Raw genomic sequence first — 204,460 nt, 5'->3', positions numbered from 1 at the left:
TGAAGGAGACACTTGGGAGGGGAGTCAGACTGCAGGTGGGTTCTGCCCCCTCCTCAACCACCAGGTAGTGCTCAGATGGTGCACAGAGGCCTCTGAAGCTTTTGGCTGGGCCCTGCAGGCTCCTCCCAGAAGCACCTGGCAGGTATGTGTGGAGCCTGACCAGGAGGTGGCCATGGCAGGTATGTTACTTGGCAGGCACCATGCCTGAGGACAAGACCACCACAGGTGGCTGTGACTGCTGGGCAACCCACTGAGACTGCTGTGGAATGTCCATTTGGCTTTAGGTCCCAGAAGAGCCCTTTGGTACTGGCCAGGCTACCCCCACAGTGTTGAGACCCTGATGTGAGCAGAGCCCATGGCAGGCCAGCCCACTCTGCTTTCTGAATATCTACAGAAAGCCATTTCCTGCCAGTTCAGGCACAAGGTGTCATAGACACACACGAAAGGGCAGGTGTTGGTATCTTCTAATTCTGCTTTTAAAACCCCTTCTGTTTCATTTGGTTTAAATCCCCCCTGCTTAACACTGCATTCTATTTACATAACCACTGTATTCTATTTACATAACCACTGCCATCTATTTACATAAAGCACCACCTTCCCTCCAGGGCATTGGTGGTTTAGTGGTAGAATTCTCACCTGCCTCCCTTGGTGGTGGAATTCTCCACCCCCTCTCCTTGTCACACCCTGATCCTCTCCTTGTCACACCCCGATTTTCACCAGTCACTTTTCTCTCCACCCTCTCTGCGTCACATCCTGTTCACACCCTACTTGGGAAGTATATATAAAGACAACATTGTTCATTTTAGTTAGTTGTTAGTTTAGCTTAGCTTGGTATAGATTGCACTGCGTCCTGCATGAATAAAGAGATACTGTGTACAACCCAGCCATGAGTCCCGGGTCGTCTGTCTCCCGTCAATGAAGCTCAGGGAGACAGGCAGGAGTCCTCCGGACTTAAGCCAGTGGTGACTCTTGGACGGCCTTTCCTCTGCAGTGCACATGAGGCTGCAGGGATGTCTTGACCCCCAGTCCAGCCTTGCTTCTCTCTGAACTCAGTGTCACTCTACGGTCACTGAGCTCTGAGCCTCAGGTGTCGCTCTTGGTCACTGGAGGCTGTCACTCCGGAGTCACTCTGCAGTCACTGAGCATTAGGCAGGGTTGCTGTGCCCTAGGTCCTCAGCCCAGCACAGGGTAGACTGGCCCCCTGCTTCAGCCACCAAAGTAGGGTGGTGAACCTCACAAGCCTCACCTGTTCCCCAGGTATGAACCTCACCTGCCCACAGATACAGAGCCCCCGTGGCCTCCTCAAGGCTTCTTCAGCTGTAGTCAGCCCATGAGGGAGGTGAGACAGGTGTTCCCCCCCCCCCACACCTCACAGATGTGATCCTTGCAGCCAGAGAAGAAAGAGGTGGCCTCCTGCACAGCTGTATCCCCTGACGTGGTAACCATACCCTTTGCAGGATGAGCCTTAGGCTGGCCCTGGGGGTGGGGAGGAGGAGAGAACTGCTGCCCAGCTGGGCACATCTGAAGGTGCACACCTGCCCACACTCACACCCCCACACCCAGGGACTCCCAGTCCCAGAGCAGATCCACACCTCATCCTCACTCCCCTGGGACAGGAAGAGGACTCTTGGCCTCACTGGATTCTCAAGGGATACAGGGAGGAACCGCTGTGGACACCCCAGGGGCTGGGGGTGCTGGGAAATTGTGCAGATGCAGTCACATCTGCCATGTTGTCCCCTCAGGCTACTGCTAGTTCCCGCAAGAGTTGGGACATTCTCGGAGTGCCTGTTCCGCCATGTTGTGCCCTCAGGGCATTGTCTATTTCCCCTCGATATTTGGAGTGCTTTGGTCACTCCTCCCCCCTCCCATTCTCACGAGAGTTATTATCCTATCCTGGAGTGCTATGGCTACTCCTCCCCCTTCCCATTCTTGCAAAAGCTGCTCCTATAAAAGCCCTTCTTCTTCTGCACCTCACTCTCTTGCCAGCGCTTCACTTAGGTGTTCAGACGCAGGAAAGGTTACTGCATGAGGCGGCCATTTTCGCTACCTCCACGTGGCCCAACCTGCTTCTCTAGCACCCAACTCTGTGGTGCCAGTGCAAATGAAGATTTGTGTTCCCTCTTTGCTCCGGACCTCCTCTCTCTCTTCTCCGTGGCCCGCACAACAACATGGGGGCACTTGTGGTTCTGCCCACCCCCCTGGTTCAGTGGAAACGTCAATGCCTCTGGGCTGAGAAGATAAACTGTTATAACTACCAACCTTTGGGCCTACAGGTCTCGGCTTTTCCTGCATAACAGCCATCCAGGACACCTTCAAAAGCCAAAGCTTCAAAATAATAATAATAATAAAATTAAAAAACCAAAGCCTCAGAGCAGCCCCTAGAGGCACAGAAGCAGGGTGCTGGCCTTGTACGCATGCTCCTGAGCTGGCTCCCTGCTACTGATGGTGCCCGAGTGGTGGATGCTTGCTCTCTCTCTCTCTCTCTCATCTATAAACACACAAAAAAAGTTTCTGAGATTCTTATTCAGAGTCTCAAGGTAGACCAGGTAGGCCTGGGAACCTGCATTTCCAGAGCACCTTTCCCACCCCAGGTGGCACCCATGGTCCTGCAGAGACTGAATGAGGGATCCTGCAAGCCTCCCAGCCACAAGCTTCCCCCCAGGGCCCTGCTGCCCCCCAGTCCCTTCTCCCCCTGTGCCCCTACAGCTGTCTGGAAACTGGTGTCCTGGCTATTTTTTTCCCTCCAAACAAGCTAATTAAGTAGGAGTCCTGGACAAATCCATCACTCTGACAAAGTGGCTGATTATCCGGCCCCAGCCACCCCCAGAGTGCCACTGCCCTGCAGATAAGGGGCTACACGTGTCACAGGCGCAGAATGGCTGATGGGTGACTGCAGCCACTGCAGGCTGGGGACATCATTAATCAGATTGTTGGGGGTTTTTAAGTCATTTTTATTGGGGGTGGGTACCATGCAGTCATTGGTACATGGGTTCAGTTTCTCACCCCCTGTGAGGATTCTCTGTAGAACACTCAACTCTGCATCACCATCCACCAGGACCCCAGGGTTCTCTTCACCCCTCCCTCCTCCTCCTTCCCCAGAGTTCTTTGCTTTGGTGCAAAACACCATGCCTAGCCCACATTTCACTTTGTGTTCTTCCTTCGTGTCCCTATATGAAGTTCCACCTATAAGTGAGATCAATCAGTGTTTGTCTTTCTCTTTTTGGCTTATCTCACTTAACGTGATGCCTTGAGCTCCAACCAAGATGAGGCAAAGGAGATGACTTCATTATTTTTAACAGCTGAGTAGTAGCCCATCTTGACTATGTTTACTACAACTTTCTTAGCCACTCTTCTGTGTTGAACGGCTGAGTTGCTGCCAGGTTTGGGCTGAGAGGATATAACATAATGGTTCTACAAAGACTTTTATGCCTGAGGCACTGAAGATCCCAGGTTCAGTCCCCAGCACCACCATATGCCAGAGCTGCAGAGCTGAGCAGTGCTCTAGTAAAAGCAAACAACCAAACAAATGAATGAATAATAAATAAGGACCAGACGTGGCACACCTGGCTGAGCCCACTTGTTACCATGCACAAGGCCCTGGGTTCGTGCCCCTACTCCCCACTGCTTAAGGGACGCTTAGTGAGCACTGAGGCAGCGCTGCAGGGGTCTCTCCCTTTCTTTTCATTTTCTCTCCATCTTTATCTAATAGAAATAAGTAAATAAACCAGCACATAAAATGTACAGGAGAAAGTTAAGAAATATTTTTAAGATAATAAATGAATAATAAGGAATAATGTTATGACTTTTTTTTTGTCACTAGCCAGATTCTAGATCTTTCTGGGGCCATTACATACCCCCACCTGGAAGAGAATGGTTCTAAAGCTCCAGACAACTCAGAAGCGGGGGCAGGGACGTGGGCGGCCTCAGAGAATCTGTTTCAAGCCTGGACTGAAGCTCCAACATCACCCCCACCCCTCCACGCCACCCAGGCACCCAGGCTGTGGTGTGAAACACCACCATCTCTGAGAGGATTTCTTGCTTCTGGGTTTAGAAACTGGACTTTCTAGCTACACAGCGCCCCCTGCTGGCCACTCGTGATGAAGGGCCAACACATATACTTGACTTCCAAAGGTTCCTTTTCACTCAGGCAGGACTGTGACCTCAGCAGGATGCCCCCCCCCCCCCCCCCCCCGGCAGTGCCCAAGCCCATTACCCATAGGTGTGTCTATGGATGATTGATAAAGACCCCAGGCTCACAACAGGCTTTGGGGAGAGGGAAGACCCGGGGTTGAGGAGACCCTGGAGAATGTCTCCTGTTACGAAACTCTTCTTCTAGCGTTTGCCCTTCTTCCGTAGCCAGTCAACAGCGTCAGGTTGAGCCTGATGTAAAGTTTCGAGACCTCCTTTGAATCTGGAGAGGTGGCAGTCATTGACTACGAAGCTCTAAACTTATGTATCACCAGCTGGAAGGCTGAGGGCTCAGGGGTAAGGGGAAGGCATGCAGGTAAGATGTCAACAGTGGATTCTAAGGGTGTCTCTGATCTCTGAGGCAGTGACTGCTGGGGTAATGACTGCATTTTAATAGAGATTTGAATTGCCTCCCTAGGCCAAGTCCTTTGCAAGATCTTAAAGTAAGCATCAACTATTGGGGTCCTGGGAGAAGCCCCCAGCCTCCTGGGCCTTTAGGGAGTTGAAAAGAGGGGAAGGGACTCAGAAAAGGTCACAAAAAAGGGACTTTTCTGGACTGAGGAGAGAGCACCATGGTTCTGCACAAAAAATTTCTTGCCTGAGGCTCTGAGGTCCCAGGTTCAGTTCCCAGCATCACCATCAGTCTGAGCTAAGTAGGGCTCTGGCTTCTCTCTGTCTTCTCTTCTCTTTCCTTCTCTGTCTCATTAAAGTAAAATATTTAAAACAATAGAAATTTAAAAAGGGACTTTTGTTTCTGAGTCAGAAAAAGACACTGGCTTGCAAGAAGAGAGGGGCAGCTGGCTTCCTTAGCCTCCTGCATTGCCATGGTCCTCTGCTTAATCTGCAGGCCTGGTCAGAGAAGGGCACCTGTGTCATCATGCACATAGCCCAGGGGAGCCTGCCCCATGCTGGAGGGAGCTTCTGTGCTGCTTTCTCTCTCTCTCTCTCTCTCCTCCCCCTCTTAAAAAGTGTGCTGGGGGGGAGTCAGGTGGTAGCGCAGTGGGTTAAGTGCACGTGGCACAAAGCACAAGGACTGGTGTAAGGATCCTGGTTCGAGCCCCCAGCTCCCCACCTGCAGGGGAGTCGCTTCATACTCGGTGAAGCAGGTCTGCAGGTGTCTGTCTTCCCCTCCTCTCACCATTTCTCTCTGTCCTATCCAACTACAACGACACCAATAACAACAACAATAACTACAACAATAACTACAACAATAAAACAACAAGGGCAACAAAAGGGAAAATAAATAAATATTTTAAAAAAATTTTAAATGTGCTAAGACCAGTAACTTTAACCTCCTAAGTAAAGGCAATGACAAGTAATAAGGCAATCAATCAATCAGTCAGCAATCAATCAATCAGACCAAGAGTGAATGCCCAGCTATGGCCTGCTCTTGAGAACCCCGAGGTCAGGTCCAGCACTGTCCCTGAATGCTGAGTGAGGAGGTGGGACATAGAAGTCAGCAGGCTTCTCTCAGACTTTGGGGTTGAACCCCACAATCTGCAAGGTCACAGGTCAGAGGAGCACCGAGGAGTCTGATCTAGAGTTCCCATTAAGGGGCAGCAATTGACCAGAACGAAAAGCCCAGGCGTGGCGGCCGCAGAAGCTGTGTCCACTCCTCTCTGGGGACTTGCTCTCTAGGTTAAGACTCAAAAGCCCCTTGAGGGAGGGAGCCCGCTGGGCCTAGAGAGGCAGCTCGGTGCCGGCTGGCACTGACGGTGGGGTCACAGCGCCACCTGGTGGCCGATCCCACACATGACAGCCCAGCTGAAGGAGGCCGAGGTCCCAAACTCCATGAGGCTACAAGGGCAGTAGCCACACACATCCCCACCAGGCTCTACAGCCCTGAGATTCCTGAGAGTACGTAGCTGGCCACCGCTCCAGGCTGTCCCCCCTCCCTCCACCATCTACAGCTGAGCTGGAGGAAGTCCCCCTTCCAGGCAGGAGCTGGGCTTCTATAACTGAGCTGTCCACCGCCCACCCCCACCCCTGGGGCTCAGATGTCCTTCAAGAACAATGCAGGTGGGCTCCTTTCGTCTAGACATTTATTTAATAATGAGAGAGACTAGAACATCACTGGCATAAGCAGTGTAGGGGATCAAACCGGGCCTCATGCTTACAGGTCCTGAGCTTGTCCTAGGCCACCAGCTGGGTTCTGCTGAAAACACCTGTCTCCCAAGGTGACCATCCCAGAGCATAAAGAGGGAGGCTCTGGAACCTTCTCCAGGGATCCTGTGTGAGTCCTAGCTAAGCCCCGCAGCCATCAGCACAGAGCAGGCATCCTGCCTCTGTCCCCACCACCATCCAAGCACTGCCCTCTAGTCTACCCCTACACACACACACACACACACACACACACACTCAGGGTCACCTCCCAGTTTTCCAGGGACTCCATGAACCCTGGGACCTGCCTTTTGGCAAACTGTAGATGTGCTAGAGGAGGCTGGACCCCCGTCCTCCCCTCCCTTCTCAGGGCATCCCCTAGGGCATGCCCAGGGCCAACCTGGGAAAGTTCACTGTTCAGGTTGGCCATGCAGATTCCGGCATTGCTGCTTCGTGACACAGGGTGATTCGTTCCTGTTGTGAACACCTGCATGTAGGGCTGGCAAAATAGCTCACTTGGGCAGTTCACTGCTGTGTGTGTGAGCCATCCAGGGTTGAGCCTGGCCCCCACTGCACTGAAGGAAGGTCTGACGCTGCAGTCTCTTTCATAATTCCTCTGCCTCTCTCTTTTATTTTATTTTTTAAAATCTGTGTATAGGGAGATGAGCTGTAGCACAGGGGATTAAGCGCAGGTGGCGCAAAGCGCAGGGACCTATATAAGGATCCCGGTTTGAGCCCTGGCTCCCCACCTGCAGGGGAGTCACTTCACAAGCAGTGAAGAAGGTCTGCAGGCGTCTATCTTTCTCTCCCCCTTTCTGTCTTCTCCCTCCTCTCTCCATTTCTCTCTGTCCTATCCAACAACGACGACAACAATAATTACTACAACAATAAAGCAACAAGTGCAACAAAAGGGAATAACTAACTAACTAACTAAATTTTTTTTTTTTTAAATCTGTGTATAGAACTTTTTCGGAGATGGAGAGTGAGCTACCATTGTATTTATTTCTTTATGCTTGTCTGTATGGAGCTAGGACCTCACCCATTACAGTACAATTTCCCTGGTCTGACTTCTCCTTCCTTCCTTCCTTCCTTTCCCTCTCTCTCTCTCTTTTTTTTTTTTTTTGCTATCAGTGTTATCATTGAGGCTTGGTGTCAGCAGCACAATGAGTCCACCACTGGGGTGGGGGTTGAGGGAGGAGAGACGCCAGTAGCTCTGCTTCACTGCTCATGAAGCTCCCCCTGCAGGTGGGGAGAGGGTTTGAACCTGGGTTCTTGGGCATGGTAATGGGTGTGGTCACGTGTGGTCACCCAGCCCCTATTTTTCTCATTAAAATGTCTATTTTTAATTTACCAGAGCACTACTCAGCTCTAGCTTATGTTGGTGCAAGGGTTTGAACCTGGGAACTCAAAGCATCAGGCAAGAGAGTCTTTTGCAGGATCATTATGCTGTCTCCTCAGCCCAACTTATTTTTCATACAGATCGGGGCGGCACTGGGGCCAAGGCACTTACTTCCCAGGCAGAGCAAACTCTTTCTAGGCTGAAGTTATCAATGCAAAACACTTGCTGTCTGTTAAGCAGGATCTTATCAGGAGACAGAAGTCACACTAGCTGTTCATTTATTATTATTATTATTATTATTATTATTATTTTCTTTCTTTCTTTTTTTTCTAGCAGGGTTGTCACCAGGGCTTGGTTGTTGCACACAGCTCCACCATTTTTCTCAGCGCCCCCTTTCTCTTCCTTCTTTCTTTCCTTTCCTTTTACTTTTTCTGTTCTTTGCTTTTTTATACAGAGAGAAACATGGAGGGGAGAGAGAGGGATAGAAAGAAAGACACACCAGGGACCAGGTGGTGGGGCATCTACACCTGGTTGAGTGCATATGTTACCACACTCAAGGACCTGGGTTCAAGCTTCTGGTCCCCATCTGTGGGGGTGAAGCTTCACAAGTGGTGAAACAGTGCTGCAGGTGTCTCTCTTTCCCTCTCTCTATTCCCTTTTTTGCTCAGGCTCCATCCCAAACCAAATTCATTTAAATTAATTAGAGACACCTGAAGCATTGCTATGTCATTCCTGAAGCTTCTCCAATGAGGATGGGGACTGGGGCTTTGAACCTGGGTCCTTGTGCGTGGTAATGTGAGCACTCTACAGGGTGCACCGCCAACCACCACCAGCTTTTAAATAGGAAGAAATGTAAAGAATTATTAACTGATAGAAAGGAAATAGACTTCTTTTTTGAGATCTCTCTATCTTTGTAAGCGAGCACAACTGGGACTTTGTGGCGCAGTAGACCACAGGGCTTGTGTGCATGAGGTTCCCAGTTCAACCCCTGGCACCCCATATACAAGAGTGATGCTCTAGTTCTCTCTCTCATTAAACAAACATTGAAAAGTACTTCAACTGTATTTTGAAAATGAAGTTATCTTTGTGAGCAACAGAGGCAGACCAGAGTCCTACTCAGCTCTGGCAGATACCATGCTTGGGATCAAACCCAAGACCTCCTGGCAGAGGTGTGTGGCTGCAGCTGGAAGGGGCTGAAGGGTGACGCTCCCGGGAACAGGAGAACGAACACAGGAACCTCTAGTCCCAGACGAGCTGCTTCCTCTGTGCACCTGCAGGTCTCCACTACTCCCCTCTAGTGGCAAAGTCTGGCATTACACTGGCAGCCAAAAGGAAGTATCCCCAGCAAAATCCAGCAAGGGAGGTGACTGCAGCTCAGAGGTGACAAAACAACCCCTGGGCTCACTGCCTGGCCCAGACCCTGTGTCCTGAATGTCTCCTCCACCATGATGTCCTGAAGCCATCTTCAATCCCTGATAATGGGGGGTGAGACTGAGTCTGGGCTTCCTCCCCTGCTGCTGGCCCCAGCTCTGTCCCTCACAGACCCCAGCTCCACTCCCTGGAAGGCCCCAGCAGGAGGGCTGAGGATGGGGAAATGCTCACCAACTCCACTGGGGGCACTTGAGGTCTGCATTTGGATTCCCTGCATGCCCCAAGGAGGGGGCACCACCTCCATGGCCTGGCCGTGGAGTGGAGGCCAGCAGCCTTTGATGAGGGGGAGAACCCTGCTCAGCCCATCACCCTGCAGGTGCCTGTGGGTGGCTGGTTTCTGGGGTGACACTCCCATTGAGAGCCCCAGTCTGCGTAGTGGGAGATGCAGCTGCGACAGGAGAACAAGCTTTCTGCTCTGCTCAGCCTGGAGCTGTAGGAAGGAACCCCCGGGCCCCCTTGCCTGGCTGCTGCCCATGGCTGTGTTTTCCAGACACACGGGGATCCCACTGGGCTCGGGAAGAACTTTCTGGCTTGAGGAGCCACCCTGTGCCCTCAGACTGCTTGTAAGGACTGACTGCCTGCCTCAGAGTCAGCAAAGAAGGGCAGGGGATGACCCTGGGTCTCACACCCCAAGTGGCCTCACTGCAAAGCCTTCCTGCCCACTGTTCTGGGGAGTGTGAGGGAGTAGTTGCCCTGGCCTGGGGGCCTCTGAAAGAGATGGGCAGGTTGGTTCCCAGAACCACCAGGAGGTCCATAACTGCCCCACAGGCAGAAGGGGGCTCTGGGCCAGGCCATCGGGACAGGAGGGGGGCAGTGGGAGGGTGAAAGTTGGGGTGCAGCTGTTTTAAGGACTAATGACCCCCCCCTTAACCAATAACTGGGCATATCTGACTTGTTCTCCAGGCTGTAGAAATAGTCACCTAGAATGTCACCTCCAGAAGGGGTGCAGATGTTCTATGTCCATTCCACCAAGTCCTCTCACTTGCAGGCAAGTTGTGAGAACTCCAGGTGTGGCGACCCCACGGCCCCCCCACTACTACCACCGGGCTCAGCCCCAGGCTCCCTCCTGTCACCTGTTACACAGCCGCCTTCCATGAGGACCCCCACCACCTGGCAGAGGGGCCAGGCTCAGACCCTTGCTCCCTCGGTACTATGCAGCCCCCACCTCCACCTGATGGGCCCAGCTGCCCTTGGTTGCAAATGGGCATTAAAACACTGCCAGGAGAGGGGCAGGTGGGAGCACCAAACACAAAGACACAGGTTTAAGCCCCTGGCCCCCACCTGCAGGTGGAAATTTTCATGAGTGGTGAAGCAGGGTTGCAGGTGTCTCTTTCTCTCTCCATCTCTATCTCCCCATTCCTCTCAGTTTTTGTATCCAATAAATAAATAATAAAATATTAAAAATAAAAACACTGCCAGGAGAGACCTCACCCAGCAGAATGCCAGGACCCAGTTCAAGTCCCAAAACCACATGGAAACACCAGGATGGCACCACAGCAAGCTCTACAAAGGGGGGGGGGCGATGCTGTAGTGACTCCCCCTTGGTAGATCATGTATGTATTTGCTGTGTTAAAAATCTTTTAATCGGAACAAGTGGTAGCACATCTGGTTGAGAACACAAAGTATATGCACAAGGACCCAGGTTCAAGCCCCTGGCTCTCCACCTGCCGGGGGGAAACCTTTATAAGCTGTGAAGCAGGGCTGCAGGTATCTATCTCCCTCCCAAGTTCTTTTTTTAAAGATTTTCTCTTTTTTATTTATTTATTTTCCCTTTTGTTGCCCTTGTTGTTTTTCATTGTTGTTGCAGTTATTATTGTTATTGGTGTCATTGTTGTTAGGACAGAGAGAAATGGAGAGAGGAGGGGAAAACAGAGAGGGGGAGAGAAAGATAGACACCTGCAGACCTGCTTCACTGCCGTGAAGCGATTCCCCTGCAGGTAGGGAGCCAGGAGCTCAAACCAGGATCCTTATGCCAGTCCTTGCGCTTCATGCCACGTGCACTTAACCCGCTGTGTTACCACCCGACTCCCTATCTCCTCTCAATTTCTACCTGTCCTATCCAATAAACATTTTTTTAAAAAATCTTTGAAAGACTTTCCAGTACATAGGAAGCTTTTTAATGAAAATTCAATCAGGACCAGTGGAATTAAGCATCCCTTGGAGCTGCACATAAAGAGAAGATGAAAGGGTCCTTCACGGTGGCTCTGAGAGACAGTGTATGTCCTTGCGGCCGCTGTCTCTCCATGTCTCTGTGCCTGTTTTTATGTGTGAAAGCAGCTGTTTGGGAAAGGCCTGGAGAAGGCCGAGCACCACAGGCCTGTAGCCTTGGCCCTCAATACCTGTCCCGGCTGCTGGGGCCAGAGAGGATGCTTCCTCCCCAGGACTCCGGAGTCTCCTCCACCTGCCCTCCCCACAGACCTCACCCCCAGCCCAACCAGCTTCTGTCGGGGGCCCCTGCCCTGGAAGAGGAGCACCAGCCTGGCACCGAGCGCTTGGAACCCACCCCAGCTCTAGTATCTGAACCAGGCTGTCCTCTGCTGACTCCTGACAGGGCTGCAGTGTGTGTGTGTGGGGGGTAAGTAAAAGGACATGGGGACATGGTTGTTCACTCAACCAACAGAACCACCTTACTGACCCTGAGACCATTTGCTTCCCGCCATGGACGGGGCTGGTCTGTGGAAAGTAGCAGGACAGGGCTGACTCACAGTCCACATCCAGGCTTCCAGCCTCCTCCTTGCAGGGCATCATTTCCTTCTGCAGCCAGCCACCAGGTGGCAGCATGGGGCCATGGACCCCTCCCCCACCCCCTTTGTCACTCAGAAAAGCAAGTGCTCTGTCAGGTCCCTGGCGTGTAACAGTGTGTGCTGAGCTGTTTACTGAGACATATCACCAGTGAAGGCATATGAGGACACTTGCCCTGGTAGTCACAGATCGGGGGCTCAGCTGGGAATAGGGGTCACTGGATGCAGGGCACAGAGAGAGATGGGTCAGATCTGGGACTCAGGATCTGCCCTGCATCATGGCAAACCCAAACACACTATTACAATATAAAAGCATTCATATAAAAAGAGGACAGGGGGCATGCTAGGTACAGTTTGAGGGCACTCTGGAATCCAGAGACCTATGTCTCCCAGGACAAAGCTAGATTAAAAAAAAAAAAAAAAAAAAAAGGAAGCAGGAAAAGGGGGAGGAGGCAAAAATCGTGGGAGAGCTGGAAGCAGGGGCTGTGGGCTTTCACATCAGGGGTGTCTCCCCAGTTCCTGCCTCCCCCCACCAGTCTTTCTTCTGAGGCTGATGGGCCCTGGAGCATGAGAGTAGACCCACAGCCGACTTCCCCAGCTCTGCCTGGAGCTGCACTGGCCTGAGGCAGTCCCACAGTCTTGGCAGGAGACAGCTCAGAAGATGAGGCTCCCAGAGGAAGGAGACAGAGACTGAGATGATGACAGGAAGAGGTAGAAACTGAGGGAGGAAGGAGACAGAGACAGAGATGGGGGAGGCAGACTGGAGCCTCGTGCTCAGGAGGCAGCTATGGCAGTGCCACCCCCCCCTCAGCTTGACAGTCATCTGCTGGCAGTCGTTGCCAGTCTCCCACCTTCTCCAGAGTGTGAGTGGCCTCGGCCAGTAGCACGGCCCACTGGCCCGGGGAGGAGAGGAAGGATGGGGCAGGTAGCGGCAGGCCAACAGGATGGCAGTGGCCCGCTCTCACTGGCCAGGCCGGGCATCCACTTCTCCTGTGGGAGTGAGACACATGTAGGTACTGTCTGCTACAAGCTGCCCGGAGGCAGGTGCTGTCCCTCGGGTTTGATATGAACTCTGGAGGTGGGGGTCTAGGACTGCCCCCACCCCCCTTCTCGGAGGAGGAGTACCTGGCTCCTGAGCCCATGCTTCTTCCCCAGCTTCCTCTCAGGACATCAGCCCCAGCCAAGACCTGAGAAAGGACCCTCACCCACCTGACAAGTGCCCACCACCCACAGTGCCCTCATGGGCCCACTCTGGAGACCCACTGAATCAAGCCTTGGGTTCCCTGTGTTCACACAGCACCCCAGTTGCAACAAACAGAAGTGCTGGGCCCACAGCAGACTCACCGTGATTGGTGCTTTGGGCCGTGCGCCACCGCAGGCTGTTCTCCAGCAGCTGGTGAGTACGTGTGGGGCTGGCTCCCACCACCATCGCACAGTGGCTTCATGCCGGAAGACCATGTGCGGTTCAGCACCCTCATTCTCCCTCTTCTGTCATCTGACCAAACCTCTCCTCTCCACACTACCCTGCCCTGTGTATCCCCTGGAAGCAGCCAGTGTCTTCCTCATCCTGAACCTCCTTCTCCGCCCCAACAAGCTAGAAGCCTGGATGAGTGGTGGGAGCACACGGGGCAGGGATGCTGTGTCTAGCCCAAAGCACAGGTCCACACCCCTATGGCAAAGAGGTGCCACCAGAAGCCTCCACTCCCCACCCCAACGTTAGGCGGTGGGGCAAGGTCCTGGCAGTTACGGGCAGCCCATTCCCCTCTCAGCTGGAAGTCCTCTGGCTCTACCCACTGTGCTTTCTCCAAAGAGAGCAGCGTGTAAGGAGGCAGGAGAGAGAGCACTCAGGGGGTGGCATTTTGCTTACTTAGGGATTTACTAGCTTTTTAGGGTAACAGAGATGTTCACAGTAAAATTTCTTTCTTTTCTTTCTTCCTTCTGTTCTCTCTCTCTCTTTATTGCCACCAAGGTTCACAGTAAAAATTCATGTAGGAAGCCCAGTCCATAAAATGGACTGAAAACAGAGCTCTTTCTGGAAGCAGGAGGAGGCAGAGAGGATGCTGGAGGTTCACCTGGGGCCAGCCTCTACACACAACCCCCATCCCCAAAGGTACACTGGGTCCCCAACAGCAGAAGGGGGACACTGCCCCTTCCTAATGTGAGGACATTCAGCCCAGCTTTCCCTAAGAGAAATGCAAATTAAATTCTGTGGTAAAAAATGACAATATTGTATGCTTTGGGACAAAATGGATGAAACCTGAGGTGATTATGCTTACAGAAATAAGTATAGAGGTGAAATACAACTATCAGATGGCTTCACTCTTAATGTGGAATCTGCACATGAATGAGGGAAGAGAGAGAGAGGCGGGGGGGTATAGCAAGAACACATAGGCCCATTTAAGATTAAACCAATAAAGAATTTATTTATTTATTTTAAATGGAGAGAGGAGGGGAAGACAGAGAGGGGAAGAGAAAGACACCTGCAGACCCGCTTCACCACCTGTGAAGCGACTCCCCTGCAGGTGGGAAGCCGGGGGGCTCGAACCGGGATCCTCATGCTGGTCCTTGTGCTTTGCATCATGTGCGTTTAGCCCAGTGCACTACTGCCCAACTCCCTGAATATGGGATTTATTTAGAAAGTCACAATAATCGTGAAGAAATGATTCCAGTTAAGAGAACAGGCAAAGTCTAAAATCTGCAATCAAACCTCCCAAGACCACCATGTGTGAGGATAAGTCTGAAATCCAAGCCAACAGGAGTGTGCTGCGGTGGTGACCAAGCCAAGAGAGCGTGCTGCTCTGAGCCCCTCCTTTTATGCATTCCCCCCTGTGTCTCCTCCTCTGGCTGATGTCATCACTCGTATGCTAATAGTCCCAAATTCCTGTTGGGGTCACAACAATTCCCCACTTCTGATTATAGACGTGGACGAGTTGTCGGTCAGTACAAGCATAGGAGAAATAAGCAGATCTTCAATGATACCAGGGTTACACCTGCAAGCTCTGCCTTCACCCCTAGAGTGTGGGCGCAATAAGTGGGTATCAGATAAGGCCCTGTTAGCCTGAAGACCTGTGGTCTGGTATCTGTTCCTAACCCAGAAACAGTCCATCACTTCAGGGAAGCTCAGAACAGAGACTTACAGAGGTGTCCCCAAGTTTAAGTAGCTCCTGGGTGGCAATCATGGCATATCCAGGGTGTTGGACTGCTGCAATCCATGCTTCAGCTCATTGTGTTCTTGTGAGGAGCTTGCAGAGGAATCGTAATACTATTTTTAAAAAGTAGACTGCTCTGAACAACACCCATATGCGGAGGTTGAGTCCAGTGAACCAGTTTTGGGGTTTAGCCACTATGCCAGATCATCTAAACTGCTGAGTGTCATGTTCCTAGCTTCAGACTGAAGTCTGTCCTATTGTGATTTTAGCTGTTTACTTAAATCATTTATATGTTGTCCACGATGGTTGTGGAAGGCCCCATGAAGGTGCCTCTGAACATCTTCCCAAGACTGGTAGTAATTAAAGGTACTTGGGTAATACACACAGACTGATACTCCGTGTCACACGTTAGTTTACTGCACATCCACAATGCCTGCTGGTGTTCTCCCAGCCAGGAGACTGCAGGGAGACTCAGGGCATCAAGTCTCTCCAGGATTTCCTGACCAATTGTTGTTTGGGTAACATCTCAGAGGTTGTGTTTTGAAAGTATTCGTTCATCTGATGTGCTGTTTGAACAGAATGGGACAGTGCTATGATAGCAGTTGAAGCCATAGCAGCAATTGCTACAATGACAATTATAGATGCTATTAGTAATCCTAAAAATCTCTTGCTCCTATGAATGTGTTCTAAAGCGGTAACATCCTGAGCCAGGGAGGAGTCACCTGTCCACTCTCGAGTTAGACTGACAGGTAGCCAGGCTTGAGCTCTCTGAGTATAAATAAGTGGATATATTGAGACGTGTTATATTTTGATGAGTGACACCAGGAGTAAGCCAGGTTTGTTTAGCTGGGAGTGTGACATTAAATGTAGAGTGCCCTTTTTTGTAGAAAGAGTGAGTATTAAAAAGAGAGGTTTTATCAAACTTTCGAATCATAGCAAAGATATAGGGTCGAGAGGTACAGATCATGATTTCTTGAACAGAATCTTTAGAAACCCATGATATCTTTCCAGTTTGACTATGATAAATTTGTCTAAGAATTCTTGGAAAAAAGGAAGTCCAGCTCTCCAGATATGTTTTCTTGGTTAAGGATAATAGACCGGACTTGTTTAAACGGAGTAAAGGTCCAGCCAATCCGGGGTTCCATTTAATATATAACCCGGAATAGTTAAAAGAAAAGGGATAATCACACATTTTGGAGTCTTGGATTAATAATCCTTGGGGCCCCAGTTCTGGATAGTCCAGTTATTTTTTAGGGTCTGTGTGGTGTAATTAACATATCTGCATATTTCCCAGGAGATGTTAGGATCTCCATCCAGAGGGAACAATTTTGTTGTACAGAGGAGCATTAGGTTTAGAGCTTGCAATACCTATTTCTCATTTTCCCGTGACTCCAGTGGTTTTGATAAAAGCTTGATGTTTGATTATGCTAACATGGCCTGCCTGGTTTGTCTACACCTTGATAAGTGTGGTTCATACACCATTTATGAGTTAATTTAACACAGACTTCTGGCTGTTCATTAGTAGTAAAAAAAAATGGAAGATCTTCTGTCAGAAAATACCAATCTGTTTGTAAAAGATGCCACCCTTGGTGATAGCCTTTACCAGCACAGGAGTTTGTACATTCTAACAATCTGTCTGGTGGTGGGAGCCATTCACCTCCTGTAACAGAGGAGTCATTGGAAGAGATTGAAGGCTCTGGGTACCCCCAGGTGTGTAATGTAAACACAGGGGGGTTTAGCACATGAGCCCAGTAGACAAACCCAGCACCAGGGAAGAATAAAGAAAGAGAACAATGAGGAAACAATAGCTTACCTGTTTCTTCTTGGAATTAATGGCTATCTGAGTCATGACTGTTATTATCATGTTTTCTCATGTGTGTGGCTTGTTACCTTCATCCAGGATTTTTGTAGCAACTTCAGTCAGACATTTCACACTTCCCCATGTGATGGGAGAGGCTATCAGGGTTTGAAGTGGTGCTCAGCAAGGACATCTCCCAGATAGAGTTGGGGTATCCCTTTAGCCAGCTCATGGAAAGGTTTCACTAGACGTGATGGTAACCACAATGCACCTGTTGGGGAAAGAACAGAGGCATACCCTCTGCCCCATGTTAGCAGGGGTGCAGGACCTAACCAATCATTTCCTTGTAATGGGTCCTTACACAGGACTTGTTGCTGGTCCCAGTTCGGGGCACCAGATGCTGGACTAGCTTCGTGGGCAGGAGAGAGACGACCAGGGACTCATGGCTGAGCTGGGAACACAGTTCAATCTTTATGGATGAGCGGGGATGCAGTTCAACAATCTAATCTCTATTCATTAGAAAATACTGTCCTTTATATCTCCTGAGGTGGAAGTGTCAGGAAGAGGAAGTACATAGGATAGGGGGTGGGGGGAAGGAAAAAGTGCATGAGCCAGTGGGGATTAAACCAATGAAAACAATGATTATGCAAATAGACCACAGTGTTAAGCAATACAAGCGAACCTAATGTGATGATCAAAACAGAAGGTCTTATAAGCAGAATTTAGAAGCATACCAACAACTTGTGGTCTTGGTAGTGAACAGTACTATGGAGAAAAATGACATTCAGCAGCTGTCTGACTAGATAAATTGCAACTTAAGAAACTCAATGTATAGAGAGCTTTGTGTAATTGTTCCTGAGTTGATAATGACATGTTAATATTTCCGTTTTTGTTTAAGAACCTGTATTTTTAGAAGTGCATTACAACATTCTACAATGGCTTGTCTGGTGGGACTGTAGGGTAAGCCAGTTACATGCTGAATATTCCACTGAGAAAAAATGTGCAAGAGTTTTAGAAATATATGCAGGGCCATTGTCAATCTTGATTTTTTATGGGGGATTCCTTTAGCAGCAAAGGCTGATAGGAGGTGCTTACAAGCATGGATTTCCTTGTCTCCTGACAGGTGGCATGTATGAAACCTGAAAAACTATCTACAGAGACATGAACAAATTTCATCTTACCAAACTGAGGGATGTGTGTAACATCCATCTTCCATAATTCATTACTAGAGAGTCCTCTGGGATTAACACTTATAAAAGGAGGAGAATTACGGGCAATAGCTTGACAATCTGGGCATGCCAGAATGACGGCTTGTGTCTGTTTTAGGGAGATATCAAATTGCTTAACTAAGGCTTCGGCACCTTGGTGAAAAGGGAGTGAGAATTAGTAGTTATATTTAATGTAGCAGGTATGACTAATTTGTCAGCTCTATCATTTCCCTCAGCAAGGAGACCAGGAAGACCTGTGTGGGAACAAATATGAGTTATAAAAAGTGGGCAGGTTCTGCTCCAGATAAGACATTGAAGAGTGTGAAACATCTGTAAGAGAGAAGGATCATTAGCATCTGAGAGTAAGGCGGAGTGAATATGTTTAACCAGGTCGACCACATAGGCAGAGTCAGCTAGGATATTAATAGGATCCTTGTCGAAGTGCTGGAGTGCTGCAATCACTGCTGCAAGCTCTGCTCCATGGGTTGAAGTCTGTGAGTCAGTCAAAAAATGATGCCACTGCAAATCACTCTGCCAGGTGAATGTCCCTTTGCCCATTTTTCCTGAACCATCAACAAAAACTGTGGGTACATTAGATAAAGGTTTGGAGGATATACAAGAGAAGAGTCAGATAGGTAATAGTTCAAGCCCTCTGAGTAATTTGTCATTAGGCAGAGTGAATTCTATGTCTCCCAGGTAATCTACTAAGGCAATTTGAAGTGACTCCTAAAAAAGCATAAGTCTATTAAAATCATGTTTAGTAAAACCTGGGTGAATCACATCAGGATGTTTATCAGTGAGCTGTTGTGAGCAGATCCTTCCTTGGGATATAAGCAAGATCTTCATATCTACTGAGGTTGCTACTTTCTTTTTTGGAGAATGTGGGAGGAAGAGCCATTCAACTACCTGGGACTCAGGATCAAATTGACCTAAGATACCTGTAAGGCTATGAGGAGTAGTAAGCATGATTAAGTGGACTCTGAAATTCAATTTAATGTGATGCAAGGCTCTGGTTAACAATCTCTAACTCTTGCAAAGCCTTTGATGATAATATTCTTGGGGAATTAAGGTCTGGGTCACCTTTCAAGGTACTGAACAGATTTGTAAGTTTGTAGGTTGGAATTCCTAGGGAAGGTTGCAATCAATTAATTTGACCCAGCATTTTTTGTAAAGAATTAAGGGTAAGAGTGTGTGGCAAATTTAATTTAACCAGCTGAAGTGATATAGTCTTGGTTGTAATATTATATCCCAGATATTTCCAAGGTGAAGTTAACTGAATTTTCTCTGGAGCTATCTGTAGCCCATATGACACTACATGTTTTAGGAGGGCCGTGTGATAATCTGACAGATATTAGATCTGAATGTGCTATTAAAATATCATCAATGTAGTGGTACAGAATGACATTTTGGAATTGTTCTTGAATAAGTGTAAGCACTAAATCAACATAATATTGACAGATACTGGGACTATTCTTCATTCCTTGTGGTAGGATATGGGACTGTGTGTAATCTTGGTAGAGCTTAGGGAAAACTCTCCCCATCCTTGGATGGAGGTCTGGAAAGACACCCCCTTGTTAGCCTCTCTCACAAGAGATGAGCAAAGGGGAAAAATGTCTCTCAGACTCAGTTTCCCCTTATCAGACACTCAAGCCCACAGAGATCTCACAGTTTCTCCCCGCTAACTGCAGGCCACATGGCTGCCTGCTTTAAGGTTCATTTACTCAAAGTTCACCTCACCTTCTGATCACAAAGGAGAACACACCTTATCACACACTCCTAACAGTGCCCTTTGATGTCCTTAATTTGCATCAAACCTTGCTTATCTCCTCTCTATCTCACCTTAACTGGTTCAACCCCTATTCTCCTCTCAAACGCCTTTGGGTAATTAAATGCCTGCATCAGGAGACTAATTATCTTGACCTTTATGTATCTGCATCAATTCTTGTCATACCAGCCCCCTACCATAAGGACAAGCTGACCTTTAAGAGACCTGTAATTTCTGACATATTTGAAAAATGTTCTTTGTCTGCATCCCTATTTAAACCCAAGTCCAACTTCCAATAAACGAGAGTGTTCCAATTCTCCCCAGTGTCTCTTGCCTATATCGTTGAGTCCTTGAACTAGTGAGGGAGAACTGGTCATTTACCTTCCTTGCAGAGACTCACCCTGCATAAATGCCAGCAGTAGGACCTTCCATTAAAACCTCTGGAGAGGTTTGGGTGAATTTAGAACGGGTAGGGAAAAGGCAAATCTTTCTTTATTTTCAGGATGAAGTGGAATATTAAAAAAACAGTCTTTGAGATCTGTAACTATCAAATGATATTCTCTGGGAATAAGGGCAGGATTTGGGAGTCCTGGCTGTAAGGCACCCATAGGCAACATCCGAGCATTGACTAGTCTTAAGTCATGTAACAGTCTCCACTTGCCAGATTTTTTAGGTGTGCAGAAAATAGGGGTATTCCATGGGCTCTGTGACAGTTCAATATGACCAGCCTCAAGTTGCTCATTCACCAGTTCTGCAGAATAGCATTCTGAAGTTTATTCCCATTTAATGGCCACTGATAAACCCAAATGGGGGGGTCCTGGTATCCATTTAATTTTGAGTGATGGGAATGTTGCAGTGGCCTATAGGATAAATTTGGCTGGGCACATAAATATATATGTATTTATGTTCTAGTAAGTCATGACCCCACAGTGAGACAGGAAGGTCTAGGACATAAAGGCATAAGGAAGCAACCTGTCCCTCAGGTCTCTTGTGGGTAAGAAAATCTCTACTCTGTTTAGAAGCCTTAGATCCTCCTACCCTGGATAGGGTGAGATCTGCAGAGGTAAGTTTCCATTGTTTGGGCCAATCTTTAGACGCAATGATAGTAACGTCTGCTCCTGAGTCTAGTAATCCAGTAATAGGTTTCCCTTCAATCAGCACAGTCAGGAGGGGTCATTTAGCAGAAATCTTTATGGCCCAGAAAACATCAGTACTGCCAAATCCACCACCACCCTAGGGGGTCCATCTGATGGTCTTTTTAAGCAGGGAATAAGGATTAATTGTGCTGCTTGGGTGCCTTTGGGAAAGTGACAGAATCCTTTGCTGGAAATCATAATTTTAATTTCTCCTTCATAATCAGAGTCAATTACACCTGGGTGTACCTGAACGCCTTGGGAAGTTATACTAGACTGCCCTAGCAGGAGACCTGTGAAACCTTTTGGGAGAGGTCCCCATACATTGGTGGGTACAATTTCTATTCTGTCTCATTCAGTTAAATAGCATTCTTGTGAGAAGGTAAGATCTAATCCTCCACTGCCTGGGGTACTACCATGAGACCATTTACTGAGCGTCTAAGAACTGATTGAGGGGTTCCCAGATTGGCTGAGGCATCCCTGGCAGGCTTGCTACTGACCAGGCCTGTTGTGGTTGGCTGTTGGTCTGAGTCATAGAGAAACCCTGTTTTTTGTGCTGGGCCTGAAGGCGTAGGCCCTGCCTCTCGTTTCCCAACAGAGAGTTATCTTCTGTGTCGGTTCTGAGTGGACAGTGGATCACCCAATAAAATCCTTTTTTTGCGGCGTGGACATTTAGTAGATGGGGGTTTTGAATATCTATCATTTTTATTTGATCTATAATTTGGCTGCAGGAAATTAGCTTTGCAGTCTCTCTGGATATGACCCTCATTCTTGCATTTAAAGCAAACTGGCATAGCCTGTGCTGAGCCAGCAAAAAATGTGGCATGATTTACTGCTGCCATGACCTGTGCCTTAAGAGTTTGCATCCCAGTTGAACTACATGCCTTTATCATTTGAGCAATATTTGAATTTTGACCCTTAAGTGGTCCAAGGATGTCTTTATAGTCTTGATTTGCATTATCATAAGCCAATTGTTTGATAAAAACTTCTGCGGCTTCTTTGTTATCAATTTGTCTGTCAATCGCCTCCTGTAATCTATCAATAAAATCCATGTAGCATTCTGGAAGATATCACTGAAGGAACCAGCTGGAGTGCTTGGATCAGGAATTTTATTTCAAGCTTTAACTGCTGCCTGGGAAGCAAGCCGCATCCCCGTTTCATTCATCTGTTCACTGGGAAAGGCAAAATTACCCTCACCCATTAATTGATTAGGGGGAATTTTGTTCTCTATAGCTAAAACTGTTGTGAGCTCCTTATATTCATGAAACCACAGAGCACTCACAGAATTTGGCATTACAGTTTCCACTAAGTGTTTCCAAGCATATGGGAGCAGATAGTAGGTATCTGTTATGGAAGTAACACAGCCTCTCGTGAAGGGAGCCTGTAGGCCATTGTGCTTGACTGTCTGGGGTCACAATAGTGTGTAGGGGGGAACAAACTGTCTCTAAGACTTGTGAGAACTCTGGTGGTTATCTTTGGAAGGTGTAAGGGTGGGCACACAGAACTTAGGTGGTGGGTGTGATATGGAAGTATGCCCTGCCATTATATAGTCTTTCAACCTACTGTTTAACCACAAATAGAAAATTAAACAACAAGCAAACAGAGTCCCTCTGTCTCCCAGGATTCTGTGTCCATCTACAGCCTCATAATTAGTGCTTCTGTTTGGTCTTTCTCCAAGTCTCACCCATCGCAATGATCTGCATTTTAAATGGCTGCTAATCGGGTAAGGCCAAAGACTAGCTCCTCCTTTGCTTTCAAGTATTTATTTACTTATTAACATAAGAGAAAGAAGGAGAAAGAGAACCAGAGAATCCCTCCAGCACATACGATGCGATGCGAGGGATCAAACCCAGGACCTCATGCTTCCAAGTCCAGCTTTATCCTCTGGTCTGTCTCCCGGGCCACAAGTCTTCCTGGTTTAATTGCATTTCTCGGGACACTGGGAGGTTGTGTGTGTGTGCTTATGCTTAGAGCAATTAGAATCCCACCTCTGCTCACTTGGGAGGACTTATCTTTCTTACTGACTTGTGGACATTCTTTATATATTCTGGATATTCTTTTAGTCTTATGAACTATAAACATCCTCTCCCAATATGCAATTGTATCATGTTTTGATTTGGGTGAGAAACTATTATTTGTAGGGGGTGAAAATGCTTGATTTCAACATAGTCAAAATTCTCAGTCTTCCTTTAGAGTATGTGTTCTGTAAATAAATAAATAAATAAAACCTCTTCCCTGTCTCAATTTGGTATATAATTGTAACAATTTTTTTTTTCAGCTCTGCTTTGTACATTTGGACTGTAATCCACCAGGAAATTGGGTTTTGGTGTAGCAGGAAGTGAATATATTTTTTCCAGTTCAGTTAGCCAAATGTTTTTATTTTCTTGTTGCTGATTTGATTTGCAATGACACCTCTGTTGACACCAGGGATCTTTCTTCCATTTCTCCTGTCAGTGTGATGACTTAAGGTTAGGGGGAAGGGGGCAGGGGGGAAGGGACAAGTAGAGAGTTAGGAAGTTTCCTTTGTTCCCAGCTAGTCAGTATTTCTATTGTGAGTGGGCCGGGTCCTAGAAAGGGCTCTGCATTCACTTTGGAGACAGTACTTCCTTTCATCTACCTGTGTAGTGAATTACAACCATAATCATTGTGCTTTTCATTCATTTTACAAACAGGCTAAAATGGGTTTTAAGACTAATTTCTTCTGTATACTAATGGATTTCTTCATTTCACATTTTGCTCAAGACTTTTACTACCTGTTCACAATGGGTAGTGAACTGTAAGTGTTCTATTTCCTTTACTCTACTTTCCTATTTCTGTTTCTGTCTTTATTTTTTTTTTTTGGGGGGGGGGCACAGAGGGCCATCCGTGTGCCCAGCCCCTAGATGCCACCTGGGCTCAGCAGTGACAAGAGTTGCCAGGTTGTGTATGTGGGGCACTGCAGGAGGTACTGGGGTGGGCATCCACAACACCTGTCCCCCCCCCCCCCCGCCATGGTTCCGTGTCCTTGGGGAATGTGGGAAGACCTGTTTTGTGGGACCCCCAGAGAAGGGGGCCCTCAGAGGAGAATGCTGGATTCCCCAGAGAAGGAAGCTAGGGGTCTCCAGAGGACGGGGCGTCCTCAAAGAAGGAGGCTGGGACACTGCAGAGGAGGAGGCTGGGGTTGTCAGAGGAGGCTGGGCCCCTAGCTGTGGTCTCCCTGTGGTCATCCTGCCATGTGCACACATCCTTCCCAGGACATCTCAGAGCATCAGGCTGACCTGCTCTCTGACCAGGCTGAGTCTGGGAACATCTGACCCCAGTAGGAATAGGGCTGTCACTGCCTGGGGATGACTGGGCTGACACAGGTGAACAGAAGCTGCCCTTTGTTCCCTGACCCCCACAACCAACCCCACCCCAGTCCAGGGCTCAAAGCCTCGCCCTTCCTTCCATGCAGGGGGAGATGAGGCAGGCCCTCTGTCTCAGTGGGGAGACAGGGGTTCTTTCCCCGCAAAGCCAGTGGGGAGTACAGGGCTTGATTGACATTGTAGGACAGTGGGAGACCCTTGATCTCAGCTTTGGCCCCTCATCTAACCATGCCACACTGATTGTGACCTAGAAAGAGGTCTAGCTGGGGGGGAGGGGCGTTCATCTCCCCCAAACCATGAACTTGGCTGGAATCCAAGCCTGCTGCTCACTGCCTCTGCCCGACTCCTTAGAGGCCCCAGGCCCACTCAGGACAGCTCCATGTCTGTCCTGATCTTGACATTTGCAAAGGATACTGTTCTCTCTAAACTGCCTCTCAGTCTGGGGCTGTCTCCTGATGATGGGGGGTGTGGTGGTCAGCCTCCTCATGACTAGATGAAGGCAGTGCATTTTTTTTTTTTTAGGCAGGGGGCACATGCTGTAGGAATGTCCCAGGCCTGGTGGTGGCACTTGGTCACTTAGTTGGGGGCCTCAGGAACAGGGAAAATTCAGTTTCTGCAGCTCTCCCTCAGCCTTGGGGAGGGGCTGGGCCACCCCCACCCCTTTGGTGACCACAGAGCTTTTTTCTCTTTGTCCTGCACTGGACAGGACAAAGTGAGGCCGCCCTGGATCCACTTCTCCTTAAATGTCCTGCCCGCCCCCCACACCCCCAGATTCAGCACATGGGGTGGGGGGCGGGGCCTCCATCCTGGCTCTACCTTGTTGGGCTCATTGACTGTCTCCCTTCTGACATTCACAGCATGTTTGCTTGGGTTGTAACTCTTCATAGAATTGAGTTCCCAAGTGGAGGCCACAGTACAGAATGCCACTGTCCTTCTCTCCCTTGAGTGTCCTCATTTTGTTAGGGGAATGTTAGGGCCAGGGGGCTCTGGACCATTAGGGAGCAGGTGGTGGTCCCTGACTGGCCCCCCAGCATCATTTTATTTGTGCTGCTGGAGCTGTGACCAGGTGTGCGCCACAGCTCAGCGATCTGAGGGACAGCTCTCTGTGAGTGGGCTTGGGGGCCGTGGTAAATGCAAGGCCTGGTGCAGGTGTGCCCCCCCCCCCAGTCCCTCCCTTGGAGAAGGCACATACACAGCTAGGTCTGTGCTTTCAAGAGCTCAGACACTAATGCTATAGTGTAGTGACTCGTATCATTTAAGAAGACTTCACTCTTATAAAAGAATCTAATTTCATTTTCCAGAAGTGGATCGGTTTGCAGAGCCAAAGAGATGTGTGTGATTTGAAACGTGGGCTGTGGCCCTGTGAGGATCTTCTCTGAACGGCTTCCTGGGAGGCATGGATGAGGGCTTGCTGTGTGGAGGGAGTGGATGAGAGGCTTGTTATACACTGTCTGGGATAAGAGAAATATGAGACGCCCTTATCTTGACTTTCCAGAAGCTCCAAATCTGGCAGAGGTGATAAGACTGAGAAATCACCCCAGCATGGGATCTCATACATTACGGGGCGGGGTGGGGGTGGGGAGGGGCACGTGTGCAGATACAGCAGCTGGCTTGAGCCCTTGGGGTGGGAGAAGCCTATGCAGACCCGGGGCAGATACCAAGGTGGGGGACCCTAGGGGACGTGGGAGGTTGGGGGGCCAGTGAGGTCCAGGGGACTGGTCCCCTGTCTAGGCTGGGGGTTGGCCTGGAAGGGAGTAGGTAGGATCTCTGGGAGAGACAGAGCAGAGATGGGGAGGTTCCTCTATTAAATGGGGCTGGGGAAGGGGAGCTGGGTCCAGTGGGCTGAGAGTGGAGGTGGAGAGGAGGTTCCAGATCTGCCTGGTTGGATCTGCTAGGAAGACTGTGTGTGTGTGTGTGTGAATGCTACCTGCTGAGGCTGGAGAGGGAGAAGGGGCAATGCTGGTAGACTCCCAGCCTGCAGGGCAGGACAGAGAACTGCAGTGGCAGCAGCAGGGTGGCAGTCAGGGCTGAGGGCCCAGTGTCCTCTGGCTAAGACTGGAGCCTAGGTGGAGGCAGTGAGGATGCCAGGTAGCAGTTGCTGTTCAGATGTGGGGATGCCACCCTCGGGCTCCCTGATACTGGCGCTTATTAGACAAGGTGCAGCCTCCTGTGTGTCACCCTGCACCCCCCCCACACACACACACTGAAAGGCACTGCTTGCACCCCTGCACTGGAGTTTGTGAAACTTTATCAGAGGTGAATGAGTGGGTGACCCAGGTTCCCGCTCTGCCCTCTGACATCCCTGTGATGCAGAAGACTCCCCTCTCCGGCACCCCATCACCCACGTGTGTCTGTGCTGCAGAAATGAGTTCTGAGCCGACTTGAACCTGAGGTGTGGGCTGGGCAGCAGCAGGTGGGCTCCTGTGAACCAGAACCCAAGTCCAGTCCCTGCCAGGGGAGCACGGTCGCCTCGAGCAGCTTCCTGGGAGCACCGTCCAGTGGTGGCTGCCTGGGTGGGGAAGTACCCTCCCCCAAGAGCCATGCTCAGGGTCTCGGGCTGGCAGACAGTAGAGTTGAGAAAGACCTCCCCCCCCCCCCCCCCCCCGCACAGACAGGCCGCAGGAAGTGACCAGCTTCTTGCTGGGGGCTCTGTGCCCCTCAGTCCCAGGACCACACCCTGAGCTCTCCTAGGTGTGATCTCACAAGCCCAAGGCTCATCTGAGAACCCCAAAGTATGCTGGGGTGCTACAGAGCATCCTGGACAGGCTGGTGAGAGGACAAGGTTGTATCCTCTGCTGCTGTGCTCCTGAGGGGGTCCGTGACCCCAGGCAGACAGGAAAAAGCTGGGAGTCCAGTGACATGGACCCCGAGGGAAAGGCAGCTGGGGAGAGTCCACTGGGAGGGTGCCTATCTTGTCATGCACAGGGCATGCTTTGAGGCCAGACACCACATGATGGGAGCCCTGGCATCCAGGGAAGTTCAAGTGCTCTCTGAGGGAAAAGCAGCCGAGAACAGTGGAGTCACACATGCGTGAGGCCCAGGCTCCACAAACCAAACAGAAAGGGAAGGTCTTTTGGGCAGAGGCCTTCTGCAGAGGTGGGTCTGTGGCGGCGGACCTGGGAAGCGAGACATGTGGGTCAAACCCTGACAGGGGGGATAGGGGGGAGGTTGTGGATTTCTTGCCTTCTCCCCTGTGACTAGCCAGCTTTCCAGGGTTAGTGGAGTGGGACTGGGGGCAGTGGATTCCTTGTTGGAGGCTCTGTCTTTAGGCAGGAACAGGGGGTTCAAAAACAAGTTGGGGGGAGCCTCTCCCCTCTTCTCAGTTGTCACTGTGAGAGGGGCAGGTGGGAGCGGGCTCTGCTGTCTCCCCACCCACCCCCATGCCTGAGTCTGTCTGCGCTGTCAAGGAAGCCCTGTGCATTGGCTCTTCTAGTTGAGGGCCCCATCTCAAGTCCAGGGCTCTTACGGCTGGTGCCAATGCTCCCACCTGTGGGAGCAGGGCATAGCCCCTACCCTGGGGGGGTCCCACTCACAGACTACCCCCTCCCCAGAAGCCTAGCTACTCACTCTTCCTTCCACACACTGCAGGGCTGAGAGGGGCAGGGCAGCACCAGCGCCGCACTCTTCCCTTTCACTCCTGCAAAGACAGAAACTCTGGCGTTCATTCACTTTGCTTTATTCTGGGGTGTATATTACAGGTAACACAACCCACAAGACATACCAGTGGACATCAAGAACTAAGGCCGTTCCGTGAGTTGTTTTTAAGTTGGTATTTTACACATAATGATCTTTTACAAAATAAATGACCCAGGCCAAGAATCTCTTTTTTTAAATAAACACAGGAGGGAGGGGTCGGTGACTCCGAGGCCAGGTCTGGTCTGACGTGCAGGTGCAGGCTGTGGCGGGCGGGGCCTTTTGCTGTGACTCAGCGCCCCTCTGTGGCCAGCCCCCTCTCCCATGTCACAAGGTCCTGGCTACCTCAGGAACAGTATTTCCAAAATCCATGTCCGTCTCCGTGAGGAGCAAAAGGAGTCGCATCCCCAGGACACTGCAGAATCCTTGGGCCGAGGGGGAGGACGGGACCCTAGCTAAGGCACTGAAAGCACGTTGTTCATAGAAAGAAATGTAAACAGCTGGCCGCCACCAGGCTCCCAGGCTGAGTCTCAGCATGTGAGTGGGAGGCCTGGTGGCTGTGGCTGGGAGTCATATCTTGGCTGGGCCTCCCCTGCCTTCACACTGCGAGGTTCTGTGCAGGGAACACATCTCAGAGCCACTCACGAGAAGTGACAGGGAAGGGCCACGTGGGACACTTTGATGGTGGCCTCCTGTGACTCTCCCTCTGTCTTCTGTGTTCTCGTGCTGGCTGTGACAGTGGCTTTGGGGGGCAGAGCGGGAGCTGAGGGGGGGCAGAAGGCGCTGTTCCTATAGGTGAGGGCTTACGTGTCAATGGTCCTGTTGAGCCTGTGCTCTTGAGGGAGTTTCTAGTGGGTGGACAAACTGCATTGCTGTGATCAGTGACTCTGCCATCTGTCCGAGGCCTCGGGCTGAGTGGGGAGCGAGCAGTGAGTGTGTGGATGGGACAGGCGGCAGGCTGGCTCCCTGGTGGGCAGGTGGGGATGGCTTCCACCCTGCATTCTGGTCTTCCGCTTGTTTCAGATCACAAACTGTCTCTGTGATTTTTTCCTTCCACGGGAAGAAAAATGTGTAGGGAAACACAAATAACTGCAATAGCCAAAGGAGTCTTACGGCAAACAGGAAACCAGAGCCAAGAATGAGGGGCTGCTTTTTTTTTTTTTTTTAATTTCTATTGTTGCTATTGTAGTTGGGGCTTCACGGCTTCTGACCAACTTTTCCAGGCAAGAGAAGAGAAGAAGGAGGAGAAGTAAAGAGGAAGAAGGAGGGAGGGAGGGAGGAGGGGAGAGAGACCACAGCACCAAAGCCTCCCCCAGTGTGGTGGGACAGGCTCAACTTGGAGGACACACATGGCCAACCTCAGAGCCTCCCCTCTTCCTGGCAGATTTGAAAGAAGCATCTGGAGAGACACAAGGTCAGCAGAGCCCGGTGCAGGCAGGATGCTCTCCTAGCCTTGCCCGTACCCACTAGGTAACCGGGCATTTCCAGTTCTGGGACTGCACCTGATGGCAAGATGCTAAGGAGCCAGTGCCCCGGATTCAAGACCAAGGGCAAGTGCAGAGCTTTCTCTTTGGCTGAGGTGTCAGAGCGCAGAGCCTTCAGTGGCACCAGACACATGGGGCCTGGCTTCCCGGTGAGGAAGGGTCACGGTGATCTCCTATGACTGCTCAGCGTGGGGATAAACACCAAGATTTTTCAGAGAATGGAATGCTTCTAGCAGAAGGAGAAAGGGCTTCCATCTTCGGGACTTAAAGAAGGACTCCATGGAGAGAAGGGTGCGGGGACACTCACTGGGCCATGTGGGAGGGGCCCCAGCCCTGCACATGGCTCTGGCCCTGGGCCATCTCTGACCTGGGGCCATCTGTCTGGAAACAGTCCGGACTCCTTCATGCGTCCTGTGTGTGCGCCTGGCCTGCTGACTACCTGGGACCGTTGGGTAGTTCCACTGCGATCTCTCCCAGCTACACAGTATTGGATTTACATTCAGAGATTAAAAAATTGTGTGTGTGCAGCAATATTTCCCCACAAAACTAAGTGCAAAATATCTTTAACAAATAAGGATGGCAGTAAGAAAGATTTGCCATAGTCATGCAACAGTTGCACCCGGTCCCCACGGGCTTGGCTGCGCCCCAGGCCGGGCCATGGCGCTCAGGGTGGGGCCGGAGAGCCTACTCACTCTTCCTGGCTTTTGCGTGCGGTGGCCTGTGCCACCGGCGGTAGCAGGCCAGCTCAAGGAGCTCCAGGCCGCCGAAGATTCTCTCCTGCAGCACGAAGACGAGGATGGCGAGGATGAAGTACCAGCGGACCAAGCTGTAAGAGTAGATGAGCAGGCACATGGCCGGGCTGAACAGGCTCCAGTAGACGAGGGAGAGCAGCTTAACAACCAGCACCCTGAGCTCTGACTTGCAGGGTGGGACCAAGCTCTGGCCAGTGAAGCGGAAGTTCCTGTCGCCCTGGTAGAAGGCCTGTAGCCGCGCCTCCTTCTCCTCCCAGCGCTGCTGGCACCACAGTGCCAGCTCCTCCCTGCCCTGGGGCAGGGCCTGCACGGGGTAGCGGTGTACGTGGAAGTGGATCTCCTGTGGGAAGTCCCCCCGCAGCAGGTGCTTCTCCGTCTGTGGGATGTTGTGTGGGTAGGCCACTGTGATGTCGTGCACTGCGTCCAGGTTCTCAGCTGCATTGGGCAGAGAGAAACACATGGCAAAGTCAGGAAGGTTGAGGTGCTGACCTGCACAGAGCTAAGCCCCTGCTATAAACACCAGGTCTACTCAGTGCCAGCTTTTCCCTGCCTGCCAATAACCAGAGACTGTTATGAAGATAGTGTTCTCCTTGGCTGCCCCAGCAGCTGTCCTCTAGTACCAAATGGGACTTGGGACAGGAAGGGCCTCTGCAGATAGGCCCACACTTCCTGCTAGCACCTCCTTCTCTCCAACACCTCCTCACCTCCTGTCCAAGGGGACCATAACAGCGCCCCCAGAATCACACCTGAAAGGGGCCGGGCATACAAGGAAACCTCCTTAAGTGCTTTTAGTTTTAAAACCACATCGACTTGAGGTCTGAGTACAATGCTAGGCCTTACCACCAGTTCTTGAAATCTCATGAACAATCATTTTGGGGTAAGGTATTTACAGTCAAATTGCACTTTAGATGCTGGAGCAAGGACTAAACCATGGCCTCTAACTAGACCCTCATTCTCAGCAGGATGGGGGGGTGGGACAGGGCACCCTGGCAGACCAGGGCCAGGAGAGGGCTTTGAGGGCAAGGAGACAGGTGGAGGGAAGGATGGGCCGAAGGTAGGGAGGGCTCAAGCCATCAGCTGCTAGGATTTGCCCCATAAACAGAGCCTCCCCATGTGAGGGTTTTGAACCAGAGGTGTCTTTCAGCAGGGGTTTCCTAGGGTTGAGGGACTAGAATGGCTTGGGAAGGGCCAGGGCCAAGAGGAATCAGAAGACCAACCTATGGGTGTCTCAACACAGGCAAGGCCAGAGCAGAGGAGGTAAGGGCCAAAGGAAAGGACATGCCCAGTTCTAGCTAGGAGGCAGGGAGTGGTCGGCAGGCAGGACATAGTGGGGAGAGTGCTTTTCTGGTGCAGGATACTGATACTAAAGGTTGCTGCCTTTGAGATGTGAGGGGGGGGTGTTTGACTTTAAGGGATAAAGATGAATATGTAATTGTGCCCGGCTAGCTTCACCGGAGAGACAAGGAACGGAAACACAATGCAATACCTTTACTGATCAGAGACAACGCTTTTTAAAATCTTAGAAACCGGAAGTGGCAAATCAGAAAAGGAAATGGCTAGGAGAGGGGACGGAGAAAAGAGCGAGAAGGTAGAAAGCTTTCATAGCAGCTGTTGCAAAGGTTCTAACCAGTGGGATTAAACAATACACTGCAGGCAAGGCGGGTCTCAGGCAAAACAATGATCATGTAAACAGACCACAGCATCATTGCAGGGGGGATGCCCAACATGACTGAATTCTGTAGATGAAGACTGGAGGTTTAGTACCTTGCCTGTGGGGACACAGCATGTTGGTGCAGTCTCTGACTACTGCTTTCTTCCAGACTATGCTAACTTCAGTGACAGACTTTGGATGTTAACTGTTTTGTCAGTTATATGGTGCAGACAAAATTCGCTTACACAGATAGAAATCAGAACCATGGCTGCCCCGAGGGTGGGTGGGGGGGTTTGGGAACTATCTGAAGGGGGCATGAGGAAAGCTTATTGGGAACACAGACTTGGCTGGCATCCAGACTGTACTGAATCATGTTTTAGACTGCATTTCACTCTATTTAAGTGTCACCTCGACAAAAGTGAGACCAGATGTGACACCACCTCCTGTGACTGTTTGCTTTTTCTGCTGGATGTTCTGGGTTGTTTCCCACAAAGACTTTCTGCAAAGGTCTATTCTCTGCTCTTATCTATACAATCACCACTGGTAGAACAGGCATGGTAACTGGGACCCACAGAGGTTTCCTTGGGGGAAAAAAAGCGGCTTAGTACATTTGTAACTCCTCCTCTTTAGGCTCAGATTGAGATGGGGGAAATGCTGACTACATCTCGTGGCCAGTGGTTCTCGCGACAGGCTTGGAGCTTAGAGCTGTCCCACACAGAAGGGGTGTGTCTGAGCAGAGCAGGTAGGTTTGTGACTGAGAGGACTCTCCCCGTGCAGGAAGCATCCTGAGACTGGGAGAGGTGCCAGCTTTTTACATGCCGGTGTGTTTAACATGAAAGCACAGCAGGAAGTTTTTGTGGTCTCAGAAAGCATGTTCCAGTGGAGAAATCTTGGCTTGCCTGTGACTATAGTAGGTCACACCTCATATGCAGCTGCAAATGGGCAGGTAGGGCAGTTTACCTGGACACAGCCCGTCAGCCCACAGTGCACTGGGGGAAGCTTCAGTGCTGCAATCTTTCCCTTTCTTCCTCTCTTTCTTTTCTTTCATTTTTAATATTTTATTTTGGGTAGAGACAGAGAAATTGAGAGGGAAGGGGGAGATAGGGAGGGAGAGAGACACCTGCAGCCCTGCTTCACCACTTGTGAAGATTCCCCCTACAGGTGGGGACCAAGAGCTTGAACACAGGTCTTTACCCGCGGTAACTTGTGTGTCCTATAGGGGGCGCCACAGTCTAGCTCTCCTCTTTATATGAGGGGAAAAAAGTCAGCTTGGAGCAATGAATTTCTTGTTATGACAAAGTAATATAGTTGATAATGAATGAATTTTTTTTCTTTCCTTATTCCATAATCAAATGAATGAGTAAAAAAAAAAAGTGATTTATTTTGGATTTACTTCTGATACCTGCTTTAAGACATTAGAAACACACATAATTCCATTTTCTGTTCATTAGACTTAAGTCCATGAGTCTGACTATGTACACGGGAGAGTCTTATGTAAAGTAGCTTGTCATCTAAGAAGTATTTGTTATAGGGAAATGCTGAGGCCACTGGTTTTATGTAGTTTATCAGATTAAAATAAAATTACTCCAAGAGGATAGAAGCTGCATTTATTGACTAAACAATCACTCAGTGGGCCATGCTGACACTCACGCGGCACAGCCCACAGCTAATAAGCATGACAAATGGGCACCAGGCATCGCACTTAAAACAGCTTGGAACAGACAGACTTGGATATATTTATACAACACCACCACCACCACACACACACACACACACACACACACACACACACACACACACACACATACCCTTACCTTTTGTGTAAGATAAAAAAACATTTTTCCGTTTATCTGTATAATCTAACGTTACTTTCTTTCCAGAGACACTATTTAAGCAGCTTTTATTACTTACCCCCTCCCCCAATGTTCTCAAATACTAACTTGTTTGTGCCTAAATCTGTGGGCATCTCTACTCTCTCTTCTTCGCCACTGACCTGTGACTGTTTCCGCTAAGGCCGTACTCATCTTTCCAGTGCCCCAATGCCTGGTAGATACAAATCTGCCCGAGTCCTTTCTCATTCTACAATCGCTCCTCCTGGCAAACTGTTTTGCAGTTTAAGCTATGAACTTTTACTGAATAATACAATTCTAAAGCAAATTAACAGCATGCCCTCACCTATCCTAAATTATTCTATTCACATTATAATTCTGAACTGACATTTTAAATATTCTTTCATCCTCTGTGAAAAGGATAATCTTTTCAACTCACTCAAATATTATTTTATGTCTTCTAGTAAGAACCAGTTTTTTAATACAAGTCTGGGGCTTTCCTTTCATATTTATTCCTAAATAATTTCACATTTTTTGTCACTGTTAGAACGAGTTTCCCTTTTCCTGCTTTTCAGCAGTTATTGCTATAATTGAGAACATCTGTTAGCTATGGCTTGTATTTCTTACATGCTATCTTATCAAAACATTGATCTGTTGGCTCTTCACTAAACTCTGTGACTGTCTGGGCTTTTCTATAAGCAGAAAAAACTGCTCAGCTCTCCTATCTTCATGGCCATCTTTTCTTTTTTTCCTTCTGCTTTCATTACCATTTACTTAATAATAAAAGGGGATGGTTGTCGTTTTTAACCAAAATGAGGGTTTTAGAGCTTCAGCATATGAAATATTAACTGTTGGATTTTGGTGAAACAGGACTGAATTTAAATGCGTAGTTTTCATTAAGATTGGTTTAAACTTATCACTTATTTTCTCAGCGCCTATGGGTAGGATTTTTAAAGAAAATATGAGTCAGACATATAAGAACCCTTATATGAACTCAAAAGCAACTACATGTTAAGAGGAAAAAATAAGTGCAGGTAGTGGTTAGGGAGACAGCATAGCCAGTAGAGTGGAGGACATGCATGCATGAGGCCCCAGGCCTCCTCCAGGGCACTGAGTACACCACAGTCCTGCTCCAGCTTACTCCTCCTTGTTCTTTCCTAAAGGGGATACACAGGGTACATCTTTTAAAACAGAAATATCCTTTAGATGACCCTTGGAAAAGAAGATGAGATTATTATCTACCTAAAAGAAAAGGTGAATCTATGGTATATAGTTCAAGTTGTTTTCAATAATAAATGTCTCATTAAGAAAGAGGAATGATGAAAATGAGGAATGACTCACCTTGGAAATGTGTGTGTGTGTGTGTGCGGGGGGAGGGGGCTGAGGGGGGGGAGAACCCATAGGAAAATAGGAGAGAAAATTATGAAAGATAATCAATGAAACAAAACTGAATAATAAGAGTAAATATAAAATATAGTAATTTGACAGGGGGAACCAAATACTTAGACTGAAGGAATAAGATTAAGGGAAAAAGGAGCACAGGCCAGATTGCAAGGGGCTCAGAAGGCAGCTCCCTGGGCAGGGTGGGGGTGTGTGCCTTAACTTAATGCTCAAAGGCCTGGGTTCAAATCCTGGCACCACACAGGACCCTAGGGATACCCTAGCCCTAGGGGAAGCTCCATGGATGGCAGGTTAGGGCTTGGTGTCTCATCTTCTCTCTCTGCCTTCCTCTTTTTCCCCATCTCCATCTGGATCTGGGAAAAGAGAGTTGGCCTGGGAGTAGGGGAACAGCATGCATAGGAAGCCCCAACACCAAAATAATTACACCCAGTAAAGGAAACAAAACCGTAAATACAGAAAAGATTAAAGAATCACGATGAAGTGAGCCTACAGAGATGACAAAATCGTGCAGAATATTTGCATCCTACACAGCAACTGTAGCAGAGGACAGAATGCATATGTTCTAGCACTAAGAGCTTGCGTGATAAACATTTACGTTCAACTTAAAACCCATCAGGTATCACTATGAAGATCAGTCGGTTTTCACTAGAAATGCAAAGGTTTGGCCACTGCTGTGGCACAGAGACAAAGGGCGTAGGAGAGCCTGGCAGCTGCCCTCAAATGCCGCCAAGCCCCTCCTCAGCCCACAGACTCCAGTACAAAGTCACAGAGCAAAACCAGGCAGTGAAGCGCCAACAGTTCGGACTACAGCACTCTGGACTAGAGAGTGGAAGAGGCAAGAGTTCTGGACCCCTCGCTTCATTCCCAGGATGCTGTCCACCTGATTGCCATGAACCAGGGCCTCTGGGCTGTGTGACTGGTGACATGGACATGCTTGTCTCTTTTTAAAAAAAAAAAAAAAAAAAAATTCAAACACTTTGCTTTCTTTCTTTTCTTTTTTTTTTTTTTTTTAAATTTTTCAAGTGAAAAGCATGCTAAAAAAAAGACATTAAAAACTCAATGTGAAAAATAATAGTGACACTGAAATGAAATTTGTTACCATTGGATTTGCCAGATTTGTTCAGTGGAGACAGTGATGGGTCGAAAGATTAAAAGTGTCGGCAATGCTGGGGCCAGAGGGCTGCAAACCTGGTAGGGTGCACACGTTACCATGTGCAAGGGCCTGGGCTCAGATCCCTGACCCCACCTGCAGGGAGGAACCTTCACAGCAGTGAAGCAGGGTTGCAGGTCGGTCTCTCGGTCTCTCTCTCTCTCTCTTCCCTCTCAATTTCTGTCTCTATCAAAAGAAAATAAATGATAAAAGGGTCATTCGAAGTGGTGGCTTCGTCATGCAGGCACTGAGCCCAGTTCAGTCCTTGACAGCACCTTAAGAGCTGAGCAGTGCTCGTGTCTGTCTGTCTTTTCCTATCTTTCTTTCTGTATCTCGTGCTCATAAAAATCAGTAACATATTAAAGATAATAAATAGAAGGAAAAGTGTCAGAAAAGTCATGATGTATTTTTCTGTTTTTCTATGTTAAAATGTGTAATGACTTTTCCGTCAATCCAATGTTTTGCTGGTTTGGGAACTCAATAAGGTCATCAGCAAAATATTTTCAATCTCAGGCCTGAAGCTGAAGATAACTAAGGCCATGCCAGGCCAGTACTAGTTACTGAATGTCCCACAAGCTCCCTGCACACAGGCTATGTGCACTGGGTGTCTTAGGGACAGACAGCAGGACAGGTCCAGCCAAGTGGAGAGTTCCCTTTGAGTCATCACTTGGTGTGGACTATTTCTGGCAGACTCCAATTAGGCTGCTCTGACTTCAAGGAAGAGTGGGTGCTACCGAGTCAGACAGTGATGTATTGGCCTGGGTACAACACTGGGCCTCAGGCTCTTCATGGGTCGACTGGGAATAATGCTTCTTAACTTGTCGGACTCATGGTTCTAGGGGTGGAGAGATGGCTCCACAGGTACAGCTGTGCCCTGTATGCACGAGGCCCAGGCTGGAGCCTTGACCCCTCATGGGGCTTCTGGGCTACACTGCACCAGAGCAGAGCAGTCTGGGGGTCAGGGGGAGGTTCTGGGATCCTGGTGCATGATGGTGTAAAAGGACCCAAGTTGGAGGTCAGAGTGTTTTGCAGATGCCTATCATGGTGAGATGGGAAATTGTACCCATGTGTCAATAACTGTACTGCTAAAAAAAACAACTGCTTGTGGGAGTTGGTGACTAACTTAAAGTCAGTACTCTAAGTCCTTTATTTTACTGATTTACTTTATTGCCATGAGGTTTATCGCTGGGGCTTGGTGTCTGCAGGATGAATTCACTACTCCTGGCAGTTATTTCCCCATTTTTTTTATCTTCTTTATTTGATAGGACAGAGAAAATTTGAGGAGATTCCCCTCAAACACTGAGACGGGGGGGGGGGGGGGGAGGCCTGTAGTATTTGCTTCACTGCTCATAAAGCTTCCCCCCATGGGTGGGAAGCAGGGCTTGAACCTAGATCTTTGCACACGTTGCAAGGGCACTTATCCAGGTGTGCCACCACCCGGCCCCTCTAAGTCTTTAAATGACAGGCATACCATGCAGGTGGTATAGGCTGTATCTGCCTCAGCAGCTGGCTTTGCACAGCTGTGGCCTGCCCTGCCCTGCCCTGTGCTCTTCCAGGCAGAAAGCTCATGTTCTTTTATTCAAGGAACTAGAATTGATGATAAGAGGGAGGGGACACCCTGTGTAACGGCGTTTGACTAAACAAGATTAGAGACTCTAAAACATTCCTTCAGCTTCAGCCCAAATTCCTCTTCTTTCTGACAGAGTTCTTTTCAAAGGTGCTACTCCCCAAAGCATCACCGAAATGGGAATGGGGAGATGTTAAGGAACAATCTATTTTCTACTAAATGCGGTCATATTTCATCAGAAAGCAGAGGCGGGAGGGCAGAGGCAGTGGCACACTCAGCTGAGTGCCCATTCTATGAGCGAGGACCCAGGTTTAAGTCCCCAGTCCCCACCTGTGGGGGAAGCTTCACGAATGGTAGATTGTGCTGCAGTTGTCTCTCTCTCCCTCTAATTCTTCATTTTTATATCTATGAGGAAAAAAATAGCAGAGATCAGGGCTGATAATCCAGCCCACTGCTCAGTAAACAGTGGCTACTATTGAGCAGCAGAGGACTGGAGACAGGCCTGGGGTCCACTGGGTAGACAAGACCAGGTGGAAGAGGCTCTCTCTGGGACTCTCCAGTAGGAGGTGGGGCAGAGAGGGAGCAAAGCACTGCCCTCCAGGGCTCCACCCGTGTGAAGTGGCAGAAGAATCCATTCTTGGAGTAATTACTGAACTTTCTGTTTAGAGAATCATGAGGAGTAAGCATCTGGGTGAGGAGTGAGGAACCCTGAAATGTAAGCTGAAGTGGCAGTCTATGAGGGAAGGAATGACACAGATGCAGTGGGCTGAACAAGTCTCTCCCAAAATCCACATGGACGGGATCCTCAGAGTCCAGCCTTGTTTAAAAACAGGGTCTGTGCAGATATCTTACAGATGGAAGTGAGACTGTGCTGGGTCATGGTGGCCTTAACCCTGAGGGGAATGTCCAGACAACAGACAAGGACACACAGGTACAGACACAAGACAACCATGTGAAGATGCAGACAAGGCCCGGACGGAGTCAGGGGACTACAAGCTAAGGAGTCTTGGAGTCGCAAGCAGGCAGAGGTCAGGAGAATTCTTTCTCCCTTGGAGTTTTGGGAGAGTCTGGCCCTTACCAGCACCTTGATTTTTGGCTTTCTGGCCTCTAAAACTGAAATGATAAAACTTCAGGCTTGTGGTAATATTTATCCATGTTTCCTTTCCTGGGCTGTGCCCAGACCCCTTGCACCCGGCGAATCAAACATTAAAGAACACCACTTATATAATTCATCAGAACACTTGGCAGTGCCCTTGAGATTATACTTGGAGGTACTGACCGGAGAGAACATATGCCCACATGAAGGCTTGTATGCACTTGTTTGTAGCAAATGTATACACAACCTAAAGGGGTCACCAGCCAGGAGTGGCTAAGCAAGCAGCGGATTCCAAACAGCTGAATAGCACTCAGCTGTGGGGAAGGAGCTGGTAACATGACTGCAGCACATGAACGGAACCAGTGTGAAGGTTAAGGGGAAGAGGCTGGATGCTGCAGGTGCCCTGGCATTCAGACCATCACACACAAATCTAGAAGAGCAAAACTATGGTGTCAGGAGGCGGTTCAGTGGGGCGTCACTTGGCTAGTGTGCTGCAGGTTCAAGCCTGGGCACTACCTCAATGACGGAAGCTTCGGTGCTGGGGTCTCTTTCACTTTCCTTTCTGCTTCTCTACCTGAGGCAGGGTAAAAAGCAGCAGTTTAGCAGAGTCCAAGGGCTTGAGCTCAGGGGAAGAAGTGTGTCTGTAAAGAGGATTCAGGAGGGGAGTTCCAGGTGTGACAGAACAGTCTCTATTTTGATTATTGTAGAAGTTGAGATTATGAATTTGTCATCTAACTGTATGATGAAAATGCACTGGCACTTTATAGAGACTAACCTGGACTTCTAAAAGCTGCTGCTTCTTAAAGCTTCTCAAATATGTGCCTGAAATGTTTCAAGTGACACAAGTCACACACATACAATGCCTGCTGTACTCTGAACAGAGCTGTATGAAAGGCTGGTTGGAGTCCCTTCAAATCAAAATGTTAGGACACAACAGTATTTCAGGTTTGAAACAAATCCAAAACTTATTCCCAGGCACTAATTTTTAATGATTTCGGTTGGTATTAGCATTTTCTTAGAAACAGAACATTTTCCTGTTCATACAAACACATTAGCATATCTACATGCTTTGAATTACAGTTTTCCTTTTCCTGGATCCTACAGTAGATAATTCCCTAATTAGGGGATTATTCTAAGTTCAAGGTGACATTTAAAAATTTCTACCACCTTAATTCCTCTCATGAATATAAATAATACCTCCAATGTTTTCTTGCTACTATCTAGAAAATAAAAAGGTTGACTCAACATACTTCTGAAGCAGTTATAGGTCATTTGATTTGATTAGGGTTATTTAAAGAAAGAGTAAGGAGCCGGGTGGTGGCGCACCTGGTTAAGCGCTCGTGTTATAGTGTGTGTCGGGCTGCGTCGTGGGGGAGAAAGAGAAGGGATCAGAGCGGAGAGGGAACACAAATCTTTATTCACGCGGACACCTCAGAGCTGGGTGAGAGCACAGCAGTTCAGGCCACCTGGAGCTAGCAAGATGGTTGCCTCCCGCTATGTGCAGCACCCTTCTCTGCGTCCAGTCGCGGAGGTGAAAAGGGGCAAAGAGAGAGAGAGGGGCAGAAGCAGAAGGGCTTTAAGGGAGAAATTCTGGAAGTGACAAGTCGGGACAGGATTGGGTAGGAAACAAGGCACTCCAGGAATAGGGTTTCTCATGGGAACTGACAATACCTTGAGGGGACAACATGGTGGATATGACTGCATCTGCACAATTTCCCAACATGTAAGGACCTGGGTTCAAGCCCCTGGTCCCCACCTGCAGGGGAGAAGCTTCACGAGTGGTGAAGCAGTGTTGCAGGTGTCTATCTCTCTCCTTCTCTATCACCCCCTTCTCAATTTCTGGCTGTCTCTATCTAGCAAATAAATAAAGATAATAAAAAAAAAGAGTAAAAATAACAGGGTAGATGGGAGAATGTCCTGAGGTCAGTATTGAGAAGCAGGTGACATTCCCTTAATATTATAGTAGCAGGGCTTCAGGGTTATCAAACAAAGCACACACAGACACCCCAGCTCTTAAATCTTTCAATGTCACAATGACAGCATAGCATCTAATCCATTTGACATAGTGATTCATAAAACACTAGGGGCTAGGTTGAAGATACCCTGTGTAGGGGTGGGTGGTGCCACATCCAGTTAAGTGCACACATTATAATACATAAAGACTGGGGTTCAAGGCTCTGGTCCCCATCTGCGGGGGAGTCTTCACGAGTGGAGAAGCACTGTTATAGGTATCTCTTCCCTCTTGATATTGCTATTCAACAAATACACCTCTCCTCACACTCACAGGGACCCCACAGTTCTGTTCTGCTCAGCTCTGCTGTACCATGGTGTAACTCTGCACTGGACCTAGCAAGGAGGCTGGCTGGAAGCAGGTCACTCTTGGTACCCAGAGGGTCCCCTCCCCTCACTAACCTCAGTCCTCACAGGCAAGGGGTAAGTTAGCACACTCTCATCTAAAGGAATTTCTGAACCATTTAACAAGTTTCAACACCTGCCCAGAAACTCATCTGATTTAGTCATCCTGATTGATTCTCTGCAGTAACAAGTGATTTTTCCTCAGCGCAAATTCTCCCCCTTAGTGCCACAGAGTGAACTCAGACTTCTGAAAGCCCCGCTGTTTCACTGGGCCCACTTACACTGGTTTTCTGAACATCTGATTCTCTGCTTGGGGGGGGGTGGTGGTGGTGGTTAGTGAGAATCTCTGCTGAATTCCAGTAGTCATTAATAAGTGGCCTCTTCCTGGAGCCATGTCTCCCATCACCCAGATGTGAGTATCCCACATCTCCACACTCTCTCACTACTGATCATTAAAGATTATTTATTAATATTTATTTATTTGATAGAGATAGAGGAAACTGAGATGGAAGAGGGAGATAGAAAGTTAGCGAGAGAGACACCTACTGCAATGCTTCACCACTTGTGAAGCTTCCCCCTGCAAGTGGGGCTGAGGGCTTGAACCCAAGTCCTGGCGCATGGTAACATGTGTGCTTTACCAGGCACGCCACTGCCCAGCCCTGCCACTGCTCAGAGAAAACCAGAAGTGTCACAGCAGTCAAGTGGCCCTCCGCACAGTAAGGCACCGCTCTGCCTGCTCTTTGTCTAACCCTGCATTCAAGGCTTACTGCCCCTCCTGCCTGCCCCACCTTATCCTCCTCACCACCTCTAGCAGGAACTCCCCTCTCCCCAACCACTGCTGCTTGCTCCTAGGCATACCGGGCCTTCTCCTAGCCTTGCATCGGGCCCTACCACCAACCTGTCTGCTTCACCCTGCAGGTGGGGAGTGGAGGCTCAAACCCAGGGGTTCTGTGTGAGCTTAACTGCAGCTGCCTTTGTGGCTGTGCTCGCCGCCCACCTGCTGATGGTCTGAGGGAGAGCAGGCCTGTCCTAATGCCAGTCCCTGTGCTGGAGGCCGCTCCTCCTGCTCACCCCAGTGCCGCCTGGCCCAGTGTACGTGAGCAGGCCCGCATAACCCCGGCTTCTCTGCCCCTCATGGGCTTCTCAACTACCCACGCCCGCCATGCAGAGTCCCCTCTTCCCAGTGGAGACCCCGGCCTGCTTCATTGCAGGGGTGCTCCCCGGCTTGCTGTGCTGCAGGCCCCTGCCCCAGTGCAGGGCTGGCCTGTCTCTCTGGGCCTTACCTCTGCCCTGTCTCGGCACACTAAATCCACGTGCCCTTGTGACCTGGGAGGTAGTAGCTCACCATATAAAATGAAGAGCCCGCCTGAGGCAGGAAGGGTCTGCAGAACGCAGTGGAGGCCACTCCAGCCCCCTCCACCCCCAAGTGCGAGAACACAGGGGTCCCTGCTGAGTGAGCAGTCCAGGTGGAGGAAATGGGGAAGCAAGGTGGCCCACACTAGCCACAGGCAGAAAGCAGGGGCATTTCCAGTGTGGACAGGGCCTGTGTTAGGTTAGAGTCTAGCAAGCTTTTGCTCGCCTCCTGCTCCCTCAAGCCCCCAGAGAATATTCTAGAGTTGATAACGTATCTGGGAAGGAAAGCATGAAAGCTATTTTTAGACTGCAGCTCTGGAATGTGCTTCCCGGCGGCACTTGCTAACTTTATTAAGCATGTAGAGCCCAGCCGCTTCATTGAGAAGCAAGCACGGTACAAGCATGCGCTTCTGAACCAGTTCTCCAGAGGGTCCTTATATACAGCCACCAGACCCCTCAAAGAAACCCTGTCATCGTCTGCTATGCAGTTCTCGCTGTCCCCAATCTGGGGTTCCCGCCGGCTGGAGTGAGGCATTCCTGAGCCAGGGGCTGCTGCCCGCCACCCACTACACTGCCGGCTCTGCTGACCTCTCCTCAGGACTTCTTCAAAACCGTATCCTGCTCCTTCCTTAGAGCTGGGTCAGCAGCCCATCTGTGGGTCTAGCCCCTGCCTCCCTCTGCTGATCCAGATGGCTGGCTCTCAGCCCTAAACTCTGGCACCCTCACCAGCCTTTCCTCCCAGGCCCTAGTCCCTACTCAGCCAGTGTGTGCATGTGTTTGGGGGGGGGACCAGGCTGCGGTGGACCCCAGCAGGTTCAGGGTGCTGGGATGCCCCACTTCCCCTTTTCATTCCCAAGTGAGAAGCTGTGTGTCCTCCCCTCCGCTATTTTCGGGATTTCCTCACAGCTAAATTGTGATCAGAACAAATAGTTTTCTTTGCTTTATAACAACTGACTCTCGTGATGACATAAAAAGACAGGACTGAGAGAGTCCACATATTGAAGACTCAGCCTATGTATTAAAAAGACTCAGTCCGTGTTTTAAGAAGTTCTAGACATATGATCAATTTTCCCCTCTCATATTAATTAAATAGTGGTTTATATGTTTACACTTTAATAGGAATGCACATAAACACCATTCCCACCACCAAAAGACTGTGTTCCACCACCCCCCCCGCCCCGTCGCATCAGGAAGTCCAATGGCCACCCTCCCCTTCACCCAGGGTTTTTACATTGGTGCCCTGCTCTCGATTTAATCAGATCCTGCTTTTAGTTTCCCTTTCTGTTCTTCTTTCTCAACTTCTGTTGATGAGTGGGATCATCCCATACTCATCTTTATCTTTCTGACTTAGCTCACTTAACATAATTCCTTCTAGCTCTGTCCAAGATGGGTCAGATAAGGTGGGCTCATTGTTCTTAATAGCTGCATAGTATTCCATTGTGTATATGTACCACAGCTTTCTCAGCCACTCATCTGCTGTTGGGCATCTGGGTTCCTTCCAGGCTTTAGCTATTATGAATTGTGCTGCTATGAACATAGATGTACACATATCTTTTTGGTTGGGTGTTATGGAATCCTTGGGGTATATCTCCAGGAGAGGAATTACTGGTTCATATGGAAGGTCTATGTCTAGCCTTGTGAGAGTTCTCCAGACTGCTCTCCACAGAGGCTGGACCAATTTACATTCCCACCAGCAGTGCAAAAGGGTTCCTCTGTTCCCACAGCTTTTCAATTTGATGTAAGCCTAGACCAGGGAGAACAGAAGCAACTGGTAGCAAAGCTACATACAAGATGCTGGGTATTATACCCCAAACCCTAACAAAGGGACTTTCCAAAGTTAACCCAATCACCAAATAATGTGATGATAACAATAACTATCCATTGTCTTCCTGAACCCTAAGACAACAGGAACCTCACATTTCCACCTACAGAGCCTATATTTTCCCCAGTCCTGGAACCTTAGGGTGGGGCTCACTTTCCTACATGCTGCTCTCAATTCAGATCAAATAATATTGCATCCGCGGATCACAACCTCATCAATGCAATGAGTGCCACCACAACATGCTTCACTTCAGACTGTGTCCAGAGACTTCAGGTGTGGAATGACAACCCTTCAGCTTCATCACTCGGGTGAGACCTTTCCTTTCATAGTATTCTCTAATTCCATTCTAGGTGGTCTACTCCCCAATAAAGTCCCCAAACCTAGATATAGTCCAGGTCCCCTGAGATAGAGCATAGGTTCACACGTGCCCATAAACTAGGGGAAAAAGATATACCTGAAAGCAGAAGTACACAAAAGCATGCAGGGAATACCCTCAACACTTCATCTGCACTATTCCAGTCTTTAGGTTCATGATTGTTCAACAGTTTGTTTGGCTTTGTATATTAACTCTCTTTTCAGCCACTAGGTTCCAGATGCTGACCAAACTGATGGAGACAACTCCATCAGTGTGTACTGGAGCGCCACTTCCTCAGATCCCCACCCTACTAGGGAAAGAGAGAGGCAGGCTGGGAGTATGGACCGACCAGTCAACGCCCAAGTTCAGCGGGGAAGCAATTACAGAAGCCAGACCTTCCACCCTCTACAACTCACAACGACTCTGGATCCATACTCCCAGAGAGATAAGAGAATGGGGAAGGCTATCAGGGGAGGAGATGGGATATGGAGATCGGGTTATGGGAATTGTGTGGAACTGTACCCCTCTTATTCTATGGTTTTGTTAATGTCTCCTTTCTTAAATAAAAAAAAAATCAGTAATAAAAAGAAAAAGACAGGATTGCAGAGGGTCTGGCTGCAGCAACTCAGTTAGCTACTTTCTCTGGTTTCATGTGCTCACCCTAAGTGTGGCTTTGGTCAAATCCACATGCAGACATCAGTGCACATTCTCCCACACACATGGTGGGGAAGGAGGAAGGCTGACAGGACAAAACTGTAACAGTTAAAAGGATCAGAAGGAAATAGCTAAATGTACAAGGGCTGAGGCTAGGCTTGACTAAAGTAAGGGTGGGGCGTGCTGGGGAAAAGATGATGAAGTAAAAAGTTTCCAGACACTTTTAGGTTGAGTATGTGATATTTATTAAATGTCCACGACTAAAAAACAAAACCAAAAGGAGAGTAAAAGGCTAGGAAGCGGCAGTAATTGCTAAGCCCAAGGAGTCAAACCACAAAAAGTTACGTTCGGTCCAGGCAGGCCCTTAGTCCAATATGATGAGCTCTGATCTGCTTGTTGTGAGAGAGGCTGGACTTCTGGTGAGAGAGAGAGAGAGAGAGAGAGAGAGCAGGCACTTTTAATGTGCTGAACAGCCTACCTAGAGTTCCCAAGTGCAAGCTGGGCTATGCTTGCTCATGTCAAGTCCAGTCTTTTAATATGGGCACGGGGTCCTGCCCCAGGGACTACCGGCCACAGCACCAGTGAGACTCTTCACTTTGACCAAGTGGCACCTGACCTGGGTTCCTAGAACTCTCTAAACAGCAAGGCCCTGAATACCTGACAGAGCTGTAAAATTAAGGTAACCTTCTGATGTTAAAAAACAATTTCCACCAGACTTTGACACACAAGTGGATAAATCATAGTGAATTAAATCAGCCTGTACTTGGGGAGCTATCTTAATCAGAAAGAGGTTTAATGAAAAGCCTTAGCACAGATGAATAGTCTAATTATTGCAGTCTAATATTTGTCCACAAAGAAGAATTTGTTTCAGGATTAGTCAGAGACCAGGAGAAGCCAGAAACACCAATTCGATAATTGAATGCCTAATTAAATGATAATGGAATCCTAATTGTAATGTATTGCTTAGTCCTGCACATAATTTATTTACCACAACTGCTTTTTACTTGGTTCATTAAAAAAAAAAAAAGTAAAATGTAATTGAAAAAAGTTGGTAAACGGAACTTTTTAACACGGAAAAATTCAAATACAAGTAATGACTAATGGCTAAAAATAGTCCTGGTGCAGGAGACATGGAGATGTTCAATTAGTGCAGGGAGAAAGCATTGATCTGCTATGTCCATCACTGTCGCCCAGTGTCCCTGTGTGCTCCCAGTACTCATAACACATGTCCACACCCACCACTCAGTCAAAAGCCTAGTAAGTGCTCACTGAACACCGGTTATGGTGATGCTTACAGATCTTGTTCTAGCCCCAGCCACTAGGGGAAGGTTCAAAGACATGGAAGCAATCCCTGACCTTTGGACATGTATAATGAACGTGAACTACAAAGTATAAACATGTAGAAATGTAGCAAGGAACTTCAACATCATAAATCACCAGGCAAAAAACTTACAAAGTTGATTAAGGATTTCTGTTCAAAATTTCTGCTCAATGATGTAACAGGATATATTTGTAATGTCAGAGACTGAACCAGGGACTAATTAAGATGACAGAAAGAACTAGCAGCAGAGTCACCTCCGTCGAAAATAAAAGCTACAAACATAGACGAGGAGGCCCAGAAACCTGACATACAAGAATCCCTAATCAGACCAGAGTAAATGAAAACAGCAAAGGAACCACCTTCAGATACAAGCAACTGGCAAAAGCAGAAAGCTGGATAATACAAAATACTGGCAGGTGTGAGAAGATGAAGACATGTGGCGTCCCTGTGGGAGCTTAGAGGGAAGATCCAATCTGGAGAACTATCTGTAGCAAGTCGGAGTATGGACACACCATCTCCGACTCAGTCATCTACTCCCGGGCACACGCACTCGGCAGTTCTCCCATGGGCATGCAGAGTGCCTGTGAGGACAGAAGCCGCTGTGCTTTCTGCAATGCAGAATGGGAGGCCACCTGGAGGCCTGGAAAATGAGCTGTGGAAGGGACATGGCAAACAGATGCAGCAGGGGTTCGAAGCCAAGGCCTAGATATAGGCATCATCAACATGGATGGATTCTCAACACAGAACACTGAGTGAAAAAAAAAAAGAAACAGAACAAGACAAATTGTCTTATTTGTGTAAATAAAAATTATGAGTAAAAGACAACTTTGTCAAAACACACAGAAGCAAAACGATACATATTAAGTATGATTGTCCAGCAAAGGAGAAAGACATGGGAGTGGGGTCCAAGGGCAAAGTGGAATAAATCAAAGGCAATCAAACAGCAGAAGAGGGTTTTTTCCCCAAGGCCAGTGATGGTAGTGCCCTGCACACTGAGAAGTATGGCTAACTCACCACCAAAACTCTGTATCCCATCCCCTCCCCCTGATAGCTTTCCTATTCTTTAACCCTCTGGGAGTATGGACCCAAGGTCATTGTGGGATGCAGAAGGTTGAAGGGCTGGCTTTTTAAAAAGACTAACTTAAATATGTTAATTTTATTACATTGCAAACAAATGTAACTGAAATCTTTTTCATATCAAAGCATATTATGAACAAAACATCAAGTAATTGATCCACAGCGGAGGAACAGGCTGAATGGGAAGGATTGAACTGTGCTGTGTCTACTTGCATGTGACTCTGAAATGGAAAAGTTTCTCCCTAATCCTTCTAGGAAAATGTTATCTCTATGGGAAGGTACGAGGGCTCATGTGTGAACTTCCCCATGCTTTTATCACTGACCTGTGGTGAAGGGAGAAGAGGCGAGGTCCTTCACTTTCTTGGGGTGGAGCAGTTATCCTTTAGACCAGTGAAATTATATTTGCATTTTAGTAGAAAGTGTCTTTTATATCCATCCTGGCAGAAAACTAAAGGTTTTTAAGTAAGTAGGGTGGCCATATACTATTTTGTGGTGCATGGATCTCCGACAATAGTTTGATTCTCAAGGTGCTGCTCCTCTCTGTCTGTCTGTCGTTGTCAAGAAAATCCAGCAGTGACTCTCAGGCAACAGATCCTTTTCTCTATTGGAAGAGAAATACTCTATTGTAGTAGATTCAGCTACAGTCAGCATGGTGGGGTGGGTGCTGAGAGGACTGCTGATACAGTGAATGCTCTCTAGTCACTACAGAGGAGGTAATCTGGCTGCTTGTGGCCACAGTGCCTAATTCTACAGAACTGGTCTAGAACAAGAGACATTCTGGGCATAATTCATTAAAAAGAAGTGATGTAGTAGTTTCTGATTTTCTGTATTAAACTGTTTGGGGCCACCTTCAAGAACATCCCTAGCACATGAACACAGGGACAAGTGGCGTTCCAGAAATAACGCGGGGCAGCTTTGTGTCTGAGGAGGCAGAGCTGAGTCTACACTCTCTACTTGTACAAACCCAGGAAGACCAGAACGCAGGGAACAGGCCCATCAGAAGCCTGCCACAATGATGGTGGTCACAGGCATGGAGGTATTCCCCATGGAGAGATAATACTGAGCTGAGGATACAACTCTGGAGTGGCTTTTCCAGGGGAGGCCAGACAGGGTCAGAAGGCCAGTCAGACACCTAAAGGAGAAATCACCCAGGTATGAGGGTGCTGCTGATGGTGGGCAGGGACATCCTCTACCTAACAAGGGCCCAGGCATGCTGTGCGATGCTATCTTCAGTTTTCTGCTGGTGTGATTGTTCTGATCACTGGTTTCAGGGCACCAGCTGGAACAGCCTTGTTTTTTTTGTTTTTTTTGTTTTCTTACCAGGGCAGTGGCTGCCTCTTGGTTATCTTTTTGTTTGTTTGTCTGTTTTTATGAGAGATACCAAGCACTGCTCAGTTTTGACACATAGTGGTGCCAGGGCTTGAACTTGGCCCGTCAGGCATGCAAGTCCTGTGTGCTACCACTGAGTTACCCTGGAGTCTGGTTATATCTTTCAGGAAACTTTCCTGTGTGGAAAATCGGTAAGAGTTTGCAAATCTGGTAATGCAGAGCTCACATGACATAAGAGATGCTGCTGGTCCATGTTCTACATCCCCTCTGCTCACCACTGTGACACTGAGCTTCTTTAGAGATGAAGCTTCAGAGCTGTAGGGGGAGAGGACACATATTTCACTCTTAAGAGACAAAACTTATGTTGTTGATGGGGATTGTATCTTTCGGAATTATCTTAAAATTAATTTTGCTAGGCTGAAAATGACTTGAATATCTCAGTATTTTAGTCTTGAACACTTTCTAACTAGGAAAGCAATCCTTAGTAATAGCCCAGAGCAATCTAGAGAAATAAATACACTGATATTTGACGTGCAAATTGGTCTGCTTTAGAATAAATCTGCATACAGTCTCCAGCAGTGGCAGATTTCACAAAGGAATTAAAATACCGTGAATCGGCATTTTAATGAAGCAGGCAGACTACTGATGGCAGGACTCTCCCTGACTGAGGTCCCCAGGTGGCCTAGAGAGAAGAAAGTAGTGTTTGCACTTTGAGCGAGTCCAGGCTGAGAGTGTTAGGAGATTATGATTGAATTTAAATGAGGAAACACTGCTGTGTGCAAACAAGTTTAGGCTAGCACGTAGTCTCGGCAAACTTCAGCACCACACTGAAGTTAAAATGCTTAAGGAAACATATGGTCTCTGCTCTGACTTTCTCTGGGAGCTGCACTAAAGCCCACAGGAAGTGACTGTTCTGGGGAGCTCAGGATTCATCTCATAAAGGTGGTCCAGGACCATGAGGTGCAGGGATGAGTGTGTGTGTGTGTGTGTGTGTGTGTGTGTGTGTGTGTAGGGTCACCTAACATGTACCCCACACCTCTCTATAAGGTTAAGGCCCAGGAATGCCTCCAGACTGCCTTCTTCTCTGAGGGCAGCTCTGTAGAGATGCTCTCAGTGAGAGTGGGTCTGAAAGGCTACAGTCTGTCCTCCAGCCTTTGGCTCCTTGGGCCTGGCCTATAGGAACAAACAAGGTGCTGCTATTACTATTACTAGCTCCTGTGCATAGCAACCTTTCAGATATTTAAAGCAGGGGTCAGCAGACTGCAATTCTCAGGCAAGGCTCACCTATCTGTGCAACCTGTGGGCTAATAACGGCTGCAAAGATCAAAATATCTTTCATGACATTTGAAAAGTAACATGGAATTCAAATTTCAGTGCCCACAAATAGTGGCTTACACTCATTCATTTGTAGAATTCTAAAATGGTTGCAAAAATAACCATAATGCACGTACAACCTATATCTACTCTGGTGTTATAAAGAACAGCTGGTCAACCTCTGACTTACAGACTGCTATCAAATCTTTCTCTTACTCTTCTCTAAGCTGAAGAACACAGGAAAGATTTCTAGATTACTAGGTACCTTCCAGTCTCTTTACATCCTCCAGGCTGCTGCAGCATGGGAAGCAGGGGCTGGAGGGGCTGAGGGATGTAGCCTGGAAATGAGTGGCATCACTTCCTCTGGCTAGGCCAAAGCTAGGGGTATGGAAGAGGCTTCAGCACCTTCAGTCCCATTTGTCCAGGAATTCAAGAACCACATTGATGAGAGTTTGTAAAGCCCTGTTACCAGTACAAGAAGCAATCCCCCTACCCAATTAATTCCCTGCACCTTGTAATGCCATGCCCCCACCCTCCATAACCATTTCCAATATGTTCAACTGTTTATTCTCATACTTAACTTCTTCAGAGCTAAACAAAATGCCCACCCTGGAATTACATTTTTACACTTTTCCTATTAGCAACTTAAATATGAAAAGTGATCATTTTACTCTAAAGCATTTCTTCCACACCTCCCTTCCTGAGCATGGGCACACCAAAATTCTTAGCTAAAATCAACATTTGGTGTTGCCCAATCCATCTAGGTGATCTACCCTTCAGAGAGCAATAATTGTTACATCTTTCTTGCAACACAGATCGATTTCTCTGGTAATAATTAGCTCGTTTTTCTCTTTAGAGACTGGTTCCTGCCCCCACTGGGGAGTGCTGGCCCCTCTGGCATTCACCCACATCAGTCTTGCCAGTTCCTCCTGGGCCCCTCCAGGCTCCTGCTCTGATCAGACTACAGAACCTCAAGGCCTGATACACAGCCGCTACCCTGGCTCTCCACCATTATCCTTGGAGACTCCCTGCCGGCGCCATTTTCTGTGTTTCCTGATTTTTCTAACTTCATCCTTTTTGGTATACTTCTCTTCATTTTGAAAGAATACACATTCCACAACTCCCTGAGGAAGATGAAGGGGAGGCAACTCTTCTGAGACTCTTAATGTCTGAAAATGCCTCTCGTGCTTTTACACTGAGAATTTAGGGATATTCAGAACCCTTAGCTAGAAACCATGTGCCATTCTGACTTCTGTCTTGTTGCTGCTGTTCTGAAACCTAGTAGTGATTATGATTAGTGACGGGCCTTTCTCTTTGTACTGTGTACTGACTGGGCTTTCTCCAGTATGTTTACAGATCATTTCTTAAGTAAGTAAGTGTGTGTGTGTGTGTGTGTGTGTGCACGCGCATGCACGCACACGAGAGAGAGAAAGAGAAAGAGAGAGAGAGAGAGAGAGAGAGAGAGAGAAAATCTACTCCAGGGCCTGAAACATCTGATACATGCAGAGCATAAGCTTTCTACCACAGTGGCAGGTACAGAGCCCAAATTTCCTTCATAATTTGTCCCCTGTGCTAGAGACTTGTGGAAAAGTATTTTAGTGTTTACTCTGTGCTACGAACTATCATATATATTTCTGCAGTGATGTTAGATCGCTTGTATATGTACATTTCACTGTGCAGCTCCATAAACATGCTAGTTAAAGCTTTCTTAGGCTTATTTACCAACCAGGTGTTATGTACACCATCAAGGTCACAAAGTAAAGCATGGAAATATGATTCTATCTCAGTTCTTTGCTAATTGAAATGTTCTAAGTGACTGCCTTGCTCTGCTTGAAAGGAAGCTGTACAGGTTCTGTTTCAGAGATCTCTCTTCTCTCTCTAAATGCAAGTGTAATCCATGTAAGGCAGCCGGTGAGAAGAGAGTGTGAATTGAAGAACAAATTCAAGGATAACATACTGTTAGGGAACCTCTGGAGTAGGCAGCCATGAGGATTACACTCTAACATGAGACTCACCCCATTATTTCAGAGAATCAGCTTAAAAGCTCTTTGTTGAGTATGCATACTATGTAGACTGAAAGAAAAGAGCATTGGGGAGAAACAGATGATTTGATTTATCCACTGTGAAAAGTTCTTTATTAAAGTATATAGTTCTACTAGTTTATTTACTGAATAGAGCGAAATTGGGGGGGGGGAGATAGAGAAGGAGTGAGAAAGAGAGACATCTGCAGCCCTGCTTCACTGTCTATGAACCTTTCAACCCTGCAGTGGGGACCCTGGAGTTAACTGCGTATTGTAATATGTGCATTCAACCAATCGTGCCACAGCCCAGCGCCATGAGTAGTTCTTATATGAAACACAAAGCTGATGCCCCTGTGTTGTTTTCGCCGGGCTAGGTTGTTTTCACCGGGCTGGCTTCACGGGCGGGTAACAGACGATCGGGGACTCATGGTTGAGCTGTAGGCAGTATCTCTTTATTCATGCAGGACGCAGCACAATCTAAGCCGAGCTAAGCTAAACTCAAGTACCCTAAAACTCACAATGCTGTCTTTATATATACTTGCCAAGTAGGGTGGAAACAGGATGTGACATAGAGAGGGTGGAGAGAAAAGTGACTGGTGAAAATCAGAGTGTGACAAGGAGGGGGCGGGGCAGGCGAGAATCCTATCACTGAACCACCAATGCCCTGGAGGGAGAGTGGTGCTTGTTAACAGTGGTTATGTAAATAGAATGCAGTGGTTATGTAAATAGAATAGTGTTAAGCAGGGGGGACTTAAACCAAATGAAACAGAAGGGGTCTCATGCATACCAACACCCCTGAACAAGGCTAGTGCATTGCCCAATCTCTGAAGCATGTGTGTCCAGGCTCAGGAAGGCCCAAGGGCTGCCGTGTGAGCGCAGGTGATGGTCATGCAGACACCCTTAACCATCTCAGCAAAGGCAGACTCCATGAAAACATTTTGATAATCTCTTAGCTTTTGGAGCTGAAATACACTGGACCTAGTGGATGTTGGGTGTAGAAAGAATGGACTCTTCCAAGAGGCAGTTTCTAAGTCATTGGTAGAATCCAGAAGAGCCAGAGTGGCAGGAACTATGGCTTGAAAAACTCAACAGTCCACCCTGCAGCACGGATACCATGCTGCCTCTGTCTACAGCCTCATCCATCAGCCCCTTACTTCTGCTCTGCCGCTCTGCTGCTCTGCCACTGGACTATGTCTGACCAATGCTGACTCATACCAGAAATGCTTTTTGAGGAAGAAGCTGGGAGGACAGTCACAAAAATCTCCTAAACTTAGCAGGAAGAGTTTGTCAAATGCCCCTTCCTCTCTTTACCTGCAACCACTCTGACAGCTTTCTGAGGGGTCAGCCCCAATTCAGCTTAATGTTCTTCCCTCTTCTGTTTGCAGCTCTGGAATTTATACAGTTTGATAGGTATGTAATATAAATACAGAACAGTTGTTGAATTACACTACTTATAAAGAACTTATACACAGTTAAATCACTTAGTTGGTGTATCTCTCGCACTGTATTGAAACAGCAATAGCAACCTTGCCAAATAACTGAAATGCTTTCACTAAAATGTATTATTTTCTGCATCTGCTAACTTGGGACTGTGGCAAATGGATCTGTGCTAACCTAGTCATTCTCATGTGAACACTGAAAATTGGTGGGAAGTTAACTGCTCCCCATGGGACTAAACCTACAATCTTGGTCTTTAACCAAAAGAAACAATATACTGAAGTCAAGTTAGTGTTTTGCTTTGGTTCTTTTTATCACTATAATAATTATCCTCACTCACAGAGGAACTCGGCATTGAAAAATCGCCCAGAAATATTACAATAGTTCTTGGCATGCTGTAAAAATAGTTGAAAAGTGATAGCATACCATATTCAAATTTAGAATCCTCAATTCCAGGCTCTCTTCTGGAAAACTGTGCAGGCCTATTATTTGAAACTCTTGGTATAAATATCACCTTGATATAAATAAAAAAGGCTTTCTAGCATATGACTTTTAAATGGGCCCATTAAGGTTGGCAAAAGCTCCAAGCAGCTGGGTGCTGATGTGGATGGTGGTTCAGAATGAGCTGGGAGGATGTGTGAGACAGGCCCTGCCCACCAGGGTCCCTGCTCTGCTGGGAGCAGGCCTGCAGAGCTCAGGAGGTACCTGGCAGAATAGAGACTGGGGTGGGGGTCTGGGGTTGCTCAAGTCAGTGTAAGCACTTCACTGCACCCAATATAGCTGTGATATAGACAGATGACTTCTTCTTCTAGCGTTTGCTGACAGATGACTAAAGCTTAAGAAAACCCCTGGGCCTACTGTAAAATACAAGAAGAGAATGGGTCTGAGAGAAAGGTCAGGGCTGGAAACTCAGACAAGGGAAAAGGTCAAGGGAAGATGCAGTAAGGAGTTAAAAAAAAGTGGCTCCTTACCAACCTGACTTCCCTGGGGAGATGACCCTACCATGTGTCTGGAGGCCCACCTCTCCAGAGCCCCACCCTATTAGGGAAAGAGAGAGGCAGACTGGGAGTGTGGATTGACCTGCCAATGCCCATGTTCAGCGGGGAAGCAATTACAGAAGCCAGACCTTCCACCTTCTGCACCCCACAATGACCCTGGGTCCATAATCCCAGAGTATGGACTCAGAATAAGGAAGCTATCAGGGGAGGGGATTGGATATGGAGCGCTGGGTGTGGGCATTGTGTGGAAATGTACCCCTCTTATCTTATAGTCTTGTCAATATTTCCATTTTATAAATAAAAAAAATAATAATAAAATGGTTCCTACACAAATAAAACCAGGGCAGCACTAAAGGAAACACTGGTGGATATACTAAATGTATTTCATTTTCTTAAAAAAGTCTACTTTTGGCTTCACCTCACAAGTGTGGGGTGAAAACAATAATTTTTGAATAGTAATACTTTTGAGACAATATTTATTGGAATCCTTATAGATAAAATCAACCACCAGTGACTGATTCATTGTGAATGCTTAGTACTGGTTTTGAAGGGCTCTATGGAATCTGTGATCCATATGTCAGAATATATTGATATACTGGATTTGATTTTTAATAATGGAAGCCCTTCAGGACTGAGGAGGTAGCATAATGTTTATGCAAAGGGTCTTCCAAAGGTCCCAGGTTCAATCCCCAGTACCACGATAAGCCAGAGCTGAGCTATGTTCTGGTAAAAATAAATAGATGAATGAAAAGAAAGGCCTCAGCTAAGCTTTTATTCTTCATTCATCTAACACTAAGTGGAGGGAGTGTGAGAGTTCTTGAATTTGCATCAACCAGAAAGAAGAGAAACTATTTTCCATTTGAGGCTTTGCCCAAGAGTGATATTTCTGTTGCAGGTTGGCAAATAACATTTTATGTTGGATGTACTTGAATAGATGACTCTAATCCTTTGTAATGAATGCAATCACTGCATATATTTAAATGGACATTATTAAAGTACATGAAATGAGTTAAACTATCCTGCAGCAGTTTTATTTTCAGTTTCTTAGCAATGATATAATGATCTATTTATCTTGTTCTATACATAATTTAATTCATTCTGAGTTGAGAAAGTCACATTAATAGGACCTCACAAATATAACTATTAAATTAGGAAGAAAAATGTTTTTGTGTCAGTCAAGTTGATTAAGATTCTCTAGTTCATTTCCTTGGTGCTCCATCACTTTTCACAGTGCATCTTTAATGTGGGGATGAGCAGGAGGTGTTTATTCCTCACATGGGCCCAGAGCCCAGAGCCCAGAGCCCAGAGCCCAGTGAGTGGTGGGATAGGGGCTCAGGCCTGTGCTGGGCTCGGACAATTCTCAGGATGGTAAGGGTGTGGAAGGAGAGACAGGAATGCAGGTATAACAGTGCTGTGAATAAAAGATGCAGAGACATTCAAAGGAAGGAGACAACATCTGGTGGTGAAGAAGAGCAACAGTGATACCCAACACTCGAGATATACAGGAGTTCACCTCTGGGGTGGATCGGGTATTTAAGGCAAAGAAAGGAGAAATAGTGTAGTTTGGTGCTTTCTGTTCCCGCCTGTGTTTCTTCACCAGCTGTGACATGTTGGTTATCAGAGAAGATGGGTAAACACTTCCTTAACTATCGAGTTTTCAGGGCCTGACTACAGGAGGTGCTTAGTAACACTTGGCAGGACTGTGTCCTCTAATAATTAGCCAAATGAGTATATAGCACTTTTAAAAATATAATTTGAAGGCAGAGATAACATAATAATAGTGACTTTAAACATAGCTTTGATGTCCCAGCCACCTAGAACAATTAGTGATAATGATACTGGAATGGCCAGAAAACTGAGTTCTCCTCCTCCTCCTTCTTTTTGGCTGAATCACATGTCTAGTTGTATTTAGTCTTCTATCACATACCTGAGAAAAGATAGTTTAATAATAACTTAAAATCAAAGACAATTTTTTTACTTGACATAAAGAAAACAGGTCCAAAAAAGGCATTCATTTGTTGGCCTTAAAAGAACACAATATAAACATTTCCAAAGTTCTTCAGCAGTTGGAATCTGCACATTGACAGGCCATCAGCATCAGCAATAGCCATGTATCCATGAACCCTGAGTGTGGACCCTCTGCACTAGCAACATGGTCTTCTGCAGACAATAATCTCATGCCAGGTGTCCTCATTCCACAGACATGAAGGGGGTGAGCCAGCAAGTTAACCCTCACAGTGTAGCTTAGAGAGCAACTCAACCTTTCCCCCCCCCCCCCAGTATAGATGTAACATAGGCTGACTGCATAATGCCCATGATTGTGAAGACAGTATTCACTTATTTGCTAGTCAACAAATGTAAAACAAACTGCTCACAAGCCAAACAGTTCTACCTCTGAGTTTAAAGAAGAACTGAAATGAAAAATATTTATGGCACTAAACCTGCACCATCACAGCATGCTTTAGTGATGCAAATCACAGAGTGAATTTCACTAGTGACAGCTAGACAAGTGATGGATGGCAGAGGACTTAACCCTAACTAGGCATCTTTTTTGCTGGTCTATTAGCACTTAACTATTTTTTCTTGTTTTAATATTATATGTGGAACCCTTGAATCTTGCTTTATTTGTATAAAAATAAATTGACTAGACCCATGAGTATCTGAGTTTTCTATGCATCATTAATAATATTTCCATGCCATTCACTATCTGCTACTCACTAATTAGTTTCTGAAACTATCACTGAGTTTCAAACGGTACGGCATAAGATGAACTGTCTTAATATCAAGTTTCTATTCTCAAGTAAATTTGCAATTTGCTTATTAATTTCCTTCCTCTGTGTAGAAACTATGCCTCAGCATTCCCCAAATATATACAGCCACACAAGAGTAGATAATAAACAGGTTTATTGCCTCCTGGTAGAGCAAATCAAATCTGATTCTTGTTAATGTATTCGTCACTTCTTTCTAGAATCCAGTGCCTTCTTTGCTGCCTACAAAGTTGCTTCAGCAAAAGAGGATCCAACCGCCTGCTTCCTCCCGAAAAAGCAATCTATTGAAAGGCCTACTGAAAGTGATAAGGTGATGAAAGTTGAAGTAAATAGCTGACAAAAAGTATTTTTGAGTGCTGTTTTAAGCCACATCTTCTTCACCCATGTATATTCCAGAATCACTGAGCGTTTGGATGAAGGCCTTTTCTGTGAAGGATTTGAAATTCTTACTGACAGCAGACTGCTGAGGCCTTCTCTCGATAAAGTCTGAGAGTAGAATGATAATGAAAGTAAAATCAAATGTTCCAGAAGGGCAGCACTGAAGACAGATAGATGCCCTTGAGCTCTCACTGGTGGAGAGATATAAATAAGACCTCCGTTCAAAATAAATAGTTCAATAAAATTGAAAATGTCATCTTGGTTGGAGTCACCTCTTGGATTCTGGATTTTATTACAAAGGACTCTTTGCAAATGCTGGATGAACAGCAAGAAAGAAACCAGGCCTGTTACTAACTATCTGTCAAAGACAACAAAGGGGACAGTGAAGCTTATAAAAGCACCAGCAAACCCAACAGGAACTAGAAAATTTCTCAGTAAATGCTCATCCCTCCCTAATAGTTGGATAACTCAATATTCTTTGAATAACAACAGAAATGTTTCTTTTTTATTTATGGCCATATCTGTGTGTATACACATCTGTGTTTTACTCTCTGTCTTTCTCTTCCCCGTCTGTCTCTATCTCTCCTCCCTCAAAAATTTCTCTCTGTTCTATCAAATAAAATAAATAAAATTTAAATTAAAAAAAACAAGAACAGACATTCCTTATCAACAGTTGTATAACTTAAGTGAACAAGAGAAGGATATGTTCTTACTCAGCTGCATGTCTAATTTAAATCTGCAGTAGTCGGTCAGATAGATACTGTTCCTTTTCTTCACTTTTCCTCTACAACCTGACAACTCTCACTTACTCTGCAGACTATGAATAAACATATACTCTAGCTGTCACATGTTTCTCAATTCATCCAATTAAACAGAAAGGAAAATAAGGTCAACACCCAGCTATGCTGTAGAGAACTCTAACACCATGTCCTAGAAGAACTATTGTAATTGTGTATACCAACTAAACCCCCAGAGAGATGACAACATTTTGTTCTCAGTAAGATTAAATGTGGAACAATATTCAACTGGAAGACATTATGTGAAATCCGACAAGTGTTCTAAAGCTCACCGTCATGAAGAGAGTTACAGTACAAGTCCCAAGTGAACCTGTGATTTAATATCGGATGAGATGTGAAGTGGGTCGATTTACTAAGGGATCAACTTGCCAAATACCCATTATGCAAAATTTACAGAATGTACTATTAACCAGAATTGTGTCCAACTATCCAAGTTTGTAGCAATTTTTATTGAAAAAACAAATTTCTTTAGCAACCTTTGAAGATTTGTGCCATTTTATCTGACCAGAATTCATTGGGTGTTTATGAAACTTACTGCATCTGAACAAAACTGAGGTGGGGGTGGAGGGGAGCTGACAGGAAAGGAGAGAGCGATTGCTCAAACAATAGCTCCAGCAAGACTCTCCTCCACTCCCACAGCCCCCATCTGGTGCATGGACCTTGTGGCAGTACAAAGTGGCCTCCAAAGAGTGGGTGTTGAAAGTGGGAGGGCAAATGGGGCACAGTGGCTTGAGCAGCAAGTCACAGCCCAGGGTGGCCTTGAGGTGACCTGGGGGATACAGAGCAGATTCCACCAGGAGTCACCAGGATGTGTTAGTCAGTCACTGGGGGCCATCTGAGGAAAGAAGCTGAAATGAGGCACCCAGGCTGGACAGGGCTGTCCTCTGTGGTGCTTGTGTGCTCACACCTCATTTTAGGCTGGAAAGACTCATTTGGAATGGGAGCAACACTAACTAGTTTGTGGGTAAAGATCAAACTGCTCTAGTTCTGAGTCAAAACTATCTGTGCATAGGAAGAACTGGTAAAAACATTTTTTTGTCATAAATAACTGATTTCTTCATACTAGAGACACTGTGAGGAAAGGAAGGAAATGATAAAAATATTAAAGTTCCTGCTTAACTCTTAGACAGTTTTGTTTCCATTTTCTTTTACATTATTACTTTGTCATCCTACTTTCTTTGAAAAATTAAATTAGATCATAAGCCTAGTTTATAAACATGCAAATCTTGTAATATTACAAGGGAATTTTTCAGACTTCAGAACATCAAAAGATAACTTAATACATCAAAGTCTGTATCTTCAGATCTCAGACTTCAGTAAAGCTCGTTTCTATTTAAAGTTTCCCTAGTATGTTTTCTATTTCAGAGAAATTTTATAATAACAAATAGGGATACTAAAAATAAGCTCTTTGAAATTACAGTAACCGCATGAGAAAGATGTTGCATTCTGTAGTCTCAACGTTTAAGGGAAAGAAAAAAAAAAGCACCACCATGTTTAACCACAAACTGCCTAGAAGCTTTATAAACAAAGAGAACTGAATATTCTTGAACTCTCAGGAAACCATCAAGCCTGAGAACTGGAAGAAATCTCTGGAAGTCTAGTTCTATCTGCTCCAGTCTAGTTCCAGCCCTAACCTCTCCTCAGGACGAGGGGGCTGACAGAGGAAGGAACTGAGAGAGTGTGCCGGGGCAAGGAGGGGTGGGATCTGGGTTCTAGGGCTCGATGTACCCTGACCTATGGATATGAATCTATGACAGATGAGGAGGGATGGGGTTTACTAGAAGATGAGCACGTGGTGGGAGACAGTCCACAGCTCTGCCAGGAGCTTACTCACATGGACACGAAGAGCTGGGGTGAATGCTGGAGAAGAGGTGGGGAGAGGAAAGTGCCTGTGGGCCTGCAGTTTTTCTGAACTGGGTTGAAAAGTGTCCCCAGACTGTGTCCACTCGAACCTTAGAATCTGATCTTATTTGGAAATGGTCTTTACAGATGTGACAATTAACTTGTGGCAAGTTGCTGGATAAGGGTGGGTCTGAAACAAGTGGTGGGTGGCCTTACAAGCAGAGAGGTGCCGGGAAGAAAGCCGTGTGGAGATGGAGGTGGAGACTGGAGTTGGGCTCACAGAAGCCAAGCGATGCCAAGGACTGATACAGCCCCTGTGGAAGTTGTGCTATTCTTTCTGAGACCTTCCTGAGGAAGGGTGTGTGGCTCTGCTGCCACCCTGGGTTAGCTTTCTAGCTTGAGAAAATGCATTTCTGTTGATTGAAGTCACCTCAGTGTGTGTAGCCTATTGTAGCAATGCCAGTAGACTAATGTAGCAAGCTGGAGCTGATTCTCACAATAATCTGCATGGTTTGGGGGATTTTTCTCCAGCAGAAAGGAAAGCTAGTTCAGGTTGCCGAGAAGGCAGGCAGCTGGCAAGATCCAGGCTGCACCTGCACCAGGTGTGAGCCACCCCGGGGCAACAGGGCTAAGGTCGGGGCAGAGGGTATGAGTGGGATGGGAGAAAGGGCCCGAGGATTATGAGTGGGGGAAATGATAAAGGCACTGAAGAGAGATTGTAATGAGAGTAAAGATGCTTTCTGCTAGCTGTAATATGGGAGAAGATTGAGGTCAGAGAAAAAGATGTTTAATTTTAAACATTTAGTGTGTTCTAAGGAGACTGAGTCCCAACTCGAAAGTCACATGAATAGAGGAGTGATAAGGAACCTGTGCAGAACATGCCCCTGAGTAGCTGGTGAGTCCAGCTCAGAGGGCAGCTAGGCTGAGGGGGCTGGGAGGTGGAGTCAGGATTTAAACAACAAACCCCAGGGTGCCTCAGTCAGAGGTGGATTAAGAATATCTGGGAATCTGTTCTGTTCTCTGTTACTCCAGAGTCATGCCTCTGGAAGTCAAGAATATCAGTGAGTGGCATGGCTTTGGAGTGACCACCAGGGAGGAAGCGTGGGGTCAGGACAGGCCTAGGGGTCAGTGAAAGCAGTGGGGTGCACAGGCTGGTCAGCACTGGGGATGGGATGGTGTGAACCTGATGATCACAGTTACTTCTTACCTCAAGTTCTTTTTATTTGACAGAACAACAACAGCAAAAAAATAGATAAATAAAATAAAACAAAAAAATAATCAAGGAGAGGGGGAGATAAAGAGGGAGAGAGCAAATGTGACACCTGCAACACTGCCTCATCATTTGTGAAGTGTTCTCCCCCTGCAGGAGGGGACCAGGTATTTGAACCTGGGTCATTTGTGCACTCAGTTGGCTTCACTACCACCCAGCCCCACCCCATGTTCCTCTTATAGACTGTACCTTGTCCTTTAGAAAGTCAACCTATACAAAAGGCTACTTTTGCAGATGTTCTTTAAGGAAGCCTAAGGTTTCTATAAATAATACAAGGCTGGCAGTTCTCTATCAGGAAAGCAACTGGTTCTTCCTTTCCCAGTCTTCCAGCTTCTGGGCACCAAACAACACTGTTGAAAAGAAAACTGAAGCAAAGAACATCGCTGAAGACTGCTTTGTGTCACAGTTTAGAATATGGCTAGACTTTATGGATTCTAATCACTAGAGGTCTGATGCTCCCCCAACGGAAAAAAGTCAGACTCATTATCATGGTAAGGACTTTTCCCCCCTATGCTGCATCAGCAACTATGACCAAATTCTGCTACTTGCAAAGGACACAGTCCAATTATAAGATAATGAACTAGAAAATTACAGCCAGAAACACAGAGGATCTTCCAGCATCATGTCAGAATATTATTATACACCATCAATCTCTGAATTGGACACAACAGACATTTCCTATATTTTAAAAATATTTTATTTATTTATTTTGGCTAGACACAGAAACTGAGAGAGAAGGAGATAGAGAGGAGAAAGAAGAGAAGGAGAGAGACACCTACAGCACTGCTTCACGACTTACGAAGTTTCCTCCAGTGCAGGTGGGGCCCAGGAGCTTAAACTCGGGTCCTTGAGCATTGTAACATGTGCTCTGTACCAGGTACACCAACACCCACTCCCTCAACAGATATTTTCTTTAACTTTTTCTTAAGGCCCTGGCAACAGAGTCTATAAAATATAACTTGAAAGGATTTACAAAGGTCACCAAGAAGCCCTCTTTAGTATTAAAGTCATTCTACATGAATAATCAAGATAATTAACAATAAGAACAACAGCTGCGACAACAATGCTATTTTTGGGACTATGTACTGACGGTCCAAAAAAAAAAGGAGGGGGAATAAAAGCAGGGTAGCCAAGTGTTTAACAGTGTAGAAAAGTAAGTGAGGTTCCCACTTGAAACTACAACCTAAACGGGAGTGTCTGCAGAGAGGCTGAGGTGAACCCCAGGAGCTGTCAGGGAAGGAAGGAAGAGACTGTCTGGCTGTCCATAAAGCTGCCTGGGAGGACAGCCACAAACAAGAGCGACCTTCGTCTTCTTGCACATGCCCAATGTCCCTCCACCATCATCTTGGAGGCTAATTTTGAAAGGGCAGAAGCCCCCGGCTACTGCGGTGAGGGCTGATGCGGATACACACACCACTGTTCAGGAGCTGAAGAGATACAACGTGTGGAAACAGCACAAGCACACACTGTCATGGAAAGGCGGCCATCCACTGGACACGATCTCTGTTCCTCTTTTCTCTGTCTTCTGCCCACCCTGCTTGATAACGTGCTCTTCACGCTGGAGAGTCCCTGCAGATAAGCGGAACACCTACAGGCTTTCTCTGCTCTTCCCACCCTTTCCCAACCTGGAGACAACCGTTTTATTGCACCTTGCCAGAGACTGCGGGGGGCTGGAGGGGGAGCCTATGTAAGTGGGGAGACCAGCAGTCATCGCCAACACAGGGAAAGCATCCTGGGTCAGCAGGAGGACTCCACTGCAGGCGGGCAGGCGGCTGGTTCTCTGCACTTGAGTGAAGGGGCAAGTTCATACCCCTGCAGTTTCAGGACATGGAGCTGAGTTATGGCTGCTCTCTGCTTCTCTGTCCCCAAAATGGCAAATGGGGCACTAGCAGCATCTGAGCAACTATGGGCTGAGCTCTTCCTGTGAATAATGCCCAATAAAGTCCTGCAGTGCAAACTAAGATCCAAGCACTGAGCTCTATTTTTAACAATAAGCCACAATAATGTCTTCTAATTAATACCCAATAAATAGCTAGCCTGATTTGGAAGCTAAATTAACCATATCTTAAATTTGTATGGGTTAGCACTTTATATAAAGACAGCCAACTGCCAGTTAAGAGTATAAAATCAAATAAGCTGGTTCATAAGGCAGAGAAACGGGCAAGCAGAATGCTCAAAGTCTTGAGTTATTAAAAAAATTCTGCTCTGATATAGATGACCTTTATGAGAGAAAAGCAATCTGCTTCAATTTATGGAAATGCTATGAGCTTCTGGCCAATGGAAATGAAGGTTCATAAGGCCAAATGTGCTCAGGCTCACTCTATCCCACTCTGCTGAGGCTCACGGCACCACTGTCTGTAATTGCTGCCTTTGTTCTCACCATGTTCTTTCCCTCTCCTAGCTGAACCGTGCAGGGTGGCAGGGTAAGATGCTGAGGCTGGTACACAAAGTTCTTTCAGCACGGCACTGTGAGTCACTGGGGGAAGAATTCCAAAGACATTTTCAAAGGAAGTCTAATTAACGTCAGGTTTACAGTGGCTCATGGCATCCAGCCCACAGGGCAGTCAGGGGGAAAGCTACACTATCAACACAGGTGGGTACAATGGGCCCTGTGACCCTGTGTTCAGTGTAAGCGCACAGCCGAGGAGAACACAGATAGCCCCAACTATAAACACTGAGTGACCAGTGAGAATAACCACCTAGAAACACAACGTATTTCAGTACTACAAAGGGAAAGTTCAGTGCATGGGTTTAAAAAAAAAAAAAAAAAAAAGAGTATCTTTCTAACTGTTGGTGCATGTAGGTGATCAGCCTGGTATAAAAAAGGGGGGGGGGGCGGGTAGTGGTGCACCTGATTGAGCGCACATGTTACGGTGCACAAGGACCTGGGTTTGAGCCCCTGGTCCCCACTTGCAGAAGGAAAGGAAAGCTTCACGAGTGGTGAAGCAGGGCTGCAGGTGTCTCTCTGTCTCTCTTCCTCTCTATCACCCCCTTCCCTCTTGATTTCTGGCTGTCTTTATTCATTAAATAAATAAAGATAAAAAGTTTATAAATAAAAAAGATTTAAAAAAAAAAGATACACTCTACCTCCCCCCAGAAGCCCACTGCTCTCTTACTCAACCCAGATTAGCTTCACTCAGCAGAGGACCATTTGCTACGTAATAAACATGCAGTAACATTGCCAGAGACCCAGACAAAGCCTCGATTCCTACCCCCAAAGGAACTTACATCTTAGGAAAGAAGATTAAGATAGAATCAGGCTTGGGGTACAGATCAACCTGCCAATGTCCATGCCATCGGAGAAGCAATTACAGAAGCCAGACCTTCCACCTTCTGCACCCCATAAAGGGATAAAGAAAAGGGAAGCTTCCAGTGGAGGTGATGGGACATGAAACTCTGGTGGCGGGAACTGTTATAACCTTCTTATCTTACAATCCTGTTAATCACTATTAAATCACAAACAGAATTTTTTTGTTTAAAAAAGAAAGAAGATAAAATCTATTTGCAAAGTGATTCTTACAAGAAGTATGAAGTATGCTGGAGGGGGCTTGGTAGCATATCTTGCTGAAGAGCTCAAGAAGTGATCTGCCTGAGCTGGGCATCAATGTGCATGCAGGTCCTGTCTGAGGGAAAGAGGTGGGGACACTGCAGGTGGCAGTGAAAGCTGAGGACGGTGAGTCACCACTCTGGAGGGAGCAGTAAGTAGCCTTGGGAAGGCAGATGGGGTCTGCAACCTGAGGGTTGTGAGAGCCACATACCTCCACGTACCTTGTTTTAGCTGCCTCCTTTTCCCTCCCACACTAATCAAACCTTCTTCTATTTCTAATAACTACTTCTATTTCCACCCCACTGTGACCAGAGCACAACCTCACCTCTGATCTGATGGAACCGCCTTTCACCAAAGCATCCCTCACTTTCTTGTCTGTTCCTCACACCAACAAAGGCGTTCATGCTAAACCTCACGTCCTACCTTACAAAGTAAAGGTCCCCAGAACTTTTTGTTTCCATCCACTCCTGATTTCTCAAAAAATCTGCCTCACCTCTGCTCCACATCACTTTTAGTTTTTTCTCTGCTTAGTTTGCTCAGCTATCAAAAATACTCAATTCCCCTAGTCAGCCTGGATGTGGCTTTCCCTTCTGTTGATGACTCCAGCTCTTTCCTCCCCTTCAACCAGCTCCTTGTAGGAATCTTCAGCCTTGCTATCTTCACTCACACACATCAATCCTTCTTACTGTGACCCAAGGTCAACAGATATAACCCAGTTGCTGCACTCAGACAATTCTTATAAACTGCATGTCCAAAGAGTTTGTGGGTACCTGAATGCCAGATAAGTTGCTGAGTTTCCGAAAATAAAGCTATGAGTATCTGACCTGGCAGACAGGCCCAGCACTAGAGAGAGAGAGAGAGAGAGAGAGAGAGAGGGAGACAGAGAGATAAATTTAGTATTTGCAGATTTATGACCATTTAGAGCTCAAACAGAAAAGACAAGCTTTATTTGTTTTAATCTCATAAACATTTGTAGAAGCACAAATAGGACAGAACTCCAATGATTCTTTCTTAGGAAACAGCCTTATAATTAGGGTGAATCATACCTTTCCCCCAGTGTATGTCATCACATAGTCTGTAAATAACTCATTCATGGATCAAAAGAGATGCAAAAGAACAGGAGATGCAATTATCTTTTTTCTTCTGAGCCTATCTTTAAACTGAACATAACTAATGCAGAAATCTCTAAATAAGATTTGGGGGATGACTATGATGATGCAAAGGTCAGCACACATTTTACTTGAGAACAAGTAGCCAACTTTTAGGAAGATAATCAGCTCTTAGAATACCAAGAAAGGGACACTCTGTAAAGTCACAAGCACTACCTTTATAGCTCCTCTTTCTGATCCCTCTTACTTTCTATTTTGTTAGAAGTGAGACTTTTTCAATACTAAGACAAGCTCTCTAACTTCTGTTCATGCCACTTAAAATGATGACCTCAGGACTTCAAAAGGTCAGTCTTCATTTGTGGATCTCCAAACCTGACTATGTTCTCCCTATTTCTTTATAGAATCAGACCCTACCACTCACCCCTCGATGCTTACTTACTTTCGGGAGCCAGACACCTGGCTGAGCAAACACAGTGCCATGCAGAAGGGCTGGGTTTGAGCCCATGGTCCCCTCCAGCAGCGGGGTAAGAGGAAGCTTCACGAGGGGTGCAGCAGTGCTGTAGGTGTCTCTGCTTCTCTCTTCCTTTCTAGTCTCCTCTTCCCTCTCAATTTCTGTCTCTAGCCAATAAATAAATAAAAATTTAAAAAGAACTTGGAAGGCCCATCCCCTGGAGCCTCCCTTACTCTTTAGTCTGCCATGACCCAGAAAAAAATGTTCAAAGTAATTTCACACCAGGAGTGTGAAGTTTCTCCCCAGAGTAACAGCCTATTATGGCCAGATGGTAGACATTTCACAACGACTACCTCTAAGAGCATCCTGCGAAAACCAGGAAGTTGTTTTGTCCATTTCTGAGGAATACTGGCTAAGCCCAGCAATATTCTCTAGAAATTAGAGTACTAAGTGTGCTTAGATGAGGAGTGGGCCAACGCTCTTCTGTAAAGCAGCTCACTGCAGCTGTAAGTCACCAAGAGCTTCACACACTGAGAAGGAATAAGAAGACCCTACCGGCATAAGGATCCCGGTTCGAGCCCCGGTATTTAAAAAAAAAAAAAAAAAAAAGACCCTACATGAATGCTGACTTCTAGAAGGTCAGCACTGAGGCTCATGTTTGACTTGGAGAGGCTCTTCTGAGCTTGGATAATAAATAACGTGTCTCCCTCCCCTCAAGCCCTGTGCACACAGACTTTAATGCCTGGCTTTAAAGGAACCATGTGCCTGGCTTTCTTATTTTACATTTTGCTAAAGGCCACCTCAAATCTATGAGGAAACAGAAAGATGTAAATCATAAGTAAACTTGTGAATATGGAATTTTGAAGAACTTTTATCCAACCGTCTCATTAGTTTTGTCACGGTTTCCACAAGGAACCTCCTCAATCTTGCAGACTACACTTAAACAATGCAAAACTATTTCAAAGACTGGAGAATTTTTGCAGGTAAGTTCTCTCACTTAAAAAAAAAAAAGCATCTGTTAAGCTAGAGATACAACCTGCATTCTCACATTCACCATCTAAGAAGTTGTGCCATGCTCTCACAGCGACAATACCCACATTCTGTGTAATCTTGTAAAAAGTGCTGTGGGGGGGGGGGGGGCAGGCAGTGGCACACGGGGTTAAAGGGACATACTATGAAGCACAAGGACCCATTCAAGGATCCCAGTTCGAACTCCCAGCTCCCCACCTGCAGGGGGGCACTTCACAAGTGGTGAATCAGGTCTGCAGATGTCTTTCTGTCCCCCTCGCTATCTTCCCCTTCCCTCTCTTAATCCCTGTTTTACAAAAAAAAAAAAGTGCTGTACATAATAAATAATGAAGAATGGAGGGCATTTACTTAATACTGAAATATTTGTTTGAAAAGTGTTTTGTCTGTTTGTTTGTTTAAGAGACAGAAAGGCAGAGAGCATGAAAGAGACCACAGCACCAAGCTTCCTTCAGTGCAGTGGGGGCCAGGCTCACCTGGGCGGTACTCACAGCAACGTAGGGCACTAACCAAGTGAGCCATTTTACCAGCTCCAGAAAAGTTTTTCTCTCACCACAGACATGCCTGTAACATGAACAATAGCAAACAACAGAAGAGCTTAATTATGATGCTTGTTGTCAGTGAATATAAGATAGCTCTCTCACCAGTCTGGAGAACTCTCAGAAGGCTAGAAATGGACCCCCCCTATGATCCTGCAATTCCTCTCCTGGGGATATATCCTAAGGAACCCAACACACCCATCCAAAAAGATTTGTGTATGCCTATGTTCATAGCAGCACAATTTGTAATAGTCAAAACCTGGAAGCAACCCCAGTGTCCAACAACAGATGAGTGGCTGAGCAAGTTGTGGTATATATACACAATGGAATACTACCCAGCTATTAAAAATAGTGAATTCACCGTTTTCAGCCCATCTTGGATGGAGCTTAAAGAAAGCATGTTAAGTGAAATAAGACAGAAACAAAAGGATGAATATGGGATAATCTCACTCACAGGCAGAAGTTGAAAAACAAGATCAGAAGAGAAAACGTAGGTAGAACCTGAACAGGAGTTGGTGTATTGCACCAAAGTAAAAGACTCTGGGGTGGGTGAGGAGGAGAGTGCAGGTCCTGGAAAAGGATGACAGAGGACCTAGTGGGGGTTGTATTGTTGTGTGGAAGGCTGGGGGATGTTATGCATGTACAAACTATTGTATTTACTGTGGACTGTAAAACATGAATCCCCCAATAAAGAAATTAAAAAAAAAAGATAGCTCTCTCACATAAAGTATTAGAATGAAAAGAATCTGATGCATTGGAGAGTACTGCTCATCACAGTCAAACGAGTCTATAACTAGAAATGGTACTTTATAACATAGGCTGAGAGATACGGGCCACTGGCTTGTCTTCTCTTTTAGCGACCCTTCCCTGTAATAGACAGAACCAAGTCAAGATGAGAGTGTCTGCATTGCTACTAACTATCAAACAGTTATAAGCAACCATGTTGTGTGTGCAGGGCCACTCTGACAGAGTCTCCAAGATCACTCTTACCAAGAGAAGTACATGGGACTAGCTCCACATCTTCGGATAGGATGCTATTGCGTGGGGGCATGAAAGCTGGTGAGGACATATATGCTCCCTTCTCCAAAGCAAGCTTGTCGGGAGAGAGCAGGTGACTAAGGAACTTCTGCATCGCACACTCCCCACAGTACGGAGGTGCCAGCAGCATCAGGACTGCTCTCCTGGGATTTGGGGATAAACTGAGTGTGTGTACTTTTAAAAAAAAATTTTTTTTTAATTTATTTATTTTCCCTTGTTTTTTATTATTGTTGTAGCTATTGTTATTGATGTCAGCATTGTTAGATAGGACAGAGAGAAACGGAGAAAGATAGACACCTGCAGACCTGCTTCATCACTTGTAAAGTGACCCCTCCCTGCAAATGGGGAGCCGGGGGCTAGAAGCAGGATCCTTATGCTGGTTCTTGCGCTTCACGCCATATGCGCTTAACCCGCTGCGCTACCACCCGACTCCAGAGTGTGTGTACTTTTAACAGCGAGATAAGTATATGGTGCCTACACTAGAAAACTGTATATAATATCATCATATATGCATCTGCAAAATTTCAGCATTATCTATACACTATATGCAGAGAGTGGAAAATTTTATTTTTATGTTAAGGATGCTCAGATATCTTTTTGATGAGTAAAACATCGAAGTATTTAGTTTGATGTAGTCACAGATTTTTAAAAAACATATGTTTTTATTTATTTGGATACAGACAGAGAGATATTGAGAAGGGGAGGAAGAGAAGAGAGAGAAGTAGAGATACCTGCAGCACTGCTGGGTCCTCAACCAGGTGCAACATGGCCTGGCCTTTTAGATAATTTTTTTTATCAGAAACTATTTGGGGGTGGGGTGGGTAGAGGTGGTGGCACAGTGGGTAAAGAGAAGCACGCCGCAGCCTGGAGTTCAATCCTTGACAACGCATGTTCCAGAGTAACACTCTGGCTCTCTCATACGTAAATAAATTTCAATTAAAATCTTATTTCAATAAAATGAAGGCACGTAAACTTGGTTTGCATGTGCACACAAACACACACCACAGCAAGGCTGGCACTACTTTAATAATATGTTTGCAACACTGAAAACATTCCGCTTGAAGTTAGACACAAAAAGTTCTAGGAGCTAGAAAACATACAGTAAAACATACAGTAAAATGTTTGCGTAAGTGGGGAAAAAAAATCTCTGAAGTTACCCTAAAGGCACAGTCTTTGTAACTAACGAAACAGACACACATCCAGAATAAAGAAGCGCAAAGTACTTTTTGGACAAATCCAAAAAAGAAAGAGAATGGACCTACAATGAGATGTTATGCATAAATGTAAAACCAAAAGGCAGACACGAGCTCCTGTTAAGATGAATTTCTGGACTCAAGGATCCGCCAGGCTTTGAATCAAGTCAGTGACCTCACTTAGTGAGAATCAATTCTGGGTTTTCATGTGAACAGGAAGCTGAAGCATATTGTCACATACCTTTCCTTTGCACCAAATTGCTTTCATTTTTGCTTCTAAACGTTATTCTGAGGACATGAAGATCTGGTGCGTGGCTGACAGGCACAACTGCTGCTGCTCTCTTCCTCCCTCCCATCTTTTGGCAGCAGAGGAGAGACAGAACGTGCCAGTGTATGTAACAATATCCTTGACAGTTAGGGCACAGGCCACAGGGTACCACTCAAAGGCACTCCCACACATCTTACTTACAAAAGCTTCTTCCACAGTTCTGAACTTGAAAACAAACATACAAGTGTAACAGTTGTCAGCACTGTTAGCATGATACTCAAGATAATAATACAGTCATTGCAGCAGAACATTATCTTTTCGGCACAGGCTAGTCTTTTGAGTAAGTAAAATACAAGCTGGCTATAGTTTTCACTTTGCTATGGAGATAACCATCTTGACCAACGGTATAATATGTTTTTCAAGAATTTTTATTTTACCAATTGTATCAGAAGCTGCGCTCTAGTTTTCACTTGAGTTGGTCTTTCTGGAGAGTGAGCGTTTATCCCTGCAGGCGGGAGCTGGAGTCAGAGCAGAGCCTGAGCAGTCAGTGGCACAGGGAAGACCACAGCTGCAGGAACCGTCTTGCTGGGACTATCTCATAATGTGGAAATGCTGGTAAATTTGGGCACCGTGTACAAGGTACAATTCCCCGCTGACTTGCATAGATTCAAATGCCAAGGGTGTTCATTTAAGGTACAAGTAACATACTTTCATGCATCCCTTCTAATAGTATGATCTAAAAAAAAAAAAAAAATCAGCCCTCTTATCTTTCGGTAGTTAAAAAGGAGATGGTCTTAGTACTTGCTATCCACCACGCACCTGCAAGTGCTATAAATCCCACTGCAGTGATGGCAGGCCATGTGGGTTACTGTCTGAGAGTCTGGTTCCTGGAGGGGCCCTACTGATCACAGGTGCATACACAGACACACGGTGCATAAGTCTAGGTGAGATGCTGAGGACATCTACAAAAATGTATATCAAGCTATAAATTTATACTAAATGCCTGTGATATTCATAGCACTGTATATTGTACCTCAGATATAAAATAAACAGAGCACCGTATCTACCCTATAGGGATTCAGAGTCCAAAAGAGAAAGAAAACAAAAACCAAGAAAATAAGAAAAACCACTGATCATGAGAAATACTCAGAAAAATGATCAAGACAAAGACAGCATTTGGTGAGAGTAAGAAGACTGCGGCAGTGAGATCATAACTAGGAGAGGTCAGGTGCTAGCCTGAAAAGAGAAGTCACTTGGACTGGCTTCAAGGACCAACAGCAACTGTTCCAACAGCTGTGAACAGCTTACAAAAAGGAATCACATGGGGGAAAAATGTCACATGGGGGGCCAGTCCTCCAGACACTGGACCAGCGTCACCATGTCGTCCAAGTCGATTATGGTTCTGGGCTACTGGAATATTTGCGGGCTGGCGCACGCCATCCGCATGCTGTTGGAGTTCACCGACTCGTGCTACAAGGAGAAGCACTACACGTGTGGGGAAGCTCCTGACTAGGATAGAAGCCAATGGCTGGACGTAAAATTCAAGCTAGACCTGGACTTTCTGAACTTTCCCTGTCTCATGGATGGTAAGAACAAGATCACCCAGAGTAAAGCTATCATGCGCTATATTGCTTGCAAGCACAATCTCTGTGGCGAGACTGAAGAAGAAAAGATTCAAGTGGACATCATGGAAAACCAAATAATGGATTTCTGCATGCAGCTAGTCAGGCTCTGCTATAACCCTGACCATGAAAAACTGAAGCCTCAGTACCTGGAACAGCTCCTGGGACAACTGAAACTATTCTCCTTGTTCTTAGGGAAATTCTCCTGGTTTGCAGGGGAAAAGATCACCTTTGTGGATTTCCTTATCTATGATGTCTTGGATCAGAACCATATGTTTGAGCCCAAATGTCTGGATGAATCTCCAAATTGGAAAGATTTCATGTGCCATTTTGAGACTTTGGAGAAAATAGCCTCCTACACGCAATCTGATCGCTTATTCAAATTGCCCATCAACAACAAGATGTCCCAGTGGGGCAACAAGAGATTATGCTGAGCAGGAAGCAGATTTGCACTGCTTCTTCCATCCAGCGTCTTAGGGACTGAACTCTTTTCTCAGCTCTTTTCAATAAATGGCACTTTGCTAAAAAGAAAAAAAAAAAAAGTTCCATGTGGCTGCAATGAAAAGAAGACTGAGAAACAGGCCAGAAAGGACACAGACAGGGATGAGCCCTCCCTGGGCAGTGGTGGCTGACCATGCAGACGAGGCCCTGCTTTGCCAAGCGTTGCAGACACACAAACACCACAGGGGCTTGGTGGCCTTCTGTCCATGCAGCAAACCTCACTAGGCTGGTCTGTCACACTGATAGTTTGTCCCCCCCCATCCCCGTCCCCTGGGTGCTGGGGTGGGGAGCCATGGAGGATATGATTCCAGAGCCTGAGCACTTGGTATGCAGTCCTCATTAGCAAAGGTCTAATTTTCCAGCTAGTGAGTGGGGAAGGACAGACAGAGGAAAGACCACTTAGGAGGACCCACTGAGAAGCTGTAAGAAAATTCAGGGAAGAGATGATGACAGTGAGAACTGGAAAGAAATAGAAGACGGGTTCGAGATGGTATGATGAGAGATGGCAATTTCACTGTGCTGACCACAGCAGCGGTGAGTGAGCCAAGAATGACTCCAGGCTCCATCACCAGAAAGTTGGGGGATCTTGGACTGTTAATGTCTCTGGCCTTCAGCTTCCTTGAGCACTGGAGATGATTCTCACACCTCCTCAAAAAATCGAAGGAATGAGGCCAGGGAGATATCAGAAGTAGCACACCAGACTTGCATGCCTCAGGCTCCAGAGATCCCAGTTCAGTCCCTGGAATCATCTTAAGCCAGAGCTGAACAGTGCTCTGGTCTCTTTCTGCCTCTCATTAACATAAAGAAATCTTAGAAAAATGAAGAACTGAAGGAAGGCATTGAAGCGAAGCACTTGGCACGATGGTAGCACATTCAAGCATTGCCATGATTGATTAATGTGAGGATCAGTGGAGGAAAAGCAGCTTCTGGGAATGACAGTTCAGCTCTGAACACACTGAAATGAAAGTGCCTGCAGGTCACCCAGAGGTAAGGGTCTCAGAGGTGCTGGGAACCAAGGAAAGCCTCTGGAGAAGGATTCAGACTCCTCCAGCTGTCGGTGGTCATTGAAGCCAGCAGCCTGCAGGGCCTGGCACAGGGAGACTGTGCAGTGAGGGGAAAGGAACCCTGGAGAGAAGTCTGGATGGCTGAGGCGAGCACCGAGGAAATAGCCCCAGAGTGGCCAGAACATTAGGAAAAGAGAGAGAGGTGTGGGGAAGGCTTATTCCAGGCAGAACCTGTGGGGCTGCCTGTGGCTCTGGGGAAAACAACCAAGGCAATGGCATCTCTGCCCTGGGCTGGGACACAGAGCTGCCTGTCCTTTCAGGAAGGTAGGAGGTAGAAGGTGCTACAGTGGCTACCAGCACAAGGTCTGTGCTGCTAAGTCCTATCAGGGATAAGGAGACAGTAAGTGCAGGTGACTGCCAGACAGGGAATGAGAAACGGACTCGATTAAAGTGAGAATCCTATTGATACTTGCAGGTTAAAGAGCCATGCGATGTAGGCTTTACCCTGGACAGGCATAATAGGGGCAAAATGCAGACATGAGGCAACCAGGAAGGATTCCTTGAGACAAACAGTCTGATTCAGGGTGGAGGAGACAGCATAATGATCCTGCAAAAGACTTTTTCATGTCTGAGGCTCCAAAGTCACAGGCTCAATCCTCAACACTGCCATAAACCAGAGCTGAACAGGCTCAGGCAAAAAGAAAGAAAAAGCAAAGAAAGATTCAAACAGGCTGATTCACGTGGCATGAAGAAGGGAGGACAATCTGAGTGGCGAATTTAAAAAGTGGACTGGAACCCTATTAAAGCCTAGACTATGGAATATGCAACCGTGCAAATATTTAAGTGCTTCCTTTCCTGGAAAACGCCTAATTATTCTTTTCTTAAAAAAACACGGTTTTAAAATCTGTCTCAGTTCATATACCTCTCCAATGTCACTTCAAACAAAGTGACTGACTTTTTTTCTTCTAGTCAGGTGCCAGACATAGGGCCCCATGCAGAGAGACTAGGTAGTGCCAGCTGAGCCATCTCTTGGCTGGGCCTAGCTTTTACTTCCTTCTGTCTTGAGAGAGAGAGGGACAGAGAGACAGAGAGCGAGAGCACACACACCAAGTCTCTCTGCACCACCCAGGATGTTCTCTAGGAGTGCCATGTGGGCAGAGGGTCACAAGTTAGGTAGGCTCTCCCCTGCTGAGTCACCTTTCTTCATGTCCCCAAATACTGTTGAGTCATAGCTCTTGTGATGTGTTATAATCTTGCTTTTAAACCTTACCAAAAGAGGCCTGTCAGAGCACCAGCCAGAGGTAGTAAGTTCAATTCCTGGCATCACAATATGCCAGAGCTCTCTTAATAGGTAATAGTTAAACCCATGTCTTGGTATGTCAGCAAGCCAAACAACATATATGCCTACAAAGACCATCTGAATAAAAGAATATATTCACAGTTGCACTAGAGTAGTTCTGGGCATTAACTCTGAGCAAAGTGAATTAGCAAAGAAGCCAGAGACAGAACATCCAGACAGGCAGGAGGAGTGAGAAGAAGTCAGGGGACCCCATCCCAAGGAAATACAGGATGGTACGACGTCTCTAAGGATGTTTGCAAGGCCATAACCAACAGTATCTGGTGGTTGAACCACAAAGGATAGTATATAAGAACAAGATATTTTTAAACTAAAAAAAAAAGTATGCCCCTTGACTCAGTAATTAGACTTGGAAATGTATGCTAATAAGATTACAGAAATTTATGCATACTTTAGTATTATTTATAGGAACAGAAAACTGGAAACAATTTTAATTTTGAACAATAGATGACTGGCTAAGTCTATCTGATTACCATGTATAACTAAACATCATAATGTAAGCATAGTGAGAAAACAAGCACATTATAGGAAGTTTTAAATAAAAGCAAAATATGAGATGACCCTAGTTTTGTTTGCTATGTAGAAATATGTATGAAATAACATAGGAAGGTTTTTTTATGTCAAAAAATAAATACTGGGTATTTCTGAGACATGGCTGGGAAGACTGTGGGTGCATTTTCAAAATCTGGTAGCTTCAGTGTCATGTTCCTTTGTTTTACTTTGTTTTGAAGATTAGGCAAACAGGGAGTGAGCTGATGGATATATGAACCAAGAAGTAAAGGAGGCGATTACAAAAAACATATTTTTGACATATATTTCCATTCAAGCAATTTATACAGTATAGTTCAGGACAACAGTTAAAATTGTTGAAAAGAGAAAAAAAGAAAAGAAAAAAGATAGCAAGGGGAAAAAAAAAGCAACAGACCTACTTTTACATCCTGGTACAGCAACTTAGCAGTCATGCGACACAGGACAAAAGTTGCTAAAGTTAGTCAGTGTGCAAATTACTACTGAGAGTAGTTAAGAGAATTAAGGGATGAGTTCAGGACCCCATTTTCAGACTCTGATTCATCAGGTCTGAGCCTGGACCTTAATGTCTGCATTTTAAAGACCTTCCTAGCCTACTCTACTAGAAGGACAAGGTAAAGAAACATGTCAGCAGCTCAGTGCCTGGCACAGGATAGCTATTTAATGCATGTTAGATGATAGGTATGGCATAAGCACTTCTCTCACTCTTTAGTAAAGATGTCATCAATTCTTTCTTCTTTAAACACAATATACCTCAGGTCTTTGGCTATGAGAGAGAGACATGGGGGGCGCAGACGTGGTGGTGGTAGCAGGGGGGTTTAAAAGGAGCAGGGAAACCAGTTACCAGGGTCATTTGTGGTCTGAAGTAACACAATGGCATACAAGGATCCAGCACTGGTGACCCCAAAGGTTGTTGACATGAGCTTATCTGTGATTCTGCTGATAGAAGTTTGAATCTTTTCTGCTTTATGAGGTGAAAGAACAAGTCACTTAGCTGATTTGTGAGCAACCATGGGTCAGTATATAAACCTCATTTAGGTTTCATTATGTTCTTTCTCTATAAATCCACAAAAGCTTTGTTCTTTGCAAAAAAAAAAAAAAAAAAAAAAAAAGGCCTCAAAGGAGAGTCAACTGCTGTGCTACAAAGATATTTGCAAATTTGGGGAAATGGAAAAGGTCTCAAAAATATTCTGGGAAATGTCAAAGATGTACTGTACAATTACATTTCTCGAGCATAACAGAAAGGTCTTCCTATTTCATAAACAGTCCCCAGCATCAGAAAGGTCAGAGTGCGTGGCATATGATACACCAATATTTCAATAGCTTGTCTACCTTTCTTCCCTGTCCTACCTCCCCCAAACAATCATCAAAACGTAGTCCTGGGAGAAGCTCCCCAACCAAGCTGAAGGCAATGAGTCACAGAGAGTGGCGCCCCCTGCTGGCCATCTTGTGGTTCCCCCCCCAACACACACACACGCACAGGCACACACACACACACGCACACACACATCCATACAGAATCACTATAGGCAAGAAAGGAAAGGAAGCACTGGTCATGCCCTGTGCAATAAACAATAATACTAATAATAACAGGAAATTAAAACGATGGAACATTACTGTTTAAGGCTGAACTGTTTGACTGATGTGTTATTTCTTATTTATTATGAAGCATTCTCAGAGCAAATAACTACCACAGAGCATAATGGGGGAGGTGGGCAGGCGATAGGGCAGCCCCTAGGTGTGTGATCTGGGTGTTGAGTCCATGGTTCTCTCCCTGAGCAAACGTGGGCAAGCTCTGAGCTGGTGTGCTGCAGGAAATCACCTCATGGGGATTTATTCTTTAGTAAGCCCTCTGTCTTTCAGGTAAGTAGAAAGATGGTCTTCCGTTCCTTCATATTTAGAATTTAAACATATGAACTAAACATGGATTGGAATATGGATTTTTTTTTTTACTTTGAATTAAAAAAATATCTCAAGTCCAAACTTTAGATGTTGACTTTGCCCAGCTGCCTGCCCAGCTCTCCACTGGCTCAGGCTCTGTGTCCTGCCTTACATTATTTGTTTTTGTAATTTTTTAATTATCCTTATTTATTGCATAGAGACAGCCAGAAATTGAGAGGATAGTAGGAAATAGTGAGAGAAAGACAGACAACAGCATCCTTGCTTGACCACTTGCAAAACTTTCCCCCTGCAGGCGGGGACTAGGGGCTCGAACCTGGGTCCTTGCACATTGTAACATGTGCAATAAACCAGGTGCTCCACCACCTGGCCACTCTGTCTTACATTCTTTACTGTCCTCAGCCATCTGAGTGTTTCCAGCTCATCCAGATAACAGCACCTCTAAGGACCAAGAGGAAATTCAGCTTCTTGAAGAAGTCTTATCTATTTTAATGATACCTCTCTAATCGTACAATCCTGTAGTTACGCAGCTTATTTGTGTACGATGTACTGTAAACTTTATAATTATTACCTCACACTGCTGTTAGCTTTTTCATGTGTATTCTTCTTAGATCCATGAAGACTGTAAACTTTTCAAGTTCATATCTTTAAAAAGGCATACCCTCAAAGAAACAAAAGTGCCAGGCCACTACCCCCAACTACTTCAGCCTTATTTCCCCTTCTTTCCAAAGTACATATTTGTGCTGCCTGCTGGTGAAAGTAATTATTGCAAGGTTACAACTCAGCTGACTTTCAAATCACAGTAGCTGAGGAAGGATAGAGGTATCATTATTAAACAATAAACCACCAGAGGCAGATATAAGCTAATTTTTGGTGCAATATGCTAAAAGTTTTAAATTATATGATAATTTACTATAGCTATATAGTAATCTATAGTTATATAGCAAACACTCTCATGGCTGAGGCACTGAGGTCCCAGGTTTAATCCCCAGCATCACCACAGCCAAAGCTAAGCAGTGCTCTAGTCTCTCTCTCTGTATATTTCTCATTAAGATAAATAAAATATAAAAAAAAAATAATTCATGTAAAAGTCTGTCTAAATTATCAACTCCCTTTTTATGTCTGGGTTAATTTAGAACTAAACTCATCTACTACTGTCATCAAGTGTTGCAAGGTTCTGTGATTAGATGTCTGTATAAGCCATCCATGACAGATAACTTTTAGTGTAACATAGTGAAGTGAAAAGTAGCTGAGACACCAAGCTTGTTCTCAGATGATAGAAAAGAACTGTCCACTTTTATTGTTTTGAGTAACTCTTTGCAGGACATTATACATCCCTGAAAAGGTTTAGATTGTTTGTCTAGCAGATTCCAGTAACGGATATGTGTGCAGTCATGTGACTTCACATGGCTGTAAGTTGTTTTAATAGTGGCTTCTAGAATTTCATTAGAATCATTATCTATAATGGTTATTATAAAACAAGTTGCTTCTTCACATAATTTTATATCAAAAGCAGATCTTACGGGATTCAAGACTGGAGGGTTGTGCTGGACCATTCTAAGCTTTAAATTCCTTTTCTAAAAGGGGCGACTAGACAAGACAACCTCAAAGATCCTCTTTCCCCGTGATCCTTGACAAACTCTCTTCTGTTGACAGAACACCCAAAGTGGCCTGAGTTGACGGGGCTCAGGCCCTGCCTGGATGGGTACCTCCACACCCTCTAGGACCCAGCTAGCCTCTGTATTTCTTTTATTAAAAAATCTTCTTTAAAAGCCATCCAGCTCACTACTGGAGTGAAGGTGCTTTACAGTGTGGAAACTTAAACTGAAATTATGCTGTAAATTCAGAAGGCACCCAGTTATAGGAGTGAGAGCTGCCTAAGCAGTGAGACAATCGCATTCCAATAACTGAAATTCCATACTTCGATTTCTGCTTTAGTTTTACCCTATGGATTAAATGTTAGTAATGGTAACTACCAGGCTGGCTGTTGTGAGGATTAACTGTGAGGATTAAAACACTTCACATCACTGCCTGGTACTTGTAAATGTTCAATAAACCTTTGCTGCGGTTATTATTATAATTATCATCAGATTTCTTATTTGCACTACTATTAGGATGCACAGGTTATATTCTAATATTCTACTTTTCTTTTTTTTTAAGTTTTTTTTCAATGTCTTTTTTTTAATGTTGTAGTTATTGTTGTTATTGATGTCATTGTTGAAGGGTAGGACAAAGAGAAATGGAGAGAAAGGGGGAAGACAGAGAGGGGGAGAGAAAGATAGACATCTGCAGTCCTGCTTCACTGCCTGTAAAGTGAGTCCCCTTCAGGTGGAGAGCCGGGGGCTCGAACCAGGATCCTTATGCCAGTCCTTGTGCTTTGCGCCACCTGCGCTTAACCTGCTGCGCTACTGCCCGACTCCCTATATTCTACTTTTCTCACTAAAGCAAATAGGATCATCTGATTTTTTTTTTTTACTGAGTAATGGGGGGTCACTTGACAGTTCTAGTGAGAAAAATCACATAGTGTAGCTGTTGACTGGTTACTGAGTAATGATTAAGTAATAAGCATTCTTCAATGGTCTAGTAAATTAGTTCACTACAGAAACGTTTTCCGGATTTCAGAAGAGAAAGTCCTATCGATGCAGCCTTGCCCACTATAAAGTGACCTCTCAATTATCCCTTCTACATTTAGGAAGATCTTTATTAGCAGATATGTTCCAGTAGCAGTTGTGTTAGCGGAGAAACCCAGCAGATGGCTGTGTTCCATGATGTCATTAAACATCACAAAATGCCAAGCTGTATGAGGAAAAAGAGCATTGACTGGGACCAAGGGATAGCCCACCCAACAGGCCACATGCCTTGGCAAATAAATGCACAGCCCAAGTTTAAGCTCTAGTACCACACGGGAGAGCCTGGTACTGGGACAAACTCCAATGCTGTGATGCCTTCCTCTCTGTGTGTCTCTATTGGAAGCAAAAATAATAAGACGTTGGCTTCGGGAGTGAAATTACATATGTAGGAGATCCCAGTGCCACATACAAAAAAATGCTGTTGAGCTAGAAGGGCATGTCTAAGTTATATGGTGCCAGGAGTGATCTCACTGTAAAAACAGCATCAGCACTTTAAGGCCTGGTGCTTCTCTAGCCCACATCACAAACAGGTGTGCCTCCAGCTTCCAGAAACCTCTGTGGGGAAGCAGGCACTCAACTATAAACACGGCAGCCATGAAACCCATAGGTCCCCATCACATTAACTACTGTCATAGAATCCCAAATGCAAGTCCAGAAAACTAGGGCATTTCCTGTTTGCTATGTTGATGCCAGGCTGTCCTAACTTTGCTTTCTTTAAGATCATGGTAACATAGTTGCAAGATGCTTCCCCTTGGCAGGGCTCATCAGACACAACAAAGCCTGAATGAACAACAGTCAACAGTGATCACACTACGAAAGACACCAAGACTTTGTATCTTTTCTTACATTTCAAGGCCTCTGATATTAGGCATGAGTGGATTTATGTCAAGGTTTTATGACAATGCAGCAACTACAAGATGATGGTGATGATATGGCCCACACGTCACCATTATACAACAGTGCTGCTAGAATCAGTAACATACAAAAGGGATTTTCCTTCTGTTAGCTGACTCTGGACTTTGAGTTATTCTTGCAAATTTAACATAACGTTTTGATATGCTGCAGGGTGATTTTCCATGTAGATATCCATGTGTTATTTGTACATATGTATATGGATATAACAGATTGCAGTTACAGTGAAATGGATAACTTGGTATTTTGAAAAAAAAAAAAAAAAAGGATATCAAGATGTAAATAACCCAGTGGGTGTGATATCATCAATGAGATTCCCCTCGTTCCCATGACCCCTTCGATAGCCAGGGATCTGGAAAAGTGTGAGGCAGTAGTGTGAACTATGAACTAGGAAGAAGACTGAAGTTCTGGGCCTCACCCCTGGAAAGCTACACATAGCCATGGTGTCAGTTTCTCTTTGGGTAGAAAACGGAGGTAACCACATTTGCCTCCCTACCAACCAGAACTATTTCTTGAAGTGAGAAGAACAATGAATATAAAAATATTTTCTTAAGTTATAAAGAACTATAGTCCAAGTATAAAGATACTTTCCAGATAGTCTTGCTGCTCTAAGAAACAGTTATAGATAAAATGACAGTCTTTCTGTGTGTACCTGCATGTACCATTGTCTATTCCCTAGAAGGGAAGTCTCAAAGTTTTGTTTTTACTCTTATAAAGATATATTTCTAAAGAATATACAGTAAAAAAAATTTAGTGCATGGGGACTAGTAATAGAGATGCTATCTTATTTCTTGAGAGAAAATATAAAGAAATGCTTTGTAAATTCTAGAAAGACACATGTAAAGTTTAGCAAGTTTGTAACTTACATAAAAATAAAACAAATTGAGAAGGGTGCTTACCTTCTCTTAGACGATCCACTACAAAAGTGAAGCCTGTTGTTCTCGGATGTAAGACATACTCATATTTCTTAAGGGAATTTTTTTCAGCAAATTCATTACTTCGAGCCTTGCTGTTTTCTGAGATAAAACAAGAGACTATTAGAAAATATAAAACAAAGGAAATGATATGTGAGGTAAAGATATGTGTGAAATTGTTTTAATTAAAACAAATCTATGTAGCAGCTTATTCTATAATCACTGAACAAAGCACACTGGGACAAATGAAGACATGGACACTTTGTCCATAATAAAGATTCTAGAGCTACTTACTAAATATTTTATAAGGTATATGTGATTTTACATTAGACTTTGAAGTAAGTCTCCATAATTAATTTTCAAGTGTCTAAACATTTTAGATTTCATAAAGTAGTTGATGTACAGTGAAAACAAATAAAAATAAATATTTACTCAAATTTTCATAAAATAATACTTACATAATAAAATTTGAATTCTAAAACATAAGGCATTAGTAAACCAAATGTAAAAAAATAATAATATGGATTTATATATCTAGAAGTAATAACAAGCAATTTGCAAATATATCAGATTAATACTTTTTAACCCAATAATTTAAGGCTTTGGTGCATAGTGAAGAGTCTGCCTCACCCAGGCACAGAGCTGGCTGACATCACTGACCCAAACCACGCCACAACAGAAGGGGCACAGTGAACACATCACAGACAAGCATCTGAACAGGGTCAGGCTGGCTATGGTTACAGAGTCAAGTTCCAGTTGTCGGCAAACACTTCTGTTTCCATTCCATGAGGCAACACTGCCAGTTCCAAGAAGAACCAAGCCCATTATCCAGCAAATTTATGAAAAGTCAAATCTTGAGAAATCTGGCCTCAACTACTTAGATCGTGAAATACTTTCTGATGACAGCAGATGTTAGAACCTGCAGTGCTCAGCTGCATCCTGAAATTTACAGATTCTTCCAATTCACAAAGAAAGGGAATTAAAAATAAAAAACCTGTATATATACAAATAGAACTGCCCTTAACCCCAGCATAAACCAAAGCTGAGCTGTGCTTTGATCTATCTCTTTCTCTCTCACTAAAATAAAATATTTTTCTACAAATCCACAACACTCCTAGAAGTAACGTTAAGATTACAGAGTCCATAAAACTTTGAAGAAAAAAAAAGTGAATGTCTTCCACCCCCCAAAAAAAAGAAAGAAAGAAATCACACCAAAGAACACGCTAATTAAAAAGTCACATATTTTATAATTGAGGATCTAAGTCAAAGACTAAATATCCACAGATCTCCAACAAAGCAAAAAGAAAGGCCCTTAACATGAAAAGTAAATGCTCTCCTCACATTCACTTGAGACCATCTGGGTGTGGTACTACCAAGCAAGGTTCTCTGGGTCTTGCAGAGAAATCCAAGGCAAAGGTGAGTAGAGAGTTGACTGACTACTTTAGCTCACTCTTCCAGTTCATCACAGAGGGGGCACTAAAGCGAACTCTGTTGGCCAGGTCCAAATGCTTCACTGGTGTGGCAAGGGAGAAATCATTAAGAGGCAGAGAGAGCAGAGATGCAGATTTCCCCCCAGTCCTACTTCACTTCCTCACCGCAGCCAGGTGGGCTCCTAGTTCCCAGCTCAGGATATGTGCGGTCCTGTCCCTTCACTCACTTCCCCCCCCCCCACTCTTTGTCCATTTCATTCATTTGATCTCTTTTCTCAAATAGCAAAGTAAAAGGATTTCTCTGTTTTGTATGGAGATGGTTTATACTCCCTCATCTTCTATTACTCTTTCTCCTTATGTTTATTTTTTGTTTTCTTTTGCTTTATTTTATTATTATTATTTGCCTCTAGGGTTATCGCTAGGGCTCGGTGCCTGCACTATGAATCCACTGCTCCTGGAGGCTATTTTTTCCCCTTTTGTTGCCCTTGTTGTTTATTATTTTGTTGTTGTTGCTGTCATTGCTGTTGTTGTTGGATAGGACAGAGAGAAATCCAGAGAGAAAGGGAAGACAGAGAGGGGGAGAGAAAGAGAGAAGACACCTGCAGACCTGCTTCAATGCTTGTGAAGCAACCCCCCTACAGGTGGGAAGCTCGGGGCTCGAACTGGGATCCTTAAGCCAATCCTTGCACTTTGTGCCATATGCGCTTCGAGACCCCCCCTTATGTTTATTTTTTGTAGTATTTTTCTAAATGCCTCTTGGATTGTATGCTTCATAATATAGCCTTTGCACATAAAATGCAGGCATAATATATTGATTACATGAAATATATATGTAAAAATAAATAAGTAAAATAATATGTAATTTTATTTTACTTTTTATTTATTTATTTATTTTTACTAGAGCACTGCTCAGCTCTGGCTTATGGTGGTGCTGGGGTTTGAACCTGGGGCCTTTGGTGCCTCAGGCTTGAGAGTTTGTTTCCATAACCATTATTCTATCTCCCCAAAACTTAGATGAAATTTTATACACAACAGTGTTTAACAGCATCCAATAATTATTAAAACCTAGCAAAGCTTTCTTTTTCATGTCAGGAAACATGGCTCAGTTGGCTAAGCCACACCACCCAGATATTATCCCAACATTATCCCAACATTATTCTAGATGTTCCTGCAAGTATAAGGTGATGAAAAATTTAAATCCAGTTGAAGTCTGAGTAAAGCAGATTACCCTATCCAAAAGTGAAAGGCTTTGCTAGAAAAAGATTAGCCACCTCAATCAAGAATTTGCCAAAGGACTGACTTTGAAATTACACTGGAAAATCCTTCCCTGAGTCTGCAGTCTGCTAACCTACCCTGCAGATTTCTGTCTTGAGATAAGACCCTATAATCATATAATCCAAGCCCTTGAGATCTCTCCTGACCTCACTCTCTACTCTGTCTGGCTGTCTTTCTTTCTCTCTCCCCCCAACTAGTTTTCTTTTTCTGGACAACTCTAATAAACCATCACAATATGAAAAAAATCTAACCTTAAAAACACATTTTCAGAAAAAACTGACTATAATATATAAGTACCCAAACAGTGTGGTGCTAATTTCCCAATTTTGCTTCAATTAATATATATATTAATATATATTCAATATATATATTCAATTAATATATTTTTTTTCTTAGACATGTGTTTGTGTGTATGCATACGATCAAACAACTTGAAAGTAATGAATCAAAATACTGACGGGCAGTGAGAGCACAGTAATTTTCACACTGCTTTCTGTTTCACAATTTCAAATTAACATAAATTACTTCCAAAATTAAGAAAAAAATTACAACCAACATTAATATGAAGATAGTCTACATGTAAGGTTACAATGAACTATACCAACTTGAAAGTGCATATAAGTAAGCTGACTTCAGTACTTACCAGAAGATTATAAGACATTCTCTTTGGACTGCAAACCCAAGTTTGTTTGTATGATGTATGTATTTTTATTCTATGATGAGTGGGAGAGGGGGTTGTCCAGCACTGTTCTGTCACATGTGGATAGAATCTAAGCCCTCTAGACCTTGAATAAATCCCTCTCTACATTGTTACTGGTAATTTCTATCAGGAACAACACAATAGACCTTTTTGTGGGCCCCATAGGACCTTGCCCTCAACTTGGATCAACGACAGTAGAGAATGTTCCATCCTCCAAAGGGAGGATGGACAACATACTCTATGCTACACCTGACGAAGATGGGTCGATATTGGGGAAGCCTGGAATCTTCCTACTCATGACCACAGAATGTGAGCTCAGATCTACTGGGATGCAAAGGTCACATAGGCTCCTAAGCTGAATATGGGCCCCAGATCACATCAAACCGATAGGGTTTATAGTCAACAATATTTATACCCCTTTCCCATATTTGGGAGCTACTCTCTTCCCTGATCCAGCTTTCTGGTCCTTTTTCCAACCATGACATCATCTCCCCAGACAATAACTTGAATCCACTGGCATATCAGATTTCAGGCTCAGGGGAAAAAAGAAAAAGAAAACTAGTATAGCCACAGGTCCTTTGGAATATAAAATATATCTACTAGCTATTTACAAAATGGAGGACCACCCCCGCCCCCAACTCTTCATCTGTACTATTTCAGCCTTTAGGTCCACAATTTGTTTGGCTTTGTATGTGAACTCTCTTTTCAACCACCAGGTTTCAGATGCTAGCATGATGCCGACCAGACTTCCCTGGACAGACAACCTCACCAATGTGTCCTGGAGCTTCACTTCCCCACAGCCCTTCCCCACTAGGGAAAGAGAGAAGCAAACTGGGAGTATGGATCGACCTATCAACACCCATGTTCAGCGGGGAAGCAATTACAGAAGCCAGACCTTCCACCTTCTGCATCCCACAAGGACCTTGGGTCCATACTCCCAGAGGGTTAAAGACTAGGAAAGCTATCAGGGGAGGGGATGTGATACAGAGTTCTGGTGGTGGGAATTGCATGAAGTTGTACCCCTCTTGTCCTATGGTTTAGTCAATGTTTCCTTTTTATAAATAAATTTTTTTTAAAAAAAGAATCTAAGCCCTCTAGATTATTTGCAGTCTACTCACTGAGTCAACTTCCTAGAAGTTTAGGTCATATTTCTTTTTATTTTTTATGCGAGTAATAACAGGTTACAAGATTACTGGGTTGCAGGGTATAGTTTCATATCATACCCATCACCAAAATTCTGTGCCTCGACCTCCCATAGTTCTCACAAAGTCCTAGAGACAGTTTGAAAATCCCAAGTTTAAACTTAACTATGGTACCTAAAACACCTTTGAACTAGCAGATACTTTTTCAAAATTGTAGTTATATTGCTGAACTAACTTTAAAAACAGTAATTCAGCCCAACTTGAACTGTCTGTAACAACATCAGTCTGTTTTCTCTGTTTGGCAAACAGGCAAGTTTTGCAAGATGGTCTTAAGATATAGATACTATTTTACATTAAAAAAAAATATCCAGCTATATCATGTAATGTTGACTATTTTAGACATTAAAATACACAATTAGGTGGGGCATTCATAACCTCAAAAAAGACAGACTAAAGGAGAAAAAACAGACTAAGTTTTTATCATGTATATTTTGTAGGCTCTGTGCACATGAAAATGCACGGGCATCGGCACACTAGTACAGCTAAGTAACAGTGAGTCAGTCATCAACTTTTCTCCTGTTACTTTGTAATCATTAAACAGCTGCCAAAGCTCCCATTCTTTAGTGTATATTTTGGCATTTACAACCATAAACAAATCTATCATTTTACTAAATGGCTTTTTATACTCTTGATATTCCAATACCCAAATTTAAGTATTATACACCCTAAATATGAAAAAAATATGGCTATCTGATCATTAACATTTCTGGATGGTATTTTAGTTTTTGAAGTCAATCAGCTTCCAATATATAGTGGGGGAGGGGGCGCCAAAGGCCTCACTCACTGTAGGTTCCCTCCTGACCTCCCCTTCAACCATCAGCTCCTGTTCCAAGTTCTTGTCCTTCTGAGCACTAAGGCCAGCCTGCTGAGTGTCGCTGGGTCCTTCACAATACATATTCAAACTTATAACGATATGCAGTAGGTATTATCCTCAATATTGTTCTCTGGGACTCAACTATGTTTAGCATTTTAACTATAAAAGTCAAATATATACTATGCAGTAAGCACATCTTTTAACATATATGAATATATATGTATCTTCACTTATGAACAAAATATGTCTTCGTTACCATTTCTTTACTTAATTTGGTGTATAATTTGTATTTTCCATTCTGAACGGTTTTTGGAGAATACTAAATTACATAAACTACAATGTCCAACAGAGTAATCAATTATGTTCATTTCTATGCCTTCCTCACTGAAGCTCTAGACTGTCTTTCTCAGAAGCTCTAAACTGCCTTAGTCTAGTATTGAGGATTTAGAAAACAAGTTTACATTCTGTCTCTCTATACCATCGGATTTTCAGATTTTAATTCTTTTCTGTTTCCTTTAGTCTGTCTTCTCTTGGACACCAGACTTTCAGCCATTAGGTCCTTCTCAAATCCTGCTGAAGCCCTCTTAAAGTAACCACGACATCAAAAAGCTTTTAAAGTTTTGCTCTTCTGATTCAAAGGGTTCTATAGAGTAGTTTGCTGTTCAAGCTTAAACCGACAGCCCCAGTCCGGCCAGTAATCAATCATGTAGTCTTAAACCCTACAATGCAAAAATGGCTTGTAGTTTATAAAGAAATGTGAAAATCACCAAGTTAATAAGGATAGAAAGTCATGTTTTTAATCCTTTAAACAATTCCTTGAGCTCACTGGCATTCTTGGTGTCAGGTAGTAGCACACCTGGTTAAGCACTCACGTGTGCAAGGACCCAGATTCAAGCCCCTGGTCCCCACGAAATTTCACAAGTGGTGAAGCTGGCTGCAGGTGCGTCTAACTCCTGCTTCCCTCTCAATTGCTTTTTGTGTCTAATCAATCAATAAATAAATATTTTACAAATTCTATTGGCATTCTTGAGGCTATATAGTTTGATATCTAGGAAGCTAGAAAAGTACATCTTTCTTTGCCCCCTCACAACTCAATGGCATATGAATCTCCTTGAGGAAAGGACAAAGTCTCTGCTTGTATCAGAGGTAAGACTTTAGAATACCAGGAGAAAAGCAACATATTAACTTAAATCAGTAATACATGAAATTGGTTTCCTATGACATACTTTTCTTATAAGTTAAGAAAAAAGGTCTACTGGATAAATCTGTCTAATGAATACATATCTTGGAAGAGGACAGAGAACATACGAATGTGAAGGGAATTTGAATATAGGCTTGCATGATTCTGATCTTTAAAATATATGCTGACATTTAAGACAGAGGACTCTAGGACTGCAAGTGTGAGAATAATGACCCTGAGGTTAGGGCTCCCCATCATCAATCCCAGAGGCTGAGAAGCTGTAGTTCAGGTTCTGACGTGCTGCTGATGGATGAACTGAATGACCTCCGAGCCAAACCATTCATCTGCTGAGTCATTTACTACATCTGAGCAAAGAGATGGTTAGACTAGCTCGTTTTTTGTTGTTGTTGTTTGTTTATATATATATATTTCCCTTTTGTTGCCCTTGTTTTTTATTACTGCTATAGTTATTGTTGTTGTTGTTGTTAGACAGGACAGAAAGAAATCGAGAGAGGAGGGGAAGACAAAGAGAGGGAGAGAAAGATAGACACCTGCAGGCCCATTTCACTGCCTGTGAAGTGACACCCCTGCAGGTGGAGAGCCAGGGGCTCAAACTGGGATCCTTACGGCAGTCCTTGCACTTCGCGCCATGTGCACTTAACCCGCTGCGCTACCACCCGACTCTCCGACTAGCTCGTTTTTAATTCCCTTTGTGTTTCAAAATTCTGTGATCAAACCCAAGTTGCCTTACCTGTGAGATCAGTCCCTTCCGGGAATATGAGGAGCTGAAGAGGTTCGTGGATATCACAAAAATAGTCGATCATGTCTTCAAAGTGGCTCTTGTCATCCTTCCACTTCCTGTGAATGAAGATGTAGGCAGCAGCCTGCATGGCCCAGCCTGAAATCAATCAATAAGCACTGATACTCAGTTTCACTGCCAGTCTTCACATATTACTGAGTACATTTCTCAACATCATAATAACCATTTCATGATAGACTTTAAAACCAGCACTGTTTTTTAGGGTAAATAATTCATGTAGAGAAAACAGTCAAATCAACCCCCCCCCTTTTTTTTCTTTTATAGAACCAAGGTTTAAGGCATGGAAATGCTTCCCCCAAACTATTAGTTTTTACAAATACCCTGCTTACATGTCACGAGATATCTTTAATTATTTGGACTTGATTCTAAGTTTGTGTGCTACTTATCGTTATTTCTTGTGTTTTATATCCTTATGCTTATTCTCTTAAGAAATAACTTCCAAAAATATTCTAAGTCTTTGCACTCTTGGAATGCATCCACTGGTTCTCAATTTTAGAGGCTAGTTTGGCTGAAAACTGGACTTGAGAATCCAAACCATTTTCTCCTCAGAATTTAAATGCTATTTTTCTATTCTTCTGTCATCTGATAAAGGTAGTAAGGAGTTTGATATCTATCTGATTTTGTAAATATAACCTAATTTTTATCTCTTTGGAAAATTTAGTTATTTTTCTCTTTAGCCATGGTTTTGTGAAATTAGCCAATATGAGTCTAGGTTTGGTAAAAGGCAAAGACTTATATGATCTGACGAGAAACTAGAGCATGCAGACTTGGAACTTTTTCACACACTAGTATTTAGTATGCCCTTCTAAATGTCTTTAAAAGTTCTTTCCTTATTTTAGAATATATGTTTATTCTTCTCTTCATTGTCTCAGATTTTCTGTCTGGATTTTTACTGCCATACTTAGCAGCTTCTGGCATCACAGTAAGCAAAGTCCTTTGGTTTGATCACCCAACTCATTGATTTGACCTTCAGCTGTGTCTCTTCTACTAGCTGCATTTATCCTGTCATTTTTTTACCTTTATTTTTGAACTCTGCAACTGATCCTTTTTATGGACAAATAACTAAAATATAAGCTGTGACTGATACAAAGAGTTCTTATTATAGTAAGAATGTTTACTGAACGGTTGGTTATGTGCCCTGTATTACTGAGCACTTTCTATTAATTCTCAACTAGAATTAACTAGACAAAGTTATTTTTCCCTCTTTTATGGGTGAGGAAACTGAGGCAAAGTGAAACTCAAAGAACTAGTAAGTGGGAAAGCCAGCTTTCAAACACAGGAAGTCTGTCTACAAAGGTGGTTTGTTTTAAACCACTGCACTAAACAAGCTCTGTGTAGCATGTCTCTGATACCCATCTAAGAGTGTTAGAGTTTAAATTCCTCTTCAAGAATGACCTATTCCCGAGAGGACAGATCTGCTAGTAGTTATTGGAAGCTGTCCATTTGCCTCAAATGGTGATTCTGCATAATCGGCTTCTGTGTGAAAGGATGCTCCGGACTGAAGAAAGCTGCCAGGTTAAGATGTACTTCTTCATTCCAGGTGGGAGGGAGCAGCAGCACGATCTAGGGGCTATTCCATAAAACCTTGCCAACATCCTGCTATATTTCAGAAATTCTGGCAAGGGAACTAAAATGAATTAAATTAAGAGAAGCAATTAAAATTGTCTTTTGGACCTCCCCTCTGGACATATACATGGTTTTTGCATAAAGGCTTTTGTCATCTCACAGTCCGGTCCATAGATCACTAATATTTTGGATTTGATCCCCCCCCCCCATTTCACTGTAATCAGTACATATTTTATTTATGTTTAAAACAATATCTAGGGGCCAAATGGTGGTACACTCAATGGAATGCACATGTTAATCATGAACAAAGACCCAAGTTCAAGCCCCCAGCCCCAACTTGCAAAGGAGGAAGTGTCACAAGCAGTGGAGCAGTGCTCCAGGTGTCTCTGTCTCTATCTTCCTGTTGCTCAGCCTCAAAACAAACAAACAAATGAACAAACAAAAAATGGCCACCAGGTGGTGGAAACATGTAGGCACCAAGCCCCTGGTGATAGAAAATTTTTAAAAATAATGGCAGTACAATTGATAATGCCATTTAAAACTTGCCCATGCAACTTGTCTTTTTCATATTTTTCTAGTGGAGCACATTTAGCCTGTGACCTGATCTTCTTTGACAAAGGCCTGGAGTCTGGCAGGTTTATAAAGATACTCTGTAAGCATTACCATTTCCTATGTAAACCTTACTTATCAGCAAAGGTGGGCGCGAGGAATAACATCATTGCAAGACTGGCCAGCTCCTCATGGGGTGCGAGCGCTTCCACACTGTGATCATCATCTCTGGCATTATGCTAATCCACTGCAGAATACTGTGCCCCAGTATGGTTCCGTAGCCCCCATGTCCACTTGGTCGATTCCAAATTATATTCCTCCATGAGGATAATTTCTGGAACCATCCATTCCACCCCGGTTCCATGGCTGCCAGTTCTTAGCAACATCGCCCCGCCAGATATTCGTCGGGATGCGGCATCATCTAAGTTCATTTCCCACGTCTCCGCTCGACCACACCTGCCAATATACACGGATATCTACGCCCACCCTGTCCAACGCTTGACGTCTCGTCACCCAATCTGGTCCCCTACGCCTACACTGAACTTCTCTGTTCCAGTCTCTTGGAAACAGAGTTGGCAGTCAGCTGAGGTAAAGAACAAACACCTCATCACAGACCCCTGCAAGCGTCAACCCGGCTTTGACCTAGCACGTTATGATTGGGCCCTCCTCAATCGCTATCGAACAGGCCATGGCCGGTGCGCCGCTATGTTCCATCGCTGGGGAGCCAGAGACGATCCGAACTGCCTCTGCGGCTCCAGACAGACTATGACCCACATAGTCAACGACTGCCACCTCTCCAGATTCAAAGGAGGCCTCGAAACTTTACATCAGGCTCAACCTGATGTTGACTGGCTATGGAAGAAGGGCAAACGCTAGAAGAAGAAGAAGCATTGCCTCTCAAAAGCAGAGGGGCACAGCCCAAGTATACTGTTGCCCAAAGCCATCCCAGTATCAGTTTTTCCTTACATTCTTTTATCAAGTTTTACAGCAAAAAACAAAGAAGTTTACCTGAATATATATTCACATTCATTCTTTCTCATGCTTTGTTACATCCTTCATTTTAAGTGCACATGAGTACTGTTGGGGGCCTCATAAAAATATCTACATTACCATCTTGCATTTAAAAACTGAACTTCAGAGAGTAAAGAGAGAGTAATTCATCATAGTTTCCACATATTCACTAATTAATCACTATGTAAGACGCAATGAATGCAACCCCAGAGCAGAACACAACATGGAAAAAACAGACAGAACTGTCAACATTTTCTTGGTCCTGAAATGTGGGGTGCGGATGCAGCTAACGCTACATCATAGGCTTCTACTAAATGAGAACGAGTGATGTGGACAGATGCACATTTTACACATGCTCCTCTCCCAAATATCACGAGCAGACTGCTGCGTACTGAGTGGAGAAATTATGCACTACACAAGTTATACAAAGCAATCCAGAAATTCACAGGCAGTTCTGTTTCTCCGAATCCAACTGCTCTCAGAGGTCTGGAGACTACTCACCTAGAAGTGTGCCCAGGTTCAAGCCCTAGCCCCACGGAGTAACAGCAGGAAACACTCCATGGGTGATGGAGCAGTGGGATCTTATATGTATGAGACCCCAGTCTCTCTCTCTCTCTCTCTATCTCTCTCTCACACACACACACACACACACACACACACACACACACACACACACACACACACACACAACCCCCACATGCCAAGGAAGTCCACTTTTGTCACGGTGCTAAATGATACCCAGTTAGTGAGTTCCATCAACTCTGACCCCGTGTATTAAGTGCTATCTCTACATGCTTCGAGTGGGATGGTAAAAGTCCATAAAGATTTGTGCTTTTGACATGCAAGGGGCAGAGAGAGATGGCTCAGCAGCCCAAGCACATGGTTTGTGTATGTGACACCCCAGAGTTCAACACTTGGCACTGCTTATACCAGAGCAAAGTTCTGACTTCTCTTTCACTCTCCCTCACCATCCCCCCGCCGTGAAATAAATAAATTAAAAACCATTGAGAAGGGACAGGCAATTAATTTGTGACTCTTCCTGCAGTGACCCCATTGCATCCAGCAGAGTCACCATTAATATTCTTTGCAGTAAGCATTTGTCCTGTGAGCGTTCTGTCACATAACTAATTTTTCTATGAAAGATAAAATAACTGGTTGTGACAGTTCGGTTGCAAGCTTCCTCCACTTGGTGACATTACTGAAGGCTTTATCAAGCTGACAGATGATGATGATTTGCCTCAAAAGCTGGATTCTTATTCAGAAACATTGTACATTGCAGGCAGAAAAGGTCAAGGGCGTTAAAGGCCATTGAGCTGAACCCATATTTCCTACTGAAATTCGGAACATCCATCAAGGGCTATGGAACAATTTACCAAGACCAAACAACAACTATGGAAACTTTCACACAGGCTGCAGAACTCGGTCAGGAATATGCCTCCTGTGTCAGGAATATGTATGTGGACACAAACTTATCAGGAATTCCAGAACCAGTTCTCATTGGAAGGATACGTTGCCTCCTATTTCTATCATTGTGTGATGACTTTGGTAAAGATAGCATTAGTGAACAAGCTGTCATGTTCAGATGAGCCAAAGAATTGCTAATGAGTACTCTGGCAGAGAACTAACTGCTGAGAACTAACTACTGGCAGCCTCTTCCACATGTGCCTTACTATGGTTACCTCGAGCTTGACGGAGGAGCGGAAGAGAATGCTAATGAAAGGATTTTTTAAAAATGGTATGTTATCATTTGCTAGCAAAAGAAGCAACCTGGTGGGGGCTGGGTGAGCACTTATGTTACAAATTGCAAGGACCCAGCTTCAAGCACCCAGCCCCCACTTACAGGGGGTTAGCTTCGCAAGTGGTGGAACAGTGCTGTAAGTCAGTCTCTCTCTCCCCCCCATCTCAATTTCTGGCTGTCCCTGTGCAATAAAGAAAGCAAAATAAAACAAACAAAAAAAGCATTAAAAAAATCTCAACCTGGCTCGACAACTCAGTTATTTCCAACTTCCAGTAAGCTTTATAACTACATTTTCTAACAAGTTGATATACTTATAAGTCACTATCTTAAGATGAACACATTTATTTTACTTTGTATGGAGGCCACGATGAGGGTTAAGATTTATACCATATAAAAATGAGAGTACTGAAATCTGTCCACCAATTATTTTATCTTCCACGGCAAAACTGCCTTAAGTTCAATTAGTTATGTGGCAAAAATGGTTGCAGCAAAGAATTGATTCACTGTAAATGAACTTTTTAAAAATTTTATTTACTTATTATTAGATAGAGACAAAGAGAAATTGAGAAGGAAGGGGGACAGAACGAGAAGAAAAGAGACCGAGAAACAGCGGCAGTCCTGCCTCTCCACTTAGGAAGCTTCCCCCTGCAGGTGGGGACCAAGGGCTGGAACCTGTCTTTGTGCACTGAGTGTGTGTGCTTAACCAGGTGCGCCATCACCTGGCCCCCAAAATGAACTTCTTTGAGTTCCTGAGGAACCCAAACACCAAACTTGCTTTCATATCCCAGCACCTGAATGATGGATGTTCCATGTTTCTGCAATCTCTTGTGACTTCTAATGTGGGCTTGACTCCATCAGTGCCTTTATTCTAGCATCATCCATCTTGGTGGGCCTCCCTGACCAAGAAGCATTGCTGAGATCAAAATCATTAGCATGGAATTTTGTGAACCATGTTGGCACTCATGTTTTTGTAGAGCACTGTCACTATAAACATTAAGCAACATTTCACATGCTTGACTCACATTCTTCTCTTTACGGAAGTAAAACTGAAATATGGAAAAAATGCATGGTTTGGTCTTCCATTTTCAACCTGCTGTAAGTTCAACCAAATCACTCAATTTTTTAAATGAAGTTAGAACTGTCAAATGACAGCAATGACATAGATGCAGATGACTCTAGCACTTTCAAAAATGAACTAATGCTGTTCGTTGCAAAATGTGTCATGACCTTTCTAACAATTCAATAGTTAAAAAAAAAAATGAAAAAGCTTTCAATGATCAAAAGCAGAAAAATGTCCACAATAAAACAAATCACAATATTACTGAGTTTTAATCCAAAGAGTATCACTCCAGTTTAAATTTGTCAATATTTATTATCAAGTGACAGAATGAATGAGAAGGGACAAATCTGTATAGAATTGTAAGTGGAGATTAAGTTACAGTTTAATTCCCTGCAGCTCTTGACCATGGACTGTTCTGGGTAGAGAAGATATGGAAGAAAAGGAGAAAGCAGCACTCTGTGGTGGGGAGACCTGACAGACACCACCTTCACCAGGTGCTTACAATTACAGGGGCAGTGCTACCCTGACCCTCCCACGTGTATGAGAAGGGCACTTCCACTCTATAGGTGTCAAATCCACAACTCTCTCATGAGAAAACATCAAACAAACCACAAATTTCAGCCAGTACCACTGAATAGCACCTAAATGAGGACAGATGGCCACAGCACAGAGGCCAACTAAGGAGACCATAGTGACTAAAACCTATGTGGGTCCCTTGATTCCTGAGACCAAAAAAGGGCATAAGTGAAAACAATAGTGAAAGGCAGGAAAGCTAGCATAATGGTTATGCATAGGCTCTCATGCCTGAGACTCTGAGGTCTCTGGTTCAATCCCCAGCACCACCATCAGTCAGAGCTGAGCAGTGTTCTGGTAAAAAAAAAAAAAAAAAAAAATAGCAGTGAAACCTGAATAAAGTCTGCAGTTAACAGTTCTGCACCCCATGTGTAGCTCCTGTTTTGAGGCTACGTGAGCTATTAAGGCTGGGTAAAGAAACGGGGAAATTGCCCACCGAAATAGCTCAGTTGGGAGAGCGTTAGACTGAAGAAACAGGGAAATTTGCTGTACTGTTGTTACCATGTTTCTATAAATTTGAAATCATTCCATATGAAAAGATATTTAAGAAAATTACTTGTTGGTGCTATCTTGTATTTGACCAAAAATACACGAATGATGGCCACTTAGTATTCTAAAGTCACAGAATGAAATCTTTGGGATTCACTTGCTACCTCTTTCTTGCTTGCATTAGCTGAAAATTATAGGTAACAACATGTCTAAGCTACATTGTGGGCTTTGTTGCTAACTTTGAGAAACTTTTTAAATGTTTAGCTACATAAGACATTCCTGACTGGTATTTATTACACAAAGTTATAACAAATATGACCCCAAGCTTAAGGAAGATATTAAGAAATAGTAAAGAATAAACAAAGGGAAGAAAGTGACATGGGCTATTTAACACGTCTAGTAATGAACATAATAAACGCACAGCTAATTCCTTTCGCCAGTACTGAAGCAGTGCCTCATTCTTGGAAAATGCCATCACAATGCAGAGATTCCTAACTTAGCCACAAGGGAAGGGACAACTGGATACAAAAACAAACTGGGGCCATTTCTATCTTGCTACCATTAGCAGAAAGTGCCCTTTCCTGAACTGGTTCAAATTTATCACTGCAAGATTTCTGCATCTCTGCTAAAAGCAAAGCAAGTGGGAGTAGGGAGTTGGTGTACATCGTACGTACCATGCTCAAGAAACTGGGTTTCAAGTCCTTGGCCCCCACTTGCAAGAGGGGAGCTATACAAGCAACGAAGCTGTGCTGCAGACCTGTATCTCTAGCCGCCTCCCACTTAATTTCTCTGTCTCTATTAAAAAATAGATATTTAAAAAAAAATTAAAGCAGTCAGAAAATTCTAAATCCCATCATTATTTCAATACTTTTCACTATAAGTGTTCCTTTTATATATTTAAACTATTTTTATTAACTTAGGCAAAGGAACTTCTTAATTTTCTGCAGATCTAAAGGCCTAGAGTCAAAATATGCTTCAGCACCTACATTTAGGATGTCTTAACAGCCTGAAGCAAGGCAAGTCTGACTGAGAGATTAGGCAGGGCCACCTCAAAGGCCTATTCAATTGAAGTGACCAATTGCATTAACTTCAGTCAGTGACTGATTGTATAACCTTCAAGCCCAAAGCGGTTCTGCCCAGCCAAAGAAAGTGTCACACTGCTCCACAGTAGAGCAAAGAAGTCAGATCACATATCCAACACAACGACTTCCTTTCGGTTACTTACGTCTTGGTATTACCCCCACCCCACTCCCACACAAAAAAAGAAGAAAGAAAGAAAGAGAGAGAGAAAGAAAGAAAGAAAGAAAGCAAGCAAGCAAGCAAGCAAGCAGGCAGGAAGGAAGGAAACTATTTAGATCTCTATGAAAGAGGAGAGGTGTGGTATAATCCAAGCATATTGCCTGGCATGTTAATTCAGCAGAACTGAGCCTTTGTTCTGAATGGGTTTTTTCCCCGCTGAGGGAACTGGGAAAAGAGCATCAAGACTCAGCAAAGGAACTGAAAATAACAAAATCAACAAGCATTATTTTTCAACTAGTACAAGACTTGCCAAGATATAATTAATTTGTGATGTGAATCTGAAAACTCAAAGATGTACCTTACAGCAACAGAACTAAAATGTCTAATATGTTCCCTATGATATTTTATTTAAAAATCTTGATTCATAATAAGCATTTAAAAGATCTGCTGAGTTAATAAGTCCATCATTGGCTACTTCTCTTTTATAGCGTGCAGAAGTGGGGGAATGGTGGCCATTAACACTAGGGGTAGTTTTAGCCTAACAGTCAAATAAATGGTCTGTTTCCCACATAAGATGAAGCCTGGCCTCAAGACTGGCTCAGACACTAGGGCCTCTCTTCTTTCCCACCACCCTCAGCTCCAGCATGAGGTGCTCGCAGATAAGCACATGAGAGCACATGAGGTGCTCTCCAGCATGAGGTGCTCGCAGATAAGCACATGAGAGCACATGAGGTGCTCTCCAGCATGAGGTGCTCGCAGATAAGCACATGAGAGCACATGAGGTGCGCTCCAGCATGAGGTGCTCTCAGATAAGCACATGAGAGCACATGAGGTGCGCTCCAGCATGAGGTGCTCGCAGATAAGCACATGAGAGCACATGAGGTGCTCTCCAGCATGAGGTGCTCGCAGATAAGCACATGAGAGCACATGAGGTGCGCTCCAGCATGAGGTGCTCTCAGATAAGCACATGAGAGCACATGAGGTGCTCTCCAGCATGAGGTGCTCGCAGATAAGCACATGAGAGCACATGAGGTGCTCTCCAGCATGAGGTGCTCTCAGATAAGCACATGAGAGCACATGAGGTGCTCTCCAGCATGAGGTGCTCTCAGATAAGCACATGAGAGCACATGAGGTGCGCTCCAGCATGAGGTGCTCGCAGATAAGCACATGAGAGCACATGAGGTGCTCTCCAGCATGAGGTGCTCGCAGATAAGCACATGAGAGCACATGAGGTGCTCTCCAGCATGAGGTGCTCTCAGATAAGCACATGAGAGCACATGAGGTGCGCTCCAGCATGAGGTGCTCGCAGATAAGCACATGAGAGCACATGAGGTGCTCTCCAGCATGAGGTGCTCTCAGATAAGCACATGAGAGCACATGAGGTGCGCTCCAGCATGAGGTGCTCGCAGATAAGCACATGAGAGCACATGAGGTGCTCTCCAGCATGAGGTGCTCGCAGATAAGCACATGAGAGCACATGAGGTGCGCTCCAGCATGAGGTGCTCGCAGATAAGCACATGAGAGCACATGAGGTGCTCTCCAGCATGAGGTGCTCTCAGATAAGCACATGAGAGCACATGAGGTGCTCTCCAGCATGAGGTGCTCGCAGATAAGCACATGAGAGCACATGAGGTGCTCTCCAGCATGAGGTGCTCTCAGATAAGCACATGAGAGCACATGAGGTGCGCTCCAGCATGAGGTGCTCGCAGATAAGCACATGAGAGCACATGAGGTGCTCTCCAGCATGAGGTGCTCGCAGATAAGCACATGAGAGCACATGAGGTGCTCTCCAGCATGAGGTGCTCGCAGATAAGCACATGAGAGCACATGAGGTGTGCTCCAGCATGAGGTGCTCTCAGATAATGCCCCACAGTGGGAAAGTGGGAACACAGACCTTCACCAGCCACTCCCCTCCAAAGAGGAAACTCAAGAAAGATTGCAGAGAGCTACCCAAGCCAATGGAATTTGTTCACAATGTTATTCAGAATGAGATCAGGGAGGTTTAGTTCTGAAAGTAGCCTGGATTCCTTGACTAGAAGGTCCTGAGGAAAAAGGACCTCAAGAGCTTCAATATGCACACAGCAACAATTCTTTCCAAGAAGACCCCAGCAGTTGTTGGCTTGGGTGATGAGGCAAATTTAATGCAGGCAACAGAATTATTTGCACCAGAGATTGACGGGTGTAAAGTATTCCTGAAGCTGTTTCTCTCCAAAGAATTCTCTAATTTATAAATATATCAGACTCGTTCTTTCAGAATGAACAGCAGGGGGTTTTGTTGAATTTCAAAACTAAGAGCCCACTAAACTGGGTGTAGCCATTTATGGTCTAAAGATGGCTCCAGTGTTAGTAAAAGTCCATTTAAGAAAGAGGGAGAATGTTCCTTCTCACAGAAGATAACGTTTGGTGCTGTAAACTAAAAATTTCTCAAATATTTACTTTTGAGAATATTTATGTTTTGTCCTTTTTTGTCCTTCACAGAGTGAAAACAGGGTGATGTCTATAAATTTCCTAATTCTTAAAACTGTGAATAATGATGTCTTTGATTTACATAAATTCGTACACTGCTGATACTTGTCAGGATGGAATGAAATACAGTTAAAACTGAAAATTGAACCACATCAAGTGGGTGACTTTTCCTTTCAGCAGACGGTGGCATTTTCACACGTGTGAGTGTCTCCTGGTGGTGAGCTGGCAAGGTGTACACACAGGTTGTAACTGAATGATTTTCATAAATGATCATCAAATGAAAATACTTACAAAACACCAAAGGCATTTAAAATAAAATTCCAGACATTTCAGTGAATCAAATGTGATCCCAAATTTTAGCATTTTGGCAGGCAGGCTAGACTTGGAGGCTGAAGCCATGAGCAGCCTCCAGCCCAGCTTCAGTATTCCCTCTATGCGGCCTACACAGGGGTGTCTGACACCCACTCAGTCTCTTGTGTGGTGCCAGCAAACTGAGCTTGGAGGGGAGCAAGCTGCTGAAGCCACGCTGTTTCCTCTGACTTCTCCCCACTCTCATTCTGAACAAGCTAGTGAACAAATTCCAGAATTTGTGACTTTCCAAGCTGCCATGACTGATAGATTTGGGATAGTTAAGAGTTGCAGAATTGTATGGCCACTTAATCTGAAGTAGTAAGGCAGTGTCAGGGAAGTTTTAATTTAGCAGGTAATTTAGTCAGCTTCAAAATCACTGTCTTTAATATTTAATCTTTTCAAGTTCTATGAGAGCTTCAAATTCCTCTACCACTCAAGGATGATTAACTAATGACCAAGAGAAGCCAAGAAGCCATGAGCTGGTGGGCACAAAAGGCAAGCATACATTTCCTGAGATGAAATCACCTGGCAAACGAACCATTTTATGACACCCACACATTTCATATTTTATCACATTCACTGTGATTAAGTGATGACAAGGTTAGCTAAAAATAAAAACCTATGTGTACATGACATAAAATCCAACTAAAGGACGTTTTCTTAAAATCTAATTTCATACATATTAGGTTGTCAAAAAAGTCATGAAGCAATTTTGCATAGAAAAACACAGAAAAAGGGGCCAGGTGGTGGCACACCTGATTAAGCGCACGCGTTACATTGCAGCATGCAAGGACCCAGGTTAAGTCCCCTAGTCCCCACCAGCAAAGGGAAGCTCACTGCAGGTGTCTCTCTGTCTCTTTCCTTCTCTATCTCCTCTTCCCCTCTCAATTTCTGTCTCTACCCAATAATAAAAATAAATAATTTTTAAAAAGAAAGAAAAGCATAGAAAACTATGCCACGGATTTCCAAAAACCCAACATTGGCATACTCCAAACAATTCAATTAACCAAATTCATTAAAACTTGACTTAGACTCATAACAGTTTTTTCCTCTCCACTGATTCTACCAAGCTCTTTCCCTTGGGGAATTTAAACATTTTTAGTATTATTTCCCTAGCCTGTTACATAAGTCTATTTTTACTTTTATACTTCAAGAACTTTTGAATTCTGAACTCTCAACCATTCTTCAACTTGGCATTACAAAAAGAAAATGTTTTTCCTTAAGTAATTTGCAAACAAACTATAAATGGTTTGGATAATTATTGGGCTGTTGGAAAAGTGACATATTTTTGCATAGAAAAATACATCATGATTTTTCCAGCATCCCAAATATATGTACTTGGAAATAATTATAAATAGCAACACTATATATCCCCTAGAGTTATGTAAATTATCAGCCACCGGCCCAGTACCACCTGCAGCAGGGGTGCTGACCACTGTGACGTGCACAACCTCAGTCCTCTCGTTCCCTCATGCCAATGCTAGCTGCAGTATACTCACTTGGGAACATGCTGTATTTTGTTGGTTATACTTTTGCCTTGCTCAGTTTATGTTGAACTTGTTCACTATAATTTCTAAAAACCACTACAGAAAACTTTCATAAAATCTTAAATCCTCAAATATTGAAGAGCATACAGTGTATCAGATAACTTCGTAAGGAGCTTGCAAATGAGCAAGTGGAAAAGCTTAAATTAAGAATGAAATATTTAGAAGCAACTAATAGCACAGCTATATACAAGATACTGGGTACTGTATAGCAAACCCTAACAAAAGGACTTTTCAAAGTTAACTCAATTACCAAATAATGTGATGATACATTAACTATCGATTGTCTTTTTGAACCCTAAGACAGCAGGAACCTCACATCTCCACTATAGAGCCTCTACTTCCCCCAGTCCTGGAACCATTGGATAGGGCCCACTTTCCCGTATGCCTCTCCCAATCCATATAAAATAATATTGCATCTGCCAATCACAACCTAACCAACACAACGATTGCCACCTCAACATGCTTCACTTTAGACTGTGTCCAGAGACTTCATGTGTGGAATGACAACCCTTCAGCTTCATTACTCAGGTGAGACCTTTCCTTTCATAGTATACTCTAATTCCATCTCAGGTGGATCACTTTGTTGGTATGCATGAGACCCCTTCTGCTTCATTTGGTTTAAATCCCCCCTGCTTAACACTATTCTATTTACATAACCACTTCATTCTATTTACATAACCACTGTTAACAAGTTCCACCCTCCCTCCAGGGCATTTGTGGTTCAGTGATAGGATTCTCGCCTAATCTGCCCCCTCTTTGTCACACTCTGATTTTCACCAGTCACTTTTCTCTCCACCCTCTCTATGTCACATCCTGTTTTCACCCTACTTGGCAAGTATATATAAAGACAGCATTGTGAGTTTTAGAGTACTGTACTTTGAGTTTAACTTAGCTCGTCTTAGATTGTGCTGCGTCCTGCATGAATAAAGAGATACTGCCTACAGCTCAACCATGAGTCCCTGGTCGTCTGTTACCCGCCCGTGAAGCCAGCCCGGCAAAAACAACATAACCCGTCGAAAACGACATCACTTTTTTTTTTTTTAACCAGCTCTGGCTTATGGTGGTGGGGGGAATTGAACCTGGGACTTTGGAGGCTCAGGCATGAGAGTGTGTTTGCATAACCATTATGCTATCTACCCTCTGCATTATTTATTTTTAATAGTAACCTTTAAAATTTTATTTTACTTAATTGGTAATCCCTCTTTGATAGAACAGAGAGAAATTGAAGGGGCTGGGCAGTGGCCCACCTGGTTGAGCACACATGTTACAATGTGCCAGGACCCAGGTTCGAGCCCCCAATCCTCACCTTCCGGGGGACATCTCTGAATGTGGTAAGGCATTGTTGTAGGTGTCTTTCTCCCTCCCTTTTTTTTTTTCACTTTCTAACAAAGTCCCAAAACCTAGATATACACCAGTTTCTGTGAGAGAGAGCATATGTTCACATGTATCCGTAAACTACTGCAAAATATATACCTGAAAGCAGAAGTACACTAGAGTTTGCAGTGAGTACCCCCCTAACACTTCCTCTCCACTATTCCAAGCTTTGGGTCCATGATTGCTCAACAATATGTTTGGCTTCGTATGTTAACTCTGTTTTCAGTCACCAGGTTCCAGATGTCATCAGGATGCCGGCCAGGCTTCCCTAGACTGAAGACCCCACCAATGTGTCCTGGAGCTCTGCTTTCCCAGAGACCCACCCTACTAGGGAAAGAGAGAGGCAGACTGGGAGTATGGACCGACCAGTCAACGCCCATGTTCAGTGGGGAAGCAATTACAGAAGCCAGACCTTCTACCTTCTGCAACCCACAATGACCCTGGGTCCATGCTCCCAGAGGGATAGAGAATGGGAAAGCTGTCAGGGGAGGGGGTGGGATATGAAGATTGGGTGGTAGGAATTGTGTGGAATTGTACCCCTCCTACCCTATGGTTTTGTTAATTAATCCTTTCTTAAATAAAAAAGAAAAAAAAAGAATGAAATATTTAAAATAGGAAACCAAGGCTGGTAGGAAAAATGGTTTGCCAGTGCCCAGTAGGAGGAACAAGACTAGGTGGTTAGAGGAAGAGGACATGGGCTTATAAGACACTCTAAAACCAGAGATCTAATGTAGATCCCTGTAAGGAAAGAGGTAGGAAGCTGGATGTTTCAACAGAAGTGTAGGAAAGGCGGCTGTGCGGTACCAGGACGCGGCTCCGCCCGCAGCCCCTCTGCCTGGCCCTCAATAAAGCGCTTTGTCCGCAAAAAAAAAAAAAAAAAAGTGTGTAGGAAAAGCAGGCAGTGGCAAACAGCACTCTACTGGCATGTAATCTTCACAGTCATCCAATAAAGCAGTACTACTTTCATGGCCCTTTCACTGTTGCAGAAACTGCAGGCTGAATCCGGTGATGTTGAGAGGTAGTGAGTGAGACCTGTAGAGGAAGAACAGGTGTGGTCCTACCAGCTGAAAAGAGCTCAAGGTTTTGAGGTGAATGGAGCATTATTCCTTTGGCAACATATGATCCAACAAGGCTTTCAGAACAGACAAGAAGGACCACACATCCAATGCTCAAAGACCATCCAAACACTGCCCAGAGGAAGAAGGGGAAAGTGCTGATGAGGATGATTGAGCAAGAAAAACGGTAGGGGACCCACAAAACCAAGGGCTCTGCTGTTAACTGGAGTCACTAAGGACACGACAGGAAATAAGCACACTTTGGCATCGCAAGAAAAAGTACTAGGATTTGATAAGTGCCTTAAAAGAAAAGAGTCAAAAAAGATGATTCTTGTTTCACAGTGAGATTTACTTTTGCAACTAAATATGCTTTAAATTCTGTATCAGTTGTAAAACCCTATGCTTTGAGAACCCATTTCTTAATAGTTGCTGATGAATCCTTAAAGAGAAGGTCCTTAGGCAGTTTCCATTTCCCTGTAAAGTGAGCAAAGACCCAACTGGACAAATCACCTCTACAAAAAGTAAGTACAGAATCCAGACAAAAGAAACACATGGTGGAACTAGACTTCTGGTGATGATCATGATGTGGCCTGTGTATATATGCAGAATTATAATCATTATATATAAATATTATTATTATATTATTATACACCTGAAACTTATATAAAGTTATAAACCACTGATAATTCAATTACAAAAAGAAAAGAACAAGGTACTGAGAAGTGAGCAAAAGCAGACCCATCTGGTGGCAGCTTGTGCTGCCTAAAGAGGAAAGAAAAGTATGTTCCTCTGTCCAAGGCTTTTAGCCTTGGGATAAATGTTAACCTGTTGGTATGCTTCTAATTCTGCTTCTAAAACCCCCTTCTGTTTCATTTGGTTTAATCCCCCCTGCTTAACACTGTATTCTATTTACATAACCACTGTTAACTAAGCACTGGCATGCCTGCATGGCATTGGTTTGATCCCACTCAAAGCTGCGGTCTATTTACATAAACCACTGTTAACTAAGCACCACCCTCCCTCCAGGGCATTGGTGGTTCCATGGTAGAATTCTCGCCTGCTCCGCCCCCTCTCCTTGTCACACCCTGATTTTCACCAATCTCTTTTTGATCCACCCTCTCTACATCACATCCTGTTTACACCCTACTTGGCAAGTATATATAAGGACAGTATTGTAAGTTTTAAGTTTAGTTTAGTTTAGCTTAGGTTGGCTTAGATTGTGTTGTGTTCTGCATGAATGAAGAGATACTCTGTACAGCTCAGCCATGAGTCCCTGGTCTTCTGTCTCCTGCTTGCGAAGCTAGCCCCGCATTAACCACAGCAAAAAAGTACTGTGGGAAATACACAGTCCTAAATAGGGAAAGAGAGAGAGAGAGAGAGTGTGTGTGTGTGTGTTGGAGAAGGGGGAGACAGTAAAAGGATATCAGTGAAACTGAACACTGATTCTTTAGTAGGGGAAGCAGAAATCAAGAAAACTGGCAAAAACTCAAGGCATTCGATCAAGAAAAAAAAAGTGAGAAATGAAAGAAGTGACAGCACTACATTGATATCTTGACATTTTAGTTTTAGTTTGACAACCTTAAATAAGGTAATTTCTTTAAAAGACATATTACAAAAAAAAAAAAAAGAAAAGCTCTATATCATTTAAAGAACTCTAGAAAGCCTAATTAAGAAAGCTCTAGGTTCAGAGAGGTTTCAGTACTGAATTCCTTCAATCATTAAATAAAGAAATATCAGTTATATACAACTCTAGAAAACATATGAGGGGCACAAAGCACAAGGACAGGCATAAGGATCCCTGTTCAAACCCCCCGCTCCACACCTTCAGGGGAGTCGCTTCACAAGCAGTGAAGCAGGTCTGCAGGTCTAATCTTTCTCTCTGTCTCTCTGTCTTCCTCGCCTCTCTCCATTTCTCTCTGTCCTATCCAACAACAACATCAATGACAACAACAACAGTAACTACAACAACAAAACAAGGGCAACAAAAGGGAATAAATATTAAAAAAAAAAAAAGAAAACATACACGGAGGAAACCCTATCTCTTTCCATGACACCAACCAGATAAATAATTGAGTTGTCAAGACATAGTTTTGTATAGGAAACTACATCATAACTTTTCCAACAACCCAATATATCACCAGAGGTCAAAACAAAAATCTCTCATGAACACAAATATGATTATCTTTAAAACTATTAAACTCACTATAGCAATATGCAATAATATCTCAGGGACATAGTCCTAGACTGCAAGGGTGGTTTAACACTGCAGACCAGAATCATTCCAATCCATGCAGACCCACTCAATTTTGACATTTAGTACTGACATTAGACTCTGTGTGTGTGTGTGTGTGTGTGTGTGTGTGTGTGTGTGTGTGTGTGTGTGCGCGCGCGCGCATATGTTTCTTTCTTTTGATTTTTGGTGCTGCTTCTAAGCTGTTCATGTCCCTTTAATTCTTAGTACCCATCATTTTGCAATGCTAAGACAGAAGGGAACTATTTGGAAATATACTTCTCTATTTAAGGTAATAAAAAGGTTATGGTTTTGTCTTCTACTCATGCTCAATAGACAGATGGTATGTGATTCTGTTACCTCTGTTTTATTGAGTTGATTTTTTTTTTTAAGGACAAGGAAAATCAGTTGGCACTGCCCTCCAGAAACTTTTGTTAACAGTTTCAGTAGTGGATTCAATCACTTCATTGTAAATAACTTTTAATTTTCCTATTTTATAATTGCCAGGTTTTGAAGCTGTATTTTTCTGTAATTTGTTGATTTCCTGTATATTTTCAAACTTATTAGTATAATACTTTATTGAATGTTCTGACAGTGTATTTTATGTAAAATCAGGAACGAAAACAAGGTGTTACAAGAGACCTAAGTGGACTTCAAGTTATTATGTAGAGGGTGAGGATAACACATACAACTCAAAGTAATTAGCAAATAACCTACCAAATCCAGGGACAATTTTGAGACTGGCTTTGAGGCAAATCTTCTCCAATCTGAGGTAGCTGTATCTCATCAGACAATTCCACAGGAACAGCCAGTCCATTCTTGTCCGATGGTTCATGATAATGACACTTCTTTCTCCAGGAACAAAGGCATCACCTGTTATAATCACTTTTACACCAAACATGGTCTCTAGCATTGCCTAGGGGAAAAACAATTTAAGAATAACAGTTAGGGAGTCGGGCGCTAGTGCAGCAGGTTGCAACGCACATGGTGCAAATAGCAAGGACCGGCTTAAGGATCCCGGTTCAAGCCCCCAGCTCCCCACCTGCAGGGGAGTTGCTTCACAATCGGTGAAGCAGGTCTGCAGGTGTCTATCTTTCTCTCCCCCTCTCTGTCTTCCCCTCCTCTCTTCATTTCCCTCTGTCCTATCCAACAATGATGACATCAAGAACAATAATAACTACAACAATAAAACAACAAGGGCAATAAAAGGGAATAAATAAATATTTTCTGAAAAAAGAAGAAATACAGTTAAAGGTTGGGATTATGGATCAACCTGATAACATGCATGTCCAGCAGAGAAGCAATTAAAGAAGCCAGAACTCCCACCTTCTGTACCCCATAAGAAATTTTGGTCTATACCCCCAGATGGGGAAATGTTAGAATGGGAAGATGACCAGAGATCTGGCTCTGAACCCAGTACCACAGAGACCTGAAGTATTTGTCACCAGTAATCTTTGTTTTTATACCATCACTGAAAAAAAAGCAAGTCTGGAAAACACCAGAGGAAGTCAGGCACTATTATGTTTATCTCAGAGAAGATGGGAAGTAGTATAGGTGTAGGTGTGACTTAGACCTTTAGGTCTATGATTGTTCAACAATTTGCTTGGCTTTGTATGTTAACTCTCTTTTCAACCACCAGATTCCAGATGCTAGCAGGATGCAACCAGACTTCCCTGGACAGACAACCCCACCAATGTGCCTTGGAGCTCCGCTTCCCCAGAGCCCTTCCCCACTAGGGAAAGAGAGAGACAGGCTGGGAGTATGGATCAACCTGTCAATGCCCGTCTTCAGAAGCCAGACCTTCCACCACCTGCATCTCACAAGGACCTTGGGTCCATACTCCCAGAGGGTTAAAGAGTAGGAAAGCTACCACAGGAGGGGATGGGATACAGAGGCCTGGTGGTGAGAATTGTGCGAAGTTATACCCCTCTTATCCTATGGTTTTGTCAATGTTTCCTTTTATAAATAAAAAATTTAAAAAGAAAAAAGGAAAAAAAAGAAAGGAAGGAAGTGAAAGCAGTACCAAAAAAATGGGCACAGAGCTTCAGTGGCGCAATCAGTTAGTGTGCGATATTTATACATTCTCGCCGCTCCTATAAAAGCCCTTCTTCTTCCGCACCTCGCTCTCTTGCCAGCACTTCACTCCGGTGTTCACACGCAGGAAAGGTTACTGCGTGGGGCGGCCATTTTAGCTACCTCCACATGGCCCAACCTGCCTCTCTAGCACCCAACTCTGAGGTGCCAGCACAAATAAAGATTTGTGTTTCCTCTTCGCTCCGGACCCCCTCTCTCTCTTCTCCACGGACCGCGAACAACAACATCTGGCGCCCGATGTGTCCCGCACTCATGCCCAGCCTGAGGTCCAGAAAAGCCGCCCAGACACAGGTAAGTGGCAGCCGCCTGACTCTGTGGCCCTGCGTTTCCCCTCACAATGGGATTTTTTTCGTTTTATGAGGAGGTGTCGCAGACATTATTTCCTTCTCTACCAGAACAGGTTCTCACTCTCAGAGAAACTTTAATTTTCGCTACACTGTGGGTTCTCATAGCTATAATTGCCACTTACAAGATATATACAACGTGGTCTGCCATGAGGATAAGCGACCTTGAGGCTGAGACATGAGAGCTAAAGCACATGTGCTTAAGACTTAGACGCCCTAAGCGATCAGTGGCTAGACCCAAAAATTCCATTCCCACAGACACGTACACGGGTTCGGAAGCTCCTCCTTTGACCCTGCCCCCTGCTGCCCCGGGTTCAGCTTCTCCTGAGGCTTCCGTTTCTCTGGCCCCGCCCCCTGCTGCCCCGGGTCCAGCTTCTCCTGAGGCTTCCGCTTCTCTGGCCCCGCCCCCTGCTTCCTCTGAGGCTTCTGGTTCTCTGACCCCGGCACCTGCTGATACATCATCATTAAGAGACCTTGTGGCTGAGATACGAGAGTTAAAGGATATCTTTTCAGCATTTAAAGACTTTAAACCATGTGCAGTCCACCCCAAGAGCTCCATCCCCGCAGATAAGTGTTCAGTTTTCCCTGCCACTACAGCACCTTCCACTTCCGTAGATCTCTCCCCAGTGTCACTGAACCAAATCCACACCTTCCCGGTAAATGTGGCCCCAACTAGACAAAATCCTCAGGTGTGGCATCCATACTCCTCCAAAGGACTCAGGGAACTTAGACAAGCCGTGAAGGAGGACGGTTTTCATGCTCCATGGACCAAGTCCATTTTAAGGAGTTTTTACCAGCACCTTAACACCCCCCAGGACTGGAAATACCTGGCTTGTGTTGTACTCCCAGACCCCCTCTACCTACAATGGAAGGCATGCTTCCATGATGAATGCTCTAGACAATTGCAGAAAAATAGTAATAAACAGGTAGAATGGAATTTTGATGCTTTGTTTGGAGCAGGAGCGTTTGAATCTGGAACTCAGCAGGCAGAAGCTAAGTTTCCAACTGGTTATTTTGAACAGGTACACATCTGCACAACACAAGCATGGGAAAGGGTGACCCCAACCAATGTAGATTCCTCAGTCCCTATTAACTCTCTTTGCCAAAACACTGATAAAACCTTATCATATTTCATCTCAAGGGTGAGGCAAACCTTAGAGAGAAAGGTTTATAATCCTGAAATCCTCTCTTTCCTCCTGCGTTCTATTGTCTGGGATGGCATGATACCACAATTCCATCAGGCATGCCTTAGTCTTAAACACCTACACCAAGATAACTGGATTTTAGCGACACAGGAACTTACATCAGGCAATTATGGGGCACCCACTATGACACAGGTTTATGCAGTTACCCCACGTAATCAAAACGAGGCCTGCTTTCAGTGCGTTCACCAAGAACATTGGCGTAACCAATGTCCTGATAAGCTGCGACCACGCCTCCAGTCAGGGCAACTCCACCTCCAGTTAGAGCTACCACGCCTCCAGTCAGGGCAACCCCGCCTCCAGTTAGAGCTACCACGCCTCCAGTCAGGGCAACCCCACTTTCAGTTAGGGAGCCAGAAGTCACGTACGGTGTGTCCCAGATGCTGTAAAGGGTTTCACTGGAAGAGAGATTGTTGGTCGAAATTTCATAAAGATGGCACATCCCTGAATGGTACAAATTCGGGTCCTGAGATTTTGTGGACCACCCCTGTTTTAGAATGTGGTCACCCTACTATAACAGTAAAGATTGAAAATATTCCTTTTAAATTTTTGATTGACACGGGGGCAGAAAAGACGATTTTAAGGCAAGCAGAGGTTCCCCAAAATGGGGAACTCCTCCCGGGACCTCGTATACATGGCGTTGGAGGGGTGACCCAATCCTTTCTCACACGAGATTCGCTCATGTGGGAAAACCCGGAAGGTTCTACTGGACACTTCCAGCCATTGGTAGCTGATATTAGCACCAACCTATTGGTCAGGGATCTTCTAGAATGTCTTGATGTTAGGATATCCACAGATGCCTCTGCAGAGCGTAACACCCGCTCCCGCGAGACCAGATCTAATCAGCACCCCCAATACTAAATGCGACTGTTCGTAGCCAAACACCCCGCTTAAGCTGGCTTTCTAATGAGCCTGTCTGGGTGGAACAGTGGCCTTTACCTACGGATAAACTAGAAATTTTAAAAGAGCTCGTCCGAGAGCAGTTGTCCTTGGGACACATTTGTCATTCTCAAAGCTCATGGAATACTCCTATCTTTGTGATTAAAAAGCGCTCGGGAAAATGGCGCCTCCTTCAAGATCTCCGTGTGGTAAATAAAACCATGCAGGTCTGGGGCTCCCCCCAAAGGGGTTTGCCTCTTGCTTCTGCAATTCCCACGGGAATTCCAATCATAGCTATTGATATACAAGATTGTTTTTTCTCTATTCCCTTGCATCCGCAAGATTGTAAACATTTTGCCTTCTCTGTTCCTTCTATTAATAACACCAGTCCTGCTGACAGATTTGAATGGGTGGTGCTGCCACAGGGCATGGCCAATAGTCCTAGAGTTTGTCAAGAGGCTGTTAAATCTGCCCTTTTTCCATATATCCATAAGGGCCTTAATGTTTTTCATTACATGGATAACGTATTAATATGGGGAAAATCAGATACAGATCTCTATGCCTTATGTGATTTTCTCATTCCTGCATTAAAGAAAAGCAGCCTTAATGTGGCTCCTGAGAAGATACAGCTAATTCCTCCAATATCTTTTTTAGGTTCAGAGATTTAATGCAAATTCGTCCCTTAAAACCTAATGTCACCTTTCCTTCTAACCTTACTCTTGCTTCTTTACAAAGTTTTCTAGGAAATTTAAATTGGCTTAGGCAGTATCTCTATCTGCCTACAAGCTGCCTCCAACCACTGTTTGACCTGTTGAAAGGAAACAAACAGCCCTCCTCAAAACATAGGTTAACTCCCGACATGCCCTCCAGGACACGCACCTTGTTCGATTTTCCCCCTCCTCTCCGGTAAACCTTCTAATCTTTAACTCCACCCCCACAGTAGTAGGGGCATTGTGGCAGAACCATGGGGTTCTCAAGTGGCTTCACACGCCAGTAGGCAGAGCTCTAAGACTCCTCACTGAGATAGATGCATTAGCATTCATGGTTCGCCAAGGGAGAAATAGGTCTGTGCAGGTCTAAGGGAAAGAACCGGATTTAATTATTCTGCCCTTTTCTCTCACAGATACAGAGTGGCTCATTCGTCATCATTCCCGCTCTGCCATAAGCTTCGTGGGGTTTCCAGGACAAAGAGATAACCATTTTCCTTCCAATAAATAGATAGCTTCTTTATGTCTTTTGCTTCTACTAGCACCTAAACTTTTCTCTCGAGATCCCATTCCTTCTGCTCCTACAGTCTTCACTGATGGTGGAAAAAAGGGAGCTGCTGCCCTCATATATTACCCGGACAAACAACCCCTTAAACTTCTCTTTACTGAGCTTCCTGAGAATTCCCCTCAGTACAAAGAACTTTATGCTGTTTTCCTTGCATTAAAAGCTGTACCAGAATACTTGAACCTTTTTTCTGACAGTCTGTATACTGTTAACTTACTTCCATGGCTTGCTCGTTCCTATGTGAAAATTGATGACAACCCACTTTCCCCTCTTTTGATTCAAATCGCCTCTATGCTCTCTTCTCAAACCCAACCACTATATATTCAGCACCTTCGTTCTCACAGCCCTCTTCCTGGTTCCCTGTCTGAAGGGAATGCTGCAGCTGACCGTCTTGCCTCCACAGGAGCTCTCCTAGTCTCTGTCTCTGATCCTGCTGATTTCCATTCTCTAACCCATGTTAATCTTAAAGGCCTTCAAGCTCGATTTCCTGATGTTCCTTTACCACAGTTAAAACATATCCTAGCTACATGCTCTTCCTGTGCAAGTCTCATTAAAAAACCTGCTATTCAGACTCTTGGTGTTAACCCCCGAGGCTTAAAAGCTAATGCTATTTGGCAAATTGATGTCACCCACATAACAAACTTTGGCAAACAAAAATATGTGTTTGTCTCAATTGATACCTTTTCTAAATTTATGTGGGCAACAGCTCAGACAGGAGAAAGCTCTAAAAAGCTTATAAGACATATGCTCTCCTGTTTTGCTGTGATGGGCTTACCTCTTCAACTGAAAACTGACAATGGACCTGCGTTTACCAGCAAACAATTTAAAGAGTTTTGTTCCCTCTGGAACATTACTCATACTGCAGGCATTCCCTATAATCCACAGGGACAAGGAATTGTCGAGAGGGCCCATCATACCCTTAAGGCTCAATTAAATAAAGATAAAGGAGGAATGTACCCCCCAATATCCAGCTAGCAAAAGCCTTAACTACGTTAAATCTCTTTAATATTTACAATAACTCGGACTTACCTCCTATTATTCTTCACTGGCAAACACCATCTACTCTCCCATCTATTAAGGTCAAATGGAAAGACCCACTTGATAAAATTTGGAAAGGGCCTGACCCTCTACTGACCATGGGAAGAGGTTCTGCATGCATTTTCCCACATAATTATTCTAAACCTGTCTGGGTTCCATCTGGACCCCTGCACACCCTGACATCACCCACTAGATGGCACGACTACAGTGGCACACACCCCCGAAACCCTAGATGTCACCTGACGCAATCTGAAGAACCTGATTCACAGACTCCAAGGACAGAACTTTTTTACTGTCTGTCTGCCTTTCCTGCTTCTGCTTTGCCTGTCACGTTTTGGCGGTTCCAGCTCACAATCTACAGAAAAGAGGAATTCCAGAGGCTGACCTTTCTCATGCAGCATTTCATCCCCTGCCATTTCTCCTCCTAGTCGCCTACTTTGGACTGAGACTTCTATCGGACTTGCTGGTATACCCTTTGGACACTTTAGACAATTTTACAGCAGCTTCCTTCCCTTCACGTTGCTGTTTTTTCATAGACTGACCCTGAGTTCATAGACTTTACACACTGTTGCCCTGGGCATTAGATAAAAAGGAAAGGGGGAGATGCTGGGAAATTGTGCAGATGCAGTCACATCTGCCATGTTGTCCCCTCAGGCTACTGCTAGTTCCCGTGAGAGTTGGGACATTCTCGGAGTGCCTGTTCAGCCATGTTGTGCACTCAGGGCATTGTCTATATTCCCGCGATATTTGGAGTGCTTTGGTTACTCCTTCCCCCTCCCATTCTCACGAGAGTTATTATCCTATCCTGGAGTGCTATGGTTACTCCTCCCCCTTCCCATTCTCACGAAAGCTACTCCAATAAAATCCCTTCTTCTTCCGCACCTCGCTCTCTTGCCAGCGCTTCACTCCTGTGTTCAGACGCAGGAAAGGTTACTGCGTGAGGCAGCCATTTTCGCTACCTCCACGTGGCCCAACCTGCCTGTTTAGCACCCAACTCTGAGGTGCCAGCGCAAATAAAGATTTGTGTTTCCTCTTCACTCCGGGCCCCCTCTCTCTCTTCTCTGCGGGCCACGCACAACAACGCTCTCTTCCCTGATCCAGCTTTCTGGCCCTTTTTCCAACCATGACATCATCTCCCCAGACAATAACTTGGATCCACCTGCATATCAGATTTGACGCTTGGGAAAAAAAAAAACTAGTATAGCCACAGGCCCTTTGGAATATAACTAAAATATGCCTACTAGCTATCTACAAAACGGAGACCCCCTGCCCCAAGTCTTCATCTGCACTATTACAGCCTTTAGGTTCATAATTACTCAAAAATTTGTCTGGCTTTATATGTTAACTCTCTTTTCAGCCACCAGATTCCAAATGCTAGCATGATGCCAACCAGACTTCCCTGGACAGACAACCACACCAATGTGTCCTGGAGTTCTGATTCTCCAGAACTCCACCTCACTAGGGAAAGAGAGGCAGGCTGGGAGTATGGATCAACCTGTCAATGCCCATGTTCAGTGGGAAGCAATTACAGAAGCCAGACCTTCCACCTTCTGCACCCCATAATGATCCTGGGTCCATACTCCCAGAGGGATAAAGAATAAGAAAGCTCTCAAGGGAGGGGATGGCACATGGAGTTCTGGTGATGGGAATTGTGTGGAGTTGTACCCTTCTTATCATATGGTTTTGTCAGTGTTTCCTTTTTATAAAAAAAAAAAAAAAGAAAAAGAAAAAAAATTTTGACCCATATATGTGACCTTGGGAGAACTATTGCAGTTTCCAATGGAGAGAGATGGGGACACAGAATTCTTGTGTTGGGAATGGTGTGGAATTTACTTCTATTTTCTTATAATTTTGTAAATCATTACTAAAAAATCATAATAAACTTTGAGAAAACAAGTGACTTAAAAAAAGAAATAGTTTAAAATTCTGATTTCTCAGATGTAAATTTTATCATGTCCTCTAAATAAATCTTCTCATTTACAATCAATTCAGTCAAAAGCATAATGTTTCCCATGACTCTTGCTTCTATAATAAATCAAGAAAAAATTTAATCTGCGATAATGAGAATATGAAAGCATGCATCTATTTTTAGTTCTACTAATTTAAGTTCCTGGCAATTTTGTAATTAAAAAATACTAACTTTCATTGAAATCGTCAAGATATATCACTAAGTTAAAATGAAAGACGTATAAAAGATATACAAGATTTCACTGCACTTTCTTTAGATACATAAGAGGAGGACTGTATCACTCTGGCACATATGACACCAGGGATGAAATCTCAGGCCCTCATGCTTGACATTCCAACTCCATGACCATATTCTTGCTTTTCTTTATAACCGTGCTTCCCTACAAGTTGGTCAGCGGCTCCTTTTACCAAATAGGAAGGCAGGACTGGGGTAGTAGGCACTGCTAAAGGGGTGGTGATGTTCTATTAATATTTCTTTACCTGACTCCCAGTTACAGTTGAAGAAAAGTCTTTTGTGTGTGAATTATAACATACTGCAAAATCAGTAAGACAAAATCGCATACTTGCTGGGGTCAGGTAGTGGTGTACCTGACTGAGTGCACATGTTAAAAATACATACTTGAATGTTTTAAAGACAAAAGATTTAAAAAAGCTTCAGCAGGGGAGTCGGGCAGTAGCACAGCGGGTTAAGCGCACGTGGCGCAAAGTGCAAGGACCGACGTAAGGATCCCGGTTCGAGCCCCCAGCTCCCCACCTGCAGGGGAATCACTTCACAAGCAGTGAAGCAGGTCTGTAGGTGTCTATCTTTCTCTCCCCCTCTCTGTCTTCCCCTCCTCTCTCCATTTCTCTGTGTCCTTTCCAACAACGACATCAATAATAACTACAACAATAAAGACAAGGACAACAAAAGGGAATACATAAAAATAAAAAATTATTTAAAAAAAAAACTTCAAGAATGTAAATACAAATTGGACCAAGAAAAACCAGGTTAAAAGAAATGCTAAAGCAAAAAAAAAAAAAAAAAAGGCAAGAAACGTTATATCGAAAGAATCACAGAGTTGGAGCATTAACATCCTAACAGAGTAAAAAAAGATTATTTAAACAGAAGAAACTAAAAAATGCTGGTGGTCTTTTAGTACACTTTTTAAAAGGTTCATGTTCACTCAAATACTTGTAAGTCTCACAGCAAAGTCTCTGGGAATGCTAAGACTTCATGATAGAGAGTATCAGGGAATAGACTTCTAAGACTTGGAGTCACAGCAAGACATACTATTTTTTAAAATTGTTTTCTTTCTTCAAAGTATAAAGGATCATCAGCTAGCAAATAAATCACTGAATTATACGATTTGGCCTGGAGGCCATGAGTGACGTCACCAACCACGGTTAATTTGGATCAGTTCCACAATGCCTTCCAAATATGACATACTTTCAGTTCTTGCAAAGAACTGAGATGTAGGATGCCCTTTCCTTAATGGGTAGGAAGGAGCCGACTGTTAGCTGTGTGTTGTACTCTAGAAAAGAGTTAAAATCTGAAGTCTATAAATACCAAACCTCAAATCTAACCTTTTATGAACAATTTATAATATGTGTTTCCTATGAATCCCCAATCAATCTTTTGCTTTCATTATGAAAAATGTCCAAATTAAAAAGCCCAGACTGTTATCCCAAGAGCATGCGTATGGCATTCTCTCCCTTGAGCCTGGTCCTCTTACCAGAACTGCCTGAGAGTTAAATATATATAGCTCTGGGCAGCCTAGATTTCTAGCCCACATTAATCATTTTTAATAGCAGACAGCACATATCTACTCATCATTATTTACAGCTACTGCAAAAGCAGAATAATAAGTATACTGCATAGAAATAAGGTCATAATGTTTATAAAGAACCCCAGAATTCAAATCTGGATCAAAAACTTTTTTTAAGAAAGACAAACTATTCTCATACCCCTCAAACCTGTTCTACTTCTATAGTATGTAAAAAGATAGCAGTCTCAGTAAGAAATTAATCATAAAATTGTATGGTCTTATCTCTTTAGAGCTACAATCTCACAACTTTAAACCTAAGTAGCTAAAGATCGCTCCTAGTTTAAAAATTTGAGTTTTAGAAATTTGAGAACCCTTCCTATTACATTACACTTTGTTTTTACTACCTCCACACTTCAGTGTTCACCATGCATGAAAACCCACAAGAGTCCCCTCAACCGTGATCACAGATCATCAATGAATCCAAGGTAAATCACTCTACGGTGTTCCTCATTTCCAAGTCAGTCTTGGCTTTTTAACCCAGTGTAGACTGGCTCCTCACATCCCCAGCTATGATTAATCAAAATTCTGCAATCTGAAGTCACACATCAAACACTGAGTAAAACCCTTCTTAGAAGCCATCTAGACAGTAACTGTACTCAGTGATCTATATTTGATGAACACCTATTCCATTCTAGGAGAGGAGAGGAAACAGCAAGCTACGGAGATGCCTGTGTCCTTGGGGGTGGGGGAGGGTGTTAGAAAATGACCTCCCAATCTGTGGTAAAAAAAGAGAAAACTCAAAGTAATTTCCCTAACCTCAAGTAATTAGCTAATGGGCAAACTACTGGGAAGATTCAGAATATTGAGAAGCAACAACAACAACAAAAAAACATGCTCTGGACATGTGCAGCTGCCTCTCCACAACATGAGGATTCTTGTGGTGTGATTTAACTGCTCCTGGGATGACTTTCTTTTTTGGGGGGTGAAGGGTGGTGGGGAGGCATCACAGCACCACTCTACCATGATGTCATAGTGTTGCAGGGGCTTGAACCCAGGGCCTTGAGCATAAAGAGGCATGCATCTACTGGATGAGTACTCTCTCCCAACCCCCACATGAAAAGTTTGATCCTAATAGTTATCATATTAAGAACCATCTAAAAATGAAATGACTAGAAGCATGCACTCCCCATTAAACAAACGTTCCAAGAGAGTCTGACCAGAACTCCAGACTGTTCTTGAAGGAATTCTCACATACACAGATGGTGAGACAATCTTTAAGTCTCATCTAATGCCAAGCGTCTAAACTTTTCACTGTGGTACCTTATTTAACACATGTGGTCCTTGAAAACAGAAAGAAAAGACTAGTGTGGCTAAGGATACCATTTAAATGTATAAGAGAAGCTTGAAAAAGAAAAGATCGTTGTAGTCTAAGTGCATTTAGCCTAATCAGCTTTTAGTTTTGAAGAAAGTTTTATTTTGTTTAGTATTGTTTAGAACTATCCTTCTGAATAATCTCTGCTTCAAAATGACTGTTAGAGCCTTTTAAGAGCATGAAATAAAAGTGAAAAGAGACACCCTGACAGCTTTCTCCACTTCTTTTAAACAGATGTTAACCATCTCAAAACCAGAACCTCCATGTTCTGGAATCTAGCAGCAAGGGAACTCATTTCTATAAGTTTCTTGATGGAAAGATTCCTTGTCAGACATGTCATGCTATTCTCTGTTAGTAAGGCAGAAACTTAAAATAGCTGGACAACAAAAGTGTCTTCCCCTTCCCCCCACACCCAATACACACAGTGGTCAGTAAATATTGCCTATATGATAAATTCTCAAGACAGGTCATAGTAAGGCAAAAGTCAGTTAACCTAGAAGATCATCTAGAAAGTGCCTCAAAAGTTGAACACATAGTTGGTAAATCCAGCTCAGTCTGTGTTTTCAAACCCTTTCTCCAATGATTCATCACACAAAATGACTGGCTTGTATGTTTTAAATACAAGAATCAAAGCACTGAACCACTAACATTTCCCATTTCTCCTCACATAAAGTGGGGAGTGAAAGGTCGAGCTACATTTTAAAATGTATTCTTGTATCTCCATTCTTATCTCACCCACTCCAGTACATGTTACTTGAAGCTGTGTGACAGAATTCTGCTAAAATAGTAGTGACACCAGTAGTAATAATAGTAGAAGCTGATCTGGTAGAATCTTTGCACTAAGATCCAGCATTGCTTCCAGAGGTAGAGATTTCAGCTATTCGCTTGGCAGAAAACAGATTACATTCTCAGATTCTATTACAGTGTTTAGCACTCTCACCAGTGAAAGCAAGAGAGAGAAAGGTGTGACCTGTCATTCACAACTTCAAAAACAAAGCACTTGCTCCAAGCTTCCTACCACTTCCTCCAGAGTGCAGCAGAGAGGTGGTAGTGGCCAGTCCGGACCATATAAAAGGGGACACATTTAATCAGTCACATAAATGTCACAGGCTTAAAAGAAGTACTTTCTTATTAAAAAAATCTTAAAAGTTTTGTCACTGTTTTAGAAAATGAACAGAAATACAAAATAAGATTATTTGATCTTATCTTCAGATGTGTACGTTTTACACAGTAATTTAATGGAGGAAAATACAAGAAGAAAATGCTTAATGAATATAAAAGTAACCCTTAGCTATTTGTCTACATTCTTTATTCCCCCTACAAACAATAATATGCCTCTTAGACACAGGAAAGGCTTCACTTTGGCAAATGTGAGAAACTTCTAGCAAAATGAAAGTTGTGAGGTTGGGCCGCTCTGTGCAGGGTGTGTGTAACTTACCACAGGAAGTGTGAGCCAGGTTGCCACCATGCGGTCATTGAGCCAGCGATACCATGATGGACTCACAAACATCAAAGGTAGAAGAGGGCCCAGCATGAAAATGCTTCCAAAAAAGCTCCCGAAAAACAATGTGAATATAAAGTAAAGCCCTTTCCATGACACCATGGTTTTCTGAAAGAGATAAAAGAGTGTGCTTGGTCACTATACACATGCAACTTCCCTGAGTTCAGGTTGACACATACATGAATCCTCATGACAAGGTGACAGAAAATGCCTGATAAGGGATGTCAGAGCATGGAGACCACAGGGGTGACCCTCACCCACATCCTGAACATGTCAGTACACTAGAAATTGATACTCTCCATTAACAATTAATGTATTTATATACTTTCCTCATATTTGGGAGCTACTCTCTGCCCTAATCCAGCTTTCTAGGCCTATTCTCAACTCTGACACCATCTTCCCAAGACAATACTTTCAGTCCATCTGTATGTTGGCAGTTGGGCTCAGGCAGGATTTACTAAAGTCATGGGCCACCAGGACATACCTAAAATAGACTTCCTAGCTTATTCCCACAGGAAGACCTCTAATTTGATTCTATTCCTACCTTTGGAATTGTTTTATTAAACAATTTGCTTTATTATCTTACTGCTTTTTAGCCACTGAACTGCAGATGCTGCTATGACAGACGTCACCAATGTCTGTACTCTTTTGTTTCCAGGATGTTATTGAATATAAAATCTTAATTTACCCAAGAGATTTTTTTTTTTCCCCTAGCATCCTTCTGTAAAAAACAAACTCAATGGATGAGGAACAGCAGGGCAGCTTCCTAAGGGTCAGTCACCATGCCTGGAAGTCAGAGTCATTTTACAGAGTGAACCAATTCCTTTTAAATTTAGAAATGTCCATTCTTTGAATCTCATTAGTTGTTTGAGTCTACAAGTGTTATCTGTGAGCAACTGGTCTCAACCTAGTTTTTTCTAAGCTGAAAGGTGAAGCAGAAGTCATCCTCCTCACTTGTTCCCTAAACTATCTGCCAATGGATTACTTTCAGACGTCTGCATAACCTAAAGAACAAAGAGTAAATTTACTAACCCAAACCACACTAGAGAAAAAAACTTTATTTTCTTCACGGTAATAAAAATGCTAATTCATTAAAACTATGATAGTCTTAAAATCTTACGCTGTAAATAAATGCATTCCAGCAATCAAGACTTCTGAATATTCAAAGAGAGTCACCATAGGAAGTAAATAAAATTCTAAATATCAGGGGGCCTTAACGACATTTCAGACAAGCAACAAAAGCAGGTCAAATCCTTTAACAACATAGAAGCACCTTATCTGGGTGCTGAGTCTATTTTTAGCGTTCTGTTCCACCAATACTTGAGAGTGTATGTACAAAACCTTTCAAAGAGCAAACAGAATAGATACCCGCTGAGAACTGGGTTTGTTGCTAAGCTCTAGCCCTGGACTTCCAAGAAGTACGTGAGGGGAGGCAACCACAGCAAATCAGCAGCCAGGCGGCTTGCTCCTGAGGGCTGAGGGGCTGGGCTCCTGCACACTCTGGCTTTGCCTGCACTACAAGGCAGTGGCTTTTATTTTATTTTTTATTTTTATTTATAAAAATGAAACACTGACAAAACCATAAGATAAGAGGGGTACAACTCCACACAATTCCCACCACCAGAAATCCGTATCCCACCCCCTCCCCTGATAGCTTTCCTATTCTTTTTCCCTATGGAAACACGGACTCAGGGTCATTATGAGATGCAGAAGGTGGACGGTCTGGCATCTGTAATTGTTTCCCCACTGAACATGGGCGTTGGCAACTCGATCTATACTTCTAGCCTGTCTCTCTCTTTCCCTAGTGGGGCAGGGCTCTGGGGAAACAGGGCCCCAGGACACATTGGTGGGGGTCATCTGCCCAGGGAAGTCTGGTTGGCATCATGATAGGTAGCATCTGGAACCAGTTGTTTTTAAAAACCTTTCCTACCAGGGTAGAAAGTAAAACATCTTCTTAAAAAAAAAAAAAATCATGGGAGTCGGGCTGTAGCGCAGCGGGTTAAGCGCAGGTGGCGCAAAGCACAAGGACCGGCATAAGGATCCCGGTTCGAACCCCGGCTCCCCACCTGCAGGGGAGTCACTTCACAAGTGGTGAAGCAGGTCTGCAGGTGTCTATCTTTCTCTCCTCCTCTCTGTCTTCCCCTCCTCTCTCCATTTCTCTCTGTCCTATCCAACAACGACAACAACAATAATAACTACAACAGTAAAACAACAAGGGCAACAAAAGGGAATAAATAAAATATTTAAAAAAAAAAAATCATAGTCAGCACTGTCAACACCTGTCCCTAAGCTCCTCAAAACCGAGGCAATGGCAAGTTGTATCCATATATAACCACCCTCCATCTATGGACTATACAGGTAAAGATGTCTGGGTATCATCTTTTAAAAAAGAAACTATTTGTAAGTGATGGAGCTGAGGTTCAGAAGACTCAAGAATCAATGTCCTAAGCCCAAATAATCAGGTGGAGGTGTCTGCCTTACCCACATTTGCTTCTTCCCCTATGTTGCGCTACCTCCCTCCAGATAACAAGCTGGAGCCAGAGAACCAGGAAACAAGGGACACACGTGTATTTAAAGCAAAGTGAAGCAGAAAGGGTTGCATCCCATGGACATACAGGACTACTCGCACCAAGTTTAATCTAAAATCACTTTCCATCACATACCTAGTTCTTCCCTAAGCTCACAATAACTCAAGAAGCAAACCATGAGATGTCTGCAGTATGCCTGCACTGCTAGGCATCTGGGGTTAGAACAAGGACTGGGTCAGGCACGACCAGATCCCACAAATCTGTCTCCCTACTTTCCTTAGGAAGTCTTCCCAGGCTGGGCATTTAGTCTACGCCTTGATGTCTTTTTCCAGGCCTCAGGGTTTGACAGACAAGCTTGGGTTAGAGTGACACTAGTTCCACATGTAGGACCCCAAAGTTTGCACATTCACTCTGCATAGCACTTTGCCACTGAGTGTGTGGACCTTCAAAGTCCAGTCCCTGCTAAAATAAGCACTTCACTGATACTCTCAACCATTCCCAGTGGAAGTCTCAAAAGTAAGGTATTTACTATAGCAGTATATTTAGAGGTGGAGAAATGAGTAAATTAGTTCTCTTAAGGAATAATCCCTTACACTGTAAGTGCCAAGAGGAGTGACCAAGGGCATTCTGACAAAATGCAGGGGACCTTTTCAAAGCAAAACAGAAAATAATAAAAAGCAAAGAGATGATTCAGCATGTTTAAGAGTTAGGCATTCTGTATAAGTCATTCCAAATTAGTTTATTCATAAGACTAAATGAGGCTTATGTGTTCATAAGACATGCATGGAGCTGGGTGGTGGCACACTTGGTTAAAGGTATATGTACATGTGACAGGATCCAGGTTCCAGCCTTGGGTCCCCACCTATAGGAGGGAAGCTTCCCTGAGTGTGAAGCAAGTACTGTCAGTGTCTCTTCCTCTCTATTTCCCCTTCCCTCTTAATTTCTGTCTGTCCTATCAAATATAATAAAAATAAAGCAAAAAAGGAGTCAGGTGGTAGCGCAGCGGGTTAAGCACACGTGGCGCAAAGCTCAAGGACTGGTGGAAGGTTCCCGGTTCAAGCCCCCAGCTCCCCACTTGCAGGGGAGTCGCTTCACAAGAGGTGAAGCAGGTCTGCAAGTATCTATCTTTCTCTCCCCCCTCTGTCTTCCCCTCCTCTCTCCATTTCTCTCTGTCCTTTCCAACAACAATGACATCAATAATAATTAATAACTACAACAATAAAACAACAAGGGCAACAAAAGGGAATAAATACATATTAAAAATAAATAAATAAATAAAGCAATAAAATAAAATAAAAAGACTAGGGGTAAATGAAGTAACCATCAAATCAACCTTCTGCATTACTTTGAAGTTAGACTGTTTACATTCCACTGAGACTGGGGAGAGTTGGAAATTACTCATTTTCCTCCAAAGTAAGAAACTTAATTGTATTTATATCTTATTATAAGACATAAATACACATGGATATTAATGTAAATTTAAATTTGGTTTACATTTGAGAGATTTTCCAGTGGAAAATTCTAGTATATCTTTTGTCCAAGTAGGCGCTCTGGTGATTATGGAAATAAAAACTAACTTGAGATACTAACTCCTACTTGAAACATCACTGGTTATGTTTAATACCAGCGAAGCTAAGGTGTATGTGGAGAGGTACTTTCCTGTTCTGCTACTGGAATCATAATATTGGTACTCCCTTTAGGTAAACAAAATGGAAATATTTATCAAAATTGAAATAGGCACATGTAATAAGACTTCAAGAAGTCCATCATGCAGAATGCTAAAGAACGAGGAAGAAGCAAGGGCAGGAGCAAACACGTTACCTCTGTACTGAGTGGGCATCTGAAAGGAGGATGCAACTCACATTACCCACTGGGTGTGGAATATAAAATAAGTAAACCCTATTGTACAACATTGTGGATGACAAAGCTAGTTTTTTTTTAGGTGTGTGAATTTCTGTGTACATTTGCATATGTAAATGCATGTTCTTCTAGGTATATGAAAAGGTCTGGTTTGATAGAGGGGCACAGGAAGCCCAAGGTATTATAATCCAGCAAGGGGCTGGCTGCAAAGAAATATGCTTTCTCACACGCCTGACATCCACTGCTTCTTCAAGGGAAATGGGCTGAACTTGAACAAATTTATTCACTGCTGCGCCCCCGCATGGCTCCTCTCCCAAGGAGCTCCCAGATGGCTGGCAGAAAGAGCTTTGCTCCAGCCGTGTGTTCTCCAACATGGTAGCCCATCTGATTCATCTGAGAAACTGACTCAAGTAATTGTATTTCAGCAGCCAGGTGGTGGCTACTGAATTCAACAGTGCAGCTCTAGGCAGTTACCAGGGCACATTCCCCTTGGGAATCTGAAGGGCTATGGAGAAAGATAAAAATGGAGCTACACTGGGGGTTCCCTAAAAACAGCCCCCAACCCACCCCAGGACGGTGAAGGCCAAGGCTCATACAAGCCTCACTTACATGTTAGCTTCTAACTGCCTTTTTAAGTCCCCTATTTTCCTTTCTTTCTTTCATTTTTTTAACCTTGAAAAGCAATTTTATGGACAATAGATAGGAGAGAGCTTACCAGAACACTACATACTTTCCCATGTATGAGGACAGATTCAAGCTTCAGGCACCACATAAGAACACCAGACATCCAAGTCCCCTATTTTCATTGTGAGTAGAAAATGAGGCATTTGAGAAAAGATTTTAATATTACACTAGAGACTTTAAAAGCATACTTGAAAGAATGTTTTATTTAATTTTTTCTTTATTTATTTATTGTACAGAGACAGAGAGAAACTGAGAGGAGGGAGGGTAGAGAGTGGAGATGGGGGGAGAGGGAAGAGAGAGACTTGTAGCACTGCTTCACCACTTGGGAAGCTTCCCTCCTGCAGGTGAGGACCAGGACTTGAACCCAGGTCCCTGAATTATAACATATATGCTCTACCAGGCCTGGCTCTGAACAAAACAATTTAGGAAAAAGAAATTTCTTTAACATTCTCATAAAGGCAAATAATGTTTTCAGTCAACAAGAATAGCATATTCTTATGAGAAGAAAAAAGATGAATAAGGGAAATATGTGAAAAAAAAATATGAATAAGGGAATTAAGAAATACTTGGAAGTTTACCTAAAATAGACCTACTAGCTTTTTCCAAAACGTAGACCCCAAATCTTCATCTACAATATTCTTGTCTTTAGGTTCATGATTAGTCAACAATTTGTCTTACATATTTAAAAAAAATTTTTTATTATCTTTATTTATTGGGTACAGATGGCCAGAATTCGAAAGGGAAAGTCAGAAAGACACCTGCAGCCCTGCTTCACCACTTGTGAAGTTCTCCTCTTGCAGGTGGGGGCTGGGAGCTCGAGCCTGGGTCCTTGTGCACTGTAACATGTGCACTCAACTATGTGCGCCACCATCCGGCCCCGTCTTATATATTAACTCTTTTTCAGCCACCAGGTTGCAGACGCTATCATGATGTCAATCTGACTTCTCTGGGCAGATGATCCCACCAAGGTGTCCTGGAGCCCCACCTCCCCAGATCCCTACCCCACTAGGGAAAGAGAGAGATTGGCTGGGAGTATGGATCAACCTGTCAATGCCCATGTTCAGCAGGGAAGCAATTACAGAAGCCTGACCTCCCACCTTCTGAACCCCATAATGATATTAGGTCCATACTCCCAGAGGGACAAAGAATAGGAAAGCTTTCAAGGGAGGGGATTGGATACGGAGTTCTGTGGTGGGAAATATATGGACTTGTATCCCTCTTATTCTATAGTCTTGTCAATACTTCCATTTTATAAATAAATAAATAAATAAATTCCAAGAAAATATATAGCAAAACAGAATTAGCAAAAATGCAAAATACATGAAACAGAATATCAAGGAGAAGACAAAAAGATGGGAAGTAGGAATAATTAATTAGATGGCTGAGGTCACATTCACAAATAATACAAGTTTCAAAAGATAGTGAGAAATTGGAGGAGAGGAAGCTAGCAACAAAATAACTCAAGACAATTCTCACAAGTAGGGAATATGACATTCTACTTTAAAAGAGCCCACTGAAAGCTAGGATTGTGAACAGAGGAAAACAGATACTCAACAGTATAACCTTGGGAAGAGAGGAGAAGGAATAGTCTACAAACTTCTGAAGAGGGGAGAAGAGATCGCAAAGTGTCAGAATTAGATTAGCTTTGCACACTAGAAGCAAGATGAAAACCTGAACAATGCCTACAACACTCCTCAGAAATTACCCTATCCGGTCTACCAAGCATAGGACAGATACACCACCGTACAGGCAAGGATCAAAGTACGCTCACGACATTTTTTTTAAAGAACTGACTAGAAATTGGGGTCCACTAGAACAAGGGTGTAAACTATGACTGAGGGAGACTTGAAGAGAAAGGAACAGAGATCTCATGCACACAGCCTTCAGGGCACTCTCCAATGTGACCAGGAAGGGCAACATCAGGATGATGGACACATGTGAGACAGTGTCTGGTTCCAAGTAGGAGTAGGGATGGGGGGGGAGCGCCTGGAAAGAAAGGCCCTCCCCCCTGTCACTAATACACCTGGTGCAGATTCTAACTGGGTTTCATGACCCATGTGCTGAGAATGCTTCTACTCTCTTCCACGCCTGGCATCAATGCAGACGGTTTTTATATTGTAAATCATTTTATTTTAGAAAGAGGCCTGCAATTAAAAACAAAATGTGGGCATAATGCACCACAGGAAAGGACTCTGGGGAAGTAGGGAAAGGGTCAGGATGAAGGGACATTGGGGTCTTGGTGTGTCTCCTAGACATGAGACGAGAGGTTGTGCCTATGTGCTAAAGACTAGACTGTAAACCATTAAGTCCCCAATAATTTTTTTAATGTGATGTGTGCACTTTTCTACATAAAATATTCCTACAATATTTATCAAATAATACCTATATAATTTAAACTAGATACTTATGAGTAAACCAGCTAGATAAATGCAATCTACAAGAAGAAAAAACTAAAGGTCAGTGGGCTGGTAGCTTAGCCTTAGAGCTGAGCTTTATGGATACGTACAGTACTAGGTTCAATCCCAAGCACCACATATACCAAAGTCAAGAAGTGCTCCTCTCTCTCTCTCTCTCTCTCTCTCATAAATATTTATAGTAAAAAAGAAAAACAGTCAAAAAATATCCACCTTCACTATATTTAGGAAAATAAAAGTTAAATATTAAGTCTCCATTTTTCCCACGGGATGGCAAAAATGTCTGATTTTTGCCTTTGAAGTTTACTTATTTTTATTAGTGATATAGTAGTGATTTGCAAGATCACAAAATTACAGGGGTTTAGTTTCACACCACACCCACCACCAAAGTTCTGTGTCTCCACCTCCCCCCAATACACACATAACACATTGGTAACCTCTATATTTCTCACGAAGTCTTGGAGATGGTGGTTTGACTTTTTTTTTTTTTTTTTAGCAAGTCCATGCATTTTAATTCCATTGTTGTTGCTGTTATTTGTTTGTTGTTATATATGTATTAAGTTTACTGTTTGTTTGTTTGTTTTTAACCAGAGTACTTCTCAGTTCTGGCTTATGGTGATGATGGGAATTGGACCTAGAAGCTCAGAACCTCCGGCATGAAAGTGTGTTGGCTCCCTGGCCCCTGCCTTTGATATTTTTAAAATCATCGTTAGTATCATTGCCTTCAGTATAAACATGAGAGTGTTGTTACTGTGATCTTCTTCCAAGTGTTTACCCTAGAGAAATACTCAGTTGCAAATACAAAGATATTTCACTGCAGCACTGTCTGTAACAGCAACACCAGAAACTTAAATGCACATTGATGGGGAAGAGCTAAGCTTGTACATGAAACATTATGAGACACTGCTCAGCAGCTGGGAACAGGAAGGGAAAGCTCCACATTTTAAACTGAATAGCTCTCCAAGATATGCTGCTAGGGCAACAGAGTATGATATCATTTGGGGAAAAGGCTGAAGGCAATCACACACCTGTGCATATACACACTCTGTTTCATACATGGAACAATATAAACACACACAAATCTATTTAGAAAGTTGCAGACCAGTGCTACTAAGGTCACCTCTATGAAAATGATACGATGTGGGAGTTGGGCAGTAGCGTAGTGGGTTAAGCGCACATGGTACAAAGTGCAAGGGCCGTCCTAAGGATCCAGGTTCCAGCCCCCGGATCCCCATCTGCAAAGGAGTCGCTTCACAGGAGGTGAAGCAGCCTGCAGGTGTCTATCTTTCTCTCCCCCTCTGTCTTCCCCTCCTCTCTCCACTTCTCTCTGTCCTATCCAACAACGAACGACATCAACAACAACAATAATGGCCACAACAAGGCTACAATAAGGGCAACAAAAGCTCTCAAAGCACAAGGACCTGCATAAGGATCCCAGTTCCAGCCCACAGCTCCCCACCTGCAGGGGAGTCGCTTCACAAGCGGTGAAGCAGGTCTGCAGATGTCTATCTTTCTCTCCCCCACTCTGTCTTCCCCTCCCCTCTCCATTTCTCTTGTCCTGTCCAACAACAACGACATCAACAACAATAATAACTACAACAATAAAACAACAAGGGCAAGAAAAAGGAATAAATAAATAAATATTAAAAAAAAATAAAAGAAAATGATGTGACTAAACATATCCATCACAAGGATTGGGTCTTTCTGTAATGTTTTTTAAAAGAGATCTGATACATACATAGGTAGCAAAAGAGAAGGAAGAGGCAAAGGCAGGGAGAAAAAGACATATAGAGAGACAGAGACAGAGTGAAAAGCAGTAGCTTTGGCATAGCCAAATTAAATCAACTGAGAAGTAATCTATTTTTTTTTTAAAAAAGATATTTTCTTACTTATTGTAATGTGAAAGAAAATAGAGAAAGACAGAAAGAGAGAGAGAGACAGAGAGACCATTGCTCAGCTCTGGTGGGATGAGGGACTGAACCTGGGACGACTTCAGAGCCTCTGGCATGAGTCTTTTTGCATAACCAGTAATCCTTCTTCTGCAAAATCCCATTGTCAAAGCAAAAAATGACTAAATGAGGGAGGACAAAGAACCCATACCTCTCTGACATACTATAAACACAGAGTAAATGATAACACAGAACATAGATGAAGACATGCTTGCTGAAATGCCCTCAGTAAGGGAAGACTATACTGGCACCCACAGCATCCCTGACTAACAAGCGTCACTGAAAGCCATCACTCAGTTTCCTGTATACCATTCATCTCCCTTAACTACACATTTAGGCTCCAGTTCACATGGCCTCACTGAGACAGAGCTAGCCACAGAACACCTATTTAGAAAACTAAGTAATGGAGGAATACTGACAGAAGACAAGCAATAAATTTACTAGAATTACTCATATACATAAAACAGGAGAACATTAATATATGTCTTATCAGAACAAATGGAATTTGGGCAGAAAACAATCATTTCAAAAGTTACCAAAAACTGCTTATTTCTAATTTTTAGTTAAATTCATATTCTTCAATAAAAGCAAGAAACAGGAATTTTAAATATTTGTCTAGAGTTATCAAGTTATTTTGATGGTAACTGAGAATAAGTACCAAGTAAAAATCATTCTAATCATAAAATTCATATTATGAGGGGTTGGACAGAGTCCACCCAGTAGGGCGTGCATCTTGCCACATGCACAGATCACGTTCAAGCCCCCGGGACACTAACAGGCAAAACTATGACAAGAGCAGAAATTTAAGTGCTGTGGTGTGTCTCCCTTCTCTGTTTCTGTGTATACACACATGTACACATGTGTCTGGAGTGGTGAAATTATGCACATGTGAGCCCTAACCATACAAAAAACAAATAAATAACCCCCTAGAACAATAATATTTGCACAAACACTAGCCATTTTCAGCCAAGGCTACAAAAAAAAAAAAAATGGTAACAGCTTTGCTTCCACCCTCTTAGAACACAATCCCACCCAGGCTAGCTTCGCTGGAGAGAAGACCAGGAACTCGTGGCAGAGTGGGAACACAATGCAATGTCTTTATTGATCAGAGAAAACGCCTTTATATCTTATGAAAAGGAAGTGGCAGGTCAGAAAAGGAAATGGCTAGGAGAAGGGGTGGAGAAAAGAAAAGAGTGCGAAAGTAGAAAGCTTCCATAGCAGCTGTTGCTAAGGTTCTAACCAAAGGGATAAACCAGTACCCTGCAGGCAGGGCGGGTCTCAGGCAAAACAATGATAATGTAAATAAACCACAGCATCAGCGATGGAGCAGGGCAAAATGCCCAACAAATCCCTAGGTGGAGAGCAAACAAATCTGAAAAAGAAAAAGAAGAGGGAAACAAACAAGAAGCATTTCTCTAAAGACAAGTTTATGAAAATCAGCTTGTAGAATCATGTGAGTCTAGGGCTAGAAAAAGAACAGGGAGCTCTGGGCACCGTGTAGGACCACAGATGATTCCCTACACCAGTGAAGAAGGTGGAGAGAGAACACGGGACAGCCTGCTGTGAGCTTGTGTGGAGCAGTCAGCAGCCCTGTGTTCTTTCCATGAAGAAATCAGAGAGGCTATTGAGGCAGGTAGAACCAAGGTGCAAAGGATCCTAGGCCTGGAGGATAGAGAACACAAAAGAGCAGAAGAGAACGAAGCCAAGCTCCTGGGCCAGTCTCTGTGCTGCACAGTGTACAGGCTCTAGGCAGTCACCAGAAAGTTCTCCCAGAGGTAGTCACCAGAAAGTTTCTGATACTTTCCTTTCAATTTTCAAATTATAAGATAAGCAGCAAACATTCTTAATGAAAATATCACCTTATTTTTGTGGGTAAATGGCAAGCACACTACATTTCATCAATTTCCTGTTATTATACAAGACTTTCTTATAAGATGTAAAAGTTAAAACCACATACACCCACACTAAGTGCAACACCATCATGAAAAGCCATTTCAGCACAACTGGTTAAACTAATTCTATTACACCTCATGCCTGCTCAAGAGACTATCTTCTTATTCAGATTCCTTCCTCTAACCCTTAAAATGCTAGTGTATCATAACGCCTGCCAAACCACTCCTAAGTATATATACCCAAACAAGATACATCACACACAAAACACACATCCAAGTGTCCCTAGAAATCCAGTTCATAACAGTCCAAAAGTTGACACAGTGCTGGGCCAGGAAGAATGCTCATTTGAGAAGGCCCAAGCCATGGAGCACACAGATGAGCACACACTATTATGCTGCATAAGAACCTGGGTTTAAACCCTCAGTCTCCACCTGAAGGGAGGCTCATGAGGCTCATGCAGCGAAGCAATAAAGTTGTGCTACAGGTTTCTCTCCTTCTCTGTCTCTTATCTCCCCCTCTCTCTCTCCTTTGTACCCTCTATCAAAAATAGAGAGAAAAAGATGGTCACTGGGAAATGGTGGTAGAGTCATACAGGCATAAAGCCTCAGAGATAATTCCTCTGAATAAATAAATAATATATAAAAAGAAAATGAAAAAGTCAATGATGTGAGAGATTATAAAGACATGAATGACTTAACAAATTCTGCCCTGTAGGTCATGAAGGCTGCAAAGAGAAACTGTAAGAATGGTCACTTCGTTGGAAACAGAAAATAAGAAGATACACAGGTAAAGCCTGAGGACAAAAGGGTTCATCAAAACTGCACAGATTGACATCACTGAAGAGAAAAGAGGCAGAAAGAAGCCCACCATATTACCACCCAGGACCATTCTTTGTGGGGACATGGTGGGTTGAGCCTGGTTGGAACCCCAGATAACTAACTCTCCACGAGGATGGAAGGCGTTCACCTATACACCTCCCCACCCCTCCCTGACCTCCATCTTGTTAGACCCAGAGGCTGTAACTGTTCCCCCTCCACCTGGTCTGGATAAACCTGATTTGCTCAGTGGAATGTAGATAAAGCCAAAGAGCCCCTTCCTCATTCTTAAGTCCCATGCCCCGGGTAAGGGAAAGTCAAGAGATGGAGTCGTTAAAAGGAAGCTAGAGTCTAAAAATATCTGATTGGTTCTTGCTGTCAAACTTTGCCCCTATTCAGCTTGTTGCCCCACACCCTGCCCCAGCACCTGGCTTCTTTTTACCCCATATAAACGCTGCCTTTTTTTAAAGAAACGTGCTATCCTCTGCTATAGCTCCCAGAGTCTTTACTATGCATGCTCACTCTCGCCGCCATTGGCTGCCCTCCCTTCTCGCTTTTCCACCCTGGTGGCCAATGGGGTGGTGTCAGAGGGGAGGAGATTGGCAGCTGTTCCCTACCCATGGGGGATCCCGTGTACCCCACAATCCCTGACTTGGTTTATTTTTCTCCAAAATTTGTATAACCTGGATTGTTTATTTCAATATTAAAAAAAAAAAATCCAACATCTACTTCAAAAGGGAAACATGGACTCTGTATAGTAAGGGCTTGGACAGGGCTTATCATGAATCCATCACTGAGGGCAGAACTAACCACCACTGAGAAATGTCAAATGTCAGCTACAAAACAGTAAAGACACTGGTCCAATGTTTTCCAAGCATAAAAGAATTTTTCACATCATTAATTATTTTCTCATATGACTACTGGTATTCACTGAAAGGCATACTGCTACTTTGAGGCACATGTAACAAATGATTTGACTAGAAACAGAATAAAATGCTTCTCTTCTTGATTCAATAGTTTAATTCCTCAAAGCAACACAAATCAATCACATTCTTTCTAAAGCCAAGAGTTGTGTCATTACCTTTAACGTGCTGTTAACATTACAGATGTATACAAACTGAATAAAACACCATTTTGTCAGTTGTATTGTTATATGGAAAACTGGCAAATGTTATGCATGTAGAAACTATTGTATTTACTGTCAAATGTAAAACAGTAATTCCCCAATAAAGAAATTAAAAAAAAAAACCACCATTTTGTCAAATGATGCAAACCATCATTCATAGTGATTTGATTTTAACAGAAACAAACAAAATGAAGAAAATATTTTAAATGGTGGGTAGTTTACCCACATATTAATTGTGGACTGTACTCTAGAGTTCACACACCTACGAAATCTAAGCTACAGTTTTTTGTTTTCTAGGGTTTTTTTTTTTTCTGAAGAGTTCTCTAACCTTTAACAGAGGAGATTTTAATCCAGCAGTGGTGAAAACAGTACTTACTGTTTTAGAAAAAATAACGAACAGCAACTTTATGTAGTAAAGAATTTCTGGAGATGTTACTGCTTTAGAAAAAACAATGACCAGCAACCTAAAAATATCTTATGTAGTAAAGAATTTCTGGAGATGTTCTTAACCCTCAAAAAAAAAAAATCCTGTGTAATTTTCATTCACAAAACACATGTTTTAAATGTCTGACCAGTGAGGTAGAGCTAGGGTCAAGTAACAGACAATTAGTATTCTAGGGGAAAAAAGCAACAACTACACTGTGAAGCAAAAACCCAATAGAGTGCATCATTATAAGCCAAGGTAAAAAAAAGAGATTTATCCTTTCAAGTATATTGCAGTTAATTTTATGACTAAATACATTTATGCTTTTATAGTTTTGTATGCATTAGGTTTTGTTTCTTAAAATGTCTTATATTTATTATTTAATATCTCATAATCTGAACAGAATCAAAGAACTTCTAAATATTTTAGACTGATTCCAGTAACATTATTATTCATATAACAAAAAAATTCTGAATGTGAAAAATGTACTGAAGTGTTTTTAATATTTTTGAATTATTCCAAAAAATAATCACTGGTTTTGGTTCATGTATAAAGGTATATCTTATGTAAACACAGGGTTAATATCTGGGCCATTTGCTTTGTTATTAAACATTCTTTTGTGACCCTTTTTTCCCCTAGACTTGCAAAACTCAAAATAAGTAACAGATGGATAATGACCCTGGAACTCTCTCCATGTATTTTAAAGTGTTTCATGTAGCATGTTTTTACCATTAATAAATAAAATTAGAGGTGGTGAAATTAACATAAATGCCAATAAAAAATATTTCGTTAGAAACTAAAGCTCATGAAGACTTATGAATGCAATTGACAGTGAAAGATATTTTTTTTAATGTTCAGAATTTATGTTACTGTCTGGATGACAAAAGGAGGGTACTTTCAGCAAAGCATAATGCATAAAGTAGAATGAAAGACATCTCTGAAATATCAATGTAAACGCCATACTGTTTAGGGGACTGGGGATAACTCACCCAGTAAAGTGCATCCCCTAGCATACACAAAGACCCAGGTTCTAGCCCCCAGTCAGCACATGGGAGCACCTGCCATGGGGGAGGGATGGGGAGAGCTTCACAGAGGAGCAGTGATGTACTGCCTCTTCTTCTCTTTCTTTCTCCCCTCCCCAGCATCTCTCACCTTTAGCAAAAGGAAAAAAAGAAAAAAAGAAGAAAAAACCAACAGGAACAGTCATGCAAGTTTAGAGTCCCCTCCCAGAGATAACCCTGGTAGCAAAAACAAAATGGGGGGGGGGTGAGGAGAGCAATAAAATAGCACACCTTGGAAGCAGTGCGCTGCTTTGCCATTTGCACGACCCAGGTTCCAGCCCAGTCTCCACCACAGTGAAGAAAGTTTCTGTGCTGTGGTATTTTACTCTCTGCCTCTATCTGGGGGCAAAAAAAAAGTCATCATGGAGTAGTGGAGCCCTAGCAATGGTCAAGAATAAAAAAGAGAGAGAGAGGGAGAGAGGGAGAGAGGAAGAGTGGGAGAGAGGGAGAGTGGGAGAGAGGGAGAGAAAAAAAGAAATAGCTCACTTGGGCAGTGTGCTGTTCTGCCACGTGCACAACCCGGGTTCCAGCCTGACCCCGCTGCAGTGAAGTCAGCTTCCGTGCTGTGGTCTCTTTCACTCACTGACTCTTTATATATTAAAGCAAACAAACAAATTTCTCATGGGATAGATATCAGAGTTGAAAGGGGCTTTAGCAATTTAGTCTGCAGGCTCAGAGCCACCCTCCAGCCCAGACTCTCCTCAACGTTGCCTGAACCCCGCCAGCAAGGGGTGGTAAAGAACAGCATTTGAAACCCTTCAGCCCAGAGGAGGCAGCGCAGACCCAGGCTCCCTTCCTTCTCCTTGCTGCTAAGAGAAGCCCACAGCCAGTCTGTCTGGGAACTTGCTGGAATGCTGCCCACAAGCTCAGTCCCCAACTGACCTTAAAGCTGAGACAGAAGAAGCCCGAGGGCAGGGGACAGGCTATGTCTGGTCTCTCTCTAGCCCACTGCCACCCTTCTCAAAGACAAGGGAGAGAAAACTACCACATAGTGTACTTTGCACACAATATCCTGGCAACACAAGTCAGGAAAGGAACAATTGTTTACAGCTGAAGAGAAAGAGCTCAGAAACCTCCACGCCCCACTCTGACTGCACGAGGCAGAGCTGCCTGTCAACCTGCATTCACTCAACTCCCAGGCTGGGGCTCTTCCCAACAAACCACTGCACATTCATGTAGCATCCCAAATGTTAGGAGAGAAGCAACACCTACAAATTCCCCAAGACAGGTGCAGACTGGCAGCCGCCTAGTAACATGAACACCCCATAAGACCTACACGAAACCGCACTGCAAAGAAGACAGTTCAGCAACGTAGGACAAAGAGCAACTGGCTGGGGAGATGGTGCAGAGGTAGCGAATCACACTCCTCACACAGAGCACACAGGGCCAATCCAGGCACCGCTATATGCCAGAGCTGAGGGATGCTCTGGTTCTTCTCTCTCTCTCAAAATAATAATAATAATAATAATACATACTTCTTTTAAATAATTAAAAAATAAATCCAGGGGCTGTATTATTATGTGGAAAACTGGGAAATGTTATACGTGTACAAACTATTGTATTTACTGTCTACTGTAAAACACTAATTCCCTAATAGAGAAAAAGAAGTTACAAAAAATAAATAAATAAATCTAACAAATATATTAAAAACAACAAGCAGCAAAGTAAGCATAATGTTAACAAAACAAAGCCAGATTTGAAGGCATGAGGCAAAGCTACGGAATGTAAATTGGGTTTCCTAAACATAAACATACATTCAGGAAATCAGCAGTGAGAAATGAAATTGTTACACTTAAGCAAAAACATGACATTCAAAAAAAAGGGGGGGGAATCTGCCATAAAGGAGTAAATCAAAGTCCAATTAAAGCAAAAAGGGGGGATTATTTGAGTGATAGGACTATTCTGTCCCCTATAGGTGAGGGTACACACATCTGTACCTATATTAGCATTCACAGATGTGACCAAGAAAAAGTCAATTAGAAACTTTTTTTTTTGTTTTAAATATTTTTGTATTTATTCCCTTTTGTTGCCCTTATTATTTTATTTTTATAGTTATTATTGTTGTTGATGTTGTCATTGTTGGATAGGACAGAGAGAAATGGAGAGAGGAAGAGAAGACAGAGGGGGGGAGAGAAAGATAGGCACCTGCAGACCTGCTTCATCGCTTATGAAGCTCCCCTGCAGGTGGGGAGCCGGGGGCTCAAACCAGGATCCTTACCCGGTTGTGGCGCGAAGCCTGTTGTGCTACCGTCCGACTCTCAGAAACATTTAATTACAAAGGTTAGTACAAAACATTCCTCCAGGACTTTGTTTCTCTTTATATCAAGAGTATGATGCTCTTTTAGCTCATGAAATGGCTTTGCAATTTAGCCCTTTGACGGTTCCAGCTTTTTAATGGAGATTCAAATGAAGTAACTGCAGGTTGACTTTGTTAAAAGGCAGCAAGAAGTTGTCCTGGTGTAACAAAAAAAAAACAGTCATTATTATAGTCAATGAAGTCGGACATTGAAATTTTCAACCAAGTTCCTTCATTAGTTCCATTCCACAAAAGTATGTATTTGAGCGAGGTTGGGAAAAAAAAAAATCTACTTCTAATCATTTCAGCATCAAAGAGGTAAAGAAAAAACAATGAGTGTCTGCACCTCCATAATGTACGTCTCTGTGTTCTCTTTAATCTTATTAAAGATTTCACTTTTGTAAGAGTGGGAACACGGGGTTCTACAGGTTAAACAACACAGCTGACAGAGTTGGAGCAAAATTCAGAGTAGCACCAAGGTGAGCCCGAACTTTAAAGTAAGATCAAGTTCTTGTGTGTCCTGTAAAGAAGGATACATCTGTTTGTAAATGAAATGAACGGAGTCGGTGCAAAACACTGATGTGTCACCTCTAAAAATAGACAACTGTCGAGTATTTGCTATGTGACATAAAGTTCTTCCAACCAGAAAAGTGATGCTAACAAGCTAATTTCATGCACTGGATTTGATTCGTAACCAAGAAAACAAGCTCCTCAGTATTTCTTGTTACCAAGAAGTGAAAATAGCTTGCATTTTCAGTTAAGAACATAACTTATTAGTGATGTCCATCACAAGAGTCATGGTTCATGGATAAAGTATATATCCCCCAGGCCTTTTTTTCTTTTCTTTTTCTCCTCTCAAGCCTAAACTTTTTTTTTTCAATGTGGTGTGGGAATGAACCGAGGACCCGGCACGTGCACACACTGCTGAGCCACACGCATTTTTATTCTCTATTTGTAGAGAGATGAAGTGACACCAAAACACTGCTCCACCATCCATGGAGCTCCAATGAGGTACCAGGATCAAATCGCAGGCTCTCACTAAGGGAAGGTGTAGACTCCACTGCTCAGCCGCCTCCTGAGCCCTCAAGTCTACCCTTCTTCTTAAGGAATCCAAATCCCCACGCCTGCAACTCCAGACCTATAGTCTAGCCCAAACTGATTTCCTAACATTTCCCTCACTGCCCAGCTCCCTAACACTCCAGTCTAGCCACAACTGAATTCTCCGTTTGGCAAACCCAGCCTGCACCTCCTCTAAGGTTTTGCTCATATGACCCTTCCTGCACTTAAAACATTTCAACCTACCCTACAGACCAGCACTGAGTCTCTCCTCCCTGTCAATGCTTCCTAAACTGCTAGTTCAAAACAGTTTCCTCCTTTGCTCAGAACTCCTCTGAATTGTATTTACTGTCGAATGTAAAACATTAATTCCGCAATAAAGAAATAAAAAAAAAAAAAAACTCCTTTGAGACTTACTTGTTGCCTGGGAAACAGCTCACTCAGTGGACCACATGCTTTCCCATGCATGAGGCCTTGGGTCCAAGCCCCAGCACTTCATGGGAGTGTAGCTGTTGGGATCCGGACATGAGCCCAGACAGAAATAATATGAGTGTCGCCCAAACAGACCTTCCTCATGGTATTTACAGACAAAAGTATACATTACATCAAAGTATGGAGTGAGGAACATAAACAGCATTTCTGCAAGGGTACACATAAGACAGCTACTGTCTAACCACTAGGGCATTGTTCTGTAACTCAACCCGTAGCCCTCTGGCCAGCAGTAGGTATTCATCATCTACCCTCAAGCCATTTTAGTGCATTCCATAATCTGTGAGGGGCAACAGTGTCTGCCATCCCATCGTATGCAGATTAGGCTGTTGCCTATGGAGCCTTTTTGCTCACTAGCTGTAACATCCACCTGAGGCCCATCAGAGAACAGTAACTGTAGCCAGAGGGAAACATGAGTGAGTGACTGCAGGTAGTCAAGCGCTCCTTTGTTCTATACATAGCTTTCAATAATTGAGGAAATGGAAGAGGAGAAAAACCAGCAGAGCAAGCTTGTATCAGTAAGTTATGAATTAGGGGTCTCCAGCATGGAAGAACCATGGATAACAACAAAGGGAACTAGCTGCACGGATGGTAGAGCAGTGCTGTGGTGTCTCTCCTCTTTCTCTATTCCTCCGTCACCTTCCCTCCACCCACTGGACTTGTATCCCAGAGGCCCCTTAGGTCCCAGGTTTAATCTCTGGTACTCACTTTATGCCAGAGCTGAGCAGTGGCCTTCTCTTATGTGAAAATAAATAAATATTTTTTAAAGGAAGACAGAAAATGAATTCTTGCAGCTAGTGCCTACACAATAGTGTCTAAAAAGAAAATTTAAAAAATCCAGTGGTGAATTCCTGATGCCATTCATTTAAATTATAAAAACTTCACTGGTGATCAATTGGCGATTTCTCACTGGAAGTCAATATGCAAAATATATGTATGGAATACTACCAGAAATGTAATTAGCAGGCTAAAATTATGGCATATGCAGCCAACCTGGCAAGTTGAAAGTGTAAACAAAAATTATTCACTCTTAAGAAATTAAAAATAAGTCTACATACAGAATATAAATGCAGGCAGACACAAAACCTACCTGCTAAGCTTTAGAAGAAAGCCAGTGATTACTCACATACATAACACCACACTAAAGCGCCTCATTCAGAAAACTAGCTCGTAAGATCATCTGATTTAGAGAGGCAAGAGGTATAATGGCTCAGCACGCAGGCTCTGCAGCCATACTGCATATGCTCCTGACGCATGAAAATGTGAGCCATACATGTAAGTCCAAAGATGCCGATTGCATTTAATGTCTAAAATCACATTTTAAATAGTGAAAAGGAATTTAGTGTTAGCGTACGTGCCCAGTGGGTCTGAACTACGTTCCTATATATGATCAGTAATCAATCTGAACAAAATAGTAATCCATTCTTTGACACTGATGCTTGTATACTAAGGTGTGAAACACGGGGTGTGGTCGATGCCCTTGTCAGGCAGGAAAGTAGGCTGTACGCTGACGACGGCAGGTGAGGCTGCAGCTGCAATGGCATGCACTATGAAAACTAACTTGTGGGAATAAAGGGATCTGGGCGCAGTCTGTGAGTTCAAGATCTTAGACTGCTCTGAACACCCGGGGGTAGTCAGAAAAGAGGCTCTACCAAATAGAAGCACCCGGAAAAATCTTGACTTCATGTACATGGGGCTCTTAGTTATCTTCACTACCAGGCTCATCTCTAACCCAGCTAAACTGGCACTCACACTGTCTGAGTCTAGGAGTCCTAACTCCATCACTTAATAACCCATTGCTTCTTCATTTGTAGGAAAGGGGTCGGGGTGACGCCGACACTTGCAGGGGTGGTTGTGAAAATCAGATGAGTGAGTGTAAGTGAGGTCTCAGAGCAGCAGGTGGTGCACAGCTCATACCTGGGAAATACTGGCTACTGCCAATTGATTAAAAGCAGACTGACATAACAATGTACCTATTTGAATTTACATGTAAACCCTTCATCTGCAAGAAAAGGAAGTGCTCAGCTTATTGTGATGTATTTTAAGAATGAAGGAGGTTTCTGTTTCTGTACACAAGCACAAGAGCCCTGACCATCTCTGTTCAGGACAAGGTGAGACAGGGGCCACCCCCAGGACCTATCTCAGAAGGCCTATACACAGAACTTCCCTTTCTTCCTTCTCCAAGTGAGACACAGCTCTCTCTCTCCCCCACCACAGACCTCACTGTGTGAGCTGTACAGCTTAACTTCACTGGAGAGCAAATGTCTCCCTTTCTCCCCGCTGGTGCAGGCAGGTCAAGAAGTGGGCATTGCATTTCCTTTTACTTCACTCATACCTAGTAAGCTGTACTCACTGCATAAAAGTCGCTTCACAAGTGGTGAAGCAGGTCTGCAGGTGTCTATCTTTCTCTCCCCCTCTCTTCCCCTCCTCTCTCCATTTTTCTCTCTGTCCTATCCAACGATGATGACATCAATAACAAAAACAATAATAACTACAACAATAAAAGCAAGGGCAAGGAATAAATATTAAAAAAAAAACATTCACAGGGAGTAAATCCAGATCTACTGCTGAAACATAAGCTGGTCTTTCATCAGATCAGGGTTCTTGCTAAGGCCAGAGTGAGCTACTATTACCAGCAGGCAAGCCTCAAATTGCAGTCAGCAGCAAGAGTTCTCAACTCCAAACTACAATGAGGTCATTTCATAATGGAAAACCGGCTCTGTGGCAAAGAATAATTACAGATAGAGACAAAATTATTTAAAGGTTTATTTAGAACAATACAAATTTAGACTCAATGATTATAGACATTGCAACAAAGACTAAAGAATCTCCTTAAGGTCCAAGGAAGCTGCCTTAAATGAGCATGGTTTATCATTTGTTAATTCTTCTTATAAATATAGTAACCACACTGAGAAAAGATAGAATAGATAGAATCCAGGTTGAGACTGGAACAGAGTTTGTGTCTAACTACTTCTGTAACTCTGAGCTCTAAGACCCATTCTAGCTCTGTGCATCTAGGCAAAAAGAGCTAAACCAAGTGGCTTTGAGGTGTGTTGGGGTGGGTGGAGAGGGGACCACACCTGTTCACAAAAGAGACACTTAGGACTAGAGAGTTTCCAAAGAGGAAAAAAAAAATCTGAAAGCCAGAACCTGAAAGGCCAGAACCATGAACACAGCTTCAGACAGCCAAGTTGTTTTGAAGGTGAAGCTTTAAAAGGCACAGAAAGTGTGAGCCCCTCACAGGGCCAGAGCAAAGGGGAACTCACACAGGTGACAGATAGCTGCAGACTCGGCAGTCTTGGCCCCACATCAGTCACTACAAGGCTATTATTACTTTCTCCCTCCCAAGTTATAAGTGGACAATAAGCACCTGTTACTTTAGCAGCAAGCTATGAAAACTGCATATACATGACTAGAATTCGTGGTGGAATTCTGAAAAATCATGGTCAAAGGAATCTGATACAAAGTCATGAGTACTCCTCATCTCTGAGTCTAAGGGAACACAGTTCATACGATTCATAATGACTACCCAGCTCAGTATTTCTAAAGAAGGGGGGAAAGAAAGGTGTTCCCTGGGAGTCAGGTAGTAGTAGCGCAGTGGGCTAAGCGCACGTGGCATGAAGCGCAAGGACCGGCTCAAGGATCACAGTTCGACCCTAGCTCCCCACATGCAAGGAGCCACTTCATAGGCAGTGAAGCAGGTCTGCAGGTGTGTGTCTTTCTCTCCCCCTCTCTATCTTCTCCATTTCTCTCTGTCCTATCTAACCACAACATCAATAACAACAATATTAACTACAACAATAAAACAACAAGGGCAACAAAAGGGAATAAAATTAAAAAAAAAAAAAAAAAGAAAGAAAGAAAGGTGTCCCGAGTTGGAACTGAAGACCTCTAGGGCTATCAAGAGGCTTCCTCTGATGAACTGTTTCCTTGAGGTATAATTCACACACTCTGAAATTCACACCATTTGAAGCCTACATTTCAATGGTTTTCTGACTTTTCAGAGAAGTGCAAATAATCACAACAATCAGTTCTAGCAGTTTTCATCTCTCTGGTCCTAGGTTTCTGAAAAGCCCTTGTGGTCTCTCTACTTAATAGTTCTTTTTCCAGTAAACCTTGGTTTCTATTCACTTGGTTCAGATGCGGCGTAAGCAATTTAAAGCTTTGTCAAACTGTAATGTTAGTATAATAGGCCAAGGAGGGTGAGGAGGGGCCAGTGAAGTGGCTAAGGGACAGAACACACAGGTGAGCCCCTAGGTTCTCTCCTAGCAATGCATATGCCAGCGTCTGTGTGTTTGTAAACAAAAAGAAAACAAAAAAGAAAAAAAAAAAAACAAGGGGGAGGATGGAGAGGAGAGAAAAGGAAGTGGTTTCACTACCAGGCATTTCACCAGCTTGCAAGATCTTTGTTCTAACTAATTCAATGATCTATATTTTGCACCTTCAGAATTAAGATCTAATCAGAGAAAAATAGAAATAAATGAAGTTAACCAATTGTAACACCATTATAGACATCAATATTTATACCTTATCATGAAGATTTGTTCTCAGCTTTTCATTCCTTCAGGTTTTAACTGAATTCCTAACTGTGTACCATGGAGAATACAAAATAAATGCTAACACAAGTCACCATCCCCCAAAATCTTAGTGTATGAGAGCAACACACACACACACACACACACACACACACACACACACACACACACACACACCTGTTGCCCTTTTATTCTGCTTCTTTGCGCTATTTTAAAAACTGTGTGGGGAGTCGGGTGGTAGCGCAGCGGGTTAAGCGCATGTGGTGCAAAGCACGAGGACCGGCGTAAAGATCCCGGTTCAAGCCCCTGGCTCCCCACCTGCAGGGGAGTCACTCTACCAGTGGTGAAGCAGGTCTGCAGGTGTCTATCTTTCTCTCCCCCTCTGTCTTCCCCTCCTCTCTTCATTTCTCTCTGTCCTATCTAACAACGACTGTTGTTTTCGACGGGTTTATGTTGTTTTCGCCGGGCTGGCTTCATGGGCGGGTAACAGATGACCAGGGACTCATGGCTGAGCTGTAGGCAGTATCTCTTTATTCATGTAGGACACAGCACAATCTAAGACGAGCTAAGCTAAACTAAAGTACCCTAAAACTCACAATGCTGTCTTTATATATACTTGCCAAGTAGGGTGGAAACAGGATGTGACATAGAGAGGGTGGAGAGAAAAGTGACTGGTGAAAATCAGAGTGTGACAAGGAGGGGGCGGAGCAGGCGAGAATCCTATCACTGAACCTTCAATGCCCTGGAGGGAGGGTGGTGCTTGTTAACAGTGGTTATGTAAATAGAATGCAGTGGTTATGTAAATAGAATACAGTGTTAAGCAGGGGGTATTAAACCAATGAAACAGAAGGGGTCTCATGCATACCAACAAATGACGACATAAATAACAACAGAAATAACTACAACAACAATAAAAAAGACAACAAGGGCAACAAAAGGAAAATAAATAAAATTAAATATTATAAATATATATATATATACTGTGTGAATAGCAAGTCACTACTGAAGTACCACAGAACCAGGGGAGAAGTAAATAATCTCAGAAAAGCTAGAGTAGTCAGAAACTGTCTTTCAGTGAAGTTGAAAGTGAGGATAGGGAGTAGAAGCCAGCTGCACTGTCACAGCAGTGGGAGGTGGGGTGGCTCCAGCCTGGTACACAGCTCTCTCCCACAGCCATCCATTCTAGGGGCAAGTTACTGCACTGGGTCTGCATTTCCTAGCGCCAGCAGGACAGGAGACACAGAAGATCTGCCATTTCCTGCACAGAGAGGGATGAGCCTTTTTGCTCACTGTCCACTGGCTGGAGCTGAACTGACTGCATGGGAAATGAGAGCTTCTAGGCTCAGGAAGGAAAGAAGCTCACCTCAGCCTACTACCTATCTGTACTTCAATTATCTGTGATTTACACAAGATGTCCTAACATAAAATTAAAATCTTGTGGTTTAACCTAAAAATATCAACAGTACTGCTAACTCTCACTTAAGATGGATGGAACAGGGGTTGAACCTGGGATGCTGGAGCCTCACCCATGAAAGTCTTTTTGCACAATCAGTATGCTATCTCCCTTGTCCTGATTTAATCTTTTTAAAACTTTTTCAGCTGACAGTTAAGGCCAGCTAAGCAGTTATGTCTAAGACAAGGCTCTTTCCTCACTATCATCAGTGCAGCCTTGTGCTATAGGCAGCAGGAGTTTACCTTCACCTTCCAATTTATATTATGCTTTTTATATTGGTTAATATTTTCTACAAGCCTGACGTGCTTTAGAAATGGTGGTAGGGGTGTGTATATATACCACAACTTGCTCAACCACTCATCTGTTGTTGAGCACATGGGTTGATTCCAAGTTTTGGCTATTACATTGTGCTGCGATGAACATTATTTCTCATTATTTACTACAGGGTAGAAAGGGAATGTTAGTTATTTGTTATTAAAAAATGCAATAAAGTAAAAAAATTGTTTTTGCTACCAAAACTCAAATGTTCAGTGATGAGGTAAGAATTTCAGTATAACTAAAATATGCCTACTAGCTATCTACAAAATGGAGGAACCCCCAACACTTCACCTGCACTATTCCAGCCTTTAGGTCCATGATTGTCCAACAATTTGTTTGGCTTTGTATATTAACTCTCTTTTCAACTACCAGGTTCCAGATGCTAGCAGGATGCGACCAGACTTCCCTGAACAGACAACCCCACCAATGTGCCTTGGAGCTCTGCTTCCCAGGAGCCCTTCCTCACTCGGGAAAGAGAGAGACAGGCTGGGAGTATGGATCAACCTGTCAACGCCCATGTTCTGTGGGGAAGCAATTACAGAAGCCAGACCTTCCACCTTCTGTACCCCACAATGACCATGGGTCCATACAGAGGGTTAAAGAGTAGGAAAGCTATCAGGGGAGGGGTTGGTATATGGAGGTCTGGTGGTGGGAACTGTGCGAAGCTGTACCCCTCTTATCCTATGGTTCTGTCAATGTTTCGTTTTTATAAATAAAAAAAATTTTTTTAAAAGAATTTAAGTTTTGTTTGTACATCTGTTTTATTTCCTTACCATCTACATGCTGTGACATCGCACGTTCTCGTTCTCTTTCACCTTAGTGGCTTCACGTAACATCCTTCAGGCCTTGATGCCCAGCTGTGTTTGAGCAGACAGCAGAATTTCATATCTGGTGCAGTTCAGTAGTACTCCACTATGTAGTTATACAAACTTCTTCATCTATTCATCTAGGTACTTAGGTTTTGATTGATTGATTGATTGATTTTTCAATTCATGGCAATTGTGAATAATGCTGAGTTGAGCTTGGGGCTACATTTATCTCCTCAAATCAGTGTTGTGGCTGGGTCACATGATACTTCTACTCTTTTTTTTTTTGAGGAATCAATAGACTATTTTCTATAATGGAAAATTTTATGAGGGGGCCAGGTGGTAGTGCACCTGATTAAGCGCACACACTACAGTGCACAAGGACACAGGTTTAAGCCCTTGGTCCCCACCTGCAGAGGGAAAGCTTCAGGAGTGGTAAGGCAGTGCTGCGGGTGTCTCTGTGTCTCTCTTCCTCTCTCTCTCTCTCTCCCCCCTCTCAATTTCTCTCTGTCTCTATCCAGTAATAAATATATATATGTATATATACATATATGTGTATATATATTTAAAAATGTATGTGGCATAAAGAAGTGTTAGATTTAAGCACTAAAAAGAAATTAGCAATTAGAAACTACTTAGAACCAATGGGTAATGTATATCTGTTAAAGACAAAAAGCCAAATCCTACAATTTAATAAAACCAAAGCTCTATTTAAAAAAAAAAAAGTACTTCTTCTGGCTTGGCCCCTATATACCAATAATGCAATAATGGCAAAAGCCAAAAAGGATGATATTGCACAGTGATCTTAAAAACTGACAGGAAAAAGCTGTTGAAAAAATAAAAATACAGATTCCATGTTTGGAAGCCTGGGGTATGCCTCAGTAAGTTCCAAACACTCGTGCAAATGTGAGCTATGCATGTTTCTTTCCAGTCATCTTAGAATTATTCAGCTGAGGGGAGACCAAACCAAATGAAACCGACCATACAGGAAAACATCTGCTGATAATTTCTAAGGGTAATGGTTTCTAATAGCAGTGTGTATCTCTTATCTCAAAGCTTTCCCTAAAAAATATTCAAGTATCCACTGTGAAAGATCAGCCTTATAAATGGAATTAGTATCAGAAACTACATCTACCACATAGCAATTTGTTAATGTTGGGGTAATTGACTTAGGTTTTGCAGAAATTTCTGTTTCACTGAGAGAGCTACTGCTCTGCAAATGTGACGCACACACATTCTATTATCATGCTAAGGGAGCTGAACAGTTTTCCCTACAAACAGAAAGGCCTTTAGTCTACTGAAATTCAACTTACAACACACATTTGAAAAAATGAAATAGCAGTTAACAGTTCAATTATTTTTAAATGAAATCACTTAAAATGTCTGATAGGTTACTAAGTGGTACATGCTTAGAACAGCATGTACAAACTTAGGCAGACTTACAATAATAAGTGAGCAACAGTCATATTAACATTTGATGGCAAAGATTTGCTATTAATAAATGCAAGGACATACTTTAGCTTTCTTTCCAAACACAAAACAAAAGAAACTGAAACTAGACCTTCATTAGGGATTTTATTCTGTCCGACGCAGCTCTTGTCTATAATACTCTTCTAGTGCTATTACTATACATTGATATTCATATAACATTGGTTAATGGTAAAGCTATGAATCAAATAAAGTTAAGAAAATACTAGGGGCTGTTTTGGTGCACTTGGCTGAGCATACATGCTAGCTACAATGCTCAAGGACCCCTGTTCAAGCTTCCAGTCCCCACCTGCAAGGGGGAAATTTCATGACCGGTAAAACAGTGCTGCAGGTGTCTGTTTCCCCTCTGTATCTCCCATTCCCCTCTCAATTTCTCTCTTTCCTATCAAATAAGGAAACAGAAAAAGAGAGAGGATGACAGCTGCCAGGAATGGTGGACTCATAGTGTAGCATCAAGCTCCCAGCTATAATCCTAGTGGTGAAAAGAAAAAAGAAAGAAAAAAAAGAAATACCAAACACTTAAATAAGCAAATCTTGGCTTGCAAAGTATAATGGGAACTCGCACAATTCAAATTTTTAAAAAATAGCCGAAGTCACTCTTTCCACATTAGACACGCGTGCTTCAAGAAAACTGACTTGGGAGAGCACAGAGCTCAATCCAAGCTGCTGTCAGTGCTCACAGTATTTCTAGAATTCCTTTCTGGGAAACCCCCATGGGCCCTTCAGAATACACTACTGATTATCCTCACTGAATGATAACAAATTTTCAAACATGACAGTTCACTACCAGGTTTCAGTGCATGCGCAAAGGCACACAAAAGGAGATGGAGGAAGTGGAAGACGAGGAAAAAAACATTTCCTAACACAAAAGAGAATCTGAATTTTTGAAACAACTAAGGAATCATGTGAGAGTGCTACAGAGAATCTGATGGAGCAGAATAAATATGTATCTGTTCAACAATGATAAGTAACTATAAGGCAATGACATTCATTTTCTTGCATGGCAGCCCTAGAAAGGAAAAGCTTCCTCCCCAAGTGGCTGCTCCATGTATCTCATTTGAGTGTCAATGAAAACCAACATTGCAACTAAACAGCATTCAGCCAAACTCCCTCATTTCATGAAAACCTAATTCCTTATAAGTCAAAAAAAAAAAAAAAAAAAACCCAAAGCAACCGCAGTGAGTACCCCCCAACACTTCCTCTCCACTATTCCAACCTTTGGGTCCATGATTCTTCAACAATTTGTTTGGCTTGGTATGTTAACTCTCTTTTCAGCCACTAGGTTCCAGATGTCATCAGGATGCCAGCCCAGTTTCCCTGGACTGAGGACCCCACCAATGCGTCCTGGAGCTCCGCTTCCCCAGAGACACACCCTACTAGGGAAAGAGAGAGGCAGACTGGGAGTATGGATCGACCAGTCAACGCCCATGTTCAGTGGGGAAGCAATTACAGAAGCCAGACCTCCCACCTTCTGTAACCCACAACGACCCTGGGTCCATGCTCCCAGAGGGATAGAGAATGGGAAAGCTATTGGGGAGGGGATGGGATATGGAGATTCGGTGGTGGGAACTGTGTGGAGTTGTACCCCCCATCCTATGATTTTGTTAATATCTCCTTTCTTAAATAAAAAAGAAAAGAAAAAAAAAACAGAGGAAAACAACAAAGTATGGACTGGAAGATAGCTCTCTTAGAAGAGGACACACTCAGGGGAGTCGGGCAGTAGCACAGCAAGTTAAGCGCACATGGAGCAAAGCGCAAGGATCCCGGTTCGAGCCCCCGGCTCCCCTGCTACAGGGGAGTCGCTTCACAGGTGGTGAAGCAGATCTGAAGGTGTCCATCTTTCTCTCCCCCTCTCTGTCTTACCCTCTCCATTTCTCTCTGTCCTATCCAAGAACAACGACATCAATAATAACTACAACAATAAAACAACAAGGACAACAAAAGGAAAGGAAAGGAAAGGAAAGGAAAGGAAAGGAAAGGAAAGGAAAGGAAAGGAAAGGAAAGGAAAGGAAAGGAAAGGAAAGGAAAGGAAAGGAAAGGAAAGGAAAGGAAAGGAAAGGAAAGGAAAGGAAAGGAAAGGAAAGGAAAGGAAAGGAAGAAAGAAGACACTCTTCTGTGCTGGATTCTAGACCCCAGGCACCACATGGGAGCACCATTCAAATGGAGAGATTCAGGAAAGGTAGAACAGTGTGCAGCTGTGCTATCTCTTCTTCTCTCTCCATTTCTTGTCTTGGACCCTTTATCCAAAAAAAAACCAAGTCCTTAGAAGTGGTATAATCCCACAGATATAAAGACCAAGTGAAGACCTGGTATGATTAAAAAAAAAAAAAAAAAAAAAAAAAAAAAGGCAAAGCACTGGTAATATGTGCTCAATATATATTAACTCCATTTCTAACAAAATTTGTCATAAACTGTTAGGAATTTTAAGTTACAAAAGGACTGAATCTTCATCCCAAAGATGTGTAAGAAATCCAGAGACAAAGAGAGAAAGGTAAAATCTTGTGAAAGAATTCATATTTAAGCAATAATATATTAAAGGTTTTCTTTCTGGCTTAACTAAATAACTTGATATTTATAATTGTTTATATTATATTTATTATATGATATCATTAATATTCTTACTTACGTGTTATTTTGATACTTTTTATATTTTTCTATTTTTTTTCTTTTTTTTTTAATGCCACCAGTTATCACTGGGGCATAATGCCTACATGATGAATCCATGGCCATTTTGACTTGCTTCTTTCTTTCTTTCTTTCCTCCTTTCTTTCTTTTTCTTCCTTTCTTTCTTTCTTTCCTCCTTCCTTCCTTCCTTCATTTCTTTTTTTTTAATTTTTTTTTTCCTCCAGGGTTATTGCTGAGCTTGGTGCCTGCACCATGAATCCACCGCTCCTGGAGGCCATTTTTTTTCCCCTTTTGTTGCCCTTGTTGTAACCTCGTTGTGGTTATTATTATTGCCATTGTTGATGTTCATTTTTGGATAGGACAGAGAGAAATGGAGAGAGGAGGGGAAGACAGAGAGGGGAAGAGAAAGACAGACACCTGCAGGCCTGCTTCACTGCCTGTGAAGCGACTCCCCTGCAGGTGGGGAGCCAGGGGCTGGAACCGGGATCCTTACGCTGGTCCCTGCGCTTTGTGCCACATGCGCTTAACCCGCTGTGCCACCGCCCGACCCCCCTTCCTTTCTTTCTTTCTTCCTTTCTTTCTTCCTTCCTTCCTTTATTCCTTTCTCTTTTTCTGTCTTTCTCTCTTCCTTACATTCTTTTATTTCTAACAAGAGTCAGAGAAATTTAGAGGGAAGAAGGAGGTGGAGAGGGAGAAAGACACTTACTTCATCACCGCTTGTGAAGATGAAGAAATTAACTTTCATTTGGGAAAGCACAGTCATCCCCATGTTTAAAGACCCAGGTTCAAGATCTTGGTGCCTCTCTACATGGGGATGAAATGACTGTGCTTTACCAAATGAAAGTTAATTTCTTCATCTTAGTTAACTAAATAAAAAGCTTTCTGATAGAGCACTGTGTTTGATCAAGAAATTCCAGATTTGCTGTATTTTGAAGATTAACAGCAATAAAAATATTATTCAGAACTTCACTCATCAGAGTCTTTCAGCTTGTTCTCTCTCTCTCTCTTTCTCTCTCTCCAAATACAAGGAATTTTCACAAGCAAAATCATATGCTTGACTACCTAGGAGCACTTAATTTTCAAAGTGAGCGGGATAAGTACATTGGCCTACAGTTTGAACAATTTAACAACTCTGCTTGGGAGCAGTCACAGTAATACATTCTTTCACTCTGACTGACCTACACAGAGCCTATCCTTGTACTGATAATGACTTCAGACTCATAACTGGACAGAACTGATCATTGGAGACTAAACAATGGAACACAACTTGGCTATTTTCTCATTACTTTACCAAAAGCATGTCCCAAGACATTCTTTGCTATCTCCTGCGCATAGAAGGAATGATTACATATGTTCAATAGCTGTGAATGTGCACTGTCTCCCCTCAGCAATATACATGCTTTTTCTAGAATTTCTATGTACACAGAGACCATTATATCACCTTAACTCTACTCAGAATAAAATCAAACATGAATACACCTCTTTCCTCTTTGAAGATTGTTCTACAATTGATGTAAGCCAGACTAACTTTTTAGTTTAAAATTTATCTACTTGCCAACAAATTTATTATTAAACTATTCCTGTGATTTAAAAAAAAAAAAAAACCCAAAGCACCTATGCAGGATCAAATTTAGAACTAAGAATCAGGTCTCCTAACTCCTAGTTCAGTATTCTTTCTCAATACTCCCTACAGAAGGTGAAAGCAGCATTGGCTTCATTCAAAATAAGGCAACTGGGGAATCCCAAGCTTCTACAGGAATGTGCAATTTGATTATTTTAAATTTCCATCTCTGTGTGTCTTTTCTCTCACATGGTGTCATGTCAAACTGTTACATACAGAAGGCAAGGCCACAATGCAGGAAATTCAACCAACACTGGAGGAGGCAGTCATTCAGGCTACACGATCTACAGTCGTTCAGACTGTATGTTCATAGCCTCTAAGCCCCAGGCCAAGTTTGGCAAAACCAAACTTCTCACAACTCAGCATATGCCTGTGCTCTTTTCCTTTTGCAAATATCTTAAAATGTTGAAACGAGTCAGCAGTCATCATTAGTGCGTAACAGCACTTACGGGGCTCAAGACGCTAGGCAGAGAGCTGGGCCACTGAATGGTATTACATTACCTCACAGGCCTGTGTCAGCGGGGGCTATTACGGTCCCATTTTAGAGATGAGATTGAGACACGTAAAGGTCATACACTTAGCCAGAGTCCCAAAGTGAGGCGACTGTAATGGAGACAAAAGTGCTTGCTATCAAACATTTCCCCTTAGAGCAATTTTAAATTTTAGAAAAACTGTCTTGCTGGTGCAGAAATTCCCCTACACCAACACCCAGCACCTCCTACAGACACTAGCGTGGCATGTTTGTCACAATGAATGAAATAGTACTAATGTTTTTATTAACTATTTTATTTTACTGAAACTGCCTTAGCTCTTTTGGTCAGATATCCTTCTATTCCAGGCTCACTCAGGATACCATTTGACATCTACAGTTAGGTCTCCCTGGGCTCTTCTTAGTGCTAACAGGTCTTCAGAAATTCCTTCTTTTTAATATGCCAAGATACTGAACTGAGGCTCCAGAAGTGCCTTGCATCAGAGAGGGTATAATGACTTCCCTACAAATCTTCTAGTTATCCCAACTGCTTGTCCCTAGAATTTTTCAAAGGCCTTTGTGTGGTCAGTGTGGTGTGCCTGAACTGGCAGATCAATCACATCTGGAATGTGGATGCTACAATAACAACTCCCCCGACACACAACAAATGCCCTAGCACATTGTATACTGAAAAGAATGTCTGAGTAAGCTGTCATGGTACAGAAGCCCTCGTGACTTCGAGCCATGAGCAGTATCATTCCCAGAAGCAGGATCAAGCTGGCAATGTGTTAACTTCTCTTGGTCACCATACTTGCTGTCCACATGGCTATGGAAAAATATAAACTAGAAAAATTTTTAAATGCTCAAATAATTCCTATTTACTTTTACCTAATGGCAGTGGTGCTTACAAGATATTATTAAATTTATTATACACATTTTAGGATTAAGTTGTAGTCAGTGCTAATTATAACATGCCTGGAAAAAATTTTAACTTACGCTGATTAAAATTCTATTTATAAAGGAAAAAAATCTAAACCACAGAAACAGTGCTTAGTTTAGAACAAGAACATGCACATAACTGCCAAACACAGTCCCTGTTTAGATGTCTCTATTACTGAAACACTGTAATTACAAAAAGCCAAAATGAATTTCTAAATGTTTCAAGATGAAATAGTCCTTGCATAATTTTCAAGGCTTATAATTACTTTCCTAAAAAGGTAAATACTCCCAAGTTTTAATGTAGTACTAACTCTAGAAGTTACACAGATTGAAAATTCTAGTTAATTCTCAAATGGAAGCCGCCTATGAAGTTCAGAACATTTAAACAATCAAGTGCTAAACAGTACTGGGAAGCGTGGGGCAGTGGTTGGTTAATTTCCTATGGTGATCTGTGGATAACACAAATCCCCAAGTTTACTCAAAGGACTTCATGTCTGCTAGTGAGCACCCCCCAGAGTCCCCACTCCCCATTCCTACACCTGGCCACTCAGCAAATAAATAAATAAATAAAATAAAAAGTCCATCTCATGCTGCCAGATCCAAAGGCCATATCTCTATGCTCACTTTTCTCTCCCACCAGGCAGGATCCCACAGAATGGCTACTTCCTCCTTGGTGTGCTGGCCTCTCCTGGCTGCCGTGATTCCACTTCTTGGGCTTTCTCTGACCTCACAGCAGTTCATTCTCGTTCATTCTCATTCTCTCTCTCTCTCTCTCTCTCTCTCTCTCTCCCTCCCTCCCTCCCTCTCTCCCTCCCTCCCCTGGACCTTTGAATGCCAGGGCTTCCTACCATAGAGACAGAGAGTGCCTTCTCTCCTTCCTCTATGTTATGCTCATGCTGACCTTCCCAAAATAACTCTCTATCACAGTCCTCTCCTGGGTTCCAGATTCACAGACTCAGCTATGGCCTGTCACCTGGGTGTCTACCAATTCTAACAAACTGAATGCATCAGAATAAGCTTCATGACTGCCCTCCCACACAGGGCCACCCAGATTCTCTACCAAGAATCCTAGAGGTCATCTTCCGTTTCCTGTCCTTCACTTCCCAAACTCAATAAAATCAACAAGATGACTGTCAACCTAATTCCCAAAATATATCCTACATCTAACATTTTCCACAAGTTTCCACTGCCACCACCGTAGCCTGAGCCATCATTATCTTTTGTTTTAACTGCTACAGACTTCCTCTCATTCTTGGCCAAATCATACTCTCCCCCTGGCCTCCTCTAGAGCATTTCTCCATATTGTGGCTGAAAAAAAAAAGCACTTAAACTATGACATCTTATTGTTTCCCTAGTTAAGATCCTGTAATGGCTCTCCTTTGAGTTGATAATAAAAGTTGAATTGCCATCAAAATCTTATGAGCTGTGTCTCATTTGTCTTTCTAAGTCTATCATCTCCCACTTCCCTTGCCCTTCAGTCCAACCACTCCACTCACTCCTGTCCAGTGTCCAACAGTCACTTCCTGCCTTGGGCCTTGGGGCCAACTGGCCAGGCTCCCCATGTCTTGCCTGCCTCCCTTTCTTCCTTTTTTGGTGCCAGCTTAATGTCACTAAGGTTGATCACTGCTTAAAGGAAGCTCACTTTAGCAGTTCATTCTCCACCTCAATCCTGCTGCACATGTGGCTCTCATTGCTACTTACAGTTATTTTAGTCATTTGTCTGTTTTTTTCTTGTTTGAGCTTGTCACACCCTCTAGAATTTTAGTTCCATCTTTCTGTGGTTGGAAGGACCATAGTGATTTTATTCACTATCAAAGCCTAGGCATAAGACACAAACACCTGGAAAGAGCTTAATTATAAGTGTTTAATGGCTTAGCATAAAAAAGGAAGAGTCTGTCTTCCCTTCCTCTCTCCATTTCTCTCTGTCCTATCCAACAACAACATCAATAATAACTACAACAATTAAAAAAAGGGCAACAAAAGGGAATGAATAAATAAATATTTTAAAAAAGAAGAGGCAGAGAAACTGATACTACCATTTAAGAGTTTTTTCAGGGGATAGGGTAGATAGCATAATGGTTATACAGAGACTCTGGTGCCTGAGGCTCCATAGTCCCAGGTTCAATCCCCCATACCATCATAAACCAGAATTGAGCAGTGCTCTGGTAAACAATACAAAATGAAAGTTGAAAAAAAAAAAAAAGAATTGAACTTTGGGGGCCAGGAAGTGGCACACCCGGTTGAGCGCACCTGTTACAATGCATAAGGACCTGAACTCAGGACTTCAGTCTCCACCTGCAGGGGGAATATCTTACAAGAGGTGAAGCAATGCTGCAAGTGTCTCTCTGTATCCTTCCTTCTCTAATACCCCCTTTCCCTCTTGATTTCTGGATGTCTCTATCCAATAAATAAATAAAAATAATTTTTAAAAAGTTTTTTTCAGGAATTCAAAAACAGGTATAAACAAATGTGGGTCAGTTGAACAAAAACAGGTATACTCCAACCACTGTTACTTTTACTATTGAAACTTTTCGTATGGAGTCCTTTCTAGTTGAGGATGACAATACAGCAAATATAAAATGTAGAAAAGGAAAGACACCACATTACACGGAAGGACTTCTAGTTTCCAATGTGCTTTCAAAAGTTTACCTCAGTTGAAATACAGAAGGCAGGTATTATTTCTATTTTAGTCCATATAAGACTCAGCCTGTTCAATGAATTGCCTGAAACGCTTTTTTGTGGTATAGTTGATGTTTGAACCCATTTCTTCTAATCCTAATCTAGTTAACCCTTCCTTGTTTCTTTTCTGTATTTCGTTTCTGTGCACACTCACCTTTTTTGAATAGAAGCATACAGGGAAAAGTATAAACCCTAATTGTAAACTTGACGGATTTTTACAAAATGAATGAACCCAGATTAAGGTAGAATACTATCTGCAACCCAGAAGTTTCTTTCATGCAAGCTCCCTCTCAATCATTAAGAGACCCCTATAGTAACCACCAAGCTAACACATAGGACTATCACTAATCTTTCTTGTTTTTAATGGAAACTACATGAAATCAGCAAGTCTATACTCTCCTTTACCTGGTTTGTTTGACTCAGAATTGTGTTTGTGAGATTTATCTATGTTAGTAAATGTAGTGCTACTTCATTCTTTTTTGCTGTGTGCAGTAATACTTAATTATACAAACATACCAGAATTTATCTATCCTTCTGTCAGACGCCTGAGAATTTCCTAGGCCTTAGCTATTCTGAATAACATTGCTGTGGTCATTGTGACTGTGCAGATGAAGAAACAAAGGCCTAGAAACACAGCAGTTGGAAACCCCCATGTCCCAGGTCCCAGCAGGCTTGACTTCCCCTTTACTCTAGGGGCAGTTAGCAAGCAAAACTCCATCTGAATCTTAGCATAAACATGTTTCAATGCTCACAAAATCAAGTCTTAGGTTACAATTACCATGCCAAATATTACTGAACTAATTCCCGAAATTACTTTCCTTAGAACTTCTAAAAAAAAAAAAAACAATAGAGGGTGGTACATCTGCTTTACATTGTATGAAAAGACCCAAGTTCAAGTTCCTGTTCCCCCAGCGGCAAGAGTAGGGGGAAGTTTCCTGAGCAATCAAGTGGTTGCTCTTTCTCTTCCTTTCATTATCTTCCCCATCCCTCTCCATTTCTGTCTGACTCTAGCCAATAAATAAATATTTAAAAAAAAAAAACTCTTAAAGAGTAGCATTCAATGAGATTGTAGCATTCAATGAGATTGTAATGTTGGGTGGAGGAATTAATCTATGTTCCTACAAATCACTATTCCACAGAGGCTTATCTAATACATAGTCAAATAAAAATTTGGTTCCCCAATGAGAAAGCTTCCCAGTTGAGAATTCTATCAAAATATGAACAGAGAAGATCAAAGTTCCAACTTATAAGGTGGCAGCCCTCCAAAACATAACATTCAAGAAGGCTCGTAGAGTTCAGAATACATTTCTTATAGAAATTATATGATGCACAGTGATCAAGTCTAGTTTTCTCCAAATAGCACTAAAAACACAATCCTGACCACAGTTAAATACCTAACTTGTAAGGCTGATCTCTGCATCTGACTGCTCCACTGTCTACTCTAAACTACGGGAGAAGCAAGCCTGTGTCCCTGCTTTTTCTCCCAAATGCCTCTGTGCCCAGTTTAAGCCTATTTCCTTTTTATCCCTCGCCAACACTCATCATTCTGTGCTCCCAGATCCTGTGCCACAAAATTCAGGCCACAACTTATCCTGTAATTCCCACCCCTTAAATAGATGTTTGAGATCTTTACCAGGAGGAGAAGGAAGGAAAGGGAACAAAATCTTGAGAAGATATAAATAGGATAAACAAGTAAGGGGGGGAAAAAATCACAAAATCATAGAAAGCAGTATGGCCTTGTTTTTGTCCAAAAGTGCATGGAGTCACATGGGATTTTTCTAAGCTTCTATCTTCATTGAAATAGTCTTCTACACTCCTCCTAGAGTTTAAAATCCAAAGTTAGGCACTTCTGAGTATCTCCTCTTTCCCTCTAACATTCTCACTTATTTCTTAGGTCTTAAACAGAAGGACAAAAAGAGGAACATGTAGAAACATCAAGTCTAACTTGGGGCACTGGCACCCCTGGCTGAGCACACATGCTATATGCACAAGGATCTGGGCTCAAGCCTCTGGTACCCACCTGCAGGGGAGAAGCTTCATGAGCAGTAAAGCAAAATGGCCACCAGAAGTGGTGGATTCCTTGTGCAGGCACCAAGCCCCAGTGATAACCCTGGTGGCAAATTAAAAAAAAAAATATCAAGTTTTTGGGTACACATGGGTCATTCATCTCTAATTTACATACAAATTAGGAACTATGTATAAAAGTTTAGGAGCTCAACCTCCCCCCACACACTGGATTTGACTGGAAAAAAAAGTTCAGGAGCAAAGTAGTCTACAAAAAACTATAGACAATTTCCCCCAAGTGAATAAAATCTACTTTCAGTGCCACAATATAGCATAATCTAACACTTGTTTTTTCCTTATGGTTCACCTTCTTATTTCAGTAATTTAACTGAATATATTTTCCATAATGTCTGTACAACTAATTCTGACAAGAGTATACTATAAAATAGGTCTAAACCAAGGTATCAAAGTGAGCTCCCAATCTGATGAATTAATTTATTATAAATGGGAAAATCAATTTCCTTCTATTTTACCTTATTCTTTTATTGCCACCAGGGTCATCAGTGGGGCTCAGTGACTGCACAATGAATCTACCACTCCTGGTGGCCATTTTCCATTTTTTCTTTCTTTTCATATATATATATATATATATATATATATATATATATATATCAGTTATTTATGAGAAAGATAGGGGAGAGAGAGAGAGAATTAGACATCACTCTGGTACATGTGCTGTTGGGGATTGAACTCAGGACCTCATGCTTGAGAGTCCAATGCTTTATCCACTGCGCCACCTCCTGGACCACTTTTCTTTTCCTCTTTCTGTATTAAACAGGACAGAGAAAATGAGGACAGAGAGACAGAGAAAGAGAGACACCTGCAGGCCTGCCTAACCACTAGTAAAGCTTTGCCCCTGCAGGTGGGGAGTGGGTGCTCAAACTCAGATCCTTGCACATGGTAATACGTGCACTCATCCAGGTGCACCACTGCCCAGACCTGAGAAATCAATTTCTTTAACACTTACTCTAGGTGATAGAAGCAAAAAGACATGACCTTAAAACACAGTAAGGAAGATGATAAATTAATATAAATCTTTATCATTCTAGTCTATCAAATAAGTCTTTAGAATAAGTACCTTATGGGTCAAAAAATTAAAGACTTAATTTATTAATAAATACCAGCACATCACTCTAGCACATGCAATGCTGAGGACTGAACTCAAAACTTCATGCTTGAGAATCTAACACTATCCACTGCACAACCTCCCAGGAACTGGGCAATAATCCTAAATTAAGGCTAAGAAATCACACTCTAAAGTGTACCAATGCAAAGAGAGTATCTTCATAATAATCTCACCCAGCATGACACAGGTAACTGAGCACCCATCACCCCATTAGAGAGCTGTCAACCTGTAAACAATCACCCACCCACCCTACTCCTCACAAACCTGTTTTACTTTCATTTGCGATCCACTTCCAACTTTCTTTTCCTCCATATAAACATACAGCATTTTGTTTTGTTTTTGCTTTTCCTTTGAACTAGCATGCTACTTAGCTGGCCTTTTTGTTGATTAAATGTTAAATAAACTCCTTTGCACATGTTTATTTTTTCTATCTGTGTAAGTCATTATATTACTATTTAACCACACAAGTCAACTTTCTCATGATTGGTAACAATAGACTGATAAGTAGTTAGATGTTATTAGTGTGTATACACATACACACACACACACACCAAACAATGAATATGAAAATATGAACTGGACTAGAAAGGTCAATCTCTCAAAATAATATAATGAACAGACTTCCAGCTGTTGAAACACCCATCCCTTGAGGATTGGGGGGCATGAATGAAGTCATGAGCACTGGATAAAGTGAGGAAATAAACTTGCAAAGTGGACCTTCAGACTAAGGTACTGGTAGAATCACAGCGCATCCCCATACTTCCTTGAAGGAGTAGCGCATCCCCATACTTCCTTGAAGGAGTCCCCTTCAACCTCTTAAAACAAGCACAATCCAAGGGCAGAATTCACACCAGGAGGGAAAATAAAAAACAAAACAGATTATTAGTCACTGATCTCTAAAAGTCTCAAAAATCTCCTCTTCTTTCTAATGCATCCACCCATTCACAAAAGTACATGAATTTCTATGTCACTGAAAGAAGAAATCCACACAAAAGTCTCTAGAGGGGGTCAGGTGATGATGGCACACCTGGCTGAGCATACACATTACTGGGTTCAAGGCTCCAGTTCCCACTTGCAGCAAATAAGTGTTGTGGGTGTGCGTCTCTTTCACCTCTCTCCCTCTCTATATCCCCAGCCCCCTTCCCTCTCAATTTCTATCTCTATCCAAAATAAAAATATATTTTTAAAAATAGAGTAAATTGATGGAGAATTGTAAAGGAAATGTGACACATGTTGATAACTAAATCAAAGGAGAAGCTTCATAACCAAATGGCCTAAGTCAGGAGACAAGGATAGCCGATAAGTCCATGGGTCCTTCTATCTACCTGCTCTCTCTATCCTGAGACACTAAACTAGATGTCAGGGCCCCTCACTAAGTGAGAGGCACGCTGTGAGGGTTAATTTTATGGCCTACTCAGATGAGAATTTTTTCCTAATTCTATCTGTGAAATGGGACTAGCATATAGACTGGAGGGTCAGCAAATAGACTAACCTCTCTAGTGAGGGCAGACAACACTCACTCTGTGATGGGTTCGAAAAAACTAAAAGCAAAAGAAAAGTCTCCTGGTTCTGCCTCCCTCATTGAGCTGGGCAGTACATGTCACCTTCTCCAGCACTTGGATTTACAGCACAGAAACCAACTGGTTCTCAGGCCTTCAGACTTAAACTGAATTACACTACTGCCTTATTGCTGAGGGCAGGTCATGGCACTTCTTAAGCTGAAAACTTGATAGCTATGTAAACGAGACAGTTCTGACCAGATGCAATGAGATGAATTAGCAATCAAACATTTTTTTTTAGTAAAGGAAAACTTTTTTCCAAAAGGAAATACCTGCTCTTCATTGACTGGGGAAGCAATGCACACAATTATCAACTGTCTTCGGAAACAACACTCAATTCATTGGCATTTAAACTCCAGGAAGGAAGGGAGAAAGGTCTAATTAAAATTTGTGTGATCGATGCAAATATAGTGCTAGGCACCACATTCACCCCAGATAATCCTTTCCTCACCTCTACTAACAAAAAGGCTAATTTAATGCCTTATTAAATATGGTACAAAAAGGAAGTGGGATAGATAGCATAGTGGTTGTGCACTAGACTTTGACAACTAGGCTCAATCCCTGGCACCACCATAAGCCAGAGTTGAGCAGTACTCTGGTCAGTGTATCCTTCTCTCTCTCTCTCTCTCTCTCTCACACACACACACACACACACACACACACACACACACACACTCACTCACATACACACACACACACACTCACACACACATACACACACTCACACACACACACACACACACTGGGAAAACTTAAAAGATTAAATTATTCTAACAGGACTGTTGGGGCTTTTCCTAAAAATAGTTAAGAAAACTAAAAATTTGAGCCGCCGGCTCCCCACCTGCAGGGGAGTCGCTTCACAGGTGGTGAAGCAGGTCTGCAGGTGTCTGTCTTTCTCTCCCCCTCTCTGTCTTCCCTCCTCTCTCCATTTTTCTCTGTCCTATCCAACAACTATGACATCAGTAACAACAACAATAACTACAACAATAAAAAAGGGCAACAAGAGGGAAAATAAATAAAATTTTTAAAAAGAAAACTAAAAATATCTGAAATGACTAGGAATGGCAATAACCTCCTGCCTCTATTTAAAAAAAAAATACTATAATCTATCAGAATGCCACTAAGTTACTTATAAAGAAGACAAGCAACAGAATGGTTTGTCAAATGCAAACTCTTATTATTAAAAGGTTTCTGTTTTTTCTGAGCAACTTCTAATATGTGATCTTGAACCCTTTCTCTTATGTTCATCCAGGGGGGAAAAAAAGCTGACCAGTATTTATTAACATTTATCTCAAATCATGAAAAAAAAATTTTATTTTATTTCATTTGTTTTGTTTTTACAAACATTTGAAAGTTCCCTATGTTCCCAATTGTGACACTTTGGGTTATTTAAAGTTTTACAATTAAACCCACTTAGAAAGACTGAAGAATTCAAAAGAAAAATAAAGGCACGTCTAGCTGGCATGACATTCAGGATGAACACTGAAAGCTCTCCCCTCTGATAAGGCACCGTGTGGAGATGCTACTCAGCACTGCACTAGGAGTGCCAGACAGAACAATGCGGTAAAAAAACAAACAAACAAAAAAAAAAAACAAGAAGAAAGAGATAAAGACAGAAAGAAAGGCCACCAAATTAAAAAGAAAATCCCAAGGAACCCACAAAAAACTACTAGAACTTCCAAAAGACTAGAACCATCTAGAAACGCATTTTAACCAAGGTACCAAAAAAAAAAAAAAGTCATCAATTAATGGGAAGACATCTCATGTTTATGGATCAAAAGTCTTATCACGGTTAAGATGACAATACTGCCCAAAGCAATCTATAGAGTTAATGTAACCTCTACTGACATCCCAATTATCTTTTTTGCAGAACCAAAACTCACTCTTTCTCCAGACCTCCTACTCTTATCCTGCCCCAGAGTTCCTTGCTTTGGCACAGCACACCACTCTGTGAACACCAAGTTTCATCCTGGGTTCTCCCTTTCGAACACTGTCTCCCAAGTTCCACCTACATGTGGAGTCATCCCTCCCTTCCTGACTCACCCCACCCGACACTTTTCCTTGTGCTTCCAGTTGAGGTGAAGCAAAGATTGAGCTTTTAGAGTTTCTGTTCTGAAGTTGAGGTCTTTGATAGTTGGCCTTTGGTTCACCAGCACTGGTCATATCATTCTGTCCTTTCTGCCCCCCCTTTTCCTATATGTTTGCTCCTTTTGGTGCTGTTGTTGGAGTTCTCATTTCATTTCTACCACAGATTACTTCATTTGGGACAAACAGCTTTTTAAATGGGAAAAGTACTTGACCAGACATTTTTTTGTCATCAGTTAACTTGTTCTAACAGTCACTAGAAACAAAATACCATAAGGGGTAGGGAGTGTTAACTTCCCTTTACTGAACCAAGACTAGTCTTATTAACCTTGTATTAGTTATTGGTAACTACCCTTGGCTCTTGTTGAAGAACAGTGATTCAAGTTACATATGCCATCAAAGTGACTTTAAAATAAAATTTGCAGGTTTTAGAAATGCATGTACCTGAGAGGGTTACCCAGCAATCAACCTCTCTCTCACTTCTACATTAAAGGTGGGGTCTTTTTACTGATAGGATTTTCTTATTTCCTAAGCATACTTTACATAGTTGGTTAATTTTTAAATGAATTTTCAACAAACTACTTTCTAAAACCTGCAATTTTTATTTTTATTGTCTACATTTTTCCAACAACCATGTTCAACAAAGAAGCAAGTACAGAACCAGACCTTCCACCTTCTACTCCCCACAATAATGATCCTGGGTCCATGTTCCCAGAGGAATAAATGGGAAAGCTTTCAAGGGAGGGGATGAGATATGGAGTTCTGGTGGTGAGAATTTTGTGGAACTGTACCCCTCTTCTCCTATGGTCTGGTCAATATTTCCATTTTATAAATAAATTCTAAAAAGTATTTTAAAAAATTGGCTTTAAAACTAGAGTTCCTGGAGCCCTCTTTCAGCTTAATAATTTGGCTTAAGCAACTCACAGAAGTCATTAAAAACTAGACTTAAATAACTGCAGTTCTAGTATAACGAACACAACACCGAACAGCCAAGAGGAAGCTTGGGGAGGACAAGGTCTAGGGCCAGAGGCCTGGGGGCTCAGAGCTTCAGCACCCTGTCTTCCAGAGACAGTGTAACCCTGGGAACACCTCAACATGTTCTGGAAACTCCAGCATCCAGGGCCTTCGGCACAGAGACAACATTGACTGATTACTTGATTGATTAATTGACTGAGTGGTTGACGGATTAAGTCACTGTCCACATGCAGCTCTCAGCCCATCCAGAGATGGCTGAGGCATAGGAGCTTTATCTGACTGGAGCGGCCAGTCCCTCCACCCTAAAAACTATTTGAGGGTTCTCTTACTTCATTAGCATAAACTCAAGTAGGGTTTGGGGCTCATTATGAATAGCACAAGATACTATATCACTTGGGAAATTTCAAGGGTTTTTGAAGCACTGTGTGTAGACCAGGGAAAACCAGATTGGTTACCCTATCACATATACAATAAATGGAAGCTGTTATTTTAGAAACCAACAAGTAGGCTGTTACCATAATGCAAGCATAAAGATAAGGGTAGAAAAAAATCATCAAAAGCATAAGCATTAAAAATATAGGTTTGGGAGTTGGGGTATAAAGTTGCTACGAAGGCTCACACTGGCCTATCTGTACAGAAACAGCAACAGCCAGGCAGGGAACTGAGATTGGCTTCAAGAATCAGTTTAGCATCAGCCTGTTTGCAGCCGAGAGCAAGGACCCGGATTTCAAATGGGCACTGGGCAGACAAAGAACATGTGCCCAGAGACTGGTGGCAGCCTGGTCAGAATCAGCTGTCCACAAAGAGGAGAAATCCCTCGGAGGAGGGCCCCAGCTACAATGTCACAGGAGCACCTCCCTGAGCTGAAGCAAAACAATTCAGTGCGCACCGCACAAAATGTAAGGGCTGGACTGACGCTACGATACACTCCACTTAATATTTCAGACGCTAAACAAAGTGGCACCACGCTTTTAGGAGAAAGAATGACATGCCCAGATGCCAGACACCAAAGCTAGGTTTCTTTGATAGGAAAATCCCATTTTCTTTTCAATCAACAGGAAATTTACAAGCATTTCTCTAGCAGAAGTGTTTATTTTTCCTGAGAAAAGGTTACGGAACAATCAAAGACTATCTCAACAACAAAGCATAGACAGAACAACTCTGATAAATTCAGAACAGCTTCCTGTTCAGATACATGAAGCAAGATAAAGACTTCTAGCATGGAGCATTATAGTCACTCACAGCTTCCACAGTCCAGCCCTCGGAAAGGACATTCAGGAACCACACACTGCCCTGCAGGGTGCCCGTGGCTCAGTACCACAGTCTGTTTTTTTCCCACAATCCTCCTGTAGTCAGCTTCCCAGTAGAGAATCTCATTCTGACTTTTAACTAGGGAAAGAAACAGGGAGGGTAGTCTAGGGACAGTGTACTGGGCTGGCTGGCTGGCTGGTTGGATCATGTTGTTTAAAAGCTATTAACAGGCCATGGGACTCAGATACTCACGTGCTGACTGGATTGGTGAGCAGATCTATTAACTGGGGAAGCTGGAGGACTGGGCTGGTCCTAGTTCTTATGATGGTAAAGCCAAAATGTGGGTGAAACCAATATGTGCCCATCCCTCAGACTCCTGAGGAGGGGGCACCAATATTCCCTCTGGCACGGTCCTTAGAAATCCTGGTCAGACAGCGAGCTCCAAGGAGAGCATGGGCGGCAGAAGCAAAAATCAGAGGGAAGGATGAGAGAGAGAAAAAGAGAGGGAAGGAGGGAGGTAAAGAGAGAAAGAAAGGGAGGGAAGAGGAAAGGGAAGGGATGGGAGGGAAGGGAACACTTACCTGCTAGAAGACCAGCTCTCGGGGCCCAGCAGCACTGAAGCCGAAGTCTAGGCACTGTGCAAAGGCTGCCGCTGCCTAGAGCTCGACTGCTGGGAGACAGGCCTAACCTGGAGCCTACCATCTACTGTGGCTACACGTTTAGATCCAAGATCCTCCTCTGCAATGTGATCAGGGTCACTTGGGACTACGTCTTTGAGGAGGACACCTGCCAATGGGGTGGAATCCGAGGGGAGGGAGGAAGGGAATGGCAGGGAGTGGCCCACCCCTCCTGACCTGCTCCGAGTCCTCAGGCCTCCCCCCACCCGGGTCATCCTGCCCCTGGAGAGCCACTGCAGCCTGTTGCTGTAGCAGGAGCTAGTAATGGCCAAACACCTGTGCAACATCTGAGCCCACTGCTGCTGGACCAACCACTGGAGGCTGTCACCACCAGACTGCCTTCCCTGAGGTGTGCAGAGGGAAGTGGGGACCATAGGAGATGGCAGGGGACTGTCTGGGAGCTCAGCTGGGTCCTGGCCAACAGCTCCTCCATCCTAAGCAACTCAAGGGGACAAACTTGCCGGTGGGGAAGAAGTCGGGGGGGGGGGGAGGGGCTCCTGCCCCAGGGAGTGGAAGGAGGTTCTGAGGTCACTGTGTCAGATAAGGACAGGATGCTGAGGTGGAGGACCGGGCAGTGAGGTGCTGAGTGCAGCAGGAGCCCAAGGAAAAGCTCGGGCTAGTTCAGGAGCTCTCAAACGTGGTCATCTATTGCAGGAGCTCTCAAACGTGGTCATCTACTGCAGGAGCTCTCAAACGTGGTCATCTACTGCAGGAGCTCTCAAACTTGGTCATCTATTGCAGGAGCTCTCAAACGTGGTCATCTACTGCAGGAGCTCTCAAACGTGGTCATCTACTGCAGGAGCTCTCAAACGTGGTCATCTATTGCAGGAGCTCTCAAACGTGGTCATCTACTGCAGGAGCTCTCAAACTTGGTCATCTATTGCAGGAGCTCCCACTTCCCGGGCTTCCCCAGCCCTGTCAGCCCCTGGATGGCTTCCTGTCAGATGGCTTCCTTCTCCAAAAACCACGTGCTCTGGATGCTCTAAGAATCAGGAAACAGGGGGCTGGGCAGTGGCGCACCTAGTTGAGCACACATGTTACAGTGCGCAAGGGCCCAGGTTCAAGCCCCCGGCCCCCACCTGCAGGGGGAAAGCCTTGCGAGTGGTGAAACAGGGCTGCAGGTGTCTCTCTGTCTCTCTCACACACTATTCTGGCTGTCTCTATCCAATAAATAAAGATAATTTTAAAAAATTAAAAAAAAAGAATCAGGAAACAGCTTTGTCCTCCACAATGGGAACCACCTGAGCAGGATCTACCCTGCCAGGAGGAGGCCGAACTCCTCCAAGTACTACCTGGTGGGGATGTGGAGTGAGGGCTGCCGGATCCTGGCCCTGAACTTTCAGTCAACTGGGCCAGAGATGGGATGTGTACCTGGGCCCTCCCAGGACAATGGGGGCTGCGGGTATGTGCTGAAGTGGATTCCTGTGGGATCCCAACTCCACCTTCAACTCCCAATCCCTGAAGAAGGGGCCCTGGTGGACCCGGAAGCAGCTCCATGTCAGGGTCATTCAGGGCAGCAACTGCCCAAAGTCAATAAGAGCAAGAATTTGATCATGGATCCCAAGGTGTTTGTGGAGATGTATTGGGTGTGACCAATGAACAACCTCATTGGCCAGTGCACCATCCCTGAGCTGCCTCAAGCAGGGTGAGCACCATATTCACCAACTGTCCAAGAATGGAAGCCAGTGGCCACCTGCCATCCTTTTCGTGTAGGTGTCCCTCCAGGAGTAGACTAGGGGACCTGAACAGCTGCCTTCTGTTCCAACACGTTCTCTGTGCTGCTGTCTCTTGGGGCCCCCAGGAGCTGGTCCAGTCCTCAGATTCATCCTTGATTCCATTAAGAACACTGCAGCCCTCTTCTGGCTAGCCCCAGGTTGAGGGTTTTTATAAAAGAAAAAAGAAGGAGGAGAAGGAAGAGAAGAAGAAAGGATAGGGGGAAGGGAGGGAGGGGAAGGAGAGGGGAGGGGAGGGGAGGGGAGGGGAGGGGAGGGGAGAGGGGAGGGGAGGGGAGGGGAGGGGAGAGGGGAGGGGAGGGGAGGGGAGGGGAGAGGAGAGGAGAGGAGAGGAGAGGAGAGGAGAGGAGAGGAGAGGAGAGGAGAGGAGAGGAGAGGAGAGGAGAGGAGAGGAGAGGAGAGGAGAGGAGAGGAGAGGAGAGGAGAGGAGAGGAGAGGAGAGGAGGAAAAGGAAAGAGAAAAAGAAAAAAAGGCATGACACCCTTGCCCTACTACCTGAATCCAGATTCTAAAGCCAAACTGCAGAAACCATTTTGCATGAGACTTTGGAATCATTCTGTTAAGGCTGTTGCTGTGTCTCCTCATTCAAAAACCGCAAGTGTAGCTGAACAGAAAATAAAGATTCTACTGGCGAGAAGACAACTTACAAGTTGGGAAACAGGTCTGGCCAGCACTGTGGAGCAAGCTTCAGAAAAGGGAAGGGGAGTCTGGTTTCATGCTGAGTATAGTTGGGGAGATATGACAGTCCACATGCAGGGAAACCATGGCCCATGGAGGAGCATACAATGAACACACAAAATCACACATCCACACATCATGTGTACAGAAAGCAGAAGCAATGTTACTGAGTGTCTTAGCAAGGTAATGAGGAAATCAATCAAACAAAAACTCCATTCAGCCTCCACTGACCAGTTCTGGCCAGCCAGGGGGCTGGCGTGCCCATGAGCACAAAGATATATATAGGGCTCTCTGTCTCAGTGTAAATCAGGGGTGGGGAACCTTTTCTCCTGCCAAAGGCCATTTGGGTATCCACAACATCATTCCTGGGCCATTCCAAATTACCAACTTAAAAACTAGCACTCAATGTTGCCATGAAAACACTCCTGTTGCCCTGGCAGGGCCAGACCAAATGATTTACAGTCCTCGGGCTGGATGGTCCCCACCCCTGGCCTAATCAGAGCCAGTGGCTGCTCTCAGGAGTGGGCATCACATCTCCCAAATTACAAGACTGCCAGTCTGCTCTGGCTTTCTTAACTACAGTGAGTCCATCCCGGCTTTGATGCGAATAGAGTACAAAGGTGCACAAGACGTCGAGCATCGCTCACCTTTCTTTTATCCCCTTTTGTTGCCCTTGTTGTTGTTTTTAATTACTGTATTAGTTATTATTGTTGTTGTTACTGATGTCGTCCTTGTTAGATAAGACAGAGAGAAATGGAGAGAGGAGGAGAAGACAGAGAGAGGGAGAGAAAGATAAGACACCTGCAGACCTGCTTCACCACTTGTGAAGCAACTCCCCTGCAGGTGGGGAGCCAGGGCTCGAACCGGGATCCTTACCCCAGTCCTTGCACTTTGCACCACATGCGCTTAAACCAATTATGCCCTGCTCCCAACCATGCAACCCCCACCCAAAGAAAAAAAAAAAAACCTTAAGTAAAACACTGTGGAAAGTGAAAACTAGAAGGAACACCACTCTGTTTATCTCTTTTATTTTTGACATCACTAGGGCTTCACTACTCCAAATGGATTTTTGTTTTCCAGGCAGAAAGAGACAGAGGAATAGCAAGGAAAGATACCATAGCTGCATAGCTTCCCTTGTTGTGGTGAGGACCAGACTTGCATGTAGGCCACACTACCTAGTAAGTCATTCTGCTGGTCCTGGTCACTATAAATAAAACCTGTTCTTGTACCATCTTTCCAACTAATTCCTCTGATTAGTGAACCCAGCATCTCTTATTCATTCAAAGACTTCCCTTCAAATTCCAAAAAGCTATCCCAAGGTTAACAAGAAAAAAAAAAATCAATTCTTGAGCTGGAGATGTAGATCAGCATGACAGAGCACAGGACTTGCAGACTTGAGACCTCAGAGATGCCAGGCTCAACTCCAGGCACTACCATATGCCAGAGCTGAGTGGTGCTCTGATCTCTCTCATAAAACAAAAATAATCTAGAAAGGGAGAGGGGAGGGAGTTCAGTCCTTTCCAGCTTCAACTGCTGATGAGCCTACCCATGCCAATCAAAACGCTTAGCAGTTTCAAAACCAAAGATTCAACTGTCCAAAAATATTTAGGGCAAAAAGATAACCTTATTGCCCTTTTTAAGCCATACTTCCAGTCCTATTACTTCTTCCTAATAAAAAAGCAGAAAAAGGGGGTCTTCATAATTAGCATCTACTGAATTACCAGGCTGCTGTTATAACTAACTGCTCATCTGATCAAACTAATTCCTTTTCACAAAGAGCTAAGTCACTTACATATCCAACCAAAGTGCCCTCCTTTCCAAATGAAACTATAGTCAGTTACTTCATTCTATTCTTACCAGTTATTATGAGGGAAATTTATAAACCAACAACCAAGTAAGAAGTATCTCACACACACACACACACACACACACACACACACACACACACACACACACACACACTTACTTTTAAAATTTTCTTTGTATTATCTTTATTTATTTATTGGAAACAGCCAGAAATCAAGAAGGGGTGATAGAGAGGGAGAGATACCTGCAGCCCTCCTTCACCACATGTGAAGCTTTCCCCCTGCAGATGGGGACCGGGGGCTGGAACCAAGTCCTTGTGCATTGTAAAATGTGCACTCAACCAGGCGAGCCACCACCCACCCCACTTTTTTTTATATATATAGTCTAAGAAATGAAGCTCCAGGAAAGAAAAAACAGCCAGTCTCCTAATTATTATTACTATGTAGGAGGTACTGTGAGGAACAAGTGTGTCACTTGTATAGGGGAGCAAACTCTCCTGCTAAAATAAGGATTATTTCAAGAAGGAGCTCTGAAAGCTGGGTAGAGGTTGCCATTTTGTTAGAGACATCAATGTATATAAAGGAAAACCTCTGTCTGTCACTGTGTGCCCCTCAGTGAGCTGGGAAGACCAGATCCCCACCTCTTGTCACTAAAGAAGGCAGCAGAATAAACCTGCACCACAGCCAAACCTGCTTACTGGGCCTCTCCTGGTCACGCCCACTGTTGGCATTCCCACCCTCCACAACATCCTTGGTTTTAAGCTGGAGTTAGTCAAGGAGGTGATTCCATTATTAATGGGTTATTCCACAAGTACAGGAGACATACTTGCTATCACTAATCCATCTTTTGGGTTTGATTACAGGTCAGTCATTCTGATATCGATCTGATTAATTGCCAGTGTGGAAGGATGGAAGGAGAAATCATCCCTCTAACCACCAAAATATAAAATAAACATCTATGGTTTTATTTAATGTGTTTATTAAAGAAAAAGTAGGACATTTCATATGGTTCTAGAGCAAATTCAAAAAGTTCAAGCATAGGCAAGCAGAAATGGTGAAATAATTGCTTAACCATCTAAAACTTGCTTCTTTTATAAGAGAGGAAAAGAAACCAATGTATTTCTATAAAACAAACAAAAAAAACTGCCTAAGGACAAGAATAATAGGCAGTAGTGTCAGCTATTCACAACTTGAGTGTTGTAAAATAAATTAGAAGAGCAATAAAATTTACAGTTCCCTGTTAAAAAACAGACAGCAGGTCCAAAATGGAGTCATGTGTGCCAAGGCCTCACCAAGCCAACACTGACTCCCTGAACTGCAGTACAAGCCTCTCCTAGGAAAGTAACCTTAACCCATGGGTCAGGAATCCTCTGGTCAGGTAAAGGGCCAGACCCCAAGGGACGGTGACAGAGCGTGAGGCAGTCCCCTCCTCACCTTGACGCCTCCAGACCATAAACAGTCCCACTTCATACAACTCATTTTATAGGAAGCTCCTCTCTACTGCTCAATTCAGGAATCTGTTCAGTGAAGCTACTTAGATATTCAAAATTGTGTAGATGAATGTTGTTTTTAATACCTCATAGATTAGCTCTCTAGAAAGAGAATTCTAGACTCATCTTCTTTAAAGATACCTTCCAGGCTGGGGAGACAGGATAATGGTTATACAAAAAGACTTTCATGCCTGAGACACCAAAAGTCCCAGGTTCAATTCCCAGCACTACCATAAGCCAGAGCTGAGCATTGTTCTGGTCTTTATTTCTGTGTGTATCTTTCTCATAAAAAAAAAAAAAAAAAAGGACCTTTCAAAGACTTTCAGAAATTTTCCCTACCTAGCTTATAACCATTGTGTTCAATTCTTGCTTCTTCTTTTCAAAGAGAATTCATAGCTTCAAGACCTCTGACAACCACTAGAAGAACTGAGTCAGCCCCCTCCAAAAAATTAAATAAATCACTCCAACTTTTCTCCACCACACTAAGGTAGAAATCTGGACTGTAAATGCATATAGGAAATCAGAAATAAATCAATTCACTGGATTGTCAAAAGTTTCTTAAAATAACTAAAACTAGAGGCTGAGCAATGACACAAAATTATCCCCTCCTGCAGGAGGGAAACTTCACAGGAACTTCACAAACAGTGAAGCAGTGCTGCAGGCATCTCTCTCCTCTCGATCATCTTATTTCTCTCTGTCCTATCAAAATAACTTTTCTTTAACTAGTGGGGGTTTGGTTGTATTTAACAATGACTGACAAAAGCAGTTTCTGGAGAAATAAAGACACAGACCATCACTTCCAAGTATCTGACCCAAAATTAACTTGCTGGTTTGTCCATTTGTTTTTAATGTGGCCATTGCTGGGGATTTACTGCTCCATGCTGACTTTTTTCAGATAGGGACAGAAATGAGAAAGACCACAGCACCAAAGCATCCCCAGATGCCACAAGGCCTGGAGCTTGAATCTGGTTTGCATGGTGTGCTCCCAGCTGTGTTATCTAGCAAGCCCTCAAAAATAACTTAAGTGGCTTACTGAAAAATTTGTGCACCTTACAAGGGCTCTATGTTTCTTGCATTAAAAAGTAATCATGGTAGAGCTTCTGCCACCAGTAAACAAAGAGCCTGTACTATTCCTATTGCACCAGCCAAGTGTAACTGAAGACCCCCTGGACATGACCTATAAGACAAGATGATGCAAAGGCAGGGCGATGGCACGCCCAGTTGGGCACACATGTAAACCATGCACAAGGACCCAGGTTCAAGCCTCCATCTCCCACCTACAGGGGGGAGACCTCACAAGTGATGAAGCAGTGCTGTAGATGTTTTTCTGTCTCTCCCCTTCTCTATCTCCCCCTTCTCAATTTCTGTCTCTATAGATAAAGTTTTTAAAAGAAAACTTTGTGTAACCATTATTATAAAAAAATAAGGAAAGAAAAAGACGAAAGGAAGAAAAGAAAAGGAAAGGAAAGGAAAGAAAAGAAAAGAAAGAAGACTCTGGAGGTGGAGAGAAGGCATACCAAGCTAGGGAGCGGAGGTCCCATGGAAGGACACAGAAGTGCGCTGCCTGGGTTTTCACTCTGCCTCACTTATCACATAATGTGCCCATGGGGCTGAGGAAGCCAGAGATGCTAATGGAGAAAGAAAACATGCCCTGCTTTCAAGCCAAAGGAACAGAAAAGAGCAGCAAACCAACTGGCAAACTTTACACAACAGCCACCAGGTCCCAGCCAAGTACAGCACCAAAAGCCTGGGAGCTGCCCTCTGCAGGCTGAGCAGGCCGACCTTTCCCTCTCACCAGGCTCCAGGATGCCAGGGTGCCACCTGAGCAGGACTCCAGCCCCCAACCCCGTGGAATGACACCATAGGCAGACTTCCTCCCAGACAGGTGATGACACTATAGGCAGACTTCCTCCCAGTCCCCTTTAAAGGAGGCCACCTGGAACCTGGCTTTGAACTCCTGGGACAGTAAGGAGGTGGCTCCTCTCAGCTCCAGAGGGCAGGAGCAGACCAGGCCTAGCAGAGTCAGGCTCGGAAGGCCACCCTACCAGCTGTGCCAGTCCAGGCCAGGCAGGGACTAGAGAAGGCAGGGCAGCATGAGCAGAGAGCCATAGAGAAGCTGGGACTTGCACCTTTGCTTAGCGACAGCTGGGAGCCCTGCTCTTGGCCAAATGAGACAGATCATCTAAATAACCATGTGTCCATGTAAAAAACGGAACTGGAAATTAAAAATCTCCCAAAAAAGAAATCTGGCCTGGATTCTTTCAATAGAGGATTCTACTAAATGTTTAAAGAATGAGTGCAAGGCTAGTGAAATAGCTCACCTGGAGAGTGTGCGGCGTTGCTGTGTCCATGACCCCGGTTGGAGTCCAGCCCCACAGCACTGGTGGGAGCTTTGGTGTGTGGTCTCTTTTTACTCTCTTTGCCTCCGTCTCTATCGAAAGAAAGAAAAAAAGAAAAGAAAGAAAGAAGGGGAATGGAAGAATAGAGAATTCATTTTATGATTTAGGAAGAAAAAATGGAAGAATAGAGAATTCATTTTATGAGGCTAGTATTAACTTAATAAATTAAAAATAATAAAATTAAAAAACATAGTCAAACAATCCTGAGATTCTGATGCCGAGAGAAGGTCATCAAAGAGGAAGGGGTCAAGTGGGCAGTAGGCAGGGAGACTGACACTCAGTGGTGGACCTGTGATGGAGATATCCAGTCTGGGGGCAGAGCAGGACCCAGGCTCCTCACCTGCAGAGGGGAAGCTTCACAAGTGGTGAAGCAGGCTGCTGTCTCTCTCCCTTCCTACTTCCCCCCTCCCCTCTCAATTTCTCTGTCCTATCAAATAAAAAGAAAGGGGGGGGGGAAATGGCCACCAGGAGCAGTGGACTAGTCATGCAGGGACTGAGATAAGCCTGACAGCAACAAAAGAAAAAGAAGAGAGAAATAAATAAAAAATACACCGATCCATGAGAGGAAAGTTGTACCCCTGGCATACAAAGTCTTGTAAACCAACTTTATAGAATAAAAACAAATAAAACAGAAAACTGTAGACTGTGAGTATAGGTGCAAAGTGAGGTGCCACTATTAGTGGGTCTGAGGCTTCTTTTTTAAGGGGATGTGTATATTCTAAAGTCAGCTGTGGTGACAGCTCTGTGCAACTCAAGGAGCAGATTAAAAATCACTATCGGATTCAAATAAAGCTTGCTTGCTTTACAGAAACTGACAGATTGAGTCCAAACCTCCACAAGGAGCCCAGAATGGATAACACAATCTTGATACAAAGAACAGAATGGGGGGGTCAGGCGGTGGCGCAGAGCGCAGGGACCAGCGTAAGGATCCCAGTTCGAGCCCCCGGCTCCCCACCTGCAGGGGAGTTGCTTCACAGGCGGTGAAGCAGGTCTGCAGGTGTCTGTCTTTCTCTTCGCCTCTCTGTCTTCCCCTCCTCTCTCCATTTCTCTCTGTCCTGTCCAACAACGAACAGCATCAACAATGGTAATAATAATGGCCACAGCGAGGCTGCAATAACAGGGACAACAAAAGGGGAAAAAAATGGCCTTCAGGAGCGGTGGATTCAGGTGCAGGCACCAAGCCCAGCAATAACCCTGGAAAAAAAAAAAAGAAAAGAAAAAAAAATAACAGAATGCTTCTAAAACTTAGCACAAAGCAGCAGTGATTCAGACAGTATGGAAGTAGCATGAGGGCAGACACACGGATAAATGGGTTAGGACTGTCCAGAGAGAAACCTGTGTGCGTGTGTAGATAACTACCACAAGACCCAGCAGAGCTCTCCTGAGCATCTGTGCCAGTGAGAAGAAAATGTGGGCTTTCACAAACATGTGGATATGAATGCCCAGAACTGGTTTATTCCTAAACGCCAACAGAATTAGCCCATGATGTCCTTCAAGGAGCACATTCATATCAAAGAATACCCAAGCTATTGAGGCATACTGATGAGCAGGAAGAAAACTATTGATAACATAGAAATGCTTAGATGAACCTGTTCTGTAACTTAGATACAGAATGTCAATATTCTGGCTGTGATACTGTATGAGTTTCACAAGATGTCCTCACTAGAAGAAGCTGGTAGAAGTTCAAAGGGCCTCTTTCTAAATTCTTCTTACAACTGCAGGTAGCTCTACTATACTCTAATTTAAAACAAGAATCTCAAAACATTGCTCCATAACAAATCTACCGAAATACATTGTTATGCTTTTTTTTTAAGAAGGTAGGTGGTAAGGAAACATATATCTTCACCTGCTAAGACACAGATCAACAAATTCTGTGGCTGACTAAAGACCCTCTCTAAAGATTCTCACATCCAAATCCCCAGCATTTATAAATGTTGCCTTATGTGACCAAAGAGAAAGAAAGAAAACAGATTATATAGCTGAAAGATAGCTCAACAAGTAAAGCATTCACTTTATCATGCAGGGGGCCCAGGCTCAAGTCCCCAGCACTGTACAAAGGAAGCTTGTGCTGTGGAGTCTGCTTTCTCTCTCTCTCTCTCTCTCTCTCTCGCTCTCTCACTCTCTCTCTCTCTGAACTTAAGAGTCTGCTAGGAGTAGTGGAATTACAGATAGCACAGGTGCAAGGTTCTGAGAGCAAATACGTAAAAGACAGACTGTAGGCATTTTGAGGGAGGGAAATTAAGCCATGAAACTGGAATGGGGCCTAGATATCATACATAACCCTCTTTTCTAAGGGTGAGAGAGTTATGTGACCACAATCCAAGGAATGTAGGCAGTGAGCAGAAGCTGAGTGAGACAGGAACAGCTTCTCACCTACAGACTCTGGTAGCGGCATGGTCTTCCAGCACCTTGATCTCTGCCCATAAACACTGATTCCACACTTCCGGACTTAAGAACTCGGGTAGAGAATAGTTATGTTAAGCCAGGTTCACAGCCTTTTTTTTTTTTTACATGATTCACAAGAAAATAACCTGAATATTTATCCACTGCCTAGAAGTCTTGTAAAGAGCTAACAAATTAGTGTGAAAGTGCTTCTGAGAACTCTGAAGAGCAACTAAAACTACAGAAAAGAAATTCAGATTCAATTGTTTTAGTTCTTAATTCAAAATAAGAATGTATGCCCCCCTTTTAAGATTTATTAGTCTTTATTCATATGAGATATGAAGTTTCACATAAAACAAACAAACAAACAAAAAAAGGGATTGAAGAGCCTCACATGTACAAATCAGACGCTCTATCCATTGAGCTATCCCCCAGCCACAATATCCCTTATTTTTTTTTTTTTGAAAGTTAAAAGAACCTCCAGTTTAAAAAGACAAATAAGAAATAACACTTTGGCAGCAAATCCATCCAATGTAGACTCAGTTCGCTGAAGATCAGTCCATTCAACAGACAAGGATTACTCCTAACAGTAGGTATAGCAAAATTTTCTTTCTTTTTTTTTGTTTTTTTAAGATGTATTTATTTATGAGAAACAGAGAGGAGGAATGAGAAGAGAAAGCATCATCCCGGCATATACAATGCTGAGGATCAAATTCAGGACCTCACACCTGATGGCCCAACACTTTATATCTACTACACCACCTCATGGGCTGAAAAAGATCAATCTTGATTAACTTCTCGTGTATTTCTCCTTAGGAGGGAAGAGAAGTTAAAGCCCACTGGTTTCAACACTACCATAAACAAACTCAGCAAAATAAGCTCCCTCGAGCACTCCCTGGGTTACTCTATATTTTAATCCTGCTTCTACACTTCTCTCCCACTATTAATGAGAACAAAGCAAACATAATTCTTCCTTTAATTTAATCAATTGGTCTTAATGAACAACCATGCTTAAAATCAACTTAAGTTTAAATCTACAGTTAGCCACATTAACAAGTACATTACTCCAGTAATTCAAAATTTATTCAGTTTGAATACTATATCATAAAACACCATTATGTATAGGGCACAAATAAATCCAATGATATGTAATATATCATTTACCTTCAGCACGATAGCATGGAACAAGCAACAGTATTTTAAAAAGTACCCCAGCGTGATAACACTCAAATGGGGAAGGGGGAGGAAAAGGTCAGAACACCCACAGTGATCACCATGAGCAGCTACAGCAAATGGCATTCAGCAGGGATATCTGACAACTTCAGATGTAACTTGTAACACAAAGCATATTTTTTTCAAATCCTCTCTTCTACCTAGCCACATAAGTGAGGTAGACTTTATATCTAAACTCAGTTAAAATGGGCATCACAGCACAGACTGCAGAAATGGACAAGGCCTCAAATCCAACTTACTTAGCCTTGTCTGGGCCTCAGTTTCTCCACAGGTCAAACAAAGATAATAACGGTATTTACCTCAGGAGGAAAGACACAAGGATCAAAAGAGTTCAGAACTTGGGGCTGAGCCAGGTAGGCTCATTTAACTCTGTTCCCATCAGCAAGTACATGCAAAGTGGCCCAGAAATGCTTTAAGTGAAGTAATAAACACATTGGTCTTCAAGCCATTCCTAACTATCTTCATTTCCTCAGCTACAGACATGGGATTTTTATTTAAAGGCTACACATACAAAGGCAAAGATAATTCTAATAAAGGGCAGCAGAAGCAGAGTCACAGACTGAGTTGCCTTCCCCAAGATACCCACACATCCTTGGGGGCTGGAGGAGGGCTGCTGTCAAGAGTTTAGAACATTCTTCCACCCCCAGCCACACAGAAGGGGAGGCCACTATGCCTCTCTTCCCCACTCTCTCCCATCTCTTGCTCTGGTCACAGCTCAGTGACCTGCAGTCTCCCTGGCGCACACTCCACACTTACAAGCCTAAGGGGAACAGGATCTCTTATTTGAGATGGAAAGCTAAGGGCAGCTCAAGTCTTCCCTTTATCGTGCCAGGAACAGCAATCTGCTTCCAGGGAGGAAGTGAACAATTTAAACTTTCAGGAGCCACAACTGTGAAGACTGCTGCTGATAGGATAGAGCCTCTGCTCAGCCATCACTGATGGCGATTCCTCAGACGTCCCTTCCGTCTGTCTCCCATCAGCACAGGAGGAGCCCAGGGCCCCACTGGCAGATGAAAAGGGCATGGTACAGGAGTGAGTAACACTGTCCATCAAATGGGACTGAATGAAGATCAAGGGTTTTTTTTTTTTTTTTTTTTTTTTTTGAGCCCAATATCACTGCTACAAGGGACTCACCAAACACCATTTCTGAGCTACACACAAAACCTTGCGGCCAGAAGATCACAGCTAGTTCTCATTCTCCAGGAGTAATTAGCATCTGAGGGGGGAAAACCACACACATAATTTCATAATGACAAAGAAAATTATTTTAAACTCTCCCCCCCCAAAAAATAATAATAATACAAGTCAATTTATTCTCATAATGGATCTTCACCAAAATGTAGGTTACACCTGCACGTTACGCATTATTTATGCATTAATTCTCAGAACAAGGAGCTCATAAACTGGGAGGGTTGAGACACAGTTTTGTGATCACGCTATAAAATGGCATAAAATGACAACCTTGATTTCACATTTGCCTTTTGCACGAAAATTAATTACCTGGGTCACTTTCACAACAACAACAACAAAATTCTAAATGTTATCTGGAGTCTCTCATTGTTCTAAAGTCTTTTATTTTATTATTTTTTATTTTTTTGTTATTTATTTATTTATTATTTTTACCAGAGCGATGTTCAGCTCTGGCTTATGGTGGTGTGGACTGAATCTGGGACTGTGGAGGCTCAGACATAAGAGTCTATTTGCATAACCTGCCCATTTTCACTGTTCTTTTAAATTCTCTCAAAGCCCATACTTTATCTGACAAGGTTAGCCTCAGAGTGAATGAGGTAAGTGAAACAAATAGGGGAGGAGAGTATCGAGGCCTAAGAAGTAAATATCTGATTAAGCACTTTATGGTGTCTTTTTTATGCCTTTCTACTTGCTGCACTTATTGAGTCTATGTCTACTCAATGAAGACCACTGCACACTTTTACTTTAAGGTATGTATTTTCCCCTAACTTATGGATACATGTGCACATGCGCCCTATCCCATGGGCCCTGGTCTATATCTAGGTTCTATAACTTAGTTAGAAAGTGCACCACCCAAAATGGAACTAAGGAGTCCTTTATGCTAGGAAAGGTCTCACCAGAGTATTGGAGGTAGAGGGTTCACATCCCAGGCCTGGCATCTCTGTCTAGGTGACACTGGTTGCATTGATTTGGTTGAGATCAGCAGATGCAGTAACAAATGGCAGGGATCAAGAGAAGCATGAAGGAAAACAAGCAGAGGCCCAGATGTTCCAGGACTGGGAGAAATATGGATTTTAAAAGGGAATGAGAAAGGTTCCTTGCTATCTTAGAGTTTAAGAGGGCAATAGATAATTATTATTATAACCAAGTTATTTGGGAACTTGGTTTACTTTGAAAATGCCATGGTTAGGATTTACCATACCATAAAGACCTTGCCATGATTTATATCATTTAGTGCTATTTACAAATAACTATCGTAGATGCTGACAGAACCAGCTGCTTCTGGTCTCCTTGATTTAAAATTATAGGTAATTGAATATTTCAAAGAAGTTATTGTTAGAAATGCATTAACAATTTAAGCCTAGTGTTAGAACTCAATCAGTTTACAAATTTGAAACATTAAGTTCTTAAAGGAGTATGTACTCAGAATGGAAATCTATGCATTTAAAAGCTCAAGACATTCAGTCTATTTTTCCCCTCCTGTATTGATTAAATAATGATTTATAAGACTATAAGTTAATATTAATTATAAGTATATATTAACACAATTCCCGCCACCTGCATGTTAACTATCAGGCTCAGGCAAAAATTACAAAAGTCACCGGCCCCTTGCAATATACCTAAAATAGACTTCCTAGCTTCTTCCCACATGAAGACCTTTAGTTCCATCTGCTCTATTCTTACCGTTAGGTCCCCGATTATTAAACAATGCGTCCTGCTTTATATCTTACTGCTTTTTAGCCACCAAGTTGCAGATGCTATCATGACGCCATCCTGACTTCTCTGGGCAGACAACCTCATCAACGTGTCCTGGAACCTTAGCTCCCCAGAGCCCTATCCCATCAGGGAAAGGTAGAGGCAGGCTGGGGGGGTATGGATCAACCTACCAATGTCCATGTTCATCAAAGAAGCAATTACAGAAGCCAGACCTTCCACCTTCTGCACCCCATAAAGAATTTTGGCCCATACTCCCAGAGATCCGGATAAGGAGTAAGGAACCTTCCAATGCAGAACTCTAGCGGTGGGAATTGTATGGATTTCTACCCCTCTTATCCTACAATCTTGTCAATTATTATTAAATCACTAATAAAAAAGATAATTTCTCACTAAGCATTTCTCTCTTCACCAACTCTGCTGGCCTTTCTCATCAAAAGTAAACTGGTCTGACACTGCCAAGTGCTCTCTAGTGTCTCTTTTTTAGATCAAGGTTTAGCAATAAAGTGCATAGATCTTGAAGTTTTTCATATGTTTACTCACCACCCACCTCAGGATACAGAACACTCTCAACAGCCAGATGACTCCCTCAGGCCCCGGGGGCGACCACCACAAGCACCCTGTGCAAGTTGTAAGTCCAGTCCTGTCACATCTTACTTGACCCACAACCACGGAGTGTTTACAATTCTCCAAGGCTTTTGGATAGACAGCTCACTGAGTAGGGCATGTGCCATGCACCCAAACCAGAGTATCCTAATGACTGAGCTCATTACATAGGTCCAAAGTCACCTCTTAGCTGTGAATTCACGATCTGGCACTTAGCTTTCCTGGCTTCTCTCCCGGAGACTCCTGCAACCCTCCGCTGATCTGACCCCTGGATGCCAATGCACTCACTCGCCCTGACTCTTGGCCCTTTCTCCTTTCCTACAGTCAGCCTTCCCTTTTCAGTCAGGGCCATGCCAATAGGAGCAACTGTCCCCTTGCAAACGTTTCCATGGTTTTCTGTCCCCATCACAACTATATCTGAGTCCTAATTACACTGCCTTAGCCCATCACTTATTTGTCTCATCCACTAGTCTACAAACTTCTGGAACTGTGGTTACTCCCTGTAGTCCAAGATAAAGTCAGGAACTAATCCCATGGACTTGGCCAGGCAAGGCCAGAAAGGCTCAAGGAAAAGAATGAGGGTCCCAGGCACTTTATTTATTTTTATTTACTTTATCATTTATTATTGGATAGAGACAGAAATAAAGAGGGGAGTGGGAGCTAGAGAGGGAAAGAGAGACACCTGCAGCCCTGGTTCACCATTCATGATTTCCTCCTGCATGTGGGGACCAGGAACTTGAACGGGTGTCATTGCGCCCTGTGATGTGAGCACTTACCAGGTGCACCACCGCCTGGACCCTCCAGGCACTTTTACTCATGTCATCTTTTTTAATTAATTTATTTTTTATTATCTTCATTTATTGGATAGAGATAGCCAGAAATCGAGAGGGTAGAGGAGATGGATAGATAGATAGACAAACAGACCTGCAGTACCGCTTCATCATTTGCAAAGCTTTCCCCCTGTAGGTGGGGACCAGGGGCTTGTGCCCCGGTCTGTGAGCACTGTAACATGTGTGCCCAACCAGGTGTGCCACCACCCGGCACCCATGTCATCTTTTTCTAATAGAGATCAGAAAAATTAGTACAAGCATGATAGCAATGAGTCCAATACAAAACTTCTTTTTAAAGTCATGAAGCAAATTAATCTTTTTAAAGAGTTCAATAAATTAAAATCTTCCTTAATTACTGATTTATTGTTCCTGCTAGAAATCAGTCACAAATTGATTTTAAAATTATGGGTATTAATTTAACCAAACTAACTGTAGTTATTCCATATAAATCAGTATTCAAGGTCCACGGGGTGGATCACAGTTATTATTTGTGTAATTAGAAGATCACAAACAAAATTACTTCACTGAGACCTGTGTTCATATATTTTCTCTTAATCTATCTGTGGCATTTGTAGAATTCATAGTGATCCCCAGAGCCTTATCCTACTAGGGAAAGACAGAAACAGGCTAGGGATATGGATCGATCTATGAAAGCTTATGTGCAGCAGAGAAGCAATTACAGAAGCCAGACCTCCCACCTTCTATACCCCATAAAGGTCTTTCGTTCATATTCCCACAGGGATAAAGAATAGGGAAGCTTCTAGTGGAGGAGATAGGATACAGAACTCTGATGGTGGGAATTGTACGGAAATGTACCCCCTCTTATCCCACAACTTGTCAATCATTATTAAATCACTAATTAAAAAAAAAAAAACAAACATGGTGACTAAGAACTGAGGCTGGAATCACAAAACAAACTATGTAATTCCAACAAACTATGTAATTTGGGGCAAATAACTTCAAACTTCACTGTGCCTCAGATTCTTTATCTGTGAAACGAAGATGACAGAAGTGCTGCTGGGGGACTAAGTGAGCACTTGTAAGGCCCTTGGGACAATGTCCAGCAGAGTAAGTGGAAAATAATAAATGTCAGCTTTTTTCACTGTTTCTAACTTTTGAAAGCTGCCTTTTCTGCTACAGTGCTGATGGGAATGCAGACTGGTGCAGCCCCTTTGGAAAACTATATGAAGAGTCTTTAAACAAATAAAAATGGAATTATGATCCAGCAATATGACTCTGAGGCATTTACCCAGAGGACACTCAAACACTAATTCAAAGGGACATATGCACCCCTATGTTCATAGCTATATTATGGGCAACAGCCAGAGAGTAAAAGCAGCCTAAATGCTCATGAACAAATGTCTGGGTAAACAAATTATAGGACATATACTCCATGGAATACTCTGCAGTAAAAAAAAAAAAAAAAAAAATTAAAAAGATGATTTTGTTTTCTTTGGGACAAAATGGATGGAACTGGAGGAGATTATGTTTAGCGAAATAAGCAAAGAGATGAAAGACAACTACCAAATAGTTTTTTGCTCGTATGTGATATCTAGAGAATTGATACACATTAATTTGAAGTAAGAAGAAGGAAAAAAAAAAAAACAGAAGCAAGGAACTTGTTTCTGAGACTTTGTGAAAACTATGGCGGTTATCTTCAGGAGGTGGGAGGGTAGGGACACAGAACCTTGGTGGTGGGTGTGGTGTGGAACTATACACTGTAATTATAGAATCTTGTAAACCACTATTAATCACAAATATAAAGGGAGAGAAAGCTTCCCTTCTCCATACCCTCCCAGCTAAGAAATGCTAAGCCCTTTTCAGAGATAAGGTACTGACAGGCTGATTTCCCAAAGATCACCCCAACCTGCGGTCAAAACGACCAACTGTCCACTGATGCAAAAAAATTATTGGGGGGGAGGATGTTTCCTTTCACTTTCATTTTGCCCACCAAGACCTAGTGGCAGCAGATGAACTGTCAAACTTGCTCAAGTTTAAAGGTAGAAAAGATCTCCGTTTCACAGTGACTGACTTATAGCTGGCTATCCAAACACAGCAGCTACCGATGAAAGAAAACACTGTGCTTACAGTAGAGTACAAAGTTTACAAACTCAAGCCTGATGCCAGAAAGAAAACTAAGTCACTGAGTATTATGTTTTGCTATCATATCAAAGTACAATGTGGCTAGAGAAACTTTAATAAAGAGGGAAATAAATGGGAGCCTGGTGGTGACGTGCACTGTTAAGCACACACAGCACTATGCACAAGAATCATAGTTCCAGCTCCTGCTCCCCACCTGCATCAGGGATGCTTCAAAGCAGTGAAGCTGGTCTGCAGGTGTCTTTCTCTCTCTAGCTCTATCTCCCCTCCCCCTCTCAATTCTTCTATGTCCTCTCACAAGTGGGGAGGGGGGAATAAAGCCACTAGAAGTGGTGGATTCTTAGTGCAGGCACGGAGCCCCAGTGATAACCCTGGAGGCCTAAATAGTTTTTAAAGTGAAAATTTAATTTCCTTTTACTCTTAAAAAAAAAAAAAAAAAACAACCAGAACCAGCTTGGCATAGAGGGTTTTTATCAAGACTAGTTTGTTAAAAACTAGCCCAACTCTTTACACTGCATGGCATGATGTGTCTTTGCCCAAATAGGCGGCTGCTACAGAGGCAGTATGCACTCTGCTACTGTGAATTCTTCGCTAATAGGTCTCCCCAATACTTTCCTGGACTCTAAACCCAATCCCACGCCCCCAGTGAGGCTACTACCTTGCACACAATGAGAATAGTTGATTTAACTGACTTGGAAAGCAGGTGTCACGCTCCAGGGCAGCCCACCTGAGCCAAAGATGTACCAGGAGGCAAACGACACATCCAAGAGCCTTATCTTTGCATTCTCTCGAGCTGGGCACTTCGAAGCTAAGATCCACCTTTAATGATCAAGCGTGGCAGATGCCCCTGGCTGCGTCCTGCCTTAGCTTCCAGGCACCTGCGGGCAGGTGTCCAGCGCCCCAGGACACATCCCGAGAAGGCGACTCTACCCCTGCCCGCCACTGCCCAGTCCACGCCCAGCACGTGGCAACCACCCGGGACGTTTTGTTCCCACAACCGCAACACCCCCCCCTCCCCCGTCAGGGGCTGAAGGTCTAGTGCACCCCTGTAATCGCAGATGGACCCCTGGGCCCTCCTCTTCCTGCGGCCACCTGTCCACCCCCCCATCTCCTGATCCGGGCCTCACCTCCCCGCGCCTCCACGGGCGTGCGGACCCCAGTGACCGTTACCGGGGCTGCAGCCCTGGAACCCCCCGACCCAGGGCGCCAGACCCCCCTCTTCTGAGCCAGGGATCCCCGCCCGCCGCCATCTTCCCCGCGCCGCCAGCACCCCACCACCACCACCCCGCCAGCCCAGGCTCCCACCTGTGACCCGCTTGGGCCGGGTCGCTGCAGGGCACGCGAAAACCACTAAGGGACCCTTAAGGGGTCTCCGCCTCAAGGCAGAACCCGCCGCTAATTCATCCCGGGAAGGTGGCGTCCGGCCGTCGCCCTAGTAATGCGTCCTGGCAAGCTCCATCCTGATTGGCTGAGAGAGCTGTGACGCATGGCGTCCCCCTACGCGTGGGTTGCGTGGGAAGCCCGGGTCCCCGGCTCCGCCCCCGCCCGCGATCCTCCGGAGAGCTGGAAGAAGCTTTCGAGCTCCCAGGGACAGGGCTTCCTTAAAGGAGCCGCGCCCATTTCTTCATCTGGTCTCCAGGAAATAGGGATACAGAAACAGCCAGGGCTGCAAAGCAACCATAAAAATAGGAGATCAGTAAGGGCCATATTCTGGAGTGCTAATGGCCCGTTCAGCCCCTGCAGCTTCACTAATCTGTTGAGTTCCATTTGCAAGCCACATGTCTTGGACCAGAGCAGGAACAAAAGCAGTTCTAGAGCTCAGCTTCCAGATGCCAAGTTCTTCTGGCCTCAAGGGGCACTGAAGCCACCAATACAGACACTTCCCATTAGAGTCTGGAGCTGCAGCCTCCCACTCAATAAGAAGCAGTGCAGCAATTTAGGTCCACCCCAGAATGACTGTTAACTGTGACTGAGGATTGTTTTCCATGTGGTCCAGGAGCCCTCTCAGGTGAAAAGAACTTCTCCAATCAAGTATCCAGATGAAACCTGACTCCAAGTCCCCACTAGTTAGCAGGATAGGCCCAGCCAATCAAAGGGCATCCAACCTCTCTCTTTTCACTCCTTGGTCTCCAACTTCAATTTATCTTACAAAGCAGTAGTAGTTAAAACAGTATGGTACTAGACTAAAAATGGACATTTACATCAATGAAGCAGAATCAAGAACCCTTAAATGTTCAATCTTATAGCTCACTATTAATAACAAAAAAAAAAAAAAAAAAAGACAGAAAAAAAAGTGTGGTCCGGGAGGTGGCGCGGTGATAAACCTTTGGACTCTCAAGCATGAGATCCGGAGTTCGATCCCCAACAGCACATGTGCCAGAGTGATGTCTGGTTCTTTCTCTCTCCTCCTATCTTTCTCATAAATAAATAAATAAATCGATAGATAAATAAATAAAAGCTTTTAAAAAAGAAAGAAAAATTGAAAGCAGGGATTGTGTAAAGGTTCATCTTTACATCTGGGTAACTGCTGGTTCAGGCCAGCTAGCTGAGGACAGTTGCCCATTTGCACAGAATGAATACTGGATAAAGGTTAATGGATTTAAATGAGTCATCTTGATTTCACCTTTGACCTTTTCTGAAGGTCAAAATGAAGTTAGTGGAATCTAGACAGAAGGTGCATATAATTTGTAAGCTTGGGGCCCCAGGATCAATCCCTAGCACCACACATGGAGAACAGTGCTCTGGTCTTTCTCCCTCTCTTTTCTCTTTCATTAAATAATTCAAATAAAATGTTTATAAGTACATGAATTTCTAATACTATGGATGATGGGCATCTCTAATAACAAACTTCTCAATTTAGGTGAAAACCCAGGAAACATCAAATTCAAACTTCATGGAAGGTACTTTTATCCTACTTTAGGTTATGACCTGATTAGTAATTTCATTAGCTCTTGATAAGGAAGGGCCTTTGCACAGGGACAGAGAACAGTTAAAATTGCTTAAGCCCCAAGCCCTAGCAGAATAATCATTTTCTTAGACTCTTCCTATAGAATCCCCCCCCCACCCAAAATAAATCCCATTCCAAGTCCACTTTAAGCAGATGAACATATCGGAGGCTGGGGAAGAAGATGGTTTAGTGGTGGAGTGCTCATCTTCCATGAACAAGATCCTGGGTTTGATCCCAAGTACTACACTGGATCACCATGGGCAGTAAGCACCAAGGACAAAAACAGGTGGATTTCCACAGATGTGCTTTGGTGTGTCCCCCTTTCTTTCCTCCTCCCTAAAATAGAAAATAAAAAATTGGTCCTGGGAAGTAAGTCAGCAGCATGGCACATGCAGGAGGCTCTGGGTTCTTTTCTCAAGCACTATGCAAAATAGGGAGAAATTCGAGCATTTGAGTAAGTAAGAGAGAGCAGTTCAAACCTCAGCTTCTGCCATTTACTAGTCACTACTTAGGTCATACCACTGTGTGGTACTTAAGCTCCTCCCACTGTGGAGCAGTCTTCCCTGGGGGGCTGTCTTAGAGGAGAGCACAGTTCCCTTGGAGCAGGACTCTTGCCGTTACTCAGAAGCTGAGAGTCAGAGCCTCACTGGGGCCTGAAAGCCAACCACACTTTCCTTTGAATCCTATAGACACTAGGCCAACTGAAATCTGGCTTCAGTCACTGTGTGTCCTTGCCTTCTTAGAGTCACTGGGAGTGCTGAGAGGTCCGCTGTCTTGAGTGAGTGCACTCTCTGTATTGGGCTCCTGTGAGTCCTTCAGGCTTATCAATTAGCTCCCAAAATATCCCATTCAAGGGGAGTTGGGGCAAAGATGAGGCTTCATGAAGAAGGGGGAGCTTCTTGTGCAAATTGGAAACAAAATGCAGAGCTCTCTAGCACTGGTGCCCTTATTCCTGACTCTGACACCAGCCTGCATTGAATGTTCTGGGGTGTTATTAGCATGTGTTAAGAAGATTGTACCACACCTTAGCTCAGCCTTAGCTCTCATCCCTAAACTTTCTTTCAAGTTTGCTTCTTCTGGCCAGCTGGCCAACCAGCTAAGCTCTTTGCCAGTCTGTGTGCACACAATCCTTCTCTTAAACTAGTCCCTCACTACACACACACACACACACACACACACACACACACACACGAAGGCTAGTGGCAGTGGGCTTAAGTCTGCCCATAGAGAACATTATTTTCACCCCAAGCAGAGCTGCAATACTTAAACAGCTCCTCTTCCTCTGTGCCCCACTGCCCCAGCCACTCCTATCAGCCTGTCACCAGGCTCAGACTCTTCTGTTGTGTCATTTGTTCCCTGGGCCACTTTGTGAGTAAAGAAAGAGATAGTGATGCCACAGCGGCAGGAGCAATGGAGGCTTGAGCCACCCGTGCACACAGCTTGTGTGTGTCTGTCAGACCTGCTCACACTCAACCCCAAGGCCTCACTCCCATTGGTCAAGATGGCACTGCGCCCCCCTCCCCCAGCTGAGGGTTCTGCTATGACCCAAAGCCTAATGGGCATATGGGGTTGAGTGGCGACTAGATGCACCAAGACCATATGCTCAGACACATGACAGGGAGAAGTGTTTCAAATGTGTATGCTTCAGAGGCAGGGAGAGAGCACAGGACTTGCATGCCTGAGGCCGGCTTTGGTCTCCAGTACTGCCATGTGCCGCACCCAGTGGTACTCTGGGCTTGTTCTCTCTCAAAAATAAAATAATTCTATCTCTCACATGACATCACATATGATGCCATGACCCTTAAGCCACTATTTTCATCCAGATAGAGAGGGGGAAAAGGGAGGGACACCACAGAACCAGAGCTTCCTCTGGTGCCATGGAACCTCCCATGCCATACTTGAAGTGCGTGGAAAAGCAGTGACATCTCTCTCACATCAGCATAAATGAACCTTTAGGGGTCAGACAGCGGTGCACCCAGTTGATTGAATGTGTCACAATGTACAAGGATCAGGTTCCAGTTCTTAGTCTCCACCTGAAGGGGGGAAACTTTGCAAGTGGTAGAGAAGTGCTGCATCTCTCTCTCTCTTTCTCTCTTTCTCTCTCTCTCCCCTTCCCTTCCTCCCTCTTTCTCTTCCTCTTCCCTCTTGATTTCTCTCTCACTCTTTTTTTTATTTATTCATGAGAAATGACAAGAGAGAAAGTAAGAACCAGATATCACTCTGGTACATGTGCTGCCAGGAACGAACTCGGGACCTCATGCTTGAGAATCCAAAGCCTTATCCACTGTGCCACCTCCCCGCCCACTTGATTTCTCTGTCTTTATCAAATAAATATATAAAATATTTAATAAACGTGTGTGTGTGTGTGTGTGTGTGTGTGTGTGTTACAGAACTGGAGAGCAAACTCAGTGGTAGAGCACAGGACTGGCAAGCCTGATGCCACAGGTTCAGTCCTTGCCACCTAAAGTAAATAAATCATGCTTGCTTTTTTTAAATGGATGGCTCTCTCCCGTGGCTGACATGGTCGCACTAGAGAGCCCCCTGAGGGCTGCACTGTATCTCTTATTTTAGACTTACCAGAGGCCCCACATGGCCCTTGCTCTATTTATAGATGGGACCGAGAACCAGGAGAGTAATCAAGTGATGTGAAAAGACACAAGCTTGGACTGCAGGCTGGATATTCTGCTGACTCCTCCTTGGTTGAGCCCCACTGAGAACTGCCACCACCCCCTTTCCCAGTCATCCAGGAGGTCTCCCAAAGGTAATGCTTCCCTTAATGTGATGCAGCTCAGGTGTGCTGGAAGATGTGCTGGCATGCCCTAGAGCATGGGACCTCTTCAGAAGTTTGGAGGCTGGGGCTGGATGGTGGCATACCTGGTTAAGTGCACACATTACCATGTGCAAGGTCCTGGGTTCAAGCCCCTGGTCACCACCTGAGGGGGCACAGGAAACTTTATAAGTAATGAAACAGTGCTGCAGGTGTCTCTCTCTCCATCTCTATCCTCCTTCCCTCTCAATTTCTCTCTGTCCTATCAAATTAAATACAATTTATAAAATTTTTTAAAAAGATGAAGAAGTTTGGAAATCAAGGAAATTGACACCAATTGCAAAGAGGACGCAGGAACCTACCAAGAGACACACGTTGATAAAGACTCCATACATTGCCTGACTCCAGGCTACCCTGACCCTGTCGAGACTTGTGATGTCTTGGTTGTCACCATCAACAGACATCCATCTGGAGTTTGGGGTCTTCCTCTGTCCCTGTCTACAGCTACCCAAGAAAATATCTGTAAAGTCCACTTTGAAGAAGGATTGAAGAAATCTGCATGGAATGTTGCAGATTCTTCCCAGCGTCATCCAGTCTATGTATCTTAGTCTGAGAACAGACTGAGGTTCAGAAAATTGGGCAAGGGATTAAAACAATCCACTGGAGTGATGTTAGTCCAGCATTCACGTCATCCTTTCTTGATTGCTTGAAACTCTCCCCATAGAGAGGATTACTCTCTTTCTCTCTCGTCCTGAGTGGGCCTGTAAAGATGATGTAGTCCCGTCTCCTCTTGCATCCACCAACCAAGCCTACCCATCCTGAACCAAGCTCAGACTTGGCTGAAGTGCCCTTTCTCTCTTGTCCCTGGAAATTCTCTGTCCTCCTAGCCATCTCCACAGGTCAGTGGACTGAAAGCTCCTTTCTCTTTATATTCCCTCAGTGGTTACTGGGCCACCACTCCTCACAGCTTTCTCTGCTCTTCCAGGAGCATCCCTTCTCCATTGCTACTCTGGGGTACTTTTCTAAGAAAGCACCTTCCACCAGTAGTCCTGGTCCACAGGATCGATGCCACAAAATTTCATGATAGTGCTGGTGACCCTCACACTACCCGAAGTCCTCCCGGCATTCTGGACAACACAGCCGGCTGAAAAGTTTCCTGGTTGCTTCAGCATCTGACTCAGAGCTTTTCGATTCCTAGATTCACATTTTGTCATAATCATTCTAACAGCTTAACTCTAAGAAGCTTTCCAGCTTACAAGAACTACCCATACAGTGTCTTAGAACTTGCTCCTGCAGTGCTAAAAATGATGGTCATGAGAATATGTTTTTTATCAGAAAATTTCTCTAAATCATTTTTCATTCTGTTCTCCAGATCCACACCTAGTTGAAGCCCCCTGCTGGATGCCAGGTCACCAAGTCCTAGTGTCATGTGATCCTCCCTCTCCATTAGAGCCCCAGGATGTCCCCTGCTCCTTCACGGTCAGAGTGGCTGCCTTTTAGTCAAGTGTGACCTCTGTCTGCCCATGAGGCAGAAGGGTTCATTTCATCAGGTCCAGTGGTATAGGGAGTTGAGAGTTCAATGCTATTACCTGCTCATATATTGCAACCCCAAGTTTCTGAGCTCTGTCTTCCAGATTTATGGAGATATCATCGATAAACAACACTATACTTGCACTGGGCATATAATGTGATTATTTGATCACTACAATAAGGTTAGTTAGCACAGTCCTCACCTCATCACATATTAATAGTATGCGCCTGTGAGGAGAACTTTCAAGAGTTGCACTACTGACACCTTTCAAGTATACAATTCAGGACTGGACTTGCAGTTCCCACGGTGTACACTAGGTCTCTAGGACTTATAAGTGCAGGCAAGTGCCATTTGGCTGCCTTCATCCCTCCCCATGTACCTGGCAACCACCGACCTACTCTCTGCTTTTGTGAGTTCTGGTTTTTCTTAGATTCCACATATATATCAGATCATACAACATGATCTTCCTCTGACTCACTTGTTGCCCTTAATGCCCTCAAGTTCAATCCTTGTTATTGCAAATGACATAATTATTTATAATTGAAAAATATTCATGTATATTATATATTTCTTCTATATCCATTCATTTGTCATCAGTTTGTGTACATGTGTTGGCTCTTATTAAACAATTAATAAGAATTAAGCAATTCTGCAGAACATGGTGGTACAGATACCTTTTTGAAATAGTAATTAGTTATATATCCTGAAGTGAGATTCCTGGATCATATAGTAGGTCTATATTTAATCTTTCAAGGGCCTTCCAGGTACTGTTTTCTTTTAAAAATTATATATTTTATTTATATTTATTCATTTATGTATTTATTTACTTATTTCCAGAGCATTGCTCACCTCTGGTTTATGGTAGTGTAGGGAATTAAACCTGGGACCTCAGAATCTCAGACATTTAGTGTTTGTTTGCATAACCATTATACTATCCCCCAACCCAAGGTACTGTTTTCCTTAGTGGTTGTACCAGGTCACCTTCCCACCAATAGCACACAGGGTTCCCTTGCCTTCATATCCTCACCAGCACTTGCACACTTGTCTTCTTGAGGTTATACTTCTTCCCTATTAGATATGTGATTCTGGTCTTAGAACCCTGCCTAGGCTGAGGATTCTGCCTTCTCTGAGGCCCTGCTGCTCTTTGGCGAGGCTTTATGTCTGATACTCAGCTCTGCCTACAGATGAGACTCTTCCATGCTGCTGTAGGGGTCTCTGCTCCTCACACATTTTCTGTTTTAATCAGTTAACTATTGCCCCTCAAACCCACAATTTTCCTAAACACTTCCCCTGTGCCTTTCCCACACCAGAATCTCCACATTGACCAGTATATCCTCTTTATCCAGCTTCCTTTCTGGCTCACCAGGAGTTGCCCACCCCAGCAGATCAGAAGCAATCCATATCCTACCTGCCACTGGCAACAAGGTAAGTTCTCACTGTCACTCCATCACCCAGTCATTTACCTCATATTCTTCTCTCTGGGGCCTATTTCCTGGAACTAGCTCCCTAAGGAAGCATCACAAAAGCAGAGAGCATTGTGGGATAATTTGGAGAGGGGCATTCTCTCAAAAAAAGGGGGGCAGGATTGAAGTAAGGGTAGGGTTTAAGCTGGAGACTAGTGTCAGTTTGATTTCACAGAAAGTTCTGGAGCAGGAATCACACCACTGTGTTATTCAGTTTTGAGACAAAGGGGCCAGCCTCTTACATTTCCTTATACATCCCAGGCTGCCTGGGCACATGGGTGCACCACCATCTGGACAAGGTAGATCTCTTTAGCCAAGGGATGGGGGTGGCTCCCCACTTCAGGAGGATGGAGCAGCTGTGAACTATCACCATGAGTGTTCACAGCTGGAGGGGGAGGGCACCCCATTAGAATGGGCACCAGCAGCATCAGCTACAGACACACCCAGAATGTTAGCTCTTTATAGGAATGCATACATAACTGTGCATTACATGTGTGCAGCTATATATGTACAATATGTATGCCTGGAATGTTCTAAAAAGCTATGCAAGAAACCATTGCAAAAGTTGCTTCTGGGAAGAGAAGTTGCACCTCAGCAAACTAACACAATAATATCTTTCCTTTGTACAGTCTGACTTCTACCCAGATGTACCTATAACCCTTTTGGTTGCAGGAGAGGACCAAATTAAAAGTGCTTTGGGGATGAACTGTGGCTTGAGAGATGATAAGTTGCTTTGCCACTCTGCAACAAGCTGGCGCCCTAGTTTTTAGACCCCACCATGACCAGAGCATCATGAACAATTAATTGGCCAAGTTCATGAACCCTTGACTTCACAGTGATCTGTGTGAGTGTCCTCAGCAGTCCCAGGGAGGTGCTGCGACAAGCAGGTGATTCCCAAGACCTTGCTTTGTGTTTTGTTTTTTTTAATTAAAATTTCTTTCAGATGAGACAGAGTTTCACCTAAAAAGGGAGCTTGAACTCTGACCCAGCACACACAACACCTGGATCAAACCCAGCTTCTCAGGGATTCAAGTCCTATACTCCACCAGCTGAGCTATCTCCTTAGATACCCATGCCCTAGTTCTTGCTGTACTTTTATTATTGTGTGGTGGGAATGGGCAGCAACTGGGGGTGGGTGGTTGAGGGAGTTTCTCTACGCCCATGTAATTGCTTCCTTCTCCTCGAAATGTGAAACTAATGAGGTGAAATATGTACTCAATAATAGACCTCAGAAGAGAGCCAAGCAACAGTGCCAAGAAAGTTGGAGCGGCTCCCCTCCTGGGTAACAAGGGAAGGAGCCTGCAGCTCCAGGCTGGCAGCTTCACAGATGCTCCACAGGAGGCCTTGGGCTCCCCTGTCTTCCTGCCCATAGCTGCCCCTGTGAGGCTTCTCTTGCTCCGAGTTACCTAAGAGTCAAATGATGTTCTGGCACTCAAAAGGCATGTCAGAATAAGAAGTTGTGATTTCTGAGAAGGCAGCTGTGTCTTGAATGGTTCAGGAGTCTTGGGGCTAGAATGACTTACAAGATGTGGTAGATTTATGCTGGCACAAGCCATAGGGGCATCACCTACTAGGTTATTCTCTTTTTGCCCTTCTAGCCTCTAATTTAAATCCTTCCCTAGAATTGACTTTTAGTTCCTGTGCTCTTTTCAGACAGTCACTAAATAGACTTTTCCTGCTGATGCTATGGAGAGTCCTGAAAAAATAAAAATAGACGATAGAAGAGGTTGTCCCTAAGAAAATGATTTTTTTATGAGAGAGTAGGAGGGGAAAGAGACAAAAATGGAAACACTTACAATCTTGTAGTCCCACTTCTAGGTATTTATCCAAAGGATATGAAAACAGTGGTTTGAAAGGACCTCCATCCTTCAGTATTCATAGCAGCACTATTCACAACAACCAAAGTATGTTAACAGCTGAAATGACCACCAACAGATAAACTGGACAAAAAAAAAAAAAAAAAAAAGACACATACTCTGTGGGACAAAGTCAATGAATTTGGAGGTGATCATGTTAAGTGAGATAAGTAAGGTAGCTAAAGACAATCAGCAGATACTTTCATTCAGATTGACCACAACCAAACCGATTGGCTGGTTGACTCTGAAGACTATGGTGGTTATGGGAGGTGAGGGCTAGGTAGGGGCAGCGGGGCAGGTAAAGGGGCCTCTCTAGTGCAAAGATACTGGAGTTCAGGGCATGCATATAGATGCAAGTGTGAAACTATACTCTTGAAATCTTATAATAAATTGAATTAATGTTGAATCAAACAATCTAATTTAATTGAGACTCTTCCCTACTACTGTGGGCCACAGTACAGATCACACACTTTTGGGGTTAGGAGGGGGAATGAAGGGCATTGTGGGAAAAGAGCTCCACCTGCCATAAAGTAAATCCTCACCTTCACCACAGCCCCTGAAAGGATTAGGCACCCTCATTTCACAGATTTTCAGAGGAGTACTGCTGCATCCATTTCCTGTTGTAGATATAACATATCATCACAGACTCCATGGGCTAGAAACAACACAGTCTCGTTCTCATACAGGTCTAGAGGTCTGTGGTCTGAAGCCAGTGTTACTGGGCAGAAGTTGAGGTGTAAAAGAACCTGCCTCACCAGAGGCTTTAAGGAGACAACCCAATACTTGACAGTTTCAGCTTCTAGGGGCGTCGTGGTGTGAGGCCCTGGCCTCCATTTTTCAGACACATTGCTCTGAAGTCTGCTTCCAAGCTCCCATCACCATCTCCTCTTCATATACAATCTTCTTCCCCCCCCCCTTCCTCCATCATATGTGCACTGATTACACACAGAGCCACTCAAGTAATCCAGGATAGTCTTCCCATCTCAAAGTCCTCCTCCTCTTCTCCTCCTTTTTATGGTGCTAGTGCACACACATAAATAGTTCCATCTCCCAAGTCAGGCTGTTTTCCTTTTTAATTAAGACAGAGAGACAGAGAAGAGAATGAACAGATACCACAGCAGCACCTGATCTCTCCCTGTTGTCATAGTCCATCCCGTATAGAGCCTGGGCTCAAACCTGGATCATATGCATGGTGAGACATGCTCCTTACCAGATGAGCTGTCTTTCCAACTCCCTCCCATCTCAACATTCTTAATCTAATTATAATTGCAAAGTCCCTTTTGTCACATGAGGTCACAGTGACAGGTTACAGGAACTAGCACTAGGGCATTTTTGAGGACCACTATTCAGGCTGCTCACAATGGGTTTCTCTGAGCTGATATCCTGGAGTCAGCATTCCTGCATCTGGGAAGCCTGCCTGCTTCTGAATGTGCAGGGAGATCTATTTTCTTGCTTTTGCACCATGGAAAGCCTGAGAATACCTCGCTCCTCCCTTCTTTCTCAAAGTCAACTGTGTATTTTCTTCAACTCCCTCACTCACTCCAACCTCTGCTTCTAATATCACATTGCCTGATTGGATCTTAGCCCTCTTGGCCACGTCCCCTCCTTCTTTTAACGAGATACTGCGGATGAAATTGGTTTCAATCCTCCAGAAAAATCTCTTCTGCAAAGTCTCTTTGCCCTGTAAAGTGACATTTTCAAAGATTTGGGAGAACAGAAGATCAGGAAATGGACCCCTTGCACACCCATGCAGAAAGCAGTCTAGCATTTGCTGGGCTTGGGGGTGGAGGAGAGTGGAAGAGAGGCTTACAGAGCAGCTGGAGAAAATATCAGCAGGAAGAATTGTGATGTTCTTGATGAGACGGTGGTTATGGGAGTATATCACAAACTCATCAAATTTCATACTTTTAAGAAATCTGTGGAGTGACCTTCATGTCAAAAATACCTTAGTAGAAGGGGTCGGGCTGTGGCGCAGCGGGTTAAGCGCATGTGGCACAAAGCGCAGGGACCGGCCTAAGGATCCCGGTTCGAGCCCTGGCTCCCCACCTGCAGGGGAGTCGCTTCACAGGCGGTGAAGCAGGTCTGCAGGTGTCTATCTTTCTCTCCCCCTCTCTGTCGTCCCCTCCACTCTCCATTTCTCTCTGTCCTATCCAACAATGAACAACATCAACAATGGCAATAATAATAACCACAGCGAGGCTACAACAACAAGGGCAACAAAAGGGGGGAAATGGCCTCCAGGAGCCCAGCAATTACCCTGGAGGAAAAAAAATACCTTAGTAGAATATCAAAAAGAAGAAGAAGAGGAGGAAGAAGGAGAAGAAGAAGAGGAGGAGGAGGAAAGAAAAAAGAAAAGAAAATGAGCTAAGATGTCAAGATTTAGAGAGCTTGGCCAAGTTGACAGAAAAAGGCAATGAGGAATCTGTTGCTAAAAACCAGGATTTGGTGCTCACCTTTCAAATGGCCAATTCCATCAAGAGGTAAGAGGTGGTGCAAGGAATGCAAGCTCATTTGGGTGGCAGTAACCTGATAAGACAACAGACTTGTGTCTCAAAAAGCTATGTTCCTCTCAGATAGCCTGTATTAAGGCAAAAGAGTCATGGGTCAGTGACAAAAGAGGACTAGTCATAAGACTGTCCAGCTAACTTCTGTGATTTGACAAATCAGCAGAACCCAATCACCAGATCAGGGCAGCCTGTTCCTTGAAAAACCAAGGACCTATTGTCAAGCAGTCTCTGTAGGACAGTCTCCAAAGCTTCTCCCATGGGTCTTAGTGATTTGTCTCCATTTATTCTTCCACCCATCTGTGACTGGCTCCTAGCTAAGCAACACAGAGTGCCTGAGAATACTCTTTACCATTGTGTCAGGCAAGGTATGGAGAGATGGGGGGGGGGGCATGAGGGGAGAGCAAGGGGAAATAAGCTATAACTTACAATAGCTGTTCATTGCTTAACATTTGCTTTAATAATAGTAATAATAAAATAAAGTAAAAAAAAAAAAAACCTAATAGTCAATCTGCAGCTTGTACCACTCTGGATTGACTGCAGGCAGCCTGAGCAATGACAGCCAATTGTAAGAAGTATCCAAAAAAAAAAAAAAAAAAAAAAGCCTCCAGGTAGTCTTTCCCAGGCAGGGATGAGGCTCTGATTGGTCAGATTATTTTGTCACTCAAATAGAGTTCTAGCCACTTAAAAAAAATGAGAGAAGTAAGGGAGTCGGGCGGTAGCACAGCAGGTTAAGTGCGGGTAGTGCAAAGTGCAAGGACCAGCATGAGGATCCCGGTTCAAGCCCTCGGCTCCCCACCTGCAGGGGAGTCGCTTCACAGGCGGTGAAGCAGGTCTGCAGGTGTCTGTCTTTCTCTCCCCCTCTCTGTCTTCCTCTCCTCTCTCCATTTCTCTCTGTCCTGTCCAACAATGATGACATCAATAACTACAACAATAGCTAAAGCAATAAAAAAACAAGTGCAACAAAAGGAAATAAATAAATATTAAAAAATGAGAGAAGTAAAACAAAAAGGAAGAGGCTTGGAATGACAACCCTGGTAAGCCAGGAATCTTGGTAAAGAGAATAGCTCAGTGGGAAGCCTGTTAGGAGCAGCTGTCCAGCCCCTGGAGGTTGGTTCTGGGGTGAGGGAAGGGTTGAGTTTCAGAAATAATCAAAAGATTTCCTTTCTTTGTCCCCTTGGCCTCCGTTTTCTAACCCAAAAGTGAGCTATAGGACTTTTCCTTGGTGTCACCCTTAGGACCCCTTATTCACCCGCCTGCTGACGGCCCAGTATCCTACCCTATCCAGAGAATCCCAGGTCACAAGCTGCTACTTGTTGGAGCTCATGCCAGCCGCTGCTTCTAAGTCCCTAACATTTGCTTTAAACTGTGACAGAACAGGGCAGGGCTACCTAACATAGTGACCTGACATTGATTCAGGAGGCCAGGTGACCTGAAGGGCTGAGGACAAACACCCTCTCATGTTTCTGGTGTTCTTTGGCTTTCAAGATAAGTAACAGCTTAGACCTACATAGTGCAGGTCTTGCTCTCTGTTTCTATCCTTGATTAGCAGACAAGCTACAAGTTTCCACCCAGTCCCTCCTCTGGTCTCGATTATGCATTTCCATGGTAACGTGGCGCTCTTTCTTTTTGTAAAACTGGTGGGGCCATCTTGGTTTTCTGTGGCTTCAGGCAGTGGATCCTTTTTCAGCTTCTCATTTACTTACAAATCCAAGGTGCTGGCCCAGAACTGCCCAGCTGATGCCTGGGAAAGAGGGTCTTCCATCCTCTTTCTGTATACGTTGCCTAACGACTGCTCCCTAGGGCTGAGCGTGCATAGAAGGTGCTCACTACATGACCTTTTTCTGCCCTGCCTCCTTTAGTGTTGCTAAATGTCTAGGTCATATTCCATTTTACAGAATCAGAAAGCCACCATTGTCTTAGAGAGAGAGTGGGAGAGAGAGAAAAGTGCCACATGGAGCCAGCAAGGGCAGGAAAGAGGAATTAGGAATTCCCAGCCAACAACAGGCCTGACTCTGCAGAAGAAATAGCACCCAGAGCTGTATCATGCAGAGACACATACCTCTTTAGGTCTCTGAGAAATGGGGACTGCTCTTTTTGATATCTGGCGGGTGCCAAGAGGCTAATTCCCAGGATCAGTAAAGAAGATGCTGGCCTATGAAGCCACCCCACAGTGAAGCTGGTGCAGAAGATAAGGGGAAAGGCCTTGAGGTGACTAGTGATTGTCAGGCCCGAGATCACAAAGCCTTTCTGACAGACACCAGGCCTGGTCCTTAATGAGGAAGTGAAGTGCAGTCATCCTCCCAGCTGGTCAAGAAACCCAGCCCCATCCAAGTTTTCTTCAAAAGCAGAAACATTCCTGTCACTCATGCTGTGTTCAGAAGACTTTTTTTTTCTTGATTAGTGATTTATAAAATTATAAGGTAATAGGAGTATAATTCCACATCATTCCTACCACCAAAGTTATGTGTCCTACCCCCTTCCAGCAGTATCCACCATAGTTCTCCCAAAGTCATAGATATGAAATAAATAAATATATACTCAAGTTCATGTGTTTCAATTCTCAATATTCTGTTTATGAGTGAAACCATCCTATGGCTGTCCTTCACTTCTTTATTTACTTCATTAAGCATAATCACTGCCACTCCCATCCATTTTGTCTCAAGGCATATGACAGTCTTTTTATTTGCTGAGTAGTACTCCATTGAGTATATGCCCCATGACTTTTGTTTTTGTATTTATAAGACACAAATGAGTTATTTTTATTCCATTGATAAAGGCTTCCCCCTAACTCTATCTCAGTATTCCTCACAGGGTTTTGTTTTTTTCTCTCTCAGTACTTCAAGTGTTTAATCAAGAAAATGAAAAGGTACATACCAGAGAAGCACATGGACCATCTGAGCAAAGATGGCTGATCAAAGATGGCTGATCCTGCATGGAAGCAGTTACCTGTTTTTATTCACTTCTAAAGCCCCTGTCTTCACATCCTTTCTAAGCCACACACACCCTTATTACAACTTCTGGTTGTCCTCTCTTCCTTTTCCCTCTCAGATAAGGGAAACACCAAATTTGCTGAAAGCACCATGAGGAGTAGATCTGTGTTTCCATTGTCCTTGGCATTGTTCTTGGGAGTTGTCCTATGCAGCATAGCCGTCCATCCTGGGGGTTACTGACCTGGCTGGACCTCTGATTCAGGCCATAGAGCCCACCCTGCCTTCACTGCCTGCTTTTCAATTTCTCTATCTGCCTCTCTCATCCAGAGCTATGTGTGATGAACTCATTGAACTCAGGAGGAAATTCAAGTAAAGAAATAAGAAAGAAAGAAAGAAAGAAAGAAAGAAAGAAAGAAAGAAAGAAAGAAAGAAAGGAAAAAGAAAAAGAAAGAAAGGAAGAAAGAAAGAACGAGAGAGAGAAATCAAGAAGTATGATGGGGGAGAAAAGAGTGGAGAGAATGAACATAATACAATCTGGAGGCTAGAAGGTAGCTCATCAGGTAGGGCACATGCCTTGTCATGTGTGTGGCCAAGGTTCAAACCCCAGCACCAACTAGGAGTGCTACATTACCAGGGGAAGCTCTAACGCTGTGGTCTTGGCCTATCTGTCTGTCTGTCTATCTATCTATCTATCTATCCATCTATCTTACTTGAGAACAGTGAAATGGTGCATGTATGAAGTATTAGCTCTGCAAAAAAACAAAAAGGAAAGAAAATGACAGTAGCCTTTGTTTGTCCCTTTCAAATGTGTCCAATTCATAGCCCTGTAGGCAAGCTTGCAATCATCTGGCTCAAAACATTATGGGATATACTCTCCATGGAATACTACTCTGCAATGAAAAGATGACATTATGTCCTTTGGGACAAAAATGGATGGAACTAGAGGTAATTATGTTTAGTCAAATAAGTAAATAACTGAAAAACAACTATTGGATGGTTTCACTCAGATATGGAATCTTGAGGACTAAAACAGATGAACTTACAAAAACAAAAGAAAAACCAGAAGCAAGCAAACTGTTTCTGAGACTTGTGAGAACTATGGTAGTTATCTCTGGGGACGTAGAACTTTGGTGGTGGGAGTGGTGTGAAACGACACCCTGTCATTTTATAATCTTGTAACCCACTGTTAATCACAAAATAAAAACTGGAAGAAAAAATGAATTTGAGATTCAGAATCACAGTTTCATAAAGGAACAATAGAAAACCAGACACTACCACTTCTAGTTGGTGCCACTCCACAATGTGAAGTGTGAGGCATATTCACTGAGTCCCTCTGAGCCTCAGTTTCCTCTCCTGGGAGTTGGAAGCAAGGGAGGTTTCTGCCCCAGTTGCTGCAGAGCAAGCAGTAGAGGCCCAGTGGGTAAGCAGTGACTTGAATGTCCCTTTCCCCTGTCTTTATCTGCTTGTAATGTGTGTGCTTAACCAGGTGAGCCACCACCTGGACCCTGTCTTTATCTGCTTGTGAACTGGCTCAGGAGACAGTCCTGGGGTAGTGAAAATGTGGATGTCACTCAGCCAACACATTGTGACCCATGGAGAACCATTCACCCGAGAGTGGGCAGCTTGGCCTGACACCACATTTTGGCACTGAATCATGCCCTGTTTTGCATTGTTCTCTAATTGCTTCCAGTCATTTTCCCTCCCTGGGATTCAATGTTCTAGCTGGGCAGAGCTGAGCATGGAGCAGATCCTCCTCATGCCCTGGCTCTTCTTCCTCAGTTCTTTCTTCCGCCCCCAGATACCTCCACTTGCCTGAGAGAAACTCAGAGATGGCAGTGGCAATAGGTAGATAAGCAGAGGCCTGGTACTTCCAGCAAGTCCTCTCCAGTGTGTGGCTGAGCAGTGGGTTGGAAACTCAGGTTCTTGCCTGGAACTCTCCTTGGCCTGGACCTTCTGCACCCAAAGTCATCAGCTCAGCCTCCTCCTTTCAGAGCATTTGAAGGTGAAAGAGGAAGCCCTGAGCTCAGGGAGTCCAAGGCCATGCTTGAGACAGCCTGGTGGAAGCTGCAAGTTTGAAAATGTCTGCACTTTCTGCTGCTGCTTCCCAGCTGGTCCTGAGCCCTCCACACACTGTGCTGGTTCTCCAGGAAGCACTTCTGAGGACTAGGCCACACATAAGCATCACGAAGGAACTCTTCCAACAGCAGAGTTGGGAACAGCAGTGTGTGGACATGAGAGACTTTCTAAATACTCCCCAGATGATTCTAAGTGCAGACAAGACAGAGGGGCATGAATCTAATTCTGAGTCTGGAGAGTAATTATTGGAGCACTCATCAGATGTTCTAAGCATACCTGCCATCACACAATGAGAGTGGGACAGTGGGAAAGTGAATGACCATGCCCCCAGCCCATAGCATATAGCAAGCTGCCTCCCACATTTATCCCTACCCCAAGTGTCCATTTCCCTTGCCATTTGTTACTTACAGTAATTTACAGAACACACCATCTAAACCGGGACCAAACCAGTAGGGCAGTGGCAGGCAGTGGGCTCAGACCAGCGGGGTCTGCTGAGAGGGAGGTGCTCACAAAATCTCAGATGTACAAATAAATGGATGTGTGAACAAAGGAGCATGAGAGGAGAGTGGAAAGAGTGTGAAACCAAAGGCCCAAAATCCACATCCCCTCAGTGTGACACTGTGGCTTCCCTTAAGAAACGGATATGTAGCACATGCTAAAATGCTTGAGGACAAGGGTTCAAGCTCCTGTTCCTCACCGATAGGGAGAAAGCTTTGTAATTAGTGACACAGTGCTGTAGGTATCTCTCTTTCTCTCTCCCTCTCTATCTCCCCATTCCCTCCTGTTTTCTCTTTGTCTCTCTCCACTAAATAAATAAATGAGAAGACAAAAGTCTTTGAGAAAAAAAAAAAAACTAGGCATTTTCTAATTGGACAGTCTGGAATGTGCTTTCTGTTATGTGACTGAGGTCCCATTTGGAAAAACTCTAGTTTACCTAAGGTTGGAGGCCTGTCACTAGAAGTACCAAATCTACCATGAAAGGGTTGGGAAGTTTGTCCCTTGATCCATGGTTGGGGGAGAGGAGCTGGAAGCTGATTCAATCACCCATGGTCACTGGCATACTCAGTGGTGCCTTTGTAGGGAAGGTCCTTAAGAAGAGGAGAGAAGGGGTTTGGAGAGCTTATGTTTGGGTATGGTGAAATTGTAGGACATGAGGACAGTGAGGCCCTTGGTAGGGAGAGGCACAGCAGCACCCCACCCCTCCCACATGTGCATCCTGCCTTCTGCTCCTCTCCCCCCAGCTCTTTCTAAGAACACATGTGAATTTGTGGGATGGGGTGGGGATATTCCAGCAGTGTTGTTTCTCCTCTCTCCAGATTGAGATCTGCCAAGTTTCTTTGGGGGGGGGGGGATTGGAGCCCAGTGGGCTGATGAGCAGCCCAGTCCTGCCTGCCTGCAAGCTCTGGGCAGTCCTCCAGGCCTCTTCCTGCAGCCCCTGCTCTAGGCTCCCTGGTTCTCAGCACAGGGTGCTCCATGGACGGAGGGTCCTGATTATCTTCAGCAAATGCTGCTGCCTCTTATGTTCCTTCAAATTTCTGGACCACCCATCTGACAGCTTTAGACTTGGCTCCTTGAATGGGGCATGTATCTGCCAGTGCTTGTCCCCTGCCACCACCTGGGGGACCTCCTGCCCCACCCCCCACCAGCAGGCTGAGCCTTGGCTCTTCATGGAGGGGGTATTTGGAATTCAGACCAAACACAGGCTGTCTGCCCAGGATCTGGCTGTTTTTATTTAGAGTTTTAAATGACTTGTTTTTCCTATTATTACAAAATAACACATGTTCATTTGGGGAGAGAAATTGGAAAAACCCATCAAGAAGACATTAAATGGACAAATCTTTTATTAGTCCCTGTGCCACTGAAAGTCCCATTTAATGTCCCCAGTGTCACGTAACGGGGTACCACACACATGAGTATATATACACACATATTTTGGAAAAAATGGGGTCACCCCAGGCTCAGGGGCCCTGCTGTGTTGACTTAACAGAGCCTTGCAGCCTTAAATGGCCATCTTGAACCATTATTTATCCCTACCCCAAGTGTCCACTTCCCTTGCCATTTGTAACTTACAGTAATTTACAGAACACACCATCTAAATCGGGACCAAACCAGTAGGGCAGTGGCAGGCAGTGGTCATCTGGGCTCAGACCAGCGGGGTCTGCTGAGAGGGAGAAGCCTTCCATGCTGTAAATGCTCACTTCATCAGGAGCGCCAGGGCCCAGGCTCTAACAGAAACAAAGAGTTTACTGAGCAGCCTTAAAACTTGCTACAGTTTCTACGAAACTGGAAAATTCCACTGCCCCAGCCAACATCAACAGCGCAGGCCAGGAAGGAATGCGAATTCAGAGGAAGGGAAGAATTTGATTAACACAGACATGGGGGAGTGGGCTAAGTCTCTCTAAAATGGCCAGAAGGCGCCAGCCCCCAGCCTCCGAGGCCAGACGGTGAGACCAAGCTTTCCCCAAAATCAGGAGGTGGAAGTGTGG

General features: G+C 43.9%; 1 protein-coding gene, 1 long non-coding RNA gene and 2 pseudogenes across 4 annotated transcripts; 2 read left to right on the top strand and 2 right to left on the bottom strand.

Moving 5' to 3' along the window:
* Positions 1-27,856: 27,856 nt before the first annotated feature.
* LCLAT1 (lysocardiolipin acyltransferase 1) lies at positions 27,857-185,361 on the bottom strand. 3 transcript variants are annotated; one of them, XM_060186816.1, is made up of 7 exons: positions 185,203-185,361; positions 146,147-146,230; positions 120,410-120,580; positions 107,775-107,973; positions 89,741-89,887; positions 82,374-82,490; positions 27,857-30,500 (listed from the first exon to the last, which is right to left on the bottom strand). In XM_060186816.1, exons 2-7 carry the CDS (start codon positions 146,147-146,149, stop codon positions 29,998-30,000), a joined length of 1,140 nt encoding a protein of 379 aa, XP_060042799.1. In that variant the 5' UTR covers positions 146,150-146,230; positions 185,203-185,361; the 3' UTR covers positions 27,857-29,997. The 3 variants fall into 3 exon arrangements, with proteins under 3 accessions (XP_060042799.1, XP_060042800.1, XP_007523951.2); XM_060186817.1 differs by lacking the exon at positions 146,147-146,230; XM_007523889.3 differs by lacking the exons at positions 146,147-146,230; positions 185,203-185,361 and adding an exon at positions 122,954-123,027.
* Positions 72,360-73,110, top strand: LOC103114241 (glutathione S-transferase Mu 3-like; annotated as a pseudogene).
* On the top strand, positions 165,294-167,329 carry LOC103114261 (1-phosphatidylinositol 4,5-bisphosphate phosphodiesterase delta-1-like; annotated as a pseudogene).
* Positions 185,362-189,600: 4,239 nt separating the features above from the next.
* LOC132537640 (uncharacterized) lies at positions 189,601-204,190 on the bottom strand. Its single transcript, XR_009549100.1, has 2 exons — positions 204,045-204,190; positions 189,601-189,777 (listed from the first exon to the last, which is right to left on the bottom strand). It is a non-coding gene; the product is annotated as an uncharacterized LOC132537640 (long non-coding RNA).
* Positions 204,191-204,460: the final 270 nt, after the last annotated feature.

The sequence above is a fragment of the Erinaceus europaeus genome, chromosome 3, assembly GCF_950295315.1.
Source record: "Erinaceus europaeus chromosome 3, mEriEur2.1, whole genome shotgun sequence".
Taxonomy (NCBI): Eukaryota; Metazoa; Chordata; class Mammalia; order Eulipotyphla; family Erinaceidae; genus Erinaceus; species Erinaceus europaeus.
The sequence above is the reverse complement of the archived record's forward strand: the minus strand, read 5'-3'. Positions and strand labels throughout refer to the sequence as shown.

What these genes read in the sequence shown, in the direction of transcription:
- LCLAT1 (XM_007523889.3), bottom strand. An exon ending in CCTGGCTCACACTTCCTGTG is followed by an intron (nt 107,974 to 120,409) that starts GTAAGTTACACA and finishes TTTTTCCCCTAG; the next exon opens with GCAATGCTAGAGACCATGTT. An exon ending in GGAAGGGACTGATCTCACAG is followed by an intron (nt 82,491 to 89,740) that starts GTAAGGCAACTT and finishes GTTTTATCTCAG; the next exon opens with AAAACAGCAAGGCTCGAAGT.